At 39.9% G+C, this 285775-nt stretch overlaps 14 protein-coding genes across 24 annotated transcripts; 7 read left to right on the top strand and 7 right to left on the bottom strand.

Moving 5' to 3' along the window:
* Positions 1-19616: 19616 nt before the first annotated feature.
* Positions 19617-23301, bottom strand: LOC148103781 (uncharacterized). The gene is made up of 3 exons (XM_087833449.1): positions 20832-23301; positions 19945-20062; positions 19617-19863 (listed from the first exon to the last, which is right to left on the bottom strand). Exons 1-3 carry the CDS (start codon positions 23299-23301, stop codon positions 19617-19619), a joined length of 2835 nt encoding a protein of 944 aa, XP_087689575.1.
* A 6700-nt stretch (positions 23302-30001) lies between these two features.
* On the top strand, positions 30002-33834 carry LOC118455440 (uncharacterized). The gene is made up of 2 exons (XM_035914452.2): positions 30002-31859; positions 32532-33834. Exons 1-2 carry the CDS (start codon positions 30002-30004, stop codon positions 33818-33820), a joined length of 3147 nt encoding a protein of 1048 aa, XP_035770345.2. The 3' UTR covers positions 33821-33834.
* Positions 33835-48007: 14173 nt separating this feature from the next.
* On the top strand, positions 48008-55439 carry ppm1ka (protein phosphatase, Mg2+/Mn2+ dependent 1Ka). 2 transcript variants are annotated; one of them, XM_006806071.3, is made up of 9 exons: positions 48008-48098; positions 49534-49711; positions 50185-50361; positions 50866-51038; positions 51154-51254; positions 52547-52712; positions 53638-53782; positions 54572-54706; positions 54851-55439. In XM_006806071.3, exons 2-9 carry the CDS (start codon positions 49601-49603, stop codon positions 54980-54982), a joined length of 1140 nt encoding a protein of 379 aa, XP_006806134.2. In that variant the 5' UTR covers positions 48008-48098; positions 49534-49600; the 3' UTR covers positions 54983-55439. The 2 variants fall into 2 exon arrangements, with proteins under 2 accessions (XP_006806134.2, XP_006806133.2); XM_006806070.3 differs by having other exon boundaries at positions 48008-48139.
* Positions 55440-65292: 9853 nt separating this feature from the next.
* On the top strand, positions 65293-87088 carry LOC102775673 (broad substrate specificity ATP-binding cassette transporter ABCG2-like). 3 transcript variants are annotated; one of them, XM_087833431.1, is made up of 19 exons: positions 65300-65428; positions 66046-66095; positions 66643-66855; positions 74056-74115; positions 74584-74698; positions 74973-75125; positions 75363-75520; positions 75927-76029; positions 76154-76202; positions 76291-76389; positions 78598-78714; positions 79136-79281; positions 82225-82307; positions 82407-82496; positions 83141-83265; positions 83589-83743; positions 85150-85239; positions 86018-86088; positions 86668-87088. In XM_087833431.1, the coding sequence occupies exons 3-19, from the start codon at positions 66674-66676 to the stop codon at positions 86816-86818; spliced, it is 1947 nt and encodes a 648-aa protein (XP_087689557.1). In that variant the 5' UTR covers positions 65300-65428; positions 66046-66095; positions 66643-66673; the 3' UTR covers positions 86819-87088. The 3 variants fall into 3 exon arrangements, with proteins under 3 accessions (XP_087689550.1, XP_087689564.1, XP_087689557.1); XM_087833424.1 differs by lacking the exon at positions 66046-66095 and having other exon boundaries at positions 65293-65428; XM_087833438.1 differs by lacking the exons at positions 66046-66095; positions 82225-82307; positions 82407-82496 and having other exon boundaries at positions 65293-65428; positions 78572-78714.
* A 3838-nt stretch (positions 87089-90926) lies between these two features.
* Positions 90927-92758, top strand: LOC148103780 (uncharacterized). The gene is made up of 3 exons (XM_087838214.1): positions 90927-90996; positions 91697-91836; positions 91938-92758. Exons 1-3 carry the CDS (start codon positions 90927-90929, stop codon positions 92205-92207), a joined length of 480 nt encoding a protein of 159 aa, XP_087694340.1. The 3' UTR covers positions 92208-92758.
* Positions 92514-99240, bottom strand: LOC102799480 (uncharacterized). 2 transcript variants are annotated; one of them, XM_087833418.1, is made up of 11 exons: positions 99127-99240; positions 97741-97914; positions 96990-97184; positions 96613-96797; positions 96405-96517; positions 96188-96327; positions 95781-95869; positions 93900-95627; positions 93639-93732; positions 93462-93567; positions 92514-92885 (listed from the first exon to the last, which is right to left on the bottom strand). In XM_087833418.1, the coding sequence occupies exons 2-11, from the start codon at positions 97906-97908 to the stop codon at positions 92782-92784; spliced, it is 2922 nt and encodes a 973-aa protein (XP_087689544.1). In that variant the 5' UTR covers positions 97909-97914; positions 99127-99240; the 3' UTR covers positions 92514-92781. The 2 variants fall into 2 exon arrangements, with proteins under 2 accessions (XP_087689544.1, XP_087689545.1); XM_087833419.1 differs by having other exon boundaries at positions 95781-95866.
* Positions 99241-100153: 913 nt separating this feature from the next.
* txk (TXK tyrosine kinase) lies at positions 100154-115138 on the bottom strand. The gene is made up of 16 exons (XM_006806065.3): positions 114880-115138; positions 106334-106382; positions 105776-105857; positions 105560-105697; positions 105416-105480; positions 104986-105045; positions 104817-104871; positions 104012-104091; positions 103763-103890; positions 103599-103673; positions 102157-102328; positions 101851-102067; positions 101082-101146; positions 100837-100955; positions 100384-100541; positions 100154-100246 (listed from the first exon to the last, which is right to left on the bottom strand). Exons 1-16 carry the CDS (start codon positions 114890-114892, stop codon positions 100175-100177), a joined length of 1548 nt encoding a protein of 515 aa, XP_006806128.2. The 5' UTR covers positions 114893-115138; the 3' UTR covers positions 100154-100174.
* Positions 115139-123665: 8527 nt separating this feature from the next.
* Positions 123666-148140, top strand: tec (tec protein tyrosine kinase). Of its 2 annotated transcripts, none has more exons than XM_087833412.1 (18): positions 123666-123823; positions 126640-126843; positions 128434-128538; positions 129190-129271; positions 131920-132048; positions 135587-135639; positions 135820-136019; positions 136114-136179; positions 137880-137934; positions 140973-141052; positions 141142-141275; positions 144533-144607; positions 144763-144934; positions 145464-145680; positions 145806-145870; positions 145969-146087; positions 146179-146336; positions 147492-148140. In XM_087833412.1, exons 2-18 carry the CDS (start codon positions 126706-126708, stop codon positions 147573-147575), a joined length of 1932 nt encoding a protein of 643 aa, XP_087689538.1. In that variant the 5' UTR covers positions 123666-123823; positions 126640-126705; the 3' UTR covers positions 147576-148140. The 2 variants fall into 2 exon arrangements, with proteins under 2 accessions (XP_087689538.1, XP_087689533.1); XM_087833407.1 differs by having other exon boundaries at positions 136093-136179.
* A 3170-nt stretch (positions 148141-151310) lies between these two features.
* LOC148103779 (endonuclease domain-containing 1 protein-like) lies at positions 151311-153965 on the top strand. The gene is made up of 2 exons (XM_087839209.1): positions 151311-151643; positions 153241-153965. Exons 1-2 carry the CDS (start codon positions 151311-151313, stop codon positions 153955-153957), a joined length of 1050 nt encoding a protein of 349 aa, XP_087695335.1. The 3' UTR covers positions 153958-153965.
* A 19309-nt stretch (positions 153966-173274) lies between these two features.
* LOC148103778 (tripartite motif-containing protein 16-like) lies at positions 173275-174954 on the bottom strand. 6 transcript variants are annotated; one of them, XM_087833012.1, is made up of 3 exons: positions 174207-174948; positions 174014-174080; positions 173275-173896 (listed from the first exon to the last, which is right to left on the bottom strand). In XM_087833012.1, the coding sequence occupies exons 1-3, from the start codon at positions 174946-174948 to the stop codon at positions 173275-173277; spliced, it is 1431 nt and encodes a 476-aa protein (XP_087689138.1). The 6 variants fall into 6 exon arrangements, with proteins under 6 accessions (XP_087689138.1, XP_087689134.1, XP_087689116.1 ...); XM_087833008.1 differs by having other exon boundaries at positions 173275-174407; positions 174480-174778; positions 174914-174948; XM_087832990.1 differs by having other exon boundaries at positions 173275-174407; positions 174480-174948.
* A 4486-nt stretch (positions 174955-179440) lies between these two features.
* Positions 179441-189862, top strand: coro2ab (coronin 2Ab). Its single transcript, XM_006806063.3, has 14 exons — positions 179441-179530; positions 184161-184361; positions 184465-184581; positions 184708-184857; positions 185168-185368; positions 185438-185554; positions 185917-186021; positions 186125-186221; positions 187559-187674; positions 187752-187842; positions 187937-188091; positions 188704-188871; positions 188954-189022; positions 189099-189862. Exons 1-14 carry the CDS (start codon positions 179474-179476, stop codon positions 189162-189164), a joined length of 1710 nt encoding a protein of 569 aa, XP_006806126.2. The 5' UTR covers positions 179441-179473; the 3' UTR covers positions 189165-189862.
* A 1339-nt stretch (positions 189863-191201) lies between these two features.
* LOC102798302 (acidic leucine-rich nuclear phosphoprotein 32 family member D-like) lies at positions 191202-200424 on the bottom strand. Its single transcript, XM_006806062.3, has 7 exons — positions 200230-200424; positions 195429-195578; positions 194873-194995; positions 194263-194449; positions 194088-194185; positions 192837-192903; positions 191202-192678 (listed from the first exon to the last, which is right to left on the bottom strand). The coding sequence occupies exons 1-7, from the start codon at positions 200281-200283 to the stop codon at positions 192599-192601; spliced, it is 759 nt and encodes a 252-aa protein (XP_006806125.2). The 5' UTR covers positions 200284-200424; the 3' UTR covers positions 191202-192598.
* A 9296-nt stretch (positions 200425-209720) lies between these two features.
* sh3gl2b (SH3 domain containing GRB2 like 2b, endophilin A1) lies at positions 209721-257932 on the bottom strand. The gene is made up of 9 exons (XM_006806061.3): positions 257623-257932; positions 216122-216190; positions 214388-214460; positions 214135-214278; positions 213833-213966; positions 213531-213689; positions 212973-213076; positions 212750-212880; positions 209721-211263 (listed from the first exon to the last, which is right to left on the bottom strand). The coding sequence occupies exons 1-9, from the start codon at positions 257665-257667 to the stop codon at positions 211067-211069; spliced, it is 1056 nt and encodes a 351-aa protein (XP_006806124.2). The 5' UTR covers positions 257668-257932; the 3' UTR covers positions 209721-211066.
* A 13743-nt stretch (positions 257933-271675) lies between these two features.
* LOC148103777 (uncharacterized) lies at positions 271676-272536 on the bottom strand. The gene has a single exon (XM_087838213.1). The coding sequence runs from the start codon at positions 272534-272536 to the stop codon at positions 271676-271678; it is 861 nt and encodes a 286-aa protein (XP_087694339.1).
* Between the last annotated feature and the right edge of the window lie 13239 nt (positions 272537-285775).

Below are 285775 nucleotides of genomic sequence, written 5' to 3'. Positions count from 1 at the left end.
TACAAGAACCTTGCCTATCTACAAGCGGCTAAACGCCTCAATGCCAGACAAGTCAGGTGGGCCTTGTTTTTTACCTGTTTCAGCCTTGTGATTACTTACAGGCCAGGCTCACGCAACACTGAACCCGACGCCCTCTCACGTCAATTCTCACTGATGGAGGATGCAGAGGAAAAGGACAAACCCATTCTTCCTGCTTCCTGTATCATCGGGACAGTCACCTGGGAGATCGATAGGCTGGTCATAAATGCCCTGCAGCAGGATCCAGACCCTGGGTCAGGCCAGGCGGGCAGACAGTACGTCCCTGTGGTTGTTCGGGGGAAGGTGATCCACTGGGCACATACGGCAAAGTTCTCCTGCCATCCGGGTCGGAATCTCACACTTAGATTCCTCCACCGTCTATTTTGGTGGCCTTCCCTTGCCAAGGACGTCCAGGAATATGTGACGGCCTTGGCCAATTTGTGCTCAAAACAAGGTACCAAGCTCCCCACTGTTGGGCCACCAGCAACCACTCCCATGGCCCATGGTTGCACATTGCCGTGGATATTGTTACTGGACTGCCGCCGTCAGCAGGTAATACCACCATACTCACCATCATAGACCGGTTTTCATCCACAGTCTAACGGCCAACCTGAAAGGGCTAACCAGGAGCTGGAAGCCATGTTGCAGTGTGTTGCCTCTTCCAACCAGTCCTCCTAGAGCGAGCATTTGGCCTAGGTGGAGTATGCCCACAACGCTAGCACCTCGACGGCCACAGGGGAGTCTCCCTTCGAAGCATCGATGGGATAACAAGCCCCACTCCTTTCCATCACAGAGGGTGAGTTTGCAGTCCCATCAGTGCAACATCACATGCGTCATTGCCGGCAAGCATGGCGGGCTACTAGGGCAACATTGTTTAGGACAGCAGAGTAGAACAAGAGACTGCCGGGCCATCATCGTGTTCTGACTCCTGTTTACCAAGTTGGCCAACAGGTTGGCTCTCCTCTAAACACATACCACTGAGGACGGAGTCTAAGAAGCTGGCTCCTAGATTCATCGGTCCTTTTCCGGTGCAAGAGGTCCTCAATCTTGTGACTGTGCATTTGACCCTCCCTCAAAATATGCGTATTCATAATGTGTTTCATGTGTCTCAGGTGAAACCAGCCAGTACTGTTAGTACTGTTGAGATCATGTATTATTTCTGATGCCCTTTTGGATACCAATACCTAAAGATTAGGCACTGAACTGTTGTTTTTTTTTTTTTGCACTGTAAATAAATTCATCGCAAAGGAGATCTGCGTTCAAGTCTGCTCTCTGTACTGAGAGTCTGTACTGAAATCTGCACTCCTTGACACCTCTTCCATGTTTTTCCTTGTTTCATAAGCTTCACCAGACACAGTTTAGGCTCAGTCTGCTGGTAGTGTCTGACAAAAGTGAATATATTTTATATCATTTTGATTCATGATCAAACTGCCTTGTCAAGAAAAATACACACACTGGCCACTTCGTTGGGTACACTTTGCTAGTTCTGTCATAGTACGGCTGTGTGGTGAGCAGGTTTCAGACCCAAACGTATCACAAAGATGAGTTCTAAAACTTTATTGCTAAACTCCTCTCAAAATACAAAAAACATTGGTCAGTAGTAAGTAATGATGTTACGTCTGACACTGGAAGCTCCCAAGCCTGTGTCGAGCAATGCAGGCGTATCTGAATAAAGCCCCAGTGGATACCTGTATCGTTCTTCACAACCAAAGAGAAACGAGGCCTCATTTCTCTGAAACGACATCACTGTCTCATTTTGTGACTGGAGTTGCTGAAAAGATGCAGGAATTTGATTTATGCGTGAACTGTATCTTATGTGATTTTCCAGATCATCACAAGCTTGCAAGGAGAACATAATGGAGCTACCAAAAAGGTGAAATATATCAGCAGTTGGGCAGTATTTTGACATGATATCTCCCAATAATAATACATGTCTTCTCAAATCAATTAGAGAAGAGGGCCAGTTCGCCCCTCTACGAATCACTACCTTATCGTGGTGGAGGAGTTTGTGTGTCCCAGGGATCCCAGGTGCTATGTTGTCTGGGGGCTTTTGCCCCCTGGTAGGGTCTCCCATGGCAAATTGGTCCTGAGTGAGGGACCAGACAAAGAGCGATTCAGAAGACCCTTATGAGGAAAACATCAAGGGAACAGTTTACCCTGCCCGGGATAGGGTTACCAGGGCCTCGCCCTGGAGCCAAGCCTGGGGAGGGTGCCCAAGGGTGAGCGTCTGGTGGCCGAGCCTTAGTCCATGGGGCCTGGCCGGGCACAGTCCAAAAAGGGGACATGGGCCCATCCTCCCTCAGGCCCACCACCAGCAGGAGGTGCCGTAAGGGTCGGGTGCATTGTGTGCCGGGCGGCGGATCCCTGGCTACCAAGACTGGCAATTGGGACATAGAATGTCACCTTTCTGGTGGGGAAGGAGCCTGAGTTAGTGCGTGAGGTTGAGAGGTACCGGCTAGATATAGTCGGGCTCACCTCTACGCCTGGCTTGGGCTCTGGAATCAGTCTCCTGTCTCTGTCTGGAGTTGCCCCTGGTGAGAGGCGGGATTCTGGGGTGGGTATTCTAATATCCCCTCGGCTTACTGCCTGTACTTTGGGGTTCTTCCCGGTGGACGAGAGGGTTTGTTCCCTGTGCCTTAGGGTCGGGGAACAGGTCCTGACTGTCATCTGTGCTTATGCGTAGAGTGGCAGTTCAGAGTAACCAGCCTTCTTAGAGTCCCTGGGTGGGGTGCTGGAAGGTGCTCCACCTGGAGACTCTGTTGTCCTACTGGGAGACTTCAATGCTCACGTGGGTAACGACAGCGAGACCTGTAGGGGCGTGACTGGGAGGAACGGCCTCCCTGATTTGACCCAAGCGGTGTTTTGTTATTGGACTTCTGTGCAAATCACATTCTAGCCATAACAAACACCTTGTTCAAACATAAGAGTGTCCATAAGTGCACGTGGCACCAGGACGATCTAGGCCGCAGGTCGATTTGTAATCGTATCACCAGACCTGTGACCATATGTTCTGGACACTCAGGTAAAGAGAGGGGCTGAGCTGTCAACTGATCACCACCTGTTGGTGAGTTGGACCAAGTGGTGGGGGAAGACACTGGAAAGACCCGGTGCACTTAAACGTGTAGTGAGGGTGTGCTGGGAATGCCTAGCAGAGGCCCCAGTCTGTGAGATCTGCAACACACACCTCCGACAGAACTTCAACAGCATTGAACAGACATTGAGTCGAATGGACCATGTTCAGCATCTGAAATTGCCGAAGCTGCTGCAGTGAGCTGCTGCCGCAAGGTGGTTGGTGCCTGTCGTGGTGGTAACCCCCGAACCAAATGGTGGAAACCAGAGGTGAAGGGAATCCACCAAGCTGAAGAAGGAGTCCTATCGAGCTCTGTTAGCCTGTGGGACTTCGGAGACAGCTGACAGTTACCGACAGGCCAAGCGGAATGCAGCTCGGGCAGTGGCTGAAGCAATAACTCGCGTGTGGGAGGAGTTCGGAGAGGCGATGGAAAAAGACTTTCGGACTGCCTCAAAGAGATTCTGGCAAACCGTCAGGCATCTCAGGAGGGGAAAGCGGTGCTCTACCTCCACTGTGTATAGTGCTGGTGGAGCGCTGCTTACTTCGACTGAGAAAATTGTCGGGCGGTGGAAGGAATACTTTGAGGACCTCCTTAATCCCACTGACACATCTTAAGAGGAGGAAGCAGAGTCTGGGGATGAGGGGGATGACCCGCCAATTTTCGGGGGTGAGGTCACTGAGGCAGTTAAACAACTCCTTTGTGGCAAAGCCCCTGGTGTGGATGAGGTCCGCCCCAAGTTCCTGAAGGCTCTGGACGTTGTAGGGCTGTCCTGGCTGACATGCCTCTACAATGTTGCGTGGAGATCAGGGGTAGTACCCTTGGACTGGTAGACCGGGGTGGTTGTCCCCATTTTTAAGATAGGGGACCGGAGGGTGTGTTCCAACTACACGGGGGATCACACTCCTCAGCCTCCCTGGAAAAGTCTATGCCAGGTTGCTGGAAAGGAGAGTTCGTCTGTCGAACCTCAGATACAGGAGGAACAATGCGGTTTTCATTCTGGTCACTCAACACTGGACCAGCTCTTTATCCTCCGAAGGATACTTAAGGGCACATGGGAGTTTCGATCCCTATACAACTGTTGCAAGAGCTTGGTTTGCATTGCTGGAAATAAGTTGGACTCGTTCCTTGTGGGTGATGGGCTCCGCCAGGGCTGCCCTTAGTCACTGACTCTGTTCATAATTTTTATGGACAGGATTTCTAGGCGCAGCCAAGTGGCGGAGGGCTTTCACTTGGGCGGACTCAGAATCTCATCTCTGCTTTTCACGGATGATGTACTTCTGTTGGCTTCATCGGGTGATGGCCTCTGGCTTGCACCGGAATGGTTCGCAGCCAAGTGTGAAGCAACGGGATCAGCACCTCCATATCTGAGGCCATGGTTCTCAGGGTGGAGTGCCCACTCCGGGTCGGGGACAAGTTTCTGCCCCAAGTGGAGGAGTTCTAGTATCTCGGGGTCTTGTTCACGAATCATGAGAGAAGGGAGCCAGAGATTGACAGACGGATTTGTGCTGCGGCCGCAGTGATGCAGACTCTGCACCTGTCTGTCGTGGTGAAGAGAGAGCTGGGCATAAAAGTGAAGCACTCAGGGGCTTCGCTTTTACAGGATCTATGTAGGGATGTAGACCCCTACGTCCCTACCCTCACCTATGGCCACGAGCTGTGGGTAGTGACCGAAAGAACGAGATCACGGATACAAGCGGCGGAAATGAGTTTCCTCTGAAGGGTGGCTGGCTTCTCCCTTAGAGATAGGGTGAGAAGTTCAGCCATCCGGGAGAGGCTCGGAGGAGAGCCACTGCTCCTCCACATCAAAAGGAGTCAGGTGAACTGGTTTGGGCATCTGACAAGCATGCCTCCTGGGCGAAGTGTTCCGGACATGTCCCACCGGAAGGAGGCCCCGGGGCAGATCCAGGACACACTGGAGAGGTTATATCTCTCGGCTGGCCAGGGAACGCCTTGGTGTTCCCCCGGACAAGCTAGAGCCGGTGGCTTTGGAGAGGGTGGTCAGGGCTTCTCTGCTAAGGCTGCTGCCCCTGCGACCTGGCCCCGGATAAAGCGGAAGAAGATGGAAGGATGGGTCAGTTAGAGGTGTGTGTGCATGTATGTATTTAATAGAGGATCTCAAAACAGGGAGTATGAGAAACACAAACAGAGATCGAGGGCCCTGTCTCAATAAGCATAGTTGCGTTCTCGTATACTCGTGATACCTCATCAGTCGGAGACCAAGTACTGTTCCAATTCAAAGTAAGCATCAAGCCGAGAACGCGAAAAATTCACGGATGTGTTCGTGCGCCACCTGTTTTACTGAGCATGCATAGTTGGTGACTTGTGTGTATCCCAGTCGTCCCAGAATGCATCTTGTCCAAAACTCAAACGCGGCAATGCTGGTGGAAGGCAGCTAAAATCTTTTAAATATTACTCTTTCTGGTTCACAAATAAACCTTTAAGTTATTTTCAGGTGAGAATCTAGCTGTGTAAGCTTCAAATATCTGCTCGATTTATCAAGATATCACATGTCTCCAAACGTGCTCTGGTGTTTTCGGAGATGTCTGTTACCCACCAGCTCGATAGCAGACTGGGAGGTCAACGATTACTAGAGCCCAGCGAGAGCAGCGGACCCCCGGCACATCGTTTTTGATATAATATATACATATGATAACCGACACCTAGATAACAAGACTAAGGCCAGACAATACAAACACTGAGCATAGCAACATGATAACTATAAGAACCAAAGCCTGGAACCCAAACTTAACTTTGATATCAACAACAATACAAATACGACACTATAACATAAGGATAACAAGCAAGCAATTATTTCATACAGCACTTTCGAAACAACTCTCAGCTGAAAACAAAGTGCTGTACACATGACACAACAAATAACAATAGTGAAATAGTATATGTAAAAAAAAACCCCGAAAAAAATGAGTTTTAAGACGGGCTTTGAGATGGACAATGATGGAGCCTCTCTTATGTGCTGAGGCAAATTGTTCCAGAAGTTTGGAGAAACTATAGAGAAGGCCCTGTTCCCTCTGAGCTTCCTCTTAAACCTGGGTACCTCCAGGAGCAGCTTGTCAGCTGACCTGAGAGACCTAGGAGATGAATAAGCACGAAGAAGCTCAGAGAGATAAGGTGGAGCAAGACCATTTAAACATTTAAAAACAAACATTAAATTACTAAACAGGCAGCCAATGGAGTGAAGCCAAAATAGGAGTTATATGCTCTCTCTTACGGGTTCTGGTTAGAAGTCCTTCAGCAGCATTTTGGACCAGCTGCAGACGAGAGAGAAGACACTGACTAACTCCAAAATACAGTGCATTAAATTAATTAAATTAAAAGTTCTGTCAGTAAGATAGGACCTAAACCAATTCAAAGCCGTACCACAGATGCCTGCAAGATGGTGTAAGCGAGACAATAAGATGTTGTGGTCTACTGTATCAAAAGCAGCTGTAAGGTCAAGAAAGACAAGAACAACATAATTACCGCATAATTTTCACAGGTAAGAAGGATGTCATTAAAAACCTTTAAGAGAGCTGAGTCAGTGCTGTGAAGGTTTTTAAACCAGATTGGAGGGCCTATAGAATACCATTCTCATTTAAAAAGTGCATCAACTGGGAGTATCCTATTTTCGCTAATATTTTCAACATAAATGGCAGTTTAGAGATAGACCTATAGTTAGCCAATACAATATGGTCCAGAGGCTGTACTATTGCATGTTTAAAATTAGCACTGACTACACCAGATCTTAAACTGCTATTTATAACAGTAAGAACAGCCTGCCCTATGCAAGAAAACATCTCTTTAAAAAATTGTGGCGGTAGAGGATCGTTTGGAGAGCCAGAGGGCGTCAGGTGCCCAACCACATCCTTTAAATAAGAAAGAGTTATAGTCTCGAACTGGTCGAAAACAGCAGAGCAAGGGATTAAAACAGAGGGGTCAGACTCAGGGGCAGAAATGAGGTCCCGCGTGGTTGCAACCTTATCAATAAAAAACCAAATAAAGTCATTCGATAATTTGATAGAGGCGTCTAAGCAGCCACTTTGTGGAGCATTTAAAACTAAACCAATAGAGTTAAATAATACACGGGGATTATGACTAATGGAGGAAATGATCTTGGAAATGTTTATTCCCTCTTAGCCTCTTTAACCGTATCCTGATAGAGATGCCATGAGTTCTTTAGGAGTTGTAGAGACACCTGTAAATTGTCCCTCTTCCATCTGCATTCAGCTCTACGACATTCCCTCCTCACAGCCCAAGTGGTGTCGTTAAACGAAGGCTTGGTTTTAGCTTTGGGCTGCCTGGTTTTAAATGGAGCCACGAGTCCAAAATAGTTAGGCACGAGGATTCAAACCAAGAGCTAAGGACCTCTGTGTCCAGTTCGGAAGGGACAGACAGCAACCGGGCAGCAGCGGCAAGCAGGAGCACTGTTTTGAACTGTAGTGCACGAAAACACAGTATGAAATAACACAGCCTTCTGGTCAGAAAAGAGGGTGTCAAAGATTTCCACATTAGACACAGGTAAACAGTAAGGTAAGACCAGGTCTACTCTGTGACCGTGATCATGAGTAGGGCCAGATACGGATTGAACCAAGTTCAAAGAGTCAATAAGATTTAAAAACTCTTTTGCCAGGGGTTTGTCAGGACAGCAGACATGAATGTTAAAATCTCCCACAATGAGAACGTAATCATAGTTGGGCATAACCCCAGCTAGAAATTCTGAAAAGTCATTTATGAAGTCCTTATTATGTTAGGGGGGACGATAAATAACAGCAAAGAGCACTGAGTTAGAGCAAATAACTTCAAAACACACCAGCTCAAAGCCGGAAAATAAAGGCTGTAAAAAGCGTTGTTTACATTTAAAATCCTTTTTAAAAACAACCACCGTACCTCCTCCTCTTCCTGATGTCCTCGGTGTATTAAAATAAAAACAGTCTGATGGTAAAAGTTTGAAAAAGATACTAGACTCAGCAGTGTTCAGCCAAGTCTCAGTGACACACATGAAGTCCAGACTCCAGAAGGTGAATAACTCCTTCAGAACAAAAGATTTATTTACCAGCAATCTGGCATTTATCAATCCAACCCTGACAGAAGCTGGGGTGGAGGTATGAGCCTCAGCAGCATAGGGAACCCGGCACAATGGCTGCAGATTGCGGAGGTTCATTTGGCGCACCCTCAGCCGAGGAGGACATTGATTGCGAAAAAGTGGAGTATCATCCCAGTTCCTCACGGGGATGAGGCAGGCTTCCACAGGGTTCAAGAATCGTCGATGCACAAAAACACCAGGATATAATCAATGCACTCCTTGGGCAGTAGTGGGACGATGTGCCAAGGAGAGCTTGAGCTTAACCAGCCAACCGCCTTCGCTGGGCAGGTAGCATAACAGCATGGCATAAGCATGGTATTTGTGACAGCAGTGGTCAACGGGAATTTTGTTTTCCGTTAGCAAACGGAATGGTATTTTGACCAGAGCTTTGGAGGTTCAGAAGCGATTGGCGATCGTAGACCAGTAAAGACCCGACTTCCTGAGTGACACATAGCAGGAACAATATAAAAACAAACAAAACTGAAAGAAGAATCCATGATAGGAGAAAAGTGGGATAATTTTTTTTTTTTCTCAGCCCCCGCGTTCTCCTCTCTTCTTCCATACTCCCTCCTCTTTTAATTTATTTATCAGTGCCTCACCTGGTAGAGCATTAAAGAGAAAGAGGCAAGGGACCAGATGAAGACTTTTTCTCATCTTCGGCAGTCTGCAGTGATAGACTGTCCACTATTTACCATGCCTTTGTTAACTAATATTGGTGTATGTGGATCCTAAACAGGCATGAAGGAAATATATTACATTCCTGGAGTATTATTCCAGTGACAACTTTCTATAATACCCAGGAGCAACTTTAAAATGCTCAAATTATTGCTTGTTCTTTTAGTTATATATATTAATAATTAAAAGCAGGTGAAAAGCTGTAAAATGTCAACTTAAGTGTAGTTGTAATGTTATAAATATGTGACTCCTTTTAATTTTGCCTCGTTTAGTTTCACTATATGTACAGAACTTTTTTTGAAAAAGCAGATCACTTGTATTTCCTTTTTAAAATCTAGTCATGACTACGGATGCCTGTGTCAAGCACAGGAGGGAAATGTATATCTTACATGTTATATAATACAAGTTATTCTAATTTTACCTCCTTACTACATACGACTCTGGATACTGTAGCTCCTGTGAAAACAAAGTCCTCAAATCAGAAGTACGTGACTCCGTGGTATAATTCTCAAACATGTAGCCTAAAGCAGATTACTTTAAGCTGGAGAGGAAATGGAGTGTCACAAATTTAGAGGATCATCATTTAGCCTGGAAAAATAGTTTGTAGCTTTATAAGAAAGCCCTCCGCAAAGCCAGAACATCTTACTATTCGTCACTGATTGAAGAAAATAAGAACAACCCCAGGTTTCTCTTCAGCACTCTAGCCAGGCTGACAAAAAGTCAGAACTCTTTTGAGCCAACCATCCCTTTAACATTAACTAGTAATGACTTCTTCACACATAAAATTTTTATCATTAGAGAAAAAATTACCAATAATCATCCCACAGATGTAATATTATCTACAGCTACTCTTAGTACGATTGATGTTAAGTTATACTCTTTTTCTCCAATTGATCTTTGAGTTAACTTCAATAATTACTTCCTCCAAACCATCAATGTGTCTTTTAGACCCCATTCCTACAAAACTGCTCAAAGAAGTCCTGCCATTAATTAATGCTTCAATTTTAAATCTGAAAAATCAACCTATCTCTAATAATCGGCTATGTACCACAGGCCTTCAAGCTGGCTGTAGTTAAACCTTTACTTAAAAAGCATCTCTAGACCCAGCTGTCTTAGCTAATTATAGGCCAATCTCCAACCTTCCTTTCATATCAAAAATCCTTGAAAGAGTAGTTGTCAAACAGCTAACAGATCATCTGCAGAGGAATGGTTTATTTGAAGAGTTTCAGTCAGGTTTCAGAGCCCATCACAGCACAAAAACAGCTTTAGTGAAGGCTACAAATTGTCAGAAGAAAATTGTACATAGTGTGATCAGCTACATGAAATGTGTTCTTTTATGGATCACTAAGCAATCCACATGTCTACGTGACTTTTTACATGAACTCTTGTGTGATAAACTTATTTAGCATCTAACAGCTTCCTCTTTTCTAAGAACATACAGACTTAGAAAAGGGAAACCTCAGCTCTAAGTTCTTGGAATAACTTTGTTATCTTTGTACACACATGTGACAAGCTTGTATAAATAAAGAACGCAGACAGTGACAGAGCACGAGTCCGTGAGTACCTCCTGCGAGGACGAGCGCTGTGTGGCCGCCCTCGCGAGTAAAGACGACTGCAGTGTTTGTGTTTTCTAACTCAGGTGTCTCACCTGAAGAATTTTGGGGTGATTCTTAGAAATCCCCTGTTACAAATGATCTTCTCATGGCATCTGACAGTGGTCTCCTCTCTGTGCTTGTCCTGCTAGACCATGCAGCGTAGTTATTACAGGTACTGCACTGCAGTAGTTTGCATCATATCTATCTAATAGACTCCAATTTGTGCATGTAAATGGAGAGTCCTCTTCACACACTGAGGTTAATTATGGAGTTCCACAGGGTTCAGTGCTAGGACCAATTCTGTTTACATTATACATGCTTCCCTTAGGCAGCATCATTAGAAAACATGGTATACATTTTCACTGCTATGCAGATGACACCTAACTCTATATTTCCATGAAGCCAGATAACACACACCAATTAGTTAACCTCTTAAGCCCCAAGCCTACCTGATCTCCTGCTTTTTGCCCCCGTATCAGGGGGCGTTGGGGCTTAAGAGGTTAAACTGCAGGAATGTCTTAAAGACATAAAGACCTGGATGGCCGCTAACTTTCTGCTTCTTAAGGTTATTCTATTTGGTTATTCAACTCGGCCCTGAAAATCTTAGAAATATGGTATCTAACCAGATTCTTACTCTGGATGGCATCACCTTGGCCTCGAGTGACACTGTGAGGAACCTTGGAGTCATTTTTGACCAAGACATGTCCTACAACGCACATATTACACAAATATGTAAGACTGCTTTCTTCCATTGGCGCAACATCTCTAAAATTTGAAAAATCCTGTCCTGTGATGCTGAAAAACTAGTTCATGCATTCATTACTTCCAGGCTGGACTAGTGTAATTCATTATTATCAGGATGTCCTAAAAACCCTGAAAAGCCTTCAGCTAATCCAAAATGCTGCAGCAAGAGTACTGACAGGGACTAGAAAGAGAGAGCAGATTTCTCCCGTATTGGCTTCCCTTCATTGGCTTCCTGTTAAATCCAGAATTTAATTCAAAATCCTGCTCCTCACATACAAGGTCTTAATCAGACCCTCCTTATCTTAATGACCTTGTAGTACCATATCACCCTATTAGAGCACTTTGCTCTCGCACTGCAGGCCTACTTGTTGTTCCTAGAGTATTTAAAAGTAGAATGGGAGGCAGAGCCTTCAGTTTTCAGGCCCCTCTTCTGTGGAACCAGCTTCCAGTTTGGATTCGGGAGACAGACACTATCTCTACTTTTAAGATTAGGCTTAAAACTTTCCTTTTTGGTAAAGCATATAGTTAGGGCTGGACCAGGTGACCCTGAATCCTCCCTTAGTTATGCTGCAATAGACGTAGGCTGCCGGGGATTCCCCATGATGCATTGAGTTTTTCCTTTCCAGTCACCTTTCTCACTCACTATGTATTAACAGACCTCTCTGCATTGAATCATATCTGTTATTAATCTCTGTCTCTCTTCCACAGCATGTCTTTATCTTGTTTTCCTTCTCTCACCCTAACCGGTTGCAGCAGATGGCCGCTCCTCTCTGAACCTTGTTCTGCCGGAAGTTTCTTCCTGTTAAAAGGGAGTTTTTCCTTCCCACTGTCGCCAAGGTGTTTGCTCATAGGGGGTCATATGATTGTTGGGTTTTTCTCTGTATGTATTATTGCAGGGGTCGGCAACCCTAGGCATTTCTTATCAATTTCAAGATTTTTAAAAATATCTTAGAGCAGGAGTTGTTGTGCAAGCTGACTGATAGATCCGTCTCCCATTTGGCAATAGGAAGGGATATTGATTCATCTATTTTTGAGAGTGTTCTGTATATTTTAGAGAGTAATTTTAGGATTTTGAGACCAAGGAATTGTACCACACTTGTTGGTGTTTGTAATTTGACTTGATTAGGCTTAAATGTCTTTTTTACTATAGATTTAATTTGTTGATATTCTAAAAATCAATTCTTTTTAATTCCATGTTTTTTAGCTAATCTGTCAAATATTTTTGGGCAGCACGGTGGTTAGCACTGTTGCCGCACAGCAAGAAGGTCCTGAGTTCAATTCCAACATCAGGCCGGGGTCTTTCTGTGTGGAGTTTGCATGTTCTCCCCGTGTTTGCGTGGGTTCTCTCCGGGTACTCCGGCTTCCTCCCACCGTCCAAAGACATGCAGCTTGTGGGGATAGGTTAATTGGATAATCCAAATTGTCACTAGGTGTGAATGTGCGAATGAAAGTGAGTGTGAATGGTTGTCTGTCCCTATGTGTTGGCCCTGCGACAGACTGGCGACCTGTCCAGGGTGTACCCCGCCTCTCGACCTATGACAGCTGGGATAGGCTCCAGCGCCCCCCGCGACCCTGAAAAGGATAAGTGGAAGCGAATGGATGGATGGATGTCAAATAGAATAAAGTCTGTTCTTTTGAATAGATGTTCCAAGAATCGAATTCCTTTACAGCTCCAATCAAGGAAGTTAATCCTGTTGTTGTTCTGTATTATGTCAGGTTTATTCCAGATGGATGTACATTTGAATGGGATTAATGAAGACTACATCATTTTTTAGAAACTCCCACCATGCTGTGAGAGAGGAGCTGATATTGATGCTTTTAAAGCATACACATTGTTTGTTTTAGCTAATGAGTGGTAGGTTCGAAATCTCTATTGCAGGGGTCGGCAAACCTAAGCACGCGGTATTTGTAACGGTATAAACAATGAAAGGTGGTTGATTGGCCAGATGCTGGTCGGTGTGTAAAAATAACTCAGTTGTTTGGTTGTGGCTATGGGAGCTTCCTTAGATTCAGTAAAATTAGCAAGTGGTGGGGGCCAGCATGTGGATGAGAGAAAGGGGAGGCAGGAGAAGAGCCCCGAGGCAGCTGCCGGTCCGAGTGTCAGGTGAACTGAACTTCAGGTAAGAAGTTATGACCTGCAGTCTATCTTGGTCAACAAGTTTAGGTGTAGTTTATTTTCGCTGTGCTGACTTTTTACAGTCAGTTACAATAACTCGTACTGCGTACCTGCTAGCATGATGGAGTTTCTATACAGCTGTGTGGGTGCTTGTTACTGATGTTGAACTTTATTTAATTCATAAGTAGAGTTGCCAACAGAATCATCTCGCATTGAGAGAAAATATTACGCGTTTCGTGTTGAGGTGAAAAGGGACAGTTTGTCCTGTACTTCAGCTAGAATGGAAAAAGACACAAAGCTGGAGTTATTCTGTCGTTATGCTGCACAGCTGCCTCTTCATGAGAGGAAAACATGAAGATGAAACCAGGAGACGTCCTTACTGAATCATCAGAGCTGAACAGGTGATGGAGAAACAGGTTTACCTTTTAGGTGACATGAATGAGTTGAAGGGAAGTTATGAACTGTTTCTGAGAGACAGATAACCCCAGGATCCTTTTTTTAGGTAGCTGACAGCTGGTAACTGTGCAGGGGCGGATCTAGCAAAGTTTTGCCAGGGGGCCAGGTAGGGCATTAACAGGGAGAGGGGGGCACAAAGAAATACTTTCTTATTCTCATTTAAAATGTCTCGCTTTTATTAAATAATTATCTGAAGCTTAAAACCAAAGTTTTTATCTGACGTAAAATGTATAGAAATCATACATATAACAAAGAAGCAGCTGGAATCCACAGCTGTGTGTGTTCATGGAGCTTGCATTTTCACCTGCTGGACATCACTACCTGACAAGTTTAACTGTCTTCAGAACATTGCAGAGGCCTATTTGGCTCTACATATCTGTGTGAGCAGATTTTCTCTCACATGAGTGTCCTCAGGTAGCCGTCTGAATGCTGGACACTTGTGTCTATGAGTGGGAGACCAGAGATCAGAGTGTATTAACAAACATGCCATATTGGCCCAGTTTATTTTTCTTATCATTGTTGTGAGGAGACCATAAATAGCATTTGCATTTTCTGTTGTACAGTTCATTTGCTGTTATGGATAAAAAGTGTCTTTTTTTTGTTTCAAAATAGCTGATAACTATTCGCTGATAGCTACCAACATCTGCGAACAAATATAATTCTATAAAGTTGTTCTATATAGTGTGTAACCGTTAATATAGAGCGTTATTAAATTTATTGCTAATGCAATCATATGGCACACTGACTTCTGAGGAAATTTTAAATGGCACTCCTCATCAGAAAGGTTGCCTACCCCTGTATTATTGTATGATCTACTGTACAATATAAAGCACCTTGAGGCGACTGTTGTGATTTGGTGCTATATAAATAAAATTTAATTGAATTGAATTAATAAATACTACATTATAGTATATGTGCATGGCATGGCATAGGGTTAGATTTACATTTATGGATATCCATAGGTGATGGCATAGTCTTAAATAATGATGGACATACCCAAGTTAGTGTCACTTTAATATACAGAACCAAAATCATAAACCAAACAATTTTCATTAAAAGTCCCCATCACTAAACTCTCTTCTTCACATTAGTGAACTAGCAGAGCTAGGCAAGCAGATGGAGCCATTTTAAGTTCGTCACACCTTTAACTCCAGTATCTACATGCATGACTTATAACAGTAGTCATCCTACCTGCATCTGTTGTGTAAACCTTCTCTTCTTTGTATTACGGGTAAATAGATGAGGGAAGGGATACTTTAAGGATCTCGTCAACCACACTGACATGCTTCTAAAGAATAAGCAGAGTCCATGGATGAATTTAAGACTTGCCTATCACTGTGTCTGTGCTGCAGTGCTGGAAAGGAGAATCGGGTTAACGTGAGATTCAGGACCACTAATGTGGTTTTTGCCCTCATCGTTAAACACAACCAGGCACCGGTAGCCTAGAGCAGTTACTGATTAAGTTAAAAATAATATCTTGCTTGATTTAACACTGCTTAACATCTACTTTTGAGTCACTTCTCAGCCTAGAGTTATTTCATGCTATGGATTCTCAGAAAACGTGTCAGGTAGAGTACATGAAAGTAAATACCCAAACTCTGAAAAATACAAAAATGCACTACAATATCCACAAACTATAGATAACACAGTACAAACCTGCACACTGCTTAACCTGTCCTTTGTGTCATGTGACGTGTAAGTGAACCAACATAGCAGCTTATGCTTAAATTAACTCGACTTGAGGGTAATTTTCAATATTTCTTACAAATTATGATCAGAAATGCAGTAATTCAGTAATAAAATATAAGCATAACTATTTTAGACTTAAAGTAGATCTTACAAGGACATTCAGTATTTAAAATAGGTAATTGTTCAATTACTGTAGATTTTTATATGCCTTATAAAAATATAAAGTCTAGTTTAAATTGTTTTACAAAGTAAAGGTTATTTGCATAAAATCTGATCATCTATTTTTATATACAAATAATATATGCGGTCAATGGTTTTTCCATTAATCAAGATAAAAGAAACTTACCTATTCCAAAGATTGTTCTTTCTTTCACCAGCTTCACTACAGAAAGAAAAACCCCAGAGGCAAATCATTTGTACAAGAAAGAGGAAGTTGGATCGTTTCCTCCCACAGATGCCACTACTTCTGCAGTCTGTCTAAACAAGCCCAAGTGTGACTGGTCCATGAAGCAAAACAGCCTAATGAAAAAAACATTGCTTTCTGCAGCTTGAACTGATGTCTTCTTTGTTCCTTATATTTGAGATGAGCCACGAACAATGTCCAATTTCATTTATTGAAAAATATGTTTTTTAATACTTTTTATTTGATTTAAACAATTTAGGATTTGCCAAGTCCAAAAAACATTTTGGTCTGTAGTAAATAACAATAATTCACTTGCAAACAGTGACAGCATGCCTTCCTGCCCTCACATCTTACAGTGAATATCATTAGGCCTGCGTGCACAAATTGGTTGCTTGCTTCCTGTTTTTGTGGTCTTTAAGAACGGTCACTAATAATAGTTCATGTTTCTGTATATCCTGTGTGAAATGTCAAGTGCACCACTGGGAAAAAGTTCCCTCACCTAGGGGTATCTAAGACAATGAAATGTATAATCTAATGTATAATCTACTTAATATCTCTTCCACAGCATGTTTTCTGTCCTGTCGTTCTTCTCTCACCCCAACTGGTCGCAGTAGATGGCCGCCCCTCCCTGAGCCTGGTTCTGTCAAAAGTTTCTTCCTGTTAAAAAGGAGTTTTTCTTTCCAACTGTAGCCAAAGTGCTTGCTCATAGGGGGTCATAGGATTGTTGGGTTTTTCTCTGTATGCGTTATTGTAGGATCTACCCTACAAAATGAAGCACCTTGAGGCGACTGTTGTTGTCATTTGGTGCTGTATAAATAAAATAAAATTGAATTGAATCTATGACATCCCCATTTGAGGAGGAGGATGTCATCATTTAGCCCATTTACAGTTTGACATATTTTCTTTTTTTGGATTAAGCTGAACAAGCCATAGAAAGGGGCAAAAATATTTATGGTGAGTCAAAAAAAAACAAAACACCACTGCTCTTAGCCTCTGCAACTCATTTAACTTCTGTTTTTATTTCATTGTCAAGAAATAAGTGAAGGGTTACTTCACTTGCTTTTTCACTGAACAACTGCACAGTTCTTTATACTCAAAATTTAAATGACGTGCCAGTTGTATGTGCAGTGCCGGACCTGAGTGACATTCCCAAAACTAAACCTCACATCAAATTTTATTTCATATATTAGCAGGACGGATTTTGCTACCTGCCTCTCATGTTATCAGTCCATTGAACTGAGGTCTAAGATGAGACACTGTCTGGGAAAAGCAGACTTATTATAACCACTGCTCAAGTTTTAATATGTTTAAGTATGCTGCACTATAGTTGTTTTATGTCGGTGAAAGGCAGTTTACTGTATTTTGTATTATTTAGCTTCATTTTTTATTTTACTTTTACACTTTAATTCAAAACTGAAACTTCTGTAAAGAGAGAAACCATTGAATTGCCTTCATTTTAAATACACTTTCCACATACCAGTAAAATTATATAGTACAAAAACTCATTCCATTCCACATCATCCGAGCATAAATAAAAAAACAACAAAAAAAATATTAGTTACCCCAATGTCACTCCAGCCCTGAGGTACTGTGTCAGTCAGGTGAAGTATCAAGGAAACCAACAGTGCACTGCTAGAACTAACAAAAGATGAAATGATGCATGCTCAATCATCCAGGTAAGTGCTTACTCGTCAGGCCAGGACTGTACAGTCTATTCACACTTACAGGCCAGTGGACACTTTAATTGATGAGGATGTACACAAATATTTCTGGAACAACGTCACCTACTGAAAACCATACCCTGCTTTATTCTCTTGTGTGACTATAACTGAGAACCATTATTTCCAAATAAGAACCATGTTGTATTTAAGACTTATCAGGAACGCTTCACTGAGGTTACAGGGAAAGGAAGCTGAGGGCAGCTTTCCCAAAGACATCAAACAACTGGATATCTATTGGAGCCACAGGAGTTGCCTCTAGACAGATGCATATTTAAGGGAACTCCGCATTAGCTTGACTTTCTGATAACATCAACTTGAAAATCCTAGATGTTTTTCAGAAACGTTGACCTCTGACCTTGACCTTGGCATAGGTTAGTGGAATTTAGTTGATGCAGGGTTTTTTTAGGTATTGCAAAGGAAAAATCATTCATTGGTTTCAGGTTGGGTTTCATCAGTGTTATCAACCAACAGTGCTGTTTCTCACTCTTTGTCACAAACAGAGATGGGCAGTAACGCGTTACTTGTAACACATTACTGTAATCTCATTACTTTTTCCAAGTAACGAGTAAAGTAAGGGATTACTATTGCAAAAACGGTAATTAGATTACCATTACTTTCCTGTCAGCACGCTGCGTTACTAAAACCGTGATTTTTTTGCGAGAATGTCTCATGACAGTGACGTAAGCGAGTGCGACGTTCGTGGCAACAGCTGTGTGCAGATCAACAATGGATAATATATCGAGTGCGGGAGAGAGTATGAGCATGCAGCGTTTAAAGCGTGGAAGTACTGACCTTACTTTGAGTTTGATTCCATACAAAGTGACAAAAACATTAGCGTCCGCTGTTCACTGCGTGGGAAGAAAAATTCTTTTTACAGTGAAAAAAACCCTAAACTTCCAAGTAAGCACCGAGTGCGCTACCACGTAATGGGAAATTCACAGAGAAACCCGCGGATTCTTCAACTGGTCGCTGCGGCACACCTGCACCAGGGCAAACCTCCGCCTACCTCACTCCTGCTTTACAGGTGAAAATAGAGTAACAGGACCGATAGTCTTTTATTTATTTTCTGCTGTGTTTTACTTGCATCTATTTGAAAGACTGAGTGTAAACACAAAAAATATTTTATTTTATGTGCTGGAATGTGCAGAAAATAGGTTTAAATGTTAAACAAATTTCTTCCAGTCAGAGAATGGTGCATATAATTACATTTTTTTAAAAGATCAAAACTAATAAAACAAGGTTTAAAAAGAGACTTTTCCTTTTAATTACATTCTGTATGATGGATTATGCAGAAAAAGTAGAATTGGGCTGAAAGATCTATCGCTTTATCACCTATTCAGGTTGTAAATCGTGTTTTTAAAATTAACTAAGTGACTAAGTAATTAATTACTTTTGAAAATAAGTAATCAGTAAAGTAATGGGATTACTTTTGGGGGGAAGTAATCAGTAATTAGTTACTGATTACTTTTGGGGGGAAGTAATCAGTAATTAGTTACTGATTACTTTTTTCAAGTAACTTGACCAACACTGGTCACAAACACTAGCAAATGTTTGTGACCTGTACGTTCCTGTTCATACTGTAACAGGAACGTACAGTATTAAGGAAACCAGCAGTGTGGTCTTGTGACTACAACAAGACTAAATGTCATTCAGTATATTTACCCCTGACAGGGTGAGAACAACAAACATGCTAATGTGTCAGAATTTGGTACATGTGTTAATAAAAATACACATATAATTCTGGTAACACTGGGTTGTCCATTTATAAAACAACAACATGAAATAAGACTTGACACTTTTGACCGAGTCCATAAACTCCAGGAAAGTCCACCAGACAACAAAGTGTCCACTGAGGTCACAGGTCAAGGCACCATAGGGCTGTTTGCCACTAGACACCTACAAGCAACCTTATTGAAACCACAGGAGTTTCCCCTGCTGGGCATTAGAAGTACTGCAAGTTTATCCACTTCTGCAGAAGCTTCACATCTCTGAAACAAGAAGCTAGCTCGTTTATATACAATCTGTGATTTTTCCACCTAGATTAAATCTCACTGGATGACTCTCTGGTGTCCATTGAGGAGGCACGTGCGCTCAGCAGGGTTTTCTTCTCTCGAGAGAGCTTGTTGTATTTTCTGCCAGAAGACTCCAGTGTGTTGACCAGCCTGTGGCCAGCTCAAGTAAGAGCTCCTCTTCACCAGACTCCTAATTTGGAAGTATGGAGACAGCTGCTTGGCTGGTATGTCCTCCAGAAACACCATGATCAACACATCCTTGTGCTCATCAAACAGACGGAAGCTAAAGACACCACACGCAGATTAATCAGTGTAGAAGCTGGCGACGTCATTACATGTAAGGACAAAGAGTTGGTAACCACACCTGGCCATCTGGATTTCTTTGGAGCACCATTCACTCTGCAGGTAATGCTGGCTGATCACACAGATAGTCTTTCTGCTGCTATAGATGGCCTCTGTAATGTTTTCGACGATGGGCTTACCTGTAAAAACAAAAATCTGAGACGTTAAACAAAAATCTCACACATCAAACATGTCAGCATTTTTCAAGTTTTAACATTTTCTAGTTAAAACAGCTCTGGTGAATAACATAATGTGTAGCCTTTTCTATAAGTTAAAAAATTCTCACTTTTGAGAATAGAAGGATCTACAGTAGGGTTTCAGTCACAGCCTTTGAAGAACAAAGAACAATTCAATAAACTTCTGGAGTAATAACTGGTGCTGACCTTAACTTTAATTTTTATAGTTTCTGGAATCCAAGGCTTACACAAACATCTGTCTTTCTATTTTCTTTTATGCAAAACAAAACTTCATGATTTCCTTTTCCTACATGTAGGATGCTTTGACAGTTGAGCAGCACATCTAAAGTCTACTTTTAGAGGTTTAAAGGTCAGTTTGTAGCTTTTGTCCAGATAGTCAGTCTTAAAATATCTAGATCTAGCATTCAAACTTTGTTTTGTGGGTCATGTGTGATTGGTATTCTTGTTTGACATCATATCAACCATTTGTGTTTGTGTAAAGGTAGTGTGGTAAAATTTTGAACAAAACAAAACAAAAAACAGTGGTGTAAACCCTGATCTTTGTCAGTACAAGTTTACAGTGTGTTACGTCCCTCTGCAGCCTGTGGCTGTTTTCCTTTAAACAATAGTGTTTAAAGGAAAGATGAGACAGAGTTTGTGTGGTAGCTCCATTAAATATGGATCTAAAAATAGAAAAATAGAAAAAAAAGAGGCTAATGATAATCATCTATACCTGGTTCAAAGTCTCTGTGGTGCAGACAGAGTTTCCAGCCCTGTTGACCCTCCAGCTCTGGAAGCAACTCTCCGTAGACCCAAGCTTCATCATGAACATTGTAGGAGACAAAGGCATCGTAGCTGTGAGGAATACCTTTCTTCCTCCTCTTATTATCATAGAGAAAGGCCAGGAAGAGGTAGTAGGCATATGTGACGTGTGACCTCAGGAAGTGATAGATAAAGGATGCAAGGAGAGTAAGCATAACTAGATTAGAGCTAAAAAGGAAGCAGAGCAAGGCAGCATTTATCCGACAGGAGTCAAAACCAAAGTCCAGGAATTTGTTTCCCCTTTGGCTGACAGGAAACGCGCAAGTGTACTGATGTGCATTAACAACCTGTGTCTGTTTGCTGCCTTGAATCCACTGGATAAGACCATAATTAGAACATTCACATGTTAAAAGGTTAGCAGACAGATCCAGATATTTCATGGTTAAAAGGGATTGGATAACTGTTTCACTAATTACAAACAATTCATTGTTACTTACATCGAGCCATCTGAGTGCCGACAGTTTGGCCTCTGCTAGAAAATCCAAAGACCTGAGTTTATTGTTGGAGAGGTCAAGTATCATCAGGTTTGGAATTGGCAAGAACATGTCAGATGTTAAAACTGAAAGCTTGCTGTAAGTAATTGTGAGATGTTTCAGTTGCGGTGTGTGTTTAAATGTGTCTGGATGCAAAGATCCCATGAAGTATGCCTCTGTTATTAAGTACTCTAAAGAAGTCAGACCACTGAGAACATCTTTTGAAATATCGTAATATCCTCTATGAACCTTGATATGAAGCTTCTTCAGTTTGGGTAAATTTGAGAAAGGCCTATCCCTTTGTTCAGAGCTGTTGTGGGTTCGGCTTTCAACAACATTTAAGATCAGAGTGTTTAAGTTTGACAGCCCACTGAAATGGTCATAAAAGTAATTATCACCTAACAGATAAAGAATCTGGAGGTTATCAAGTCCTTCGAACCCTCCTTCATCAACACTGTCACACTCGTCTAAGTCTATATACAAGTATTGAAGGGAAGACAGACTATGAAAATCTCCTTGAATGAAATTCATGATATCAATATTTCTCAAATTCAAAAACTCCAATGTCTGTAATTTATCTTTGAAGGTATCTATAAATGACATAATCTTGTTGTTTTCAAGATTTAAGATTTTCAAATTGTTTACATTTTGAAAAACACACTCAGAGACATAGGATATTTGATTGTGGCTCAGATCGAGTATTGTTAGGCTTGTTAAATTCCAGAAGTAAGGACAGTAAAGTTCACTGATGTCATTGATGCTAAGGTCATAGACTTCCAATGTGGTAAGTCGTTGGACGGCCACTGGCAGTTCGGACAGTTCATTATTTTGTAATATCAGGCTTCTGAGCTGTGTCATTGACTGGAGTGCATTATCAGCCATGCTGTTTATATTGTTAAATGATAAGTTGAGCTCAGTAAGGTTAGAGCAAGACTGCAGCATGTGCTCTGTTATGTTGTGAATTTCACTATTTCTCACATCAACTGTTCTTAGAGAAGGAATTTGGCAGGCAACATCAATGAGACCATCATCTATCCACTTTTTCATGTTATCCATCTGAAACTCTTGAAGAGAGTAAGCAGTCTGCAGAATCGCTCTGTACACTTCAAAGCTAAGAGAAGTTTCACTCATGTGCAGTCTTGTTAGGCTCCTCAAAAAGGTCTTGTTTGACACTTCCCACTCAATATCCTTGGACCAGCCTCGCAAGTCCAGAGACTGCAGATGAGGAAAAATGTCTCTTGTAATTCTGAACTTCTTCACTGAATCCAAACTTAGAGTGAGTAGGTTTGAGGTATTTACATGGAGGTCATCTGACTGAAACGAAGTAAAGTTGTTGTGAGTAATAATCAAATGTTGTAAAGTTGGAAGTTTAACAATGTAATCAATATCTGAAATTTGATGCAGATAATTATTGCTCAAATCTACTAAACGTAAGCTGACCAGGGGCTGAAAGACCACAGGGGAAATAAATGAGATAACGTTGTTGTTCAGAGATAGGGTCTCTAATTTGGAAAGACCCTGAAACATGTTTTTTGTCAGTGCTGTGAGTAAATTTTCACCCAAGTCGAGAACTTTTAACTCTACCAAGTCTACAAAAGTTCCATCATCAATTTGTAAAATCCAATTATTTTTAACATATAGAGCTTCAAGCTTGAATAAACCTTCCAAATTCATCCTGGAAATATTTGAAATGTCATTTGAGCTGAGATTGAGCGATACTGCATTACCAGGAATGTCATCTGGAATAGCAGTGAGGTGATGCTCTGCACATGTAACTGACATGTTGTTTGAATTTTCAGAATAGAGAATTGTGCAGTTTTTTAGAGAAAAAGCAAGTGAATGTTCACAATGAAACAAAGAAGACAGAAGTGAGACAAGCAGCAGAAGGACTCTTTCTGTAGCTAGCATGTTGATCTCAGTAGTGGTTTTCACTTTCTTGAGGAAGATGGAGGTGGGAGCATACTGTTGATCAATACACCTGAAGCAGACCAGAGAAGAAAGAAAATTTAAGGTAGGTCTTATCACATCACACTTGTGGTAACAAGCTAGATAACACAGAATGAAATTTAAAGGAAAGTGTCATGGTCCGGGTGAGTGCTGGGTTTTCCTGCGTGTCAGTAAATCCATCACTGGGCAGAGTCACCACACCCCTCGATTGTGGCACCTGTGTGTAATTTGCTGGGAGGCTCTTAAGACCAGCGTTCTCAGACATTCCTAGCCGGAACGTCAGCTAACCCACGTTAGTGAGAGTCACCGCTCGGTAATCCCCCATTTGCTGTTTTTGTCATGCTAACCCTGTCTACTTGCCTCTGCAGCTTCACAGTGGATTGGATCTTGCTGTCAATAACCACTCTACTTCCTGTCAATGATGTGCCATTTTTGAGTGCTAAATAAACTGTTCGTTTGCACTACACCTGCGAGCCTTCATGTGGTGTCTGCATTTGAGTCCACTTGTGTCTGGCTGCCCAGTCGTGACAGAAAGGCAGGGAGCTGAACTACAGAAAGTCATCTGAGTTGTCTTGTCCCAGCAAATCACTGTTTTCTATGAAAAACCCATATAGGAACCCCAAAGGTCAAACCTGGTGTTGGGAACTTGTGGACACTCCCAAGTGGGATAAGTATGGGTTTGTCCTGCCCACAAAGCCCCAAAGTTCACCCACACCTAGCCACAATCGGTAGCCGCTTCCCTATTATTTATAATAAGGAACCACCATACAAGGAAATGTGAGTAATATGGAAACCACAAATTATTATTTTTTTGTCTATATCTGGAATGACTGATTCAAAACATCAGTAAATGGAAGTTAAAGTGCATCTTACTGCAAAAAAACTCAAGATTGGCTTTAAGATTGTTTTTTTTTATTCTGTTTTTTCTTATCGTGGGGAATATGTGAGCCACATAGTGTGAGACCTGGGTGGAGATTCCATTATGGTTCCCATTGCTAGCATGAAATATTTGGCACATGTGGACCACATGGTGCAGATTCGGGCACCAGTGCAGCAGCCTGCACCTACAAGGGTACATGACACTTGAACAACCATATTTCAGACTTACCAAAATATCCTAAAGGTTTAGCATTTGTAAGACTAGCAGATAAAACAGAGTGAGCACAGAGTCTCTAAAACAGATAAAGATCCTAAATACAAGGAGCTTCTAAAGCTTTTTCACACAAAAGGTTTTTCTTGGTCATCATCTCAATATTGTTGTCAAAAAAGGAAATGCAGCCAAATTATGTGTATATGAGAAATATTGCCATGTTCAACATAAATGCAGATGCCTGTAAATAGTTTTCACATTCTGTTATTTGAATTACTTCCCCTAAAGTGCATCTAACAATAATACATATCAACAGCTGTAAAGTTAAATTAATCATCTTCTATTGAAGCCTTGTTTTCTCAGTGGAGGAAGTCAATCCAGATGTCCTAATTATCTAACAAAGGAACAGATATTTTTGATTTAACGTGAACTCAGCTGACTCATATTTTTTTCCAGTAGACAACAAAAGTATTGTTACACAGCCTTACCTTTTGCATGTTTTTCCTTGTTTCATCAGCTTGACCAGACACAGTTTAAACTCAGTCTGCTGGCAGTGTCTGACAAAAGTGAATATTTTTTTGTATCATTTTGACTGATGGTCGAGTTAGACTGGAAGCGAAACTGAACTGCCTTGACAAGAAAAATACACACACTTCATTAGGAACACTTTGCAAGTTCTGTCATAGAACGACTGTATGGCGAGCAGGTTTAAGACCCAAGTGCAAGATGCCAATAGCCCAAAGATGACTCCATAAACAGCTTTATTGTTGAACTCTTTTCAAAACACACAAAAAATTGGTCAGTAGTAAGTAATGATGTTACGTCTGACACTGGAAGCCCCCAGGCCTGTGTCAAGAAATAGGGGCGTATCCAAATGAAGCCTGAGTGGATAAATGGTAAATGGCCTGTATTTGTATAGCGCTTTACTAGTCCCTAAGGATCCCAAAGCGCTTTACACAACCAGTCATCCACCCATTCACACACTGGTGATGGCAAGCTACATTGTAGCCACAGCCACCCTGGGGCGCACTGACAGTGGCGAGGCTGCCGGACACTGGCGCCACCGGGCCCTCTGACCACCACCAGTAGGCAACGGGTGAAGTGTCTTGCCCAAGGACACAACAACCGAGACTGTCCAAGCCGGGGCTCAATCCGGCAACCTTTCGATTACAAGGCGAACTCCCAACTCTTGAGCCACGATCGCCACATACATGTATTGTCCTTCACAACCAAAGATAAACAAGGCATAATTTCTCTGAAACGACATCACTGCCTTATTATGTGACTCTAGTTGCTGAAAAGATGCAGGGATTTGTATTTATGTGTGAACTTAATCTGATGTGATTTTCATGATCATCACAAGCTTGCAGGGAGAACATTATGGAACCACCAAAAAGGTGAACTATATCAGCAGTTGGGGAGCATTTTGACACGATATTTCCCAATAACAACTTTCGTCTTCTCAAATCAATTCAAGAGGTGTGTGTATATGTGTGTGCATTTAATACAGGACCTCAAAACAGGAAGTATGAGATGAATCTATTGTTTGCCAACACAAAGAAGGCTTACAGTGCATCACCCCTCCCCCGCTTGGCCACTCAGACCACAACCTGGTCCTTCTCCACCCCACCTACACTCCTATGGTGAAGAGGAACCCCCCCCACGAAGAAGGTGATAAGGGTGTGGTCTGAGGAATGCACTGAGGCCCTAAGAGACTGTTTTGAATGCACAGACTGGCAGGAACTCTGCAAGCCTCATGGTGAAGACATCGACGCCCTCACCCACTGCATCACGGACTACATTAATTTCAGTGATGAGAACACTGTGCCTACCAAGAAGATACAGTGTTTCTCAAACAATAAACCGTGGGTCACCCCAGAACTGAAGGCCCTGCTGAACAAGAAGAAGAGTGCTTTCTGGTCGGGAGACAAGGAGGAACTTAAGAAAGTCCAAAAGGATCTTAAATACAAGATCCGAGAAGGCAAGGAGTGCCAACCAACTCCAACAGAAAAACGTCAGAGAAGTCTGGAGGAACATGAAAAAAATCTCTGGACACTTCCAGGACAATTGAGGAGCCACAGTGTCTGCTGGCCGGGGGTGGGCTAACGACTTGAATCTGTTTTTTAACCGATTTGACAATGACCCACTTATCACCTCTCCCACCCCCCCAGGTTCCATTAACCCCCCTCCAGCCTCCCCCTCCAGGTGCAATGCCATTGTCACCTGAGCTCTCCTCTCACCACAACCCTGCTTCACCCCTATCCACACATCTACCCACAACAAATCCAGCCCCATCCCCATTCCAGCCCAGCCTCACATCTACTTCACAGCTGATCAGGTGAGAAATCAGCTCAAGAGGATGAAGGCAAGGAAGGCAGCAGGTCCGGATGGAATCTGCTCCAGACTGCTCAGGGACTGTGCAGACCAGCTCTGTCAGGTGGCCCTGTACATCTTCAACCTGAGCCTGAGCCTGGAGACGGTTCCTGAACTGTGGAAGACTTCCTGTGTGGTTCCGGTGCCAAAAATTGCACACCCAAGGGAGCCCAACCACTTCAGGCCTGTTGCCTTGACTTCTCATCTGATGAAGACCATGGAAAGGCTCATCCAGCACCACCTTTGGCCACTGGTGGACTCAGTGATGGACCCCCTGCAGTTCGCGTATCATTCTAAAATTGGGGTGGATGACGCTGTCATCTACCTGGTACACGGATCCCTCTCTCACCTAGAGCAGGCAGGGAGCACTGTGAGGATCATGTTTTTTGACTTCTCCAGTGCTTTCAACACCATCCAACCTGCACTACTGAGAGGGAAGCTGGAGGGAGTCGGAGTAGGCAAACAGCTGACTGCATGGACCATCGACTACTTTACCAACAGACCACAGTATGTGAGGCTCCATGACTGTGTGTCCGAGGTGGTAATCTGCAGCACGGGGGCACCACAGGGCACGGTTCTCTCACCTTTCCTGTTCAGCTTTTACACTTCAGACTTCTGTTATAATTCGGACGATTGCCATATACAGAAGTTCTCAGATGATACAGCCATCATTGGATGCGTATCAGATGGGAATGATCAGGAATACAGGGGGGTCATCAGTGACTTTGTTGGCTGGTGTGAGACCAACGTACTCCAAAGGCCGGCAAGACAAAGGAGATGATCATAGACTTCAGGAGGAAGTCACCCCCTACAACACCGGCGAACATCCAAGGGAAAGACATTGAGATAGTGGACTCTTATAAGTACCTGGGTGTTCACCTCAACAATAAACTGGACTGGACTACAAATACAGACGTTCTGTATAAGAAGGGCCAGAGTCGACTCCACCTGCTGAGGAGACTGAGGTCCTTCGGAGTCTGCAGGACTCTGTTAAGGACATTCTATGACTCTGTGGTAGCATCTGCCCTTTTCTATGCAGTGGCCTGCTGGGGGAGTGGATGCACGGACAGGGACAGGAGCAGGATTGACAAACTGGTGCGGAGGTCTAGCTCCATGCTGGGATGTCCCCTGGAGTCTGTGGAGGTGGTTGGCGAGAGGAGGATGTTAGTAAAGCTGACATCCATCATGAACAACCCACATCACCCACTGCATGAGTCTGTGAGTGGGCTGAGCAGCTCCTTTAGTCAGAGACTGAAACACCATCGCTGCAGGAAGGAGCGCTTTCGCAGATCATTCATCCCAACAACAGTTAGACTCTATAACTCCTCAATCACAATGTCATAAGTCACTGGACACTGTGACCATCCACGGTCACCACTTCATGCATAATGGACCTTCCATGTGTATGGACATGTGCAGGTATATATGTATGTATATGTATACATATGTATATTTAGTGTGTACATGTGTGTGTGTACATGTCTATAAATAGGAATAGTAGTGGTACAATAGCTATATCAAGCTATATAGTTTATGTCTTCCATATTTCCAACCATATCCATAATCACATACTGAGTATGCTACCATCGTGTATTATCTTACTTTTTTCATTGATTGTACTTATTTGTATTTTTGCATTTCCTTCTGATATCTGTACCTGAGCTGAGGTGACGCAAAAGATTTCCCCGTTGTGGGATCAATAAAGTCTTATCTTATCTTATCTTATCTTATCTTATCTTATCTTATCTTATCTTATCTTATCTTATCTTAAATACAGAAACAGAGATCCAGACACCTAAAGACTAGATAACAAGACTAAGAACAGAAAATACAAATACTGAGCATAGCAACATGACAACTATAAGAAACTATAAAAGCCTGAAACCCAAACCTGACCTTAATATAATCACAAAATCCTTAATGACAGTGATACAAAATACAAAACTATAACATAAGGGTAACAAACAAGAAAACTCGCAAACATTCCCAAAACTCAAAACCCTGGGTCACAGACCCAGGACCATGACAAGTACAGGCTTAGACTTCCTTTTTTTGCCTTCAACACTGCATTACGTTTTCATGGCATAGATTGCGCTCAAAATATTGGGTGGTTGACAGGAAAAACAGACAAGGAAAACCTAAAAAAAGAAGAGGGAATTACAAATTGAGGAGGAGGTCTTAAGCATAGAATCAAATGGTGGAGTACATCTGAAGACAAATCCATGACAGAAGAAAAATGGGATAAGGGGAGTGTGATAATGTTTTTCTTTTTTTTCTTAGCCCCTGCGTTCTCCTCTCTGCTTCCTTGCTCCCTCCTCTTGTAATTTATTCATTGGTGCCTCCTCTGGTAGAGCATTGAGGAGAAAGAAACGGGGAACCAGATGAAGACTTTTTCTCCACTTTGGGAGTCTGCAGCGGTGGACTGTCGAACATTTACCATGCCTTTGTCAACCAACAGTGATGTATGTGGATCCTAAACAGGTATGAAGGAAATATATTACAAGCCTGCAGTAATATTCCAGTGACAACTTTCTGTCATACCCATGAGTGACTTTAAAATGCTTAAATTATTGCTTGCTCTTTAATTATATTTTTATTTATATCAAGACTTGCCTGATATTTTTGTAATACATTAGTAGTTCTATTTAAAACCAGGAAAAAGCTGTAAAATGTCAACTTAAGTGTAATTGTAATGTTATAAATATGTGACTCCTTTCCGTTTTATCTCAGTTAGTTTCATTATATGTACAGAACTTTTTTTTGAAACAGCAGGTCACTTGTATTTCCTTTTTAAAATCTAGTCATGACTATGGATGCCTGTGTCAAGCACAGGAGGGAAAATGCAAACGTGAGTGAAACTGGGTCTCATGAGAATTCATGTGTTTGGCAGAAAATAGCTGCCAGACAGGGCTGAACTACTAATCTGAAGTCTTTACTCCTATGTGTGAGGGGACATTTTTTCTTGTTGTGTGTCACTTTTTCATAATATTATGTCAATAACTTTTGAATACTTTTGCCTAGTGAGACCGCTATCTTTCAATCAAACATGCATCATCTATAGCCTCTGCTTGGCTTATTGTTTTTAATCATCTCTTTATCCATCTGTCTCGTCAGGTTCTCAGTATCAACTGAAAAATATCACAGAAATTGCTCCTTATTTCTACTGGATACACAGTAACCATCATCATCATTATTATCATGGAAACCTCAAAAAATCTTTTAAAACGACAGAGAGATATCATCCAATCAGAAGGTCCAGTTACAAGGGAGGATGGGCTTGAAGACAATCTCTGCAACATAGATGCTAATACAAAACTTGAACTGGAACCTAACTTTAACCTTAACCTCAATCTTACCTCACCAAGCAATCCCCGCGCATTCATCGAGTCCTCAAAGCTGCATGGGGGACAGAAAAAGGATAATGTGACCAAAGGAGGTGAAAAACCTGGGGTGAAAGAAGCAGTAAGTATGTCAGCAAGCATCCTTACACCCACTGTGACATCACCAGAAGAGAGAGATGACCCATCACGGCAAAAAAGCAAAATCCCTGCTTTGTCTCGTTCACCAACAGCTAAACCAACGGTTAGATGCAAAGATGAGCAACTGCTGAAATCAGCAAATATCAAACATGCCCCAGGACTTAGCACCAAGATGAACACAAGTCTAAAACCACAGCAGATGGAGCAAACAACAATGGCTAGCATCCCCAAAAGTACTGAAAGAATAAAAATACAGAGCCTGAACACTACAAAATCTCTGACAGGTGGACTAACCACAAAGACTACAAATAAAATAACAGTCAGTCTAAGTATGCAGTCGAACCAAAAAGAGGATGGGGGGAAAGTGATCAGGACACCTTCGCCACAAACTTTACACCTACCTGCAAGCCCCCAAATTCCTAACCAGAAAGCAGAGGCAAAGGCTATCAGCTCAAAACTGGCAAATCAAATACCAATAGTGGAAGTCAACCAAAATCCAGCGAGCATAACCAGCAAGTCAAATCCAAAAACTGGGCATGACTCAAGAACTCATAGTTCTGAAACATCCTCTACAGCTACAAAATCACCAAGTCAGAGGGGAGAATCAGCACTTCTGAGTAACAAGAGCACCCTATTGACGTCTACAAGTCCCAAGCCATCCACACAGAGAACAGCCACTGGGACTATAAACAGTAATACAACGAAACCAAAGGAGAACCTTGAGAGTAAAGATTCGAGTGCTGGTTTTGGATGCAAAACCAGTTCTAAATTCATTTCAAACTCTAAGGGAACCATAGTGTCCAAGGACAGTCTGGTTTCTAAAACTGGCACCGATTCCAAAGCCAGTCACAATTCTAAAGCAGAGATTGGGTCAAGAAACAGTTTAGATCCCAAAAGTGGTTCGGCTTCCAAAACAAGTTCAGACTCTAGGGATAGTTTAGATCTTAAAAATGACTTCACTTCAAAAGCCACTCCCAACTTTAAGTCAGGGATGAGCTCCAGAGATAGCATTGACTCTAGAAATATGTCAGATATTAAACCAAACAAAACTACTCAAGAGTCTAAGACAGCTGGGGCCTCTAGAACCAGCATAAGGTCAAAGGATGACCAAAATCCCAAATCTCTGCCAGATTCAAAAATCAATCTTCAAACTAGCCCAACTGCTAAATGTGGGACTGCTTCTAGTTCTGATGCCTCTTCCAATTATAAAGCTGAGCCAACACGGTCAACTTCTATATCTACTTTAACAAACTCTAGCTCTAAAATAGACCTTGTCAGATCTGTTTCCCCATCATCCATTAGAACCAGTCTGTCTGGGTCCAAAGATGGCAACCTCAAGACTTCAGCATCCAGTACCAAACAAGGTACAGACCCTAAAGCTGGATCAAACATTTCCAAGTCTGGACCAGTTCACTCTACTTCAAAACTAGCTTTGAGGGATTTGCCCTCTTCCTTGACACTGTCTCCAAGACCAGGCTCAGCAAGTAGGAGTCCTGGATCTTGTGCTGGGAAAACTCTTGATTCAAATCCTGTTGGACCACACAGAGATGCCCAGATAAGCCCTGGCTCTGCTCCAGGTAACTACTGCCACAATTTAATTTTATTTAGACATTTTGCAAAACCGACATCTTATGATCATGAGTTTGTAATGTAATAATCAGTTTGACAAAATAAGCTTCGGTCAGGGTTCAATGTGGTACAACCTCCACCTTCAATACTCTAGTGTGGTATTCTATAAAAACCTTCAGGTCAGGTAGCTTTTAATACAGTAATTGAGATTTGGGTATTCATGATTGTAATAACAAAAATCCATTATTATTTTTATTAAAACAAGTGGTACTAAGGAAAAACCTGGCAAAAATCCAATACAATGGACAATTAACCAAGCATCAAGCATCTTTTTTCTGTTAAAAAAATACTATGTGTATGCATTGTAGAAAGTTTTTCATTGGGAAGTTTCTTTTGTTTTTAGTTATATTAGTTTATATTTGACAGTAATGTTTCATTTCAATGTAAGCAAAAGAAAAAGAGAAGAAACAATTAAGTCACAGCCCAAAACTAGAATTACAACAATAATGCTGAAAGGTCACAAAATCAGCACTGAGATGAATTTACTTTTAAATATCCAAGTGGTTATTGGAAAAAAATATAAGAAAAAAATTGGGCATAATAATAATAATAATAATAATAATTTATGCTTTTTATGCAATTCATATATATATGAGCTAATATTTATTTCTTACTTTCAGGTGTTCCTGCAATTTCAGGCCCACTGGCTACTTCCAGCCCCAAAACCAGAACCACCACTCCCTTAACTACAATGGGAGGATCCATAAATGAACTTGCAGCATGTGTAACTGTGGAAACAAATCCCAGCAGTGTATCTCATAATACCTCTCTAACTCGGGGTCTCACTTTTGACTCTATCACTAAGACACAAGCAAAAATGGGTGCTGACGTCAAAGAAAAGCATTTAAAAGTGCCTGAGAGAAAAGCAGCAGCTGTAGGAGGAACATCAGAATTCCAGGGGCCTGTGACTGACAATGCAGCACAGTCAACAGGAGGTGCTGCGAGAATACCAGAGGGTCTGCTGAGTAAAACTGGCCACCTGGGAGAGCCAAATGCCACAATTGCTGGTAGCAACACCTCTTCATCGAGGACAGAGAGTGTGGAGAGAAAAATAACAGAGAAAAAAAAACAAGAGAGGGGGAGACAGAGACTGGATCAGGGTAGTTCTCTTTATCCCGTTTCCACCATTACAGCAAACCACAAGAAGGTCAGAGATATGGCGACCATGACTGACCCAAGGGAGAGCCTTTATCCATTGGCAGGAGGGCAAAGAGAAGTTGCTGTCCAAGTGGAGGTGGAGGTTGTGGAACGGTCAGCATCCACCAGTCCCAGCTTCTACCAGGGAGGTATCACCTCCTCTCTCATTGGCTCACCTAGCTGTCAGTCAGGTAGTTTGATTTTGCCAACAGTTCCATCCCTTTGCTGTGTCCCAGCTACTCAGAAACCTGTCCAGCATATCTGCAAGATTGACATTGAGTTGCGTAGCCAGTCATTACTTCCGTCAGCTGTGACAAACAAGGCAAACTCCCTGCCTGCCTGTTTGCGTACATACAGCTTTCAGAAAAGCCCTTCTCTCATGTTGGGGCAACAACTAGGACAAAACCAAGACAGAGATGTTAGCACTGATAGCATGTGGAAATATGGGGAGCAGGAGGAGGCAAAGATGGTGCAGAAGGAGGTGGAAGAAAATGGGGATAAGGAGGAGACAGAAAAGCCACAGGACGTAGCATGGGATGAGCAAGGGATGACATGGGAGGTGTATGGCGCCTCTGTGGACTTGGAATCTCTGGGCACAGCAATCCAGTCCCACTTGGAGTCAAAGATTCAGGAGCAGGAAAAACACATCAGGAGTCTGAGGAAGTCCATCTGCTCTGACAGTAGCCTCAAAGGGTTAAAGATGAAGAAGCGGAAGAAGAGGACAGGAAGGATTCTGAGTTGCTGCAGGAAGGCATCCGCTGTGGCAGACTGAGAGCAGTCTAGAAACATCAAACCCCTCTGAGATATGACTCTAAAACAGAAAAAAACAGTGCAATGTATGCACAGCACATTTGTTTACTGCACTTTCCTATTCATATCACCCCATGTCATCTTACACCTTGTGCAACTATCACTCAGAATAACCCAATCAGATCTTGTGTTCTTCCCATCACAGTCATCTTCTTGTCCACCTCTGAATCACTTTGACAAAAGCTAATGTATTTAGATTGTTCTACAGAAGTCCTACTCTGACCACTCTCCAAGGACAAATGTTGAAACTTCATCAGAGCTAGAAGAGCTCCAGAGATACACAAGGAGCTAACCTTGAAGCACCCAATGATTAAATGTATATCAAGTAAGGGTCTTGCTTTTTGTGAGTGTTAGAAATAGGGATCTTGTACCTGGAGCGAGACCAAAATGGAGAGTAAATGCACAGTTTATGGATACCTCAACTAAACGTGGATCTGTCATTCGATCATCATTTACAGAGCTGAAAGCTGACCATCTTAGCATAATGATTAAAAACAGTAGGGAACTCCTGGAGGTGAAAGGTAACATTATATTAGCTACTAAAATCACTTGCATGTACACTAACATTGCTACATGTAATTCTTACTGCTGCTCACTCTCACATCGTACTTCTACCGTTTTGCTATGACTTTTACCACTCCCACTGCTAGTTTTCCAACAATATCAGTACAGGTTTAAAAATTTATTACAGTTTCATTAAACAGCAGTAAGAGCAGGAGTCAGTGGTGCTCCATTTTGTGTGCTTCTTCCAGTGTTTCATATTCAAGCAGCCAGTGGTTATTGATGTGGAGCAGAGAGGACAGCAGCTCTGCTGCTGCTGAATATTTCATCCACTTTCTTTTTGACAAAGCACTCAGGCAGTCGGGATCCCAGACTGCCTCGAGTGAGCCACTAAATTGTTTCCGGCAGATTGTTGTATCTTTTCCTTACTCCTTTCCGTTTTATATCATCTGGGCTTCCCCCTTTCCTTTCCTTTCCTTTCTGATTACATGCACTTTCTTTTCCCCTTGTTTCTCTTTTCTCATTTGCCTTCTATGGTTATAATTTTGGTTATGTCCTCTTTTTTTGCTTTCACGTCATCCTTTACCTTTCTTTTGTCGTTATTTTCTTTTTTCTTTTCTTTTCTGGATGTGCTTTCCTTTCCTCTCATTTTACCTTTTTATTTTATTTTATTTCTCTTTATTTGTGCCTTCTTGTTCTGTTTTTTATTTTCATTTTGCCTTCTGATCTTTTTCTACTTGTTTGTTGTTTTATTCATAATTTTACGTTCCTGCTTTCTTTTTCTTTTGTTACTTTAATTTAATTTAATTTAATTTCTTTTTACTTGTCTTTTTCTCTCTTTTCTTCTCTTCCTTGCCTTTCCTTCCTCTTTTTCCAGGTCGCTGCACTTTTGTCAGTCGTCCTTTTTTATTGCAGTAGCTGGTCTGTACTGATAGGGGGCGAAACAGCATGTGCTTGTTTAGTCTCCGTTATTAAAATAATATTTTTTTTGTATTTCATGTTAATTCTCTTTTCCTTTTCTTTTCTGGCATCTCAGTGATGTTGTCCTTTTGGGAGCCAAATCTTTCTCATCCCTTTTTTCTTCTGTTACATTTCCATCCGCCTCTTTCATAACTCCTCCTCCTGCAATGGAGTAATGTTGTTGACAGAGCACTGGATTGCTTCTTTGAATTATTCAGAAACATTAAAGTCACCCTCATCTTAACAAGAGTGTCTCCAGCATGATTTATTCAGCTGGTACGTAGGAAACACTGAGCAGACATGGTTTATTAAAGTATCCTCAGAAATCTACAAAAATTTCAGGAATACAGACATAATATCATAAACATTGTGCTATTATGCTATTTATGATTTATTTCTAAATATTATATCGAGCAGTTACTAATAATATTAAAAAAAAGGTTTTTGGTTCTGAAAGGTTAAAAAAATCCTATTAATTATAAATCACCACAGTTTCACAGGTTTCTTAAGACCTCGTTTATATTTTTTTAGTATTATTGAGAATAAAAATGATTATTCTAAATAATATGATTATCTCACTACATTAGTCAAACCATTTAAAAATGTGGTGTTCATTAATCTTCTGAGCATTAATAATTATAGAATAGAATAGGATAGAATAGAATAGAATAGAATTCAACTTTATTGTCATTGCACATGTCACAGGTACAGGGCAACGAAATGCAGTTTGCATCCATCCAGAAGTGCTTTAGCCATGATATAGATATATTACAATATATATTAGCAATAATATAGATATGTAAGTATATTACAGAAATGGGTCTATTATGGTATGTTATATGTACACGGTATGAAGTATGTTATGAATATTCTAAAACTATAAGTATGTACAGGCTATGAACAGGATATAAATATGAAAACAAAAAACTATACAGAAATCTGAGATATACAGTTATACAGAAATGTGAACTATGCAAGTTATAAACAGTTGTGGAATTAAAAATTATCGTATGTACAGAATGATTATTTACACAGAACTATACAGTAGTGCAGTTAAGAGGCTATATAAAGTGCTAGTGGTTGTGAGTGGTGGTTCAGTCCATGCTATTATTGTGTGTTTGAGGGTACAGTTGTCCATTGTGTGTGTGTGTGTATGTCCAGTCCATGTGTTAACGTGGGTCAGATGTCAGGAGGCAGAGTTCAGGAGTCTGACAGCTGTGGGGAAGAAGCTGTTGCGGTACCTGGTGGTCTTAGTCCGGAGGCTCCTGTAGCGCCTCCCAGAGGGCAGGAGGGTGAAGAGTCCATGTGATGGGTGACTGGGGTCTTTGATGATTTTCCCAGCCCTTTTCAGACACCGCTTCCTGTAGATGTCCTTTATGGCAGGAAGTGGTGCTCCGGCGATGCGCTGGGCAGTTTTTACGACCCTCTACAACGCCTTCCGGTCCGAGGCAGAGCAGTTCCCGTACCGGACTGTTATACAGTTGGACAGGATTTGAAGTGTGCTAGGACCAGCTCCTCTAAGCACTTAGTGATGATGGGGGTGAGTGCTACTGGGCGGTAGTCATTGAGGCTAGATAGGTTGGAGTTTTTGGGTATCGGGACGATGGAGATGGATTTGAAGCAGGCCGGTACCACAGCGTGGGCCAAGGACAGGTTGAATATGTCTGTGAGCACTCCTGCAAGCTCCCCAGAACATGCTCTGAGAACACGCCCGGGGATGCCATCAGGACCTGCAGCCTTGTGGACATTGATCCTGCTCAGCACCGCTCCTACATCGGTGGGGGAGAGAGTCAGAGGTTGGTGGTCTGGCGTCATGTCTGCTTTGGTTGTGATTGTGGGGTTCCCTCGCTCAAAACGAGCATAAAAGTTGTTGAGCTCATTGGAAGGAGACATCAGAGGATGCGGGGGAGGGTTTGGTGGTCCTGTAGTCTGTAATGGTCTGGAGTCCTTGCCACATGCGTCGGGGGTTGGAGTTGGAGAAGTGTTCTTCTACCTTCTTTTTGTAATGGTGTTTGGCTTTTTTGATAACCTTCTTTAGATTAGCCCTGGCTGTGCTGTAGGCGTGTGCATCTCCTGACCTAAAGGCGGTGTTGCGGGCCTTCAGGAGGAGACGAACATCCAGGTCTGGGTGGGTGAACATATTCCAGTCTGTGTTTTTAAATCTGTCCTGGAGAACTGCGTCTGTCCCCTCTGGCCACACTTTAATTGTCCTCACAGCAGGTTTCACACGTTGGATGAGTGGTGAATACCTAGGTGTGAGGAACAGGGAGAGATGGTCCGATTGTCCAATGTGGGAGAGGGGTGTTGCTTTGTAAGCTCCAGCCAAGTTGGAATAAACATGGTCTAAAGTCTTGTCTCCTCTGGTGTGGCAGGAGACATTATTGGAAAGTCAGTGAATATGAAGAGAAAATCAGAGGTTAGAAGCCAGCGACTGGACTGATTTATGATGCCATTATAGCACCATGGCTTTTTCCTTTCTTCTTGTTTTCAGATGGAGCTGTGAAGACATGAAGATTAATAAAACTCAACTGCTGTTTTACTTTTTTCTCTCCTATGTGTTTTCTAATACCTTTAACAATAATACAAATTGGTCACTGCTTTCAGAGTAACAGTGCTTTTGATGGCAGGTTTAGATACACGTAGGGTTTGTTTACTTTTTCAAATCTCAGAAAACTTCAGAACATAAAGCTAAACTTTTATAACCCTTGTAGACCCTGGTGTCAAAGTTGGAGCTGGTTTCTTTGGCAGGCTGGTTTTTGGATAAGCAGCGACAAAGGCCAAAATACTTTACAGTGATAAATACATAGTGCAGTCTGCAATTATAAAGTTTCAGATTTACCCTTGAAATACTAAAACCTTAACACAAAAAATACTAAAACCAATTATGCCTTTTTGAACATCATTACAAAGATGCAACAAACATGCAGACTTCTGATCGCATTTCTAGTAAATTACTTTCCATGTGTCCACATACATTTTAAACACTACTGCCCCGATCAGATCAGTGAGCTGGGATGCTTTATTCTAAACATGAACTACTGTTACAGCAACAGACATGGACTACATGCCCCACACAACAAACACATGCCTTCTCCTCTCTGTAACTGAGATAAACTGCTGGCATATTTGTTTTACATCTATACTGTCCAGTCTCTCCTGGTGGACATGGCATCACATTATTCATGGTTACATACAATTTTAGACTGATGTGGGCCAAGCCTAGCACCTACTTGCCAACCTTGAGACCTCAGAATTAGGGAGACATTCAAAGGGGCTGGGGGGGGGGTATACATGTACATATATACAAAAAACTTGATTTTACAGTGTTTATTTATCGGATAAAATAAGTTAAATGTCACCGTTATTATTGTCCGACCGGAAACAAGCCGGGGTGTCCAAATTCAGAGGCTGTGTCCACCTGAGGACCCGGCCTTTGTGGTCTAAGTGGGCCGGGTCCTCCGAAAGCCCGGTAGACCGGAAATGAGCGACTGTTAAATTGGACGGTCTAGCCTTCAGAATTACGTCACCTGCCGTCTGCTCCTGGCTGTCTAAAATGTAACCGGACGCTGGCGTAGATGGTCGAATAAACTGCTGTTTTTTACACAGCAGTTTATTCAGCTGTGTGAGAACCCCGGAGGAATCCTCCCGAGGGATTAATAAAGTTTTATTTAATCTAATTTAATCTAATAACTTTAATCTCAGCCAACACGATTTACTCACCAACAAATAAAACACAACTAAAGCACTGAAAAAGGCCAAACAATAACATGTTTAAGTTATTTGACGTTTACACAGCTACATTCTCGCCTGAAAATGTGTTAAAGGTTTATTTTGCGACCCAGAAAGAGAAATAAGAGTAATATTAAAACTAAGTAGCTGCAGTAATAGTACCCATTGTTGGAAACTGGAATTGGTTGGGCCAGTCTGGGATATGGTTTTCAGTTTTGTTGTCCGGGTGGAAAATCGGGAGAAATTGGGGAGAATGGTCGCCCCGGGAGATTTTCGGGAAGGGCACTGAAATTCGGGTAGCATAGCCTGTAACGTTATTGTGACGGACACATTATATGAGTGAACTTGACTTTAAGTGACTTACAGGTTTCTTTGAAAAATACTCTCTTATATCCAGGTTCTTCCTCTTTGCTGCCGTCCTCCTCTCCTCCTCACAGCGCAGGTTTGCCGCTGATAAAACTAAACAGAGCTCTCTGAAAGGCACAGCCAATCACATTGGCCATATTTGTCACATGACGTAGGACTCCAGTAGAGAACTAATTTAACTCTTTCTGCTCCGCTCGCTGAATGAGACGCTGACAGATCGTTTTTTTCTTACTATCTGGTTTGTTTTTCTTTACTCGAAGAGATCAAATTATTGGTGGGGACACGTCCCCTCCGTCCATGCCAAATCTACGCCCTTGCATTCAACTAAAGAGTTTACAAGCTAGCTAAGCAAGCCACAGTACCAATTGTTTCCTCTGTTGTCTTTTTATGTATTTATTCATGGCCTGCTGCAACATATCTACTTGATAGATTATGGTGACTTTAGCAGCCTCCTTATTTTCCACTGACTCTTGATTGCCAGACAGCCGGCAGCCAACAGTAACTATCTTTACATAGAACAAGCTGACCCTGAGCAAGTTTGTGGTCATTGTTAGAGACAGGTCTCTGTGACCATAATGTGATGAATAAACAATTAAAGTCTTTAGTGTTTAACTTCCAAAGAGTTGTGTCATGAAATTTCTAAAATGTTTGAATATTTCCAAGAGTTCAGGAACACCAGAATATATTTACAAAAGCTATTGTTATTTAAATGCAGCTCTTTATTTTACTGCTTTTATGTCTTCAGTGCCAATGAGCTTGCTCTTTATTGGAAAAATAAAAATACAGTTAATTTTACTAACAGACCAGTTTGGTCACTAAAACTGTGTTTTATGTGTTTCATACTTGACATTCATTATGTTAATGTACTTGGTTAATGTATTTGGTTACTTGTTTACCAAGCTGGCTAGTGTTAGCTCCAAAAACACTCAGAAAACATGCAAATTATGCACTGACAACCAAATTGTTGACATGGCGTTCAAGAAATAATCTTGGGTTGTTAATGTCTTATAAAATGAAGTCTTCCGTTATCATTGAGATGTGATTGTCTTTAGTTCGTTGTGTGCATGAAAAGAAAATGTTAGTTTTACCTGTGTATGATTAAACGGTCTCAACTCAAATTCCCTTATAGTTTAGAAGTATTGAAGAGCACTGTCGCTTCATTACCCCCTGCTGGTGAAATATATGTTTATCACTTGTGTAGTGGATTTTTTAGTGTGTGCTCCCCACCCCCACTTAAAATTCTGCATTATTGGGATTTTTAGTGTTGGTCCCTTTAAAAAAATGCTCAAACTGATCCCACTGGTGCATTTATGCAATGAGTACTACATCCTCTCAGTAAAGAGGACATCAGTGCTTCTGTAATGTTGACTTTGGAGCTACTTATTGATGGAGTACTCCTCATTATCTCATCTATTGACTTATTGTTCAAAGTGTTGTAGTTTTAGCCTTGAAAGCCACTTTAAAATGCTGACCTTGTCTTTTTCCAGTAAATGACGTCAAAAGAAATATTTAATATTTTGAAAAGTAAAATCCATCTAAAATGATTTTGCATTGTGCATTACATATGATACAGGGTACATTTACACTATATATGTAAAGTATGTAAGGAAAACCCCTCACAGTGAGACAACTGTCCATCAGTGATATTGGATTTCCAAAGAAAACCACTTTTGTGCTCCTGCATTTTTAGAATTTTTAGTTTGTAACCCTACAAAAGTTTAACTCAAAAACAACTGCATATTGTGTGATGCAGTAGGGGAGACCGGGGATAGTTGTAACGTGGGTCAGTTGTAACACTTCCAATTTCTCCAATCAGGGCTAAGTTTCAAATGATGTGACTCATCCTGTGCATGCCCAACTCAGTTCTGCTATCACATGTGAAAAATCAGCACATTTTGTCAAACACAGACAATTTAACACACAAAAAAGTAATTTGTATGCCAAAAAGTAAGTTTTTCTACTTTATTTCAATTTCTAATAGCATTATCTGCTTTGCAGTTAAACTCATCAAACTTAAATTATGTTATTTGTATGTCTATGGGGATATATTCTGTGTAGGTCTTTAGTGCTAATGTTTTAGCCGTTGGCTGTAATGTTAGCTAGTTCATGGCTATAGGAGTCTGGGTCAGTTGTAACAGCAACAGTCTGGGTTAGTTGTAACAATAATGCAGATGTTACAACTTACCACACTATTACTTTAACTTATATTAAACAAGTTGGGGCAACGACATCAGCAGAGAGAGGTTCACTGGTCACCTTTGTATATGCGGTTAATGCCATTGGCAACACAATTCCTCCACTGTTTGTGTTCCCACACATACATGATGCAGACCACTGTGTCAGAGATGGACCAGTAGGAAGTACTGGTAGTGGAAATAAATCAGGATGGGTGCAAGAAACAGATTTCCTCATCTTTCTGAAGCACTTTGCAAACCACACCAAGGAAAGCCATGATAAAAAGTAATTGCGATGCTGGTGAACAACTACATTTTTTCAGCTTCATTGTTATGTTCAAAATTGGTGCAAAAGTTGTAGGTTATAACGCCCACTGAGCCAATGAGGCCACTCTCAAGGAAGACCAACCAAAATTAATGAAATATACAGTTGCAGAAAATTCCATAATTTGTCTTTTTTGGGGGGTTGGCATATGTTCAAAAGCTAGATTTCTGCATTCTGTCACACACACACACACAGCTACATGAGTGGCTCTAAGTGCATTCATGTGTTGAATAAACAAAGATTACATGTTAATGTTTTGTTAGTACCCTTATTTCATTGTGTTACATTTCACCCCAGGATATGTTACAACTAACCCAGACTATGGGGTTAATTGTAACATTTCACTCTTTGTGTTTGAGACCATACCATGCAATGGCTAATTGTGCTGCAGAGACAATAGCTGCACTATTTAATAGCCGAGACATGTAAATACTTTGCATTACATTTTGAATCCACTACCTTAAAAGAGCTCCAATTTACAGACAGAAATGTCACAAATGTTACAACTATCCCCGGTCTCCCCTACTGCATGATCAGAGCGGAGGGCAGTAGGCCTTCTGTAATGTTTCCACTAGAATTACACTCCTGCAAAAGGGAGTATATAATTGGTTTAGTTTGTCTGTTAGCACATTAGTGTCCACAGGTTTCAAAATCGAAACCACAAATGTGAACATCAGTAAAAACCTTATTACCTACAATTCTTTATGGATCATCTTCAGACTTACAATATTATACTAGGCCGTGGGGATCATGAGCACCTGGGTTGTATTTGACTTTGACATTGCTCATTAGTGTTGAAGGTAAAAGTTGACAATGATGACAAAGTTTGTTACAATGATGTGATAAAAGGCAGAAATTAGCATGTTGCCACAAAAAAAGTTCAGATGTTGCCTTTCAGGGGGAGTTGCACTTGTTTATTAATGAGACACTTGATAGTTGACTGCCACACTATGCTGAAACTAAGATTTTAAACTTTGTTACCAATGAGGTTAAACTAACCAGTCTGACCCACTCTAGCCCTACAAGTAGTAGCAAGAGGAGTCATTTGAAGAAGAAAAACAAAGAGTCCTCTTCCACTGTCTGCAAATCTGACTGGTGACAAATCTTTGCTCCGAGCTAAACAGAGCATCCACCTACTGCAGGCTCCGATCAGAGTTCACCAAAGGGAGGTTGCTGACATCAGCTGCAATCTGGAGTGGAGATGGACTGGGTGTGACCTCAGGATTTGATTCTCTGGGGAGGCATCTGAATACTGAGAAGTGCCACAACAGCAACGTTACCATATCCACTATTACATGTTTAAACCAGGTTAAGTTGTCTGGGAAAGTAAATGTTTTCCTTTGTGGATTTGCTGTGAGGCAAATACCAGACATAAGAAAGTACAGTAAAAATTACTGTGCAGTTTGACTTTCCTGCAAGGCAGGCACATCAGCATAAGGGTAATGTTTCCATTAAAAAAATAAAATGAAATTAAACAAGCCAAAAAAAATTATTTGACTATAAATGAATTTAAATTACTGCACAATTTTAAATGTTGTGCAATTTAGGTGAAATATTTTCCAGCGTACAGGATTGTATTATGGAGGAATTTTTTTTTTAAATCCCTCCCCATGTGACTTTATACTGACGGACTCACAAATCACTGTTCAAACAATTTTCTAAAAGTGTTTGAAGGTTTCAATTTTCCTGTAAAACACCTGGAAATTAGGCGAGGTTAAGCCAGTCGATAATTAAAAATCTGAGAGGTTTTTAAAAAAAAAAAAAAAAAACCCCACACACACCACCTGAAGTTTTGGGAAATAAGCCTTGGTGACACGCCCTAATACTATAACTTCTACCCCACGTTTACAGCAGGCTGGCACAATTTCATGGATAAATATTACCATGTTAATTCATGTTCAGAAGATACATTTTAGGCAGACTAAGAAAAACACTCAAGTGTAATTTTAATATTTGTTGCACAGTCACTGAAGCCACTCAAAGAGCCACTGCCCATCGGCAAGCAGTTGACTTGATGGCATCATGCTTCCATCACTCCCTTTAAGACTCGTTTTCAGGTTGAGCTGTGAAGCCAAGAGTAAAATTCAAATTCTGCCATGTCTGTGGGATTGCACCAGTGTCCTTTTCAGTACTTTTAACAGTAATCCAGAGGTCATTAGTCCGTCCTGCTATTGGGTGGTGGCACATGTAGAATCCTTGATCAGCCTTGATCTCAGCTTTCAGTGTCATGCTGCCCTCTGATACACAAAAGGTGTTAATTTGCAGAAACCTCAGCACATTAAATGTGTTTACCTGATGGGACTAAAGCCCTTGTAGAAGCTGGCGTCAAAGTTGGAGGTGATCTCTTTTTGGTTTCTATTGGTGTTGCTTTAGAGAAAGACAACGCAGTCTGAAATCACATTTCACATTTAGCATCAACATTTGGTCATTTTATTTAATCAGGTCTCATTCAGCGATGAAATATTTTAAGACTGCATCTTGTTCAGGCCAAAGTTTAAAGTGAATCAGCTGGAATTTGAATGTTTCCAGAGGTTAGGGTTCACGAGTGGAGCACGAGTCCGATTACTGCAGCATCTCTAGTGACAAGTATGCTGTACTGGTCTGTCTGTGTGAAGAGAACAGAGTTAAAGTAAAGCTGACAGTTTTTCCACTGTGAACAACGTTCAAAAATGAAATGACACCATCCCCATTTCTTATATTGTAATTACACTGTAGAGGTGCACTTTACACTCGTAAAGCTGTGGATTGCAAATACATTGAGTATTATTATGAACTGCTGTTTTAAGTTATGAATTACTTTGTGAATGTTGGCAAATAAATCACAAGCTTTATTACGAAGGGCTACAATAGTAAATAAAATCATTGCTAACCAGTAACCCAGATTAAATGGTGCACAGCTGCGTCATCAGCATTAGGCACGCTGCCACCTTCCATACAGCTATAGACTGCCATGTGCTCATGAGTAATGGGACCCAGTGCATGTGAGATGCCAGGACCTCTAAGAGGAAAGGTGTGAGAACTGTGTGTCCTGAAGAAAATATGTCTAATTGATGAGATGGATTTTACTTGGATTAATGCCAACAAACTCTTGACACTAGCTTCTTTTCCCCACTAGATAGAGCCATTTAACCTTTAGTCATGTTGAAGCATACTTTAACTTTATTTTTGTCTCTTCCTTCCCTCACTGGCCCCAACATCTGCTTGAGTAAGAAACAAGTGTACCAAACAGTGGACATGCAAACAAAATAACTTAATATATTAGTTTTAGATAATAGATTTTAGTGTTGCAGTTTAAAAATGATTATAAGATTCCTTCTTTATAATTATTATTTATAATAAATTATGTATTAAAAGGGACAAACTGTGCCTGGAAGTGGCATCACCTAACCCAAGGGTCTCAAATTCCAGTCCTTGAGAGCTGCCACTTCAGTATACACTAAAGTTCCATAGAGAATCTTTGTTTCTGTAATGTTAAGAGCAAATGACATAAATTATGCAGACTTTTATATTCAAAATACATTCATGGCATAGAATTACAACTATTGTGTCATACTGAAATAGAAAAAGAGAGACTAAGATTTAACATTTCAGGTTTTTATAGTTGAAACTGCAAAACCAATTTGTTGGATCACTATGAGATTGTGATCCATCGATGCTTACTGGGTTTCCAGGGTAACAGTGGACAGACAGCACTATATAAAATAGAGTCTAAAAGAGTCATTTAAGTTTCCACAGTCATCCGAACTCTTTTGAAAGAAGCAGAAAAACGCAACTTACAGAGCAACACACAGATGACGTGCCTCATGTTGTCATCCTGAGGTGTAAATTTAAGCTCATCTCCACCAGCTTTATTGCCAAGGGACCCCCCCCCAAAAAAAAAAAAAAAACAAACAAAAAAAAAAAAAAAAAAAAAAAAAACAGTCAAGAGCTCAGTAGCACTGGAGACCCCCGACTGGCTGGCTAGTTGAAACTGGTTGAGTTCAAGCTTTAGGGTTAAAATTGCATACTAACAGTTAAACAAATGGACTCCAGAAACAACTGCTTTCTAGAGTCATAGCTTTTTTTTCTTAAAGTTCAAATGCCAGTAAAGATGAAAACAAATTTAAGAATGGAGCATGCCAAAAGGTTTACACCCCATTTAGGCAAAACATTATGTAATATTGTCAAATATTATGTTGATCCCCTTGCTGCCAGAACCGCCCTCACCTGTCAATTCACCTACTCCACTAGACCCCTGAAGGTGTGCTGTGGCATCTGGTATCAAGGTGGTAGCAACTGATCCTGCAAGTTGTGAATTGGAGCCTCCATGGCTCAGACTCACTTGTCTAGTACATCCTACAGATAGATTCAGATCTGGGGAATTTGGAAACCTAGTCAAAACCTCAAACTTCTTGTTGTGCTCTAACTTGAGCCATTTCCGTTATGTGGCAGGGTGCATTATCCTGCTGTATGAGAGCCATCAGGGAATACCATTTCCATTAAGGGATGTACACGGTCTGCAACAATGCTTATTTTGCAGGCATACATGGATGGTAGGCCTCAAGGATTCGCAGACCAAAGTGCATCCTGGTGCCAGGTGTTCCCAGATCAGTGTTATTCAGTTCACCTGCCATAGCGTTATGCCTGATCAATGTACATTACCATATCTAGTCAATTTCACCATACCCTCTTCAACTGTCTTTAAGATGTTGATTACCAAACAGCAGCTGTAGTTGTCTTTTTGCTCCCTGGGGCCCTGTATGGGCTTTTGTGGGAAACTTGCAGTGGTCTTTCCCACAAAAAGACCATATAGGGCCACGAAAGCCATCCCATGTGGGCACTTTAAAAACTGATAAAGCAAAAAGCATATAACAATAAATATATCATTGAAATGGCAAAGTTCAGCTTTTTGGTTTTTTCCTAATGCAGTTGGTGATATTAATTTTTCACTATTTCTTCTTTAAAGCCACAAAATGCTATCAAGAGTTCCTACTGTCACAAAGTGAAAAAGGTCAGAATGGTCCAAGACAAATGAGAGCATTAGTTTCAGGGCAACAAGAAAACCCTTCTTGACCCACACTCACAAGCCAGTCAAACCTATTACTCACCTGGCTTGCAACTGTGGAACAAAAAGAAGTCTTTGAAAGTTCTGTTGGTGAGCAGGTTTGCAGGAGGTAAGCATGAACCCAGGTAGAACAGCCACATCAGCGAAAACCCATTAACAGGCCTGACTGACACACCAAAAGGTAAGCTGAAGCAGGAGAAAAAAAAAGATATTAGGGTAAGTAGTAAGACAAAGTACTACAGTGCTAAAGTAGCACTTACATGCTTTATCACCAGGAAAATGAAATGTCAATTGGGTGAACACACAGTCTTCTTATCATAGATGAATGACAAGTGAATGAGAAACAGGTGTGTGAGTAAGGAGCCAGCAGGAGCTTGACCCCCTGGAGGACTTCCCACAGCTGGTGACAATCTGCCACATTCACACCAGAGTAGGATAAAAGGGAGAGCAAGAGAGGAAATAAAGGAGGAAAAGCTGACGTATGTGTGGCTCCAAGTGATTGTGTTTGTAGTTTTATTTTATTATTTCTTACATCCATCCAACAAATGTCTTTATTTAGCACCAAATTACAACAGCATATACTGTAAATGCAAAAAAAGTTACAAATGCACCATTTTAAGCTGCTAATTGATAGATGCTAGGCAACATGATGATGTCACAATATCTAATATAGATGAGAACCTTCATAGCAACCCATCATGTACACATCTGCAGAGTTTGGTTCTTCTTCTTCTTCTTGTTACTCTTATTGTTGTTGTTGTTGTTATTGGTATTATTAATTTTACACCTGGTTTATTTTTTGTGTTCTCTAAATCATTTTGAATTGCTCTAATTTTTAGGGCTGGAGCTGTAGCTGTTGTTGTTTTTTGGGGTTTTTTTAAACTATTTGTAAAAACAAGCATACAAAGACCTGCCTAACACACAGTGTTTCAACTGGCTTGGTGCCCAAAATAGTCACAACCTCCACATGTGATTCAACTGTGACGTCAGGACATCTCACGTTTTGATTGGATAGGTGCGGCTCAGTTTAAATACCCTCCAGCCGAGCCCCTGAGCTTTGACAGCAACACCGCAAGAGCGGCTGAAGGCTCCAGGCAGCTGCTGGGACTCTGGACACCTGTTGCTACAGAGGCGGCACAAGGTGGGAAGATCAATAACAGAAGTACAAGAAACAGGAAGAAGGTGATTTTGTGCAGCTGCAGTTCAGTTTTTGCTTTACTTTTAAAGTTGCTAGTCCTGCATAGTTATGTCATATTCATTTAAACATGCTATAATCTTTTAGGTTATGTCCTGTGATATGTCAAGACGTGTGATGTATTTACAAAAATATTTTTAGCATATAGAATAACTTAAAATTATATTTCTGTAATTTTTGTCTATTAAATTTTCCTCATTAAATTTTTTTAAATTTGCTATTTTTCATCTCATAAATAAAATGCTCGGTTTTGAATAAATTCAGGTCGAAATTCTAATAACTGACCTAAAACTGTTACTTTTATGTGTGTCAGTGCATGTGACCTCTGAATTTACTCATCTGTGAAGCAGGCATCGCCGTGTTTTGTCAACAATATGTGTTTATTTGCGTCCACACTGTTTTGAAGTGCAGAGTTAAGGCAGCTTTGCTTAAGCACGCCCCAGAGCTGCAGAGTGAAATTTAATCCAAAGATATTGACAGGTTCATAAATTATGTCAAAGGTATTTGGGGAAAGGTTGCAACTTCAGTAGTCTACCTGTTTCTCCGATTATTTAAATTATAGATAATATAAGCTACTTATCTTTAAAAAAAAAAGTGTCTCTTTGGAAGGAAACTCCTTTCCAAAGAAGTAATACTCTCTGTACTTTCAGAGCTCATGCCCATGCCATACTTGTAATAGATAGGGGATCAAGGGCTAAGAAAACACAGCAGGAGGCGTGAGGTTATTTGTGGACATACTCATATATAGAGAGATGATGAGGGATGGAAAAGTAGAGAGAGAGAATAAGAAACATAAGAAGAAACCTTGTTAATGTCATTTACGTACACTTGAAAGATTAAACTCCAACTGGAGCCAACATGTGACCACTTCTCAGTCTAATAGGGTCTCATCCTAGAAACTACCCCAACAAACTCAAAACTGATTCTCAGAAAGTATAATGTGCATTTATCTGATATGATTATACCTGATTTATGTTCTTCTTGTCACATTGTTGTGAATCACATCCTGCAAAGTTATAGGAATATAGGTTTTATTAACATCTGGACAACTGGATGGAAAAACCAGTAATATTACATATTAAAAAGTATGCTTTACTTTTTTCTGCACAACTTTTCTAATTACAAAAAGTTGTTACCATAAGAAAAATTAAGAAATCAAATCACAAAATTTTTTTACAAGAATCCAAATCGTAACTCAACAAAACCACAAGCATGATCGTAACACTGGGTTTGAAGGTTAACATTAACAATTCCACAAGTTTCTAAGAAAGAAAATTGTGCATATACAGTTCACTTAGAAACATGAGGATGGAAGAATGTGAATTTATTTACTGCACCAAGTCTCAGCCCTGTTAACATGATTTTTCTTCGTTCTTTTTAGAAGTCCAGCACCTGGCGAGGTCGTTCCTCCTTTGTAAAATCTCCACAGCTGTTAAAGGCAATCAGTCATGTCATCTGCAGTGCTGTTCAATATGCTGCGTTGTGGTCGCTCCACAATCGCCAGACAATCCTTCCTCTCCATACGATCCTCACCAGAAACCTCCACAGCCTCTGGGCAGGTGAATCTGAGACTTACATGTGATGTTCTGTTTCAAAATTATTTAAAAAAAAAAAAAAAATGTAATCCTACTTTCAGAAAATTGGAACAGAATTTAATTATTTGTTCAGATTGGGTTTGTTTGTTTTTTGCATGATTACAAATCCAGAGTTTTCTATTTACTATTAACATTTCAATCTCATTTGAAGCACCAGAAATGTGATTTATTTATTTTAGACATGTGTGAAAAGACAGATTTCTTAAATATTTTGTCAATAGTGTTAACAAAAAGATCATTTTTTGTCATTAGACATAAATATTATGACTATTTTGGAAAATGGATTAGTTGCTGGTGAGTAAAGTAACCATGTAATGTCTTCTTTGAAACAACACAATTCTCACGATCTTATAATAAGCAAAAAAAATCCCTGATCAGATTTTACACAAACAAGCTACAACAATAGTCTAACCTTGTCCTGGATGATCGTCCTGTAGGTGGGCGGGGCATTGTTCGGGATGGTGGGCGTGCGGCAGGGAAGTGGATCAGTCGGATTGGACGGTGGCATCAGCGTCCGTCCAGTGACCTGGGACTCATTTGGTATTTGGGACAACAGGATAGAAGAACCAATACTACTGCCCTCCAGTATCAGATATGGAAGACCCATCCCACAGGTAGGAAAGAGCAGTGGATGGATACAAGAATAAATAAATACACTCACCTGCCACTTTATCAGGTACAGCTGCAAATGCAAGTATCTATCAGTCAGTCACATGGCAGGCTAAAGGCTATAGGCTAAAGTTCAAACTGATGCTAACATGTCAGTATGAACCAAAATCTCTGAGAAATATTTCCAGCATCTTGTTTAATCTAAGCCACGAAGACCTGAAGTACTTCTGGAGACAAACTCGAGTTTAGCTGGGTACTGGCACCGTGTACCTATTAAAGTAAAGTAAAGGTCTGTAGAGCATAGGTTGAATAGATATATTCAGAAATGCACAAATATATTGAAGTATACAATGACTGTTTTCAGTGGCTATTTTAAGGGCATTGTCACAGGTTCAAAAAGATTTTAACCTAACATGTTACATATCCCCCCATGGTTGGGACACATGAATGAAATGGCTAATCAGTCAGTTCAGTTTATCAACCAAAGGTTGTCTTCCTCCACCTCTCAGGTCAGTCTGTCTCGGGTCGGCAGTACGTCTGTTCTCGGTCTTAGGAATCAGAACGAGGACCGTCTCCGCATCGGCCGTATTCATGACAACCTACTGTACTTGGCTGTGTTCGACGGCCATGGTGGCCCACATGCTGCCGACTACTGCTACACCTTCATGGAGAAATTTATCAGGTTGAGCATATGAGAACATAAACAACTGAATACTGGAAAAGCTGTGTAGTCATTAATGACTGAACTTCACAAAAACAGACAAACAAAAAACCTAAACTCAATTTTTTTGGTGCAGAGATGCTTTGGAACAGGATGATGATCTGGAGAAAGTTTTAAAGAAAGCCTTTTTAGATGCTGACAAGGCTCTACACACACATCTCAGCTACTTCAACAATGGTGAGACACAAGTCATTTCTCTAAAGCCGTAAAGATTAAAGCGCTGGAAGCCAAAAAGGTAAAAAGTGATTCACGTTTCGAGTTTGTCAGGTCTTATCAGCAGGCACAATGTGACTTGTAGTATTTGTGAAATCTTTAAGATACCTAAAGGAAGTTACACAATATGATAACACCAACTATGTCTTGTACTTTCTAAGACATAAAACAAAAAACGAAAGTATTGGACAACTGAATTTTAATTGTGATGCTCTGAAAGTAAATAGTAATAAAGAGTTCATTATGGTTATTCAGTGAGAGTAATGGACTTTTCAATGAAAAGTTGAAGTTAGCATAGTGGATAAATCTGGAGGTGACATGGTGCAACTGTAAAGTGACTTAGCCAACAAATGAACCTAAACCCATAACTGGTTTAAATTTGGATCCCAGCTTCAAGGTCGTCTTCTTCTCCGACCAGGAACATTTTTATATTTCCTGGCTTCTATACTGTGAACTTGTGCACCTCCAAGGGTGAAGCCCAAACCACATATAAACAGATTTAGTGACTGATGGTTGGTCCCTAGTGGACTTTCCAGGCTCCAGTTGCATAGGTAACCATATCTTTGCCATCTTCTCATATGTCATGTCTTTATCAGCAGCATCCATTACTCTCATTGGTAGCTGCTTTAATTGAATAACAATGTCTCAAGTTTTACACATAGTCACTACAAATCCCTGACATGCTAGTCATGCTAGTCTTTGCCTGTGTGGAAACACTTGAGGAATGATAGTCAGAATAAAACATATGAAAGCTAGAGTGTGCTGGACTGCGTTGACTCACAGTGTACTAAAAACACTTTTGAGCCCCACAAACACAATGTTCACTCACCACTTACCCTATTTGCCAGTTAGTTTAGTTGTAAGATGCTGTGACACAGTCCACCATTGCAAGTAATCAGAACTGATCTAAAAGTAGCTGAAAACAGTCCAGAGGTGGACAAGAAGATAATCTTGAAGTGTATTTTTAATTTTTAATGTTTTGATCACAACTTTTGTCTTAAGTTAATAGAAAAGGATTTTAATCTTTATAGTTTTGACACTTGTGTAGATAATAACGCAATGCGTTGGTTTAAAATCACATCAAACTAACAGTTTGGAGTTATTGAAGGGCTATTGTACTGTCTCTATCTATGTCTAAATAACCAATACAAAAAGTGCTTAAAGAAAAACTCAAGTTTAGAACTTTCTGTAAAGCATTTTGGACTTTATAATATTAAATTTTAAATATTAAAATTTGTGCATCTCTTCCTCTCCAGCCTCTTTCCTGACAGCTGGCACCACTGCAACGGTTGCTTTACTACGTGACGGCGTAGAGCTGGTGGTCGGTAGCGTTGGTGACAGTCGGGCAATGTTGTGCAGGAATGGAAAAGCCAACAAGCTCACCACAGACCACACACCTGACCGCGAGGACGAGAGACACCGGTACATGGTCCCCACTACCACAATAAATGTTAGCCCCTCTGGTTAATGAAACTTTTTTTACATCCACTAGTACAGTACTGCTATTACAATTACTATGGGCACTATTAGCGGCAATCAAATGACTGTGTTCTTGCTACCTTAAAATTATAGTATGAATCAACACAAAAAATAAATTAATAATTAAAGTAATATTGACCTGTTGAATATTATAATTAGATTTTAATAAGATGCAGGAATATTTGAGGGGGATTCAGTCAAAACCACTTACAGTCCAAAGAGATTTGTACAGATAAAAGAGTTCAGAAGGGTTCAGGTTTTCCAAAAGCAGCTGGTCAAATCGTTGTGTATAAATACACCCTGCAGCATGTTGGAGTGCCTACAGCTGGCACAGAGTTGGGGCTCCAGGACATCCTGCAGAAATTAGATCTGGTTCATCCAGTACTCGAAACAAGATGTGCAGGGACAGACGTTTGGATTTACCTTTAGCTATTAGCTGCTAGAATTATGTAACAGCAGACCAAGTCTTGTTTCACTTGAACTTAATCCAAAGCTAGTTAACGCTTTGGTGTCTGGTTTTTCATTCTGCAGAATGCAAAAACATAAACTTATTAAAGACCTTAATTGTTCCAACTGTTACTACTTTGGAGCCACTTGGGTCAGTTCTTCATGGTTCCCAATTGACATGTAACTTAAATAAAGCAGGCTGAACCACAAAAATGGCTATCACTGTAAATGTTTACTATACACCTTGTGGCTAGTAGATGTAAATAATATGTAAAAATGAAAATCTTGTGCAACTCAGTGTTTAACTAACTGTGAAACTAGTAATTACTAAAAACGTAGGAAAGAGCAACAACCTTACAAAGTTTCACACAGCTGATCCTGGTCTTTGAGACGGTAATCCTGGGTGTGCATTTTTGTTCAGGATCCAGAGGTTTGGAGGTTACGTGACATGGAACAGTGTGGGTCAGGCTAATGTTAACGGGAGGCTGGCCATGACACGAAGCATTGGAGACTTCCACCTGAAACCTAGCGGTGTCATCGCAGAGCCAGATACCCAACGACGCACCGTAAGTTTTCCTACTGTTTCCTCAGTCCTCTGACTTTCAAGTGAGTTTAATATTTATTTTAAATTATATACTTTTACTTGCACTGGAGGAGTTATACCACACAATTAAAAAAGAAAAACATGGATGTGGCTTCAAGGTCTAAAAAGTTAACACGGAAGTGTCTTTTTACCCAAATCCTTCCTAAAGACTGTGGCTGGGCCACATCGTACAGTTCACGGTAATATCAGTATAATGTTAGCCAATGATAAGAAAATAAAATATCGTGATAGAATATAGGTAAAATATGCATGCGCAGTGCCTTCATTTTCATATGCACATGACGGAAAAGCATGGCGGCAACGGAGAATGAGAAGGGCGAAAGCGGATCGTTGAATCGCAACTTCAGTGGTGTGGAACTGGTTTGGCTTTCGTCCATCAGATACACACCAAATATAACCTCCTTTTAAGTTTGTCTCGCGTCAACCATATCGTCAGTTATATCGCTATCCCAAATTTTCAAAAATATATATCGTGATAAATATTTTTGGCCATATTGCCCTGCCCTACCAATGGCTACAAAACTTCAGGTCATAAAGTTTGTGGGAAAACAGCCCTGAGTCTATGGTGACCTTGGCTTTAAAGTCACAGCCATGTCCATGTCAAGTTTTCAAAATACCAACTTTACACTTCATAACGGGACTGGTGATGTCACATCCATATTTTACACGGTATTTCACATGGTTTATACCCAAGTGTAACGGTACTTTCTACGGCTGAAATGACAGAAAACTCACCTGTCTTTTCCTGCAGGTCCAACATGCCAAGGACTCGTTCCTGGCTTTGACCACAGACGGTATCAACTTCCTGCTTAGTGATCAGGAGATCTGTGACATCATCAACCAATGCCAAGACCCCACTGAGGCTGCTGATGTCATCGCTCAGCAGGTTTTTCATTATTATTTCATCCACTTTATATAAATTAGACAAAGAAAATGAGTAAAAATGTGTTTCATTGAATTGATGTGGCTTTTCAGATTCAAATAGTCACCAAGGCTGCCGACATAAATAATGTGATTTATATTTTTCTAGGCGTTGCAGTACGGCTCAGAGGACAATGCTACAATCGTCATCATCCCATTCGGAGCCTGGGGGAGACATCAGAGCTCCACCACAGTGTACAGCATGAGCAGGAACTTCATTTCAAGTGGGAGATGGGCATAGACGGCACAAAGACACAATAACTTCACAAAGCTCTGGAATTAAGTTGAAGATGACTTTAAGGATACAAAAATCTTTTTTTATACTAAAAATGATCCATAACCCCTATCAAATTTATTTGAAAACATTATGTTAGCATCAACTTTCATTTGTTAGCTGGGCGCTAACAAAAGAAAGTCCGTATTTATACAGTGTATAATGATAGATAGATATATATCTTGTACATACAGAGATTTGTTGTAGTGTTTGTATGTACATCATGTTTGTAAAAAGTTTGATTTGTGTTTGGAAAAAACATTTTAAAATATAAGTGAGAAATTCAATACAAAATATCTCTAGCTGGGTCACATATCTCACTTCAGTGTTGATGAGACAAATCCTCACCCAGCTCCACATTCTCACCTCTGACCTTTGACCCATTGACACAGGGAAGAATAAAGTTTGGTATTTTAAACTGAAACATCATTTTGTTTCTGTTTTATTGTCAGTGTCACTTTCTTACACAGACTTGTGTCAGTTTTGTTGACAGGTTTAGTGCTCATAATTGAATTTTACTGTTCGCTAAATTGTTTATTTAGCGAAACAGTTAATCGTGGCTCAAGAGTTGGGTGTTCGTCTTGTAATCGGAAGGTTGCCGGTTCGAGCCCCGGCTCGACAGTCTCGGTCGTTGTGTCCTTGGGCAAGACACTTCACCTACTGCCTACTGGTGTTGGCCAGAGGGGCCGATGGCGCGATATGGCAGCCTCGCTTCTGTCAGTCTGCCCCAGGGCAGCTGTGGCTACAACTGTAGCTTGCCTTCACCAGTGTATGAATGTGAGAGTGAATGAATAGTGGAATTGTAAAGCGCTTTGAGGGGTCCCGAAAAGCGCTATATAAATGCAATCCATTATTATTATTATTATTATTATTATTATTATTATTATTTATTACAATGAATTGGAAAATAAAGATATTTGAAAAAAAACCTTCATGTTTTGTATTTATTTTACTTTGTTATTTTTATACCCCCCCCCCTCCACCCCCCCCCCCCCCCCCCCCCCAGCCGCTAAATTTATATTTGCATTTCTTTCCTTTTTAAATACATTTTTGTTTTATTATGAAAATGGGGGTTATTCAAAGTGTGTTATGAGGGCATCTATTAATGACTGAGGTCTGACTTTTCTTTGCTAGAGAATTGAGATAAGAGATGCATCAAAACAACATTTCTCAAGTTTGATTTGATAAAGTTATCAAATGACAAGCCTGCATCCTCAAAGTTGTTCAGTGTTTCATGTGAAATTAACAGTGTCATCATGCTGGGTCTGTGTGTTTATATAATTTGGTTTATTTTGTTTGTATTAGTGTGTGAATGTGTGTGTGAATGTGTGGATGACTGAATGTAGTGTAAAGCACTTTGGGGTCCATAGGGACTAGTACAAATACAAGCCATTTACCATTTATTTAGACTGTGTTCCAGGTTGATTTCATGCTTGTATTCTCAGTTCTTCTTAGTTTAGGTTTCTGTTATTTTTATGTTCCCTTTCTGTGTTCCTGGTTTGTCATGTTTTCATGTCTGTTTGTGGCCAGTCCTAGTGTCAAGTTCCTGTCTTAAGCTGTGTCTTGGCATTTGTTACTTCCGGTTGTATTTTGATAGTCTCTTGTTCTGTGTTGTTGTGTTTGTCTTCCTTTGGCTTTTTATTCAGTAATTAGTTTCAGGTGTGTTCCCACCTGTTGCCCAGCCTCTCGTTATCCTGTGTGTGTATGTAAGTCCTCTGTCTCCCTCATGCTGTGTATTCCACTGTTAACTGTGAATTCTGTGGCTATTCTTGTGGTTTCCAAGCTACTTGAGTTTGTTTTGTTTGTTTGGTTTTTTTTTTTTTTGGGGGGGGGGGGGGGGGGGGTGAGTTTACAAGCTAAAGCAGTAAATCTCATTGGTCTATGGGTCCTGCTTTGCCTTCCACACAGCTGGACTTCACAAGAACACTGTCAAATGTCATATTTCATGGTCGCCTGCTGTTGTATGTATCTTATTATAAAAAACAACAGAAGAAAAATTCCAAATTCAACTGAATGCATGCAAAAAACAGAAACCATAATATACAAAATTAACTGAAATGCTTTTTTTGTTGTTGTACATTTTGTTTTCAGTGTCATGTAAGTAAGTAAAGTTTATTTATTAAGCGCTTTACATACACAGGTAGTCACAAAGCGCTGCACACAGAGATTAAAATAAACAGTACGATAAATAGCAAAATGCACAATATACACAATATAGAGTTTAAATGTAAATTAAAAATATAAAAGCATTGGTCAACAGAAAACTTGTTTAAACAGTAAAGTTTTTAACTGTTTTTTAAAGGATTCCACAGAGTCAACCAAACGTAGTTGTAGAGGTAAACTGTTCCACAGCCTTGGTGCCACAGACTGAAAGGCTCTGTCCCCTTTCGTCTTCAGATGTGTTCTGGGAGCAACCAACAAACTCTGAGTCTGTGAGCGGAGACGGCGAGCAGCAGTGTATTTTGTGAGAAGCTTGGATAAATAATCTGGGGCCTGGCCATTTAGTGCTCTGTACGTTAAAACAAGAATTTTAAAGCGAATTCGAAACTCTATTGGGAGCCAATGTAAAGAACATAAAATAGGAGTGATGTGAGCATGCTTGCTAGAGCGAGTTAGTAGTCTGGCTGCTGCGTTTTTTATAGCTTGGAGGCGAGAAAGAGATGATTTATCCAAGCTGGTAAACAGGGAATTACAATAATGTAAACACAATGACACAAATGCATGTAGGATCAGTGCAGCTAATAACTGAAACTTGCTCTCTTCCCACAGTTTTTTAGGATAGTTTTTTTTTCCCAAAACATTTTTACAACTTTCCTGATTCTGCACATATTTTATCTTCTCAAGCAAACATAATCTATAACTACATATGTATAAGTAAACAATTCTGCGATTTTAAATTCTACTTTACAAGTACTTGAGATTTACTTTAAAAAATAAGGAAAATAGTAGCTAAAAATAATTAAATAATTAAGAGGGCAAAGGTTTAGTCTGTTAGTGACATATATGATCTGATGGCGTGCTGGTTAATCTTGTTTGCATTTGTTTCTGTTACCACAAGCCTGAATACACACAGCTGGCCTTTCTGACTATATTCATGTAGCATTGTGATTTCCCAACACACAATGCTGTCATGGAAAGTTTCTTTCCTCTCAGAATAGCAGCACAGGAATCTCCTGCCACCTTGTGGGTAATGAGGTGTTCCGGTGCCAGTGTGTAAATATAGAAACCATTGAGATTCCTTAAATTTCTTCACGTGGCCTCAACTTGACACTGACATAAAGAGAGTATCTTAATGTATATTGTGTGTCAGTGACACTAAATACCCACAAAAAAAGTGACACACACACACACACAAGAACTTGACCCGGAAAGCCTTGTGATGGACGGCATGTTTGCTGACCTTCAGAAAATGTTGTAATGTTAGTACCTCTGTGAGGGACTGCATGCGCGTGTTTATACACGTGAGAGGGCCAGTTAGAGATTTAGAAACCTGGCAGACCTTTAAAGTTTAAAGGTTGGTTTGAACTTTGATTTGACACCCGTGTTAGAATCGGAGACTTACAAATGTGGAGTTCAGAACCAACAGCTAACAAATTGTAATCCACAATTATGTATATTTATGGCAGGAAATATCTATATATTCGCAACAAGAGCCACCTGGCACTTTGCTGTCTTCTGTCATGTGATTGGAAAAGGACCACTGAAAAGGAAGTAGGTGCATGTTTCCTTTGTGGGAAATTCAGGAGACCATTAGTACACTCTGGTCTGAGTGGGTATGATTTGGGGTAAGACGTTTGTTTGGTTTTTAGCATTGTAGGTGGTCATTATTAGTGTGTGTTTTGGATTTTTTTTTTTGCTGTGGCCACAAGTTTTTATGGTCAAGTCCATCAAGACCTAGATGTACTCTGTAAACCAGTGTGACACAGCACTAAACAGAGCTGAGACCCGACTTGTTTGCAGCGCTTGGCTCACAGGTGAATTGATTGCAGTGTTTCTAAAATAGGCTGTGGCAATTTGCAATGCAGTAACATTTGTTTTCACCTTTTGGTTTGATAGGTTGCAAGTTAAAGCTTAGATATTTGTAGATTTTATGACTGAAGCTGTCTGGGAATTAATGGGAATTACATGATTTATGAAATAAATAAATATTCCTTATTGATTTATTTTGGGTATTTCATCTTGGTGGTCTCTACTACATATTATTTACATTTCATGGGACTCTCAATCCTAAAGCTCACTTAACCCTCCACCCTGTTACTTCCCCTACAATGTTAAAATTGAGGAGTGTAGTAACGTCTTACGTCCAGTAGGGGAAGCTGCTGTAGTGCAACGCAGAGGAGAACACACACAGAAGAACTAAGCAGCTTAGAAAGAAAAGTGTCTGTTTCACCTCTCATCTCATCTGAGCTTCTTCAGTTCTAAGACCAACTGGTCTTCAAGAAACTGAGAAGTCCACTCACTTTTCTTTCCAAGCTCCTTGGATTACCATGACCTGGGTGACTGAGAACCTACACAGACAGGCACACAAAAGTTCAAATTTCCTTTAAAAGTTAGACTTTTAAAGCTATTAGTGTCACAGGAAATCAGAATATGTGATCAGAAATAAGTCCAGTGTGGAAAACACTGGGTATCAGTATTAGGCTCACGTGCAGCCCTGCTCTCTTATACAGATGCTGTAATGATTGTTTAGGTAAAACAGGTAAAACAAGTCTCTGTACTTTTTAGACTATTTAGAGTCAAATTCTATCCATTATCATAATACACGTATTCATGTATACATTAATGTTGCAACTAGTTTGTTTAGTAATAGCCATAGTACCACTTAACAGTAAAATAAGTAAGAATTTAAAAGTTGCTGTCCCTCCTAATTGGCATCAGATATACCAGTCAGTTTACGAATGATTATTTTATCAATGTATGACTGCATTTAGTTATACATTGGCCCTATGACCTGCTAGACAGGGCATCAAACCTGGCAGTTGACAGAGTTGGAAAACTCTAAACAAGTGAGGTTAAAAGATAATGGATAACAAACCAACAAACCAGTGCTGTAAAACAGTGCTGTTTTGCAACACTCGGAAGCTTTTTTTTTTTTTTAAACATCAGAGTGTTTGCCTTTTCTCCCTCAATGTAATGTTGCTGTGTGGGCATATGTACACCTAGTGTCCAGAAAAAATGGTTCTCACCCACATCAATCACATGGTCCCGAACACCACAAACCCCCTCCAGTTTGCATACCGTCCCAATCGATCAGTGGATGATGCAACAGCAATAGCCCTGCACCACACTCTGCAACACCAGGAAAGCCAGGAAAGCAGGAAAGCAGGGGGCGACCGTGGCTCAGGGGGTTGGGAAGTGCATCCCCTGGGCTCTTTGTCCTGGTGGTTGTGTCCTTGGGCAAGACACTTTAGCCTACTGGTGATGGCCAGAGGGGCCGATGGCGCGATATGGCAGCCTCGCTTCTGTCAGTCTGCCCCAGGGCAGCTGTGGCTACAACTGTAGCTTGCCTCCACCAGTGTGTGAATGTGAGAGTGAATGAATAGTGGCATTATAAAGCGCTTTAGGTGCCTTGAAAAGCGCTATATAAATCCAATCCATTATTATTAAGCAGCAGAACATATGTCAGGATGCTTTTCCTGGACTACAGCTTTGCTTTCAACCGCCCGGGCAAGCTGATCAAGAAGCTGACAGACCATAGCATCCCGACTCCCACCTGAAACTGGATACTGGACTTTTTGACAGACAGACCACAGGTGGTGAGAATGGGAGGATGTGTGTCTGCTGAGCTCACCGTCAGCACTGGATCTCCACAGGGCTGCTGCCTCTCACAGGACTCTAGTAGACAATGTTCTTGTCTATAATGAGGAAATCCTCAACACAGACAAAAACAAGGAAGCCTCTCATCGTCAAAGTGACAGAGGTGGAGAGGGCCAACAGGCACACATTCCTGGGACTGCAGGTTAAATCACACCTGAGCTGGACTCTCAACACCACAGCAACAGTGAAAAAAGCCCAGCAAAGGCTTCATATCATTCGGCTGCCCAAGAAGGCGGCATGAACCACTGCCCTCTCACCCAGGCCTGATAGGATTGATAGAGAGTATCCTCACAGCAGGCATCACTATCTGATATGGGAACACCACACAGACAGAGAGGAAAACTCTGCAAAGAGTCATAAAGTCTGCAGAGAGGATCACAGGAACAAAACTTCCTTCCATGGACTTTTTGTACACACAACGCTGCCAAAAAAGAGCAGAGAGAATTATTAGGGACTCACATCCAGCTCACTCTCTGCTCAGACACAAAAACTGTACATACAATCTGAGACACAACAGAGCGGACAGCATCATCACGCACAGAACAAGGTTTTTCAACAGCTTCTTCCCTGCATCTGTCAGACTGATGGCAAGACAAAAAACACTGAACACTTTAAATAACAGCACTACCTCACCTTACTTTAATACTAGGAAGTTTATTACAACCCTCTCTGTACAGTGTTTTTGTATATAGTAAATACTATGATTGGGGCAGCACGGCGGTTAGCACTGTTGCTTCACAGCAAACACGTCCAGAGTTCAATTCCACTATCAGGTCGGGGTCTTTCTCTGTGGAGTTTGTATGTTCTCCCTGGGTACTCTGGCTTCCTCCCACAGTCCAATGACATGCAGTTGGTGGGGATAGGTGAATTTAGTGATGTTCGATTCGTGAACGAATCGTTCAATACTCGAGAATCACTTTACTGACTCGTGAATCATGATTCACAAGCCCAACTGACTCACTGACTCATCCCTGTTGCTGTTAGCAAACTAATTCCATTAGTAGAAATATATCTAGCTTATAATTAAAATTGGGGGGAGGGGAACAACAGCCAGTTTCTTAACAAAAGCATTTCTGCTCTGAACTGGAAGAAAAAACCCTGAGTAGAAGCTCACATCAAGAAAATAGCTCCTCGGTTCACAGTAGCATCGCTCTGCTAACATGCTAACAGCACATTTGAGCTACTCACCCCCTCCCTTCCTGTGCTGAATCGTAAGCCTAAGCGAATCACTCAGGACTCGCTCACCCCCCCTGTGCTGAATCATAGAGCGAACGAATCACTCACTCACCCCCTCCCTCCTGACTCACAGCTTCTTCTTCTTCTTGGATGGTAACCAGTGTTATGGTTGTCTGTCTCGGTGTGTTAGCCCTGCGACAGACTGGCAACCTGTCCAGGGTGTACACCACCTTTAGCCCTATCACAGCTGGGATAGGCTCCAGTGCCCCCTGCTGGATGGATAAATACTATAATTGCTCCATTCTTTACTTTATTTCCATTTTACTTTTTTATTTGCTTTGTCTTTATCTTGTAAAAAGTGTGACTTGACCTAGAGAGCTCTGCACAAGACTTCCAATGTGCATGGACTGTTGGTCCTGTGTGCAAATAGCAAATGAAAATCTTGAATCTTGAATGTCCGATTCACCTGATTACTTTCATGTAAATAGTGCTATTGTGTCCTGTCTTTCACTCAGTATCTGTGCTTTTGCTTTTCTGTAGTTTTCAAGTAACATCAGAGCTGGGACACACCGACCTGGAGGCCAAAACTATATGTTCTCCCTTGCCCTCTGCCCATCCTTTGAATATCTTGGATTGTAACGTCGCCAAAATGTCAGATGGCTACTGTGCTTTATCAGATACACCAATCCACAGGTGTCCAACTCCAGGCCTCGAGGGACGGTGGTCCTGCAGGTTTTACATGTGTCCTTGATCCAACACGGCTGATTTAAATGGCTAAATTACCTCCTTAACATGTCTTGAAGTTCTCTAGAGGAATGGTAATGAACCAATCATTTTATTCAGGTGTGTTGACCCAGGGTGAGATCTAAAACCTGCAGCACACCAGCCCTCGAGGCTTGGAGTTCGACACCCCTGCTTAATCAATGTTTGGTGTTACTGGGAGTGAACTTGAACTAAAAACGTGCCTTTTATTTATAGGCAGATCAAACATTAACAAAAGCGCAGGAAGACGGTGACTAAACTGACACAACCTAAACGCAGAGTGAAACCTGGTGAAAGAAGAAGAAGGGCTTAAAGCTGGCTCCCAGCTGTGATTACTCCCACATCTGGGAGTAATCACATCTGAGAGTAATCACACACAACGAGACCGGGAGACCAAGATGTAAAATACGGGGAGACATGGAAACAAAACCTAAATCCTAGAAACTACAGAAAATAACTAAGAAACAAGAAATACAAATGCTATAACATGAATAGCACTAAATAAAAGAATATAAATTAATTAACAAACACAAAACACTGGGTCCCACACCCACTACTGTGACATGTTCATTTCTGGCTGCCAGAAGGGCAGCGTATTTTAGCACACCTTTCTCAACCCTGCCTTACATGCCAACTCGACCAAATCCCTGCTTCTCTCAACCTGTTAGTGGTGGGTAATTTAAAATGTAGGAAAGATTTACCTGACATCAGAAAAATAGGCAATCAACTTCATCATACCACATAAATATGACTAATACTACTGGAACCTTTATGTTATGTTGTATAAGTCCGAGTCAGCAAACCTGTGTAGCATTTACCTTTGTTTAATGATAAACGATTTCTTGATCTTCACCTCTCACACAGTGGTTTTAATGGGCAGGATCAAATGGATCATAAATGCATAAAATTCATGGTTTCTGTTTATATCTTTGTTGGGAAAGTGTTTAGATATCAAGACATTGATGTTTTCCTGTGGACTTCTATACAGGTTTTGCGGACAAGTGATCACTAGCCACGTGCCAGACATTTCAGACATGTGACAATCATGGCACAAGTGCAGGATCAAGTGAATAAATCCTTAGTTGCACAGACCCAGAGACCGGTCCACGACAATCAGCCATTTGGTGAACATCAGTCATGAGGGAAAAATGTGTAATCCCCAACAGATTACAGATAGTAGACTTTGTCTACTATGTCAAGCAAAATATGGAAGCCTGTATAATTTAACTTTCATCTACTTGTATAGAGTCGGCATGATCCCTGACAGTTTTACCAGGTACTAAAAGAAAGTACCGAGTAGGTACTAATGGAAAGTGGCTTATGTTTGTGGTATTCTCCAACTGTCTTTTTTTTTTTTTTTAATTAACATTTCTGAAAAGGGTGAAACTTATCTTTCATAAATGGTGGGCCATTTATATGGATACACCGTAATAACATGGGAATGGTTGGTGATATTAACGTCCTGTTTGTGGCACATTAGTATATGTGAGGGGGCAAACTCCTCAAGATGGGTGGTGACCATGGTGACCATTTAGAAGTCGGCCATCTTGGATACAACTTTTGTTTTTCCAATAGGGAGAGGGCCATGTGACACATCAAACTTATTGGTAATGTCACAAGAAAAACAATGGTGTGCTTGGTTTCAACGTAACTTTATTCTTTGTTATGGTATTACGGTGTATCCATATAAATGGCCCACCCTGTACGTCTTATTCCCCCTGAGGTTTTGGTAGGTTTTCTCCCGTTTCCTGTTTTTTCTGTCACCCTAAAGTGCTTACAGCTGTGGTGACAAAACAGTGATTTCCAAATTCTAAACTCGTCGATGCTGAATCACTTTAAATGACATTAAAGTGACTCAGCAATAGACATTCAATGTAGGCATTTTATTTATTTCTATGTATATATATTTTTTTATTTTAATTTTTTTACATAGCATGGGATTTGGAATTTTGCTTGGTTAGCTGCTTTTTAAGGTGTATTTTTATTTCTTTACTTTATATAATTTTCACCCTATTGACCTACTTTGTTATGTCATTCTCTAGATCATTGAGAGAATATAGGCTATGATTTAATTTTTTTATAGCTTCTGTTTGATATTTTGGCTGCTGTAACACAAATGTATTACATTTGGGTTAAATAAAGTTATTTTATTTTATTTAAATTGTCTTTTTTTCAGAAAATCTCTTCAAGTCACAGGTTTTATAATGAAAGTGCAGGTAAATGACCTTTGAAACAAACACACACCCGCCCCTTAGGATCACCAATAAAGTTCAAAGCCCTGCCCTTGTCAAGTGAAAATGATATAAACAAAAATCTCATGTGCAAATTTTAACAGCAGTGCTGCTTATCCAGGAACTCATATGTCACAATAAAGCAATAACAGGACCTCACCATTGTAGGAGAGAGAGAGGGAGGGAGAGAGAGAGGGAGGGTGGTAGGGAGAGAGAGAAAGAGACAGCAGTGCCCTCCTCCCTACTTCTCTTATCACGCCTTTCAGACATAAAACTGGGCCGAGCACATGTACTAAACAAACCTCTCTAGCTCTGCTAAGCACGCATTTAGCTCTGCCGTCTGAGTCACTGCAGTTTCCTGGTAAGCCTGCTGCGGTTTGGATATCTGTCAGTAGCTGTTTTCATTGGTGCTTTCCGACTAAAGCAGGTGAGAGATAGTGTCTTTGTTTTCAGTTTTGGTTGCCACGTGTATCTTTTTTTCTATTTTTAAAATCTAAAATCAGCTCTCGTTGAGATGGAAGAGTCTAGAACATGTTTTTATTAACGTGGTATAAAGCAGACATTAAGATTAAACTGTGTTGCTGACTGTGTTGAGTATATCAGATTAGACTAGAGATGCCCGATCATCAGCACTGCAGGAAGCGTCTACTGTGGAGGCCGGATGCCACAAGCAATTTACATATGAACTTTTGACCTTTACGATATTTTCAACAAACCAAGCTTCAGTTTACACATCTTGTGAACTTGTACTGTTGGGTAATGAGTCTTAAAAAACCGAATCCAGTAACAATAATGTAAAAATGTAAATGGTTTTAGAAAAGTTGACATCAACCCTTTGGCCAAAAGGAGGTCAGATTCCAGAAATATTTGAAAGATTAATTGGGAAAATGACAGGAAACCACCCGCTTCATTCATTTACGGTTCTAGATAATTGTAGATTGTTCTTGGGACTTATTGATGTTTGCTTAAAAGTCAAACAGTGTTTAGGAAAGAGACTTGGGCAAACACAACAAAAAGCCGTATACAGTGTTTTTTCTTTTTCAGTGGGTCTGACTCACTTAAAGAAATATCCGAACTTGGTGCTGGGTTTAAGAGTAAGTGAACTGTGTTGCTGCATGTGTTTTAAATGTCTTCAGTTATCTAAACATCTGGTCTTTGTTTTAGCTCTAACATATAGTAATAGTTGAAATACATACCTGATTTTAACTACATAGACATTAGAGCATAGACATTGTTCATATGGCTTTGCTTTGTTGTAGATTCCCAACATTTAACAGAATACAGTCTGAGACAGCAGCACTGAGGAGACGAGAGTAAATGACCTGTCTGCAGCTTTCATTTCAAGTTAAACTTTAGCAGCAATGAACGTAATATCATAAAGTCACACAAAAATGCAGCAACAGGATTGTAATATGATTTTTTTTAAAATCTACTATTGTTAATGTTGATGTAGAATAGGCATTTTTATATGGAAATCCAAAAAATAAGGATTTGTAACAAACCAAATTGCTTCAAATTTGGTTTTAAAAAATGACAAGATATGGTGATATTTGTTATGTAAAAACAAAACCGTTGCCTCAAGAGATGTAAAAGATTAGATTTTTATTAAGAAATGGTATTTACAGCAAAAATGTTCTTCAGTGTTGGGCATACAGGTGTAGACAACTGAAGGATGTCAGACAACGAAGATACGATGGAAATGGGGATAAACGGAGCCTCTAAAGGGTCCCGTTCAAGACAACAGTTGCACGGCGCAACAGTCAGTTTCCACAATATTCACTACAAGGTGAAACAGGGAGGTGGATGTTTTTGCCGAAAGAAGGCCACGACCAAAGACATCCTCATCGACCTCAAGTGAGTAGACTGGTGCGTTTAAACTTCGAGGACAACAGACGGGTTTTTTTAAAGCTAACAAACAACAGGCTACTTGTCATTTTAAACACACTTCTAAAAAATAAGGGGCAAAGCTTAGCTGCAATATCTCATCTTCATGCAGCCTAAAAGTACAACATTAGATTAAGACATTTTAAGACTTGATCAAAGTGTTAGAAGCCAAATGTAACTAGGGATGGGTACTGGTATCCGGTGCCATTATGGCACCAGTTCTGACTAGATGGTAGTAACCAGATCGAAAAGCAGCGCACATTTCGTTGCTTTATTTCGTTGCTTTTTTTTCCTGAGATGTGATACACTTCAGATTCTGGCCAATCATTTTATGTTTCCAAGGATAGTAGGCGGGCCCAGGTACGTACGTTCTTTTAGAGCAGAGCTACAGATTAAAAATACCAAAGGCAAAGCGGTTTGGCTGTGCTTCACAGCAAAAGATGCAAACTCAGCAGCCTGCAACAAGTGCTTTAAGCTGATACTGTGATACTGTCAAAGAAGGTAACACCTCGAATCTGATGAAACACCCGGCGACGCATAGCAGGGTTTTTTAAAGCCGAGAAATGCACCGTACCTACTGTGGGTGTGGTGCCTGTTATTGGACCCGGAGTTAGCAACATCCCCCAAGAACCCGAAGAGTAGAGTCCTGGCCCCTAGCCCTGCCAGTGTAGCAGAAATGATGACGGATGATGTTAGCAGCAGCAGCCGTTCTTCTCTGCGTGAGTAGCAAACACCGTCGTGGATACATGCGGCTGTCTTCTTGTTTGATGGCAGATACTCCCTTCACCCTGGCCAAAAAGGCTAAAATGACCAAAGAAAAAGTGGAAAACAGTTAAACATGAGAGGTTTTTGGACAAAGTTTGTGTTTTTTCCATTGTTTAAGCACTGCTTCCAGCCAAGAGTGATACCATATATGCCCTATAGCTGCAGAAAAGGCTAACATTGTTATCTTTTTACAAAAAAACAGCTAAACATGAGAGGTTTTTAGACAGAGTTTGTGTTCTCCATTGTTTAAGCAGCGGTTTGAGCCCCGTTTAAGCACTGGCACCGTTTCAAAAGTACCGGTTTGGTACTGGTATCAGATAAAACCTAAACAATACCCATCCCTAAATGTAATAAAGGCAAATGAAGTCTGGGATTTTGATTTTTCCATGTATATCCCACAAATGGCTAATTATCTATTGGTTTTCAGAACTTTAAGCTTCATTTTTGGCTGAGGAATGTTTTGATAAAAGAGACGTTGTTCACACATTCATCTTAAAAAAATATTCATCTTTTTTACTGAGGACCTTTGAACACTCACAGGTGTGTTTTTCCCAAACTCTGGTTAATGGTATAACTTGGTTATGAATTGTCCCTGTGTGATGCTCAGTGCGCTATGATGTTACACCATCAGTGAAAGGCTATTGTTTCATCACGGTAAAGGCAAACAAACAAAAATTCCTAGAATACAAACTTCTTTTTTTAGAAAGGTTCAGAGGGACGTCCAGTGGATGTTCATGAAAGACACTGAGCAGATGAGGAGACATCATTAATGTTCGCAGAATTTTAGTTTCAGTGCCAGTAATGTTTTTTTTTAAAAAAAGCTGAACAAAGAAGCCCAAGTGAAAGATGCCACTTACCTTCCTTTTTTCAAAATTGTGAGACAACAAATTTCGTAACTTTCCAATCCTGTGTAGTTATTCAGCCATCATAAAAAAAAAAAAAATTAACAATGTATTTTAATTAATTTCTAAGTTCACTGCAGTTTTCACACTTTGCAAACCAATCCATTGGGTTCAGTTAGACGATTTTGCAGGCCCATGTTGGATCACTTCTCTACTGAAAAGAAACATGCAGTCAGGTATTTTAAAGATAAGATAAGATCAGCTTGTGTAACGCATTATTGTTAGAGCACATGTAACCTTGTCTTACATCACATGCTTTAACAATCAGCAGAGTAACATACAGCATGAATAAAAATTGGCAAAAAGAGCACGCTCTTTACCCAAGAATATACCACACAGTCACGTGGTATATATGTGTAGAGGGTGGAAATGCTCAGGTTTTGTCAGGACTTGTGATAATGAAACAACTTCAAGGAAAAACTGTGGATTTACAACTTGACTAACAGCCTTTTAAGTCATATCGTGTCACCTCACTGTTTCTGTAGTGATGCACTTTGCCTCTTAAAGTTTACCAACCAAACTGCAATAAGCTGGCTTGGATTTACTTTGTCTTACAAGACATTCCTGTGATGCTACAATGCAAGGCATGCTTTAGCCCTCAGGTGACTGTAAGCATGAGCCCATACTGTGGTAAACTGGTAATGCACAGTCTGCATGTGCAGCTACTGTGTGTTTATTTGTCTACGTGCTGCCAGGAGCCCACCTGGGATGCAAACGTGACACGATCAAGGTTTGCTTGGTTCAAACACTCCCACATGCTGGGAGGCAAAGGAAGGAAGTTTGCTTTGTCGGGAGACTCAGGTTCCCAAGTTTGCCTCTGTGAAACACATACACATACTGTACATACAAAAGCCTGTGAGAAGACAATGACTCTGGGCTTAAACCAACAAACAGGCACGGGTACAGGATGCTGTACTGCCTCGGTTTGTTTGAAACTTTACTTGGCAAGAACGTTGAGGGTGTAAAAGTTACTGAATCAAAGGTGCTAAGTGTTAACACTTTATAGCAGCCAGGATTAATAAATTTAAACTGACAGTTACTTTAACACTGAAGCAATGATTAGTAAAGTTCTCCAGGGTGTTGACAGTTAAGCTTCTTCGGGTCCTTAAAACAATGCCAGATGAGCCGTGCAGATGATGTTGGAGTTAAAGCTAATAAATGCGAAATAATGTAATAATAATAATAATAATAATAATAATAATAGTCAAATAATAGTTTCATTAATCTTCTGAGGTCTGAGTCTTTGAGTTTTTGAGAACAACTGAACTTCAGTGGTCTAAGGCCCTATTCACAAAACCTAGAGACCAGTTGCCAACCCCCTGCTAACCTTTGGTCACTAGAAAAAAATGTTTATTCCCTGACCAATTGGTGAGTGGTTCACTTGGTGAAATCTATCACAAATAGGAGCAGGGTGCTGACAGAAAAGCACATTATGATTTGTATTCTAACAAACATAAATGTAGAAGAACTCCAAAAATAAATGAAAGTTGAATCAACGTTGCTGATATTTTCTCAGTGTCTGTTCAACTTTCATTTTGAAACATTTTTTTAGTCATGACTTGACACTGTGAAAATCCTGGCCGCCGAAAGTTCTTCAACATTGAAATGTTTGTTAGCTTCGGTCGCTAACCATGACACGGTCTCATGTTGACGATCGACAAAGATGTCACCTTTTTTGCAAATTGCGATTTGCTTATAGTGAAACTGTGAAAAGTGCAACCTGGACATGGAGACCATTTACCTTCAAACATTTGTTAAAGACCATAATTGCTATTCACATTTTTTTTTTACAAATAGTTGGTTTTATCTTTGTAGGCTCAGGGTAAATGTAGGGTAATGGTAGAGTTAAATCTACTACATCAACACGTGTCTGCAGACAAAGCCATGGATTATACTCTGTTATAAAAAAAGATCAATGTGTTATTATATATGTAAGTTATGAAAGCTTTAATGGGTCAAAGTGTAGCAGGTGTGTTTGTGTGCGTGTGTGCAGATTTTAATGACTTGTACCTGTGGGATTTTATTGGACATGTGTAATCATTGACAAAGTTGAAGGTCTGTGCTTTAGTTTAACCTGCTTGCATGAGAATAAGGGCTGTATCCTGCTGTGACAGCTCATACTGGAGCGCATTAAAACTGACTTTACCATCATTTATGATTGTGCATTTATAATCAGGCCAGAAACTGACCTGTCTGGGTGTAATGGAAGCTAAATTATCAGCAACGCCATTGTCACGCGGTGAATACACGCAAGGGATTCTGAATTGTGATAAGATGTGGAAAGAAAAACCTAATAAAAAAAGGACGAGAGGAAGATGTAGAAAGAAGGTAAAGTTAACAAAACAGGATTTCATCCACTTTTTTAGTGGAGTCACTTGGATGAGCGATAATAATATTTATAACATTTATATAGCACTTTTCGAGACCTTCAAAGCGCTTTACAATTCCACTATTCATTCACTCTCACATTCACACACTGGTGGAGGCTACAGTTGTAGCCACAGCTGCCCTGGGGCAGACTGATAAAGAAGTGAGGCTGCCATATTGCACCATAGGCCCCTCTGGCCAACACCAGTAGGCAAAGTGTCATTGGATTGATTAGCTAACAAGGACGCAACGACCGAGAATGTCGGAGCCGGGGCTCGAACCAGCAACCTTCCGATTACAAGACGAACACCCAACTCTTGAGCCACAATCGCCCAGAGGTGAAGCATCCTCATAAACTTACAGAGGTCCAGTCGCTTTCTTCTTCAAGCGAATCCATCCATTCACTCTGTCCATTAGAGCAGCTCGGTAAAGCAGTGAACTTACCCTATCTGTGCATTTAATCTCAGAGATACGTCAGTATGTGATAAAGAAGTGGAGTTTCAACAGTACGCCCTCAGTTTTCTTTTCATTACTAGAATGTTTTATTTACCCTACATGTAGTGTGTTAAAAAATAAGTCATTTGCAAAGTAGATAGTGAAAGTATGTTTGCATGGGACAGGATACTAATGCTAAAAAGCAGTGAGATTTTTTGTAAGTTAAACAAATAGACACAGGAATGCAGATTACATGTGAAGGACAAATATACTGTATTTAACATTTTTTGTTTTTGTTTTAATGTTCTTATGTGTTTTGAGTTACTAATGCTACGTTCACACTGCAGGCGAAAGCGCATCAAATCTGATTTATTTTTTTGATCCTATGCGACCCATATCCGATCACGGTATGACAGTGTGAACAGCACAAATCCAATATTTTCAAATCCGAGCTGGGGCGCGGGCCGCTTTGAGGGCTCACACTAGAGCGTGTTTGCTGTCACATTTTATTTGTAGTGTGAACAAGCAGACAAAAAAATTGGAATTAAGACCTACAGTGTGAACGTAGCCGTAGAGACTGTCCACTTCCACATAAAGTGGGAAACTTGGCCGTCTGTCCATCCAGTCATTCGTCCATTTTAATTTTGCAGTGGTGGCAGGCTGTCCAGGGTAGTCACAGACTCTTTCCCAGCAATGTTGCTAGTCCAGGCAAATAATCTCTCAAGTGAGTTTTGGGTCTTCCCCAGGGGACTACAAATCTCCAAAGGGAGGCACCTCCTCTCACCACAAAGAAGTAGCAACTGTACTTCAAGATATCTTTGGCTGTCTGAACTCACCGTATCTCTAAAGAGGTGTTTAAACAGGAAGAGAAGAACTGCAATGAGGCAACCAGAGATTGTGGAATATCAGTGAAATTCAGCAACCACTTTTATCTGCGATATCATTCTTTTCTGGCAGTTGAGAGGTGCCTATAACCCTACGTGAGGTTTCGGAACATAGACTCAGTGGTCCATTGAGAGGTTCAACTTCCTGCTCACTTAACAGAGAAACAATAGCTTCCCAGGACTTGTTAATTTGTCTTAGTTATTAGGGATCATTTGGATCACATAATTATAAAAAAAAAAAACCCTAAACATCGCTTTTGAACAGAGTAATTTTTAAAAGTGTGTCATTGTATGGGGACAGTTCATTTTATTTTACAGAGTAACACAAAATGTAACAAAATATATGACCCTTTGTTGAGGGATAGGATGTAGGGGTGTGGGGGGCTCTAAATGTCAATGAAAAGAATGGCAAGTTTCTCATTTGCAGGAATCTAAACAACTCTGCAGAGTCATGTTTTCTGCTGAATGAATGACAGGACAGATTCTGAGCAGGAGGAAGTCACCTCCCTGTGTTTCTCAGACTCACTTAAATGACTGAATGACTAAAAATTAATTTTACTTTTCCAAAACAGTAAATTGCTGACTAATGCCCTGGCAGACACTGAACAGTGTGCCCATGTGGTTTTGGGTTTCAGATGCATGTGGTAAATTTCAATCCCCTTCACTATACTATAGCTATACCAGCAAGAGCAAAAAAAAATAAACCCGCATTAGCCTGAAAGGCATGAAGGAGAGAAAGGCGACTATAACACAGATACATATAAAACTGCTGTGTCATAGTTACAGCTTGAGATTTGCTTAGTGGCAGTTTAAAAAAAAAGAGGAAGTCTTCATCTCTGTACATGTCAGGGAAAATGCAGAATAAGAATCACAGTGTTACGAAACATCCTCAACCAAACGGCCACTAAACTTGTAACTTTGCTGGAAAAAGCCATTTCAGTTCCTCAGAAATACAGCAGCGTGACTTCTGTAGTATCACAAAAGTCACTCTAGAGAAAAGCAGAACTCAAACTGCTTCATCATTTCAGAAAACTTCCACGGAAAAGTAACCCTGGAAGTTACTTTTTAGAGCCTAACCTGTCACTGGGGTCAGACAGGGTTTGTTTCATTGGAGGAATTCCAGTGCTTTCCGTAAACAGCGACTCTGAGCCTTTCAGTGATGTTGGGGTCATTACTGTAATCCTAGGCTAAGCAGCACTGCGAAGATGATGGTTGGTAGAGAGAAGAGAGGGTGAGTGAGTGGGATGGAGGTCTACAGAAAGTAAATATTTTGTTTTGTTTTTGCTGTTTGCTGTGTTTTTTTCCTCTTATTTCCCTGAGATTTAGCTGTGGCATACTGCCTGGGATGACTATAATGACCCTGATATCACTGAAGAGCACAGAGGTTTTGCTTTCAGGATTTTTTGGTTGCCCCAGTTCAGAAGAAGATTTTATTATTCCTACACAGTAAAAAATAAGATCAACATTAAATCTTTATTATTGATCCATTAAACTTTAGGAACGTAAATTTTCAAGAGCTATATGCTTCATGCAAATGAAGCTTATTATTTTTATTGCTGATTAATTTCACAGTTACCACGGTGACTTCATTTAACCAAGAGTTCAAATTTAAAAAATAGCGAAACATAAACAGAATAAAGAAAAAAACTGCAAATTTTAAAATTTAAGAAGCTGAAACCCTTGAATGAATGTGTCCAAACGTTTCCCGGCTGCTGTTTATGAAATGAATTATTAAAACATTTTTCATGTGAAACCCCCTGACATCTGCACATCTACAGATTCACCACTGATAATATTTTTGTCGCTCTCTCCCTCAGTGGGATCATGAAGCCAGGTCTCAACGCCATTATGGGAGCGACGGGAAGCGGGAAGTCATCGTGAGTGCTGCAAATGTGTTTGTACAGGGAGAAAATGGGATTGAATGTTTTCCATTTATGTTTAGCAAAAATCTGAAGAAAACGTCTTTGTTTGTTAAGAGATGAACAACTGGTGGTCGATGTTGTACACATTAACTGCTGGAAAACAAAATGTTTGTGTCTTTGCCTGTACACAGAAAGATAAGGTCTTCTTCTATCCAGTACAGTTTGAATATATAAACAATTTTCCTGCCACATGGAAAAGACATTACAGGAAATAAAACAAGAACGTTTTCCTATTTTTCCGCTCAAACTTCCCGTCTATATTTGTGCCAGCTGATTAGCAAAGACTGCCTATTCTTGCCTTTGCTAATTCAGATGGTGTGTAACAGGAAAGCAATCATCCTTATAGATGGTGTGAGCTGATGTCTGCATAAAGCCTCCTGACTGGGACTCAATTTGTGATTGAATGTTGCCTTTTTGTTTTAGGTTTCTTGATGTTCTGGCAGCTAGAAAGGACCCTGTAGGTCTGTCAGGAGAGGTCCTGATTGACGGAGCCCCTCAGCCCCCTAACTTTAAGTGTCTGTCTGGCTACGTGGTTCAGGTGGGTGAAGCAGGCAGGAAGTTCGACAGGATTTAGCAGAGTTTCCTGGACAGGGCAGGAAGAGATTTCCAGCAACAATAAAACCGGCTTCTTAGGCCAAGTCTGATTGAGTTGCATAAAGTTAATTGTTTTAGAAATACTGAGGTCACATCTGTGGAAATTAAACTGAGTTAAAAAGATGTCCTTGAAACAAAAATGCATCTGACAGCAGTAAATGTTTGGTCACTTTTAATGTGTTAGATTTTTTTTCTAAACAGTAGCTTCCTGTCTGCAGGATGATGTGGTGATGGGGACTCTGACGGTCAGAGAAAACTTCACCTTCTCTGCAGCCCTGCGGCTCCCATCAAGCATCAGCCATAAGGAGAAGAAGCAGAAAGTTGACAGACTGATCCAGGAGCTTGGACTGGGCCGAGTGGCCAACTCCAAGGTGAGAAGAAAGAAACTTCAATAAAAATAAAAAAAAAACATTTAGTCAAGAAGTGGTACAAAAGAATAATAGAATGCATAAAAAATGACTCTAAAATATAGGAAGGATGAAAGTATCCAAAAGAAAGCTAAAAAGCGCAGAGAAACGAGAAAAAAACAAAACAAAGATGCATGAGAAGAACTGGAAGACAGATTGAAAGGAAAAAGACTGAAGTCTGATTGTAGTGTGTTTGTGCAGGTGGGCACTCAGCTGATTCGTGGGATTTCTGGTGGCGAGAGGAAGAGGACAAACATTGGGATGGAGCTGATTATTGACCCGCCTGTCCTCTTCCTGGATGAACCCACCACAGGCCTCGACGCCAGCACGGCCAACTCTGTGCTGCTGCTGCTCAAGAGGTGAAAACACACATATTTTTAGTGCTGATGCCATGAAGATGCCCATCTATATCATGCGGCCACACCTTAAATGTTAACACTGAGTCCATTGGTCTTCATTTTCTGGCCAAACAAATGCTGAAATTTGGCTGTATAAACATCTGCCATGAAGTGAAAGGTTAGGGTAACCCTAACCAAAAACATGAGTGAGAAGACCAAAGGCTGCCCTAACATGGAAAGAAAGGCAGGCCAAAGGTAACTTCAGTTAGCAAATTGTCAATGTAGGGTGAAAGCCACAAGCTGCAGCCCTCTACATCATATGGTAGTAGTAATAGTAGTATCACTAAATGAATAACTATAATAAATGAAAAAAAAAAATCCATTGAATAAGTTTAACCTAAATAACAGTTTTTTACTGTTATTCCAGGATGGCAAACAATGGTCGCACCATAATCCTCTCCATCCACCAGCCTCGATACACCATCTACCGCCTCTTCGACAGCCTCACCCTGCTAGTCAACGGTCATCAGGTCCCCTTTAAATACTGCTTATTGAAATACTTAAACATTTTCACTGAGCTAACTTCAAGCTACCTGTGGAGGAAACTGTGACTTACATGTTAATTCTTCTTCTCTCTGCTGTAAAACATGTCAGGTTTATCACGGCCCAGCACGGAGTGCACTGGAGTACTTCTCTGACATTGGTAAGCACGCCTGATTAACTTTAACCCAACAAGATGCAACACGACAGAAAGGCAATGTTTGTGACTATGTTTTAAAACTGTTTCCTAGGATACACCTGTGAGCCCCACAACAACCCTGCTGACTTCTTCCTGGATGTCATCAACGGAGACTCGACCGCCGTCGCCCTCAACAGTGGGAAAACAGAAGGTGTGTAAGTTTGTTCTGGACAAAAAGACAGCAGTGGGGAAAAAAGATCCTCTGAGGTGTAAGCCATCGTGATTATAACCTGACCTTGTTTGGAAAATCTCTTAATAATAATAATAATAATGATAATAATAATTATAACTAGTAACATTTGCATTTCCTGCAAAAATGCTGTGTGAATGCCTTGTAGTGGAATCGGAAAACAGCAGAAGAAGGAGAACAATCTGCTGAAAAGAGCTGAAGAAGCTAAAAATTGTGCTGAAAACAGCTAAAAAATCTGAAATTTGTACCGAAAAGATGTGAAAAAGTTAAACTATGAAAGGAAATGTTGTTACAAGCTGGGTTTGAACCCAGGCCGCCTTGTCTCAAGGCAGTTAATCAGCTCGCTGAGCCAAACCAGTTCTCAGTTTACTGAGACGATATGGAGAAACTGAATAATCTGCTTAAATGAGCAGAAGAGGCTGTAAGTTGTGATGAAAAGAGGTAAAAAAGCTTTTTCTGCTGAAAAGCTGTGAATCAGCAGAATTTCTGCTGAAAACAGCTGAAGAAACCGGAAACTTAGCTGAAAAGGGCTGAAACAACTCAAAATTCTGCTGAAAAGTGGTGAAGAAGTTGAAATTTGTGTTGAAAAAAATTTAAAATGTTTAACCGTTAATCGAAAAAAAATGTTACCATAAGCGGGATTTGAACCCGGGGCTCCTGCTCTGAGAACGGCTGCTCATCTCACTGAGCTAAAACACAGCTGCCCTGGCAAGCAAAATCAGTGACCAGACTGATAATGTGGTCCCATTCAGCAAAATGGGCCTAAAATGGCATAAAAACCTTAATATCTCAAAAAGTATAGACGTTATGAGCACCAAAGCCGGCATTAGCAGAAACAGCAGAATAGTTTAAAATTTGAACAATGAAAATTGCACAAAAACTGTGGAAGTAGTTTCACGGCGAAGAACCACGGAGCAACTAGAATAAAGTATAAAGAATAAAAAGAAACAGAAACACAATAATAATAACCATCACATGCAGTTTTTGCAGTTGACTGTGGACAAATTGGGGGAAAAAATTCAGATCAAGAAGCTTTTAGAAGTCAAGTCTTCCCTTTTCATCTCATCAAACACCATCCAGTATCAGTAAACAGTTGTTCTACTCTAACGCTGATACCCAGTTGCTGCACCAGGTTTAGCCAACATAACAATGAGACAACTCTGCCACTATCAGGTCACAGTGGGAGCTACAACTTTGCCCTCTATAATATTCGTAGGGCTTTCTGCTGTTACATAAAACGTTGCTGAGAAAACCACATTAGATAAATAGTTTTTTGAGAATTCATCCTGTGAAGCTTTAGTTGGTTCCAACATGAAATCATTAAAGTCTGAACAATAACTTTTGTTCAACAGACTGTGTTTAACTCACGATATCAGCTGCATCATAATCATGATGATTAGGTTACAGAAGAGAAACAACAACATCCAAACACATAGAAGACAAATATTCCTGAAACCTTTTGAGCACTGAGAAGTTTCTTTCATGTGGAAACCAAAACATTAGTAAGACAACTGGGATTTATCTTTTTAATGGTTTGTTTGACACTGTCATCAAACCCATCACACACACAACTGTCCAGCATACAGTGGTTAGGTGAAAGTGGTTGACTTTATTCCCTTTTTTGTTCTCCAAAAAGGTATACTAATGACTCAAAATACTTACAGAAATGTTTACTATAACTAAAAGTACATTGATTTTAAAATGTTATGAACTCAAATTATGGACAAGCTGCTAGCAGGATGAAGGCGCCCTCTTCTGTCCTACATACATTTTTAGATTCACTGGTCAACCAGGTGTGAAGGTGCTGCAGAAAGATGTGCAAAATCAAAATTCCCTCAAGTGAACCTGTAACACATGCTGCATTCAGGCACTGTAGGACACATGACATTATTTAGACTTGATTTGACATTGGTTTGAATTTGTTTGGGTTAAAATATTTGGCTTGTTTTGAACACTATGCAAGTGACAGCTTAAAAAAAAAGAAGAAAAAATGCTTTTTAATGTCACATATTTGCAGCTTGCATGTTAGTAATACATCCACACTACTGTAGTTGTAATTGTAAAGTGATTTATCCTGATTCTGTGACATATGCCAGTGATTATATGATTAGAAGTAATAATATAAAACCCAATTTTTTTGTAGACCTGACCAGACCTCTCTTTGTCCAGATCCAGATCAAGAGCTGGATTCAGAATCGATGTCGAAGTCCCAAAGAGGGATTGGGGAGAAACTGGTGGAGGAGTACAGAAACTGTCAATACTTCAAAGACACCAAAGCAGAGCTGGGTGGGTACCAAAAGAAGGCTTCAGTATTTATTGATTTTTATTGTTTGTATCTGAAACTGTTACAAAAATATGTTGGGTGACGATAAACAAAGCTAGATGGCTACAACAAAGAGGTATAGTGAGTACAAATTGGTCAGAAATTCTCCAAATAATTGCATCCCGATGTAAATGAACCACAAAGAGATAATGAATGACTACATTGTCTCAAATTGATGTTGTCTTTATTTTGGTTTTACTGTGAAACTTTGCTGTTATGTTTTAGTGTTTTAGCCACTCGGACCTTAAATTCTCCCAATTTTTTGGACTTCACAGGACATGTTAACGACTTTAAATGTGAACAAAACACATTAGTTCATACAGACATGAGCATTTGTTTAAATGTAAATTAATTCAAACCTTTGCCACCTTCTGTCTGTCTCAGAGAGGATCGTCCAGGGAAAGAAGGTGGTCACTACTACTCCCTTCAGAACCATCACCTACACCACCGGCTTCTTCACGCAGTTCAGATGGGTTCTCAAGAGGACATTTCGCAACCTCATACTCAACCCGCAGACCTCCATCGCTCAGGTAAGTCTGTGTAAAGTTCACTTTATTTATTCACTTATTTAAAAGAAGAACTGTCCAGTTTGGGGAATGTGTATCTTCACTGTCTAAGAGGGAAGTAATAAGATCAATATCAATACAGGATTAGTTCATTTATATTGATAAACATTTGTTACCATAGTGACATTGTGCTGACACAAAGCAGATCTTTGCAAGCTACAATAAACGCTCACTATGATTCAGAAGCCACCTTAAAGTAATCCTTTTCTCTGGGTCTTCATCAGTCTCTCACATTGTTGTGGGGGTACTTTGTAGTATGTTGTAGTACATTTATTTACTTACAAGGTAACACAAAGTAACACAAGGGAGGACAACCAGTACAACATGACAAAGAACAAATGCAAACATTAACTGAGGAAGGGAAAAATGCCAGGGAACACAACTGAAAATAATCAGGGAAAACAAGACAGAGGAAGAAAAACTGAGCACACGGCATGTGAGACGAAAGACAAAAAAATTAAGCAAAACCAAGAGACTGAAATATGACAAAACACGGGGAACACAGGGGAAGGCTGATAACTGAAACCTGAAATTAGATATAAAAAAACTCAAGAACAATCCCAGATAACCATGATATTAAGAACAAATGGTAAAATACAGATTATCACTACAAGAGAAAGTCTTTATACCTGAGTATAAAATAAACAATTCAAAAAGTCCAAACATAAGACGCTTTCAGGGCAAGGCAAGATTTAGCTATAGGATAGATGGCCACACATTTGACACTAGGGCTGCCACAAACGATTATTTTGATAGTCGACTAGTCACCGATTATTTTTGCGATTAGTCGACTAATCAGATCATGCATCCATTGAACGTAAAACGTACAGCTTATTGCACCAGCATGCATCTGCTCTTATATAACTATTATTAGCTTACAGCTTTAAGTTTTTAAGGTATGTGCTAACTAAAAATAAAGACAAGATGATAGTTTATTAAATTTTAATTAAGTTTGCAGATTGTTTCGGTGATGTTTAATAAACTCAGCAGTTTTCTCCTTGCTATCTAAAATATAACAGGACACCGGAGTATATTCTCGAGCATCTCACACTTCTGATAATCAGTTGTCTGCTTGACGTTTATTTAGCTGTGTAAAAACTATAACTTTGATCTCAGCCAAACCAATTTACTCAGGAACAAATAAAATACTAAAAAAGCCAAACAACAACATTTTTAAGTTATCTAAGTGACTTATATATGTTTAACCTGAGTAGCAAAAGACGGCGGTGGGGAGTCTGGTGTTCTCACGGGCTCTAGTGAGCCTTGCCCCCGGCTAGCTATCAAGCTAGTGGGTAACAGACGTCTCCGAAAACGTCGGAGCGCTTTTGAAAATATGTGGTGTCTTGGTAAACTGAGCAGATATTTGAGGTTTACACAGCTACATTCTCGTCTGAAAATATGTTAAACGTTTATTTTGTGACCCAGAAAGAATAATAAGAGTAACATTAAAACTAACTGGCTGCCGCCATTGTTGGAAACTGAGCAGGTCTGCGCTATGAATTCTGGGACAAAGCTTCTTCTTCTTTGGCGTTTAACGGCAGCTGGCATCCTTATACATGCAGTGCTGCCATCTTCTGTTTCAGTCTGTTATTACACTCTTAAATCCTACTACTTATTCCTGCGTCTTTTGGGATCTTACAAAGTTTCAAACGACACGTCGACTATTAAATTAGTCGTAGACGATTTTGATAGTCAACGTAATCGTGACTAGTCGACTAATCGTGGCAGCCCTATTTGACACCACAGTACTTTGGTATGGCTGTCGGTCCTGTGGCTGTGAAGAAAGCAGCCCTCAGTTGTCTTTTTCAATTTACTTTTACTTTTATAGTGTCAAATCACAACAACCGTCACTTTACATTGTACGGTAAAGACCCTAGAATAATGCAGAGACATCAATTCATCACCCCTCTACCACCGGTCGACAGTTGGCGTGAGGTGTTTTGCTGGTATGTCGAGTTTGGTTTTCATCGACTGTAGCACTGCACATTATGGCCAAACAGCTCTACTCTATCTAATCTGTCTCAGGACATTGTCCCAGGAGATTTGTGGTTTGTTCAGATAAACTATCTAAACTCTGTTGCTATGTTGTCTTTAGAGAGAAGAGGCTCTCTGCTGGTAACCTTTTCAAATCAAATCAAATCACTTTTATTGTCACATCACATGTGGAGGTACACTGGCACAGTACATGCGAGTGAAATTCTTGTGTGCGGGCTTCACAAGCAACAGAGGTGTGCAAAAATACAATAACATAAGAACAAGCAAAATATAAGGATGAAACCTTTTGAAGCAAACCGTACTTGCTCAGTGTTTTTCTAACTGTACCGGCTTGAACTTTAACATTTAACATGCTAACTGAAGATGGTAGTGTCTGTGATATAGATGTTTGGATGTTTTGCAGTTTCTCTGATCACTGCACAGTCTGGGACTGACACTGTTGTGAATACTGTGGCATTATGTTAATGCATATCTGACGTCTCCAGAACAGACAAAATAGATAACCAGACTTCTAATCAAGTGCCTTTGATTAGCAGCTTGTGGGTGATGTTTGTCCTCTTAGTCCTATGGAAGCAGTAAGGGGGCACTTAGTCTTTTACATGACTACATATTTATCTGAAAGTTTTCTTTTTTTCTCTTGACTGTTATTTTTGCCTGCTGTTGAATATACTCTGGGCTTTTCTGTGGTCACTGCATCACCGCTCATCTCTTCCTGTGTGCACATGTCACCAGTCAGTGGGAGTTTAGCAGGAGCAGCACCTGGTGTCAATAACTGAAACTGCATCATCAGATCATTTTATGGGGTTTGGGAAATACACTACCTCCCTGCCTCAAACTCAAGGAATAATGAACTTGCATTGATAACTGTGATAAGTGGTTATAAGTGTCTTTTTTTAAAAAAAATCTGTTTAGGTAGCAGTGACAATCTTCCTCGCTCTGGTTGTCGGAGCCCTTTTCTTCAATGTCCAGAATGATTCGAGTGGAATTCAGAACAGGTATTTGCTGTAGTACTTTTGTCTTTGTCACATTTGAAAGACAAATGATAAAGATGAATCTGGGATGTGAGATTATCGATGGTGTGGTTGTGTGTCCAGGACTGGTGCGCTGTTCTTCGTCGTCGTGAATCAGTGTTTCAGCTCCCTGTCGGCTGCTGAACTCTTCATCACAGAGAGGAAAATCTTCACGTGGGTCTCACACTCAAGGAACTTTTTTAATTCACTTTGGGGTGAAAGGTTTTCATTATATGAGGGTAAAATTCCCTCATTCATTCATGTTGAGAAGCTTGCATCTTTGCTTTCTTTAAAGATGTGTTCATGAAGTGAAATTGTTGGGACTTGCTTATCATCCAGGGACCCGAGTCGGTATTCTTTGCAGGAAATGCACATCTTTACTTTCTTTTTTAGTCAGATCAATATGTTCTCCTCTCATTGCCTTCTTCTTTCACAAAATGTTTTATTTTAGGTTTAGCCAAAAAAAGAGAAATCGTAATACACACATTCTTGAAGTGCCTTTTTATATCATAATGACAACTATCATCTACTTATTAAAAACACTTAATATTTAATTTTTTTTTCAATTAATAGGGATCAGTAGGATTATTAAGAAGCATTTTAAAAATGGAAAGTTTATGCATTTCCAATCATTTTATTTTTTTGGTATTTTACATTTTCATGCTGATTTTCTTTCTTGCTAATTCAAATTAAATGCTTCTGACAACTTTATTAGTTAAAGGTCTGCAGTAATGCCACTCACCTCTATTTATCATTATGTTTTCACAGATGCTGTTTTTAACACAACTTTTCCTGTATGTCTTCCTCTCTCTCTGCAGTCATGAGTATATCAGCGGTTATTACAGGGTATCGGTCTACTTCCTGTGTAAGATCCTGTCTGACATCGTCACGCTGAGGACCATCCCCGCTATCGCCTTCACCTGTGTGGCATACTTCATGGTTGGTAGGTGGAAGACAAGCTGTGCTATCCCGGTGTTTATTCTTTAATTGTATGCAGAGTAGAGGAGATGTGATTGGTAAACCGATGTGTCAGTGTTTCTAATGGTCTGTGTTATGAATGTTGATCTTGATCTGTTTATCCTTTGCATATGTGAAGGAAAAACTGTTAGACTCTCAGATTTTTATATCACAGAAATCAAGGCAAAAAACATATAAAGACAAGGTTGTTTTACACATCAGCGGTTTGTATCATGTGCCGTTTGTGCATTTTTGTTACTATTTATAACCCTGGCACTCTGATTTGTGATTTCGTCTGTGTATGTACAGGTCTGAAGCCGACAGCTGGGGCTTTCTTCGTCTTCATGCTCACCGTCGCTCTGTGTGCCTACACCGCCACCTCCATGGCTCTCGCTATCTCAGCTGACCAGACAGTGGTGGCCATCGCTAACATCTTTATGACAATCACCTGCGTCTTCATGATGGTGATGCACACACATCAGCATACACCTGTGCAAACATTAGTGCATACACACCCAGAGCCTGCATACATAAAGATGGCTGTAGCTTCTGGCTCTGTAAAGATAAGCCAATGTAAAGGTCTCCTAAACCTGCATTTTTTTCTAATGGACAGCAGGGGGCGACGACTCTAGTTTCAAAATGAAGTCTGATTGTACAGAAGGTTATGGAAAAGTGACCCTACTTTTGACTTGATTCATGACCCGATAGGTTTGTTTATTGTTTCATGTGAGTCACAAGTGTCCTTCGGCTTCACAGGCTGACTAGCCCCATACTTGTTTATCTTTTTATTTAAGTTTTATTTGACCCGAAAGTCCCTTTAAATAAAAAAACAAAACAAAAAACCCTAACTCTTTTTACAGCAGGCAAAGAAGAGCGGGCAAAGAAGGCACACTATTACAAAATTACAAATGTAACATAAAATCAAATACAAAATGAATACACACAACTCCATAAGACTCCAAAAGTAAAGAGGAGCTCAAGGCTTTACTAATCAGTTGAAGACACTTTTTTGGCTTTTTTGTATACAGTCTATAAGACATAATAAATGAATCACGTATTAAATAATAATGGCTTAGTCAATAAGTCCATCAAAAAGTGCAGAATGCAAACCGTGTTTATAACACAGGTAATGGTAATCTCCATCAAAATCCTGCAAACACTCACAAAACCATGATGGGACTGTGCTTGCAAGCAGGCACCGGGGTATATTTTCCCTTTTCTGGTTCCACCTTAACATCAGGCTGAGATTCTGACACACGTTTACAGCAAACTGAATCAAAGCAAATCTCATAATGTTCAGTCATTTGATTATAAAAATATGAATTTACATCAATTTATGAGGAACTCGCTTAGAAAAAACTGACAGTGAGAAGTTAAATATCAGCTTTAGAGAAGGTATAGTTAACACCTTTAATCTTCATGATGGTCAGACAGGTAATGCTAATGTTATTGAAGTTAGACAACAGCCTAAAGGAGAATTTCATTCGCTGGTTATTCTAATTAAATTAAATTAACATGCTGTTTAAAGGAATGTATCCCTGTGACATGTAAGACTGACTTAGTTTTATTTCTGGCAGAGGTAAAAGTCTGGGAGCAAGAAAAGAACAGCTATAAAAACACAAATCAATATTTCAACAAATTTTATAAAAGGTCAACAAGTTCAAGGCCTATGTGCTCTGTTTGATCTGTAAAAGGCTGACAGATCAATACCATGGTTTTGAAATTGGTACTCATCAGGGAAACAAAAAACCTCTGTAGATGTGGGATCTTCCATGCATACAGGCAGGAAGAAATGAAAACTCAAGGCTAAACCTGAAGTTACCACACAAAGCCTCGCCACTCGCCTCATCTGCTGTTTCCCTTTCTCCAGATCTTTGCAGGACTGCTAGTGAACATCCCCTCCATCGTCAGCTGGCTCGCGTGGTTAAAGTACTTAAGTATACCCAGATATGGCCTCAGTGTAAGTACAAACACTGGCAATTACATCTATTTTTAACAGTTTTATTATATCTGCAGCAATTTTATAATCACTTAAAAATCTTACCTTCCCTTAAGTTAGGCCTGTAACCGACTAAACTGTTAAACTTACTTTTGTTACTTACACCATATTTGATCTCAGTTGGGCTACACCATGATACACAACATTGCAACATTGATTTATTAACTAATCATACTTTTTATTCTATTTTATAATGTTTCTCTCTTTTTAGGATCTTTTATCTGGCCGTCTTTATTTACTTAAAGTTTTACTGCTTATTTAATTTTTTCCCTATCGGTTCTTCTCCTGTGGTGCTTACAAGCTATTTTTTTCTCTTTGACATTTTGTTATTACTTTTGTAATAATAGTTTGTATTGCATTTGGCTCTACCTTTCCTAAAACAACCCCAAAGAGGATTTGTGTCTCCAGCTGAAAGGGCGCTATACAGATAAAGTTTGATTGATTGATGTGCTGATTATCAGTTATAGATAAGGTAAGATCAGCTTTTAGAAATAAACCATGATAGTATATGAAGGCATTTGCAAAGATTTAGAAAACCTTTTAACTTGCTGTAGATTTTCACTCCTGTGCAATAATGCTAGCATCACCTTACCTGGAAGAACAGCAGTTCTTCAGTAGTTTTTACATTTTCCAAATGCACACTGTGAGCAGGGTTGGTACTCTGGGTTTAAAAAAACTTTTTCTTCAGATGAAACTCTTGTTGAGTGATGTTTGTTGATTTGTCTGTGAATCTCTCCAGGCTCTGCAGGCTAATGAGTTCACCGGGCTGACGTTCTGTGAGAAAATGAATACCACTCTCAACCAACAATAGTAAGCAGCACTGAGACACATGCAAGTTAACATGAAGTGATGAGGTTCACTGTGGGTTCCTAAATGAGATAGAAACATGGAAAACAGGCTCATCTGTGAGCACAAAGCCCATAACTACCAAAATAATGCAAGACGTTTAAAAAACAAATTTGTGCTGCAATCAAAATTCAAAATATAAATTTAGAGAATGGGAATCAAAAGGGATTAAAGTTATTAACACAACAGATACATCTAACATTAAGCCTTAATACAATTCAAGTCCCTTAGAGATGTTGTTTAAATGGATACTAGGCAAAAACAGCTTTTGTATCAGGCTGTAAACATGTTTATTTCTGCAATGAAGTTGGAGATTTTTACATCAGAGTCTGTGGGGACTGACTCGTTTATAAAGCCAGTCTCAAGTGGTCATTAGAGGAACTGCACTTCTGGTGTACCATGAGCAAATTTCTGCTGTAAAGTTGGGAGTCTCTTGGGGATTCTTGGGGAATGACTCACCTCTAGTGATATCAGATCAACTGCAGCTTTTGGTATCTCAGCATATCTCACATATCTCAGCATTTATTTTGTTTTTGTTTCCAGCTGTTACTCTGGGGAGAAGGTTCTGGAGGAGCAGGGCGTCGAATACTCCCTCTGGGGCATGTGGCAGAACCACTTGGCCTTGTTCATCATGACGATCTGCTTCCTCACCATAACTTACCTGAAACTGCGCTTCATCAAGAAGTTCACCTAAACACCGCTGACTCCTGACTGTTGGTCGTGGATGTTTTTGTGTTATTTGTTCTTCTCAAGTTCAGGTCTAGTTTTCACGTCATTTATTCAGGTTATTCAGTTTATAAATACAGATCTATAATATTGATTTTTTTTCCTTTCTTTTTTTCTTTTTGTAAATTTTTTATAAAGATTGTTATAAAAACTGATTGTTTGATCACCTCTTACTAACAATGTCATTGCCTCATCAGCTGTATCATAATTTTTGCACTTTAAAGTTCAGCATCACAAATACAAGAATTTCATATTTATAAACTTTGAATTTACATTACGTGTCTGTTTTGCTCATTTTTTACATTTTCATGATCGTTTTAGGACATACAGTGGCAGCAGAAACATTTAGCTGTAAATGTTTGCCTGTAAAAAAAAAAAATCATACATGAGCTTTGAACCAAATCCTCCTACTGTACCTTATAATTATTATAATTCATTCTGATGGACTCATGAAAGGCTGAAACAAGTGTTAAACCAGTCAGCTGTAGCAAAAACATTTCAGTCAAAACTCATAGATGGTGGTGCTGGGGGAACTAAGCAACAGGCAGGGACACAAGCCATTTTATTAGGTGCAGTCATACAGCTGCTCAGTTCAAGATTCTTCAAACTGAGCATCAGAATGGAAAGAAATCAGATTTAAGTGACATTGAAAGTGGTGTAGTTGTTTATGCCAGACGGACTGGTCTGATTACTTTAGGAACTGCTGATCTGGGATTTCCCCACGCAAGTATTTACAAGTCTTACTACGGAGCCCCGCAAGGGACATGGGAGAAAAACAATTACGATGAACTTTTGCGAGATCTCGCAAAAGTCCGTCTTAATTTTATTTTTCTCCCATGTCCCTTGCGGGGCTCCGTATCTTACAGAGAATTGTCTAAAAACAGAGAAAATATCCAGACATCTTCTGATGACTGCTTCCAGCAGCACAACACGCCATGTCACAAAGTTTAAATCATCTTAAATTGGTTTCTTGAACATGACAGTGAGTTCACTGTTCTCTACAGTCAGCAGATCTCAATTCAATAGAGCTCTGGTGGCATGTGGTGGAACGAGAGAGTCAAATCCTGGAGGTGCAGCCGACTAATCTGCGGCATCTGTGCAATGCTATCATTATAATGTGGACCAAACAGCCCCGAGGAATGTTTCCAACACTTTATTGGATCTCTGCCATGAAAAAAAGCGTGGCTCAAAAAACAATCTGCCTTTTGTTTGCACGTGATGAGATAATGGGAGAGGATCATGAGGGTAGAGCACGTGTACACAAACCTGGAAACATCAGAGGGCTACAGTAGGTGTGTGCCGGTAAACAGTCACTAGCTCCCATAGAAACCACTGCTATGTTTATGGTGTTGTGGGAAGTTGGGAAATCTCACTTAACATGAGTAACGGCAGTAATGACATATAGGTAGAGAACAGCTTTGTGTTGCTGTAGGAAAACCTCTGTGTGGTAAGTGGATGATTAACTGTTTCCATAAACCGTTTAATGAGCCCTTTAGCAAAACATTAAAGCAACAGCTGAGATTATAAAGAGAAGCAAATTAGAACAAATGATGGAGATTTTCTTCTCGAAGGAGTCTGATAGATTTGTGAATGTAAATAAGACAGGGGCATAGACAAACATTATCCTTCTTTATGGTGTGTGGAGATGTTTTGTACAGAGCCCCGCAAGGGACATGGGAGAAAAATAAAATTAAGACAGACTTTTGCGAGATCTCGCAAAAGTTTTGCGAAAAGTTCATCGTAATGTTTGTTTTCTCCCCTGTCCCTTGCGGGGCTCCGTAGTTTTGTTTGAAGTCCCAAGATGACAAAAAGTATTGTGAAGCTATCTGTGCTGCTGATGTACAAGTAAAAGTAACAAAGTGTTCCCTGCTAACAGAGTTTTTCTTTAAAACCAAATGTTTTTGTGGGTTTCTCGTGTTAGATCAGAAAAGTCCAGATTCATTTTTCTTTCTTACTCTATATCTCGCCCAAAGTATTTGCTCAACTGCCTTCACACATATGAACTCGAGTCACATCCCGTTCTCGATTCATAGGGTGTAATATGATGTCAGCCCACGCTTTACAGCTATAACAGCTTCAACTCTTTTATGAAGGCTTCCCACAAGGTTTAAAGGTGTTTATGGGAATTTTTGACCATTGTTCTAGAAGCACATTTGTGAGGTCAGACACTGATGTTGGATGAGAACGCCTGGCTCGCATCGCAGTCTCTACTCTAATTCTTCCCAACGATGTTCTGTGCAGGCCAGTCAGGTTCTTCCACATCAAATTTGTTCATTCATGTCTTCATGGAACTTGTTTTGTGCACTGGTTCTCAGCCATGTTGGAACAGGAAGGGGTCATCCCCAAACTGTTCCCACAAAGTTTGTAGCAGGAAGAATGTCCAGCATTTTTATTCTTTTGGATTAACTTTAATTTTTCTGATATTTTGCATTTGAATAACCAGATCTGGCCAATCAGACCACTGCATTTGGAAACAAGTGTGCTGTAGCTCAAAATGCACTCAGGCACTGAATATACAAATAGTAACATAATGCTATTTTACCTGAGACACACAGCTAGATGTTGCTCCGGTCATTTATCTCTCTGAAATTATTTCTCTGAGTCTGAAGATGTGGTCCCAACTCTGCCAAGAACAGTTCATTCTGAAATATACATGAAAGCGACCAAGCTTCAACTCCTGGATCAAACCGTGGAATTCTCCCTGCTGCTGACTATGGCCTTTACTTTTTAGTGTTTTTAGCTATTGTGATATGTTAGAATATTTGTCAATGGCATAACATCACATCACAGGCCATTTTCTTTTCTTTTTTTACAGTTGTAATTTGTGTGATACTTTTGTGGTGCAATTGTAAAAACTAAGCAAAGTTTTTAAGGAAAATGTATCTCTTTTTGTGTGGAAGCAAGTTTAAATAGGTAATGACATTTCTTAAGATGTACGAATTACCTTGTGAAATCATCACTGGGAACTTGTTCCTATTTTTGATGTGACTGTGTAATGAGGCATTGAGTTTCAGTCGGACTACTTGTATAAATAAAGGATAAATTGAAAAAAAAAACTTAAACCATCAGTATTTAAATAGCTCTTGACTGCCCCCTGGTGTGCCCACAACTGAACTACAGCAAACTTCTGCGCAGTAGGAATGAAAGGAAGTCATCTCTGGTTTGAGTGAAAGTACCAAGCTCCTTGCACTAGGAGCTTGGTAGTTTCCTAATTGTAGCTTAGGTCGCAGGTTTATTCTGTCTAAGAAACAAAACAAACAACAACAATAACAACAAAAAACCCCAAAATGTCCAAAATGTTTTAAAAATAAAGCACCTAAATAAATATTTTTCTTTGTAATTATCAGGGAAAATATGAAATTGGTTTTGAAATATACTAAAACCTTCTTGCAGAATTAGTTTTGAATATTAAATGCTTGTTTCTTATCATCTGATGTAGCTCTAAAATATAAGGTGTAACGCATTCAAACAAATGCAATACAGTAAATACTGGCCAGCAGGTATCATCATGCTAATTTTAGCACAATATATTTACAGTATTTCACTAAGCTTTGCCTTCTCTGAATGATGAAGGTAGTCTGGGTGAATGTGCAGGTTCTTCAATCCCCAAATAACAGTCAGGCTAAAGTTATTGCAACATTTAACTTAAAAATATTTTATATCCAAGCCTTACAGTTTGGATATAAAAGCGATTTGAGGAGGAGTTTTACTATATATAAATAATATGAAAACAGTTTTTATATGACCAGTTTAGAAAAGTCTAGAAAAGATGACAAAATCTGGGAAAAAAATTCCCAGTAATGGAGAACACATATTGACATTGCTCCATAAACCTTAAATGAATAAAGTTTAAAAAAGCAGCAAGGATTAGTGGATTTTACTCTGTTGCAAAACAGAACCACAAATCTGTCAGTCCTGCTCTGACTAATATTTACAGTCTAGACATTGTACACGTCTTCCCTTCCTTTCTCCTCCCTCCTTTCAGCCTCTTTTATTCAACACCTTGCTCTCCTAAGTCACTCTGCTCTCTGTCTTCTTTCTGTCTACCTTCTTTTCCCTTCCTTGCATCGGTGGTCATGTCTTGGAGTTCACCCTTCATTTTCCTGCTCTTCCTCCTCAAAGTTCAGAGTGTGGACTTAATTAATGGTGAGTACAAGTAAACTAATTTTAATTTAATTTTAGAACTTAAGCCATAGGATGCAAATGTTTATGATTAAACAACATATACAGTAAATACAAATTTGGTAAATGGATCTATTTTTAGTATGCTATCTTCATGGTGGCTTTGCAACAAACCAAAGACAAAAGAAAACACACCTCAGTCCTGTCATCATGAAATATGCAGCACACTGACAGATCAAATAGCAGCACACACACCTTGATACAAAACAGAGCTGTTGACCTTGGTGTAGATAAGATAGAGGTTCACCACTGAGTACTGAACCTGGCCTTAAATTGTAAATATGTCTGCATTTGCAGGCTGAATGAGTTTGTGGAGCTGTAATTTAAAACTTAACCCTCTGAATTTCAACTCATAGTAATTATGTTACTCAAATCCTGAACCCTATGTTTTGGATAAAAGCAGACAAAGAATTTTTTCACAAAAGAAAGTGTAAATAGTGCTTTCCCAGCAAGAAGAAAAATGTGTTTACCATGTATTCAGTATTTCTCCACCTGTGACGACTTAAGAGACTCTTGGAAACATGCAAAGTGCAATAAATGTACTTCCAGTTAAAATGCAATACTTTCAAAGTTGTGCTACATTATCATAGAAAAACAAAACAAAAACGATGTTTCTGTTAACGTCAAAGTTAAGAAATTGACAAATAAGCCTCCCCTCTGTTAGATCGGTCCATCTCCTATCTGACGGGTTTCGCGGTTCCAGAGATCGACGGTTCAGCTGTGGATGCAACCTGCAGGATTTTCTTTGATTATACACCTGACACTCCCACTGAGATAACCACAACCTCCCCCATCACCAGGAAGGTGATGTATTAGATATACTAAGAAGTAGCACCTTGACAGATTAGCTGTAGCCTAGTTTAACCATTTTTGTTACAGTTAAACTTAATCTCTTATCTTTACAGCAGCAGGTAGCCACTACAACTAAAAAGCCAGCTGTCAAGCCGCCACTAAAGAAACCACAGACCAAAGATGCTGGAGTACCAGTCAGGATACAGCCAGCTGCTGTAATACCAATCCCTAACAGCCAATCCAACGCTGCCCTCAGAATCCTTTACTACTTACTGGCCAATAGACAAATAGGACGTTTACAGATGGCATCACGCAGTGCCAAGTCATCAGCAACCTGGAAAGCAGGTTCATTCTCTTCTGAGGACTCAAGTGATGAATCTTAAAATCATACCATGACCATGTTTTGAACCTGATTTTCTGTTACAGATTTGTGAATGTTTTTCTTTTATTAGTGTATTTTAAAATCTACCACATCTAGCAGCTAGGACAGTAGCTGTTGTACCTGGCTGTTATAACAGGATTGTTTTGGGGATGTTTCAGTGACTGTATGATACTGTTCTTAGCTTAGGTTTAGTTACCAAATCACAACAGATCCCTTATTTTATCCTTAAAGGCTCTTTTACTTTGATTTCATAAAAAATAAAACAACAACACTAATGTAATGAATTCATTTAAGCGGTGATTGAAAATGTATTTACAAACTGTTTATTTGCCACTTTAAAAGGTTTATCGTAATTAAACAGAAAAACAAGTTACAATGATTTACATTGTCTATCTCTTTGAAAAAATGTTCAAAGTTCACTGTTTTGATGCTGTGTTTTTAACAGTATTTGGTTATTTGACAAATCACTCAATCTAAATCTGGTTACAGAAGCAAAATCCAGATAAACAAACCTTTATAATGGAGAAAAGGATAAACATTTGTGTCCATAAATAAAAGTAAATTTCATGTTTGTTTTAGTGTGTTTCAGTGCTGTTGTGTCCACGCTGCTGTGGTTCTGATGGTAGGTGGGACGGTTGTTTGACTTTCCGCTGGTTTGTGGCAGCTCCTTTTTGCTTTCCTGAGAACACAGGACATGACTCATTTGACTCTGACTCATTTGACAGTAATGGCCAGAATAACATACTAGAATAAAATATATACCAACAAAATGGATGATGTGCAGATGAGTGTGCAAGTGATTAGGTGAGAATGCTGGGCATCCCTACATAGAGATCCCCAAAGTTGTTAGCTAAGTATCCAGTTGAGGTCAATAATCTCTGGAACTGGTTGAAAAATAAGTGATTATTGAAAATCTTGCTCTTTTTACCCCTACACATATTGTTTGGTGTCCACTGAAACTTTACAAAGGAGAGTGCAAGTTAGCATGTCCCATAGATGTACCACAGACTTACAAAGTGGAAAGACATCAGGTTGAAACAAAGCAAACTACTCTCCTGCACACTGCCTTTATGTGTTTTTCTTGTCAAATCTCAAATGTAACTGGGCTTTTTAAACCCCAGTTAGTCCAAAAGGGGGCTATTGCTCACACTTAACATATAGCTTGGAAACTGGATTACTGGGTCAAATTGAGCTGCCATCATCACCATTAGCGCGCCAAAAACTGTTACCATGTGTGAATACCTTCTCTACGTACCTAAATCTGGGAAATGTATGTGTGAATTATTTTTGGAAACATCACTGCTATTCTGGAGGCGGTCAGATACAAAGGAGTGTTCACAGATTGGACTCCTCTCTGGCTCCTGAAAGGACAAAGAGGTTATTTTCAAATATTTTTTTAATCTTCTGATTATGCTGTAAAGAAAGCTGTTACCTGGAAGGTGAGTAATTCTTTAACATGACTTGATGGAAACTGTTGGGTTTTTTGGGTATAAATGCCACCGTGATGTCTTAACTTATCTAAAGTCCTGTAAAAACAAAGACAAAAACCTTGTACCAAACCAGTCAAGACAAGCAGGACTCAAAACACCCGACAGGCCTGACTAATTTAGGGGAAGGTCAGTGTAATAACGAAGACACTGACACATAACCATATCAGTATTTTACAAAACACAGTAGTATTTGGTTATGATACCTCAGGGTGGGGGTTCTTGGATGGGAACTTGCCCCTAGGATATAATGATCACTGATGGCTGGGCCATGGGTTTTGATGACTAAGGAGTTGACAAGAGTTGTGGAGGATGAAGGGATGAGGACAGGAGTGGAGGATGGTGGACGAGGGGGTGGAGAAGAACAAGAGACACTCAGATCAAGCTCAGTAACGTCTGCACTATCCTCGTTGTGAAGGACAGAGCTTCTGGTCAAAGCTTTGTGGTGTAGAGTTTCTGTAGATGTGACTGAAGTCACATCTGGGACACTGGATATACTGGCTTTGTCTTTTCTTTCTGGGTTGTCATTCATCTTTCTTGTGGATCTCATGTGGTCTCTGAAAGATCCAGACTTTGTTTTAGATTCTCCAACCAAATATTTGGAGTGAGGAACTTTCCAGCCTTTTATGTCAGATTCAAAGTCACTGCTGTTGTTCTGTTTGTCATTACCTGAAGACACATTTGAGGTTTGAGTTACTGAAGAGTTGGCTGTTGCACTAATGGGCACAGTGAGAGCTAAATCTTCTTGGTTCTCTTTATTCAAGACATCCAGTGTTGTCCTAAGACCAGCCCCTATTATTGTGTTTTCATTTGAAATTGTTGTGACTTCTGTGGAGGTCTTAGGTTTGGTGCTCTGCTGATGTAGGCAGCAAGGTTCAGAAGATTCAGGATGTACCTTGTAGTCTCCACCAGAAGAATGTGATACGTGCGTGTCCAGCTTGGTTTCTTTATCTTCTCTACAGTTAATGTGCTGTGGAAGCAGCTTTGAAGATGATGTGTGCAAAGATGAGTTGTTCATTTTTGAGGTAGACACAGATGGCTTGAGGTTTAATGATAGTACTTCAGTACTTCTGGATGTCTTTCTTTCTTCTGAATCAGCTGTTTGGTCAGTATGACTATTGGTCTCAAACTGTTTGGTGATAGACAGTGTGGTATGGACTTCAATGTGATGATTGATTCCCAATTTAGGGGATTTTATTGGCAAGTCTGTTTTGGACCAATGAGTGGCTGATTCCACAGAAGGTTTTGGAGACGAGCAGAAATTTAGATGGTCAGTAGTTGATTGTTTCAACAACTGGGAACCTTTTTTGATTGTTTTATGCATTTTTTGTTCAAAATCCTGGCTTGATTCAAACTGATACAGTCTTGAGCTCTCTGGGGTATTTTTTTCAGTCCTACCTGACACTGTATTGTCAGAGCTGTGCATGTCTTTTATAATTCTCATAGGGTCATCCCTTATATCTGAGGATAGCGCTCGCTCATGGTTTGGTTTTGCTACTGTGCTGTTTGCGACATCCAGGTTTGCTACAGTCTTGGTGGTCTCTGATGAGTCAAAAGTAAGGGTTCTGGTTATCTTTGGAATCTCTGATTCTTTCTTCAAATCTACACCAGCAGCTTTGCCTGCTTTACTTTTCAAAGCCATGGGAGATTGAGCTGCATTGTGGATAACCTTGCTTCCTCCTTTGGATTGTTTAGTGGAGATTAAAGGTTCTGACTGACGAGGGGTTTTAGACAACTTCAGAGGCTGTTTTCCCTTTACTTTCTCCATCTTTTCCTTGTTGACTTTGTCATCCATGTCTTCAGGTTGTTTCTTGTCCTTGCCATTACAGTTTTTCTCATCCCTTTCATCCTTTCTTGGGTTTTTGGTTATTTTGGGAAATGTAGAGTTTTCTCTGTGGTCTTTTTGGATCTTAGAATTTAGCTCGTCCAAAAATCTAAATGCACAGAGAAAGGCAGGTTAGTAATTCTAATTTAGTGGCTACTCACCAGCCCAAATGTTAATTTTCAAATCACGCTATCAGTGCTGTTCTTGCTCACACGTATTTCAAGGTGTACCAGCATCAAGAGTATCTAAAACAAAGTGGTACCTGATGTGGAAGGAGTCTTGTGTAAAGAGTGGATGCTCTAACAGCTCTGAACACTCAGCCCGTCTTTCTGGATCTACGTGTAGACACTTCTGAGAAGAAGAGAAAAAAAAGAAACCAAACATATTACTGATCTGTTCAACCCTGAAACTGACACAAAAAGACATAAATACTTTCAGAAGTCCAACAGTTATCAAGCAAGAAATAAAGATGCATGTGAAGGCCACAGATGCTGGCATTCACATGTCTCCAAGTTTTTCTAAATATTTTTCTTTTCCTGTAAACCCATACACAGCTTTTTAGTTGTCACATTCCATTAACACAATATGCTACAGCTACTGAAAAGACCACATGAACAAAATTTTAAAAAAGAAAGTATTTTTATATGCTGAGATTAAAATAAACTGTACCTGAGCCAGATCCAGGCTAATAGGTGTGATTGTAAGGAAACGCTGCTGGAGAGTGAGTCTGTCAGAACTTTGGGGCAGTGTAACTCCAGAAAATACAGGATTTCTGTAGAACAGCTCCTGGTGATGAGTTTTAAGATTACCTATAGCAGAAAAAAGAGAGTGCAGTTAGCATGGGGAAGAGGAAAGACAATGTGCTAACGCTGTGTGAAGAGCTTACCAAAGCACCGGATGATCTGATATATTTGATCAAGGTCCGAGTCTCCAGGAAACAGAGGCTGACCTGTTAACATCTCTAATAATACACACCCCAAAGCCCACACATCTACAGGTCTACACACACAAACACACAAATATGTTAAAATTTCTAATCAACAAACACCCTATAGCACAGGTAATTTGAGCAAGGTTAGTACACAGATACTTACTTGCCATACTTAATGTCTCCCACCAGCAGTTCGGGGGCTCTGTACCATCGAGTGGCCACATAGTCAGTGAGGACGCTGCCCTCACTGATCGATGCAACAGTGCGGGCAAAGCCAAAATCACACAGCTTAACCACACTGTCCTGAGAGATGAGGATGTTCTCTGGTTTGATGTCACGGTGGATGATCTGGAAATGAAAAGAACGAACCAGCATCATGTGGTATATTGCTCATTGAAAGCCTGCTAGGAGTAACCCTTCAAGCTTTTTTGTGATTGGTTTTTCTCATGTTTCAGGGCTGCTTATAGAACAATCAGAAGTTAGTGTGGGTGTTCTCTTGCTATACAGCTAACTTATGAATAATTAATCATATGTCCTCACATTTTGCTGATGGCAGAAGGCAGCAGCCCTTAGGATCTGGTACAGGTATTGTCGGCATGTGTTTATCTCCAGTCCGCTTGGGTTTTGCTCCAGATCGTCCAGAAGTGTCCGTTCCACAAACTCAAATACCAGATACCAGCGGCGGCGGCGCTTCCACACTTCTAGGAGGTTCACCAGGTTTTCGTGTCGCAGTTGCTTGAAGTTTATAAAGATAAGGGTGGTTACTCTGTGAATGCATACGGTACTGAGTCTATCATTGATGGTATCCGTGCTTTTGGGTCACCAAAGCTGCACAGGCCCAGCAAATCAAGGACCTTGACTTTTTCATGATATTCAAATGTTTTGAGATACACTTGTTGACAAAAAAAACTTTTAGAAATAAGGACTGATTCATTTCCTTTCACTGTGACTTGCTTAAAGTAGACAAACAACCCTCTTATCCACCATAGGTGTTGTATACTAATTTATATAACCTGTAAGTCCAATGTCAGATTACTGTAAAGTTATTAAACTATTCATGGTCAAGTCAACACTAATATTTAGTGGAAAGATTCAAATTTTCCCTTTAAATTACAATAATCTGTTGGATTCCTCTCACACATCATGTCATAGTGACTTTTAAACTTAAGGTAAGAAACTGACACAGTTATTTTAGGGTTGTTTGTCTCTTGGTTGTTATTGTAAATGTCTTCATTCAGGTTTCACTTAATGACTGAATGAGTGGTAGGCTGATGGATTAACTGACAGGTACCCTGAGTAGCTTGATCTCCCTGTGGGCGATCTTCTTCACAGTCTTGTCATCATCAGAGTCCATGAATTTCTTGATGGCGACAATGCGACCAGTATCACGATGACGGCACTTAAGCACGGTGCCGTAACTGCCCTCTCCGACTGGACCCAGAGATTCATAACGTTCCATCGAATTCTTATTCCAGAGGGAAAGAGGAATAAGTTGGATTTTAAAACCGATTCCTGTTTGGTGTTCATCAGTATAATTGAAAATGTATTTTAAAACACTATTAAATGGTAAATGGCCTGCATTCGTACAGCGCTTTACTTAGTCCCTAAGGACCCCAAAGCACTTTACACTACATTCAGTCATTCACACACTGGTGATGACATGCTACGTTGCAGCCACAGCCACCCTGGGGCGCACTGACAGAGGCGAGCCTGCCGGACACTGGCGCCACCGGGCCCTCTGACCACTACCATTAGGTAACGGGTGAAGTGTCTTGCTCAAGGACACAACGACCGAGACTGTCGGAGGCGAGGCTCGAACCGGCAACCTTCCGAGTACAATGCAAACTCCCAACTCTTGAGCCACGATCGCCCCCATTTGCTTAGAATTACTACCCAAACAAGCAATGCCTGTAGAAAACAAAGCCATATCAAATTACAGAAAGGCCATTAAAATATGAAAGAAACAAAAAAAGAAAAATATAAAATGTATCCTAAAATATTACTCAGAACAAAATAATTACATTACTTTAACATGAAAAAAAAAAACAGCTGCCGTTTTGTTATATAAAAAAGTACCTGTCAAATAATGACAGAGTAGCCTACAGACAGTAGTAAAATATTATCGCAGTCAGAGTCGTGAATGTCTTCATTAAACCTGCACACTTTTGAACTTAATGGACGACTTCATAATTTTTAAGTTCTTTCAATTAAGCAAATTATCTATATAACCTATCCAAGTGAGAGTAACTCACACCGGAAAAAGCCCACTCTTCATGCACAACTACATGATTTATTATTATCACTCATGTATTAACGTAATATATTTTCACTAGGGCTAAATGTCTCACCAGTTATTAACATGTTTTATTTGATGTTTTATTTGATGTATATATATATATATTATCATTTTGTTTATACAAGTTTAGATATGATATTAAACCTGTAAAATAATATAAGTTTAATGTAAAATATGGAATGGGTTTTGCTGACTTAATTGTGCCGTTAGATTATTAATATTCTGGATGCATAAAAATGCCTCATTATCACTGAACATCGTGAATAAATCGTGATTATATAGACACGTTTAAAAAAAATATGACAGAAGTACGACAAGCGCACGACACAGACAGCAAACAGCGGCAGTTATATTAGACACACACTCAAACCACAAGCTGACCTTATACGGATCTCCTTTGATCGCTTTAATATGCGCACTGAGCTCCTGCACTCACAGTAAACACCGTTTCTCTGATGTGCGTAACGTGTTGCGGTCACAAGAGAAGACAACTTGACTCCGTGTCCGTGTGTTTGTCACCATGGTAACGCCACCTGTCGCTTGTCAGTGCTGAAGTTTCCCCGCCACGATGTAAATTAGCTTAATGTCTCTTTAAGCATGTATTTATTTCACATTTTAGGGATTTAAATAAGCCGAATTCATCATTAAACTTTATTTGAGGTATGTATTGCTTCATGTTATGATAAGCGTCACTAAAGTCCTTGTAAACTGTAGAAACCTTAAAAACACATGAATTCTTGGGCAAGTTCTGTCCTTTTTTTTATGATTTCTAACCTGTAGTGTATTTAGAGATATTAGTTCTTGATACTTTTATGTAATGCTTATACAGAGTTTCAAGAAGATTAGTCCACTCATCTATGATGATGAATGAACTGTCAAATCTACAAATATAAACATGATTGTGGGATTTGTATAAAATATTTATAAAAGCCATAGGCCTGTAGAAGTTGACACAGTGTCCTCTGAAATAATTATGCCATGCTTTGTCAAGAGTAGTCCACTGGTCTAGGGAGATAGGAAACATGAAAACATGTGCTAACATTTGTATGATACCAATTTGTTGTTGTTGTTGTTGTTCCGTTTCAAATTTTCAATGAATGAAGCATTCTCTTATTCATTTGGTCACTCAATCCTAATATACACAACTGCATACTCATACTATTGATATATTTGTGCTACTATCACTTTCATGTGTGTTTCATGTGCACAGTAAGTTCCTTCAAATTCAAAGCAAACAAGGAACAGCATTGCTCACTTCATTGTTCGTATGTATCCACAGCTGATGTGCATTAAGTAAAATATATCACAGGAGCATTAAAGCAAGGCCTTATAAAAATATTTATTTACAAAGACAGAATAAAATATATTTACATTCATGACAACAATAAACAAACAGTTTGGAGTCCAGCGATATAGTAATATGTGTGTGCTAGTCTTGATTTTCTGCCAGTTTTCTGATTTCCTGCAGCAGTTCAGAGAAAGATGGCCGACCATCAGGCTTCTGCACCACCACCGAAGAAGAAAAGGAGACGTAATAGTAGATGAACAGAAGAAGAGGAGAAAGATGTCATGCATTTCTTTATAGAAGGTGTAGAAACATAGTACAGTCAAAATATTAAAATACAAAATGTTTAATACCTCGTGCCAGCAGCGGTACATGATGGCGTACAGTGGTTGTGAAGCACGTTGTGGTCGGTACAGCCGGATCCCCCTGGTGATGTCATCAACTACTTCCACATTTGATCGGTTTTCAAATGGAGTCCGACCCTCAGAGAATATTTCCCACATTACCACACCTGGAGAAAAATAGCCACATATATGTAATACTAGACACATATTACATACTTATATATATATATATATATATATATATATATATATATATATATATATATATATATATATATATATATATATATATATATATATATATACATATATAGATATCTATATATAGATATAGACACACACACACACACACACACATGTAGAGAGAGAGAGATTGGGAAGAAAAAGAGAAGCTGCAATCTATTTTAAGCTACAACTACTCAGGAGCTTTACACTTGGTGTATTTGGCCTGTGTTTCCTCACCATAGGACCAGATGTCAGACTTGCTGCTGTATTTACTGTAGTGGAGAACTTCAGGGGGAGACCACTTCACTGGGAACTTGGCACCAATTGAACTGGTGTACTGATTGTCTAGAACGTATCTGAAAAACATAGTTGAAGAATTTAAATATAACCAGAGAACAGATGGCAGGAGTAGTTATTCAACATGCTTTAGATTCTATAGGAAGTCTTCATAACAAATGTGGTTAAAATAAAAAAGAACATACCTGGTCATTCCAAAGTCGCTGACTTTCACCACATTGTACTCATTAATCAGACAATTCCTGGCTGCCTGGATATGGAAAAGAAACATTATAAACCAAATATTCAGCTGAAACAGCTTACCAACTACTACTACTGTGGCAAAGAGATTTATCTTTTACACACCCCACTTTTCAGTTATTTATTTGTAAAAAATGTTTGGAATCATGTATGATTTTCGTGCCACTTCTCACGTGTACACCACTTTGTGTCGGTCTTTCACGTGGAATTCCAATAAAATTGATTCATGTTTGTGGCTGTAATGTGACAAAATGTGGAAAAGTTCAAGGGGGGCGAATACTTTTGCAAGCCACTGTATGTTTGAGCATTTTAGTTATTTTATCTTTGGGTTGAGCAGCACAAGTTTTGAAATAGATTTTTTGAATATCGTCCTTCTTCTGTTTTACCAAATCACATATTTTAGTATTTTATATTTTATTTTACCTAAATTTAGCAAGTTATTATTTATTTATAATTTCTAGTTAATCTCTCTTGAAGATGTGTGTTTTTATATTCTTATAAATGCACCATGAGATCTTGGGGTATTTTGGTACACTGAATACTGTGTATATTGTTATATTGACAATGAAGACCTTAAATCTGAATCTGAAGATGTCAAAGATGCATTATACGGGAGTCTGTACAAACTCATTAACAGGTTAAAATCTTACAAAAAATATACCATGATTTCATAGACTGTTACTCATGTTATATAGAATTACTGTGTTGTCTCACCAGGTCTCTGTGGATGAAACTATGTGCCTCCAGGTAATCCATCCCTTCACACACATCCTGGCACATAGACAGAAGCCACGACTCCGGTAGAGTTCTGCTCCTTTGCCGCAGGAAGTTCAGCAGGCAGCCATTCTCCATGAACTCAGCTACGATCAGCAGGGGGCGCTGCTGCAAGCAAACGCCATACAGCTGTACAAGCCTCGGGTGGCACAACCTCCTAAAAGAGAGATCAGTCACAAAATGTTTTTAAGGAGCTCTTTAATTGCTCTTCCTTTTCCCACATCCGGATCATCCCGACATCCTTACATCATGACTTTGGCCTCCTCGATAAAGTCCTCTTCATACATGGCTCCCTCCCTGATGGCCTTGATAGCCACTCTTTGCTGTCCCCTCCACTTGCCAAACCTCACCACGCCAAACTGACCGCTACCCAGCTCCTTCATGAAGGTCAGCTCACTGGGATTGATCTCCCACTTTTCTAGAAGAAAAAACACAAGAACAAGATAAAGTGAGTAAAGAGAAGAGTGAGGTCATCTCAAAACCTCTTGCTCTATGAGACCTAAAAACCAACCAGTATATAAGAAACAGAATAAATACAAGTTGGGAATTTCATGTGCTTTTCATAAAAACTGCTAATTCTTAAAAAAAAAAAAAAAAAAAAAAAAACTTTAGTTATATTATTTAGTTAAATATTTAGATTGCTTTTTAATTTTTCTAACTTTGGATTCACTTTCCTATTGCCTATAATGATTACGTTTATTCAAAAATAATTCAAAAATAAAGAACACACCCACATTTAGTCTATGATAATAATATAATTGCAGTATGCCACAGGAAATGTTGAGATGAGATAACCTTTATTAGTCGCATGCATGGGAAATGAAAGAGGAACAAATTCTGATATAAAGTAACACATCATCTACAAACAGACATTATGTTCTAATCTGTATCTTTTTTCAAATCAGGCTACAAAAATGAAAGATACTTTCAGCTATTTTCAAAATGAAAGATATTTTCATTTTTGTGTTCACTCATTTACTTTGCTACATATTAGATGTAGCTCTGGTCATAACTGCTTGCTTCTCATTCCTGTCCTTGTTAAGGAGGCATTTGCATACATTTATACAACCAGTTTCTGAATGACCTAATTCTGTCCACATTTTAAAACTTGACTGCTAGCCAGTGAAGCAATTTGATAGAAAGAAGTTTGCGTTTAAGCTGCTAATTACAGCTGTTTATATATTTCCACTGTTGTGTGGAAATATATTACTTTACAGAGGTTGAAGATCCAGTTTCAGCAAGCTGTCAAAGTTCATCATATTCTTTTAGTAAGAAGAACAACTTTATTCATTGACTGATCATTCCACTTTAACCTTAGCTTTCATCAGGGTGATGAAGGCTACAGGCCAAGCACTAAAGGTTACAAGGGCAAAATGTGTTTAAGCCCCCAAAATTGTTGAAATTCTGTTGGCGCTTCAGTATCTTTAGACATTTGATCTTCTACATGACTAAAGAGCCAATATAGATAGAAACATGGATATAAATATGAGTATCTTAACTGCAAATCATGCAAAGCTACTCTAGCCCAGTCCCAGAATAAAAAATGTGTGAGTTAGGAAATGAGGATAATAGAAAACCGTTTCAATGGCTCAGTAAGAACTATAGCTGACGTGTTTCTCCATCTCTAAATTTAGCAGGTATTTTTGACTAGTACTAGAGAGGATCTGTAAGTGTTTATATACACATACCTGAGCTGAATCCTGCCGTGGCAGGGACACACCTTCCCATTGGTCCGACTGGATATCGCAACCTGGCCACTAGACCTGCACAAAAAAGCAAACAAACATATTAACTGCAGTATTGAATGGAAAACTGACAGTATTGTTTTTACAAATACCATGTGCTTAATTACCTGCTGCATTGTGTTCATGGTAGTGTATAACCTCAGGTATGGAGCTGAAAATATGTTTTTCAGCTAAGTAGTAGTATTGCTCATCGTCAGTTATTTTAATCTGGTAATGCCTGACATCTCCGCTGGAACTAAAGACAAAGAAACAGAAGTTTGTAGGTTAAGATGTGCTTTGTTTGTGATTTTAATTCAGTGTATTTTTTGTCTTTGTCAGACAGTCTAAGATTTAACCCTTCAGGTTACATGAATCACCTATTTGTTTTGGTGTAAACAGAGACGATGTAGACTCCCTTTCGACTAGACTCCCGGACCACAAATCCCCCCTCTTTGTCCTGGAAGAAAACAAGAAATAAACATTATTTATTTGAATAATCATTAATCATTTTTTTAAAATAACATAATGTGTCTCAATTTGGATTCTTCTTTTAGTTCACTTTTTGTGCTTTGAAAAAACAACATTTGTAATGTTAAACTATTTAACATTGAATGATCAAGTAATTATTGTGGTACAGACAGCCCAGGATATTTTTGCTACAGTTTTAAAGAGCAAAGTTTTAGTTTGTTCTATCAGGCTGGTACTTGTCTTGCACAGGTTATCACATGTACGTATCTTCGAAGACAGTTTACTAACCAAACTTGCCATCATTAGCTGATAATCTGATGCTCCGCCCTCTTGACCAAATATGGTCATGTTTATCTCCAACACTCTAAAGATTACATTTCAAAATTTCGCTAATATAATGCTGAGTGTGTGCTTAAAAGCATCCAGTTTGAGTCTGGTCTAAAATAATCAATCAGATACAGCTTTTCACATTTGATAAGCTAAAAACAAAACAAACAAACAAAAACATTTTTTTCCAGGAAACAACAATTATCTAAGTAGTAGTATTTTTAAACACTGCTCAAAAACACTGACTAGAGAGGGGTAAAAACTTCAGTGCATGGTTGATTTATCTCATATTCATTGATTCGGGCCATGTCAGCATACATGAACGCTTCACTGCTAAACCATTGTTTTTGCTCGGCTTAGAGCACATTTAAATAGGTGCATAAATACCTCTTGTCTTAGCAGCTGCTCTGCTTCTGTCCTAGTGATGTTCTTGCAATACCACCTACAGGATGGACAACGAGAATTTAAAGGATTGTTTTTGTGATTCTAAAATGACTAAAAACAAAAGCAAAAAGAAAAAAAGAAGGCAAAAGTCAAAAAATATGGTAAAACTTACGGGTTTGCCTCGATTTTGTTTTTCTCTGTCACATAGTTACTGGGGATGAAGCCTTTATTTCTGATAGAAACAGAGTAGGAAGAAAAAACACTGATAATCTAGAATCTTTAAGATGTTTAAGAAATAAATTAAAAAAAATAGTTCTAGATTGAAAAATTTATTTACATTTCAAAATGAAAACTTGTGGGGTGTATTTCATACACTATGAAATATTTTTATCTATACTATATGTTATTATCACAAAAATAAACAAACATATTTTTGTGTCCAGAAAACTTCACATTCCTATAACAAAGCAATATTTATTTGTTTTACTGATCAAGCACAATCCCACCAATAATTGCTCTATGATATCTTATATGAGCAGTAATATTGCTCAAAATACTCTTGCTGTAACCAACACAAACACCAAAATTTAAATTGAAAGTACCCATGCTTGTCCTGCGCCCGCCACCACAGCTGGTCTTGCTTGTGCAGTATGATGTACTCCTCCCCCTGTGGTCACAACACAAAAGATGAACAAATCTCTGCAGTTTATTTTTGTGTGTCTATTGGTTTGCATGTGTGTGTATACCTGTTTGAGTGTGAGGTCAGTGTTTTCCTTGGCGGTGAAGTCGTACATGGCCACGACACTCAAGAGACCCTCACCTTCACCGTCCTCACCCTCGGGAGGGGGGAGGGGGAGCTTTCTCCTTGACCTCTCGACCTGTAACTGAGACAAAAAGTAAAGATTAATTCATAGAAATGAACGAAACATTGAAACACACAGAAGCAAACCCAGTTGACCTACCCGGGTGGCTTGTCCTGAATACCGTCGGTTTGGGAAACAAAGGGAGGTTCTGCTCTCCAGCTCCACACGAGTGCTGAACTCCCTGGAATCAACCAATCAATCAGTGAGTCTATATGCCGCATATGTTTTTTTGTTTTTACCCAAACTGATTCAGTTCACTTCGGTTTCGTTTATATAGCACCAAATCAAAACAATAATTGCCATGTGGTGCATTATATTTTAAGGCAAGGACCCTGCATTAAAACCAGCAGAGTCGCCTCCTGGTGACCATTTTAAAAATGCAGGTTTGAGGCAGCCTTTATTTCACATGCCTTGGTCTGTGTGTCAGTCTGTGTTAGCACTGTTTTATTTTGAAAGTCTTGAGTCTCATGTGCTTGGGTTTAATTCTACTTCCCCTGCCTTGTTATTCTGTTTTTGGTGCCAGCTGTACTCCCACCTCCTGTTCTTCCCATCATTTTTAAAAAATCAGGTATAACTTAATGTTTTGATCAGTATCTATAAAATGAACGAGCTCCTTGTTTTTTTTTTATGTTTGTTTTGGACTCCTTAAATGCCCACCTGGTCTGAACAGCACAGCAGCAGCAGATGATCGACCGGATAGAGTGATCTGAAGAAAGGAACAAACAAGAAAAGAGTTGAATTAGTGAACAAATTGTAAACATTATGGAGCTTTCAATATGTTCATTTATTTTCATGGAGTGTCATATTTAAAGGAAAAAACTGAACCATGAAGCATAAGCAGATGCTTCCATACAGGCACTGTGGGGTAAAATGAGCTATTTATAAAAGTTTCCCAGGGCTCTATTCCTGGCACACTTTTATGTTCAAATATACCTCTTCCTCTTTTAATCTAGATTAATCAAAGACATAACATTTTTTCACCACTGCAGGTTAATATGGCCACCTGCTATCAAACAGTTACAGTAGCCTGGATCTGCCACGAAGCTTTCTAAACTAATGAATCTAATGGATTAGTTCATCTTCTTCTTTTGACTGCTCTCTTTAGGGAAATCCCTAGTATCGTCCAATGTCACACCAACCCTCTGCATGTCCTTCTTCATCACTGTATATCCTTGTAGCTCCTCTGTGGTCTTCCTCTTTTCCTCCTACCTACTAGCTCCATCTTCACCATCCTTTCTCTAATATATCCACTATGCCTCCAATCATCTCAACTCTATCTCTCCAACTTAACTTGACGTATTAGTTATTCCTCAAAATAAAAATCTATGGTCTTGGGCTACATTAAGCTAGGTTCACTGACTAGGCCAGGGGTGTCAAACTCCAGGCCTCGAGGGCCGGTGTCCTGCAGGTTTTAGATCTCACCCTGGGTCAACACACCTGAATCAAGTGATTAGTTCATTACCAGGCCTCTGGAGAACTTCAAGACATGTTGAGGAGGTAATTTAGCCATTTAAATCAGCTGTGTTGGATCAAGGACACATCTAAAACCTGCAGGACACCGGCCCTCGAGGCCCGGAGTCCGACACCTGTGGACTAGGCCATTGATTAGCCTCTTAAGATCTGAAGAATTTCCATAGTTATATCACTCTTATCTGCTACAACACATTTATTCTTCCCTGCTTTGACTACTAGAGTACTTTTACCTCTCACATCCAGAGTCAAGTTGGATTCACTTTTGGAAGCACAGCACAAGTAGAGGTCTCTTTTTTTCCTCTTGTACTTTCCCATTGTAGTGTACATTTCAGTGTTTTTCTGTAACACTACCGATCTCCGAGTTGTATCCCCATGTAATGTCTGTGTTGTGTGTGTAAGGTCGGGGGTGGGGGTCGGGGAGGTGGGGGCGGGTCCCATTTCACTGCAGGGCAACCCGTCTGTGATTGATTGATTGATTGATTGAAATTTTATGTATGACAATCTTATAATAAAAGACCCCAAATGTTTTAACATCCTCTACTTTCTGAGACCAGGCTTTTTATTATGAAGGAGTTAATATCCATTGGGTGTTCGGCTGTCCTTCCCAATTTACATTCAGATAACAAAATGCCTAAAGATTAGAAATATTTTTTTTGCTAAGTTTTCTGTTGGGTAGAGAAAACAACAGTTGACTTGATTTAGGAATCCTAAGTCAAAACAAAACCATATTCCTCTAAAAATAGTAGGGTGGAAAAAGAATGGGAAAAGCAGCCAATGTCCAAAGAAAATCTCTGAGAGACCTTCAGAAAGTCTAAGAGAGCTATTGCCTGAGTCCACTTAAAAATAAAATGACAACACAGGTTTACATTCACATTTGCTGATTGACTTCCAATGTAATTTTCCATTTCTGTTTACTCACGACTAAGACACGCACAACGAGATTTAGAGATATCTCATATTTCATGCGGTTTAAAGACTGAGCAGCCAACGCTGACAGGCTTTTAAGGGTGTTTGGATGACGTTTGAGGCCCAGTTACATAAAATACACTGATCTCTGTGTGGATGAGGAGAGGTCTATGACATGCTTAGCTGTCTAAAACAGCAAAGCATGTCATAGATATCTAGTGGAACTGCAAAGCCTAAACCACAATTAGTGATATTGGAGCACTTCAGACTGTCTATCACAGATATGGTGTAGACATGATAATTACGTCAACTTTATTTTCGTTGCTTAAACTTGAGAGTTGAATGACTTTGAAAAAGTTTTATTGCTAGCAGAGTCTTTAGTCAAAAACACTGCTCATCTTAGCGTGTCGTCTGCATGCAGACATCCGTAAAAGCAGCGACGGAAATTGTGGCCAATGGCTTTCATTTGATGGCCGTGTTGCTCTCAGTGCAATACGTTGCATGAAGGTGATTGTAAGAGTAAGTGCAGGATGTGATCACACTGTCAGTTCGCATGGTCAGACAATCAAAGAAGAGAGAGAGAGAGAGAGAAGATGTTATGGCAGGGCTGCGAAACTCTCTTTACAAAGAAGAGTGCATTAGTGAGAGCTCAGTGTTGCTAAAAACCACAGAGCCAGAGTTAGTGGAAAAAGAAGAGTGTGGTCAGATGAGTCATCTTTCACCAAAATTTGCAATAAGTGAACAAGCACACATGAGGGGAACACATTAAAGGGCTGGACCCCTGGATTTTGCAGCCCTATGTGTGGTGTCCACACATAGGGCTGCACTGCGGGAAGAGGTCAGATTATAACACGAGTTGATGCATGGTCTCAATGGTTTCTATTACTCATCACTCTCTGCAGTTTCAAAGAACCAGAAACATTGATTAATTTGGGGTCATATACTAAATATACTGTTACAAATATATACTGCTACTCAGTTTCTGGCGGTCCATTCTGCGCTCTGCATGATGTCACACAGAGTAAATATCCCTAATATGGCTGTGGTGGTTGCAAGAGGCAACCAATCAGAATAAAGCTTTATTGAAGGGGAAGGAGCTAAAAAGCTTGTTTCACACACAGGATGACCTGAGAGAAATCACAGAGGCCTAGTTTAAGATAAATAAGGATAATTTAGAATTTTTAATTCATTTAATTTCATTTTTAATGACGCAAAGTTACTGTAGTGCAGGGGTGTCAAACTCCATGCTTCAACGGCCGGTGTCCTGCAAGTTTTAGATGTGTGCTTGATCCAACACAGCTGATTTAAATGGTTAGATAACCTCTTCAACATGTCTTAAGGTTCTCCAGAGACCTAATCACTTGATTCAGGTGTGTTTACCCAGGATGATATCTAAAACCTGCAGGACACTGACACTTGATGCCTGGAGTTGGACACTCCTGCTCTAGTGGAATACAGTATTGCAAATCCAGAGTTCAAAGCAACCACAATGGTCAATTTTTATAAATATACTAATACAATAAGAAACTTCGATGGGGCTCCTTCAGGATCAGGACTTTCGGACCTTTGGTTTTCCATTCCAGGTGAGTGTTTCATCTCTCGACCGCTGGTTCATTCGTGCTGCCAGATGCTCCTGATGTGCAGTCAGTTTCTTCAGCCAGTGGGTCTGAATCATGTCAGGGCCTGGTGCTGTCCAACTCTTCACACAGGAAGAAGGGTGCCTGCCACGGTGATGGTTACTAGATCCTGTTCAGGAAGGTTGTGCTCATATTCTTCCCCTGCCACTGAGAGTACACCTCGGATGGTTCAGTGGAGAACTGCTGATTTATTGGCCTGCCTCTACCTTTACAATTAGGTGAATTCTTAGCTTGGAGGTTTCCAAAGCCTCAGGCACAGGCAGGTTGCTGTACTTCTTAGGCGCCCCTTTCGTCATCAGACTTCTGCAGGTACAAAAACTGGCTTGATATTTTTGCTTCTAGTGTCCTTTAAGCTGCTCCTTGTGGCTGTTTGTCGTATAGCCAAGCAGTGACGGTCACAGTAGAGAGTGTCCATAATGAGGCATTCACATCTTCTACTAGACGGGGGCGACCGTGGCGCTGGGGGTTGGGAAGCGCATCTGTACCTGGAAGGTCGCCGGTTCGATCCCTGGGTTCTCTGTCCTGGTCGTTGTGTCCGTGGGCAAGACACTTTACCCTACTGCCTACTGGTGAGTAGTAGGCGCGATATGGCAGCCTCGCTTCTGTCAGTCTGCCCCAGGGCAGCTGTGGCTACAACCGTAGCTTGCCTCCACCAGTGAGTGAATGAATAATGGAATTGTAAAGTGCTTTGGGTGCCTTGAAAAGTGCTATATAAATGCAATCCATTACTACTATTATTATTACTTTCATAGGGTATTTCACATAGTCTTAAGAGTTAACCACAGAGGGTCGACGTTCCCATCTCTCTCTCTCTCTCTCTCTCTATCTATCTGTACTAAAATCAAATAAAACTAAAGGTTAATTAAATAATTTGAATTTTTATTTCAAACGGAACAGACTAGACTTTTGCCTCCAGACGCAGCTTCCTCTGTAGCTTTGGTCATCTCTTGATATTAAGTTCAAATACATGTTAATTTTCTCTCTGTGGTTTTGTGTAGGAGGTCTTTGTCAGGAAGTGGAGTTTCCTGTGAGCCTGTGTGCGCATGCCTGCATGTGTGTGTGTGTGTTTATGTGGGCCAGCAGACAGGTGTGTCTGTGTGTGATGGCTGCATTCCTTCCTGTGCAACTTTATGTGTTTGAGAGAACAAAAAAACACTCAAAGGCTAAATGCGCAAAGTGTCACGTGATTTTAGCTGTAACTGCCAAATGCATCTATGGCATGTCCCATCATGCTTTGCATGTGCCCTCCCTGTTGTAGAAGTTAAGCCATGGGAATTATGAACTCTTCTGGTGGTTTTTGGTGAACCAACACCCTAATAACAACCAATCTCCGAGGTTTCTATCAGCTGGGGCCCTAAAAACTTCAACTTTTGGATAAATAAAAGTTACATTTTATTAACTGATTTGTGTTTATATGTATTTATTCTGAAACTTTTTTACTTTAAATTTTTCCTCCCACTGGTGCACAATGTCATAATTACAAAGTACAGTTTTAAATCCTAAATCCTGTTTACTTTTTTGTAGGTTGTTGTGTTTTAAAGGACGATCAGGCTACTGGGAGTGGATGAAGGATCTGCCCAGCCCAGCAGCCACCGCCAGTCTAAATCTCATTGGACTGGCAGTCAAATCTAATTTAGGATGTGGTCCGAGCTGGTGAATATTTATTTAAAAGTTTACCTGTAAAGAAAAAGTAGGATGTGGGACAGCTTTAGACGAGGGCTGCAGTCAAATAGGCCAAAAAAATGACCTCTTCTATATCTGATCACCCAATGGAAAATGTCACAAGGTCGAGGAAAGGTGTGAAGGAGAATCAGGAGTTAGGAAAAGAGAAGCTCGGTGATCAGAGAAACAGACAGCTTTTAAACGCAACTCCTCAACAGTGTGATCATTTATGTAGCTGACATATTTCTTCAGGATCATAAAATGCTCATCTCGGACTATTTATTGGTGAAATCATGTCACTTCCTTACCAACATTGTAAACATTGTATAAACATTGTATAAATAAACAGGAATAAATGGGCTGTAAGGTGAAAGGAAGTGTTTGCCATACTGTGTATAGTTGCCTATCCTGTCCGCTCATATTTTCACTTCCTACTGGAGAGGTGATCCAGTGTAACCTCTACCTATTCAGGTTTTCTGTGACTGAAGTGACTTGTGACTGCAATACAGCAGCTGTTAAACTGTGGACTCAGCTCAGAGGTCATCCAAATGACTGTGGCTGTGAATAATTAACGGATCCAAACCGTTCTCTGCTCCACTAACTGGACGTTCAGCTGAAAACTTTCTGTTTCAGGCATGGTTACAGAGAATCCACCTGCTGGTACCACAGGACCTGCATTCATTTTATATTTTCGCCCCTTACTGCATCATAGTAGATATTAACCGAATGTTTTCTATTTGTTTATCATTATGACTGATGGGATGAAATCATCTCTTTCTTTTCAGTGTTTCCTCTAAGCTATTAACCTTTCCTGAGTATTTAAAGAGATGAAACAGCTCTTAATATGGCCATCATGCAGATACTTCTGTTTCAAGTCACTTAGTTAGGAAGTTCCCTAAAGCAAACTGACTCTTTGACTATAGCCTCTGTGTCAACCTGGTTAGTAAGTCATCCATTGAGGTTATTGGCTTTCATTAGATGAAAGCAGTCATCAGATGCGTCCTTGTGTTTGCTTTGGCTGCTAGCAGATTGCTAAAGTCATCCATTAACTGCACAAAAAGGCAACTTGTCTGCAAACACCTGCCAACCTCTTGCCGATCAGTAAAAGCAAAACTCTAAAAGGTTTACAAAGTGTTACAATATGAAACTTTGTTATGAGTTATCGTCAATCAACACATTTCAAGTGTTTCTATGAAGGAAAACAATTTCCAGTTTGTCTCAGATTGTGTTGAGTTTCACTACTGCTTGGTAATTAGTTGGAGAGTGTTTGCAGACAAACTGGCATCTTACTTGCAAACTAAGGGTGACCACAGCAACCTGCTAGCAACCCCAATAAATGTATGGATGATCTTGGTGTAGTAAACCTCTTTGCAGCCAGTTTCACCTAGAGACTTGCAGCAACTTCCCGTAGCTGGTCAGGGAACACACAGTTTTATTGAGGTATCTGTTATTGCCAGGGGGTCTAAGAGGGGTGTAATTGGCAGAAAAAAACCACAGAAGCCATATCTGTGAATTCTCAGATTTCTAAGATTTGTATAACTGATACTAAGTGCATTGCCAGGATTATGTTTTTAAATGGGCTGGCATGGGCCATACATTCAGGTACTGCATTCTTTTTCTTTCTTTACTGCTTTACCAAGTGGTAAAATAAGCACTTAGATTCTAAATAAAAGTCATAATTGTCCTTTAAAAGTAACAGTTAAAGGTTTCAGAGTGTATATAGAGTACCTGAAGTGAAAGCTGTGGATTTTAGGTGACACTTTTTGGGCTTCTGATTCCTGTTTTCTGTGGTTAGCTTGAGGATATTAACTGTAATATTTCCTTTGGGGTGAAAAATGAAGCCAACACTGAAGATGGCGTCATAAGGCTGGTTGCAGACTTCTATTTTAGAATCCTGAAAAGAAACACGTTTATGGCCTGCTATGAAGTAAGTCAGCTTTTCATTTTTGTAACTCATCTTGGAGTTTTACTGGTAAGGCCTAAAATTATTCTTTAACACAGATGCTGTTGGTTGCTTAGCATGCGGACACAGGCAGGTGTAGCTGCTAGCTCTCCGCTAGGCCTCTCCTCTGCTAAACTGGAATTGCAAACTTGTTCTGAAGTGAAAGTCTAATCAGCCTCAGCTGCAAATCAGTGCATAAAGCAAATATTAGCAAATAAATATGCTAACACCATTTATTAAGATGGTGAACATGGTAAACGTTAATTGACAGCAAATTAGCATTACTTTTGTCAACATGAGACTAACATATAGGAGAAACTTGAACTAGCTCTACTTGGCTTCTGCTCAGATTTAAAGGCCAGTATGAGTGTACCTTCCTGTCTGGGTAATTGCACCTTTGTGCCATGTAAGAAACAGAACTGAAACTTTACATTAGCAAGCAAAACACTCCTTTCTGCTCAGCAAACCAGAGGTGTTAGTTTGCATACAGGTGTCTCTGCCTCTGCTTAGCTTTCGGTCGACATTTTCACATTGTCCTTAGCTCAAGGGTTTATGCATAATAGATGTGGAAAAAGTTTCAAGCCAAAACAAGGTTTAACGGTTTAACAGCAGATGCTTCAGGCTAAAAAATACACTTTTTTTGGATGTGCATACAGATTTTCTCTTCTTTCATTTTTAAACACGTAAACTAAGCCACACTGTTTTCGTGTTGTTGTGTTTGTTTGGTTTTTTGGGGGGTCAAATCAGTGGCTCTCGGGTAAAAGTGCAGGTAAAAGCTAAACTAAGTTAAATTAATTTAAATTATCGAGGGAAATTACTTCATCTGGTTAAAACTCAAGCTTTACTGTTAAGGACTGCAAAAAAACTGTCAGGTAGGCTGCAGAAGAGGGAATCCAGAAACAGTCAGCGAACTAAGACAACTAAGCAACAAATGAGAACAAGACCTGAAAATCATCCCAGTTCAGACTTTTTAAAGAAGGAACATTCAAGTGAGTCACTTCAGACGGTACGAACGTGAGCTACATAACTGTGGCGTTGAGCCATTAGCAAGAATTAAAGTAAAACTCATGTAAAGCTAGTCTAGTGCAGCCTAAGAAGAAAACGTTGGAGCGGACACCCCTGAACATGGCATTAAAAGATTATAAAGAGCCACAGTTGAGTCTTTGTTGTGTTTTGTCATGTGATGAAGTGACATTTCAAGCCAAACTGCCATTTTGGTGTCCCCTTTAACTGCCTGACTGCCACAGCTTCAGAGATCAAGAAACATCAAAAACTTTCAGAAGACGTTCATAACCTTGAAGTTACTTCAGGTAGAAAGTGAAGGGAACCTATGGTGGTATTAAGCCCGGCTGTTTGTTAGATGACATTTTAATGGTCTCGGGTTCATTTCACGCCGCATACTAACGCCGCATACTAACGCCGCATACTAACGCCGCACATTTTACTCACATTTTCTCCTTTAACGCTGAGTAACTCATTCTTATCAGTGCAAATGTTGGCTTTTTTGTTAGTTTGCTGCATCCTGCTCCAATATCAAAAGAAGAAATAAGCAAGGTTTGTACGTATGTTCGTAAATTACTTACTTGAGTGAATCATGACTGTCTGTTTCTTTTGTCTTCCACCTCTTCTTTGTTGTCTCCCTCCTTCTCCTGCTTTGACTCTTCTTCTATCTCCTCATCAGCGCCACTTATTCTTCTTCAGTTCTTTTTAGGTCAGCTCGGTTCAATTTCTTTCTGCAACCATCGGTGCGGAGCTGATAGGACGCCACAGGTGGGAAACCTTCGAATAATTGAGCGACAAGGGTGCAGAGACAGATTGAGGTAGAAAGAAAGACGGAGACACGGGCAGGCAGGTGGGTGGAGGAAGCAGAGTAGGTGAAGAAGAGAAGGCAAAAGAAAGAAGATATGGGCACAAAAAAGAAGAGGAGGATAGTTGCCTTGCTGCTGTTGACGATTTTTTGAGTCAGCTTTTGGACACATGAATCAAGATTTAAATGCCTGAACGCAGAGCATTTATATTTACAGTGTTTACAGAGAGAGAGCGAGCGAAAGAGAGTGGGAGAAAGATGAAGACAAAGATACAGAGAGGAAGTGAAAGAATGACGTGAATGAAACCACAAAGCATCCGTCTATGTGAATATCTCCAGGAAGAGTGCACGCACACACACACACACACACACACACACACACACACACACACACACACACACACACACTGAGGCTCATAATGCAAAAACAGGGCTCATATTTTATCCTCCGCTTAGCTGCTATGACCGTCAGAGCCAGTTCAAAATCTGGTCCTTTGACTCCAGCTGCTCTTTTTATTTTTATTTCTTTAGCAAAGATTTTTTTTAAAATGAGTGTTTTAACAGAAATGTTTGACCCTGTGTTACTCACACAGGTTTTCTATTTGCCCCTGATTGACCTCATTCACGCTTCAGCTCAGCCACAGCTCCACCCTTTTTTCATAATTGTTGGCCACATCTGGTCCACAGAAGATTCACCTGTCCTGTAAATAAACTGTATCAGAGGTAGCGTAATTGTGAGCTATCCAAAGGCTGTCCAGGGAGCTCAGAGTACAAAGTCACTGTATGTGATTAGAGGATCATAAAGTCATAAATTCTGTCTGTGACTTGAAAGTGTCCCATCCAGTCCTTTAGTGTAAAATAAAAGCATATAAAAATATTTCATGGGGTACAGGTTTATCCAGTGTAAAGTAGTTAACTGTAAGAGTTTTGTTTCAGACTGAATAGTTTTAGCACCGGGGTAATATCGTCCAAAACTGTAATTTCCTCCTAAGAAAGGTCAGGAAAATGTTATTTCAGATGCCTTGTTAGAGTACTTTCACCTTTTCTTTTACCTGGTCTATAAAGGTTAGGGCCACATCCCGTATCTTTTTCACATTTCCTGTTTCTAGCCTCCGTGTGATTGGCTGAGTGAGATAGATCAAAGATATAGCAGAGCTGCTAAAATTAGTTCAGCAAAGTCAAAACGATGAGGTACACACACAGCTGACCAACACCTAAATATTGTGGTCACTCCTTAATCTTATTCACAACTGAGGATAGCTGCAGCAGGACTGTATGGGTCATTGTGATAAAAGGAGTAGAGTGTCAAAGCAAAACTCTCAATTTACTGCTCGATCTACGTCTCTACTCTCACCTACAGTCACGAGCTCTGGTAATGACCAAAAGAATGAGGCTGTGAACATAAGTAGCAGAAATAATCTTCGTCCCAAGGGTGACTGAGCTGTCCTAGAACCAGGTGGTTTGCACGTGTGACTAGGAAGCCTCCTGGATTACGTTTTTTGGGCATGTCATACATGAAGAAGGCCCCGGGGCAGATGGGAGACAGTTTTTCTCAGTAATTCAGGACTTTAAGGTCTTGAGTGTGTTACGTCCCTCTGCAGCCCCTAATCTCCTCAATGTTTTCAGCCGGTGCTAATTGATAAAAGCATACCTGAGGCAAGCTTCCTGGAAGCTCACTAGTCTTTGCCTCAGTGGCACTAGCCATTTTAGCCAACCTGCTATGCCATTTTAAGATAAAACCTCTTCTCACTACCACTCTGGTATTCGTCTCCTTTTTTATGTTGCGTCTTTTGAGCCGGGCCGTAACGGGGTGTAGGAAAAAAATTGAGCTAGACTGGTCTAGATTCATGAAAATATTTCCCCCCTCATCCAAGAGAATTAGTCACTTCTAAAAGTCCAAGTATTTAAAGCGCTAGGTGGTGGTGCTGGTGATCACTGACCTTTTATTAATGATGTGTTTCATCACATCAGAATAAACAAAACAAAACCAAAAAAAAAGGTGTGATCATTGCCACTGTGCATAAAACCACTGTGAGAACCATCGTGTGACCAGGTTAGGTCGCCTGATGCTAAATGAAAGCAGAGGTTGAAACACCTGGTAAGACAACCCAAGACAGCTTTGTACTACAGATGGTTGATAGCTGGTGACATAATCCACCACCTCTGTTCAACGTTCATCTGAACGTAACATTTTCAGTGGGAGAAACATCTCGTCACTCATATAAGTGACTTCTTCAGTCTCAGCTGACTGTTTGTCTTCTTGGTCCAAAATGTGAAGACTGGCCTCGTCAAAGAGAGGAGAAAGGGCACTCTTGATTGCCACTCTCACCTTGCCTGGGGTGACCTCAAGAGTTTCACATGGGAACAGCCCTCCAATTACAACAAGACATTCACACTACTGCGGCTTTCCTGAGGGCCCACAATTCATTAACAACAGGGAGCACCCTCAACACAGCCTGTCCATACTTTGTACTCAGGTAGGCGCTACAGGAGTCTGAAAGTCTGACATTTTTAAATAAAAGCAAGCTTTCATCTGCAGAAAGCAAACATTAGGAAGTGGTTCATTGAGATTACCAGATGGTGGCTCTATTACTGAAGCATGACAGAAGAAGAAGAAGATGACACGATTTAAAGAGTTCCAGTCAAGGCTCAAGTGATGGGAAACCCCCAGTTTTTTTCCTCTTTCATGAAGGCTTGAGTCATGTTTAAGTGACACGTTTCACGCATATCATCATTTTTCCTGAAGTATGTTTGTTTATGTTCAACCCAGTCAAGTGTAAAACCTTATTTTTCATATTTCTGCTTTTATTCAACTGCAGTTTAAAAATATGTAATATAGTAGTTCACTGTTAGACTGATCGTTAAATGGTTAAACAGTCGTAACTTGCACACTGACACTTTCCCATTACTTTTTTTTCTTTTTGCCTGTCCTGTTCGGTACTTTAGCATCAGAATAGTTGTCTGAAGGCCAGGAAAGATGCACAATGGACTGATTTTTTCAAGTGGAGAAAATATGCCAATGCCAAATTGTTTCACTTGATTAATCTATATTATCATTGTTTATTTATTTTATTTTAAGTGATTGCAAATTGGACAGACAATTAGAAAGAAAGAAAGAAAGAAAGAAAGAAAGAAAGAAAGAAAGAAAGAAAGAAAGAAAACAGAGGGGAAGGGGGCAGTAAAAGAAGACACTGAGAAAAAAAAGGAGAAAACAAACGAGAGAACAACACAATATTGAGACAACAACCTAGATACGTGTAAGTAAAAGTAAATACTAAATGTTATTGAGCAGCACGCAGGTCCAACAGTGTACAATATGCTTTAATGTAGCAGCCAAGGAAGATATAGTTTATTTCTGTAAGCACTCATGTGTACACCTGTGTGCGTGAGCGCTTAAGTTCAAAAGGTTTCTTCATGCAACGATCTCCTTTGTTATTTTCTTTTTCAGCAAATCTGTGGTAGCGATCACTGTCCAGCTTTATCCAAGATTTAGCAACTGGACAAATGGCCTCATGTTCATCTTTGGAATATTTTGGGTATAAAGAGGAATTCATGGTCGACATCATGCCTGCAACCTGTCCATTCCTGTAAAACAAAGCCCAAATAGTCATTCTTCCACCATCATGCTGTGTTTGGGTTTTCTCCAACACACTGCTGTGCATTACAGCCAAACTTTTTAATAAGAAGCTTTCTCCTGGTAACCTTTCCTATCAATCCACACTTGTGTGTGTACTTGGACTGTAGAGTCTTCAGTATATATATCTTACAATCAGAGATGGGCTTACTGTAATCCGATTACTTTTTTCAAGTAACGAGTAAAGTAAGGGATTACTATTGCAAAAATGGTAATTAGATTACCGTTACTTTCCTTAAGCACGCTGCATTACTGCGTTACTAAAACCGTGAATTTTTTTGCGAGAATGTCTCATGACAGTGACGTAAGCGAGTGCGACGTTCGTGACAACAGCTGTGTGCAGATCAACAATGGATAATATATCGAGTGCGGGAGAGAGTATGAGCGTGCAGCGTTTAAAGCGTGGAAGTACTGACCTTACTTTGAGTTTGATTCCATAAAAAGTGACAAAACATTAGTGTCCGTTGTGCGTGGGAAGAAAACTTCTTTTTACAGTGAAAAATCCCCTAAACTTCCAAGCAAGCACCGAGTACGCTACCACGTAATGGGAAATTCACAGTAATTAGTTACTGATTACTTGACCAACACTGCTTACAATAACATCACCTTCAGTGCATCCTGTGTTGGACATGTGCCGTTTTAGCTCTTTATGAGACTCTTGTGGTCACAGCAAACGCTGGTTTCCTGAGATGACCATATTTGGGAAATCCCCTCCCTCTGATCTCAGACAGAGCAAAGAGCAGAAAAGAAACTATGTTTAAGGGCATTTTACAGCATTTGGCTATGTTTAATATGAGCATCCACAGTATGTGTAATAACAGAAAATGAGCAAAAGCGGAGAAAGTCAACTTGGCAATTTTCCAAAATATTTGCCCTTATAAATGCTTCCACCTTCAAAGGTGGTCAAACTTTTGAAAATGTCTTTTCAAAAGTGAGTTTTAGAAAATATATTCACAGAGAGCTGTCGTCACTCTTTACAGGATCCAAAGACTTTCCAAAACCAACCCTCCAACACAGCAGCTCAAGCAGCATTAAATATTTTCCACTCAGCTATCAGTCGTGTGGTGTGACACCCCTCCCACAGTTTGAAAGGAAGTCGCAGCCCACTCTAACTGATAACAGCAAAACATGTATGGGTTATCCTTTTAATCACCTGAGCCTACCAGGGTACATGGCACTGTGCAGATTTCTCTTTTCCTTTTAAACAAACAACCTTTATTTGTCACATACACAATCATACAGAGTACAACATGTAGTGAAATGCTTGGTGTCCGAGCTGCAGACAGGCTGCAGACGTAGCCGTGCCATGGAGACGTTTCCTCTCCACCACAAGACATTTGTCATGTGTGGTCTTTTCCTTGTCAAAAATGTTCAGTTTAAAGAAAGAACATATTTTAAAAAGAACAAAAAATTAAAAATACCCAAGAATATCTAGTAAAATAATCCAGATTTTGTTTATCCATCTGTCCATCCCAAACTCCTCCACGCTCTGCCTTTGAGACACTGTAGGTGACTTATATTCCTATTTTAAATTGACCTAGAGGACATTTCTGGGGCATTTGCTAAAACTGAAGGTCTTTTGGAAAACCTAACTTTGTTTTGCTGATTATGAGCAACACTTTTCGCTTTTAACAGTTTTCCCAAATATGACTCCGACCTCTGGTACAGTATGTTGATAGAAATTCAAATCTAAACAAGAAACAAAAAAGAACGTTATGCGTCTGATGTTTGATTATCAATCATCAGGTGTTGAGTGGCACAACAACACTGAAAAGACCTGTGATCCATAACAATCCTTTCTCTGTTCTCAGTCATTCGCTGCTGCTTCTACTTTTTTTTAGTAAAGATAACGATGGTTCAAAGTGCCTGCCATGAAGAGTATACCCACAGGAAGTGTTGTGCCTCCACAGTCTAATAAAAGAAATGAAACCAGCAGCATGAAAAAAGTATAACCATGAAATGTGTTAGAAAGTTTACGTCAACAATGAAATAAAGTAAGACAGGTCATTAGTCTGAAAAAAGCCTCAATCCTGCACTCCTGCCAGCTGTTCATGATCGAACTCGATTAAAGCTTAAAGTACTTATGAGAACCCGAGCCTTAAAAATGATGCATTAATCTTAAACACAGGCTTAAAAACTCTGCGATAGGCCCTGGGAAGATGATTTATGTGTGTGTGTCCTTATCACCGTGTTGGATGCAACACATAAGTATAAATCCCTTGTGAAGTTTGGCTAATTTACCTAGTGTATCCTGTAGGCCTGCTGTTCTTGTCAATCATTTTTTAAACACATAATAAAATTTAAAAAAAAAGTTTAAAAAGAGATAAAATATCAAGCCAAATGTTATAATTTTAATATAAAATATCTATCCGCTCAAGTCAGTTCATCATGGCAGGGTAAACCGTTCATATATGCGTATAAAAAAAGTTTAATTTGATTCAATTTCCTCTACACACACACACCTACGCATATCTATTTTTGTGTTTTTATTCTTGGACTCTACTGGGGTAGTTCAAAGTCATTGTTATTTATCGTATACTCGACCTTGGTGCAGCCTGTCAAATTCACCCTCATCTGCATCAAACATCTGTTTCAGTTCCTCTTTCCTTAAGATAATATCTTCATGATTGGCTGCCCCTCACAAACAGAAGGTTTGATAAGCAGGTGGGTGGAGCTTCTCTTACAGAGATTATCATGTTTCTCAAGAAGCACAAATCAATTAGCCAGGGAGCAGCCGTTGGCTTGCGATGTAAACTACATAAGAGGCTGACGCCATTGCTAGCATTCATGACTGAGCATGGGTTTAATTGCATTGTGGTTGTGTCCTAGAGTTTCATGTGGTGCCAGTGACAATAGAAACAAGTACAATTATGAGACTTTTTCTCTTTATTCACCGCTCTGCTTATCTGACAGCTGTGCGTCCTTATATTAAAGCTATGGCTGGCATTGTGTCACCATAGACGGTACTGATTGATGGTACTGAGCAGGCTAGTTGCCGAGTGCAGCGTGAAATTTCGAAGGAGATGCATCGCAGGTTAAGCTGCAGGTTTTGTCACAGCATTTCAAAAGGGGTGTGTGTTTAGGTATAGGGTTTGTGGAAGGTTTAACACAGAAGAATAAACCCCCTCTAAGTTTGTGCCCATCAAAGAGAAAGAGGTCCGCAATGTGTGAGAACATTTGACCGGTCAAATTAGTCTGACAGCACACTAGGAAATAATTAATAGTTGATGGCGCTCGTTAATCTGAAAACTCCTCTCTGCCCACTGCTTTTATGGAAAGTTGCACACAAATTTTAAAAAGTGTAATGTCTGACAGGACAGCCAAGCTAACACTAAATGACTTTGAAGGTAGGAAGGGTCCAGTGAAAATCATTTTTCAAGGTGCATTTTCTTTACATTTCACTTGAGTCTCAAAATTCTAGTTTTATAGTAACGTTACTATAACACTAGAATTTTGATTAAAACATGATTTAAATGATTGAATCATGATATGCCATATACATTTTCCTTATGAGATGAATTGTCAGTGCAAACTCTCCACTCACACTCCACTAAAACAGTCACTTTATCAGAAATGTTTTGGTAACAGAGGAGCATGCTGGGAAATGTATCACTTATACTTCCTGTCAGGGACCAAGCAGTAAAGCATAAAGGACACAGGTGTTTTAATTCAAAAAAGGGGTTTTATTGACCCAAAAATATATTTAACAAAGCCAAAACTTAAAAAGGCAGACCAATAAAAGGGGTCAACTCAAGATAATAATTAACGAAACCTCAAACAAACATATGATAAACTGACCTGCTGAAATGACACACGGGGGAACTTAAATACTGGTTTAGCTAAACCAAATGACACACACGGGGGAAAACAAGATGGCTGCCATATAACCAACTAATACAAAACAATTAAACAAACATGAAACACCCCCCAGGCAATGAAGCATGTGGTGCAATCCAATTAGGCTGTCAGTGGTACTTCAGGTCTCCCACACCTTTGCCAGACAGGAGGAGAAGCCAACCCGGAAGTAACTCAAACAAAGAAAGATGTATTAATATAATGCAGTGTTAATATGTGTGCACGCCATATAAACATTGGAAGGTGTGATGGAAAAATAAATAAAGTTAATAAAGAAACAATATTGAACAATAAGTAGAATATTTTAAAGTAGTGACTGTAAATTAAACTAAGGTGAATCAACTGGTGGTGAGGTGTGGAGCTTACCGTGTGTGGCATGCCATCACACTTCCGCACCTTGTTCCTTTTCAATTTGTGCAAAATGTCTGCAACCCCACACACCTCAGCTATGTTTCTCTTATGGAGAGGTTTGCCGGTAGTGCTGCATTTTAATTGTGTTTAGCAAGCAAAGCAAAAAATGCGCCTGTCAAAAGAGGAAGGAAAGAAGAGAACAGGGTGAGGACAGCACCGGGACGTGAGATCTGAGCAGTGCAAGGCCTGAACGATGAAGCTCAGACGGCTGCGTAGCAATGAACCATTGTTACCACTTACATGTTAAACACGTGCACTCAAACTGCAACATGAGTGTGTGCATGTAGCAGCTGCGCCAGTGGAAACGAGCACTGAGTGAGGAATTTTATAAATGAGAGTACTTGTTGTATGCTGACTCATCATGTCAGTTTGTGTTTTATTATGACTATATGCTGCTAGTTTTTGATTTATAGTGTGTGTGTGAAAGATACGTTGTTTGCTCAGGTGTAACAGGGCTCATCACAGATGGAAGTGAAAAAACAAACCCTGAGTAACACAGCAGAAATGGGACCCGTGATGGAAGAAAATCCCGGCATCTCATTTGCTTCTTCTGCATTAAACACGAGGTAACAGCACGTACATGCGTGAAAGCTGGAGACGGGGACGATCACCCACTGGTGACGCAGCCACCCCAGAGGTCTAAATCAGTCGTAGCTCACTCAGCGATCACCGTGCTGCAGCGCAATACGAGGAAGTGCGCGTGCCCGTGAGCCGGTGCGTTCCTCTTCATTTCCTGAATCCCGCTCCTGAGATTCGCAACGACATGGGAGGCCCACGGACTCCAACCAAGTGAGGAGAAACTGGGAAATGAGGCGCGGAGGTAAGGGATCCTTCTTTCCACAGACACCCAGCGAAGTTCCTGTAAACTTTCTGCCTTTTGTGTTCTGCTGTCCGCAAACGAAACCGCGGACCTGCGAGTTTAGAAGTGCCGCTTCTAAACTCTGTGAGTTTAAAACAGAGGATACGATGCAAAAACGCTCAATAACGTTGAAACTCTTTCGTTTTGTGGGGGTGATGTTGCAGCGTCACTATAAACAAACACCAGTGGACCTGCTTTCAGCTGCTGCTTTGTAAAATATCCATATTAGTATTTAATCGGACAGTATAGATTAAAAATATAGTATACATATAGTATGGTATATGTAGTAGGGCCGTGTAGTATCACCTGATAACAGGTGTACAACCCGTGCGCTAACTTCCCTCTGCTGCATTTAAGTGCGGTTGGAAAAACTTAAACTTAACGGGCACTACTGTGAAGAATCTCGGCCTTGTTTCAAATCCAAACTGTAGCAGTGAAGGGTTTATGCTTCATGGGCGAATGTACTGTGAGGATTATATGTGAATGTGTTCTGCGGGGACTATTCATAGTCAAAGGATGCTTTACCGCTTCCTGAAATGAAAATAAAGAAGGTAGCAGGTGAAGAGGGGGAACAACTTGACCTTTGACTAAGGAGCCACAGTGCACCAGTAACAAATGTGCTTCATTGTGCAATGCCAGTAAGACAGGTGTTGCCTTTGTCACCCTTCGGAATAGCTCGAGATATAGCATGAAAACTGTTAACATGTTTATCCCGTACATGCAGTTATATAAAGGAAACCGTTGACGTGTCTCTGCAGACACATGCATGAAGGCAACCTGCCAGGATTTTGTATGTTTTTAATTTGATACGTTGGCATGGAGATCCAGACGACACTACTGTAACACTGCTGTATTGATGGCGTTATATCAAGTTATCTTATCAGATGTTATTCTGCATGTGTTTAAGGTTTTAGATTAGCATTTTGCATTTTGATGCATTAAACAGTCACATGAGACCAAAATAAGATGCTTCTTCTGCTCTGCCTCGACCCAGCTTTGTTTTTTGACTCGTTTTTGGTTCGAGCAGCAGTAACACGTGTCTGACGCACATCGAATGCCACCAGGAAGTCACCTGCTGGTTTCTGGACTCTGGCAGTTTAAAGGGCTCGCTTGCTCAGATGCATCACACAGACACGTACCTGCTGGTTCATGCTAAGTGACAGACTCTGAAATACTGATGTCAATGTCGATAGCCAATGTTGTGAACGCACTCAATGGGACGCTTGGCTAATACAGCCTCACAAACAGACCCCAAAATTAAGCCTCAGAAAAATTCAAACGAATGGCTTGGGTGAATTTTTTATTTTTATTTTTTTAGCAAAAATGTGACTTCCACGGCTGAATTTGAGAATCGTAAAATTAGGAGTGGGTATTTATGCACTTTTGGTGACAGTTTAGGTGGCCCCTGTGGGAAATGTGTTAGCACTTGAGCATTGGCATGTATTTTTAACCTCAGATGTTGCTGCTTGGTCACGCCCGACCCCATCTGCCTCCTGATGTTGAACGCTCACATTACTTGTTTCACAAAGCAGAAACAAAAGGCTTCTGTGTAGTGCAGCTAACCATTTGCCTTGCCTCTGATAGATTTGCACGGAATTACTTATTACTTACCAACCAAATTTGTAAATCACCTGATAAGTTCAAACTGAGAGAAGAGCTTTGTATTGAGCGGACACAGATAAGAGCACATCCTGCATCAGCTCGAGACAAAACACCTCTTTTACTTTGACATTATCGATTGACTCAGTGTTTTACTGGATGATTAACCACCACAAGAGATGTACTGACTATCGGATGTGGTTTGTAAGCTTAATATGCTACTCACCTACCCATAAATGCTAGTGACTATGGTCATTTCTAGTCGATGAATTACATGCCCACATGTTTTTATTAATCACACTCAGTAGTTTGTGCTGATTGAACTCGGGCCATTGACTCAATCACAGCAAATGAGCTGATAATCAGCAAGAGAGCTATGTGATCACTGCATAATGAGCTGACAGTGAATGAATAGCGTGTGAAGCCACTGAGTGCAAAGGTCATTAGAGTTCATTACTTAGTTAAAGTGACATATGTGGTGTTTTTATGGTACACGGAGCAGCTTTAACTTAGAAAAAGAAGAAACCAAAGTGAAATCATGTTATTCACTCTTAAAAGTAAAAAGAGATCTGTGAGCCCTTCTTAAATCGTATCCTGGATGAATCGCATCTTTCTAGAAGAGAATAAACAACAAAGGCTGAGGTGTAATGAGTTGACACAAGTGAAACTAAACTGTGTTATTATAAAGATAACTGAGCGTTGCCAGTGAAATAAAGGAAATCAGTGTGTCGCATGTAAACAGAGACGCTGCTTATGAGCCTTGTGGCTCTAAAGAAAAAAAAGCAGAATCAGACAGACAGAAATAAGTCATAATGAAAGCTCGGTATAGATGGCTGCACTTCCTCAGAGTATGGGGGGATGTAGTGACCAAAAATAAATTCCTGCTAAATAAGGCTTCCACAGAAAGTGCAATAAAACCCCTCAGAGCTGCTCGCTGTGTCCAGCTTCCCAAAAAGCTCCGTACCACCAGAAATTTAGGAGATAGCATTTATTAAAGATAAAGTTTTACTGTGGTAGAAGAACAATGTGGTCACAGACAAAGGAGGACTTCCTGTTTGTGGCCATATTGATGATACAGACTCATCTCAGGAAATATATGAACTTTTTTGGAACAACAAAATCTAAAGGTGTGTTTATCTGGAAGGAGTTAAATCTGGGAATTTGGTCATCTCTCTTAGATCAGTTCCATACCTTTGCGGTCTGACGTCTTCCACCAATGGGCTGAGGCCGTCGGCGGGGCCAGGATGAGTGCGGACCTGCTGTTGGAGGAGCTGCTAATCAAGCGTTCGCAGCAGAAGAAGAGGACGTCGCCGCTGAACTACAAGGAGCGGCTGTTCGTCCTCACCAAGAGCCGGCTGACATATTACGATGGAAGAGCTGAGGTCGCGTTCAGTTTCTGTTCATTTGTTGTATTTTTATTTTTAGCTCCTTTAGTACTGATGAGATGATGTGATGGTGACGCCTTCATCCATTACTCCTACAGTACTGGTTAGACTTTAGTGGAACAACATTCATTTGTACAGGATGTGACTGTAAGTCTCCCTGACATCTCAGTGGATTTTAGGGATTTTAGTTCTCAGACATTATAACAACCTGTGAATTGTGATGGATCATGAGCAAGACGAGCACTGACAATCTGATCACTTTTGCTTTTTCTTAAAGCCGACTTATTCTGCTCATGTCCAGCTCTGTAACTTTATTCTTGAACTTTATTGGAGTAATTTTGCATGATTAAAATACCAAAACAACTCTTATTTTTTTACAGTCTCTCCTACAACCTGATTTAACCCCCTTCCATTAAGGCCACCCTTACTTTAACAGAGCTTCTTCTGACTGGCTGCCTCTCATAGAAATGAATGATTGTGTGTTTTGATGACCATATTAGGGATATCCCCTCTGTATGACATCATACAGATCAAAAACCAAAATTGGGGAAAAAAAGGACAGAAAAGGAGCGCTCGCAACAGTCAACAACGTGAGTTTTGGCTCACATAGATCACTTGTACATGTAGTAACTTGATTTTGAAACTTTGGCCATGTTTTATAGGAACAAGACACAAATAACAGACAATGAGGAGAAGCACTGGTTCAGAGTTCATGCTTACCTGGTTCTATACTATAATCCTATAGCATAGTCTGGGAATTAGATCTTTGAACTTGCCAGTGAAACATGTTCAGTATCCAGTCAGCTTACTTGAAGATGAAAACTGGACACAGCAAGCTGGGCTCCTGTTCAGCAGTTATTTTAGAGACATTATTAGAGAGAGACGCGGTTTTCAAAGAATGCTGAAGTGAAAGCTTTCGGAGAATTCAACAACAGCAGAGATGATGCAGAAATCTAACTTCCAGGGAAGAAAAGCATCTTTTTTATACCAATTTTTTTTGGCATTTGGTCATTTTATACCAGTTTTTCATGCATGATACTTTGGATCAAAATATTGTCTTTTAAAAAATGACTTTTCTTCTCTTTTTGGTCCATATTGTAATTTTGCTTTTGTGGTACCTTTTTTTTCTCCTGACTTTTAACCTTTGAAATGGTGATTTTTAACCTTTTGGTTAAATAAATAGCAGCTACATGTGGGTGTTTCATCAAAAAACATTGAAGTCATTTGAGTCAGCAGTAGCTCTTTAATGTTACACTGAGCCAGAATAGTCATTTATCTCTTTTTATATTAAGTTAAGCTAATGGTTCTGGTTCATTTGTACTGCACAGGTGTGAAAGTGTCATCAATCTACATTGTTTTAATATGATTTATGCCCTTCAACTGTGAAACTGAAAATGTCTGTTTAAACAGCTCTTATCCCAGTTTAAATCAAAAATTCTGCTGAAGGAAATGAGTTACATGTCAAATTAGTTCAACAATCATTTGAATACTGCTAATGTGCAAATATGCTGTGTCAGCACAAAATGTCAAAGTGTATAAGACTGCAAGTTGGATAATATTACAAAGACATGATGTTTGCATCAACAGAAGAAGTTCAAGAGGGGCTCCATCGAAGTGAGTCGCATCAGATGTGTGGAGATTGTCAAGAATGGAGGAGGGGTCATCCCCTGCCAGAACAAATACCCCTTTCAGGTACAAACACACTACCACACTCTCACCTGCAACCAGAGAGACCTTTTTCTTTATATGCACACTGTCGTAATGCAAATAGACACAAATGCAGTACCGTTCTTGAATTGACCAATAGTGGGTCAACGTCCCTCTTAGGGGACAACTCGGACTTTCCACCATTTGGTTTGAGAACTGAAGAAGCTTCTCAGATGAGAGGTGAAACGTCTTCAAGAAACTTAAAGAAGTCCAGTCACTTTCTTGCTAAGCCCCTTATACAAATTAAAATATTACATCGTTTTGGACCTCTGACCTTTTCTTGAAGGCAGAATAAGCTCAAACTTGCTTAAATGCTTAAATTTTACTCTGTTTGTATCAGGAACATTTAGGAAATGACACTGGTATATCTGGTATATGGGGATTTTAAATATCACATTATAGTTTACATACAATTATTATGCCAAATTTAACCTGTAACTACACTTTTACATTTCACATCTGCCTTTTTTTCAAGTTGAGTCTGAGGTGTGTTATTCTTGTTGCATTATGAACCTCCTAAGTATGTTTAAGCTTTCAGACTGCTTCTTGTTTTGTTGTAAGATTAAACCATGCCTATACAGCTTTGAAATCTACATAAAACTGTGTTAGCAGACAGATCTGTGTGTTTGTGTCCAGGTGGTGTACGATACCAACACCCTCTATGTATTTGCTCCAAGTCATGAAAGCAGAAGTCGATGGGTCCAGAGCCTGAAAGATGGTCAGTCCCTGTTTTGTTCTGTGAAAAACTAGCAAATGCACATATATACAGGGGGTGGGTGTGATAGCTCATACTGTGAGTTTAGACATCTGAAGTACTGCAGAGATGTTTTTTCACACTTTGAACCACAAAGCACAAACTGGTTTTCACACATGCAAAGACCTTCCAGCACCCCTGCACTGTTTCCATTGTTCTTGTTGTTCCTGTCATGAGAAATTTAGCATTTATTTTACTCAACAGAAGCTTGTGTACTGCTTAGTAATTTGACCTGATTTCTCAAACCTCAGAAGCACAATGGTTAGTTCACTTTTCTGTCTTATAGTTTGAACTGTGTATCATTACTGATGTTCTTCTTGAGGTGCACCGATCACAATGGTCTTTTTATTCTAAATAATTTAATTCTCTTTATTTAAACAATGCAAGTATCAGTCATTAGGACTATAAATGGGTGCATCTCAAAGTCTTTCATAGGAAATAGATATCAATGAGTAAAATGCAAACAGTATCATTATAGGTTAGGTGGCTGGTTGCAGTATAGATCAAAAACACCAAGTTAGGAAGGGATACTCTACATATTTCAGCTTCAGCTGTGAATGACAGCTCTAGTCCTCCTGTTGTGTTCACCCCCACCCCTTACTTTAGAGCTCCGGTCACAATTGTGACCGGACCTGTTTTAACAGCTCTTAAATTAACATAAGGAACATTTTTCACCACCAAATTCAGTTCAGTGGGTCAATGGGTCGTAAAGTGGGTTTTTAATTTTGCCATTCAGTGGATAGTTCAGGGGGTCAGAGGCCAAAGAGGGTCTCCATTCATTTTCTATGGTCTATGGTTCACATGTGACCGGTAACACAACAGATGTAACAACATTGATAAAAACACTCAAAATTCAACGAAAGAGGTGCTCATCACTTTCTATGTTCACGTGCACAGTGTGGAGGATGTCATAAGGCCTCGAGGCAATCGGATGTAAAACACAACATTTATGAGTTTTTTAATTTGTAAATCAGTCAGATTTGACCCGAACACAACAGAAAGGCTAGACTTGGGGACATCGTTCAGGAAATTGTTCCCTTGGACACTATTATTCAGTTTATTCAGTTTGAAATTGAAATCGCTCAAACTTTCTTTAATTTGAGCATCTTCATGAACAAGTTGGACGAAATCTTTAATAATTACACGTTTTTAAATGTAGCCTCACTTTCGCATGGACTGGAAGCAAGTGGACAGTCGATAAAAAAATTGTGTCATGGACTGGTGTTACTTTTCTTTCATTATTTATACTGAAATTATGGAAAAGGTAAAGGTCTGGAGTTGATTCAAAAAGATGTTTTTACATTTGAAAGCCACAGTGCAAATGGAACAGACAATCCTAAAGCTGCCAAAATAAATTAATCAGAGATCGGGAACCTTAGAAGTGACCAAATCAACATAAATCTGGTGCATATTGAGAATTTTTTTAAAAAAAAGATAACATAAAAACACCCAGACGGTCACACGAGACTACACTGGTAGAGGATCACAGGATCCTTGCCATGATAAAGACAAACTCTAAAGAACATTCAACCTAATAAAGAGCACCCTCCAAGTGGTAGACATTTTATTTTCCAGAGAAAACTTGGTAAGAGAAAATACTGAATGCAAGATTTATGAACCATGAATCATCCTTAAGAACGGAAATGCCAAATTAAAGTAGTAAAAAAATCTGGACCAGCCAAACCTGGACAGAATTGCTTTTTTTGAGCAGGTGACATTAATATTAATAATAATAATAATAATAATGTGTTAGTCCCCATAGGGAAATTGCTCCTCTGCATTTAACCCATTCACCCAGTGAAGCAGTGGGCAGCCACCAATGCAGTGCCCGGGGAGCAGTGTGTAGGGACGGTACCTTGCTCAGGGGTACCTCAGGGTAACTGTTCAGTGGAGTCGAACCCCCGACCTTCCGATCATGGGGCCACCACTCTACCTACTGAGCTATCCCTGCCCCCTCATTAAAATGAACCCGTACCAGAAATATGGGAAGAAAAAAGTAAGAACAGGGCTTGGAATGATTTATGATCTGGAGTATACAACAGCACCTGAAAACATGTGGCTTACAGTGGCAATAGGTCACTTGCATTTAGTAACGATGTGGGGAAGGAGCTAGATGAAGGGATTCAGTCAACTGCTGCAAAGTTGACTTCATGCCGCTTGGAAGCACAGATAGACAACAACCCAAAACCTCCAGTTAAAGAAAACCAAATGTTTTTAAGGTAAAGGAGTGGAATATTCTGCACTGACTGAGGCAGGAAGGCCCACAAACGAACAACTGAAAACAGCTGCATTAAACGTCTGGCAAGGGATGACAAAAGAGGAAACCCATCCTTTTGTGACAGTCATAAGTTCCTCACTTCAAGCTGTCACTACAACTGTGGCTGCAGTTTAAACATTTCACAAAGTACTTTTGTTCATCTCTAAATTAAAGCTAAAGTTCTGTACTTCAGCTGCAGCTTTAGTGATGGCGTATGCAGTTTATCAACCTAACTTTATATACAGCTTATCAAGGACAACCAGTCTCAGATAATCTAGACATAAAAATTCAAAGAGAAGCAGCAGGAAAGACCTGGTTTTGTTGAACTTTTGTGTGTTTGTGTGCGTGCATCCAGAGATCAAAGACAACGCAGAGGTCTTGGTGAAGTTTCACCCTCAGTTCTGGCAGGATGGGTTGTGGCTCTGCTGCCGCCAGGCAGAAAAACAAGCACCGGGGTGCGAGCAGTACAACCCGTTAGAAGACAGTAAGTGCCTGACGCTCATATGTTTGCTTTCTGTGCTCCATCTAAACTTCCTGTCTCTTGACTTTGTTATTAACTTTATGGTTAATAACAAAGTCATTAACTTTATGGTTAATAACAACCTGTGGAAAAATAATTATCCTTCAAATGGAGCTTGTAACGAAGGCGGGCTGTCCAGAATGTCTACAAAGAAGCTGCAAGGCACACACTGCTTCAACCAGCCCCCCTTCAATGAAAATGATGCCTTTATCCATGTTTAACAGTCAGGATTTTGTAAAGAACAAACCAGTCTCATAAACCTGTGGGGTGACACTTTGACCCAGATCTGAAGCAAGGTTTAGCTTACATTAGCCGCTCATCTTAGCTGTTTGCTAAGCTGATGTCCTCGCGCTGCACTCATTTTATGTCAGCTCAGTGTGAGCTAGCACCAACCACATCACATCAGTTGCATAATACTGGAAACTAACTCACTCCAAAATTATACCTCAGTGTGTTAACATTAAATGCTACAGACCTTTATAGTGTCTTTTTGGCTCACAGTTTTGGCCCCCGAGCTTCACATAGAATCCATAAAATGTGTGTAAATACCAGTTTTCATATTTGCTGAATAATTTGTGTATTAAAAATTCATTCTGTGCATGGTATGCTGGAATAGAATAAAACAGAAAGCCTTTTTTGACATTGTATTTATGATACAATGAGCTTTCATGTCTCAGAGTAACAGTTGCATGTTACATTTTTAGATCATGATATCAGTTACACCACAAAGCCACGTGCACATAAAAGAAAGAGGTAGCTGTGCTATAAAGTGTCCGAGTCCACATTGAATGCGCAAATCATTATTGTCATGTGACATAAAAATGAATAAATACACTATTGCCAAACGTAATTGCTCGTCTGCCTTGAGTAACATCCCATTATTGATCCAAAGGGTTCAATATGATGTCAGCCCACCCTTTGTAGCTATAAGAGCTTCCACATCATCCACACATAACTCATCCATGTCTTTATGGAGCTTGCTTTGTGCACTGGTGCACAGTCATATTTGAACAGGAGGGTGCCACAAACAAACTGTTCCCACACAGGTAGGAGCATGAAGTTGTCCAAAATGTCTTGGTGTGCTGAAGCGTTAGGAGTTAATGTCACTAGAACTAAGTGACCTAACCAAATTTCCACTCCACCAAACTTTAGACTTCACACAATGCAGTAGGACAAGGACAGTTCCCCTGGCAACCGCCAACCCCAGACCCATACGTTGGATTGTCAGACAGAGAAGTGTGATTCGCCACTCCAGAGAACACAAGTCTAATGGCAGTGTGGTTAACATGACTGCATCAAACGATTTGCATTGTGCTTGGTAATGTAAGGCTTTGATGCAGCTGTTTCCATGGAAACCTATCCAATGAAGCTCCCAATGTACTGTTCTTGAGCTAAGTTGAAGGCCACATATAGGGGGTGTCCAAATTCATGGGCTGCATCCTCCTGAGGACCCGGCCTTCGCGGTCTATGTAGGCCGGGTCCTCAGATAGTCGGGTAGGCCGGAAGTAAACGTCTGTGAAATCGGACGGTCTAGCCTTCAAATTTGCGTCACCGCTTTCTCGGTGGAGTTTAATAAACTCGGCCGTCTGCTTCTTGCTATCTAAAATATAACAGGACACTGGCGTAAATTCTCGACCGTCTCACACTTCTGTTTAATCAGTTTTCTGTTTCTGTTTTCACATTCAGCTATCTAATCTAATCTTATAACTTTTATCTCAGCCAAACCGATTTATTCCTGAACAAATAAAACACTGAAAAAAGCCAAACTAGGTTGTCTAAGTGACTTATATATTACGTTTAACCTGAGTAGCGAAAGACCGTGGTGATCTGAAAATGATGTGCCGGGAATTGTGCCGTTCTCTGCGGCTCTAGTGACCCTTGAGCTCCCGGCGAGCTATCGAGCTGGTGGATAACAGACGTCTCCGAAAACGTCGGAGGACTTTTGCAAATATGTGATATCTTAATTAACCAAGCAGATATTTGAAGTTTACACAGCTACATTCTCACTTGAAAATATGCCAAAAGTAATAAGAGTAGAAAGAGTAATAAGAGTAATATTAAAACTTAATAGTGGCACCATTGTTCAAAACTGGAATTGGCTGGGCCATGCTCTGAATTCTGGGGTATGGTAGGCCACAAAGGATACACCCGACCCATCCTTCAAATTTGGGGAAAAGGAGGACGCATTTGTTGGCTGCATTTGGAGGAGTCTGCAAATTTGGACAGCCTTCACCGCGTCGCTGTGACGTAATCAGTCTACAAATGCGGCCTCAGGAGGATGCAGCCCATGAATTTGGACACCCCCAAAGTTTGGAGGTCAGCAGTGACTGACTCTGCAGAAAGTTGGCGACCTCTGTGTGCTGTCGTCTCCGATCGCTTCCACTTTGTGATAATACCACTAAGAGCTGACTGTGGAATATTTAGTAGCGAGAAAATGTTATTACTGGACCCCTGAGAGCGACCCATTCTTTCACAAATGTTTGTAACAGCAGCCTGCATGCCTATGTGCCTAGGAGACTACAATAATTTTGGCAATATACAAAAAACATAAAAACATATAGTGAGAATGTGTGTTTGAATGCAGCACACCTGCCTTTTGTAAGAGAGTGGTAAGGGCCTTATAGAAGAAACTGTTCATGGTCTATTAGTCTGAGTTCTCAGTGCCTGAGCCAGTGACATGAGGACAGATGTTACAGGTCTCTGGTGGCCAGATTGGCCGCCGTCTCAGGCAATGTTTTGGCCTCTGGTGAGGCAACAATATCTAGGAGAGAGAAGGATGACAGCCAATAATTTTGTGGCCTGTGCTAATGACCATTTGTAGCCTCTTTACACTTTTTGTCAGCTGCTGGGCAACCAGCTTCCCACACTGTGAGTCAGTATGTTAAAATACTCCCTCGTGGAGCGGTAACAGGCCACCGGCAGCTGAGTTGTACTTGAATAGCATTTAAGTGTCCCAGATAAAGCCTAATAGTTTTGTATAGTCACACAGACAGTTGAAGCTACAGTGCTTCAATAAACCAACCATTTCTTTAAATGTGAACCTTTGAGTTTGCAAAGTGACTCCAGTCATCAGTGAAATGTAGCGATAACTACACTTTGGTAGAGTACCTCAAACTCGTTCGCACAGTAAGTAGAATACATTTGTAAAAGTCGGTGAACCTTTCACAGTAAAGGTTTTCAGATAAAACTGAGTTGCTCCGTTGTCATGGTTATTTTAGTACATTTTGAAACCCTTGATTCACCAAGTGAGAAGACAAAAACAGGAAATTACATTTATAGCTTAAAAGCTAAGGCGTTGACTAGTGCACTGCAACTAGTCACCAGTGATGTGGCTGATCAACAGCTGTTGATCAGCCACATCACTGGTGACCAGAAGCAGAAGGGTCAAGAGGTCAGTGTGAACTGAAAGCAGAGATGATGGTGAAGATGAAACTGAATGCGAAAATGTAAAAACTTCATGCTTGACTCGCTGTTTCTGTTCCTTTTTTTTTTTTTTTTTTAGTTTCCAGAAAACCTCTACCCCCGATTCCTGGAGAGAAGTGTAAAACAGAGAGGGTAACCACACACACACACACACACACACACACACGTACACACACACGTACACACACACACACGTACACACACACGTACACACACACACACGTACACACACACACACGTACACACACGACTACCAATATATCAGTATAAGCCAGGAGCTGCAAGCCTGTAGTCACTCCTACTCCTCCTCAGCGTCGGAATCCTCCTCCTGCCCCCCCGACCCCCGAAGATGATGAGGAAGACGATGAGGAGGCTGAGGAAGAGGAGGTGGTCGTGGCTATGTACGACTTCCCCGGCATGGAGCCTCATGATCTGAGTCTGGTGAAAGGGGAAGAGTATGTCATCGTGGATAAGTGTGATGTCAACTGGTACAGGGCACGCAACAAGTATAAGTGAGTTCAAGCTGTATTTCTGTGTTTCACCACCTAGTTTCTCGTGTCTTTGTGTGTTGTGGTGATGTGGTAGTTTGTTTGTGTTTTTTCACAGTGAGGAAGGATACATTCCAAGTAACTATGTAACTGAGAAAAAATCCGGAAACTTGGTCCAATATGTGTGAGTGTGTTAATCATTTCCCAGTTACAGTTTGAGTTTAATGGCTGGCTGAATCCTAATGTCTGGACCTTGTTAATACAGGGTTTTTGAAATCTGGCATTTACTGAGTCTACACAAGCACACTTTCTATGGACGGAAAGCATGGCCAACCACCAAGCAGTTAAACACATGTTGGGAAAAGTAGTCTTGGGCAACGCCACATTTGAATTGAGTTTGATATGTGGTTATTTGCTTAAGTTAACTGTGTTTACTTAATTACATCTTACAGGTTGTACAGGTTTCCAAAGTTAAAGTGTAGATTTCTGATCAAAGCTGTGATAGTTATATATTTAATAGTTAGACCTTTATGATAAAACCAGCATCTGTATGAGTAGAGCTCACACTTTGTGTTGTATTACTGTCCTATAGACAACTTCTTAAATCTTACAATTTGATCTACAAAATTAACCCTTTAAAGCCAGTTTTGCGTAACAATTTTTAAATCCCTGTAGAACTGCAACCACGTAAGCTAGCGCAATAATTTTTTGGAATATGAAACTGGAGGAGTTGTACTTACATCTTATGCCATCAGCTTGCCCTACGTCACAGTTTCCTTCCACATATAGCTTTGCAAAAATTGCATAAAAAGCACTTGCAGCAACAAAAACATAATATTCCAGAAACATGCTTTGCTGATCCGATCAGCTGTTCGTAAAACTTCCTACATTGGAATAGACGTAAGCGCCAATGTCCGCCATTACCTGCCCATTTTTGCGGAAAATGTATTTTTTTTTTTTTTACCTTCAGGGCCTTATGAGCCTACACTGGTGTTTTTCAAAGTCATGTTTGACTTTATGCTTTTCTGTGTCGTTTCTGGGATGCTTAGGACTCATATTGCACTGCTGGAAATAGTTTATTTTGATGCACATGCTGTTTTTTTGCAAATTTGCAGTATAATATTTATTTTCGTTTTTCCTGCAGTATAAAGAAATTGGTGTATCTCAAAAATAAAACTATGAAGACACTCAAAATAAAATTCCTGTTGTTTGAAACTATTTTGTGCCACCTTTTTGAATTTACAGTTTTGAGGGATAAACCTCTTAAATTTCTCTAACTAGAAATATGTGTAAAAAAAAAAAGTAGTTTATTGCAATTTTTTTGCAATTTATGTAATTACTATGCACTTAATGCATACACATTATTAAAATTTGGGCTACAATGTTTGTATTGATGTATAGCAACTTGAAATGCTCCCATAAATGGCACTACAGCATGTAAAAATATAATATAAGCTCTGGCGGACTTGGTTCTATGGTAGGTCTTAAAGGGTTAATTAAAATTAAACGAATCTTGAACATTTATTAACGAAAAATGCTTAAAAACACTATAAATGAAGTGAAACTAAACCAAAAACTCCCATGGTTGACTTTCAGCTTTCCTGAGACACCATCACAATGTCATTGGTGAAATAGCAAATCCAGGTTTTGCCACTGTAAGTTGATCAAAAAACTGTAGAAGAGAAATTTCGATCATTTGGAGGCTGACGTTGTACTCTTGAAGTAAATGTATTTACAGTTGAATCGTAAAGTTCACTGTGAGTCATGTTATCGTCCAGTAAACGCTTATTTCACTCTTGATGTTTGGATTCAGCCAGCTGATAGTGCTTCACAAAGCAGGCAGAGCACTAGAGTCTCATGTTGTGTTTTCTTTGTTTGTTCCAGCTGGTACAATAAAAATGTCAACAGGAATAAAGCTGAGGAGCTGCTGAGGAAGGAGGTTAGGCTCTCTTTCCTTTCTTTGGTTCTTTGTCTTTATTCCCTCCCTGTTTATACGTACTTCTGTGATTTAGAGACAGTGATATTAGTGATAGCATTTTGCTGAACAAAATCTGTTCTTAAGAAAACACAAATTTAGATATTATCAGCCCTTCCAGTTTTCTGGATTCTTTGACTAAGGTGACTGAGATAACATAAATTACTGTTGTGTGGATTAGAAAAGTCTTGAATTTTAAACTTGTGGAATCCGTCAACCTCTTAATAGCCACCAGGCAAACTGTTTAATGTTTAAATGGGTTTTACTTGGCTATATGGTGTCCACAAACTAGAAAATGTTCGATTTCAGTCTAGTCTCATGCATTTTGGCCTTTCAGTTTTTCTTTTCAAAGTATTTACATTTAAGAGTTCCACACAGGTTAGCAATCTATTGTAAAAGAGGTGGACGTTAATCAAATATAAGGCCTAATCACAGATGGTTTGTCAGTGACATGTTCTGGTAACTGTTTTACAGGTGAAACGACAATGTTTAGTCTGCAAAGTTTCAGGCATTTTTGCTCTTTGCTTTCTATGATGTCAGAAAGAAGGGATATCTCTAATATGGTAATTACAGGCACACGTTCACAGCTGAGCAGCTGGTGTGTTTAATGAACGGACCCAAAAACAGACACGGGAGAACTGAACTGAAGTTAAACAAAAAGCGAGCCTTTATTGGGGTTGATACACAATAAACAGAAAAACAAGCCGAGATTAAACTTGGGCGAAACTAAACTAAACCTAAACTGGAAAAACTGGGGTATGGGGTGATCGTGGCTCAAGAGTTGGAAGTTTGTCTTGTAATCGGAAGGTTGTCGGTTCGAGCCCCGGCTTGGACAGTCTTGGTCGTTGTGTCCTTGGGCAAGACACTTCACCCGTTGCCTACTGGTGGTGGTCAGAGGGCCCAGTGGCGCCAGTGTCCGGCAGCCTCGCCTCTGTCAGTGCGCCCCAGGGTGGCTGTGGCTACAACGTAGCTTGCCATCACCAGTGTGTGAATGTGTGTGTGAATGGGTGGATGACTGGTTGTGTAAAGCGCTTTGGGGTCCTTAGGGACTTGTAAAGCGCTATATAAATACAGGCCATTTACCAAAACTAAATAAGTCTGACAAACTGTGAAGAGGCTGAGGAACTATGAATCAACTATGACTAGAGGTATATGAACACACCATCAAACAGAGGCAACAATGTAACATAGCTAACATTAACAGTGCAGTGAATCCTGCTTGTGCCGTGATATTCAGGACTGCAAACCGAGCAGCATCACTGACTTTCAGCGTGTTGTGTTTGTGGATATATGACTGACTTTAATTATCCACAAAATCATCACATTCTCTGTAAGATTAAAGTCAGTTATTGAACGGCGAATATTTAAACGTAAAGGCTTTAAAACCAAGTTAACGCTGCAAGTACAAACATCACTACTGTCACATAACTTTGCCGACATGTGGCCAACAGTAATGTTTTAATGTTCTTCTTTATTAAACATTCACACATAAATAAGTGACATCATATTCAGTACTTACTATTAAAAGTTTACTCTTCGGCCGCCCCGTTTCAGCCATCCGCCGTTTTTTTTCCAAAGAAAATATCCACATCCACCGCCGCGCTATGACTTGTGGGATATATGGGACCACGAAGTCTACACCGGACTCACCCTTCAAATTGGAGTACACTTGAAATTGGGACAGCCGTCATCGTGTCGCTGTGGCGTAATCGGTCTCCGAATGCGCACTACGAAGCGTGCAGTCGCTGGATTGGGACACAGCCAGAGACACCACAGGGGAAGTAAAACAAAACGCACAGAACGTGGAGACACTTGACTCTTCAAAAGGGGAAATAGAGATGTAGACATGACAACACAGGCTTGACAACATGAAACATGCAGACAAGAAATACATAAAACTTACTGTGAACAGCTGAACAGAAACCCACCTGCTCAGCTCTTCTATATACAAATCAGTAGAAGGTTAGCTTACACGGGGCTGAGCTAAAATGAATTATATCAAGCTAAGGTTGAATGGAGTGTTTTCTTTAATCTTTTAACAAGCACTATGGCTGTATCCCAATTCAGGGTCTGCAGCCTTAAAGGCCGCATTTTAAGGCCGATTACGTCACCGCGACGTGACGAAGGCTGTCCCAATTCGAAGGCTGCTCGAAATGCGGCCTTCATTTCCCTGAATTTTAAGGATGTGGCGGTGTAGACTTCATGGCCCAACATATCCCAGAATGCATAGCGCGGCGGTGGGTGTGGATAATTTTGCCGAAAAAAACGGCGGATGAGGGTCGCCCGAAGAGTAAACTTTAAGTAAGTACTGAATATGATGTCACTTATTTATGTGCAAATATTTAATAACGAAGAACATTAAAACATTACTGTTGGCCACATGTCGGCAAAGTTATGTGACATTAGTGACGTTTGTACTAACTTGGTTTTAAAGCCTTTACTTTAAAATATACACCGTTCAATAGCTGACCTTAATCAGAGAATGATCAAAGCTCATGTAGAAACAAACAAACAAATGAACAAAAGATTTTCTCCTTCATTTCTGTCAAACAAAGCTTTATGAAACGTTTCCAGCTGTTAGTATCATGGTTGCTAGGCAACCTGGGCAGCGCAACGGAGGCTAGACCGTCCCATTTCACAAGCCTCGCACTTCCGGCCTTAGCGGTCTTTAAGTACGCGGCCCTTGAGGATTGTTGAGGCTGCGTACTTTAAGGTTGCAGACCCTGAATTGGGATACAGCCTATGTAGCCGAGCCATCTGGGGTTGGAGTTAGTTTTTGCCTGTTTGGAAGGCTCGAATGGAAAATCCTGAAAGAGGAAAAGTGCAAGGTCAAAACGTTATTTTGTGGCTGAAACAACCCTAGCCCAAAATCTAGTCTGTCGGTGGCCTGGTGTATGTTGAGAGGTTAAACAAAAATATTCTATGATTATTTTAATATCAATAACTAGCATAATCAAATCTTATTTAGTTTTTAGTCTTTGTCTCTGTGCCATGCCCTCCAGGATAAAGAAGGAGCCTTCATTATTAGAAACTCCAGCACCCCAGGAACCTACACTGTTTCGCTCTACACAAAGTCTTCAGGGTAATTCTGCACATGTGTGGTAGTTATAATTTTTATGTAATAAAAGCTGGTGTAACTTGATTTACACTGTGGTTATGTTGTATTTGTAGGGATGGAGGTGCAGCTATTAAACATTACCACATCAAGGAGACACAAACCCTACCAAAACACTTCTACCTGGCTGAGAAACACCTCTTCAGCTCCATCCCGGACCTGATCGAATACCACAAACATAATGCAGCAGGTAACCAACACACAATTTGTGTAGACTATTAAACAGTGACTTAAGCTAAATGCATTATGGTGCTTTTCTGACCTTCTGAGGCCTAAAACATCAATGGTGACAGTGACGTGCCCCAGACACACCCCCTAACACTAACCCTGTGTTACAAAGATGGGACGAAGTACTGTTCTGGTAAAAATATAAATGATATTTTATGCATATCAGCTGATTATTTATTTTGATCCCTGCTTTTCAAAACTCAGGAGACTTACTTTGGTCGCCCTGTCCGCATTGGGCGGCAAATCCCCGCCAGCGTACTCGATCAGCTGCGGCTGGCCTCATCCCATGCAATGTCTAAGGCACGTAAATCATCAATGAAAGTCCTCCGCCTTTTTGTATGGGCGTGGCCTGGTTTGCGTCTTCCATGGGGTGGCTTCCACGTGATGGCAGTCTGTGCGGGAATTGGCATAGAATGTGACCTCCAAAGTCACAATGCCATGGAGGGGATGTGTTGCAGTCCGATGGTTGCTATCCGACACACAACATCATTCATGGTCAGCATCTCTGTTGCTTGCAAAGATGTTGCCCAGGTAGGTGAATTGATTCACCTCCTCCAGCGGTTGCAGTGCTACCATAATGGGGTCCTGTGTTGTCTTGTAACCAATCCTCATGGCCTTGGTCTTGTTCCCACTGATCCGCAAGCCCACGTTGGCTCTTGCTCCAAGTTTGATGTCATGGTTTTCATGTTCTTCTGGACGTCAGCCAACACAGCGATGTCATCCATGAAGCTGAGGTCCTTCAGACGTGTTGGTGGATGCCAAGGTATCCCAAAGCCATCCATGGCCATGGCAGTCTGCAAAACAAAGTTGATGTTGAGAAGGAAGAGTAGGGGAGAGAGAAGGCACTGGTTCAGGGTCTTCTTCCTGTTTGGTCAGCAGCAGCTTGACATTTCTTTCTTTGACAGGTACTCGCTGCCCACTCTTTGCACCAGTAAGTTCACGGACAATGTGATGGAGGGTCTTCGTCTCAAACCCAGGAGAACAAAACCTCAGCAGGGAAAACATTGTTGGGGTTTTCTCTGTTGTAATCGCTGTAAATCAGCTGATTATACTTTGCACTTTTTCAGTGCAACATCTGCTGATGGCTTAGATGAGCCTTGTCCAAATGGCTATTTTCATATAGTCAATGCTTTTCAAGCTAATTTAGTGAACTTACAGTTGCTGCAAGACACTTTGCAATCAGTTATGGGAATAAGGGCGTTAAAAGTAATGGCGTTATGTGGTTAAAGTTGCCTTTAGTTTACCGGGAGCTGGGGGGGGAACAAACAAATGAGTGCTGCTGATTGGTTGAGAAAGAAAGGTAGTCATGTTAAACATGACCAATTTAAGATATCAAAGCAACAAGATGCTATGTCAGCCCAAGACAACCCTGAGTGTCCATTTTTGTGTTAAAAGTGGGGATTTCAAACTATATACCAGTTTTTAATTGTGTTGATAGGCCACGGAAAACCAGAGTCATGATAAAAAATTTATGCAATGCTTTTCCTGAATACTAACGTTATGTTTACTGCAGGAAGAAACTCTAAAACTGGAGTGACAGCAACGAGAGTGAGAGAAAGAGAGAGAGAGAGTTTTGAGACGTGAGAGATATGTGACGTTTAGCGTGTTTGGAGTCTAAAGTTAGTTTGTTGCATTGTGTTGTGTAGTGTAATCGATAGTTTTGTTTTGTGTGTCAGAACAATAGTGCGACTGCTGAATATCTCAGTTGCTGCCAAAAAGCCACCAAAGACAGATTGCAGTGTAAATGCTGTCTCCAGGTGGAAAACAGGAGGAGTGATACACCTCCTGCTGTCAGGCCTACAGGTATCAGGCTTGTGATGTTCTCCTTTATCTTACAGTGGACAGAAATGATGTTTTGGACTGGCACAAATAATTTGAGTGCCATCTTATTTGATGCAGAACACCTGATTGTTTTGTAAATACTTTGTTATTTTAATTTAAAAAAGCCTTGGTTGCATTTTTCGGTAAATAGCTGCATATAACCTTTGTTTTTAAAATCTACAATTTATATTTGCATTTCAAGTTATGAAAATCATTCGGCAAACATGTTTGTGTTTTTTACAGTGTAAAATATCAATTTTTTCTACTCAGATTTTAAGCTTTTAGTCTGATTTCAGATCAATTGTGTTAATACAGTATGTCAAAATGAAAAAACAACTATAAATTCAGACATGAGGTTGTGCTGAAAAGAATGATACTAAAGAAGGAAAGGTAAATATTTTTTAAAGGTAAAATGTAGAAGTAAAACGTAGTCAAAAACGGCCAATTGTACCCTGGACCTGGTTAAACTTTTTTTTTAAGTATCACAATAGTTACTTTTCCTAGTAATCAGTTACTTTTATAAAATTGTGACTCAGTTACATTTTGAAGAAGTAACTATTAACTATAACTAATTACTTTTTCAAAGTAATTTGCCCAACACTTTGCAAGAAATACTATAATATGATATGATATATAAAGGTATTAATGTAGAAAGAAATTGTTTTCTGACAACATTAGATTTGGCTGGAATTGAGAATTATTCTTCCAACTTATTGAAAGTTGTGTCCATTCATCATCTTCCACTTATCCAGTCAAGGGTACTGTATCCCAACTGCAAATCTGTAACAGGGGTTAAATTGTGTACAATTTAAAAACAAGTTCTTTAGGTTCTTTGTGCTAACCATGTTCAGTTTTAAAGAAAATTAATATTACACAGTACTTAGACTTAACCTTTAATTTGAGCAGTTTTACCTCACTACTGAAAGTAGTGTGTATAGTAGTAGGATATTGCAGGGTCTTCACCTTACAACATAAAGTTCCTTGAGGCAACTGCTGTTGTCGCCCCAAGGCAGGTCTGCCATCGCGCTTGCTTTTTCTAGTCACAGGTCAAAAGAAGTTCAGTTCATAGAGTGATGCAATCGTGCATCTGAAACGGTAGAAAGTTCAAGCTCGTTTGCACAGTTTTCTGAAAAGAACAATTTGTAAACTTATGAATTTGTGCTTATTTGTGTCGACTGCTGCCATCATGAGAACAGTTTAACTCTGACAGCTGAGAATAAAGGCAAAGCTTTGAAGTATCATTTAAGCCTCGCCTATACCGATCTAGATAATGACTCAAAAATGTTGAATGTGGATACATGTGACGGAAAGCTTCCTTTTCTGGGCTCCCCTCTTAGCCTATCATGAAGGGCTCTCTGGTAAAGTTTATATTTATATCTCTCTACATGTCTCTCTTAGGTCTTGTAGCCAGGTTGAGATATCCTGTTGGAAAACAAGACAAATCAGCTCCGTCCACTGCTGGCTTCAGCTATGGTGAGTCTTTACGATGAACTGTGTATCTTATAAACAAATAATGCTCTTTATTTTTTACCCTTTCCATGTATCAAATGCTCTTTATTGAACTAACATTAAAAATTAACCATTGCTTGATTGATGCTAGCTTAACTTTTGACATTTTTTCCTTTCAGAAAAGTGGGAGATTGACCCCAATGAACTAACCTTCATGAAGGAGCTGGGCTGCGGTCAGTTTGGAGTAGTGAGGCTCGGCAAGTGGAGAGCTCAACACAAAGTGGCCATCAAGGCGTTAAAGGAGGGAGCCATGTATGAGGAAGACTTCATTGAGGAGGCCAAGGTTATGATGTAAGTAAGGAAAAGGCCAAAGTCATACTGGATGAGGAAATGGTGTGAGAAAGAGGGATTTTTGCAGGTCTATTCAAAAACAGCACAGATGAAGTCGTCCTTCACCTGTTCTACCACCTGTTTAAAAAGCCCTACAGCAATATTTCACCTACACCTTATCTATGTGCCTCCATAGTTTATAGTGGTTTACAAATTCACCTCATAAGTGAAAGATTCCAGCTTTGTCCTGGGAGACGACACATCCTTTCACTGTGTGAAAATCTGCCACATCAAACATGTGGAGCTACCTAGTGTGGTGACCGCTTGCGAAAAAGGGAGCAGCCAAAAGGAGCTTTCCTTATCTTTTCTCTGTCAAGTAGAAGGTTGTCTCAGAACAAGTAGAGAAATGATGAAGCAATCAAATATGACAAAGGAGGAACTGAAATCTGTAACCGACTCTTCACATTTGAGCCTCTTTGACAAATAAATATTTGAAACTGCTGCTTGGAAAATGTCATTTCCATTTTACAAAACCAACTCCCCTCTCCAGGAAACTGTCCCACCCCAAACTGGTACAGTTGTATGGGGTGTGCAGCCAGCAGCGGCCAATCTACATTGTCACGGAGTTCATGGAGCAGGGCTGCCTGTTGAACTACCTCAGGCAGCGGCGGGGCAGCTTTAACCAGGGGTGCTTGCTGAGTATCTGTTTGGATGTCTGCGAGGGCATGGCACACCTGGAAGCCAACGGCTTCATCCACAGAGACTTGGTAACTTCAAGCTTGGCTTGTCGTTGGGAAACTGTTAAATCCATCACTAAGTAGATTGAGCTGCTAAGTACTTTTAGTCATATGTTTTGATTCCATCCTCTTCTGTTGTTCTTCGTTTTCTAAAGGCAGCCAGAAACTGTCTGGTAAACGACTCTCTAGTGGTGAAAGTGTCTGACTTTGGCATGACCAGGTATAAGTTTCCCTCCAGTTATAAATGACTCACATCAAGTCAGCAGATAAATTAAAAAAAATAAAAGCGTCTGATATCACTAAATGGTTTAAATGCAGATACGTGTTAGATGATCAGTACACCAGCTCATCGGGCGCCAAGTTTCCTGTGAAGTGGTCACCTCCTGAAGTCTTTAACTTTTGCAGATACAGCAGCAAGTCGGACGTCTGGTCATACGGTGAGCTGGAACTTTTTTCCACTTAGTTTAACAGACAGAAATTGTCTCAGCGCTCATAAAAAAAATCGCCTCTCTGTGTTTGGGTCTCCAGGTGTGTTGATGTGGGAGGTCTTCACAGAGGGTCGGATGCCATTTGAGCAAAGCCACAACCATGAGGTGGTGACATTAGTTACACAGGGTCATCGCCTGTACAGGCCCAAAATGGCCAAGCCTGCCATCTATGACACCATGCAGATGTGTTGGTATGAGGTGAGTAAAAAATGGGAAGTAAATTTTTCATATGAGGCTCTTTTTTTTTTTTTTTTTTTTAGTAAATATTTTAGGTTTCAGTTTGTTGTCTTTTATTTTTTATTATTTTTTTTATTTTTTTAAATTTATTTTTTAGCTTTTATTTTTACATTGATAGTATTTTATACTATTTTTATACTATTTTATTTTATTAGTATTCAAATTAATATGGTCTAGTACACCGTATGCCCCCCTTTAGACTCACCGCTGTTCACTTCCATGTAAAATAGGACGGTTGTCATCAGCCTTAAGCAAGCTGTATTATTTAAACATGATATCAGACCATGTTAAAAGTTCTTCTGCATATTTTTATACAACATCTGAAAGCTTACTGCAGATTTTTCTCTGCGTAAAACAAACGGCGGTGGATGGAGTAACGGCTCCGCCTTTTTGCACTTCCGGTGTGTAAGCGGACTCCGGCTCCACGTTAAACTGTGGCAGCGTCATCGTCGCTGCTGTTGTGTTATGAGTGTTAATGTTTAAAGCTGGAGGCTGTGTGGGCTTAATGTTGTCAAACTTTTTATTCACACGTTGCTTTGAAATACGTTTGTATTGCAGGTCTGTTTTTAGTCACGAATGTGGGTGAAACACTCACGTTTCCATGGTGACAATGGCATGCTACGAAGCATCAAAACCAAGATTTAGTGCTTAGAATTGTTTATATTCATCTTACTCTGTGAATAGTTGCAGCTCTAGATTATAATAACACTTTACCTCGGAACACATTGCATGAAACACAAAAATCATAATGCGATAATTTGTTTTGTTTTGCTTTTTGACCTCTACTGACCTCTTTAGCTCAGCTAATTCTAACAGTGGTTTACTAATGGAGAAGTGAGAGCGCCTTGTTGCCTTGGGATTATGTGTCAATCATTGTTATTAAAATATACAACAACGCAAACATGAATGACTAGAACAAGAAAAACTCCCAATTTTTTTTTTATTTATTTATTTTTTTGGTACATGCACAAAAGCTGAACATTGACTCATTTAAAAATGCTTTTTCATATGGATAATTGGAAATGTCTCGTGATACGAGAACCCATCATCTTACATGATATAAACATGTAAAAGTCCTGTATTCAAATATCTTTTGTCTTTTCTCTCTCTCTGCAGAGGCCAGAGGACCGTCCCTCATTCGCCAATCTTTGCGTAATGATCTCCGAAGCTCTGGAGGACGACGAGGCGACTCCAAACTGACCAATCAGCTGCTCACACCCTCCATGGCTGCCATTCAGGAGCCACATCTAAAATGGCATGCAATGGTGCTTTATTGTGATTGGAATGGACCGATGAACTAAATGAGGAGGAAGGACCAATCGCACCAGTTCTAAACTCATTCTCCGCTCACTAAATCACATCAGCTCACAGCCATGAACACCTGCACCAGCATTACTAAAGACAAAAGTTCACATCACATGTTGGCGGTATTTCAAGATGACTCACAGGGATGAACTGACAGCAACAATGAAGACACATAACGACAGGCTCTGCATGTACGATGCATTATTTGCTGACATGTTTCCTCCCACTCAGACACGAACAGGAAGCCGTTTGGTCAGAGACCCGTCAGCAAGAAAAAGCCACAAAGTTTTTTTTTTTGGCAAGCTCAAGTTTCCATTAACTTTATACTCATTTGTGTTGCTCTGACATCCATCAGGTCTACAGCAACCCATCTAGTGTCAATGTTGGGTTTGTTCTGACCCATGCTAAATAAACAAACTTTTCAAATAGTGAATCTCATTATATTTGTTCTGGTAAAAGCTTTTCCATTGTTTCCTAAATAAAATAGTGGATTCTAATGAAACTCTGACCCTAACAGTAGATGGGTCACCATTGAACGAACCTTTTAAAGTCAAAATATGGAACGTTTGCTTTATAAAAACTGCTCTCCCAAGTCTTTGAAATTCAAATCATAGGATTGTGTTTCGTGTTGGGGCTCAGGTTGGAGTCGTCACTGATGACCTAGACCTCAGAGTTAAGGGAGTTACCCGTGTGTGCTCTTTATGTTGTGTACTTCCCCATCACGTCCCACACATAATATGTATAATGCAATGCATAACATTAGAGTACTGTAGAAAATAAATAAATAATTGTATTAATTTTACAACTAAAAAATATAATAAAAGTTATACCATGTCAACATGCTGCAAGGCCAGTTTTCATTCTGTGATAACAAACATTGTATTTAGACATTTAGACTTCGACACAAGTTTGACATCAACAGCTTCAGAATAATATTGATGACAAATTGCTGACAGTGCATACTCGTCTCATAATAAAACTGCTGAACTACTCCATATTATTCATATTTAAGTAACCGAGGAAGCGTTTCCAGTTTCCACAGCCATTTTCACGTGACAGGAGTTTCAGTGATAATCTTGAGAGTGGTAAGTTAAGTCTTCTTGCTGATTATTCAGTGTATTTGTCCTTTTTTAATATTGGGTGTGCATTACATTTAAAATGTAATCTTTAATCCTCTTGAATTTTCACAGCTTTTTACATTTATGTGGACAAAAAATGAAATCATTCACTAATGCTAGAGAATTATATTTCAAAGCATTTATAAACTTTGTGACGGCATTTTAGCTCATTGTCATGGACGCCGAAGAATGAATGAGAAATGCAAAATCAGAACATTAAAGTATTTAATGGGTATAAATATTTAACTATTAAATATATAAAAAATTTAACTTAAGGTAAATCATATACATGTAATATTAAAATGCATATATACTTCAAATTATCATTCAAATGAAGATTATTAGTCATCTGAGTGTGTTGAAAACAACACATTCGGATGACAGATGAATATTTAATATTTATGAAGAAACATGAACTGACTTGAGGTGTTTGTAGGCTGTATGCTCGCTTTGTGACTTCCACCTAAATACTAAGAAAGTAACTGACCATTGAGCGTCTCCATTAGTTACAGTTGCTATGCTTGTCAACATTTGAATCATGGACTATTTATATATACTATTTATATGGTGCTTTTAAACGCAGACATTCGACTTTCATGAAAAAGAAACTAGCCCATTTTGAAAGTGATGGCAGAAACACTTTGTAAAAATGGCGGGACAGGAGCAAAAATAAATCCTGGAAAAGTAAGTGGAAAATGAAACAGTAGGAGAAGCTTTTTGCAAATAATAGATTAACTGGCAGCAAGTCAGTAACATGTTCGGGTATAAAAACATAAGCTTAGAGAGGCAGTGCTTCAGAGTAGTTCACCAATCTACAAAAGAGTAACTCTACAAAGTGCGGACAGTTTTCCTCATCTGAAAATTGTCAAGACTTTAAATACCTCATCATGTATAGTGCAAAATATAAATATCAAAAGATTCAGAGAATCTGGAGAATTCTCTCTGCAGAAGGGAGAAGGCTGAAAATCAATACTGGATGCCCTCAGGCGGCACCGCATTAAAGAACAGGCATGAATGTGGCATAGAAATAACTGCATGAGCTCAGGAACATTTTCACAAATCATTTTCTGGTAACACAGGTCAGTGTGCTATCCATAAATGCAAATCTCCTTCATTCAAATAGAAACCATATGTGATTAAAAAAAAGGGTCATCATCTAAAAGGGTCTGAAGCAAAGTGGAAAACTGTTCTGTGGACAATGAATTGAAACTCTATATATAATTTGAAAAACACTGACCCTGTAACCTCTAAAGAGCAGAGAGACCATTCGCCAAAGCCTACAGCTCTGATGGATACCAATTGGTATCCAGTGATGTATTAGTGCCTATGGAATTGGCAGCTTGCACATCTGGAAAGGCACCAACAATGGTGAAAGATATATACAGGTCAGATAAATATCCACTCCCATTCAGATGTCTTTTTTAGGGAAGGTCTTGCATATTTCAGCAAAAAGGCACAATACATCTATTACAACAGCATGGCTTCACAGTAGAAGAGTCTGGGTGCTAAATTGGCCTGCCTGCAGTCCAGACCTTCTGGGAACTGAAAAGATTTGGAGTATCATAAAATGAAAAATGCGGCAAAGAAGACCCTGGACTGCTGAGCAGCTAAAATCCAACATCGGACAAGACTGAGATAACATTACTCTCCCCAAATTCCAATAATTGTTGTCCTCAGTTCGCAGAATTGACAGGGAAGTAAATAAAAGTTTTTTGAAACATACTGCTGCCATCAAATTCAAAATGAGTTAATATTTTTTTAATTGTGATTTTTTTTCCCTCTTTAAACATTTGATATGTTTCTATGTTATATTTAGAATAAGTCACTTCGCCAGTTTAAGAATGAAATGACGTAGGACCTTCAAACTGATACCACAGGTGTATCTATTAAAAATCTCGGACGAGTTTGAATCTCACTGACCTTAATGTCACAGTATCAGAGGTGAGAGTAAGTTTTCTGAAACTCTCGTGAAAGCGATAAGGTGACAAAAGATGTTGAAATTGTTACCACAGGTGTGTCTACTGGTGCTCTAAGCCACCTGTAACCACATATTAAAACAGTACCTTATTCTATGCAAGTAAGCAGTATACTTTAGAATGTTTTCTGCCAGCAATGAATGACTTAATATCCGTCATCATAACTGTTTATTTCACTTGCTTACACCACCCTTCAACTTCTTTTTAAGCCAAAGCACACTCTCTGAGAAAGACCTACTGTGTACTTACAGGCCTTCCAAGAAAGGAAGGCCTGTAAGTACACAGTCTGCAAATGCAGAGAAGTAGAATCACAATGGCTCATTAAATGCAAGGTCACTGAGCCTTGATGTTATCGTTTCCACTTATGCAACCCTGGTACATATCTGTTGTAGAATCGAGACCTCCTGTTGTCATTATGTGTAGGCTAGCATTACTCCTCTACACAGGTTGTTCAGTCTTGTCCAAAAAATTTTAAGGTGTATTGCTGATGAGTTTTTTTGTTTTTTATCTGACCACAGGACACATCTCAGTTGAGGATGTCATCAATACAAACCAGTTTCCTGTCCATCCCTGCCCTCCTCGTCCTAGTCCTTCCAATAGATCCCACTTTAGCTGAAGTGGTGACATCAGTATCAATCTGTAAACAATTTCTTCTTGAGGAAACTCCCCCTCAGGTCCCTGGTGTCTTGGAAAGTGGAAAAATCCTGAACCAGAACCAGTACAAGCCTATTTGCCAGACTTATAAGAACAAGAGAAGGTTTTTAACTCTCTATGACATCAAGAACAAGATTCCAGTATTTTCTGCATACAAGTACATTGGAGACATGGAAATAAAGCGACCCCGCAGTCATTGGCAGATAGAGCCACAGGTAGGTCTCACAGACTGTAATAACATGGGAATAGTTGGTGATATTAAAGTCCTGTTTGTGGCACATTAGTATATGTGAGGGGGCAAACTCCTCAAGATGGGCGGTGACCATGGTGGCCATTTAGAAGTCGGCCATCCTGGATACAACTTTTGTTTTTTCAATAGGAAATGTCACAAGAAAAACAATGGTGTGCTTGGTTTCAACGTAACTTTATTCTTTCATGAGTTATTTACACGTTTCTGACCACTTATAAAATGTGTTCAGTGTGCTGCCCATTGTGTTGGATTGTCAATGCAACCCTCTTCTCCAACTCTTCACACACTGATAGCAACACCGCAGGAGAAATGCCAGCACAGGCATCCAGTATCTGTAGTTTCAGGTGCTGCACATCTCGTATCTTCACACCATAGACAATTACCTTCAGATGACCCCAAAGATAAAAGTCTAAGGGGGTCAGATCGGGAGACCTTGGGGGCCATTCAACTGGCCCACGACAACCAATCCATTTTCCAGGAAACTGTTCATCTAGGAATGCTCGGACCTGGCACCATAATGTGGTGGTGCACCATCTTGCTGGAAAAACTCAGGGAACGTGCCAGCTTCAGTGCATAAAGAGGGAAACACATCATCATGTAGCAATTTCAAATATCCAGTGGCCTTGAGGTTTCCATTGATGAAGAATGGACCCACTATCGTTGTACCCCATATATCACACCAAACCATCACTTTTGTTGTTCCAACAGTCTTGGAGGGATCCATCCAATGTGGGTTAGTGTCGGACCAATAGCGGTGGTTTTGTTTGTTAACTTCACCATTCACATAAAAGTTTGCCTCATCACTGAACAAAATCTTCTGCGTGAACCGAGGGTCCTGTTCCAATTTTTGTTTTGCCCATTCTGCAAATTCTGTGCGCCGATCTGGGTCGTCCTCGTTGAGATGCTGCAGTAGCTGGAGTTTGTAAGGATGCCATTTGTGAGTAGCTAATATCCGCCGAAGGGATGTTCGACTGTGCTACGCTGTGGGCTCTTGCTGAATGAAGCTAGTACAGCCACTGATGTTTCTTCATTAGTGACAGTTTTCTTGCGTCCACATTTTGGCAAATCCAACACTTAACCAGTTTCACGAAACTTAGCAAGCAGTTTGCTAACTGTAGCATGGGAGATGGGTGGTCTCGTAGGGTGTCTTGCCTTGAAATCTGCTGCAATGACCCAGTTGCTGCGTTCACCAGATATCAACACAATTTCGATCCGCTCCTCACGTGTTAACCTCTTCGACATGTCAATGGCTGTGAACAAAGAGAAACTTGAAAATAAAAGTTACGTTGAAACCAAGCACACCATTGTTTTTCTTGTGACATTACCAATAAGTTTGATGTGTCATATGGCCCTCTTCCTATTGAAAAAACAAAAGTTGTATCCAAGATGGCCGACTTCTAAATGGCCACCATGGTCACCACCCATCTTGAGGAGTTTGCCCACATATACTAATGTGCCACAAACAGGACTTTAATATCACCAACCATTCCCATTTTATTACGGTGTATCCATATAAATGGCCCACCCTGTATATTCATAACTAACTGTAAGCCTCTTTGCAGCTTGAGAATGAAAATGACAGCAATAACATAAGGAGAAAAGACAAAGAGAAGATCTACAATCACCAGGCTGTCGACAATGATTTCAAATCCAATGGAACATATGACAAAGGTCACATATTTCCAAGCTCTCATGCATTCACTAAAGATGACAAACTGGCTACTTTCACCCTGACCAACATTGTTCCACAAGCAAGAACTTTCAACCAGGGAAGCTGGAACAAAATGGAGAGGTGCATCAAATGTGTTATGGACAAATACTGCAAAAATAGCAGTGGTGTCACTGAAGTTTTTGTGGTAACTGGAGCACAACCCAGCTCTAACAACATCCTCAACAACAAGATTAACATTCCCTCCATGCTCTGGTCGGCATTCTGCTGCTACAGCTCCAACATGGACATGTGGATCGCTAGCGCACACTGGGGCGAAAATGTTCCAGATGAATCTAAACACAAATATCTACAAACCAAGACTCTGTCAGAACTGCACAACAAACTGAGGACAGCAGACTCTGAGTTTAACATGTTTCCTGGAACACAGTGTCCTCTACACAAGACTGTCTCACAGTTTTACCCAGATATCAAAAACTGCTTCTGCCCCTCATCCATATCAACCACTTCTGCCCCTAGCAATTTAACAACTCCCACTCCACCTTCTGGTTCAACCACATTACAACCACATCAAATTCTACTCCTAACACATCTGTTTCTCTACTTTTAACACCTTCTATTAGCTCTATGTCAGATTGGTGACCTGACCTGGGTGTGCCCCACCTCTCGCCCTATGGTAGCTGGGATAGGCTCCAGTGCAACCATTGACCCTATTTAACATAAGCAGAAGAGAATGGATGGATAGATGGATGAATTCTCATGATGCACTTTATCGTGTTTCTTCTTCAGTCACCATTTTCACTTGCTATGGGATTATTCACCTCTCTATACTTCACCCCCACTCGGACAGATTTATCAAGGTAACACAAGAACATTCACTGCCTGGACTAGCATATGGATGCTATGCACCACGTGGAATGCAAAGATACACTTAGAAACAACTCCCGTCGACAAAAATGCACAGGTCTTGCAATAAACTGATAGCAACAAAGGTTGTGACAGCTAATAAACGTATTAATACTCTCAGCTGCTTTATAAACGCACAGAAGGAAATGCCCACTGCATGGTAAGCCTCACAATGTCTAGTTAAATTGGCTGCTGTAGCGAGAAGGGTAACCAGTCATGAGATGGTGATTAAGTTTTTCGCCACAAGGTGTCATTGCTATTTAAAAATTATTCTGTGTGATCATTCTTTTTCCAGCTAACTTCATTATCGGCCCATTTATTCACCTGATTCTTCCTGCTCTTGTTCAAACTTGTACAATGTTTTAAATCTGCACCACTGATTCATCCTCTTTAAAGACAGCTTGCTGTCTTTAACAGTCTCATTATTTACTTGACTTGTTTATATGCAGATTTCTCCGAAACATGTGTTGATCACAGTTATTGACAGAATGGTATGATAAGTATTGTTTTGACTTGTGCAGGACTCGTCTGTGTCACTGTTTCACAGAACATCATCTTCAAGATCTGGCGATAAACCAAATTGGCCAGCAGGTGTCACTAGCAAAGCACCGCGTGGGTCTTTTCTTTGGCGTTAGATCAATAAGACCAACTGTCAAGAAAAATATAATTGCTTTTTCCTAATTATGATTACATTCACAGATTTTCGTTTTTATATGTATTTATATTCTCTGTGTTTTATACAGGTGGTTTTTGCCAGGCCTGCAGCGCCTGTTTTGATCTATTTGATCAAAACTATTTGATTATTGTGTGCATGCAGTTTGTTTCAGTTTCAGTTGCTTCTCTTTTTTTTTTCCTTATTTTAATCTTTTGTCTTTTACTTTTTTGTCTTTTACTTATTATTGTAGGTGGTTATTTGTTTTAGGTTTTTTTTTGATTTTTGAGTTTAACAAATTTATTTCATGAAATTCCATCAGTCATGTCAACGCAAATGCTTCACTGACTATTCACAGAACAACACATCAATTTACGGTATATGTCACATGTCATATGATTTTATGTAAAGGTAAAGGTAACAGTGGTCGCCATGGTAATCAGAGTAAGCTGGGCGAGTGGCTCCAGCAGATGCCAGGACCAAGATCCAAGATCTCTGTCCAGAGGAGCGCAGTCCTAGGAACAGCAAAGGTACTCCACTGTTAGAGGACCCGACCTTGAAGGATGAAGACCATATTTTAAGTATTTCATTAATTATTTTCCTTTTTGATTTATTTTCCCTTTAATTAGACTGGACATCACTTTAAATACTTCTAAATTTGAAACGTCCTATTAAAGAATCTCTGATAACAATGAATTAAAATTCCAGTTTTAGTGGCATTCGAAGGATGTCTCGCTTCACTGTACCCTCACCTGCTAAAACTTTATACAAGCTGCTAAATATGAAATTAAACAGCCTAGAAGATAACATAAAATAGCATGTGTTTTCTGACATAACTGAAATCTAATCTTTACGAAAAATCAGACAGTGTTACACACATAACTATGTGTTATCTGAAAATGCACAGGTGTGCACTTATGCAGAAACATTTCAGAGACACACCCAATGAGATAAAGAACAAAAAGGTTTGCAAAACAAAAAGTATCACCTGATGCAGAGTTAAGACGACCCAGCTCCAATAAAAGATCATATTTAAGCAAAGCAGCAGCTTGTTGTGCATTTAAATATTATCAGCTGTGTTATAACCATTGTGACAAAATGGTAAATTGAGAGCTAATTTACCTTTGCCACATCAATAGCAATCATGAAAGTGGGGTTTTGTTATGGGAATTTTGGCATTACAGTTTTTCTGGTTTAAGGTTTTTCATTGAGGTTATTTGTTGTTAACAATGAAAACTGTAATTAACAACTGCCAACTGTTAACACTAGATTGCCTTTAGAGTCAGCTGTGTATTGCTTGGTACAGAGACACCACATCTTTAAGAAGGGGGACCGGAGGGTGTGTTCCAACTACAGGGGGATCACACTCCTCAGCCTCCCCGGGAAAGTCTATGCCAGGGTGCTGGAAAGGAGAGTTCGTCCGCTAGTCGAACCTCGGATACAGGAGGAACAATGCGGTTTTCGTCCTGGTCGCGGAACACTGGACCAGCTCTTCATCCTCTCGAGGATACTTGAGGGTGCATGGGAGTTTGCCCAACCAGTCTACATGTGTTTTGTGGACTTGGAGAAGGCATTCGACCGTGTCCCTCGGGGTGTCCTGTGGGAGGTGTTGCGGGAGTATGGGGTGTCTGGCCCATTGCTACGGGCCATTCGATCCCTATACAACCGTTGCAAGAGCTCGGTTCGCATTGCCGGCAATAAGTCGGACTCGTTCCCGGTGGGTGATGGGCTCCGCCAGGGCTGCCCTTTGTCACCGGTTCTGTTCATAATTTTTATGGACAGGATTTCTAGGCGCAGCCAAGTGGCGGAGGGCTTTCGCTTTGGTGGCCTCAGGATCTCATCTCTGATTTTTGCGGATGATGTGGTTCTGTTGGCTTCATCGGGTGAGGGCCTCCAACTCGCACTGGAGCGGTTCGCAGCCGAGTGTGAAGCAGCAGGAATGAGGATCAGCACCTCCAAATCTGAGGCCATGGTTCTCAGCCGGAAAAGGGTGGAGTGCCCACTCCGGGTCGGGGATGAGGTCCTGCCCCAAGTGGAGGAGTTCAAGTATCTCGGGGTCTTGTTCGCGAGTGATGGGAGAAGGGAGCCGGAGATCGACAGACGGATTGGGGCTGCAGCTGCAGTAATGCAGACGCTGCACCGGTCCGTCGTGGTGAAGAGGGAGCTGAGTGTAAAAGCGAAGCTCTCAATTTACCGGTCGATCTACGTCCCTACCCTCACCTATGGCCACGAGCTGTGGGTAGTGACCGAAAGGACGAGATCGCGGATACAAGCGGCGGAAATGAGCTTCCTCCGAAGGGTGGCTGGCATCTCCCTTAGAGATAGGGTGAGAAGTTCGGCCATCCGGGAGGGGCTCAGAGTAGAGCCGCTGCTGCTCCACATCGAAAGGAGCCAGCTGAGGTGGTTTGGGCATCTGGTAAGGATGCCCCCTGGGCGCCTCCTGGGTGAGGTGTTCCAGGCATGTCCCACCGGGAGGAGGCCCCGGGGCAGACCCAGGACACGCTGGAGAGATTATATCTCTCGGCTGGCCTGGGAACGCCTTGGTGTTCCCCCGGATGAGCTGGAGGAGGTGGCTGGGGAGAGGGAGGTCTGGGCCTCTTTGCTTAGGCTGCTGCCCCCGCGACCCGGCCCCGGATAAAGCGGATGAAGATGGATGTATGGATGGATGGACAGAGACACCAGTTCCAATAGTCCAGGGGTCTGCAACCTTTAACACCCAAAGAGCCACTTGGACCCGGTTTCCACGCAAAAGAAAATACTGGGAGCCGCAAATACTTTTTGAAATCTAAAATGAAGATAACACTGTGTATATTGGTTTTTTTTTTTTACCTTTATGCTTTGTGTGAACAACTAAAGTAAGTAAGTAAAGTTTATTTATTAAGTGCTTTTCACAGACAGGGAGTCACAAAGCGCTGTACACAAATATTAAAATAAACAATACAATCAATAGACATTATACACAATGTAAAAGATCAAATGTAAATAATGTAAAGAATATAAAATACATAGATCAACAAAAGGCTTGTTTGAACAGAAAAGTTTTTAACTGCTTTTTAAAAGAATCCACAGAGCAAATAAGGTGTTGCTTATAAAATCCATGAAGTGCTACAGAGAAAATTACATTTTATTTATGTAATTAACACATTTTGCACTCTTTAAGAAATATAACAAAAGGAAAGACACCCAGATGAACTAAAATGATCCATGTAGTAAACAAAAACTGCTGTGAACCGCCACCCTTATATCGTCTTTGGGCTTTTGGAGCCTTGACCTGACTTTTAAAAAGTAATTGGAAAAAAAGCTCTATGGTGCTAAAAAAAAATAGATATTTGCAAAATTCTGCCTAAATATGTATTTTACCTGGTTAATGTGTGTGGCGGAGCGTGGTCTGGAGCGCCGCTGCAGGGGAGGCGGACGCACCTGAGCTGCACCCGCAATCATGCATTGCTGCCTTAAAGTCTGCGCTCTCTCTGAAGAGAGCTAAAAAGCTACAGCCGGCTGTATGCGTACAGCAACCGTGTGTGAAAAGCGATCAATAAAGAGATGCTGAAAAGCATGTTCATTCAAACATCGTCGGGTCTGCCGTGATATGTTTACAATGGGACTTATGGTCCCGAACCTCTGCGCACAGCGTCTGCAGATCGGGGCTTTCATCTTTACGCAGGACTGTAAGCTGTCATCTGTGAGGCGTGAGCGGTGTTTGTTTTTTAACATAGTTCACGGTCGAGAACAGCTGCTGACATAATGTGGATCCGAAGATCCATAATCGGCCTACCTGGGGTCGAAAGTCTCGATAAATGCACGGCGTTTCGGCGGGTATACCGGCTTCCGCGAGTGTGACGCTTATTCTGAGCTATGAAAAAATAATAAAATATAATTTTATTTTTATATTTCAAAATCACAATAATCTTCCAATTTAGAACTATAAGTTAAAAAAGAACTAAACACAAATAAAATACACTTCAGCTAAATACTTCTAATTTATTTTCCCAAACCACCCAGAGCCGCAAAATAAAGACTAAAGAGCCGCATGCGGCTCCGGAGCCGCGGGTTGCCGACCCCTGGTCTATTCTATTCTATTCTATTCTATTCTATTCTATTCTATTTTGGGGCCATGAAAGACTTTAAAAGTATAATCCTAAAATCAGTTCTTAAACAAATGGGCAGTTGGTGCAGAGTCATTAAAACCGGTGTAATATCCCCACATTTCTTGGGCAATTGCAGCGACTGAGAATAAAAGGATCATTAATCATATGAGTGTTAGCAAAACTCACAGTATTAGGCTAATAATAATAATAATAATAATAATAATAATAATAATAATAAGTTTTTGTAACACTTTAAAACACGTAAAACTCTTCTGAATCTGGATTTAAAAGACACAGAAAATAAATGTACTGTATGGATCCCAACAGGGGATCAAATAATTATTTAATAATAATAATTTTGGTTTGTAGTCTAAAGTGCTTTGGGTGATTGGTGATGCTAGAAAAGCTCAAGTTAAAAATTTGGTTGCTGTTTTTAACCCTGTTTGGTTTGGTGGCTTTGGTTTCCGGCAGATTGAAACGGTTGCCTGTATTTCATATGAAAAATGGCAGCTGAAGACTTGCTTGCAGCTTTCACAGTTTCATGGTGATTGGCGGTTACCAGAGACCGACTGGCTCATTTGCACAGTGAATGCTAGTTGTGCTTTTTACTCATCTATGAGTTTGATGGCATCTGCAGCAAAAAGAATTCATGTGATATAATCAGCTACATAATGCCAACTGTTGGAGACTAAAGCAGTCCCTTTCCCTTTTCTGAGCTGGTATCTAAAAATGTTATCTAATTCTAATCAGTCTCACTTGGTTGGCAATTTTTTGACAATATATATAAAGGACCTCATGAGAGCCGTACAACAGTGAGTCTCTACAGCCATCTGTAAAACATGGTGAACGCTCTGACCTGATTCAGGGCTGCACTTTAGATCTGATGTTGGAGATCTTGCTAAAATTGATGGAATTATGAGTTATGTTCAATCAGATTTTGATCCACCATGCAATATCTGTCTGTAAATTTCTGGAAAAGTTCCTTTTTCAGAATGACGATGATCCCTAACACACTACCAATGTAGTGTGTTGACAAGGAACAGAATAGAAGGCAGCCGACATTCAAAAAAGATGCTTGAATGACTGCATAACACTACAGAAGACTACTTGAAGAAATTAGAAGAGAGCAGGCTGTTGTGGTTGTAAAGTTGGTCACACCAGATTAGAGTTGTACAAACAAGGGCGTAGATTTGGTTTTGGCATTGGTGGGGACGGATGATTCAACCACCGAACCCTGCCCTGTTTCTTTTTTTTTAACTTTCGTCTTTGTTTCTTGATAAAAAAAAAAAGGAGAAATATACTTGCCTACATGCTTTTAAACCATTTAAAATTACAATTCATAGTTTTATATGTGAATTATATAATGTTAAGTTACTATTAAACACATGACTAAGTAAGTATTTTATACTTTAGTTTACTTCAACCATAATCCATATAAATCAGATATCATACAAAAATAAAAATAGCTTAAAATACAGTCATGACAATAAAAGAATATGACCTTAAGGACAACATTACTTCAGTTATACTACACCAACATCTCTGACACATTAGCACTAATGGAACACTGAATGACCTGCTGGTTTTTGTCCATAAAACTACTCATCTAAGATTACCACAAAGTAAAAGATCTCTCAGCAAAATTATGCAACATTTTAGGCACTATTGCCCTGATCAACTCAGTGAGCTGGGATGTTTTACTCTAAACATGAACTACTGTTACAGAAACAGACATGGACTACATGCCCCACACAACAACTCAATGTCCACTATGTGAAGGAGCCAAACACATGCCTGCTCCTCTCATTAACTGAGATAAACTGCTGGCATATTGGTTTTACATCTATACTGTCCAGTCTCTCCTGGTGGACATGGCACACAGCAGCATTGTTCTCATTCGCGTCATTGTTGACCTTACCCATCTTTTTAGTCTTCTGAGAGCACTGAAGTATCTTTCATCCTAAGTACATGCGTTTTATCCTCAGATTAAAATTATTATTCTGTGCTTGATGTGCCTCACCTTTGGCTCTTCCCCTCTGACTGCACTAGGACATATTGCTACCTGATAAAATAACACATTGATTCGTGCCATATAAAAAGTGAGACATGTCAATTCAGATTATTTGTCAAATATACACTAATGAATCAATTTACATCAGCAGCCTAACAATTGTTATGATGATAAATAATAGTTAATCTATAGCACCAAATCACCAGTCAGTCACCTGCGTCCTGTAGCGTAGCTTCTGATTGGGCAGACCACCGTTTTACCTCCCTCGTGGTTACTTCTTCCCTCCGTATGTTTTGTTTATACTGGGGAATGAGGAAGATGGCGTTGTGGTCAGACTTCCCAAAAACCGGGTGTGAGACAGCTTTGTAGCCCTGCTTGTATGGCGTGTAGCATAACTATGCATGTGACAAATAAAGAACCTTGAACCTTGAAAAGCTGCCTCTGTCACCTGACAAATAGGACATACATGACAATAAGAATATAATGTGTGGCTGCTTCAGTGTTTCTGTCAATTTGTGCAGATCTTGACTCATCAGTAATGTTTGTGGGGTGAGCACATTTTTAAAATAATTTGTGCAAACTGCACTACAAGGTGGAATATTTGCAAAATCATAACTACCTCATCATATTTTGTCTCACAAATTAACCCAATGAATATGTCAGTAACATTAGGATGAAATTATTGTGTCACCAACATTTAACGTTAGACATATAATTTTAACAGCCTCTGTAAACTAATATCCTGGCTTACTCGAGGCTGCCGTTTTCTCTGACAGTTTCAATCAAAATTAGAAATGCTGCTCTGAGACTGAGAGAACTAATAGTGCTGCCTGTTGTGCAGTTAGTTTCCAAAACACATTATTTGTGGTTATATACAATTTTCGACTGATGCGGGCCAAAGCCTAGCATAGCCTGTAACGTTATTATGACGGACACATTTTATGAGTGAACTTGACTTTAAGTGACTTACAGGTTTCTTTGAAAAATACTTTCTTATATCCAGGTTCTTCCGCCGTCCTCCTCTCCTCCTCGCAGCGCAGGCTTACCGCTGCTAAAACTAAACAGAGCTCCCTTAAAGGCACAGCCAATTACATTGTCCATATTTGTCACATGAGGTAGGACTCCGGTAGAGAACGTAATTTAACTCTTTCTGCACTGCTGGGTGAATGAGACGCTGACAGATCGTTTTTTTCTTTCTATCGGGTTTGTTTTTCTTTACTCAAAGAGATCAAATTATTGGCGGGGACAATTCAATAATCGCTGGATATTGGTGGGGACATGTCCCTTCCGTCCATGCCAAATCTACGCCCTTGCATTTATCCATGTTTTACCAGTTATCTGGGTCGAAGTCCCAGGGGCAGCAGTGTAAAGCACTCAGCAGGGGTTGTAAATGGGAAATGTGTGTTCGCACAAGCAAATTTTTTCTAAGTGCTTTCCTCACTATTATCATCCATCGGCATTCATACACCGATGGATGCATCGGAGAGCAATTTGGAGTTCCTCATGCCCATTTGGTATTCAGCCTAGGGGAAGCCAGGAATCGAACCACCATCCTTCCAATCAGTAGATGACCTGCTCTACCGCCTGAGCTACAGCCACAGAACAGAATGAAGGCTGAGATAACCTTTGGGGAAAACTAATTCCCCACTAACATCTAACCTTATTTAGTTATATTGTTAGACTACAAGTAGTTCAACAACAGATGAGAGTGAGAAAAGGATTTTAGTAGTTAAACATTTCTCACATTGTTTCAACAGCTCCAAGAAACATGTCAACAAGTCTAAATTTACTCTGATTGTGGTATTTTTATTTCTAAATATTAATAGAGCAGTTATGACAACAAATTCTTCTTTTTGTGAAAAAAATATTATTTTACTTTCAGTGTGATCCCAGCAGACATTAAACAGACGTAAGTGTTTCAGTTGGTGATCCAAAACCAACAGGAAGTTTAAGTAACTATGTTGGGAAACCACATTATTTATATATTGAGGCTAAATAAAAATAGTAATTGCAATATTTATTTATTCAAATAATTATTAAGGAAAATATACTTGGCATAAACTGAATGTATTCCAGTAAAGTAAATATTTAAACAGAAACCAGAATATTGGGTTTCATTTGATCCGATTCCATGAAGTATAATATTTGACATTGTACTTTTGCTACAAAATTACATAGAAAATTTATACGTAATCAGATTAATTGCATTTAAGTAAAAAGTTTATTTTCAAGCCACTTCTTACATATATTTTTCAGGTTCTCAAGCTAACACACGCCTTGCCATCATTGCTGGCACTGCCATTGCTGCCGTTGTGGCCGTGATAATCTTCTATGTAATTGCCCGGAAATGTGGTAAGTTTATTCTTGCATTAGGGAGATTTTTTGTTGTTGCCGTTGTTGTGTGCTAAATGTGTGCATGTTAACTACTTTGTTATAAGTAGAATTAAACAAGCTAAAAAGGAAAAAAAAAACGTGCAAAAGAATTACAGGATTATATTATACACAAAATAATACATATTCATATTTTACCAACATCACTAATATGACAAAAATACATCAAAACAAAATCACTAAGTTATTTTGTGATTATTATAAGGTAACTTCTAAAAAGTATCCAACTGTGCTAACCTGCAACACAGTGAATTTTACCTTTTTTAGAACCTGTACAAACTAAAATACATCGGCTTCTTTGTTGCAAAGTAATATTCACCTTTTGGCTGAATTTGACATTTTTAGCCTTTCAGATAAATCTCTCATTTTAATTGTGCTATGAATGATTATTTTTAAGCTTTCTGTTTATCCAAAATAACAAGCTACTATAAACTGTCCATGCATGACTTTTGACTGTCTGTCTGTGTGTGTCTGTCTCTGTGTGTGTGTGTGTGTGTGTGTGTGTGTGTGCATGTGTGTGTGTGTGTGTGTGTGTGTGTGTGTAGGTGCAACGAACGAGCAAATCTTAGAATCTTGTGGCAAACCCTTTTTTAAGCTCGCAATGGCCTGCAGTGATCTGCTTCAAAAAACTGAATAAAAGGGTTTGATCTTTTCTCTTTTGGATACTAAAGATTTTTCATTCATACTGTTGTTAATATCTTTTAGCACACTTGTTATATCTGTCTTTCTTATGTCTTTCTTATATCTCTTTTGACAAAAATCTGCTTGAATGTTGTAGTCAACCGATTTTCTGTTTATGCTTAAAAAAATGTTCTGTTTAAAGATATTCATGAAATTGGGTGGTATGTATAACCTGCTTTTCTATAACTAATGAGCACTGTGGTGAAAATGGTCACTTCTGCTTGCATGACATGTTTCATCAAATAGACCAAATCAGATGTTCCTCACATTACATATGATCAATAAGACTGAGATCCCTCGGCTCAGACAAAAGCTTGTATGTGTGTTAGGATTTAGCCTAAACAGCAGGCACAGATATCCAGAAATAGGAAGGTTTTTGATTTGATTATGTATAACAATGGGAAGAAGTAATTTGTGTTGTGATTGATAAACACTAAAGTTCAACTAAAGTTCAATAACGGGTGTTAAAAAGAGACAAAGATAAAATAAGTACTCAGAAATGAAAAAAAAAATGCATTGAATGACGGAAGGGGAATAATACATTTCTGTTTGAGATTATAAGAAATCATGAAATGCAGTTATGCATAAAATGGGGGGGGGGGGGGGGGGGGCGATGATTGTTGACATTTATTTTTTTAAGGTTCCTATGGGTTATTCTAGTGTTTTAAAACTAACTGTGGTCTATTTTAGACCGGGGGGGGGGGGGGGGGGGGGGGGGGATAATGAATGATGCTAATAGTGAGTAAAAAGTAAACAGTATGATACTGATAAATACAAAACACTCCCAGAGCAGAATAAATTATCACGAATAAATGATTACAAAATATTCATAAAAAACTATAAAAATGGAGGCAACTTTGCCTGTGGTAGAATGTATACAATGTATGAAAAAATCTTTGCTGCAGATACTAATTTTGTGTTGTAAGATTTATGAGTTTCATGCTTTCATAGTGGTACATGGGAGAACTGACATTTTCTCAGGTGGTGCACACTGTAAAAAGTTTGAGAAACACTGATAAGGTAAGTGTATGTGTGCTTTTGGAAAACATTTAAAGCTGCAGTACAGAATCTTTGAAATAAGCTTAAAACATTTTTAGAATATAAAAAGAGCATCGGCTTCTCTTTACAGCTCCTCACTCCACCAGGGCTCTGTTTGGCATTTTCTGTGCAAATGTGATGTACGTACTGCGGCAGTGATAAGTTTTAGTAGAGTTGTTGCTGAACCACATAAAAATATATCATTCATTTTAATCTCCCCGATCAATGATAATGTTATGTTGGAATGTTGTTAAAGAGGCTCAAAAATGTTTCAACCCAGTTTGTTTTGCAGATTCTGTATAACAGCTTTAATATACGAAGGACACAACTTCCTGATTGTTAGAGTAAAATAAGGTTTTTTCTCTTTGTCAGTTTAACAGTTTCTGTTGTGTCTGTCACTATTCCCTGTCTGTTTCCTTACCTGGTTCTTCCTGATCTTGTACTTTCTCCTCACGTTCCCCTCTTTCCTCTCTCCCTCTTTGGACTGACAATCATACACAAATAGACTGTATTCAAATTGATGAAAAATTACATTAATATGAAAAAAATTCTATTAAGATCACTAACAAAAAGTCCTCTCTCAGTGTACTTTCAACCAAAAGGCAAATAACCAAACCACATGTACATCTAATAAAACATATAAATATTGAAACACTGATTCAACATTATTCTTGAGAGACAGATCATTTGACTTCACACTTTTACCTGAATGTGGCTCCTTTTTTTGGAAAAAACTTCCTTATATCCATTATAAACCTGGCTGCCTCTCTCTACACACACACACACACACACACACACACACACAACAGGAGTTATAAGGTTAATGGGCATCCAGTCAGTTAGCTAGTTAGTATCCATTTCAAACAGGTGGTAACAACAGTAGGCTACGGACAATTTTAAGTTTTAGATTTTAAATAGGCTGTATACATTTCAATGGGAGCAATAAGATGGTCAAATGTCACTGATTTTACTACCGAGTAGGAAGGATTGTAGGGTAGCAAACATTGTCGTTACCTGGGTGTAATGTTTTTCAGCTAAAAAGAAACATGGTCTGACTCCTACCTAACTATATAAAGAGTAACTGAAGGTCAAATGCAGCTAATATGTCCTGTTTTAAGAAGGGCACTTACACCTCCGCTCCGCTGCGTCTCAGCGGACGACGCGAGCCGGCTCCTTATTGGGAGCCGTGGGTGTTTTTTTTTCTTTCTCTCACCCTCTCTCTCGCTTCCGCTTTCCTTCCGCATGCGAGCCTTGTGCTTTGCGCTGGGATGAGGGGGGAGGGGCGGTAGTTACACTCGCAGTAGCACGGGAACAGAGCAGGAGAGGGACAACAACGTCACATTAGAAAGGTATAGTTATCATCCACAACTATTTTCAGTTGCAGATTATAAAGGATTCAGAAAGTTTATTCATGCAGGTCCATATGACAGAGAATATGCATCAATATGCATCTTCTTTTTGTTTTCATATTTTAATTTATATTTAATTGTGTTGTGGTTTGCAGTGTTTTGTGTTGTTTCACTTTAAATTAGTTTAAAAGGAAAAAGCTGAAAATTTAAATAGTTAAAAGTTGAACTGTGAATAGATGGATTTTGTATTATATGATTTATTTGTTACATTTTATGTGGAGTGAATAAATAAAAGTATATTTACGGTGGCCCCTAGAGACAAAGCACGTACAAACTCCAAAACACGTACAAAACACAACAGAAGTGCTCCAGGATGCTCGGCGTAGTGTTGAGCTTTTGTTACCGAGTGGCTACACAAGCCAGCAAGTACCAACGACCGGATTTGGTGTGTGGTAGTAACAGGTAAATGAACATTTGTTTAAATTATTTGAATATATATGAGTGCTTGTGTACAAATACACAAACCATACACATATGCTTTCATGCTTTCAATTGTGTAATTTAAGTGATCTAGGTAGCTCTGTTTTGGAAGTTCAGTTAACGCTAGAAATGTGTTTTGGAGTTTGTACGTGCTTTTCAATTTCAATTCAATTCAATTTTATTTATATAGCGCCAAATCACAACAAAAGTCGCCTCAAGGCGCTTCATAGATACAGAGAAAAACCCAACAATCATATGACCCCCTATGAGCAAGCACTTTGGCGACAGTGGGAAGGAAAAACTCCCTTTTAACAGGAAGAAACCTCCGGCAGAACCAGGCTCAGGGAGGGGCGGCCATCTGCTGTGACCGGTTGGGGTGAGAGAGGGAAGACAGGATAAAAGACATGCTGTGGAAGAGAGACAGAGGTTAATAACAGATATGATTCAATACAGAGAGGTCTATTAACACATAGTGAGTGAGAAAGGTGACTGGAAAGGAAAAACTCAATGCATCATGGGAATCCCCCGGCAGCCTACATCTATTGCAGCATAACTAAGGGAGGATTCAGGGTCACCTGGTCCAGCCCTAACTATATGCCTTAGCAAAAAGGAAAGTTTTAAGCCTAATCTTAAAAGTAGAGATAGTGTCTGTCTCCCGAATCCAAACTGGAAGCTGGTTCCACAGAAGAGGGGCCTGAAAACTGAAGGCTCTCCCTCCCATTCTACTTTTAAATACTCTAGGAACAACAAGTAGGCCTGCAGAGTGGGAGCGAAGTGCTCTAATAGGGTAATATGGTACTACAAGGTCATTAAGATAAGATGGGGCCTGATTATTTAAGACCTTGTATGTGAGGAGCAGGATTTTGAATTCAATTCTGGATTTAACAGGAAGCCAATGAAGGGAAGCCAAAACAGGAGAAATATGCTCTCTCTTTCTAGTCCCTGTCAGTACTCTTGCTGCAGCATTTTGGATTAATTGAAGGTTTTTCAGTGAGTTTTTTGGACATCCTGATAATAATGAATTGCAGTAGTCCAGCCTGGAAGTAATAAATGCATGAACTAGTTTTTCAGCGTCACTCTGAGACAGGATATTTCTAATTTTAGAGATGTTGCGCAAATGGAAGAACGAGAGCTTTGTCTCTAGGGGCCACCGTAAATATTTATATATAAACATATATAAATAAAACCACTTGTTTTTACATTAGTAATTCCTTTTGTGCATAATTTTATATTATTGTTAATAATAAATTAATTAAAGCAACAAAACAACCTGAAGAGCCGGTTGGGAGCCGAAAGAGCCGGTTCTCTAAAAAGAGCCGGAAATCCCATCATTAATCGCTCTGGCAGCAACAGCACTAGAGCCAGAGCAGGGGGGAGCTGGAACAAACCATTTTGGGAGGGGGCGGGGGGGGGGGGGGGGGGGGGTTCTATACATTTGTTGTTAAAATGTTACGGCTCAACTAGGTACTGTATTCTTTTTATATTTTTAGTAGTGTGTCACACAAACAGCAAATATTGTCAAAAAAAGTAAGAAATCTTTGAGGCTGCTTAAAATGTGCTAAAATCGCCCCTGGTCAGAAGCGCTCAGTCTTCACTGGACTCAGTGCAAAAAGAGATACAGACTATTAAAATAATAGAGAACAAAGAAACATTTAACAAAGAGTGAAAATAATATCACAACCAAAACCTTCATGTTGTGAATGTTGCTACCTGTAAACTTCATGTATCCAGTGGTTTATACAGTATGAACATTGCATTTAATTTTACTTTGTGTATGCTCATTTTTTTTTATTGAAATTAACCTTATATATTTTTAGATGATTTGTTATGTCTCCTACAGAAGAAAAGTTTAAAAGATGGATTTAGTCATAATTTCAACACATGCAGTGATAAGTAGGATGTATTCTAGATGTTGTGGTAAAAACTACAATTACAGACAAACACTTCTACATGAATGGGCCACTTGATTAGGTACAACTGCACATTAAACTATACTGGTAGTCACTCTCAATTTGCCTATAAAAAATATAGTTGCACCTGTCAGGGAAAACACTTACTGTGCAAAAAAACAGACTGTTAAAACAAATAAATAAAATAATAATAATAAATACAAATAAATAAATAATAAAACTTTTCTTCATAGTCAGCAAAGAACAAAAATTATGGAAACATAGTCAAATTAATGAGCATGAGAGTACAGTATATTCAGCTTTGCAATATATATGAAATATATTCAGTTTTCGAATTTATATTCAGTGTTAAATTTAGCTAGGCTCAAAGTGTTAATGCTAGCTTATTTAAATAAACGACATACTCACATGCAAAAGTGGGGAGGCACCACGGGTGGAAAGAAGTTAATTTAGGGTGGCACATGCCACCTCTGTAGATCTGGCCCTGCTTAGTACATTACTCACTTGATCATGTTTTAGCTACAAATTTTTTCTCTTTGTAGAACGTTTGGTGTTCATGAAATGTAGTAAATGTGTCTGTTTGTTTACCAATTTATGAATTCATTCATCCTATCATTGAAATGACCACATGAGAGATGATATTGCAAGTTAACGGCACACAATGGCAGTAATTTTAGTCGTGCAATATCTCCAATCACTGCTTGCCTTTAGTTTCTCTAGTGTGTCTACAAATGTATTGTAGAATAATTTGGGGTTTAGATTGAATGAACAGAATCCCTGTGTTCATAGTTATTCTAGTGCCTTGTGTTTATTTTTAACAGTTCATGCTTTCAAGTAAATCACACATCTCTCACAGGTCCCGTCACACCATGGTTCACAGTTGACGGTCAAGCCATCGCTATTACACTCTGTTTGTAAATAAAGTCTTGTAAATCCCATTCAGCAGTGCCTCCGTGTGTGATCTGCATTTGAGTTCGTTTGTCTGGTTCGACTTTCAGACGTGACCAAAAGCCCCCCCTTCTCTAAGGATTTGGGGGAAGGGGGGGGTTTGTCTCTGCACTAGTTATGGTACGATAAGGTACAAAAACATATTTAAACACAAGAGTCACCATAAGTGCATATGGCACCAGGACACCCTAGGTCACATGTTGATCGATTTTGTAAACATATCATCAGATATCCGACCGTATGTTCTGGACACTCGAGTGATGAGAGGTGCTAAGCTGTCAAAAGATTCCCACCTGGGGTGAGATAAATCAGGCAGCGTGGGAGGACACTGGACAGACCTAAATGTATAATGATGGTGTGTTGGGAATACTTAGTAGAGGCATCTTCAACTCTCACCTACGGCAGAGCTTTGACAGGAGTCTGTACGAGACTGGGGACATTGAGACTGAATGGACCATGTTCAGCACCTTCATCACTGAAGCTGCATTGAGCTGTGGCTGTAAGATGGTTGGTGCCGTTTTGTGGTGGTAACTGCTGAACCATATGGACACCGGAGGTGAAGGGAGCCACCAGGCTGTAGAAGAATTCCTATTGGGTTGGGGCAGCCTGTGGGACCTCGGAGGCAGCCAGAGGGCACTGATAGGCCAAGTGGGATGTGTAGCACTCATTTTTAACATAAATGGTCATTCACATAATTTGTAATCTGTGCCATTTTTTTCATGTCACTGTTATAATGAAGTACTTTGTCATGTAGTTTTCATCTGTCATACATTTTTTTTTTTTGCTTTGTTGTGTAGTGTCATCATGTTTTTGTGAGAGTTTGCTCTTTTTGTAGGGTGGCTACAGTCTGCCTTTCCTCTACAACCGACTCAGATGAAATTCTCTTCATGTGCACCAGTGACTGTAAAAAAACGTAGATGACCTAATAGCTCCCAAAGAATGAAGCCAATCTATATCGCCACCCGGTGTCTCGCTGCAGCATAGGTTAAAAACCCGCCTTCTTCATGATAGCAGATGGGACTGGGGCCAGACTAAAGTAAAAAATTCTCCTCAGATAACTTTTCCTAAAGATTTTTTCATTCATTATCAGCAGTTCTCATGATGCATATTTGTCATCAAGGGCTCTCCTTTATCACATGTTTGATTCTAATTACTAGCATAATGCTGTTAAATTGGGCTGTGACGTCAGCTTTAACTGGCAGCTGCAGTCACGGAGAAACTTGAGTCTCTGTTTGGGAATAGCAGATAGAGCGGGAACGCTGAGAGGAGGTCCAGTGTTTATGTTACAAAACCACGACCAACTGTTTCAACCTGACAGCCTGAGGTGTTCTTCAGTAAACTGGACTGAATATGTGCAAACAGCAGCATGTTTTCTGTCTCTTGCCACATCTGTAAGGACAGTAACACCAATTTGTTTTATTTTTTTAAAAGCCTCCACTGCAGTAACCCCTCATTAACCATTAACTATGGATTCAAATAGCAAAGCCCAATATTTATGTGCTGAAACCAATTACAGCCATTTGGCAGCTTAAGTTAAAAGTTATGTTTCATTTTTCCACTGATTATTTTTTTTAGAACTGACTCTGTGTTTGTTTGTTTATTTATTTATTTTACTGAGTTTTTACTAAATACTCAGGTTAAAGCAGTCTATGAGGAATACCTCATCAAGAATCATTCAAAGCTACATGTGCAGTACTCCATACAGCTTACATCCTTAGAGAGTAATCACTTCAAGCATTAACCCTTTGAGGTTCACACCAAGAAAACTGCAATTTAAAAAATATTTCTTTGCATTGTTTATTCCTTTAGAACAACAGCAACAAAGTTGGGTTTTTTCCTTTAATAAGCATGGATGCAGGTAATTAGTCTATCTCTTGTGTGAACCTGGAGCTGTGCGAATGCCTCATATAAGCTGTGCTATTTGGCATCTTTTACTTTTCTATGACAGCTGTATGTGGGTCCCATAGCCTTCTATTGGAGCGGTAGGTCACAGAAAATGTTACGCTTGCGTTTTGGTAATTTGGTAGAGGTTTAAAGTTATTTGTACCCCTGTAGGAAGAAAATATTGTTTTATTCCTGCGGAGAAGCTTGTAGTGGACTCCGCCACCACTTGCCGTTACTTATTAGGGTGTGACCCTAACCCTAGATATGAAGCAAGGTGGGAGGATATTCCTGCTGAGGTCAGCTGTTCAGTGTAAGTGATGTCCTGCTTTAATTTAGAGATTGCCGAGCTGCTGCTTTGCCTGGGTGGATTTCTGGCTGCTGGGCCGAGGTCCTTATACACCGGTGGCTATTTTCATTTGTTTTAAAATCGGTTTAACTTGACAGGAGCTGAAGGCTAAGATGGAGTAGATGACCTGCTCCACCTCCTGAGCTATAGTCACCTCAGTAGTGTTGCTAGCAGAAGTTGAAGTAAATTATGTAGAAATATTCATATTCATTCATGTTCTTTTCTACTCACAAAAAGCATGAATTCAGTCTCCTTGAAATTAAGGGACAATTTATTGATATCAAACCACATCTTAAAAATGTCCAGTTCATTTTCAATTGCATACAAGAGATCCTTTACATTTTATGTCCAGAACACAATAAATTTGTATCATCTGTATAAACAACACAGTTGTCCATTTTCTAACCAGGAATAGGCTACACATCTTATTCCATATCTCTCTAGTTTCCTGAATAACTGATATGATCTACTGTATGAAAAGCTTTCTGTAGGTCAAGATAAAAACCATCAGAGAATTCATCATTTTATTGATTTTAAAAGACTATGAAACTTAGATTTACTCTCATCAACACAGCGTCAAAGCAGTTTGAGAATTATTCACAACGTTTAATCTCTCAGTTAATTTCTGCCACAAACTCCCCTCCATCGATCTTACTGAGTTCACGAGACATCACACACTGGACTGACTGAGAGACATGAACTACTTTTTGTGGAGGTTTTCTTGTATTAAAACAATATTTTCTTCTATGTAAAGGAAGTAAATAAACAACAGAAAGGAAGAGAAATCCTGCCAATTCAGAAAATATGACAAACTACATAATATGTAGTTTGTTCTATTTAAACTACATAAGACTGGCCACCTATAAAATCCAAATCTTTAAGAAATAACAATAAATAAAGTTCCAGTGTTATTGTCGTTTAAGCAATGAAAAAACTCGAAGCCCTAAAACTGTTGAATTATTGCTTGATTATGTTTATGATAATTACTTTGTTTACTTACTTTGGTGTCTAGTGGAAACTGTTTTGAAATAAATTCCTCACATGTCACTCTGATCTGTTCACAAAGATTCAACAGAGAAAAAGTGCTGCATTGATTTTTATACAATTTCAGGTAAATTTACGGGCAATCATAAGATGTCAAACTCGCAGCTATAAAGTGATCTCTGTGCAGAGAAGAAACAGCACAACAGTGAACTCTCAACAGTAAAGATAGACAAGAACCAAAAACTGGAAGCTCAAAGGTCTATTTGACTTTAATCAACTTTGCAGTGTCTCCATTTTGATAAAAACCAATTCCAGCATAGAGCGGCTGAGTGAATGTGGTCTGGACTCTGTGGAGGAGAGTCATGGTTTCAGAGACGCTGTAGAAAGACAGAATACCTGCTCTGTGATCCAGGTACACTCCTACTCTGGAGGACCGAGGACCTGAGAGGACAGTTTGGACATTGTTGTGCCAAAATTGAAAATTGTTTGTGTTACAGTTTAATGCCCAAGATTTGTCATTGAATCCAAAAACACATTCATTACCCATCCCTGCTCTGGAGATATTCTTGTATGCAACTGCGACATCAACTCCTCCCCCTCTCCACTCCACCTCCCAGTAACAACGTCCAGTCAGACTCTCTCTACTCAGGACCTGAAAATATACAGTGAATCTGTCTGGATGATCAGAATAAGACTGTTGTTGTTCCATAAATGTTGCTTTTCTGTTCCCCTCAGATAATAACAGATGTGTGTATGCTGTGTTTGGATCCAGTGTGATTTCACGTGAATATTTTAAGAATCCAGCTCTGGTCTTTGGCTCTGGTGGTGACAGTAAAACATCCACTTCAGTGACTGTCAGTGAGATGTTTGTCCATTCCTCTCTCAGAATGTCCTGTAGTTTATCTCTGGTCTCTGACACAGCTGCTGTCACATCCTCAAAGTACCTCAGAGGACGAATATTGATGCTGGATGAGTGTGTAGACTCACTGAGTGCTGACAGTGAGGGGTAGTTGTGTAGAAACTGGTTGTGATCCTCTGTGTGTGAGAGCTGCTCCAGCTCGCCGTCTTTCCTCTTCAGCTCAGCGATCTCCTGCTCCAGCTTCTCCTGAAGCTCTTTGACTCGACTCACTTCAGTTTCCTGCTGGGATCTGACCTGCTGCTTCACATCAGAGCTTCTTTTCTGGAGGAGACGGATCAGCTCAGTGAACATCTTCTCACTGTCCTCCACTGCTTTATCAGCAGAGCCATTGATGGCCTCCACCTCCTGTTGAAGCAGCTTCACATCTTTCTCTCGCTCCTGGATTCTCTGCTGGATGTTTAGTCGTCTCACCTCGAGCTCCTTCTGCTTCTCAGTCCTTTCTGCTGCAGCTGGGACTGTTTCATGGCCTTTATGTTCATCCATTGTGCAGAGATAACAGATACTCTGCTGATCAGTACGACAGAAAATCTTCATCACCTCATCATGACGAGAGCAGATGTTCTCCTGGAGCTTCTTGGAGGGGGCCACCAGCTTGTGTTTCTTAAATGAAGGTGAATCATAGTGAGGTTGGAGGTGTTTCTCACAGTAAGAGATCAGACACACCAGACAGGACTTGATGGCTTTCAGTTTCCTCCCAGTGCAGACATCACAGATCACATCTTCAGGTCCAGCATAGCAGTGATCAGCTGGAGCAGCTTGGAGTCCAGTCTTCTTCAGCTGCTCCACTAAAGCTGCTAACATGGTGTTTTTCTCCAGGACAGGCCTCGGTATGAAAGTCTTCCTGCACTGAGGGCAGCTGTGGATTCCCTTCCTGTCCTCTTCATCAAAGTGGGTTTTAATACAGTTCATGCAGTAGCTGTGTCCACAGGGAATAGTCACCGGATCCTTCAGTAGATCCAAACAGATGGAACAAGAGAAGGTTTCTTTGTCCAGCTGAACTCCTTTCTGTGCCATTTCTCCTCTCAGTTTCTCTCTGGCAGAAACGAAAGTATTCTGACCTCTGATCTCATAACATACTTTTCTGTAGTGAATGGAGCCTGTCGGCTCTGAAACGTTACAACATGTTTGTTACACCCATCTTCAAACTGCAGATCTAAAGGGGAGGGAACAAGGAAATACATTTACAGTGTTTCAGGAAGAAGAGGGAGGAGTTATCAGGCTTTGACACAGTGCAGGAAGTGGAGCAGTTTGACGTAGACACTGTTTGTTTAACCCTTTGAACATGAACAAAGGAGGCAGATCAGCTTTTACATTTATTATATACGAATGATAAGTGAATAAAAAAGCTGCCACATTGTAACACCATGGCACATATTATACCATGAATTGTTTTTCATTTCAAAAATGTTCACATTCAGACACAAAAATCATTAAATATCACACAGTTATTAATCCTTCAAATATGAGACATTTGGCTTTCAGACACAGAGCCAGTGACTTTATCTTTACTGCAAGTATTTCTGTGTTTCACACCGTTGAATATCAAGTTAAATATGCTGCAAAATGTGAACATTTACAGAATAAAAGTCAGAATGTGTAGAACAGGTTTTTCTTTTACTTATAAAATGTTTTCACATTCTTGTCTTTTAAACTTGCAGATACAGGAAAAATATTTGCAATCAACTGATATTTTCACAGATATATTGAGAGCTGCAGACTTGCAATTCAAATTTTACTCTTATTTATTATTTTCACTACTTGGAACCACAACTCTGATTCCAGCCTCTCAGATCAGTGAATACAAGTGCTGGTGTCATGATCCGGGGTGTCGGTGGTGTTTTGGGGAATGTTTTCTTACTCTGTTCAAAGCTCAGGTCCTTCCTCCAGGTGAAGTTCTGGGTCTACATCTGCCTCTCTCCACATGCGGCTCATTGTCTGCAATCAGCGATGAAGTTTTAAGGACCACCTCAGAGCTCCAGTATTTATCAGATTATCATCTAAACAGTAGTTTTGAAATCAGCCTCCATGTTCTGCTTGCTCCAAGTGTTCCTCTGTTTAATTTCGCCTTCTTTGTGTCTCCAGTTTCCTGCACCTACAGATCATTATCCACTCACCTCGACTCTTATCTGGATTTCTTCTGTCACTGGTCCTTCCCTCCAACCAGCTGCCTGCCTGAATCTTACCTGCCAGGAACCGTCGCTCAGTTTCACCCAACTTTCTGTGGAGAATCTGGAAACCCACCTGCTTTCCTGCTCACTTTAACCATCCATGACTTCAGAAAAGATCTCCCTCCCTCCAAAACCCAGATTCACAGCCTCACGTTATTCATGGTTACATACCATTTTAGACTGATGTGGGCCAAAGCCTAAAACAATGTGCCGGGAGTTTGCTGTTCTCGCCGGCTCAGATATTTGAAGTTTGCACATTCTCGCCTGAAAATTTTTAAAAGTTTATTTTGCAACCCAGAAAGAGTAATAAGAGGGGCATGTATTGCCTTGCATAGCCTGTAACGTTATTATGATGGACAGATTTTATGAGTGAACTTGACTTTAAGTGACTTACAGGTTTCTTTGAAAAATACTTTCTTATATCCAGGTTCTTTTTGCTGCCATCCTCCTCTCCTCCTCGCAGCGCAGGCTTGCCGCTGCTAAAACTAAACAGAGCTCCCTGAAAGGCACAGCCAGTCACATTGGCCATATTTGTCACATGATATAGGACTCCAGTAGAGAACATAATTTAACTCTTTCTGCACCGCTGGGTGAATGAGACGTTGACAAATCGTTTTTTTTTTTTTTTTAAATTTCTATCGGTATTGTTTTTCTTTACTCGAAGAGATCAAATTATTGGTGGGGACAATTCAATAATCGCTGGATATTGGTGGGGACACGTCCCTTCCGTCCATGCCAAATCTACGCCCTTGAGTACAAACTCTGTTTTTGCCTTATATCCTATATTTCCATGAATGCTTGTACACAATTTAATAAATTGCTACATTTATTTACCATTTTCCTAGTAAAATATTTAAAAAAAAAACAAGAGGTGGGTAGAGACTTTCACACTGTACTGTAATAATAGTCTAGCAACAGAAAATGAATCCATTGCTGATATGTTTATTAACACCTGTTTATCTTGAGGACATCAATGTGTGGTGTCGAGTAACTTTCCACTTTTCTCAGATATTTTTCAGTTCTACTTCATTACACTCAGTTTGATTTATATATTTTTATTTATTTGCACAGGGTAAAAATATTTCCACACAAATGCTTGTAAATAAGGCCCAATTATTCCAATTGCATTACAATTCAATGCACATATTTCCCTTTTTCCTAGCTAAACATAAAGAAACTACAGGTACCTCAATGCTTTCACACAGTACTACTGTATTATTAGTCCACCAAGAGAAAAAGATGCATTGATAAAAAAAAATTGATTGAAGCTTTTTGTGCTTGGCTTTCACCAGCAGGTGTTTATCTGGAGGGCATGAGGCTTAAAGCCATAGGCGTGGTGTCTGCTACATTTTCTCTTTTTCAGAGATTTTTCCTGACAGTTAAAGTATGCAGTCAGACAAGAATCCAGATGAGTTTGATATTCTGTGAATGAATACCAGACGACAAACAACCATATCACCAAACCAGCTCAGCTTTTAAACGGCATCAACACACTTTAAATACTTCCCTGTGTGAGGGCCAATAGTGTCCTTGAGAGTTAACTGTAGAGGCAGAGCCAGATGTATAAAGCATCTCTGCCCTCATCAATATCTTGTTTTGTAGCTAGCGTTCATTAACTTGAAACAATGTTTTTGTTTGTTTGTTTTTATTTTTATGCTAAAATAATCTTATGTTGTTGTTACAACTAGTTTTTGTCATAGTTAAAATGAAGTCACCTAATGTAAATAAGTAGTTCTATTAGATATAATTACTTATGTAGTTCTAAATTACATTTCAGAGATTTCACAGAGTTTTTATGAAGCTGAAAAACAGATGGAACTCTGTAGTCTATAACCTATTGCTGCCTCCCTGTGGAGACTCTTTAGGAGATTATTCTCTTTTTCAGAATTAATAAAATTGGTCTGTGGCTGCTGTACAAAAAAAAACTTTTATCAGTATAATAGTTCATATTAATATGATATGAACTATTGAAGTGATAGATGAAACCAGGTGTAGGAGAAGCAAATGTGGTAACTGAAGAGACAGATGTTGATTTGAGTCAGCCTGTTGCAGAAAGAGAACCTGATGTTAAACTGATGGATAAAGGTGTGGGAAAGCCAGATGGTTATTAAATTTTGGGAAATTCATGCTTTATATTAAGTTGCTATGTGTTTTTAGCACAATGAGTGACTGTTTGTTAATCCAGCATTAATAAAATAACTAAATACAATACCTTTTGAGCACCAAGCTAGAAAAATACACCATTGCTAAAATTAATGGCTGATTTCATCTGCTTTTTTAGCTGAAAGGATATTTGAAGTTATTGTTGCTGACCATGTCCATGTCTTTATGAAGTCTATCCATCTTCTGATGGTTGCTACCACACACATCACAAAGCTCAAATAATCTCAAACTGATTTCATGAACATGAAAATGAGTTCCCTGTACTCAAATTACCTCCATATTTAATGTCTTCTTCATCCAATAGAGCACCTATGGGATGTGGTGAAACAGGAGATGTTTACACTCAGCCTTGGAGACAGGAGAAGAAGGTCGCTGAGAAGGGGCTTGGAGTAGAGCCACTACTCCTCCACATCAAAATGACCATGATCCCTCCTGGATGCCTCCTAGAGGAGGTATTTGGGACATGTTCTACTGCAGAGGTTATATTTTTCAGCTGGCTTTGTAGTCCCTCCAGAAGAGTTAGAGGTCGTCACCAGGGACAGGGTCTTGATGTCTACTGAGACAGCTGTACCCAAGACCTGCACTTGGATAAGTGGAAGGAGACTATGGATGGATGGATGTTGGATGTAGGGGTGATCTACCCCAGCATTTAACATAATGCAAATGACTACAAAAATAGAACAGGAGTGTCTTAATCATAACTATAGTCATAAGAAATTCGATTGGTATTTGTTAGGCTCACCAAGTTCTAAGGTAAAATATATTTTTTACACTGTCCCAACTCTCCAGTAGATTTGAAATATGTTATTGTCTTAGCTCTTGGAGCTGATTACAATGTGAGTGCGTGCAACTGTGCTGGTCGTATCGGATTGTAGAGGTGTGTTTGTGTGTGTGCAGCCGTGCATAAACAGCTCGGCTAATACAGGAGCAGAGGCTAGACGTCATGGATCAGGAGTGAACCCACACACGGAAACACACAGAGAGGTGGATGCAGATCAGCTCAGCTGTAGACACGGAGGGAGCAGGTTTAAAAAGCCGTATTTGTATCACAGTTATAGTACCTCTAATAAAAGGTATTGCAGTAGAAGTGGAAGTCACAAAACTGGTAGCAGTGTTATTAATAATAACAGTATATGTTTTTAGCAGAAAGAGATCCCAGTGATTCCTAAGTAACTGAATTCAAGGTAAGACCATATTCATTCATTCAAATGATATTTTTCAGGGAGGATTTTATGCCTTTCTTAAAAGATCATTCGAAGGAGCAGGTGAGAGATTAAGTGTTATTTGTTTTACCTTAATCTTATTTTTAGTCTAACCTTAAATGAACATTTTCGAAAACCTTAACTGAACCTGAATCTAATCTTTCCTAACCTCAGGATGAACCTAAACTTTACCTAACCTTATCTGAACAATCCATACGCTTAATCAATCCTAAACATAATCTTTCCTAATATTAAGCTGAACCTAATTTTGACCTGTCTTCATTTTAGGATTAATTGAACCTCATCCCAGCCTTCATGGCCTTGATTAAACCCAAGCTCTCTCTCTCCTATGATAAGAATAAACCAATTTTAGATTTACCTTACTCTTACTAGATTTAATTTACTCTTAATTTAAATTAAGCCACATTTTTGCATACCATTTATGCAAACCTTTTATTGGAATTATTTAAAGACATAAAATCTTGACTTTCCTCCAGGATCCAGGGTCCCAGTCCCCTGTAGGACTGTTGCTTTGGGACTTTTGTTTTGCTTTGTTTTGGGCTTTTCATTTTCAGTAGCTGTTGTATTTAGCCTTGCTCCAACATGAGGTGCCAGTTGAGTGGTTTCCAGCCTGAGAGTTGGGCATACCAAAGAGTCATCATTCTTCTGAAGTGTTGGTTCGCTCAAACCAATAAAAACTACACAACCTCAGATTTTGTTTCTTTTTACAAAGAAAATAACTGGAAATTGTTATCTTGTATCTCTCATAATTTTACAATTTTATACAAGTTCTAACTAAGAAACCACTGTGATTTCATCATTGTTATATATTCTTTTGTAATATATGTATGAAAATCAATGATCGTATGACAATCAGATTCCTGTTTTTAGCTGACAGGAGTGACACCTGGTGTGGTCTTCTATCGCTTTAGCCCATCTGCCTCATGGTTCAAAGTGTTGTGCATTCAGAGATGCTCTTCTGCATACCTTGGTTGTAGCAAGAGGTTGTTTTAGTTACTGCTGCCTTCCTATCAGCTCAAAACAGTCTAACCTCAACTGACCTTTGACATCAACAAGGTATTTTCACTCAGCGAACAGCCATCCAGTGGATATTTTCTCTTTGCCAGACCATTCTCTGTAAACACTGAAGATGGTTGTGTGGTAAAATCCCAGATCAGCCTATCTGGCACCAACAAGTATGGCACGTAAAAAAAGTAGAGTTCAAATAAGTACAAATAGATTTAAAGTATTTAAATCGCATTCTGCCACTGATAATGTTCATATTACAGGTACACTTAGTCGAATTGAAATTAAAAAAAACAAACACTTAAACTGTGCTTTGATTTCACTTATTGTAAATTTTATTAAAAAAAATTCCCCTTTGATTATCTTCTCCTCTTTCCTTTACTATTTCTTTCCTTCTCCTCACTCGACAGTAAGGTGATCTGTCTCAGCCACAGTAAAGGTCAAAGGTCATGTTAGGGGAGTTTGTAACAACAGGAAGTGTGTGTGTAGCCAATAAATATTTAATAGAGACAAATAAGCTGTCTTGGAGGATGGATATATCACTCTGTGTGTGTGTGTGTGTGTCTGTGTGAGTAAATGATTAGGATCATTTATTGAAGAAACTGATTTATTATTGATAAGATTATGAAAGCCATTAATAACAGCAAATTGCATTATTGATTAGAGCCAATAATGCAGCTGCTGAGGTTCTGAAGCTCTTTCCAAAACAAACACATGCAGTCATTTCTCCGTTGCTTCAGAAGACATTACAACTGTCGGAAAATGAACAATAGGCTGCTAAATGTTTTTTACCTGAAAGGCTACATATTGTGAGGTTATTATCTTACACTCAATTAGCTTATCTTCTTATTTATTAGTCCTTTGTTTATCCAGGTAAAACATCTCATTGAGATTAAAAATCTCATTTCCAAGAGAGACCTGGCATCATGGCAACAAAAGTCAAAATACACATACCACATAAGTATATAACATTTAAAACAAATACAATATCCCATACCAACATGTGTAAAATACATAATAACAGATCAAATTAAGAGTGACATTAAAAACAATCACACTGAGTAAAAGAGTTATTCTCTCGTTTCTTTAAGACAGACTTAAACTCTTCCAAGGTAACTAATTCTGATCATTTCAGTTCCTTCTGCAGATTATTCCAGGAAGCAGGGGCAGCATATTTAAAAGCATTTTTCCCCAATTCTGTTCTGAGTTTTGGGACAATCAGTTGTATGATATTGTGCGAACAAAGGCTGTATTGGTTGTGGTTTTTACACATATAAACACATAAATAAGATGGAACCAGCCCAAGGAGAGATTTATAGATAAAATCAACCAATGGGAGAGTCAGCGAATATGGAATGATGGACATTTAGCAGCAGCATACAAAGAACAATGATGTACACGATTTCCATAGCCAGTAATAAAACGTAAAGCACAATGGTACACAATATCCAACCTCTTTAGGTAGTGGGCAGGTGCATTCATAAAAAGCAGGTCACCATAATCCAATAAAGGTAAAAAAGTTGCATGAATCAAGTGTTTTCTCACTTGGAGGGAGAAACAGGATTGATTTCTAAAAAAGTAACCTAGTTTTAGTTTAACTTCGACACAAGCCTTTGAATGTGAGTTTTAAATGAAAAATTCTGATCTATAATGATCCCTACTTGTAAGATGTGACCATTTCAATTTCAGTTTCTTGAATTGTTTTAACCTTACGAGACGTAGCTAACAACTCTTTGCCATTTGAGAATAACATGAACTTGGATTTCTCTGGATTTAACACCTTAAGTTGAGTTAAATGGGACTGAACATGATCAAAGGCAGACTGCAGAAATTGCAGGGTTTGTGCTACTGAAGGGGATGAACAATAAATAATTGTATCATCTGCATAAAGATGGAATGCTGCATTTGACAAATTATCACAAAGGTTGTTTATGTAAAGAGAAAATAGCAATGGCCCTAATATGGAGCCCTGTGGAACCCCTTTGGATACTTGGAGAAAAGAAGAAGAAGACCCAGCAGCATGGACACACTGTTTTCTTGCTGACAAGTAATTTGAAAACCAACTTAGAGCATTTACAGATAGACCAATATTGTTTAGTCTATTTAATAAAATAGCATGGTCATCTGTATCAAAAGCCTTTGACAAGTCAAGAAAAAGAGCAGCACAGTATTTTTTGCAGTCCATTGAATCAATGATGTCATTAACCACTTTAATAGCAGCAGTTATTGTGCTGTGTTGTTTTCTGAATCCTGACTGATGTTGGGAAAGAACTGAATTTCTGTCCAAAAAGTCTTTCAGTTGTTCACTAATGAACTTTTCTAGAACTTTTGCTAGAACACACAAATTAGATATGGGCCTGTAGTTATCAACATCTGAAGGATCACCTCCTTTCAGCAAAGGGAGGCAGATTTCCATATTACAGGGATCTCACTATTCGAGAGGCTAAGATTAAAAATGTAAGTTATCGGTTCTGCTATAAAATCTGCAGCCAACTTAAGAAAATAAGGATCAAGTTGATCTGGTCCTGCAAATTTATTTAGATCCAACAGATTTAAAGCCCTGCGGACCTCAAAAACATTTAGAGAAAAACTGAAGGGTTGGACCACATTGGTTGCAGAGAGAGCCTCCTGTTGATCTTCTATTAAACTCAGCCTTATTAAAACTAAACACAACTAATCTTTATCCTGGTCTTAAACTGACTTTATACCAATCTTCCCTAATCTCAATCAAACCTAGGTATAATCCTCCAAAATGATCAACTAAACCTATCATTAAACTATCCTCCTTAACCTGTCTCTGTTCTAACCTTGACCCCTGACCCTATCCCAAACTACCTATGATATCATTAATCTAACCTAAGCCCAGTCTTTCCTAAGGCATTCATTTTGGACTTTTAACTATATTTTCTGAAGTTTTATAGCTTTAGCTCATTCATACAACAAGTAATTAATGAATAAAAAGTACTACTAAATGACTGGAAAGCTCTTATAACTTGACAAAGAGCCATTCTGAAAGATTTATTTCAGTATTATAGCAGTATTACTTTAACATGCAGGAAAACTGGGAGCTACAGTTGAAAATATGCATCATCACCTCGATCTTGCCTTTCAAAAGTTTAATCCTACCTAAACCTGATCTTTCCTAGGTCTAGGATAAAGCTGACCTTAATGTAAATTGGTATTTTTTGCATTACTATAATCATAATTTACACTTACTCTGATCTTCACATGGCCTAAAACTAACCTCACTCTAAGTTTGTTGTATCTAAACAATTCCTTCCTTTCAATCTGATTTTAACCTTAATTTATTAGGATAAATCTTTATCCTAATCTTAAATCAAAGCTTTGGTTAAAGCCAAGATTAATACCAACATTAAATTAAACCTAACTTGAACCACAACTTAGCCTATATCTAAACCAACTAAGCCTTCGCTTACGTTCATCTTAAGTCTTCGCTTGACCCAAAATTAGCCTGTATTTATCCTAACCTTAAACATTATCCTAACTTCCCCTAACTTTAATCTAGTCAAGGACTAATCCTTCAATGATTAACATTAATCTAACATACCCCATTAGATTTCCCCCCCATTTTCGGATTTCTTGATATAAATCTGCACCAAAACTTAAACTCCTCTAAGCTTGATGCTACTGTACTCTTGTCCACCAGATGTCATGGCGATCATCCTTTCGCTGCTCAAAGTTTCGTCACATTTTTGGAAAGTCTGCCACCAAGGAGCACAGCTACGACGGGGTGCCAATCACGCGTAGTGTCCATGACAACCACTACTGCTCAGCCAATCCCTGCTTCATCGCTGTGGTGACTGAGTGCGCGGGAGGCGGGTCCTTTTTAGTCCTGCCCATCCATCATGTACATAGACCTTTTTAATTTAATTTCTTCTGAATTAAAATAGATAAAGGATAAAAATGGGGAAACCTAAAGTTTTAAAATAGTTTCATGTTCTCTCTCTCAGACAGGCAGAGTAGATCCTCAGCATCCAAGGGTTTGTGGCCACAGCGGCAGAGTCCTGGACGTCAAGTGGAATCCATTCGATGATTACTGCATCGCCTCATGCTCAGAGGACTGCACTGTTAGTTAACGACTAACTAGGATTAACTTTGGAATTAGGTTTAGGATAAGGATGGGGTTAAATTATTGGGAATTATATAACATTTAGTCTACAGCACATACACTTTGGTCCTGTGCATGTATTCAGGTGAAGATCTGGGATATCCCAATCTGTGGAGTCCAACAGAACCTCACCAAGGCCAGGAAAACCCTGATTGGTCACTCCAGAAGAGTGGGGCTAATTGAGTGGCATCCAACTGCTGAGAACCTTCTGCTAAGTGCTGCCTATGACTACAAGGTCAGTGCCAATCATATAACATTCTGACCTAAATGAGTACCGTATTTTTGTTAAAAGAAACAGTCTTTGCTTTTGTGTTGTATTCAACTTCCTTCAATATATCTTATGAACATAATGCACAGAAATCTTAGAGAAAAAGCCAATGGTTGGCATAAAACGTTTTCTATAATAGACACCTTACAGGATTGAACCAGTAAAGAAAGTATCAACACAAGAGAACCAAATGTTAAAGAGCTACACTCTACAATCAGTAATTCCAGTGCATTTAGGCTGCAAAACAGACATGAATTTGTCTCACTTACTGCTCCAGGTCCTTCTCTGGGATGTATCCCAGGCTGGTGCAGTTATCAGGTATCCAATTCGGGTGGTGCTGATGCCCATCCACCACCGCTACCCATCTGAGGCACTGCTGCTTTCAGTCAGCTTCAACAGTGATGGCAGCAGGCTGGCAGTCACATCCAAAGACAGGCACGTTCGAGTCCTGGACCCTCGGACAGGAAAGATTTTACAGGTATGATTATTGTATTTGAATGAGTGTCCTGACAGAAAATTGCCAGGAAGGTAACTGATACTTCTGCAGGTATCAAGCAGTAACTCACACAAGGCCAACAAGGTTTTATACATCGGGGGGTTGAAGTTGCTTCTGTCCACTGGCAGCTCGTCTTGGAACCACCGGCAGATCGTCCTGTGGGACCCTGTAAGATTTTTTTTCCCTTCAACTGTAATCTGAAACTTAATCTAAGCTGTGCTTGTTCTTAAACCTGAATCCAATTACCAGTATTTTCTAGGAGTAAGAATACTTGGGTCATAAGACATGATTAAAAAAGAGATTGCTGAAAATGAGGCACATAGACAAAAACAAATAAATATATAATAAATATATAAAATTAAACAGCTGATAATAAAAACTGCTTTCTTGTGAAATGATTTAAGAGAATTAAGAGAAAATTAATTATATAACTGTATATCTCAATTGAGCAACTTTTGCATATTTTAACTTGATTTTTTTTTCCCTTTACAATTTGCTCTACATTCATTCCCATATGTGTTTTCATGCAGGATGACTTATCTGAACCCTTATATGAAGAAGATCTGGATGGGTCTGCTGGAGTACTCTTCCCGTTTTATGACCCAGACACACACATGTTGTATCTGGCTGGAAAGGTCAAAAAACATAAACTGCTTATGGCAAAATGTGCCGTTAAATTTGAACAACCATCATCAAGGAGGTTTAGCACCACTGTATATGTTGTATTTATGCTTGTAGGGTGATGGAAACATCCGGTACTATGAGCTAAGTGCTGAAAAACCTTACATCAGCTACCTGACTGAGTACAGGTCCCTGCTCCCACAAAAAGGACTTGGTGAGACCAACACACACCGATAAGTGTGTTAGCTAGTAAATGACATCATTTATACAGCTGCCAGTCAAGCTTTGTTCCAGCTCTCACCTACAGTCATGAAATCTGGGTAATGACCAAAAGAGGAAAGTCATAAAATGTCATAAAATAAAAGAGTAGGTCGGCTCTCCCTAAGAGCTAAGGTGAGGAGCTCAAACATAAAGAGTAGAACAGCTGCTCCTCCATGTTGAACTCTGGGCATGCCCAACTGGGCGGAGACCCTGGAGTAAGACCTGCTCATCAGGTAGAACCAGAACAAGACGGGGCCAAAGACCCTTCTAAGTCTACTCCCATAGCGACCCAAACTCAGATAAGTGGAAGAAAATCAGCAAATCGATAGATATTCCTCCTTTTCCAACTTATCATGAAGTCACGCAAATTCTGGCTTCATACTATGACAATTGGGAATCAGGTGAGCCTGGTATCAAAATGTAGGTAAATAGGAGAGTTTTGAGTTTCCATGACTTCTTCTGACCAGACATCTAATCACATGGTGACATGACCCTTTGGATTTTTACCCAAAATGCTGTTTGAGTCAAACTTGGGTAAATCATCAAAGCAGATCAAACATGCTTGTCTCTTGTACTCTCTCACAAACATTAAATTGGTTCCATGTTGTTATTATAACTATCAGATATTCAAGGATATTGGTTCTTTGATTGGATATGAAAAAAATTATAGAGCACACAAATGTGATTTTGACTTTAGATTGTGATCCTCTTGAAGTGGATGTAACAGTGATTTGGTTGCAGTTTTTAACAAACCTAAAACTTTGTATCCAACTCATCATCTATACCTATACTCATTTCAAGGTACCGACACAATTTTAAGAAAGCTTGTCTAAGTTCATTCACAGGCACTTTGATGCTGATCTAACAAACTTGACTTAAATGTCGACTTTGATGGATAATTTCCTTCACTGTTTCAATGCTACATCCTGCGGTCATGTTAACAGGTGGAAGACACCAAGAACCAAGCTTCTGCCCCAACAACTCAACAAATGTTGGTCAAACGTCGTCTTTTCATGCCTGTTGGTCATCCTACAATTCTGAAACTGTCTTATGACTGGTTGCAAGACTGTTAAGGCATTCTATGCAGGACCAGTCTTCTGCCTTAAAAACCCATGCCTTGCTCCACCACCATCTCACCAACCTTTAAATATTGATGTTGTCGTTCTTTAAAGTCTAGACTTTCATGTTGTAATGATAGAAAAAGGCAAAGAGTTTAGTGCCACTTTTAGAATATCCACAATACTTTATGACACAGGACTAAAATGTGTTTTGACGTCTGGCTCACTCCAGGGGTGATGCCAAAGCGTGGCCTAAATGTGACTGCCTGTGAGATTTTCCGGTTTTATCGCCTGATTGCCATCAAAGACCTGGTCGAACCGCTGTCCATGATCGTACCACGCAAAGAGGTTGGGGTGATGTACTTATCTTGAGTATAATTAGAGTACAAGAAGTATTGGTCCAGTTTTTTTCTTGTTCCTTCCAGTCAGGAATTTTTCAAGAGGATCTGTACCCGATGACAGCTGGAAACCAGGCAGCCATGACCGCTCAGGAGTGGCTGTTGGGGGTCAACAGAGGTCTGTAACCTAGCTGGGCCATCAGGTACACTAAAGATAATTACTCTCTATAGATCATTCAGTTTATCACTGATCTCTTACATTTCCTCACCAGGCCCAGTGCTGATGTCCCTGAAGCCAGACACTCGAGTACCCAACCCTTACCCAGAAACCCAAGCTGAGAAGGGGCTGGTGAGGCAGCTTAGCTCCCTCAGGTTTCAGAGCAGCCCGGCTGCAGTGACAGAGATAGGCCAAGACTTTATAGAGGAGGTAAAGTGTGATCTGGTTATTTTACCTGACATTGCAGGGTAAAATATACCAATCTGGGGTGCCTTTTCTTGATTTTAAATTGGTATACAGTTGTGTGAAAAAGTGCTTGGTCCCTATCTTGTTTCCTGTTTTTTAGTATGTTTTTTCACACTTAAATGTGTAACAGTAAAAGGCTGTAAAAATATCTGTAAAGATCACCAGTTATTGTAAATACTTGATTGGTGTTGTTGCTGCTAAGTATGGCCCAACCAGTTATTAGGTTTAGGGGGCAATCACCTTTTCACACAGGGCCATGTAGGTTTGGATTTTTTCCCTTTAATAATAAACACCTTCATATAGAAACGGCATTTTGTGTTTACTTGTGTAATATTTAAATTTGTTTGATGATCTGAAACATTTAAATGTGACAAACCTACAAAAAACAGGAAACTGGGAAAGAGGGGAAACGCTTTTTCATGCCACCGTACTCTTTTTAGAAACTTCTGTTTCCTTTAGACAAACTAGGAAATATGTTTTGCCACAGTAACCGTCACATCCTTCGAAACTGACCTGAGACCTGAGCCTTTTTTGGAGAGTAGTTCTCTGATACTTTTGTTGCTGTTCTCTGTTGAGGTTTTTCTGGAGGAGCAGCTGTCCTATCAGGATGCCAAATATCCCAAAGATCTGAGCGATCTGTCGGGGTGGCAGCCAGACGAGACCCAGGTCCCACTGTGGACATACTGCTGCACCCCGCACTGCTGCGAGCCTGCCGAGAGACCGCCACCAATGACCGAGAGTGAGGTTGGATAAATGATAAAACACTTCAGAAGAGTGTCTCCTTCTCTTGCACACAAACTCAGTCCTACTTTTTTCTGTGTTTCAGCTACTCCAGGCATTTTACAAGCAGCAGGATGAGATCAAAGGCCTGAAGGACGAGCTCCATCAGAAAGACGTGAGTTCACAAACAGTACGTTATCAGAAGTTCTTGTCAGATACTTTTTTATATTTTGTGTTTTCACGTTCTGCAGATGAAAATTGCTCAGCTGGAGCAGGATATCAAAAACACCAGAAAGAACATGAGAGCGACCTTCTGATTCAGACCCTGCTGTGTAGGAGGGGCTTACAGAGACAGCGTGACCCACAGACAGCGGAGTTATCCTCCACAGACTGGACTTTGTAGTTGAAGCCACAACTCTTGTTTTCCTAAAATTCCTGAAAATGGTTTATTTGGGAGCAGAGACTATTTTCCTTCATACTTCACAAACTACCTGAAACACAATGGTCACCATCGAATATAAGAAACCCTGCGTCTGGGATGATGGCATGCAAAAATGCAAATTTCTTAAACCTCTTGAATTAAAGCTGTCCAAATACTTATGGAGCTAAGTGTAATTATGACCACATGCAAGGCGCAGTGATGTCAGGCAGCAGACACACACCACCTGCTCTAGTGACTTTTACTGGTGCAAACAGGTTGGAAACAATGGAAGGGCAGAAGGACACAGCAGATCTTCTTGTTAGCAGTTTGCAAACTAACTTCAAGGGTAAGATACATGACCTTGCTGTTTTGGTAGGCCAAAAGAGTTAAAATGCATAAATCGCAAAACTCATGAAAAACACAGCGTGGGTGTGCAAAAAATGTTGAATGAAGTTTGGAACTGGACTGCATGAAAATGTTTGATGTAGTCACCCAGGGTTTCTGGACTCTTTGAAGCCTGAGTCCTGGTGTTTCATTGAATACGCATTAAAATGAACGTAAGACCAATAAAATATGAGTGTTTCCCTCAACAAAACTGAAGCACTATCCGTTTTGGGTGGTCTGCAACACACATAGAGCCATATCATTAGTCAGGTAATTACATTATGTAATATTATGTTCCAGATCAGCACACACACAGCTCCCGTGTGCCGGAAATTTAGTTATGAAGACCAAAAATGTGTTTCGCACCAGGCTGTAAATGTGCTCGTTTCTGCTTTAAAGTTTGTGATGAGTGACTCACTCCAGTGGCCATTAGAGGAACTGCAGTTTTCTGACTTAATTGTGTTTCATATTTAAAGTTGATTGATCTGTGAGGTCACATCAGCTTGCGGAAATAAATATTTTAAAATCCAGCACAGACCTCACACAGAACCTCAAAGATGAGAAAAGGCTGAGGGACAAAAATCAGAACTGGACTGAAAAAATCAGTGAAAACAGATCTGATGGAGTCATGAATCTGATCTATAGTAGAACATGGGGCGGCTCTGTTATGGTTTTGCATTTCAGCCTGTGGGGTTCTTGTCACAGAACCATTTGGTCCACTGTGTAATACTATATGGCAGCACAACTGCAATTGTGCTAAACACCGGCCAAAAAATTCAGTAAGCTACATCAGTGTCCACTGTTTAATATCATAGCCAAGTGGCTAACAAACGTAAACAGAAGTTTTCACTATCCGTACTAATTAATGTTATCTTGTTGTATCCCTGTTGTGGTCAGTGCTATCCTCTATACTGTTGCATGCAGGGGCAGCAGGTTGAGGGTCACAGATGCCAACAAACTAAACTGATCCACAAGGCCAGTAATGTTGTGGGGATGGAGCTGGACTCCGTTAGGGTGGTGTCAGAGAGGCAGGTGTTGTCCAAGATAAGGACAATCATGGATAACACCTCCCACCCACTCCATGACGTGCTGGCTAGTCACAGGAGCATGTTTAGTGAGACTGAGATTCCCAAAAAGCACCTAGCCTCTGTTAATCCTTGATATGTATAATTGAGTGATCTGTATATATTAGTGCTGTTATATTAGCGCGGGTTGGTTATTAGATGCTGCTCCAACCAGCCAGTGAATAACCCGCTGCCCCGCCCTCTCCTCCCTGTGCCGCAAGCAGCAGGTGCACCTCGCATACGGAGGGCGCCCTTCCAGCAAGTGGGCGATAGAAAATCTAGCGGTGCCTGTACCATTCCCAATATGCGCTCTCATGATGTCGGGGCAGCATGAGTACGAGCAACTATTTTTGCCGATGCCCGTGATGCCGCCCTGGGCAACTGCCCATGTCACCCATGTCAAAAACCGCTACTGACTGTGAGCAGCGCTGGCTTTAAAAGACCAAACGAGACGAGGGGAGACGAGGACACAAGAGAGCCAGGAGCAAAATGTTAAGATTTTATTTACAAAGTCCTTTTTGTATGTATTTTTTGTTTGCTTTCATTTAACTTACAGAAAGTAAAACACAAAAAAACAAAAACAAAAAGAAAACAACCTCGACTAGTCAGTGTAAGCTTGAAGGAACATCTGGAGCTCTCTACTGAGGAGACAGAAACTAAAGGAGGCAGAAAGAGGGAGAGGGGGGAGGAAAGAGGCAGAGCGTTTCCCCAGACAACCATACAAAAATGAAACAAAAACAAATTCCTCTGAAAAAATATTTCTTTTAAAAAGCTCTGTTGGCAAAAAAAGACAACACGATTTGCCCTGAGCAGGTTTGGCCTTGGCAACAGGAAGAGGGAAGAGGAGGGGGGAGGGGGGGGGGGGGGTAGCTTTTTTTTTGTTTTTTTTTTAAGATTGGCTTTAACACAATGATGTCATCAGAGCGACGAGCTACATCACAGACCGATGACATCAGGGGAAAAATAAGGAAATGGGGTTGGGTTCAAATTTCATTAATTCATTTATTAACTCCTCATGTTTTTATTGTCTTGTAAAAAAATAAAATAAACCACGCCCACATGCAATGGAAAAAAAAGTTAACGAGAGACATTTATTCTCAGGAGGAAGAGGAAAACTGACGTAAAGTCTGCGACGTTTTGTTTTTTTGAGCTTTTCCAGACTGGTGATGCATTTACTGCCCACAAACAAGAGTTGGAATTTAGAGTTCAGATGGTTTCTTTCCTGTTAGCACAAGTTTAGGTTGTTTTTCCCCCCCATTTTAAATGTAAACTGTGAAAAAACAAACAAACAAATAAACAAAAAACTGTCGAGCTGTATATTCTGATGGAAGATTTGCAGGTTTGCAGAAGGCGGCAAAACATCCTCTGGTTCCAGCTTCTAAAAACGTGAGAATCTCTCTGCAGCTTCTTATTTTAATAGCTAAACAAACTCTTTTATACAGTTGATGGTGGGACGAGAAAACAGATACTTTTCTGTTAAAGTGTTTTCTTCTTTCCTGAGTTCACAAAAAATAAACGCGCTGCCATTAAACCAAAAGAATAACACTGCGGCAAAAACAGAGGACTAAATGGAGGCTGTAAGTTGTTGATGACAATGTGAAAAAAATTTGGCTCAACTTGTGGAAATGAAAGTATTTAAAAAAACAAAACAAAGCAAAACAAATAATTAATGAGGCGTTTTAGACAATAACGGATGTCAATTTGCTCTGCTAGAGGCAGGCGACAAGCGAGGAGACCAGTTTCAGAAATGGGACGTGGCCCAGAGTGAAAGTGGGAGGAGGCAGAGGGGGAAGAATTGGCAGCAGGGATGAGACATTTAGACTGAGGGTGGATAAGAGGTCAGCAGGGTTTGCGGGGGTCAGGGAGGGGTCTCTGCAGGCCCTCATTCATCATCGTCATCATCATCCTCGTCCTCGGGGTCCCTCTTCCTCTTTTCTCCTTTGGCTGGAGACAAGTCCTCATCTGCAGGAAGAACAATGGGAGTCTTTTAGTTGCCTGATTAATTACTACTTGGCTACACGTGACTGAACCAACTCAACGGACACCATCAGATATAAATGAGTGTTGAGTATTCCTCAAAACAAAGAAGTAATAGTGAGGAAAAATACAGGTTTACTCACCATCCTCCTCCTCATCTTCATCGTCGTCTTCTTCCTCGCTGTCCACATCTCCGTTCACCTCTCCATCCTGCAGGGACAAAGACTGCTGATGCAAACTCACAATGCCTCTTCTGAATCAGTCGGAAAGTCCGAGTTCCCAGTTGGAAATGTGTTGGGGAACGCTCCCTCAACTCGGATTACCCCGCTCGGAAAGTCAGAGCAGACTAATGTACCACAAGCTAACAATCAAAGTTTTACTGTTTACTGAACGTAAACTGTGAACATTTAAACTGTACTGCAAAAGCTGTGTATTTTTGACCGACTCAGCCATAACACTGAGCAGCCTCTACTCATGAACATGAGAAAAAGCATGATGATGTTTTACTAGTGACGCCTGAATGGTTTCACTTTGCTAAGAACCAAACAAATCCTGCCTTTCGTTGCTTTTACTGGAACCACCTATAGTGTGTGGGGTTGTTATAGCAAACTGTGCTTGGCGTACAGCTTTTCGTCAGACTTTGTGTACGTGTTTTCTCGCCGTATTGTTTAAGTGTAGCCAGTTTCCTTTCTTGTTATCAAACATGACGATTTTTAATTTTCGTGAACAAGAATTAAGGAGACCGTCTCCTGACTCATCAAGCGCAGCTTCCCTGTTCCTTTCTAAGCAATCTGTGTTTAACCTACAGACACCTGTCAGGTTTTGGAGGACTACATGAAAGCACATGTGTGTACCTATAAACAAACAGAGCAGTTGTATTATAAATTACCCATATGGTGTTTACACAACTGCACAGGTCTCCTGGTGGGAGCCAACCTGCCTCCAACCAATCCCAGTGTGCCTGCAGTCAGTCACTTTGTCGAGGAGTTTACAATTAATTATTTATATATGCAGACAGATTCCCAACATGCAGCAAACACTGAGCAACTCTTTAGTCCCTGAATGCAACACGTCTCTGTGCAGTATGGCACTTAACTGGTTGCATTCTGGTTACATTTCTGAGGTTCTGGTTGGACTTTTCAGAGATTCATTATGAACCTTAACATGTAAATGCCAACTTAACCTCATTAAATTGCAGACTGACTCCATCTTATTGTAGTCTTAATGCACCAAATTCACAGGACAGAGGGCATTTGACTGTGATGAAAGTGGTTTTAGACAGCATGTGGAGGACAGACGAGCAAACACGTCACAGATAAACAGAAGAGACGTCACATCTTTCATCGTTCTTCAGCATTTCTATGTAAATGTTACTGATTTAACTCCAAACTCACCTCATCATCACCGCTGTCGTCGTCTTCGTCGTCCTCCTCAGCCACTACGTCTTCTTCATCCTCCTCTTCCTCTTCCTCAAAGTCCTCTGACTCGCCCTCTGCAAAATAAAAAGAACTATCTTAATATTACTGTCGCTTTAATTTTCTCTCAGCTTTCTAGAAATCAAACCTTCACCTTCTTCGTCCTCATCGTCGACGCCGTCTCCCTCGCCCTCGGAGTCGGAGGCCTCGCAGTCGTCGATGTCGTAGCCGTCCAGGTAGGTGAGCTGGGGGAGCAGCTTGAAGATGGACTCCCTGTAGTCGGCCAGGTTTGTCACCTCGCAGTTAAACAGGTCGAGACTCTTCAGCTGGGGCAGCTTTTTCTGGAGGGACAAAGACGGACATCCGATCAGTTTTCTGAAAACATTTTCAAAGAACTAATGAAGAAGTACAAAGTGCTGCCCTCGTTTGGCTGCAGCACACTGTGTGCACGTTTGCTTTGGACATAATACTGACGACCCACAGCTCTTGTGCACTATTATGTCACTACAAGCTGAAACTGCATCATGGACACCTGAGACCAGCACATATATTGTATACCTACATGTCAGTATAAGGATAACAGAGCTGCTGATTGTCGTCCATGTTGGCTGTTACTATAGAAACTGTTTATATATACATATATAAATGTGTTTGTATTTCATGCTGTTATATGATTTACTGATGGTCACAATCTATTCACATACAAAGGCACACAGCAGTGATCTGTCACTTCTTTTTTAAATAACCATGTAGACTCCACCCACCAGCGGCTCCAGGGTGCTGATGTCTTTGAACTTGTTCCCGCTGAGGTTAAGGTGCGTTAGGTTCACCAGCCGCTCTGCGAGGACCTCCAGACCACCCGATATCCTGTTGTCACTGAGCTCCAACTGCAGAGACACAAAGAAAAGCTGTGAATCAAAAAAATCAAACAGAAATATATATATTTTTTAAAAACCTGGTGATATCGCAGCTTTATATTATTACATCATTAGTGTCTCTTACTTTTAGAGCGCTGACAGGACAAAAAGAAAGAGACGAAAAGCCAAACTGTGTGACAGTTGAAGCCAAACACAAAGCTTCTCAACCCTCTGCTGCACCAAAAAGCAAGCAAAGTAGACCAGAGGCAGCTGTCCACAGGCTACGTAACTGAGAAATTCACCAATAACAAACCAAACAATCAAATTTGAATCACCTTTCAGAAACTACAAAGAGAAAACGTGCTGGAAAAGGAACTGAAAGCTCAGCAAAGCTGAACATCTGCACCTTCTTCAAACATCTACATGAACATCTGGTTTCCTGACGCTCTGCAGGCCCTCTCACCTTTTTGAGTTTGGCCAGCTTTGGGATGTCTGCGACGCTGGTCAGGCCAACGTTGATGAGGCTGAGCAGTTCCAGATTCGAGAACTCTTCTGTGATTCCCTCGATCTTTCCTTCGCTCGAGCGACAGTTATCCAGGACCAGCTCCTGGACCTGAGGGGAGAGAAGGGAAGGCGTTAATCCAGCATGGCTCAAAGTTGCCAACCGGGTGAAAGAGTGGATAACTGTAAACAGTATTTCTATTTTAAGCAGCATGTGAGAAGAGTGACACATTAAACTGGTTACAGTTTGACTCTGTGACTCTTCGCCACGTTTAACCCTGAATGTTTCATGTTTAGCCTCCAGTTTTCAACATATCATTTTCAATTTTTGCGTGATGGTTGATACAATAACAGCATGTTGTAATAAAAAATAATAATAAAACATCAACTTTTTTTTTTTAAATACACTGTGTGCACTTGTATGTTTGATCTAGTAGAGCTTTTCCTCTCTGCTTACTTTGTTGTTTATGCAAAAATAAAAACTTCATTATAATAATCTGCAGTTGTGCTTCCACACATACGCAGGTATTCATAGGGTTTATGTTAGGGGTGGGCGGTAGAAACGGTATACGGTAGAAACGATATAAATTTGGCCAGCGTTAGAGATTTTGACTATTCTGCTCTACCGCCATGTTGATGGTGTCATCAAGCTGCGCCTGTTTTGGTCGAAAGCATGGCAGTGGCTGCAAACAACATCATCTGCAAATTATGGCGGGCGACAGTAAAAGCAAAGAGACGAAGGACTTTTGGAATATGGGCAAAAACTGTGCTTCCTCCACTTCCGTAACATTGATTCATTAATGCTGTATTCCATCACAGCTGCTCTATTCCCATGTTGTTGTTGCAGTATATGAATGACTAACCTCGTATTGTGGATGAATAATCTCAGTTGTTCTCCTGACTGAAGTTTGGTCTGTTTATAGCATTCTGCCATGCAATTGCATTTGTCCCTAACTACCAGAAACCCTCATGTTAACTTTTATCGAGTGGAAAAAAAAGTTAGCGTTCATCCTTCAGCTTCACTGTGCTAATGTTATACTAACGTGGCTGTTTTGCTAGTCATCACGTAGCACATCATTATATACCAGCTAGCCCAACTTCAGTAACCCTACAAATGTCACTACTGTTTAGTTTTCTGTCTTCATTTATGTTGGAAGTGATAACAGAGCTGTACTTTTTCATTTGTTTAGAAATCTCTCAGTCAGAACATGGTATGTCATGTTTAGGTGGAAACTAGCGAACTAACTTCCTGCTAACTTCTAACTCCGTTAAATTGAATAAATTCTGTTTTCATGGATGCCTGGATGTTAAACTTAATTGTTACACCCGATAAAGCAGCAATGCTGATGATTTGATTAAAGATGAAAGACTTTAGACAGTTTTTAACTCTCAGTGATGCTGCAGTGTTTGTTTGATTTTGGGACCTGAACCAGATGGAGTTTAGGACCCAGATTACTCCGCGAGGCTCCTGACTACAGCAGCCGTAATGCTCCAACAATCCATCACGCGGTGCTGCTTCGTAGCTTACCAAAGTGGTACTGAAACATTTTTGACAGATTTCTGAGTGCCATGTACCACATAAAATCGGTTCGAGGTCAGTGAGCACAACCAGAATTCATACACAATCAACACTGTTGATTTTTGAGAAAATTAAAGGATTTTAAGCGTGCCTTATAGTGTGTAAAATACATTATACAGAAGAAAAGAACGTATCACAATATATATTGTTACCGCACATGCTTTAAATCAGCGGTCCCCAACCTTTTTTGCGCCACGGACCGGTTTATGCCCGACAATATTTTCACAGACCGGCCTTTAAGGTGTCGCGGATAAATACAACAAAATAAAACTAGTACCGGTACCGAAAAAAAGAAGATTTATTCATAACACACGTGAAAAGACCCAGGAAAACAGAGTTAACGATAACAAAATAACGCTGAAAACCATACATTTCACACCGAGCCTCAACTCTTGCGGCCCGGTACCAAACGACTCACGGACCGGCACCGGTCCGAGGCCCGGGGGTTGGGGACCGCTGCTTTAAATTATATCTTGATATGGATTTTAGGCCATATTGCCCAGCCCTAGTTTATGTTTTGTTTCTTTCCCCTGTGTGTTTTGATCCTTCGTTCACATGTAAACAACTTTTTAGATCACCGAAACTCTTCCAAGTTGAAGTTCTTCAGAAACTCCACTTCTGCGTTTACATGTGGATGAAGAATCTGCAAAATCAGTCGAGCTGCCGCTGTAATCTCGTTGTCGGCTGGTGACATGAAACAAATCTGTAACCTCAAATGACTCACTTGATGGTTTGATTCAATAGCGAGGTCAATGTGACTAATTCATTTTCCTTGTACTGAGTACTGCCTAACGGGTGAGGTGACTTCAAATAGAAAGCGTGGTTACCCACAGAAGCAGCGCGAGAACACGGGAGTTTCCACGGCGTTTTCGTTGAAACATGTCGGTGTTTCATTGTATGATCACAGCACCTCTCTTGTAATAAAACCCAATCATCATAATCATATCATATCATCATAATCATCATATAAACAGGAGGACTTTTGCAGAATGTTAAGCTGACACAAGTTACCCATTTACTGGCTTGCAGTACTTGGGGGTCATGTGGAAAACAAGCAAAATAAATAAATAAAAAAAGACGCCCCTTCACCTCAAACTGATGATTCATTCAATCCGTTTTTCAGTCTATATGTGCCTAAAACAGAGTTCGAAAAACACTGCATACCCACAGACACCATAAAAGATGGATGAAGCTTCAGAGACTATAAGATGCAGTATTTTTAGTCACCACCAGGGGGCAATAACACACGGCAGCTTTTTACTATTAAATAGTGGTCTGTATTAAAAACATGCAATGGCTTAATTAGTTAATGTGCTAGTATTCCTGGCGTAGTAGTGACATTTACTTTCAGCCAGATTTAAAATGTACAAAAAGCATAATCAGTTAATAATTTTCACTCATTTGAATAATGTGGACAAAACTTCAACATTTTTTTTCCTTTCTCTGAGCGCTGCCTTTAGTGGGCACCACAGCAAAACCTTAAAGTGTCCACCTCATACCTGAATTTTGCTACAGCTGGAAATCTGGAACAACTTGATAACTGATTACCCTATACTTTGCATCCTCCTCTGTGGTCTTCCTCCTTTCCTCCTGCCTGCCAGCTCCATGTTTATCACCCTTTGTCCAGTATATCCACCATTGCTCCTCTGCACATGACCAAACCATCTCAGCCTCCAACTGGCTTTCCAACTTTGTCTCCCAAACCGCGCAAACCGAACTGTCCCTCTTGTGTTCTCATTTCTAATTTTCTCCTACCCTGCTCAATCAAAACAGAAACCTTAACATCTTCAGCTCTGCCTACTGTCTTTTTGACCGTGCCACCATCTTTAAACCATACATTGCAGCAGTTCTCACGACAATCTAGTAAACTTTCCCTTTCACTCTTGAACCTATCTATCACTCCAACCACATTAGCCCAATTAAACATTACACCAAATCCAAGAGTAGCTTTACATGATTTTTTTATTGGTTCAAAAACTTCTGAAATGGCCACAGTAGGGAGATTGGGGACAGCCAAAAGGAGAGAAAAAAAATAAGAAAGAGAGAGAGACACTGCCTAATACCTGAGCATTGAGCTCAGAGATTACCTGTACATACATTGCCCTCAGTATTTAAACCTTTTGAAATGTTTGAAATACAACAGCATTACATACAATATGGTATTTTCAAAAACCACCAAAACACTTTAGGTGTATATCAGTTTATTTGTTGTAAATCTTGTCATTTTCAGTTGTTTCCAAAAGAAAAACACACTAGGATCCTACAGAGTACGCCTGTGCGGTTTCATGTTGGAACGGGGCCCGACCGAGGCTCTGTTTGTAAACTCATAGCAACACGTGACGCTGCTAGTTAGCTCTGTTGCTAGCTGCGTGTTATTACCAGCCTCTCCGCTCCGCGGAGCCCTCACTTATCGCCCCAAAATGATAAGGTATTGCGGCGGAAAATGTCTCTCATTATGGTGGTTCTATGAGAAATGATATGAGTAAACGAGTGTCGTAAATTCGGGCCACAACGATTCAGCCACTTTATAAAAGTAGCGCTAGCACGCCAATGGCTACGCGCCCTTAGCGCGTTTACGCTCGCTGGATCCGACTAATCTCTGGAAACGCGCTCGCGTAAACAGTTATTTTTAAAAAGTGACTCGGTGAGTTGCAGAAAAATATTTTTAACAAAAAGTTAACAAGTAAATAAAATGTTAATACGCAATGGGGTTTATTAGAATTAAAATACCATCTATCGACTTCGAAATAAATGAAATTCTAGAATTAGCCAGGCCCGAAAGACGTCGATTATATTTTTATTTCCCGATAAGCAGGCGGTTTTAAGTTAATTTTCATGCGTGGGGATTTTCATTTAAATTTTAATAACTTTCAAGAGCATCAGTAACATGAATAAAACGAAAAATGCGTGGGCATAAAATGAAAACAACGTGGTAAACAACTGCGTGACTGCGCTGTTTGCGAGCGGCGATAACAGCTTCTTAGTTGAAGGGAAGCAGCTAATTCAAGAATTTCGCAGACTTTGTGTTAGCTTAGATCTAAACTTTAGCTTTTTTTAGATATGCTTTTTTATCACTTTTTCGCCCTCAAGCTGCAGACACGCTGCCATGTGCTCGCCACCCCTCCTCCTGCCGGTCTACAGCAGATCAATTCCAATAAAGAAGCACACAACCCGAGAGACTCACCTCCGATGGCGACCGGTGCCTCAGCTCTAAGGAGACCCTCTTCTTCATGTCCATTTTCCTCCGGTTTTGCCTGGCTTTGGTTCTTTACGTTATGGAAAGCTTGTTTTCTCTCTCGTCCTCTCTTCAGCATCAACACGCGGAACCGGAGTGAAGCTAGCCACAATAGATACTCGTCATTTCCGGGAACGGTTTTCAAAATAAAGTTGTGGTTATGTGGGTATAGCGGAAGTAGAAACAGTGCTTATTCCGCCCAGAGGTTCGCACACTTTACATTCAGGACATGCACTCTATAAGTCATCCACGTACATGCTCTGATTTCGTTTTATGAGATTATCCAGCGCGTGTGAGAGTTATACGTTTCATCTCATTTTAGCGGGAACACACGAAACCTCCTTTCGGTTCTAGTGTACTCGCTTTAGCTTGACGCATGCTCGGAACGCTCCAGTGGCGCGTGTGGAAAAGTGGGTCAAACCGTTTGGTGCATTAAATGCCTGAGTTATAAATCAGATATTTATCCTTCGCACAGAAAATGACTAAAATGAATGCAAATAGGCCAAAACATTTAATTGCGGACAGTATTTTTAAACAGTGATAATAAAACGGATTCAAGACTGCTGGATTCCTTAAACCTTACTAGGTGCTTTATAAATTCACCAATTTTCCTGTGATATAGATAGTTTGAGTTTTTTCAGCTTGAGCATGTAAATTTCGAGTTTCTGAGGTGGTCTTGAACATACCAGATATTGATTTGTAAATGGAGGGAAACGGCAGCACTAGGAAAACAATACTCTACAGCGCCACTATACTGTCATTTGGAATCATTACACAGATATAAAAAGTCGACCACGTGCAGTAACTTAACTCTAAAAGAAAAATCATATCTCATTTATTTCTACATTAATATAAACGATAATGAAGAATTGCTTATCACTAGCAAAAAATGTCTGGCATGTGAGATAATTCACTTTCACTATGACTTTATGACATTTTTCACTACACACTATAGCCTTTACTTATTTTTTTATTATTATTATGATTATTATTATTATTATTATCGTTGTTGTAGCTTAATGTATCATTCTGGTTATCATTTTTAACTTACAACATAATATATTAACAGTAATTTTGAAAAAATGTGATTAAAATGCAGATTAAAACTGTTGGCTCATGAATTCATTTTTTTCTTTGACCTGCAAATTATGTGCTATAGACTCAAACCGAAACATTTCCAATATGAAATTACAGGAAGGATTTCAAAACTAGCCATCATTGCTGGTTGTTGTTGCAGTTCCACTTTTGTGCAGTCAGTGGTGCTGTAGCTCTTTGTCTGATCCCTCCGTTTATCGACTCATTGTGAAGAACAGATTGGAGTCTTGTTTGCACCGTGTCATCATAGTGTTAATCTTTATTGTCATTACATTGTAGTTCATCTTCACGACAAGCAGTTATACATACAGTGGTCTTAGATTATATCATTGTCCAATACGAGGAGAGCAACAGTTAGAGTTAGTATCACAGCTAGATTTTTTCCATTGACCAACCCCACCCCCAACCCCCCCAAAATACCCCTTCATCCTCCCCCCAATCACCACCCCTCCCATACTCAACACCATACACCAATGTATTGACGACCGTCAAATATGTCACAGGTGCCTAACCATTAAATAGGACACAGGAATAAATAAATTAATAAATAACCAAATCAATACATATATAAATAAATAAATAAATACCAACAAGGTGTGTATATATTAACATACACACAAGTAGCTCACCAGAGGACAGCAGGTTCCAAAGTCATAGGGCCATTTCATACAGCCACAAGGCATAAAGTATTATTATGTAACACAGCCACAGTTCAGACCCCGGCCACATTATTACACCCCAAAAATCATGGTGCAGAGATTAGATTTAGTTTTGCAAATGTTTCTTTGAAGCAGGTCAGCTCTCAGAGGCAGACCCGGTCCCTTGGGATAAATCCTTCTGCTTGAGTTAAACCTCACAGGTGGAGCCTCAAAAAAGCAAAAAACAACTCGAGTTAAAAATAAAACACCAATTTTTATTTAAATATACTGTCATCCTTGGTGCACAAGGGAAAGTAGCTTACATTAATTGTTTTTCGCAAGTGGACACTCTACACCTCAAATCATGACCTGTTGATCAATCAAGTAGTTAGATCAATCAAGCCCAGTTTATTGGCGTATGCTGCCGTCTTTGAGCCAAGCAAGACAAGCAATTCTTTATTTCTCCGAGATAACTGGCTGTAGCTTCAGGGGTTTCACATCACTCCAACACTAATTCTGAAGCACAGAGAGTATATATGCTCACTGGTCACTTTATTAAGTACACTTTGCTACTACTGGGTTGGACCCACCTTTGCCTTGAGAGCTGCATTAATTCTTCATGGCATAGATTCAACGAGGTTCTGTGAACATTCCTCAGATATTTGGGTGCATATAAAAAGAAAGCATCGCACAGTTGCTGCAGATTTGTCAGCTACGCCCCCATGATGTGACTCTCGTCTTCCACCCAAGATGCTCTATTAAATTGAGATCTGGTGACTGTGGGGAACCATTTGAATACAATGAACTCTGATCACCCATCAGAAGACAGTCAGCATCAATACTCAGGTAAGCAGTCACATTAAATGATGCTCACTTAGTAGAAAGAGCTCAAACTTTGCCAAAAAAATATCCCACACAATATCACTCTATCACCAGCCTCAACTGTTAATACAAGGCAAGATGCTTTGTTTATGTCAAATTCTGATCCTATCGTCTGAATGTCACAGCGGATATTGAGACTGATCAGATCAGGAAATGTTTTTCCCTCTTCTATTGTCTAATTTTGGTGAGCTTATGTGAATTGCTATCTCGGTCTCCCGCTCTTAGCTGAAAGGAATGACACAGTGTTACTGTTACTGTTGCCTTCCTATCAGCTCCAACCTTTGACCTTAACAAGACATTTTCACTCAGGGAACTGCCACTGACTGGATATTTTCTCTTTTTTTGGACCATTTTTAAAAACCCTGGAGATCCCTGTGTGACAATGCCACATTCAAAGCCATGTAAATATTGTTTCTTCCCTCAGCATTATCTAAGTATTCATAGTCATAGTGCATAAAGGCACTGAGTTGCTGTCATGTGATTGGTTGATTTTATATATGGTTAAACAGATGTCCATAATGAAGTGGGAGGTGATATTAACTATTGTATCTTACTGTTAAATTATACACCATCTTTTTAGTTCATTGTTGCTGTACACTGGTGGAAACCATCAGCTATGAGAAGCCCCTAAATCTTCTAAAGCTAATGTTAGCAAGAAAATAATTAAGCCCGTAATTTCTCCAATCAGTTATCACAAGACACCAATAATACTTATACAATTTCGCAAATGCTTTTTTTTAGGTTATTAACCTGCTTATTAATACATAATTAATGTAAAATTATTATTTTTTTTTAGCAGAAGTCCAAATGTAAAGTATATTAGAATCTGCGAGCTGGTGCTTCTCAAGTTTAGCCCCAAACAATGACGGTGTTTCTCCTTTCAGAACAGCTGTACCTCTGAGGAAAGACTGGAGACCTGCAGCTTTTGTTTGGAGTGTCATGACTGATCTCTCAACTGGAGAGGTGAAACTGACTTTAGGTAGGTAATGTGGCCTAGGTCTGACTCTTACCAAGGTGAACAGTGGAAATGGAGGGTAACACTGTAAAAGTCCCTCATTGAGGTTAGAATACATGTCGCCATAGAGGGCAAATCGCAGTGGAAGTAAAACAAAAAAAGCAACAATAAAAACATCATTCAAAGAAATAAAAAAAAAAAGTCTTAAAGCACTTTGTAAGTTAAAGAAGAGTGCCATATGAATGTTCAACAGGTCAAAGAGTACAATAACTGAACAACAAAAAACAGAAGAGTAGCAGAGTTAACTTAGGTTCACTGCACTGCAAGACAAAAGCCAGCAGGACGAACATCTCCCCCTTCTCTTTCTCCCTTTTTGAATGTTTTGTCTTTTAAAAAATCCATCTCAAAAAGCAGACGTGAAGCGGTCCAGTTGCATGCAGCTCACACACATTTGACAGGCAGACTCAGAAAAATCAGGTTTTCAGACACAGAATTTACCGGCAGAATAAAGTAAAAAGAAAACACTGAACATATGTTTGCACCAACCAAACCTCCGTCTTTTACAAAAACCTGTAACATTTATGCAAAAGCAGGTATATGGCAGAAAAAAAATTGAAGACTGGAAAGAGATTATTATAAAGTTTTATTTGATGATTGTATTGTTGTTTTCACGAATGTGCTTTGGCAATGGAAGAGATGTCTTAGCTCTTTCACAGATAGATAGATAGATAGATGGGTAGATACCTCTTCCTTTGATGAAACCTTAAATTTTATTGTTCCATCAGAACTTATTGCCTTTATATTCAGTATTATTGACAGTTTATAGAAGATACTGTTTAGTCTGAACCAGTACTTTTCCTTTTTTACTATTATTATTACTATTCAAAAGGATTGTATAGTAGCTTTAGGTTTTCCCGTCCTTCAACCAAACTTCTATCAAATATTTTATCTTGACAAATATCTCAATTAACGCATTTTGTTTTTGTTGTTTTCTGTCTTGCCTCTGTCACACTTCTTAAGTATCTGTGCCATTTTAGGTGGCATACACTTTCTCTGGTATGTGTCATGCACTGATTAATCATTAGACTTTAGCAAGAGAAAGCAATAAGATTGTAAATATAATTATAATGGTCATGATTTTTTATATCTGCTTTTTAAGCCTAACCTCATCAGCCATCTCCAGGTCCAAATGTCCTTTCTGAACACTGTTTTTTTTTTTTTTTTTTAAGGTCCAGATTCCAATAAAATTATCAGTGTGGTGTTTTCCAGGTGTTATAATTTATTATACAGGCATCCATTAAAACAGTGATCTATGGGGTTTGGCAGAGTTAGCAGTAAGCTGACTTTAGTCACTGAGATAGTTGTCATTTAAAGACTGTATACCATGTTTTTACTGATGTCTTTCTGAAAAACTATAAACATAGAGCACTTCTGTAACTCTAGATGCAAATGAAGACTGCTATGTAAACTAGCAGTAACATATAGGGTCACTGAAGTTGGGTTAGTTGACATAATGATCTACTCCTTTGTAGCTAGCTACATAGCAATAGGTAGGCTAATATCAACACATCAGCACAGGGATGAGGATGTAGGATGCGGCTTAAATTGTTCTCAATAAAAATGTAAGAGGATGCGCTGCTGGCAGATATAAACTTCATATGGAAGACAGAAAACACTGGACACAGATAAAACATCAGCCTAGAAGTCAGAGATGACACCATCCACTACACATGAATAATAATCAGTGTGTTACTGCATGTTTTGGATTGCTTAGTATGAAAAACTGTGATCCTAAGTTCAATGTCTTGAGCTTTGATACCTGGAAACAGGGTTTAATACCTGATTACTTAACAAGCAGACAATCAAACCCGTCATTTTGCCTAAAGTTTGGTAGAAACCGTAAAGATTTTATATATTTTAATATGGTCCATGTTATACATGTAAACCATTAACCTGCTAATAGATCTTAGTATGTTGATTTCAATAGTATAAAATGATCATATATGTTAATGGTCTGTAAGTAATAGGAAAAAAAGATTGTAGTATAACCTGTTTAACATGAAAGCCGCTCTTCTGACGGAGTATTCTAGAAAAATTCGGAATATGTTATATTTCTCTGTTGTTTTCAATAGCCTATATGTTACATTTAAGATGAGGTATTCAGTAATCAGGCACTAAATACTCTAACGTATTCTGCTCAACACTGCGTCAACAAAGCACGAGTACAGGAATGTTAAGCTAAAGGCTAGCTGGTTAGCCACTTCTGGCACATTAGCATCAGCCGTGCTAGCACAGATTCCTGCTGGTTCATAAATAATGCTCAGATAGAAAACCCTAGAACCCTAAGATTTTTTTTTATTATTCTTAAACTCTGTACAATAAGTATCAAACAGTCCGTTTTAAAAAATGTGTGACTGGTAAATTACAACTAGAATTCAAAGCAGAGATGACCAAGGTGTTATTGTTTTCCTTTATCAGTTGATTTAACATAAACCCAGAACTATAGATAGTAAGATGCCTATTTCAACAAGTAACACATGTAATTATAGGTTTGTAGTCCTGTCCTCTATTTCGAAGAGAGCTCTTAATATTACTAGAATGTTTCAGTTATTTAAACTGAGTCATTTCTCTAATTGTGAGTCCAGATCTTTAAAAGTCATACATTTATATACAAAACAACTAAAGTGTTATCCTCAAACATGATGTTTTCCTGCTATCACCTGGTTCCACTAATGTTCTTATGTAAACGTATGGTTTCCATTTTCCTTCAAACGTAGTTTTGTCACTATCTCTATATAACCTAACCTAAAAGACATAAATCAGTTGCTTTATCAGAGAACCTTTAACAGTAAATAATATCAACCTTTTTCATATGGTCGTTGTCAAAGTAGACTCCTTTACACTGCTTTTAACAATACTGCAGATCTGTCCAGAAACTGAGAATAATGAGAAGCATTTTGGCATTGTAGCCATCCTGCTAGATGCTACACATCGCGTTTGCAGCAGGGAGCTACCACCAACACAGAGTTCTTACTAACATTTAACTATTCCAACAACTGTTTAAGAGAAAACTAGAATGAGATATCTGAAGCATTTGGCTAAAGAATGGTATAATTATGCCTGAGATTATGACAACAGGTTCAGAAGCAAAAAAGATGTCACGATCGTAGGGTTAAAATAAATAAATGAGTAAATCTTGGTTTTAGTGAGATGTTTAAGGGCGTTAACAACATTCTGATATGACAAAATGTATCATTCTATGAACAAGAAGGCAGACAAGATTCTAAAACTTGAGTGCAACCTAAAACAAAGTTTGGTCATCAAACAGCAATTTTGGTCATCACGCATTACTTTGAAGCTGACAGCTGGTTGCTGGTGAGTGTTCCGGCCACTGGTTGCCTAGGTTACCTTCTATTGTTATTCACTATCAGGTCATGTGACAATACAGATATTCTTCACTATTCATTGTCTGTTGGCTCTCAGTCATCCAGGTCACTGTAGTCTAAGGAGCTTGTAAAGAAAAGCGTCTGGACTTCTTTAAGTTTGTTGATGATGTTTCACCTCTCATCCAAGAAGCTCCTTCAGTTCTTAGAGTTGAAGAAGCTTCTTAGATGAAAGTCCAGAAGCTTTTCTTTCCAAACTCAATAGACTTCACTCTTCATTGTTATATATTTCAGTTGCTCACCTGGAAGATGAGAAAAGTTTATCTTGGATCCCATCCATTTCCCATTGCCAGTGGTTACTTTGGCCATAGTCGCTTGAAGTCACTGAATGTCACGGACTTCTTATGGCCTCTGGTTGCCACATTGCTATGAATCAATTCCATTGTGTGCAACTTTACATTATAGATATTATTCAATGCAGATGGTTTAGCGAATGACTTCCATTGTGAATATGGCGCATCTGAGCTGCACTGACCTTTGTATGCCCAGTTAGCTGCCATTAAACACAGCTATAACAGGCAACTGGTATCATGACCAGGCAAAAATATAGTATATTCTCCCTGGTAAGCAATTTGAGCTATCGGGATTTTGACATAAACAATGTGAATCTGGAATTTAGTATTAGTATCACAGCAGGTTTCATGACAGCAAAATGTTTTGATCTTGCTTTACTGTTTCAATATAAAGCTTAGCAACTAGTGTTAGAGAGTTTTAGTGTTTGAGACCAAAATACTGGAAATTTTTCATTGCCAAATACAATAAAGTTGGAAAGATTCTGAAATATTCACCAAGGAATTTCAGATACTTTGTTTAGTGGGAACTATGGTCATGTAAAATAGTCAGGCCCCTAACAGCACTCTAAAGATTAAAGCGTAGATGTGACATGCCCTGCGGTGCCGTGCACGGAAGGCGGATACACCCGCCGACTTAAGCATAGCGCCGGATCATGTGATGGTTGGTTGCTGTAAGTAATTTGAGCTGGCAGCGGGAGAGCTGCAGCTCTGTGTGTTTGTGTGTAAATAAAGGGTGCAAAGCACGTTCATGTCACCTGGTCTGCTGTGGTCATTCACAGTGGTGCTGAAAGCCAGGACGGGAGGCTCGGCAGACTCAGGACTGGGCCAGCAGAGAGAGGAGCTGGTGCAAATGGTGGCTGAGCTGGCAGCCATGCAGCGGGAGCAGGCGGCGGCGTGTCGCAAGAGCTGCAGGAACAGACAGAGCAGAACCTGCAGAGAATGAAGGATCTGGCGGTGGTAATCCGGTCCTGCCCGACACCGCCGCCACCCCCACAGGCGCTCCCCGACACCTCTGGGGTGGCCGGCACGCAGCCTGTCACCACACTCTTCCCCACTCCTCGGATGGGAGTAGCTTGTGCCCGGCAGGGGCCGGCTCCCATTTCTGCTCTCCGGAGGAGGAACAAGGAGCAACTGCTGGGCCCACCACTAGCTCACCCACCTGCCCAGCTCGAGCTGGAGGTCAGCGTGGGAGGAACTTGCTACACCATCGCTGGAGGTGGAGGCGGCGTGTGAGGGTCCCTGTCAGCCGGAAGTGGGGGTGGTGACGGAGGAGCCGCGCGAGGGGCTGTTCGTGCCAGGAGCAGCGGCGGTGGTGGTGACAGTGACAACAGAGGAGGAGCCGCGCGAGGGGCTGCTTCAGCCAGGAGTGGCGGTGGTGATGGAGGGGCCGCGCGAGGAGACGGAGGTCCCTGTGCCAGGGGAGCCTGCTCAATTGGACGTGCACGCCAGACCGGCCTCACCCCAACCAGTGGCCGGTGTACACCGAACATCTGCCCAGCCGCCTGTGAGCTGGGGCTCACGACCGTGCCAGCCGCGCCGCGTCCACCTGCCACGCGGCTGACCTCCGGACCAGCTTCGCCGGCACCGCTGGGTTCGCGGGCGGCCACCTGAACTGACACCCCTTGGCCAGGGGCCAGGGGCACCGACGATCCGGGCTGATCCCCTCTCCCGCTCGTGGTGGTGGAGTAGGTTCGGCTGGATGTCTGCCCGGCCTCAGTCGGGCGATGGGGGTATGTGGCGGGGTGGGGCCTGCGGTGCCATGCAAGGAAGGCAGATGCACCTGCACAGCATCTGCAATCATGCCCCGCTGACGGGTCCTGTAATGGTTAGTTGTTGTGGTATTGTTGAGCTGGCAGCAGGAGAGCTGAATCTCTGTGTGTTTGTGTGTAAATAAAGGATACAAAGCACGTTCATGTCATCGGGTCTGCCATGGTCATTCACAGCAGACTTTACTGATACTTCTCAGATTGTTGGGTAGATATTAATTGTTGTAACTAGTGCTCCCAGCGTTAATCTCGTTAAAATGGCATTAATGTCATTTTAATGAGATTAAGGCTGGGAGCACTAACTGTAACTGTTCATCAGCTACTACATGTCCTACTGATGTGCCTTTTGGCAAGGGAGTATCTTATGTTTCTGAGCATCAGTTATTGAAAATCTGAAGAAATCTAAAATTGCTATTTTTTAAGCCATCTAGCCACACACAGTCATGCATGCAAAAGCCACATATTTAGACAAATCAGCGAGCTCCTACTCCACAGAGTACAAGGAAACCACAGTATATAGAAAGGAAACAAACAAACTTCTTTCTCACTATGCATACTGGAATGTTCAAATGTGTATCAAATAAAAAACAAAAACAAACAAGGCTCTGTTCAATAACATTCATCTGTGGCTGTGATGGCAAATCAGTGCTGCTTGGTAAAAAGAGTAACCCAAACTTCTCCTTTTCATCACTTGAACTCCTGCTTAGTGATGTGTTGAATGAGTTTCTTGATCCTCAAGCCTCAAAACCCTCCTAAAAGTTCCATTTTACAAGATAAATGGGTTTAAAAACAAGTGGATAAATGTTCTCTTTACCATTCTAGCAAGACCAAGCTTACTTCAACATAGTCAATCTTTTTTTTGGCTGGATCATGCATTGAGCCACTGAATTGAAATGCTATGCAGTGTCAGCAAAGGCAGAGGGTGTTACAAAAAGAGCTAGAAAGAGGTTGAAATATACCTAAATCGTAAACTCTATGGATCTGTGGCTCTGGGTTGTTATTTTGATGGTCTACAATCTGGACTATGGAGCCTTTCTAAAAGGTAGTGCTACCCAATGAAAGAAAATAACAAGACAAGAGAAAGTAACAAAGATAGACAGCTGGTAAAACTGTGACAGTTTCTGAAAAATCTAGGTATGAAAAAGAGCACAAGAAGGCAAGTTAAGGTAGAAAGAACAGTTACTTTTAGAGAAATACAGCAAGAAAAGAAGAAAGAAGACAGTCTCACAAAAAAGCTGTCAGGCAGCTAAACCGACAAGCAGGAATTTGTGCTGGCTTGATCATAAATACAGTAAGAACAGGTCAAAACGCACATACAGACACATACATGCACGTACATATACACCGTGCCTTATTCGCAAGTCTCCATAACCTCACAGTATTCTGTGCTGCCCGGCCAAGCACTGCACTATAAAAGAACAAATCATTTCTTTGTCTTTTCATCTCTTTCAGTCCCTTGCTTATGCAGCTCTCACGCTATAATCCTCCTCTCCCTTTCTTCTTCTACTCTAATCGCTGTTCTACTGCCGCATCTTATGCATCCCATCTCGGGCTTCTCTCTCGTTTCAGTCCATTTTGTGAAAGCAGAATCGCACAGAAGCACAGAAGAAGAAGAAGAAGTAGAAGGAGGGCGTGGTTTGTTGTTTATGCAAATACAGGCTGTTTTCTGGGTGTCTGGATTGGTCGAGGGGAAGGGGAAGGTTGGTAACAGGACCTAATGAGGGAGCGGCACCAGGATATCCACATAATTGATGGGGAAGAAGCCCGACTGGCCGTTGATCATACCCTCGTACCAGTTGTCATCGATCTGATTGGTCAGGGTGATGACATCCCCCTCTTTGAAGCCCAGCTCACCTTCATTCTCTGGTTCAAAGTCGTAGAGCGCTCGACAACATGGCTGGTCCATAGGGGCTGAGAATGGACAGAAGCAAAACATAGCGAGTCAGTTTCATTCTCTATGAGGCATTTTTGGTTATCTGGTTTGTTTTGGTTTAGCTTAATGACACTGTTACATACGGGGTCTAGTTGATCAAGAATTGGCACAATTTTGTTTTACTTAAGAATTTCTTGCTGTGCATTGAACGGGGCTAATTTGCTGGATATCAACATAATCGTTTGACAAGGCTCACCTGTTAACTGAAAACTATTCTAACTAACTTTGAAATCCTGCACAACTAAAATGCAGAGAAAGTCAGGAATCTTTTAAATAACTTTGTATATTTCATAATTAAACTTAAAATAAAATCATGCAAGTCCATACAAGTAAATTGTCTCGAATATGAAACAAGTTTAACAGACTCTAATATGACTCTGGAAGGTAGAAAGAAACTTTCAGCTGCTAAATAATTTCCCAAGGGGATGCCACAGTGGATGGATGCGCATGCTAATTTGGAACTCAGTTTACACCAGATGCCGAGCACTGGGAGTACACTAGCTTGCAACCCCTGAGGCTTGGTTTGTGTCTCCTTTCTGACATGCTTTAATTAATTTTTTTTTTTTTTTTTGGGGGGGGGCTGGCAGATAGAGCAATGAGCCACTGTGATGGCCTTTTTTTGATGGTGAAGACTCATTGTGAAACCTTGAGATAAGCATTGCTGAAGTCTTTCCTGTGTTTTTCCAATTGAGGTGTTGAACATGGAGTCTGACTGAAAATTAGACATTAGACAGATAGATGACGACTTATCAATCACAAGTTTGCGATGCCAATCAGTCAGATTTGCCTCACAATTATGAATTTACAAGGCTTCACAACAGGACTTCACAAACCAGTTGGTATGTGGCCAATAAGTCTGTTTATAGTCCTTTCAGAAATCATTTTTGACAATTTTGATCCAGATCAGGAATATATATTAAAAAATGAACACTAAACTCTCATAAAGATGACTTTGAAATAGCGACTAAGATTAAAAACATCAAGCAATTGAGAACTGGGGCAATTTTCCTATACGCTTAAATACAATCAGACTTATTTTAACCTGTGGAGTTATTCCCTGCCGATTGCTTAAAATATGGTTAATGCACTGCTGCACTGGTTTCACTCCTCAAGGCTTTTATGTAGAGTCTGTAGTATCTACTGCTTTTACAGGATGCATCGTATGTTAAGGTTCAGTGCCTTGCACTTTGCAACATGGACAGGAAGGGCTAGGAATTGAACTGCCAACCCTGCAGATAGTAGGCCAACCCATTCTTCTAAATCTCATCTGAACTCCCACGGCTTCTTCTATCTGGTAGACGTGCTCGTCTTTTTGCTCAGACTACATGAGGCATCCCAGATCCTGACTTGCCAAGACACTACTGCAGATACCTCATCTCTACTGGACATTATTTTACAGATACCATTGAGCTGGATACTGGCAGTCATCTAACTGCACATCGAAGATTGACATCCTCTCTCTACCTGGTGATCTTCCTGGGGATTTGGCAGAGTGTATCCCTCCATTGTGGCTTTCGCTGGGTGGCAGCAGCTCCAGTGTCATTCTGGGTTTTGGAGTGTACTCCTTCCTCGGTTTACTGGACACTTCTTTTATCCTGGAAGGAAGCCACACAGTTAAGTTCTATCTAACCACACAGCCTATTTTTATAGCTTTATTTCTATCCTGAGTAGGAGGCTGGATCGATACCTGTCCTCCATCTTCCTGGAGAGCTGTTGGAGGATTTCAGAGGCACGACTGTGGTATTCAAACTGAGCTTGGACCAATGCTGAGAGCTGGCTCACCTGCTCTATCTGCAACACACACATAAACGTGTTTTTTGTTGTTTTTATTCTTCCAAACCCATCCTCCATACCCACGCTGGGCTGGCACTGGCTTAACACAGGAAGGCACAAGATTGCTTGTCTTTTCCATGTTTGTATATAGCATCAAATTTTTTACTTGGAACATGTCAGTAACAAGAATAGACCTTAATATTTGATTTCATATGTTTCCCCCTTTTTGTTTTTTTGTAATAACATTCAACTTGTTTTTGTGGCTGTGATTTAAAATCTTTCTTTTAATTTGCTGAGGGCACAATATGATTCATTTTTCTTCTTCTGATTGGTCTTCAAAACTCTGTTTTGGTATTAATGATCCGAGATTATTTAAGGCTTTTCTCTGTAGAGCTAAGGAACATATTTACCTTCAACTCTGATAATAATAAGTTATGGTGGAATTGGAATACGTATATTACATTATCCTTACGTCGCTCTCCAGTAGGTTAAACATGCTCTGCTCTGCGATCTCTTTGCTCTCATCAAACTTCTCCAGTGCCTGTTTGATTTCGTCATCCTGGACTTTCCCCTGACGCTTCTTCTTGTAGTCGAAGTCCAGACGTCGGCCTTCCATCTTCTTCAAATGATGCTGGAATAGATGAGAAAGGAATATGTGATATAAACCACTGTGAAAACAATTTAAGATTCATGTTGAAGAAGAATTCAACAGCATGTCACCATTATAAATTCAATTTCCCACATATGTAATGTTATGGATTTGTGTTTACTGACCTGTATCTCTTTGAGGTCTTTATCATGAAGATTCTGCAGTGGATCAATGAAGTTCTGTTTGACCTCCATGTCCAGAGCATCTTTCACCTCCCCGAGTTCCTTCATCGCCTCACCAGCATCCATGAGGGCCAAGCCTGGAAGTAAAGTGAGAAATTAGCAAAAAGCCAATTTTTCTGAGCCGCCAAGGTCGCTACCTGCTTATGACCTATTTTCCTCTATTATCTAATCTTGAATTGGAAAAAATAATTAAAAATGGTTAAATTTCTGATACTATCTTAAGTTTTTTACAGGTATAAGTTTACCAAAGCTGGACTCCTCTCCTAACTCCCGTCCAAACTTCAACATGGCGTCTCCTAGGACGGTCTCAGCCTGTGGATAACCAGGTCCTTTTTCCTGCCCACGGATCTTTGACATGGTGTTGATCATACTCAGCTTGGCTCTTGATGCTTTAAAAGGCAGAAATAACATCAGTAACATCAGGAGTCACAATTTGAATTACAATATATTAGTTTTGCAATTTTTTTTAGTATGCTGCAACCTTTGTATATTTAATACCTGGGTTAGGCTGAAGGTACTCTGTAGTTTTGGTCATGATGTCCAACACTGCTCTGCTGGTGACGTCCACCTTCTGCAGGGGAAACACCAGATTATCAGCATGTCAACTGATACTCACTCGTATAAACAGAGTAGAAAGTCCAGGAACAACTTCAACTACTTCCAAAGTGCATAGAGCAGCTCCAGCAACGTTTTCAGTACGCAGTATAACTCTATTTTTCTTCCTGTGTATTTAGGCTTGTGGCCTTCATTAAGGTAATTATGAAACATATTGTTAACAACATGTTTGGTAGGATAGTTCATAAAGCAGATAAATAAATCAAAACAACAACATGTGACCAACACTCATACAGAGTCAGTGATTATCTCTGGCAATAGAAAACTTGGGTGGTACCTTATATAGCCATAACCTGGAAAGGTGCAACTTCACCCTCAGTGACATGGGCCTAGAGATAGGTCTGCCATCCCCTCTACCAAATATTACTAGGGGAAAAATGTGTATTCCCCAACCCTACAAACAACCCTACAAACAACCCTACAAACTAGAAACTTAGAATGTTCACCTTCAAATTAGAAGCTGTACCTTAATGTCGAAACCAATGCATTTTAAAAAGTGCACTTTTACTTTTTCAGTCCAGCTCTGAGGTCTTTACACTGGCTGCCTGTCCGTCAGAGGAGACTTTAAAGTTCTGATGCTGATCTATAAAGCTCTGAATGGTTTAGGACCAAAATACCTCAGTGACCTCCTGACCCAGTATGAACCTTCCAGATCCCTCAGGTCATCTGGATCCGGTCTTTTATCAGTTCCCAGAGTCAGAACCAGACACGGAGAAGCTGCATTCAGCTTTTATGCTCCTTATATCTGGAACAAACTCCCAGAAAGCCTCCGATCAGCTGAAACACTCAGTTTATTTAAATCCAGGTTGAAGACTCACCTGTTCTCAGCTGCATTTGAATAAAGCACCAAATCCGCACTTTTAAGCTTAAATTTCAAAACTTACATTTTAACTACTGATTTTATCTGTTTTGATTTTTGATTTTATATACTGTTTTGTTTGTTTGTTAGTTTGCTTGCTTGTTTTAATCAATTTTAAATCATTGTTTTTGTTTCTAATGTCTCTGTAAAGCACTTTGAATCACCTTGTTGTGCTATACAAATAAACTTGCCTTGCCTTTGAAGGTGAACGCTCTGTTTCTGTTAATGACCACGATGAAGGCCAACAGCTCATCAGTTATTAATCAAGTAATAAAGTTGCTCTATATACTACAATGAATACAGCTTTGCAATATTTTCTAGATATATTTAGATGTACATTAAAAAAATCTGCTGGTGTAATGCAGGTTTACAAGTTAGTAAGACTCATATGTGGTCAAAGTGAAGCAACACATAGCAGCCAGTTAGGCTGTAGTTAGAGCACCAAACTTTACCTTTACTTATGTCTTGTTTAATTAAAAAAAGCAAAACATAAACATAATTTAAAGTATGCTAGTCTATCTCTGCTGTGCCCACTTACTTCGTGGATTAGATCCAAGAAGTATTCTGGCACCAAACCTTCTCTCAGAAAATTGTCATTGAAGCTTCCAGGTTATTTTAGTGATTATAACAAGTATAACTTTTAAATTAGCTAACCTCTACCAGCAGAGGTAAGAGAGATCCAGTTTCTCTCTGCTTCTACGCTTAACACTAAGCTAAGATTAAATTTGGTATCAGATCACAGACAAATAGATAATTACCTTCTCCATTTCTTTAAAGTCATCATCTAGCTTGGTTCCTTCCGCACCTCCAACCTTCTCGCTGACTTTCTGTAATAAGAAATCAGAGGAAAGAGACAGAAAGGGGAAGAAAGATGGTTAATGCTTTCATATTTGAGTAGCTTTGATTACTCAAAGCCACCCTCAGAGGAAGAAACACCAAATTGCGTTTAAAGTGGTAATGAAGAGAAAGTCTGGCTGTGTGATTAGAACAAAGGCAGAAAAAAAGGACGTGTTGTACAAAATAATTTATGCAGGAAAAAAGAGACGAGAAGGAAAGTCGGTGTGGAGTGACAACAGCTTTCACTCAACCTTTTTTGTCTTCTATTTTAATACCATTAGAATACAGTGTTTCAGAGTCAATAACAGTTTATTTTGTCCTTGGCCTGTGCAGGCTGAAATTGAGCAGTTTAAATTCTCAGACAGTCTCTTCATCCTAAATAAAACCTCTTTCAGATGGCCAAGCATCTCTCGACTGATGAGCCGGCTTTCTACTTTCACTGCAATGCTTCCAATATTTTTCTCAGAGATGCGTTCAAGCCAGCGGCACCACTGAGTTCATAGACAGCAGGCAATCTGAATCTGCGTTCACCTGGTATTATGTTCACCCTCATTAGACGTCTCAATGAACCGTAACACTGAACCTCCAGCGCTATAATTTATTTTATTAAGGCTTATTAACTGATGAATGTCTCAAGAAAACATAATAATGTGATTTTTCTTTCCCGCGGTCTTCTTTTTAGACAGACACGGATATTTCCTGTAAGTCAGCTGCAGCGCACAACAAGAAAGCAATTCAGATGTTTTTACAATTGTTTTGAAACCTGCAGCTTTCTCTCTATTATTGCTTTATTGCAGCTGAATTCATTTCTTTGTAAGAGCCTTGTCAGAAACCAAAGGAACTCCAGCTGGGAATATTCAGCTGATTATATTACATTATTCAATAAAATAATAAAAGGTTAAAACTTGTAATCACTTGTTCTGAGAATAAATCACATTTTTTGCTTGAATTTTTCTTTTGTTACTGCAGTCTTGGTGTGGATATTATCAAAATGTGGACATTTAAAGTGTTAAAATATGGGTTTGGACAACAGAAGATTGCTCAGTTATGAGTGGTACTCTGCACGAATGTGATGGATGATAATGGATTCATTTACAATCCCACCATCACAGTTCTGGGAGTCTGAACACCAAAAAGCCTCCTGGCTTCTCTATAAAGTCACTTCAGTATGGTTCTCATTTTGAAGATCACAGAGCTCAGTTAAACAGTGTAAAATACTAACAAAGAGAACCCAAATCACCACAAACTCAACAAAGAGACCCCAAATTACCAAATAGCTCCAATCTAACATAACAATAAACACCCACAGAATGACCTTAAAGCTACACAAAAGACCCACAAAGACCCAAAATTAACTACAAAGAGACTAAAAAAATGAGCGAGAAAAACACCCTTAGTGATCTAAATGACACCAAAATAATGAGGAAACAATCATAAGGAGACAAAAAAGAACAACAGGGCCACAAAAAGACAAAAGCTCACAGAGACCCAAAGCAGCCACAAAGTGACCACAAAGACACAAAATTACAGAAATAAACCAAACGAGAAGGAAAACAGCCACAAAGAGACACAAACTTAAAAAAAATAGGGATTGGGGGGACAAAAACAGCCTCATAGAAACACAAAGTTACCAGAACGGCCCTAAAGACAAGCAAAATAATCAGAGACAAGAGATACAAACAACCAGAAACAAACCATTCAAAGACAACGCAAACCACTCAAAACAATTAAAAGGGATCAAAAGCCACCAGTAAATGGCCACAAAGACGACTGAAATTACCAAAATAATCCCCAACACAAGCAGAACAACCCTGAAGAGACACAGAAGAAAAAAGAAATGAGTAACAAGGAAAGGGGAATATCCATATATCAGACACCCCTGTGAAGTAAGGAAATTAAACACTTAGGAGACAAAACAAACACAAAGACACACTTAATTACTGCAATGATCCTAAAGACAAGCATAATTAACCACAAAGAGTCCAGAGACGACCAACAAACGATACAAAGTAACCTCAAGTAATTCATCTCTTTCAAAACAAGCAGTACTAGTTTTTCTTCACTTAACGAAAATGTGATTATTTCCTCTAAAAATCTCCTCTTTTAGTGTTCAGACTGAACAAAAAAAGCAGGACTTAACGTTACACAACTACAGCCCTGTCTGTAATAACAAAGACATAGTGGAGCGAATGAAGTCTGCACAGCAAAGACAGCAGACTCATCACAAAAGCTATGACCTCCATCTGACTGCAATCACACTGACGCTCAGTGAGTTATAGATATTGCCTTGCTTATATATAGATCTTTGTTCTGCTCTGCTTGTCACTGTAGGACAGGGACTTGCTGCAGAGTGACACTGCTTGCTTGCTAATCGCCTCAGGTTGCAGGGAAGGAGGAGAGAGGGATTTTCCACAATCGTGACTCATATCAGACACCCACAGCTTAGTGAACCCATATGCACCTTTCCACTTATCTATGCAGTAGATAACAGTAAACAAATGCATAAAAACAACATACGGCAACAACAGCAGACAGCTGCACTTATGTATACTCATGCGTGACGGGTGAAAATGAATATTTGAACTGCTGTTGCCACTATTGCAGTACTATAAGAAACTGTGAAATGCTCATCGGAAACAGTTGCCAAACATTTCTCTTAAGTTTCATACATGATTCAACCAAAATGTGCTGCATGATTAAAGTATGATGTTAGAATGACAAAAAATAAAGTTCCATCAAATAAAGTAAAAACTCATTAAATATACATATTGTAAACATTAACAGTCTGCAATTTGGATTTTAGATTTTTTTTTAGAAAACAGAATAATGTAATTTCATTGTTTATGTAATACAAATAAGACTAATTAAGAAAACTAAGCAACATACCCCATTGTTCTAGCTACCAAATTCAGCTAACATGAATCCTGTGTGAATGTTGTTTAGCATTATGGCACGAGCAACCCCGACTACCATCTCTTCTACCTAAAAAGGCAAAAGACATCCAATAACAAAACACTCGAGTAAGGCCAGAGAGAAAACAAAAACCCAACAACAAATACAAACAGGCAGTATAGTGGTTCACTCAGTGAGGAAACTCCTACACCCATCAACCACCCAAATTAGAGCCTAAACACCAACACATAGATGTGACAGTACCCAGATATCCCTACCCACTGCAACCCACAGTGAAGATCGGGAGGTAAGAATGAATAAACATTTGGTTCTTCTGACTCTTTTTCCAACAGGAAATCATCAACATTTGTTTTTTTGTTCGTGTAAATATGCTTTCAGTGATTTCTGTTTATTTATTTTTTGTTTTTGGTTTGGTTTTATGGTTACTAAGACCTGTTGCTCATATGTTCGAAATAAACATTTGATTGATTGAATGATTGACTGATTGAATTTCATAACCTCTAAAAATAATCACTTGGGTAGGAGCCAATGAACTGGATATGCAGTAGTCAAAAGTAACTCCACTTTAGCAGCAACAGTAACATATGTAGTCATGCCAAAGGTAAAAATTAAAGTGGACTTTTCTGGTAAGACTTGTTTCTCCATTTCTGCACACATGGAGGCAAATTATGAAAACATGCAATTCGTGGAATGAGCAGCTAAATATGTGTCTGGTACAGCCTATGTCACACATCTTCATCAAAGCAACAAGCCATGCAAGCATAAAGATAAATATGTGCGTGTTTATGTAACGGCTTGTGCACCTGAGCACCTGTGTGTGCTTGTTATGACACAAGGCTGAGTGGGTCTCTCAGACAGGCAGAGAGAGCGAGGCGACATAATAATGAAAAAATAGAAATGATGAAAATGTAAAAATAATGAAAAACAATAGCAGGGAAAGAAAGTGAGCAGTACAGACAGATGAGGAGGAAGATGCAGTTACCATGGAGACAGGGAGCTGACTGCATCCTTTCATATTTCTGAGAACCAAACACGCACATTGGCAGCCCTCCTGTCGTCTGCGAGGCGGCTGCAGAGCGGCGCGCTGACACGCTGTTACGTAACTGCTTCTCTCTCAGCAGTGTTGCTTTCTTCTAATATTTCCCTCTTACTGTCCCTCCATGCTGTATGTGACGACCCACGTTTACAACTCGCTGATGTTTATTTTTCCATCTTTTAGAGTGGAAACACTGCAAGCTGTACATCATCTAGAAAGGTGCAAAGTCAGGTTTCACACCATGTTAGCAAAAGATTTAAGTTTGTTTTGAGGGAAAATTCACATTTCTGGAGCTCTCGAGGTTTCACTGTACCTCCATAATGTTTTTAACCCTTTTCCTATTTCAATACAGGGCTTTAGGCATCTGCTGATACTGGTTACTGATCTGACACCAGTGTTAATTTAATAAGCTGTATCCCTCACCCTGAAGAAGAGGCTAGTAAGGTAACATGAGGCTAAACTTCAGCGCTTTAAACCTACAGCTCGATGACTGGCTGTCCCATTGGTTGGCTTTGCAAAATGTGAAAACTCAAAGTCTTCAACACTCTGAGAAACTTCCATCAATTCAACACAGCTTATCCACTCCAGGGTCGTAGGAGCTCTAGGTCAATCTCAGCTGCTACTAGGTGGACAGGTCACCATTCTACCTAACCTTTAGCCAATAAAGAATCACTAGATAACCCAACATGCAGGTGTATGGACTGTGCGAGGAAACTGAAGGAGGGAACCCACACAGGCACAGGGTAAACATGCAAACACCCCAGCTAGCTTACAGCCTCGAACCATCTTGCTGTGAGGCAACAGTGTTGTCAGCTCAGGGCCTAACTTCAGTGAACATCCTTCAAAAGATCACATGATTCTAGGGATTAGGGTACTTAGATCTCCAACCTGTTGACACTGTTAGCTTTCGCCATCCATGCACGCAATGCTAGCTTTCCTGTTACCCAGCAGTCCCCAACCTTTTTTTGTGCCACGGACTGGTTTATGTCAGACAATATTTTCAGGGACCGGCCTTTAAGGTGTCGTGGATAAATACAACAAAATAAAACCAGTACCTGTACCAAAAAAAAAGAAGATTTATTCATAACACACAGGAAAAGACCCAGGGAAACCAAGTTAACGATAAAAACAATTAAAACAATAACGCAAAAATTGATAAAAACCCTGAAAACCAAAAAATTTCACACCCAAGCCTCAACACGGACTCCGGTCCATGGCACAGGGGTTGGGGACCGCTGCTGTTACCGACCCCTTTGGGATACTGAACACAGATCTGACCGACCCTTTGTCAGACTTGTATGAAGCGAAAACCAAATCACTACATTTTCGTTTAACCCAGAAAGGCCAAGAATATAAAAGGAAAAAACATAGACAAATATGGCTTTTGTCACAATCTATTATAAAAGAGTTATACCTTTGTGTGTGGGTGCCTCTGCAATTCACAAGGCATCTCACTATAATTTCCACAGCAGTAAACACACCAATTAAACTTCATCACCAGACAATTAGGCTGTTTTTAAACACAGAAAACAACCTACACCTACAACTTCTACTGGCACTAGAAAAATAATTTTTTGTGGGGGGTGGTTCTTTGATCTGACAGCACACATTTAAAGCACCTTCCTACACTCCTTCATTACAGCATGGTAATAACAGTGTGCAGGTGCAGTTGTTGAGGAGCGGCGACTTTCACAAACACACAGTGTTTTACTGTAAAATACCTCAACCAACTGTGGAAAACAGCGCAGTGTACGTCTCGATAACAGCATGATTTAGTTTAGATACAGTTTATTTTTGTACTTGATAATGCAAAGAGTGAATCACAGCACAGATAGAAGAGAGATTTGCTTAACACCACAATTACATATAACTGATGAGCTGATTTCCTCTACCGGGAACACCGGAGCAACAGGCGCTAATCAAATTATCACTCCTTCACTTATTCCAGGCTGTCACATCTAATTTTACAAACATGACATTAGTCTATTTTTGAGTCAAAGCTGCCTTCACGGAGATACCAGATACTAAACAAAACCCTGATAAAGTGATGACAACACATTTACCCTCGAGCACAGTGTAAACATGACAGATTACAGCAGAAATACAATCTGATTAACACGAACAACATTTCTGTGCCATTCAGTCTTTGTCAGGTTACAAAAAGCATCCGCACTACCGACGATCATGAACACATGAGCAGCTTCATGCCTCCTAGACGTCAGATTTTGAAATACAAAAACGCACGCCTTCAAGAGGACCGATACTGCTTTTGCTTATTTCCTGTTGCATAAACATGAGTGTTTATGGTAAACTGACTGCACTGTTACTCATGTATTGCTTTCTGAGCACTTATAATGCTTTTAATTACAGGCTACACCCTCTTTATTCTAACATTTACGCACTTTCTGTATATCACACATACAGACTTGCACTCTGATGAAAGCATACAGGGGAATTCTGGGGGCTTTACCTAAAGAGACTTGGGATTGAAGCACTGATCGTCTAATTGGTAGACAAGTCTACTGAGCTAAGTTTCGTATAATGAGGTTTAATAATGCTGCTCCCTTATTTACAAGGGGTCACCACTAGGGTAGCTTGCTTCCTCCAATGAACTTTACAAGGAGCAGCCATCATAGGAAAGTCGTCTTAAAGAAGCAGGAGCTAAACTGCTGAACTGAAACGCTGTGCCAAGGCCCAATGATCCATTGCTATGATACATAAGAATTATTTTTAAACTATGAATGATGAAAAGCTGCTCTGCTAGTGTCCAAGAAAACTATGGAGCTAGAGATGGGCAGATTTAATGCTTCTCAGTTTTCAGCCCAGGAGGTTACTGCTTAAATGCAAGAGTAGCCTCCAAGGCTTCAGAGCTGAAAAATGAAGCCATTGCGGAAAGTGTCATAAACTGCAGTTCCCATAATGGCCACTTGAAGGTTGCTCCAAAAGTAAGTTGATTACCATAGATCAGGGGTGTCCAACTCCAGGCTACAAGGGCGGTGTCCTGCAATCCTCCTCAACACTGTCATGAAGTTTTCCAGAGGCCTGGTAATGAACTAATCCTTTGATTAAGGTGTGCTGACCCAGGGTAATATCTAAAATCTGCAGGACACTGACACTTGAGGCCTGGAGTTGGACACCGCTGCCATAGAGGTTCAAGGCCAACTTCAAATAAAAAATAAACATGTTAATGGTGCAAACACTGGCTGTGGAGGTTTTCAGTCATCCAGGTCTTGGTAATCTAAGGAGCTTGGAAAGAAAAGCAACGGGACTGAACCTCTCATCCGAGAATCTTCTTCAGTTCTAAGAACAATGGCGGAGAGTCCTTTTCCTTCCAAGCTCCTTCCAAGTAAATAATGGTTTAGTCCTTATGGATACACTTTCCCCACTAGGTGATTTTTCTTTTTTAAAGGACCTCTTGTTTATGTTGTTGGTGCCTTTATGACTATTTTTCATGATATTATTTGTACTTGTACTAAAATACCATCCAACAAATCCTCCAGCTGTAGTTTTGGTGAGTGATATTCTAATTACTGTACGGATACAGCTTGCTAACCATGTTTGCTAGCAGTAGCTGACAACTTAGGACTCTACCTTCTCATGTAAATATGTTCACTTTTGACTTCAAAAAAGTCAAAATGGCAGCAACCATTTGCTAATGTTAAAGCTTCAAAATTCAGACTCCAAAAAAGTTAGAAAAGGTGCCATCCTGGTAGTTGTGTCTATCCCTTATTTACCCTTGGAGGATTAGTGGATTTGGATTTTTTTTTCCTCGTCAAATCACAGAAAAAGTTACTTTTTTGGCTTTAAACACATAAAAACTCAAAAATGGACCCAGTGGGTGCTTCTAGAGAAAGTCATTTCACACCCACAACCCTCCCACACACAAACAGAAACACAGACAGTAGAAGCTAACCACCTTTTAGACCACTGAGGCATTAACAAACCCCATCTGTTCTTCATCTCTCCACCTCCACAGTTGCTCGTTATCATTTTCTCTACTTTCCATCCTCTCTTTGTCCTTGATTTCCCCCTCACCCCTCTCTTTTTTTTGCTGACTCACTCCAACTGATGCCACAAAAAAATAAACCTAATTACAAGACTGCCATAACAGGAATGACAGCGAAGAGGTCAAAGGTCAAAGGTTGTGGCACCTTGCCAGCAGAGAGAGAAGATAGCCTTTCCTCCAGCTGACATAAATCTTGTTTGGAAGGGAATTGGGCAATCAGGGAGAGTAAAGGTTGGCAGCCGGAGTCAGCTCATCTATCAGTCTGAACGGCTGCCAAAACACTCAAACGCCATCTTGAACTGTAGATGGATAAAAGGCTGGATTGATGGCAGGCTGTTATGCCAAAATGTAATAAGGTTGGTTTATAGAAAAACAAAAATTTATATCTCCATCAATATTTTGAAATTTCTGGTGATTCTGGCCTTTGAAAATTTTCATTTGGTAATAAAAGATAATTAAGCATTTTTAATGACCCTCAACCCAGCACTCTGTATCACTAGTTTTCATTTTGCTGCATTTAGGAAAGAACAGCTGAACTTGTAGTTAGGGGTGGGTGATATAAATGATATACGATAGAAACGATATAAATTTTGTCAACGATAGAGATTTGGACTATATCGCTCTATCGCGATAGCGCATGTTGATGATGTCATCAAGCTGCGCCTGTTTTGGTCGAAAGCACCATAGCGGCTAAAACCATTATCATCTGCAAATTATGGCGGGCGACAGTCATAGCAAAGAGATGAAGCACTTTTGAAATATGGGGAAAGCCAAAAACTGCGCTTCCTCCACTTACGTAACATTGATTCATTAATGTTGAATTCTCTCGCAGCTGTTCTATTCCCATGTTGTTGCAGTATATTAATAACTAACCTCATATTGTGGATGAATAATCTCAGTTGTTCTCCTGACTGAAGTTTGTCCCGTGTACAGCATCCTGCTATGCGATTGCATTTGTCCCCAACCACCAGAATCTCTCACGTTACTTTTATCGAGTGGAAAAAAAGTTGGCATTCATCCTCCAGCTTCACTGTGCTAATGTTATGCTAACATAGCTGTGTCGCTAGCAATCACGTAGCACATCATTATATTCCAGGTAGTCCAACTTCAGTAATCCTACAAACGCCACTGCTGTTTAGTTTTCTGTCTTCATTTATGTTGGAAATGGTAGCAGAGCTGTACGTTTGAATTAGTTTCAAAAATCTCTCAGTCAGAACATGGTATGTCATGTTTAGGTGGAAACTAGCGAGCTAACTTCCTGTTAACTTCTAACTCCGTTAAATTTAATAACATCTGTTTTCATGGATGTAAAACTTAATTGTTACACCTGGTAAAGCAGCAACGCTGATGATTTTATTAAAGATGAAAGAATTTAGACCATTTTTTAACAGATTTCTGCACGCCAAAATCAGTTCGAGGTCAGTAAGCGCAACCAGAATTCATACATAAGGCACACTCTCGATTTTTGAGAAAATTAAAGGATTTTAAGTGTGCCTTATAGTGTGGAAAATACATTATACAGAATAAAAGAATATATTGTGATATATATCGTTACCGCACATGCTTCAAATTGTATCGCAATATGAATTTTAGGCCATATCACCCTACCTACTTGTAGTCCATAATTATTAGTGTGATACATTCAAGTACACAAGGACAAAGCACCACTTTAAACCATTAAAACTGCTTCATTTACTGCCACTGTGAAGGAGCTCTGCACTCACAAGTTAATGTTTTTTTCATCAGGGGGGTCAGGAGTTTTTCACTGTAGGGCGTTTCATTTAAATGAAGTAATAATGCTTCAGAGTAAGCATGCCATCCTCAGCCATCTGCATACGAGGTTCATCTTTGTTTGATTCATCAGCTGCAAGTTGGCCCTTTCATTCAGTACGTTTACAATTTAAGTGTGACGCTGGCAGGAAGCTGATGCTGCGACACAAATGTACAGATTCAAATGAGTGTGGAGCCACTGCAGTTTCAGGAGGTTTATGAAAGGATCTGATGAGAAAGAACCCTTCAGCGCACAGAAATATCAATTCAAACCTGTCCAGTTTCAGATGAAACATTGGTTTCTAGGACAGACAGGAATCTGAAATAAAGCCAAAAATAGCTGATAAATCACTTAAACTCCTTTAATTTTCTCAAAAATCGACAGTGTGCCTTATAATCCGGTGTACCTTATGTATGAATTCTGGTTGTGCTAACTGACCTCGAACCGATTTTATGTGGTACATGGGGCTCATGCCGCACCACTTGATGGATTGTCGGAGCATTACGGCTACTGTAGTCAGGAGCCTCGCGGAGTAATCTGGGTCCAAACTCCGCTTCAGGTCCCAAAGTCAAATGAACACTGCGGAAGTTCAGGAAGCAAGAAGAAAATTCTTTTGATTATATTCCTCTGTTCAGCACTTTGACACTTGATGTCTTTTAAATGTGCTATATAAATAAAGATGACTTGACTTGAATAAGTTGAGTAAAGTTTGGCTTATCTGACTGTTTTGTTCCGCTTAATGCGCGTTATGGTCCAAAAAATACAGTACTCAGTCACTGGTTATTAAAATGCTTTCTTGTTTTATATGTTCAGTTACAAACCATGCCAAAAATCAAGAAACTAAACTATGAAGTAGTCTGTTTACATCTCAAGAGATTTTAGTCTTGTGAGATGCAAACAGTTTAATCTCAATGTTAAGATTTACCCTTTTAATTGATTATAACAAATACTGATATAGTATTAAAATAAAACAGTACAGACATTTGACTTGTTTTGTAACTGTAAATAGCAGGATTAGGGTTAGGACTCAAGGACAGCTTTTGCAACACTAACCAATGCTAACAGCTGACCTGAATAATTACCCCCTTGGACTTTGGGGAGGGGGGGCAATAATGCGCACTGAATATTGATTCTTTAATTTATTATTCATACCTTTATTGAACCGCTTTTTATCCACGTTAAAGTTTATTGTGTTGCGTTTAGTGTCAACGTAGGACAGTTTTCTAATTTGGTTGTTTGTAGAATAAAGTTATGTTGAAACCAAGCACACCATTGTTTTTCTTGTGACATTACCAACCTCCTGGTGTCATGTTGAAACCAGTTTGGACAAACATGTTCATTAGTCAGCTACAGTTTCATTTAAAACAATGTCCAGTGCTGCTTTTATATGATTCATTAGGTGTTACGGTATAATCTCCTGTTCTGTGCACTGCTGCCAGGCAGAAGTGATTTTATTACACAAAGTGCCGAGAGCCTTTTGTCTCGGTGCCAGGTTCCTACACACGGTCCATTTATTTTACTAGCAGAAGCCATGGTTATATCATCTGATGTAGAAAGCTGGTGAATGTTCAGGAAAATTACGCAAGCTTTCGCCATCAGCTTCACAATGAGAAACCTAAACAGCAACCGCTCCTTGCAGCTTTATTTAGCTGAGGAATTATGAGTCGTCTACTCACAATTTACTCCTCAGAGAGAAAATGTGAGGCGCAGCAGGCTTTCAATTACCACACTGAGGGAGAGGGAGGTGTAGTTACTAGACCTGCAGTAAATCAGGATGAAAGACTGAGAGAGGGGAGTGATAGCTTTTTGATATTTTATGACACGCAGGGCTGAAAATCAGTGTGAGGGGATAAAAGTACATCTACAGAGACAGAGGGGCAATGAGTGAGCAGGGAAGAGGTCAGAGAACTAAGAAGGATAGACAAATAAAGAGAAATAACACAATCTCAGAAAACAAACCAAGAAAAGATGTGATTTACCCTTCTGTGTAAGAAGGGTAAATCACCAGCATCAGCATGGGATTTCTCAGTTATCCAATGAAAAATACTAATTCTAGAACAGTAAAAGCCATTGTCAGTTATGGGTTATGTGTTGTATTTAATTGTTTTTTTAATTCCAAAAAACAAGGTCCAGTCTGTAAGTTTCTGCTGAGCAGGTGGAAATCGCAGGCAGTTCCTTTTGTACAGTTTGGAGAGCTGCAGATGCAATGTAAACATTATGTTTATTTATTTCTTTAGCTCAATTACATATATTGCCAGCCTAAACTAAAACTTTGATGCTAAAGTAAACCCACCAGAGCCAGTTGCCTCTTTAAACCAAACTTTAAGCCTTTGAAAATTTAAATTTTTGGCTTCTTGGGAGCAGAACAACGCTGTCCTTCTTGATGAATATGTTACATTTGGGACAAACCAAGAAGAAATAGTCCAGCAAACCACCAATCACTGCAGACAAATTTAAGACGTCCCTGAGCATCAGGAATACAATAAAAAGACATCCACTGCCAGCCATTCATTAATAAACGGAGTATTTTGGCTTTCTGCTTTGAACGAGGATTTGAAAACTGACAGGTGAGTCTGAGTGGAAGTAAATGGCTGTAACTTATCATCTTAATCAATAAATAATAACGTGCTTTACAGTAAATTTCAACAAATATTTTGGCTGTAAAACTAAAACAAAGTGCTGAAAAAAGCTAAAACACAATGTCATAATTATCTATGGGTTTGCTCTTCAAAAACTTTTATTTTTGTCCTTTGATCTCCTGTTCATTAAAAATATTAGCTTTAGCACTTTTTTTGGGATCAATTTAGCTTCTTACACATGTCCAGGAGGAGACAAAGATCCCACTACAGTTGTGTCAGGGAAAAGCAACCCCTGGTGGCAACCCCTAGTGAATAAGCCAAAAGTAGCTTTATGTGTGAAAAACAGTATTCATGGGGTGAAGTTAATATTTATATTTTGCAGGAAAGATCATATTTTTCATCCAGATGTTTTAAACTGAGTTCTTTAACCTGATAATATTAACTAAGACACTGCAGTTCTCAAGATATGAAGTTTATTCATTTATTTGGTACAAATGCATAATTTCCTCTCAGAGGAATAACACTTTTTAAGAATCATATTTCCTTTATAGATGTATTTTATCTCTTCTGGCCTTCGACTTCAAGAAAATGAGCATTATGGCTGATTTTTATTTTTTTTTATTATTCTGTACTGACCCCACCCTCTCTACAGACCCCAAACAGGAAGGCAGAATGAGACACACATAGAATGCATGAAAAGAATGTCGGAAAAAACACCAGAAGCATGAATCACTCCGCTTTGAAAACCACAAAGCTTTGAAGAAGTGTGTGTTTTGGATGAATACCCCCAAAAAAAATTCAACCCAAGGGCAGGAAAACCCTCGGAAAGACGGAGATCACACACCCTGCAAGGTCTTTGGAGGACTGTTTATTCCAGTTATCTGAATCTAAACTCTTCCTCAGAACCTCTCTAAGTGATTCTAAAGAGATTGTAATCTAGACAGGACAGGAAAAGATCGGATCAGGGGCCTCATGGTGAATTAGAAGAGATAGAAAGGATAGGGAGATGAAAAAGTTGAAGACTGGAGGACATGAAGGGGCGAAGAAAAACAAAGCAGGAGCAGAGGATCACTGCAAAGCTTCTGCCTCACGTGTTGCATTATAATTCTTGCAGGTTGCACTGCTCTGCAGACACATATTTAATTCTCAAGAGGCGACATTCAGATTCCAGCAGAAAGCCCTTGACCAGCTGCACTGCAGCAGCTCACAGACAACACAAGCACCTCACCAACCAACACTCATGCATTATTAACAGCAGCTGTAGAGGGAAAAGGAGAAGAGCAAGGAAATGCAGCAGAGCCACAAATCAACTCATAAACTCAATCCTTTCATTAAGAAAGATTTGATGATGTCAAACACAACCTAATTTATTGACACAGAAGAAGACATGCTGTTTGCCCTGTTAAGTTACTGCAAGCTCTTCATATAAATGCAACACTTCATTTAAGAGTTTGGAAGCCCTCTTTTTTTATCAGTAGGGCCTCTATTGAGCAGCAGCAGTCAGGGCTGAAAGGTAAAGCCAACGCTCAAGTACTAAAAGCTGCAATTCCACTAGTGGCCACTTGAGGCTCGCTCTAAGAAGTGAGTCACTCCCCATAGAGTCTCATGTTAAAATGTCCAACTCTACAGCAGAAACAAACATGATTACAGCCTGCTACAAACACCAGCTTGGTCTATATAGATAATTTGACCCTTCATTAGAACTGCACAGGGTATTATTGTTTTTATAACTCATCCATTTGGATTTACTTTAAAGCTTAAAGTTGGAGTTTAAATAGATAGCTGCTAGAGTTGGGACATATCCACCAGATGAGACCACAGAAAAAAAACAAAAAAAACAAAAACATTTCACAACATTTTCAGGCTTGGATGTGCCCCATCTCAGCTTGTCCACCTGACAGTAGAGCTCATTAACCCTTTAAAGCCGGTCTGAGCAGGCAACTATTTTAAAAATTCCTGTAGAACTGCAACCATGTAAGCTAGCGCAATAATTTTTTTGCATATGAAACCGGACGAGTTGTACTTACATCTTATGCCATCAGCTTGTCCTAGGTCCCGGTTTCCTTCAACATATAGCTTTGCAAAAATTGCATAAAAAGCGCTTGCAGAAACAAAAACATAATATTCCAGAAACATGCTTTGCCAATCCAATCAGCTGTTCGTAACACTTCCTACATTGACATAGACGTCAGTGCGAACTATTGCATGTCCGCCATTACTTCCCCGAAACCGGAAGTGACATCATTTTCGCGGAAAATGTAGTTTTTTACTTGTAGTCCTTATAAGCCTTTACTGGTGTTTTTATAAGTCAGTGTTTGACTTTATGCTTTTCTGAATAGTTTCTGGGATGCTTATAACTCAAATTGCACTGCTTTAAATAGTTTATTTTTGATGCACATGCTGTTTTCCCTGCAGATTTGTATCCTAGGATTGTTTTTTGTTTTTTCTGCAGTATATAAAAATTGGGGTATCTCAAAAATAAAACTATGAAGACACTCAAACTAAATTTCCTGTTGTAGTAAACTATTTTTTGGAACTTTTTTGTATTTAAAGTTTTGAGGGATAAACCTCTTAAATTTCTCCAAGTAGAAATATATGTAAAAAACAAAACAAAAATGATTTTCTGATTTTTTGTAGTTTATTGCACTTTTTTGCAATTTATGTAGTTACTATGGACTTAATGCATACGTATTATTAAAATTTGGGCTATAACAGTTGTATTGATGTATAGCAACTTGAAATGCTCCCAAAAATGGCTCCACAGCATGTAAAAAAAGTTCTGGCGTTCTTGGTTCTATGGTAGGTCTTAAAGGGTTAAGCAGGAGCTCACATCACTATCAGCTATATTTGCTTTTAAAAACTCGAAACCTAAAAGCAAAACACAATCCTCCTGCTACTTAACAACCACTTGCTCACACATAAAACACTCTGCTCTGAGCAGCAAGCCTGCAGAGGGCGATTTCAAGGGCATTCTTGTATTTTAACTTCTTTAACTTCTCTGCCTTCTTTACCTCATGCATGGTGTCTTTTGGTGAAGTTATTAAATCTGTCTCCCTCCAACTCAACAGACTAAGGTTCAGTTATTCACTGTTGACTACTGGATGATCTGATATCCTCGTGTTGGTGTTGTTCCCAGATCATCATGAAAATGTTGTTCCAGGTTCAACATTGCAAGTGACCAATCACATTATTGTGATGTTATTCTTTTGCGCACCAACCCATTCGTGCATTTATGAAATTCCAATGTTGCAAGGACAATATCAATTCTGCTTAGCGTTTATTAAAGGGTTAGGGTTAGGGTCAGGGTTAGGGTCCGTTGATCGGCGGACAAAGGCGGTTTCTCGCAGCTTAAGTACAGTTTTTTGTTTTACGCCGGTTTTTCCCGAAGTCGCAAAAGTATGACATCACAACATTCTGATTGGTCACTTGCAATGTTGATCCTGGAACAACCTTTAGTATGATGATCTGGGAACAACACCAACACGAGGATATCAGATCGTGCGTTGACTACTACAGTAACTTAAAACCCTAAAATAATGGTACTTAAGCCAGCTTCAGTATTCTCTCCATACATGAATATCCAATATTATCATCATCTAATGAGTTCTACGTGTTAATGCAGAACAAGTGGCAGATTGCAAGTGCTTATAACAATGGGTAAAACAAGCATAGCTGGGATTAAAGACAGCATTTGCGTGATTGTGTTGTTTCAGAGAGAAGAAGCTGGTTTAAACAGACTTCAGTAAGATCGAAATAAAAAGAACATAAATGGCCACAAACAAGTGAGCATGAAACTCAAGGGGCTTTTTAATGTTTTTTTTTAGCCCTTAAGGCATTCCTATGGAAGTCATGTTAGTTTACAGTCAATGCTCGATCAATAGCTGGTCTATAAGCAAAGGGATCCATAACCACTCTTGCTTGTGTCCTTGGGGCGCGAGCACTCAGGATCAATACGTAGAAAACAGAAAAAAGGTGAAATAGAGAAAACACACTGCAGCTAACAAAGCTTTAAAATTCACGTTTCTGCTTTTCATCTTCATCCCGCTCTGTCTGCAAGGTTAATGATGCTGCACAGAGATTTTTGTTGACATTTCTCTTTTAGACAGGATAACACCTCTGTATAATTAGAGCGGACTAATAAAACATTATGCAGGATTCGTTATCTCAGGTAGCACATTTCCGATGAACCCACCTATAGAGAAAATCCACTGACTTTATCACTCATATTAGTTGCTCCCTACAGGCTTAAATCTGAAATGCTGGCTCTGGAGTAGAATTGAAACCATGGTTTAGAATTGAAACCATGGTTTCAATTCTATGGTTTTCACGAGTTCAACCGCACTTTGAAAGGCCATGCTATATCCATTATTTAAAAAAAGAACAAAAACACATCTACCGTTTAAAGCGAGTGTTTCAAGTCCATGATTTAGCATTAAAAACATATGCAGCTGGGTTTGTACCCCACATGTTAAAACCTTGACATTCACGTTAAGCATATTTGGATGAAATGGTGGAGTGCTGAGTTTTGCAGGGCTAAAAAATTAAGCCAACACAAGCTACAGTTGGTCCAGTGGTCACATGAGGATGGCTCCAAAAGTGACTCAGTCCCCCTGACTCCAATGGTAAAACGTCCAAATTTATAGCCTGCTACAAAAACAGTCTTGGCCTCTATGGACAGTTTCCACCCTTCATTACAACTATGTAACTTAGCCATTTGAATTGTGCTAAAATTAACATTAGGGACTCTGCTGCTCTAGTTGACAGGTGTCCAAGTGCTCTTGGGTGGCTTCACTTACTCTAATGTACGTGGACCTCCGTGTTTGTGCTGTTGGTGCTTTGTGAACCATTTTGAATGGCGTTATCAGAGTAATAATATGCCTTGGTTTGAGTTACAGCCTGTTTTATGTTTTATTAATCTGCTGCAGAGCACCAAGTAAGATAAGATAAGATAACCAATATTAGTCTCACACATGAGAAATTTGTTTCGTCACAGCAGAAAGCGGACAGTGCAAAGTTACACAGCAAAAATGAGAAAAAACACTGGAACAGGATAAGATACTGTACAAAATTGTACAAAATAGAATAGAATAAAATAAAATACAAATGCTATATACAACTGAGTATAATACAACGATGTCAGAAAAGAGTATTGCGCTTAGTGTTATTGCTTAGTGTTATTGCTGCTACACATGTGTGGGTTTGTGTGTGTTTGGTCAGTTGAAGTCTTTGTTGTAGAGTCTGACAGCAGTGGGGAGGAAAGACCTGCAAAATCTCTCCATCCCACATCGTGGGTGCTGCAGCCTGCCACTGAAGGAGCTGCTCAGTGCTGTCAGAGTCTCCTGCATGGGGTGGGAGATATTGTCCAACAGGGATGACAGCTTAGCCACCATTCTCCTCTCACTCACCACCTCCACTGGGTCCAGATGGCAGCCTAGAACAATCCTGGCCATACGGATCAGCCTGTTAAGTTTCTTCCTGTCCCCAGCAGAGATGCTGCCACCCCAGTAGACCACACTGTAAACGATGGCTGAGGCCACCACAGAGTCATAGAAGGTCTTCAGGAGTGGGCCTTTCACTCCAAAAGACCCGAGTCTCCGCAGCAGGTACAGCCTGCTCTGCACTTTTCTGTAGAGGGCGTCTGAATTATGAGCCCAGGTAGCAGGTGTAGCGTCGGCATTATGGATGAGCTCCAGGGGTCGGTGCCCCCTAAGCTGAGTTCTACTTACATATCACTATAAGCCAAACTTCAGTCATATGATTTATACATTTGTTTGTAATTTTTTAGCTAATAGTAGCAGTGTTACAAATAAGGACACTGATTTTGGAGACTATGGGTCTGTGCTCTTGGGTCATCAGCTACTCCTTATAGGCTACAATATGTCTCTTTGGGACTACAAAAAGGTCATCATCAGCTCATGAGGCGTTTTTTTAAAAGCATGATCTCACCTTTAATTTCCAAAATAAATTATTCTGAGTGTACCGAGTGTTTATGGTTATTATGCATACTGTGGTTCCAGATAGGTTGTTTATGTTTGAATTTGTTGAGTAGGCTATAAAAGTGGCACCATTAATCTGTCCTCGTTTTGTTTATTTGCTTTTTTCCTCTGTGTGTTGCTCGTGTGCACTTTACAAATGCAGCTCATAAAGCAGCACTGCATACTTGTATGGTCACTACTGGCTCCAAAAACAAACACAATCCACCAGCCAAAATACAAATGCCAAAGCTCTGACATGTGTTAGGCAATGGTTGATGTGATGGTGGCTGTATTAATTTTTTATATAAAGCCTGCAGTCTGGGCTTGATTATATTTACAGTAGAAGCAACATTTTATTAACTGTTAAATAATGAAATGCAGTTATCAACTTCTAGGAGGAGGTTGGGGTGGATGGTGGGTATATAAAGCACAAAAAATGGATTCCAGAAAACTGTTTCATAAAGTGCATAAAATAAAATGTTTGGATAAAGTCCACACCATGGAGATGAAGATGCTGAGGTGGTGCCTGGGTGTCGGGGCCGCCTCAGCTCGACATCTTCTATCATCACTCGGTTACCTCTCGACCGATTTCTCAGGAAATGATGAAGAGTGGCGCCGATCACTGACAAGATGCGAGAGTCGAGTGTCTGATGGTACAGCCATGTTGGCCGTTGTGATGAGAACTCTGTCTCGGAAACAGCCCGACGATTAGACCCAGGTGGCAAAAGGCCACGAGGAAGACCACAAAAAGTGCTGGATGGACTAAATCAAAGATGATATGACTGTGACACTGTAAGTGGAGTGGAGAAGTGGAGGAAGGCGTGAAAAACAGTGGGCCCTCTATTAAGCGGACATGAACCACTAGGAAAGAAGAATTGTTCTGCAATCTCAGATAATCTGGTTGTAAACATATAAAACAACTGCAAATAAGCATTTTATTCAGTGTTATTATTTTAGACTTTTCCAGTGATTACAAAGGCTGCTTGACAGCTGAAGAGCACATAAAATGAATGCGGTTAAAAAATATATTTCCCCTACATTCACTCTAACGTTATGACTTTAGTCATATAGAAATATTAAAACAAGGGATCATTCATAGCTACTACAGAGCTCATAAAAATGATGTCACATTACACCCACAGCCTCAGTCGTGGTGGAAAGTGTGAAAGAAAAAAGGTGAGAAACAAGATGAAACAGCGAGAACTGAGACATTCAGGCGGACAAAGAGACATCAAAGATCCGCCGGACTTATTAAAAGAAATCGAATTTGAAAGAACAACCAGAGATAAACTTCAAGGAAAGACGAGTATCTTAGACCTACTGGACCCAATACCACATTCATTTATACTAACACCAGACAGCGGCTTCTTCATCCTGTCAGCATGCACAAGTCACGATTCACAGGCTGTACAATGAATACTAATATACTCCTTTCACACCAATCACACTAACAGATGTCTTCCAATAAGCAACACAGCCCTGGGCTAAATAAATACAGCAGGTTTTGGTCGTCTGTGGTGTTTCAGAGCAAAGTATTTTATGATCCTAAAGTCCTTCTTTTACACAATTTTATATTTTCTTCCATACCTACAGCTACTTTAATGCCACTGTTGTACAAATATTTAGGTCAGACAGGTAGACGCACACAGTAAAACCTTCCATGAAACTTTCAATAAGCCACCAACCAAATTCTGTGCAAATTTCTGGGGACCTCCGAATGAGAAAGCCTTCATCATTGGCAACAGATCAGTCGGGAGTAAGGGAAAGGGATGGCTTACAAAGCAGCTTGCACCACACAGCAAATCCTAAACCTTATGTAATTGTTCAAAAACTGTCATATTTTCCAAAATAATTACTCCTAAATTATGAGGACAGAGCGGAAATGGAGATTGACAGATGGATTGATGTAACAGTGGCAGTGCTGCGGATTCTGCATTGATCCTGTGCCGAAGAGATGGTTGAGTGTGAAAGGGAAGCTGTCCATTTACAGGTCGATCGACTTTCTGACCCTCACCTGTGTCAACAAACTGTGGGCAGTGACAGAAAGAATGAGAGCGTGGAAACCAGCAGCAGAATCGAGCTTCTTCTAAGGCGTGCCTGGACTCAGCCTTACAGATATGGCGAGGAGCTTGGCAGTAGTTCCAAGCCCCATCTCTTTCAAATAAAAGGATGACTAAGACACAGTGCCCTCCATAATGTTGGAACAGATAAAACCATGGAAACAATTTCGTCATCATGCACTTGAGTTGTTTTTTGTTGAACTTAAGAAGATGTTTTTTCTGCTTCTCTTCCACTGACGTCTCTTTGGGCCTCACATTTAACAATGACATTAAAATTACAGTGAAAAGCTGTTAAACACAAAAATTCAACACTGAACCAACTTTGGATGTTATGTCTGCTTCATTTGTCATTAAACAACAAAGGAGCGAGCCTCACCTGACCGTTAAACTGCTTTCAGTTAATCGTCTGATTAAGAAAATGAAACGTGTATAAAATGGCTGGTTTATTCTAAATTTTAAATCCTTGGAATTAAAGAAATTATTTGACTTTAGGAAATACACTGAAGTCAGGAACGCTATAGTGAAAAGAAGGCTGTTATTTCTATATGCACTAATTTATATTTAAGTTGAAAACAGCATGAAAGGAGACGCTGGAGTGGAGTGGTGATATACACATACATATACATATATTTTAGGGGTGCAACGATACACAAAATTCACGGTTCGATATTTTTTTGATACAAAAATGTTCATGCCTTTTTAATTTGTCATTTATTAAAATTATAAATATATATTTTAACTCAAAAGTACAGTTTTTAAATTTAATGTTGCTGAAACAACAAAGTAATAAAAAAAATCTGATTGAGAAATTGCTCATCTTTGGAAAAGAGAGTTTATTACAGAGAAATGGCTCTTTCCAAAATAAAAGCTATACTATACGCTTCTTCTGGGCTATATTCTCAGCAGCATATTAAACATATCAGGTCCCCATAAGGAGAATCATGTGCTAACGGCTGTCTAAATGACTCGGGTAAAGTTTGTAGCGTGCGTGCTTGTTGTTTTTGTCTGCTTCCACTTGTCTTTGCACTAGGATGATGTCGGCGTAAATGTGCAGTCATATTTGTTGTGTTCCCACTAGTGCTGTCAGCGTTAATCTCGTTGAAATGACGTTAACACTACAACACGGCAAATCTCCGTTAACGAGCTACCGCGGATCGCCCCGTGCGTGGGGCTGGACGGCGTCAACACGCTGTGCTAACGCAGTAGTTCCCACCAATGTAATTGAGCATTGCGTGGCACATCCGACATACTGTTTACTTTTACCATGACGCACTTACCTTCAGGGTCATACTTCACATGAAAACCAAAATAGTTCTAAACGCCAGATCTGAATGAGGGTGGGGGTTCAATTTGCCATGTTGCAAAGAGCTTAACTTCTGTCTCGCTAGCTTGCCCTGTGCTCAGTGAATCTGCGCTCGACAGTGCAGCCTAGGCGGATAAGTCGAACGCAGATCCACTGAGTTCTCAACACAGACAGCATCGTCAGAAGAAAAGTTGATAAAATAAATTAAAAATTTTGTATTGTTCGATACATATGCGTACCGAACCGAAAGCACTGTATCGAACGGTTCAATATCGAACGGAGTATTGTTGCACCCCTAATATATTTATATGTATGTATATATCACTGTTGTTGATTCTCTGCCATTCTATCCATTTCCGTGTATTTCCCCTCTGACCTTTTGTGTTTACCAGAAATATATTTCAGGAATTATCTGCACGGCTCAGCCTGCATTTGACTAGCTAGCCGTCCAGCACACGGCTCTGACTCGACGTTATTCAGAATATGAGAGGGCTTTTTGTGCTCGAGCCCTGCAGGGCTGCCCTGTTGTTGCTTTTCAGAGAGCTGCTCAGGATTGATGGGGCAATAACAAAGCCAAGCAGAAGGACCCGTACTGCAACAGAAGGTGGCCTTAATACAGAGCGTTACTCTGAATTGGGTTTTTGGGAGTTGGAAATATGAGAGAGAAAGCTTTCAAAAGAAAGAGAGGGAAGTAAAGCAGAGATTGATGGTGACACATTAGTATGCATGAGCGCTCAGGAGGATGTGGAGTATGACTTTGTAATGTGACAGCAAACAAACACAGAGGGATGAACAAGAAGCATCCAAAGGAAAGAGAATGAGCTATCGGATATAATCGGTTCATCCACTGCACTTAACTGCAAAACGGTGTCTTCAAACTTTTGAAGTATATAAAATGGTCTTTGTCCAATTTTGAGTTTGACCAATCAAACTTTTTATAAGATGATGGATGATAATGACAGTTGGCAGTAACTTTAACCTTTTTCTGATGATGGCAGTGTTATCTATGTTACAGTGCTAAAACTCAGACACAGTGATAAAGAAATGTGTCGAACTGTCACAGCAATATGGCGGCGCAGCACCTGGGCAAAAGGTTTAGTGAAGTGCAGCATTTTCTTTGATAAGTGGACCTGTCCCCCTCAGCAAACCAGCTTTATACAGCAGGAGAGAGACGGGTGGGGTACGCTACAAAAATGAGCATTTGTTGGCCAAAAGCAAAAACCACAGAAGTAAAACACACAAGCCGGCAAAGACAAGAATGAAGACAGAGAGCTAACTTCACCTGTACATCTGTACCTCTTCAAAGCCAACTAACCTGTCAGCTGGACACAGCTAGAAGCAACTGCAAGACCCACAGAGATCAAGTGCACTCAGTTCAAAATGATTAATCTACAGAAAGACATAAGAAGTTTTACCTTATTTTAGGTGTCAAACATGTGGCCTGAAGGGTTAGGCCCAGCAGAGGGTTTGCAATGCCTGAAAAACCGCAGTGAAGTCAGTGAATTATTCCAGTTTTATATAAATTATAATGATTCCAGGAATGATGTCGTGCCTGTAAAACAGGGGGGTGCAAATGGTTTGTTACAAGGACTCTGAAGGCTTCCCTTCCCATCTCTGCCCAGCTTCCAAAAGGACAACTGGCCTCATGTATTTATTATTTATCACACTGGACTGTAACAAGCAGAGCAGTGGAGTATTGTGCAATAACCACAATCACAGGACTGTGGTTATTGATTACCGGGGACTGAATTTTTTAGCAGCAGTTTCCTGAAATGTGTCACTCAGGAAAAATTCCAACCTCTGCACTCTGAAGAGGTTAAAAGCTGAAGCAGCCTTATATAAGTGGGAAAAAAAATAAACTGGCAAGGTTGTAACTCTTCTGCTGAGCATTGATTTTCCTGCTTGAGAGGATGAATAGTCTGCAATCACTGCGACCAGTTGTTTTTGCAGCTGCACACAAACACACACACAGAAGCACAGATGCACGCTTCGATCACTCTGATATATTTAGAGCCGAGCGTGCCGTCCCTGTCAGAATTGCTAGTGTGTCATCATGTCAGCGGGGCTGGTAAGCAGGGCGTTTATTTTGAAAGAGGGAACCTTGGGTCGGAGCACCGGGAGAAAAATAAAAAGAAAAAAATCAGCATGCACACCTAGCCTTCTTGTTTAAAAAAACAAACAAAAAAACCAAAAAAACAAGTTTGGTGGCAGAAGGCTGACCTTGAACAAAAGTTGGTAAACAATTCAAAAGGCAGCACAAAAAATAAATATCTATGACATGAATTTAAAGGCTTTTAATGTGAGTAAACATGGCAGCTTGAACAAAATCCACCCATCCACTTAGTCAGTCATGTAACTGATGCTACTCAGTGGAAATTTAACACTGGATTATGGGACTGAACCATCTTCAGTCATGCTTGGTGAGACTGGTAGTGTTTGCACATTAGATTAAACAGACAGTTTAAGGCTATAATTTATAACAAATCAATGATGTTTACATTATATTTTACATTAAATGACAGTTTTTAAGAAAATACATTCACACTCCATTTGTATTATGATTAAATGAGCAATTGAGCAGGCTCTAATGGTCCTCCTACTCTCAGTTATTATGCTAATCCTGGCCCTAATTACCAGACTTCACCTCAGTGCTTAAAATAGAAACACAAGTTTTTTGCTTCATCATAGCTAAGTAATTGCTAATTGTACAATGTGGTGGCCATACCATAATGCCAGTATTCCCCTGTAACCCACTGGGCACAAACAAAGACTGTATAAAAAAGGTGGACACGGCTTTAGCATCAAACCTGCATTCTTCCTAACAGTCAGCAGGAAGCGACTTCTCTGGTTGCAAAGGGACGTTTGATTTTATAAAAACACAATATTGGTGGCCATTACTTTAAAAAGTTAATTCACAAATTCACCCCTTTTCATGGTCATGATAAAGAGGGGTCTGCATATCATACAGCACATAGCTAACCTCCAAAAAACCTCCAACAATGATGAGGGGATTAGGGCACGTGAGGAGGTGATGCTAGCAGCTGATAATGTGTCACCCAAACAAAAACAAATGGCTCAAATGAGCATCGCTGGAGCACAAAGGGTGGATGGAAACTATGATCTGCCGCCCATCCCTGAGTCTGGTTCTGTTGAAGGTTTCTTCCTGTTAAAAGGGAGTTTTTCCTTCCCACTGTCGCCAAAGTGCTTGCTTGGGTTTTTCTCTGTGTGTTGTACAGTCTACATTACAATATAAAGTGCCTTGAGATGACCGTTGTTGTGATTTGGCGCGTATAAATAAAATTGAATTGAATTGATACATAATGGAACTATAAGCAGCTGGAAATACATAAAACAACACCCCACGTGGCACTGTAACACTTGTGTGCAGCATCTCATCAGTTCAAAGGTTAAGTTACTTCAGCTATTGTTAAAATATTACTCAGTAATTTTATACTTTAACATTTCCAGAGAAAAGCACCAGTGAGGTGACTTTTATGCTTAGGTTAGACTTATGCTGTGTCACTACTATTGCACTGTAATGGCGCTGCAGCCGGCGCGTTGTTTCAATCGATTCACAATTTTAAATTAGACAGTATGTCATTAATAGGGATGGGTATCGTTTAGGTTTTATCCGATACCAGTACCAAACCGGTACTTTTGAAACGGTGCTGGTGCTTAAACGGTGCTCGAACCGGTGCTTAAAGAATGAAGAACACAAACTTTGTCCAAAAACTTCTCATGTTTAACTGTTTCCCACTTTTTCTTTGGTCATTTTAGCTTTTTTGGCCAGGGTGAAGGGAGTATCTGCCATCAAACAAGAAGACAGCCGCATGTAGCTATGATAATGTTTGCTAGTTCACCTTACATGCATTAATGTAATAACGTGGTTAGCCTACTCAACGTAAATTACACACGAACAACATTAAGCTACTCACGCAGAGAAGAACGGCTGCTGCTGCCATCATCATCCGTCATCATTTCTGCTACACTGGCAGGGCTAGGGGCCAGGACTCTACTCTTCGGGTTTTTGGGGGATTTTGCTAACTCCGGGACCGATAACAGACACCACACCTGCAGTAGATGTGCTCGGTGTGAGGTCTCGCAGCAAGCTATGAAATACGGTGAATTTCTTGGCTTTTAAAAAAACACTATGCATCGCCAGGTGTTTCATCAGATTCGAGGTGTTACCTCCTTTGCACAGTATCAGCTTAAAGCACTTGTTGCAGGCTGCTGAGTTTGCATCTTCTGCTGTGAAGTACAGCCAGACTTTTGACCGCTTCGCCTTGGGCATTTTTAATCTGTAGCTCTGCTCTAAAAGAACGTACGTACCTGGACCCGCCTACTATCCTCGGAAAGGTAAAATGATTGGCTAGAATCCAAAGTGTATGACATCTCAGGAAAAAAAAAGCACCGAAATAAAGCACCGAAATGTGCGCTGCTTTTCGGTCTGGTTACTACCGTTTATGTCAGAACCGGTGCCATCATGGCACCGGATACCGGTACCCATCCCTAGACGTTAATAGCAGTGGCTCACTGAAAGAGGAGAATGGAAACTTTCCTTCATTTTATTTGCACTAATAAATTCAGCTCCGTCGCAGCTGCGAGCATTGTTCATTGTTTTCTTCCACATCATTAATATCAGTGTTTCCTAGAAATATTGTGATATAATTTCAAGGCCAGATTGCCCACTCCTATTGTAGATGATGGACTTTATAGTGATACTTTTTTCAAAATAAATCCCTCCAGTTCCTCTTTGGATGTTTTAAGATTCTTTAAAGTGATGAGATTTTCAAAATAAGAGGCCCCAAACCAAGTTGGTCCATTTTAGTTACACAGTAACTATTATCGGCTATCTACCTTAGCCACATATGTTTAAATTAATAAATATACTACATATACAGCATTTATATTGATACATATATAGCAGGCCAGCAATGATCTCACCAGTTTCTAAAGAAAGAGTTAAAAGTGCGTTCCTTAAGCTGTTGTAGATAACTGAGCTGCATATTTAAAATGTGGACGGTGACCTGTTCAGCCTGCTCTTTTATTTTCTTATTTTAGTGTAGCTAAAGCAACATGTTACTTCTACTTCTAGTAATTAGATTATTCAGATGTGATAGTTTTTGTCCTATTTGTGCTTTTTAAAAATATGTCTTACTTTCCCAATCTGTAATTAAATGGTCAATGCTATTCTGAAAATGTATGCTAGGTGGGGAAAAAAAGCTATCAAATACATAAATCAGAGTGATGGTATTCAAATGAACTGTTATTTTTAATTCATTTAACCTATACTTGACCTGATGGTTAAATTGCAGGCATCAAATAAAGTAAATGTATTGGTGAGAAAAAGTGGTGTGATTGCTGTCAGCTGGTAATAATAAAAATAATAAACAAAGAAAAACTCACGATTAGATACAAAAACGGAAACAAAAACAAGGACGTGCTGATTTTTTGTGGATTCTGGAAGATTTTCACATTTCAGTTTAGAAGTTTTCAAAGTTTTTGTCATCATCTGTTAAACAGATGTTTAATCTGGAAGACTCTTAATCTGGATCTTAAATTACTCAAGTCTGATGAGTAATTTTAAAAAATTTAATACAAATGAGCAATTTAAAATCATGGAGGTCAAAATGACAGCACTCGTCTGTTTTCCACACTGTAATATACAGCATATTGATTACACCCACACAGCCTGAGGTTCATCTCAGCCAATGGGATTCATTCTGCCCCCAGCTGGAGCTTTGCCTCAGGCAGCAGAGCTTCTGTCTTCTTCCAGCTTTCATTGATTTTAGAATGAATTCCCTTACAGTGGCCGATGGCTGCACCCACATCATCAGCACGCAGTGAGGAGGTCAAAGGTCAAATTGATGAAGTGACTTGAAAACAAAAGGAAAGGACACGGAGACACGCGGGTCCTCTGCTCACGTGTGAAGCCCTCAGGGACAATCAATTATTGAGCGAGCCAACCAGAGCTCAGCCTGGCCTGTGTGTGTGTGTTTGCATCAAGCCTGCCTTCACTTCACACGTGTGTGGTTGCCAGGACAACACGTCCCTCGAAGAGAGAGAGAAGCATGTTTGATCAGGAAGCAACAGAGAAGCAGAGACAGACTGATTAACATCCTTTTTATCCTCAATCTTTGTTCAAATTCACATCTTTATGTCTTTTTAAATCTGATTATTGACACATTATTTTCTATTTCCTCATTTTTTTGAGTGTCCTGTCACCATAATTTGAATTTAAGAGAGACAAACTGTGCTCCCATCTGCTCCCACTTAATAGCAGCTTCTTCAATCTGCTCCATCAATCCTCTTCAACTCTTTCTCTCTAATTATCTTCAGTGTGCTTCCTGTGTCTTTCTCTTCTTCTATCATTCATCATCAAATACAAGTCTAGGGTCAACACAAACAGAGGCTGCAAGCTGAAAGAAAAATGTGGAAAGAGAACAACCACGCAGTGAAATACAAGATGAATTCACTATGTTTCCACAGCAAATAAATACCTCATTGTGAACTTTTATCAACATAACCGGGATGATCAGAGATCATTCTGAACCTCAGCCTTTAAGGAAACAGAACATCCTCAAAGAAACTTGAAGCACCCATTCATTTCCTTTACTCTTGATGCAGAGCAGGGCTGTGGGTTCAGAATATAGTGAATACAAGTGTAACAGCCTGCAAACCTAATCTCAGGACCATTATTTCTAAATTAACTCATCGAGTGTTTCATAACAATCTCACAAAAGACTTACTTTGCCACATTAACAGTTCAAATCTCTCAAATATTGCATTTAGATTTATCGCAGATTTACGCAGAACTTACTCAATCTTAAGTATTACTACTACTAACAATAATAATATAGTAACATAACTGCAAGGTACACGCAGGCACACACACAAGAAATATTTCAATACTTCCTTAGGTAGAGCAAACTATGAAAGATGACTATTTTTAGGCTCTTTGAGGAAATGCTTTGCTTCTGGTGCTAATCAAATACGGTTGCTAAGCAAGGCACCCACTGTTTCCAACTGCTGAGATACTTTCTCTGGTACAACCAGACAGACAAACTTGACACATAGGCACATGTAACTGTGTTATCCTGTTCATTTAACACTGTCTATTACTGTTACAGATGGGCAGGACTGATAACATTTACTGCACCTGATATCTTTTGATATGAAAATTTGGAAAACAACACTGAGGGCAGCATATAGACATAATGACTCTAAACCAGCGGTCCCCAACCTTTTTTGCGCCACGGAGCGGTTTATGCCCGACAATATTTTCATGGACCGGCCTTTAAGGTGTCACGGATAAATACAACAAAATAAAACTAGTACCGGTACTGAAAAAAAGAAGATTTATTCATAACACACGTGAAAAGACCCAGGAAAACTGAGTAAACGATAAAAACGATAACAAAATAACGCTGAATCTGTGATAAAAACCCTGAAAACCATACATTTCACACCTGAGCCTCAACTCTCGCAGCCTGGCACCAAACGACTCACGGACCGGTACCGGTCCGAGGCCCGGGGGTTGGGGACCGCTGGTCTAAACAATAACACTTAGTTAGATACTCAGCAGTATTGATACTAGTAGTGCCATATTCACCTCATTCAGCTGATGCACAACTGGCAGGTGCACAGCCCCTCCCCTCACTACATTCAACACATTTAACATTTTCATTTTACACAGCTATCATCAACATTAACCTGACCCATGATCACATGTTAATGTTAGCCACTTAAAATGATCAGAAAACAGAATTTTATTTATATAGCACATTTAATTTCATGTAAACTCAGTGTGCTAAACATAAAAGATAAAAACAACTGATGTGGGTAAATTGACTGATTCTTATATAGCGCTTTTCTACTCTCTTGGAGTACTCAAAGTGGTCTATACAACATGCCACATTCACCTTATCACACAAGCACTTTCTTTCTATGCTTAGTGCTTCCTAACTACATACACACATTCATACTCGGAGAGCAACTTGGCGTTAGTATTTCCAAGGATACTTGACATGCAGACTGGAGGAGCCAGGAATAGAACCACTAACCTTCTGATAAGTAGGGGACCTGCTCTACCCCCGCATAGCTTATAACACTAAAAAAAAATAAATCCACAAATCAATGAAATGCACATGTGCACACACACTCTGTTATTAAGTGTGCAACTGTGAGAATAAAAAGGTTCTGAGTCTGTCAGTGGGCAGCTTGTTCCCAAGAACAGGACCACAGTAATTGAAAGCACTTTGAACACACTTAGATCCAACTCTATTAAAACAGTTCACAGACCTGCACCTGATGACCTGCAAAATCTAATCAGGTTATAGAAACTGAAGAAGTCAGAAATGTACTGAGGGACCAAACCACTGAGAGCTTTAGAATACAATAGCATATAAAAGAATAGCTTCATATAAATAGTTAGACAACAGGAATGAATAACAAAAAAGAGGAAGACACACATTAAAAGGACAAGTTACAAAGTGCCTAAATGTAGTGCAAAGGACCTGGGCCAAGTATAGAGTCTGTGTGGTAGTGGTCTGAGTGACTGTGGGTGGGCAGGAGTGGGGTGTGGGGGGATAGTGTTTGTTTACAGTCCGAATGGCCCAGAGGAAGAAGCTGTTTGTGAGTCTGGAGGTGTGGGACCTGACTGACCTGAGGCACTGTCCGGAGGGCAGCGTGTCAAATATGCAGTGGGCAGAGGGCAGGGGTCACCTGTGATGGTGCTGGTTTTCCTGAGACAGGAGGATCTGTGATGGCCTCCAGGGTTGGCATAGGGCAGCCAGTGATTCTTTGGACAGTGTTAATTACCCTCTGCACAGCCTTCCTGTTCTCAGCTGTGGCCCCTGCGTACCAAACACAAGGCAGTAGGAGAGCATGCTCTCCACTGTGGAGCGGTAGAAGGCCAGCAGCAGCTTCCAGTTCAGGTTATTCTTCCTCAGGACACGAAGGAAGCGCTGCTGCTGGGCCTTCTTTACCAGGACATTGGTGCTGTGGGTCCAGGTGAGATCAGTGAAGATGAGGCAGAGAATCTATTATGAAATACTAAATTGATTTAAAGGTAGTACTGAACTGAAGGTCAAACTGAAAGTCAAATTTCCATGTATGGGTAAGGACGACTGTATTCCGAATTACCTGTATGTATCAATACTGCTGCTAATAAGGATGTAATATGATAGTAGTTTATTATCAAGCCTATGCGGAACATGTTTCAACTGAAGAGCTCAAGGAAAGAAACAGTGGCTAAACCAAAGAAACATGGCAGAAAACAAAAAGGGGAGATGAAAAGATTACCTTTGAAGAAGCAGGTGGATTCACTGCCACAAAGGAGTGAGGGAGCCTTTCATTACCTTTCATTACCTTCGTATTTTCATTTATATAAATTCCTGTCAAATTAAAGTCAACAAAGCCTATAACATTCTGTGGTCATGTTTCATATCGAAGGTTTACCTGTTGTAATTTTCATTCCTTAATCATCAACTATCAATCCCCGTGTCCCTTCACATTAAAAGTCTTCCAGAAATGACATCTCGGCAAAATTAAAGGGAAATAAAGCTGTCGATTCACAGGTTGATCTACGTTCCTACCATCACTTATGGTCACGAGCTCTGGCTAATCACTGAAAGAGTGAGAGTGCAGATGCAAGAGGCAGAAATGAGTTTCCTCTGAAGAGTGGCTGGGCACTCCCTTTGATAAGATTGTAGTTTGGCTATCAGGAGGCCACTTGTTTTGCGAATTATTGTAAATAGCAAAAATAAACAAATGAAGATAAGTGCACAATTGGAGCTAATGCAATGAAATCTCTATCTTATGTGTACTGTAATGGGTAAATTTGAATAACAATTAAGTATGCTTGTATCTAAAACATGCAAAATTACAACTAAAATGGGAATTTGTGCATCATTGAGTGGCTTATAATGGCTATAACCATTAAAATCTGTAAAGTAGAAATAACGGGAGACACCTGTTAAATAAAACAACAAAATATTACTTTAAAATGCCACATTTCAAACAATTGGGAATACTAAATGAATAAAGGCAAATTCAGTGAAGGATAAGTTACAAATCAGGGATGAAGATTTAAAACGTATGAAATTATTAAATGAAAGGCCTGTTTATGATCTACTTCCTCTTTGATCTTTTGTTTATTGTTCTTCCTCTTTTGTAGGTCTTTCTTTGACGTTTGTACAGCTGGATATCGATCTCTGTCCTCTCTCTCCCTCTCATGTTTTATTCACCCGTTTAGACCGAGGTGTCCCATTTCCTGCTTGGAGGCCATCTTGGTTGGTGGCACTGCGACTTGGCAGTTGGCTTCACACTGCCATTGCTTGCTTAGCTCAGCTCTGATTTTTCTTTTCCCATCTGTTAAAGCACACACACACGCTGGGATGTGTCCCAGATTCACGTCTCAGCAGGCAAAAAGTTCAAATCAAGTTTTAATGTTCCCAATTCCTGCATGTGATTGGCTCACACAACCCATGAGGAAGGAGTGGAAAACACAAAGCTTTTTTTTTTATGCTCTCCATTTGAAAAACGTTCTGCTTGCAAGGTTTCTGCCACAGATAAGACGAGCCGGTCAAATGAGGTGAGCAGATTGTTGTTAAAGCTGTCGCAACACATGACTCATCTGTTGAGCTCTGCCTAATTCACTTTGCTCTACAATCTCACCTCAATTATAGCTAAAAATTTATATGTTAACCTTTTAATCTAATTTTTGCCTGGAGCCTATCCCATCCGTTGTAATCTGTTATATACAGATTTAGAATCACAAGCTAGCCTCACGTGCATGGACTGTGGTTGGAAGCTGGAGTATCAGACAAGAATCCATGCAGGCACAGGGAGAACCTAAAACCTCCATCCTGGATTTGAACCCTTGACCTACTTGTTGTGAGGCAACAAGATCCACAACACCAACGCTGGATTACCAAAACCTGCAGTTTCTTCTAACAGCTACTTGACAATGGCTCCAAAAGTGAGTCAATACCAGTTGACTCCTGTTAGAGCAGAAATAAATGTGTTTACAACCTCATACAGTTTTACTCTCTTAAGCTAGTTTTGCTCTCTGTCTGACATAAACCATGGCTGTGAACTAGATCATGTTTAATAACAAATGAATGGAGGATGTTTATAATGCACACATGGTTTTTTTTATATATCAACCCCTGCAGTTAATTATGCTAATCAGTTTCAGTGAGTTAAATTCTGGCATTTTATTAGTATTTTTTTTTTTTTTTTAGATATCTGTGTCTATGGTGAATAACTAATATTTCTGGGTGTGCCTCTAGTGGCCAGTGGATGAATTACATATTTTGTCCTTTATTTTTCTTACACAACATTAACTTGACATTCCTGAAATGAGACAGACGCTGAAAATAAACAAACACATAAGTCCTAATTTCATAATAATGTGCTACGTCTTTTAATTTTCTGAGTTCAGACTTTCCTCAGTGTGTTATTTCTCCTATTGAATTCGATTTTTCCAACCTGCTATTACTTAGTAAAGCAGCACATGGTATTGCCGCGCTGCTGCATGTAATCACGGGTTATTATCTCTCACCTCTGCAGCTCAGCATCTACCCTGTTGTTCAGACTCGGCTCTCTCTGCTTTGTGCTTGTGTGTTTGCACTCTGCCTGGTACAGCCATGAATAAACCATGGCCGTGAACAACATCACAGCAGTCAGAGTGTCGATGGTTAATCAGCACCAGAGAGATGACAAATCGGGTTTATAATTCAGTTTGCACACAGAGAGAAACTCATAGATACAGGCAGACAGACAGTCCCTCTTTTCTGGTTTCCAGAGTTACGGGTGTCTGACGTCTCGTGCTGCCTGCTGCCCCCTCACTTTCCAATAACGCCTACTGGTGATTCACAGATCTATTTCAGGCCTCGCTACCTGGCTGCTAGCCGTCGACATCTCACCTCAAAGATCCGTCGCCACCTCAAATCAAACGGGAAATTCATATGTGACAAGTCAAAGGTGTTTTTAAAGAAACACCTGTAGAATCTGGATTTATAACTGAGACAATACCTCACTCATACACTTAGCTTGTGATCCACCATACACAGCAACACAACATGACAAGTTCATTCATGATTTTAGTTTATTTTGACTCAGCCTGCTTCTGAAAATAGTCACCAAATGTCAATAAATCTGCCACCGAAATAGTCCCGAACAAGGATAATACTCAGCTTTATTCCAGAAATAAAACCGTATATTTACAAGTCATTATAAAAGATTTCCATGTTGTATAGAACAGAGAGTCCAATCTGAAATTACTGGCAGCTAAACTGATGCTTCTGCTCCTTTTCTATGTAGCAACACCAGATTTATCTTTTAAGTTTCCCTTTAATCCTCTGCTTCCATTTTTAATTGTTTGCCTCCTTTAAAATGTTTTAGGTTCATAGAATTGTTCTCCATCCAGAGTTTCATCAGCATTGTTCTTATTTAGCAGTTACTATCTCTGAGTTGTAACATCTGTGCACTACACTCATATTAAAGTACTAGCTTACACAGTCTCTTAATCTTGAATTTAGGTATTTTCCAGTCCCACTGCCACAGATGCCAGATGCCTTTCAACATTTATGAAAGAACAGGTTGTTCTTAAGCGCTCACCGAATTCAACTCTGGTACTGTAACAGGATGCCACAGTTGCAACCAGTCAGTCTGTGAAATTTCTTCCCTTAGATATACCACGCTCAACTCTAAATGGTGTTACAGTGGTCCTTCGCTATAATACAGTTCACCTTTCGTGGCCTTGCTGTTTCGCATTTTTGAAAGGTTTTTTGTGTGTGTGTGTGTGTGTGTGTGTGTTTATAGCCCATTGTGTTCTGCATCCTAATTGGTTGTAGACCACTGTCAATCAATCTCGTGCCGTGAATCCTGTACAGGACAGAATGCAAAATTTACAAATTTGACAAGCTGAATTACAAAATCTTTGATCTCTATCAGTGTGACTTGGAAGTGCTGTACTGTATGTTTGTAAGTTTTCACAAAAAGACACAACAATGTCGATGAAACATTTTGCATCATCAAAGCTAACCGCCGGTGCCTTTGGCTTCATTCTATCTCTGGACTTATTTTTCTACGAAGGTTTGAACTTTGAGAGTGTTTAAACAAGAGTGAAAAGTGTGAAAATGTTCGTGCCTGTCGGAGAAAAGTGTATAAAGTGTGTAGTGAGGGGTTTTACAGCCTTGAAACATCTATAATAATTGTAAAAAATAAAGTTGGCTACTTCGCGGATTTTACCTATCGCGGGTTATAGAACGTAACTCCAGTGATAAACGAGGGACAACTGAACTGCAAAACAGAAGTGTTTAGGAGCCACAGCAGCTCATTCACAAAGTGGCAGGTCATGTAAAGTTACAGAGCACAGTTGCTGAGTGCTGAGGAGCGTTATGTATAAAAGTCAACAACACTCTGCTGAGTCAGTGACTCTGGACTTCCAAACTTCCTTTGGCATTAAAATCAGCACAGAAGCTGTGCTCTGGGAGCTTCACTGTGCTGGTTTCTATGGCTGGAAGCCTGACATCGCCACACACAATGCCAAGCCCTGGATGGAGTTGTGGAAGGCATGCCACCGCTGTTCTCTGCAGCAGTGGAAATGAGGAGTCATGTTTCTTTATCCAGCAATCATCTGATGAGTCTGATGAATGTGTTTGGCCTTAAGGTTTAGTTCCAGTCAAAGGAAATCTTAATTCTTTAGCGTACCAAGACAAGATGGCCAATTCTAAGCTTCCGACTTTGTGGGAACAGTTTGGGGAAAAACCCTTTTCTGTTTCAGAGTGACTGTGACCAAGTGACACAGCAAGGTCCATAAAAGCATGGTTGGATGAGTTTGACGTGGAAGAACTTAAATGGTCCTCACAGAGTCCTGACCTTAACCCCATTGAACACCTCGGGGGGGCTGTGGCTCAGGAGGTAGAGCAGCTCATTTACTAATTGGAAGGTTGATGGTTTGCTGGCTGCACCATTCTGCTGGCCAGAGCATCCTTGGGCAAGATACTGAACCCAGACTGACTTCTGCTGTGTTCATTGGACTGTGAATGTTAGATAGCAAGCACTTTGATGTAGAAAAAAGTGCTTGTATGAATGTGTATGTGAATAGGAGAATAAAGTATGCTGAATGCTCAGGTAGAGTAGAAAACTATACAAGAACCAGCCCTTTCAGTTTTGGATGAACTAGAACGAACAATGAATGCTTTGGGAGATTGAGATCCAGGCGCTCGTATCCAACATCAGTGTCTGACCTTACAAATGCTCTTCTGGATAAGTGGGCACACTCCCAAATATTGTGGAAAGCTTGATGGGATGCCATAAGAGCTACTGTAAGTGTAATGTGTAGAATAGTTTTGTCCATACAGTGTATTTATACCCTCACAGAGAACCATGTATAAGAAGATCACTTTTTACTTTGCACACATCTTTACAGCCTGCTTAGACATCTGAAAGGTGAAAAACAGCCTTCGATGAGTATGACACGAGTACCAATCCAGAACCAGCCGAGCCAGCCGTTCGTCTCTTTTGGATAGACTGTGCCACATAAAAACAGAGCCCGACTGCCTTTGGTGCACCAGTTTCAGACTTAACGCTGTCCTCTGGAGCTGTCTGAACCTGCAGGACGCCCTCCGTCTCTGTTGCTGTACTTTTTATTTTTGCTTTTTGCTCTGCTGCAGTGACCCAGTTTCTCCCTGAGGGATCAATAAACATTATCTTCTCTCTTTATCAGCACCCGCAAACACGACGAATGTGTAGGAATTTGTCCCGATGACAGACGAGACGGAAAGCAAACATGGACAACATCGATCGGCTGTTTTTGTTCCTTGTTCTCTCTTCCTCCTATTTTATTTTTTACACTTTTTAAGGACATCAGTGAAGCCCTCGGGGTCAGATTACTGCATGAAAATGTCATATTAATAACATTTTCATTGATTTCGACTCTCTTTAAGAACAGTGGGTGGCCCAGACAAGCACAGACACACATTAATTTACCAAAGAAGAGCAAAGATAAGAGTAATTTGTGTGTCACGACTTTATTTCCTCTTCTTTCCTCTCTGGTAATCGTCTGTGATGTCTCCAATTTATGAACCTTAACAGCGCGTGACTATCCAAGTGTTTATAGCACCACTACCAGCTACAGCAGTAAAAGTGTCTTACAGTGACTCTCCGCAGACACTTAGCTGTTAATATTTCTTGCAAAATAATCAGAATAAGAGCTGTTTTAATAAGTATAGGAGCAGCAGGGGCATCAGCTGCATTAGTAAGAGCGGTAAAAGCAGCAGTAAGAGAGGAAGTCATTTTAATTTATAGACAAGTGAGAAGTTGTTTGACCACTTTGAGTAAGACTAGAAATGCACTGTGCAACTGTGGTCTTTCCCCAAGCACATATAAAAAAAATACTAATTGGTACTATGCATAGAAATTCTGCAACATTTTTCACAAAGTCCATTTTTGTAGTGTGCAACACTGTCAGTGGAGGTTAAAGACTGGCCTCTGAAAGGTACAAACCACAAGCATTCAATGAAAAGGGGAAGCGCTCCAGTGACAAGCACACGCTAAGCAATTTGTTGTTTCCCGAGGACACTTTGACTAGAGGAGCTGGGTTATTAAAACTCCGACCTTCCAGCTTCACCTCCTGAGCCTCAATCGACCCGTAAAACTGAAGGTACAACTGGATACTCGGGTTTGTTGATCTGCTCCTGCCGTCATCCTGCTGCGAGATCGCCAATAATCAATAACCAACCACTGTCCCTGAGGAGGGCTGTGGAGGAGGGTTAAGTGTACTTGTTAATTAAACTGTATTTTAAAGTCAAACCAGATTAAAAAACAAACCACACTTCCTTCGGTTTTCTCTATCTCTGGATCAATGAAGACACTCTACACACATTCATTCATTTCAAAGAGGAACCAGTACGAGCCGAGGTCTGCAGGGATTGTTTAAATGGACAGGTGTTGACATGGATGGTATCAAGGCACATTGAATCTGGAATCTTGAACTAAAATAATTAATCTAACAATTCTGAGAACAGGAAATGAACAGTTACTTGAGAGCTAATGGCCAATCAATCTGACCATCTTTGCTCCCCAAGATCTTTATCCCGCAACACAACTTTATAATTTGCTTTACTTTCACAGGGTCAAACGCTTTATTGCAAGGATTCTACAATAATACCGAGAAAACAGAGAAAAACCCAAACAATCACATCGGCCCCTTTGACCAAATGCTGTGGTGACAGTAGGAAAGAAAAACTCCCTTTTAACAGGAAGAACCCTCCAGCTGAACCAGGTGCAGGGTATAACAGCCGTGACTAGTTGGAGGTGAAGGGAAGAAGATTGGGCCCCAACCTTAAGCGTGGTGTAGTTATCAGCAAGCTTGGCAAGCTTATGAGGAAGCCCCACCAATAAATGAACACTAATAATAACTACAGATTAATAAAATACTAGAACTGATGGTGTGAACCACACAGTGGAGGAGATTTGTTATGTAATTCCATTAAAATGGCACCAACAGCACAGATATAGTGGAGAAGTCCACTTCTGCGATTTAATTAGTTCAGGTGAGCTAGCTGTCAATTAAGAGCCCCGCCCTGTTCTTCAGTTTCCAAATGTAGGAGCTGTGGAAGCACAGTTGTTATGAAAGTGAAACCATCCACAGGGGCTAACACGGTTTTTGTAACCAGGCTCTAGACATAGACACAGCCTCAAGTAGAGGCTTGTTGCTTGGGCTCTAGGGCTGCAGCTATCGTTTATTTTAGCAATCGAGTAATCTATTGATTATTCCATCAATTAATCAAGCAATCAGATGAAAAATATTTTGTCTTATTAATGAGCAATAGTAAATATTCAAGAGAGAAAAAAAACTGGTCTTTCAAAATGAACTGCTTATTGGTTTCCATTTTAGAAATTGCAATTTTTAAACGTTTAACTGCAACCAACATCTCAAATAACAAAATAACTAAACCCTTTGACTGTATTTACGCGCCATATTAAATTTTAATTTTTTTAAAGAAAACATTTTCTTAAATGGAAAAATATATAAAAAAAATCTCAAGTACAGTCAAAGGTCAAATCAAATATAATAAGATAAATAAACAATCTGAACTAAGGCATAAAAATGTACCTTTACTCTGTCTTTTTTTAAGGTTTTCTGACATTAATTGAATTTTATTTCAGTTTTATTTAGCGGCAAATCACAACAACAGTCACCTTGAGGCGACTTATATTGTAAAGTAGACCCTACAATAATACATACAGAAAAAAACCCAACAATCATATGAGCCCCTATTAGCAAGCACTTTGGCGAAAGTGGGAAGGTAAAACTCCCTTTTATTTGGAGGCAACTTTTTTGTGCTGCTGAAAAATGGTGTAGATGTTAATAATTAATAATAATTCAGTGTCCAACAGACAGTGTCCAATTTGATATTGTTTCACTTTCAATCTGAAAAATGTTACGAAAGCCTTGCAATTAATACACCCTATGCCCTTCTTAGACTCAACCCTGTTCGCTTCCATGTAAAACAGGACAGCTGCTGTCAGCCTTCAGCAAGCTGTCTAATTAAACCAGTGTGACTAAGTTAACAGTTTTGCATATTTTAATACAACTTCTGGAGGCTTACTGCTGATTTTTCTCAGCATAAAACAAACGGTGGTGGATGGAGGAGTAAAAAGTTTGTTGATCAGGTGATTTAATGAAGGACTGAAAATGTAAAAGGTGAGTGCCTGAACAGCGCTGATGTTTTGGATGTTTTCTTTCACTCGGCCTGAAATTTGGGGCACTGTGGCCTTGATGTAGTTTAACTTTTTAATCACACGCTACTCCTAAATACATATCTATTGCAGGTCTGTTTTTAAGTCTCAAATGTAGGTGAAACACTCTAGTTTACATAGTTTATTACATCAGGGTGCAACAGAGCCATCCGTTAAACTGAAGCAAAGAATTTGGATCAATAATTTATTTAATCAAATTACTTGATGAATAATTGCAGCCCTAACAAACTTCAATATAAGGAACCCGAGTCCCCCCCTCCTCCTGTCCCTTATTATTTTTCACACACATGACCATTCAGCTCAAAGTCCTGCCACTTTTCCATCTGCAGCCTCACAGAGCTGCCAGCATGACCGACATCACTCCACAGCCGACATGATGAGCGAGGAACCCTGTGGGGAGGAGGCCGGACAGACAGACGCTGGGTCATACAGATTCTTTCTGTCTGTCTGTTTGTGCTTCACTCTTTGTATTCATCTCACATTCAGATTCAACCACCAGAAAACAGGCTGAAAGGTTAAAGCGGTTCCCCCAAAACCTCCAAACAAAAACATGTCAGCAAGTGTTAAAAATAAATCCTAATCATTAATGAGACTGAAATCTGAGCCTGAGTTATGATTACGCTGTAATGATGGACAGATGATGGAGGGCGGTACGAGGTGGATGTGAAGGAAAGTGGAAAATGAAAAATGGAGGCATGATGATCGGAAAAAAAGAAAAAAAGATTAAACAGAGGGATCGATGGTGAAGAAATCTGGGAGCAGAGGATGAGTGTAGGAGGAAGAAAGAATAAAGGAAACATGGATTAAAATGATGATCAGAGGGTGGATGAGGGGATGTTAAAAGACAGAAAAATAGCACAAGGAGGGGGAGAAGTGAGAAGAGATGGATGGACGTCTCAAAGAACAGGAGGGTGAGGAAGAGTGGAGGAAAAGATGAAGGGAGATAGAGAGAAAATGATGAAGGGGGGACTGAAAAACAGATTTAAAAGTAAAAAGAGAAAGAAGAAAAAGAAGCAGAGGGGATGTTCAGGTGTCTAAAGCTAAAAGATGTTGGGTTGGTAATGGATGGATGAAAAGAAAAAGAAGCGTGTGGAGAAGGAGACAGGATGGGAAGATGGGAAAGATGGAGTGATAGAGGGATTGGAGCACGAAGAAAAAGATGGAGGTATAGGAAGGAAAACAGAGGGTGGATGGAGGGATGGATAAGAAAGAAGCAGAGGATGGAAGGCAACAGAGGAGAGATCAGGAGAAGGAGGTGATGCAAGAGGCACAGAGAGAAAAGGAGGGATGGGTGGAGATATGATGGTGTGAAAGATGGAAAAGATGATGGAAGGAGGACAAGAAGGAGAAAGATGAAGCAGCGTTATAGAGGAGGGATGATAACAATAACACGAAGAGGCGAAGAAAGTGTGGAGGAAGAAGGGAAGGATGAAGGAGAAGGAAGAGGATGATGAAGATGAAGGAAGGTTGTATTTTAGAGGTATATCGATTGTTTAAAAGGATGAAGGAAGACGATGGAGAGATGGCGGAAGAAGAAGAAGATGGAGGGATGTGAAGGAGGAAGGAGGGAATTCCCTGTTGCGTGGATCAACAGCCAATCAGCTGCACACACACACTTTCAGCTCACACAGTGTTACATAACATTACATGCAAACCTCTCAGTGTGTGTGTGTGTTTGAGGGGGGCATACCCCGCTTTTAATTCACACAAAACATCGCGAGAAATCTGAATATTTTACACACAAATCTCGTTTTTATCTGAGGAAAATAATCAGACACAAAAACAAATTTAAAAACATCTGAATGAGGTAAAATGTAGATTTTTAATACTAACTCGCAGCTTTTAACGGAATAAACGTGATTTCATTAAAGACTAAACGTGTTTTTGTTGATATGAGTGGATTTATGTGCAACCACAGGTCCACAGGTTTGTTTGTTTTTTTCCGCAGAGAAATGTACAGACACATGAAGGGAAACAGGAAGCGGGTCTCTCGCTTCTTCTTACCTGGGTGGCTTTATGGAACTGCTTCTTCAACCCCGCGACAGACATCACTTCAGCGGCGGAGGCAGCAACCACAGAGAGACGGTGTGTGAAATATTTATGTGAAAGCTGCACGCACAGCACGGAGCCTGGGACGGGAGCGAGGTGGAGCCCGAAGAGACGGCGGTAAATCCTCCGGTTCGCTTTAAAGTCGGTACTGTCCGCTTATTGTGGAGGAAAAGGTGGTGGAAACGCGAGCCGCTGATCGCCAAACCAAACCCAGCTGGATCTATTTTCAGTCAGAGAGAGAGAGAGGAGGAGAGGAGGAAGAGGAAGGGCAAAGATCCTCTAATGAGAAAATGGATCACACCAGCCTCTTCATGCTGGCACTAAAAACTCATTTCATATTTATGATCTTATTCTTTTGCCCTTTTGTCCACCAGTGATGTGATGTGTGATTGCTTATAAACCAGGATGTCCAGCTCTCAGTTTATGGCTCATGGGAAACTTTTTCCATTCAATCACATGCTTGATGAGACCAAAACTAAAAGCTGGACTTCAATGGGAAAACAAGCTTGTTTAGTTGGTGTTTAGTCAGAGCCCAGCATACAGCTCATGTGTTTGATTTGGCAGATGTGCACAGATGTGTCAGTGTGACATCATGAAGAGGTTTAGCAGTGAAGCAGACGAACGGAAGCTGGAGTTTTACGTTCATTAAATCCCCGCAGCTTCACAGGACCCAGAGGTGCCTCTCCAAAGTGAGACATTTACATAAGTTCACACTGTGGCGCAGCAGCTACAGCTACAGTTACTGCTGCATTATTCAGAGAGGATCACTGTAAGTCAGGATATCTGTTTCTCTACACCTAAGATAGGTGAGCTGTCACTCACAGTCACAGTTTGAATAAGAAATAATTTCTTACACATCGGCTGACTTGATGTGTTTTTATTTTAACAGTTTTTTCTTTTCTTTTCTTTTGTTTTTTGTTTGTTTTGTTTTTTTCTATCTATCTATCTATTTATCTATCTATCTTATTCAGCAACTATAAACATTTTTTCTGAGCCCCACAGGCAGCAGATTTTAAGATGATCTGAGGTGTTTTACTCTGTTTTGTTTTGTTTTGTTTTTTCTCCTCTCCTCTGGATTATTTAAAGGGCCAGTTCACCCAAATGTTTACACTGTCTGACAGCCCAATCAATTTCTTATAAATGAACCTGACTTGGCTGTGGGCATGGTGGGTAATTAATGCAGCCTCTCTACTTTATTTGAGCATTAGCACTGACGATTTAAGGTCCAGTGTGTCCTCTGCCAAAGGAGGTAATAAAGGGAGTTTGTTTCCTGAGTATTTAGAGAATATACTGCCACAGAGGTGCTTTGGGGACAGTTTAATGGGTTAGGAACCTTTCTAAGAAGAAATGAGTGTTTGACTGCAGCCAGAAACAAAGAAACACAGAACACATGGGGAAGACATAAAGACCTAGCAATACAAGAAAGAAGACATACCATCAAACAGTGACCAAAAGTCAAATATCAGACAGGAAACAAAACCACAGAAGTAATATTTGCTCTGAAGTTTTAATTATCTCTCCTGACAAACAACACTAATATCTGAGCAACAAAACAAAACAAAACAAAACACCATGGAGACTTACTGAACTCAGGGGAAAACAAAAAAGAAGCAGTTGTAAGAACTCAGAAAATGTTGCTGTGATCAAAAAGAGCTTTTGCAGATGTTTGATTAAGTTTCTGGAATCCCTGCACAAGTTAATCTCGCGTTCATGGTTTTGATTTCTGTCCTCGGAGCCTCCATCTTTCTTACGAAAACGATCTTCGGCGGGGAGGGGAGCCTCACGTTATTTGAGTGACGTCAGCACGTCGGCCTTCGCCACCTACGAGCGATCCCCGCGACGCCACCCTGAGCACGAGACACCCGCGCGGGCTCGTGCTGCTTGTTGGAGACGAATAATAATGATGTCACGATGCTCGCGCGACCTCAGTGCGCTGGCAGGATACGAAACTACATCTGGATGAGAATAGAGAAGAGGAGGAGGAGAGTTTGGGGTGTTTGCGTTTCAGCACCAAGGACAGCGCTTTAGGGGGTCCACTGGTGCGTTCAAACACTACTGGGAAATATCACATTTCATCAAAACAGGAGGGAAAATGATTTGAAAGCTGAAAGCTTGTGTTAAATGAGCTGTTAGCAGATAAACGCAGATTAAGGACAGCAATATGAAAACTTTTCGTGTGAAAAAAATGGTGATGTCTCACACATCTTTTCTTTTTAATTTCAGTAGCGACAGTGCACATTAGAATAGAAGGCATTTATTGTCACTATGCAGATGTACGATGAGATAGAGAGCATAAAGAGCATGTCTTACTCAGTGCAAACATGTTGGAGAAGAAGGGGCGTGCACCTCTATCTGTGTGTGTGTTTGTGTACAGATATACAAATCTAGAAAAAAAAGAGGAAATAAATATGTGATGGATAAATAATGTTGTGTATTTACAGTTTGGGTTATTGCAGTGGTAGTGGTATATAGAGGGAAGTCTTTGGAATGGGGGTGGAACTGTGTTATTGGTGCTTGTGTGAGTTCAGGGTGGTTATGGCTTTTGGGAAGAAACTGTTCTTGAGTTTGTCGGTCTTTGTGCTGATGCACCTGTAGCACTTCCCTGAGGGAAGCAGGTTGAACAACGCAGCATTAACACATCCATGTAAACATGTAAGATGTAACTATTCCAAAATTTAGCACACATACAGCTAATATAAAGCCACAGTCCGTCAGAGAGTTACATTAAACCATAAAATATATAAAATACTTTTAGATATAAAAGAGAAAAATAAAAAAATATAATACATCAGACTAAAATGATCACAGTGTTGGTTTGTTTGAGGTGTGCTTTCAAAATTCCTGTATGTACCTGCCTGTGGTGACAGCAGTTTGTCTAAATGAGACACTCATGGTGCCCTCTAGTGGTCGCCGTGGCATATACATCACAGCCACCAGCAATGGTAAATACAAAACAATCCCAAAGCAAAACAAAACAACAGGTTCACTTAAAATTATACAAAACAAATGTTACATTAATGGATACTATTTTAACACCTTTTAATGTGCAGTGTGAAACTAACAGAACAGGATCACATTAAAGTGAATCCCCTCGACTGACCATTCTTTAATTATCTCAAATTTAGTCCCCAGTTTTTAATAAAAACAGCAGCGAGAGAATCTGAGCATTTGTTTATATGTAAGAATAAAATGTGTGTAATTAAAATGTTCTATACTAAATATATGTCTACATACACTCACCAGACACTTTATTCCTTAAAGATTTTGGTCCGCATGGCACCAACAACCCTGACATGTTCAAAGTCACTTACATCACCTTTTGTCTCCATTCTGATACTCAGTTTGAACTTCAGCAGGTCATCTTGATCAATCTTTACATCCCCAAATGCACCGAGTTGCTGTCATGTGATTATCTGAATAGATATTTGCTCTATTGCGGGTTTAACACATGTACCTAATGAAGTGGCTACTTCCTGCATATGTGTTTTCCTGTAATCATAGTTTTTTCCCTCTGCTTTTCCCTGTGCACACTGAATTTACAGCTATAAAACAATTTCATCTTCAAATCTTCACTTCTGTGGGACATAAGATGCATAAAACAAATACGGTTCTAAAAACAGCGCTTTGCTGCTTTAAACCCCCTCCTTTATTTGTTCTGACAGCGAGCGCTCTGAATCCACACATAATTTCAGTTCTTCTTCTGCTGTAAATGAAGGAAAAATGAGAAAAATGAGCTGATGAAACAAGCGCCGTCATTATAAACTTCCTGCTGACGTTTCCATGTGAAGCCGTCTTAGACGTTCCTCCGATTTGAAACAAAATAAAGCTCAGATATTTTTCTCTACATGCCTCTACACTAGTTTATCTCATAACTTTGAATCCCCCCGAAGATACTGACAATGAAGCACATACATAATAATTCAACCTTTCAACTCTGATCTTATTTAGTTTTATTAATGTACTGAAATCTAATTTCTGTCATGAAGAAAGTCTTTAATCAAATATCAGAAACATTTCATATATGGAGTTAAACATGAATCACTGCTTCAGCTTCACAGCTTCAATTCACTGACAGGAAACAACATTAGAAATATAATCATCCTCAACTCATCTGCTCCACTGACACTGAACCTTCAACGACAGCACATTGGCTTTATTGTTAAGTGTTAATATATGGAAATATATTGTGAGTGAAAGTGTGTGTGAAGGTGTGTATGTGTGTGTTAGTATCAGGATCAGAGAACGACAGCTGTCCTCTGTTCCAGTCCAGATTCACTCTGATCCTCTGGAGCAGTGAGAGGAGCTGATGGTGAGCGTGCTGAGTATTTACTTTCATAGAACCTTATTCTCCATAATCCAGACAGTATGATTCCCTTCCTCTGCACAGACTCTGCAAACACACCCAGTCCCCACCGTATACTGTCTCCAACCTCGAAATCCCAGCTGTGATTCCCTGAGTTAAAGCCCTCAGAGCCCAGGACAGAGCAGGAATCATCAAACCTCTCTGGATTATCAGGAAGCTGTTGTCTTTCTCCTCCAATCACACTGGTCAGATTTTCAGACAGGATGAGGTTTGGATGAGCAGTGTTTGGGATCCAGAATGAGAAGAGTGTAGGAGACCATGTCCTTCATATTGTTCCAGATGTTGAAGGTCAGATTGCCTAGGTGTTTGGCCTGGTCTATCAGAGCTCCTGAGGGCAGCTGTGGATCATCCAGCAGGGGGCAGTGTTGTACTCTTTCCAATGCATTCTTGTAGTTGTGCAGAAATGAGACGTCTTCAGCTCTCAGCTCCTCCTCTGTGGCTCTGACTGTGTCTGAAAGAGTTGCTATCTCTCTGCTCAGAGCCTCCATCTTCTCCATCATCATCCCACTCTTCTGCTCCTCTTCCTCCCTCAGTTCAGCCAGCCTGGGCTCCTCTTCCTCTGCTAGAAACTGGTGAAGCACCGTAAACTGCTCCTTAATCTGCCTCTCTGTGTGTCGGGCCTGGACCTTAATGTGTTCTGCTGTTTGATCAAACTTCACTTGAACTTCTTCACAAACCTTCAACTTCTTCATAATTTCTGCAGAATTTCCTGAAGTTCCTTCTTGTGTTGTTGTGCAGCTTCATCAATGGGTCTGAATCTGTGGTTGGTGTGTTTTTCTGAGTCTCTGCAAATGACACACACTGGCTGCTGATGATCCAGACAGAATAGTTTGAGTTTCTCCGAGTGCAGACTGCAGAGAGCCTCTGAAGCTCTCTGATCTCTCTCCTGTAAGAATGACTCACACAGGTTCTTTAAAGCCAGGTTTAAAGGTGGCTGATACTTCCTTTGAGGCGTGTTTTTGCTCAAACTCACATTCAGTGTGTGGAGCGTCAGCAGCTTGAAGCAGCAGTGTTGGGGTTTTTCACTTTTCTCTCCTGTAGCTTGACTCACTCAGGCCATCTTGCATTCCAATACTCAGACGTCAAACTATCATTGTGATGGATTGATTAGTAGTCAAAATGTAGGACGAAGTGGTCACAAGTGAATCTATTCATTTGAAAAATGGGATTAGATAAAGGTTAAACATTGAAACGGTGGAGGAGTACAAATAACTGGGTGTTCACCAGACACTCCTAAGGACGTTTTACGACACTGTGGTGGCATCTTCTATTTATTATGCTGTGGTCTGCTGGAGTGGTGGAATGGCAGAGAGGGACTCTTGAGAAACTCAACAAACTGGTCAGGAGGGCCAGCTCTTTCCTGGACTGTCCGCTGAAGTCCATCAGGCAAGTTGGGGAGGAGAGGATGCTGTCTAAGCTAACATCCATCATGAACAACACCTCCCACCCTCTGCATGAGACTGTACGAGCCCTGAGCAGCTCATTCAGCAGTAGACTTTTACACCCGCATTTTAGGAAGGAGCGCTACAGCAAGTCATTCCTACCAGCAGCTGTCTGACTCTATAACACAGTTTAACATCCTTTTGGTTATCTTACTCATCAGCTTGTTTGTTCACTGTACATTTTGTACATAGCCTTGCAAATTTTATACATAGCTCTGTACATTTTATACATATCCCTGTGCATTTGTCAGGGGTTGAAGTGTGGGTGAGGGAAGGAGGACCTAAACGCTGGACTCACAGATCGGTGAAGGTTGGTGTTTATTGCAGAACGAAATGAGCGAACAGAACTGAAGCAGGAAATGGCTGACTGGCTGACTGGCTGACTGACGGAACTGAACATACGATGACCTAACAGCGACAATGACACGACAGTGAACTGGTAAAACTGAGGAACTTAAATACACAGACTGAATTATGACGAAATTGGAAACAGGTGAGTACGCGGCTGAAGATAATGAAACCGGAAAGGAAACATGTAGGAAATAAACAGGGAAGAACAGAAAACATGGTCATGTAATTGTTGTTCAGTGCTTTGTGATTGTTATGTCTGTGAAAGGCTCAATATAAATAAACTTTACTTACTTTACTATATACAGCCTGTTTTGATCGTAACCCCCTTTTTTCAATGGTATAATTGGCAGTTTTTGACTACTTTTGATTTTAACTCTGTATTTCTTAATTCTAATTCATTTTATATTAATTCTTTTCAGCACAACCTCATATGTTGTAGTTTTCTTTTTCATTTTGACATTTTTCATTAATAGATTTGTTCTAAAATCAAACATAAGACATAAAATCAGAGTAAAAAAAAGTAACCACCCAATCAAATGCCAAGTGTTGCCAAATATTTTTTTTTCAAATAATGTTTTGAATATGTCATAAATATCTAATCTTGAAACGATGCAGCATTACAAAACACTGTACAAACTGCAACAATGACTCATTAAGATATATAACAAAGCAACCAATATCTCAAAATATTTCAAAACTAAATAGTCTATAACTTGCATGACCACAGTCACACACTGCTCTTCACTGGTATCCAGCCAGCAGTGTATAAGTCTATTTGCAAGTGTATTACTGTGGTTAAATGATGGGAATCAGTCAAACTAATGATGGACTTTGCATGATCTCACGAGCTAAAATGTGATTACTTCTTTTGGCAGCTGTCCTGGCAGGCTGCTTTTGATTGTGTGTTTTGTGTTTCAGGTGCCCAGCAGGTCTGGTCACTGACTGTAAAAACCTCAAAGTACCTGGACCCAGTCTTCCCAGCAAAGGGAACACTAATTATAAACTCTGGTCATGATTTTTTCTGTGAAGTCCTTGCATAGTTGCATAGAAAAACACACAAAAAATCAGCCCGGGCATTTTGACTAGAGACTGGCCCACCAGGTATTATAGGAAAAACCATAAATCCTTTGAATGAAAACAAACGCTGTTGTCACAGTGATGTACACTGTCTTGTTAATATATATGTATCAGTCTAATAAACTTAAACCTACACCATCCTCCCTATTCTGGTATTCTAAACAGTACCCGAAAGTAGACTGCTTGGTCGAGTTAACCTCCTGAACTATCTACAACACATGGTGAAAACCTGAAATTAAGAACGAGAAGACTAGAGGTGAGACATGATCATTACTGATTACTGATGACAGATTTAGATATATTTTTATAAATCATTCATTTGCCACATCAATAAACAGCATAGCAGGGCAAAATATTTTTTCTAACATGGCAACCTTTAATAAGTGAAAGGAGACAGAAAGACAGGTGAGAAAGAATAAAACTTAATTGACTTTTTGATGGCATTTTACACACAGTACTGGTACAGTATCTAGAAAATTTGGGAAAATACTGGCATCATGTACAGTACTTACTTCTGAAGAAATTATGATGGGACCCTAAAAAAATTACTATGTACAATAATGGATTTCTATACATTTTACATCAGATGAAAACGTTTGTTGTAAGATTCAGATAATTATTTGTTAAAAGCGAGACATTTTAAATGAGAATAAGAAAGTATTTTTTTGTGCCCCCCTTTCCCTGTTAATGCCCTGCCTGCCCCCCTGGCAAAACTTTGCTAGATCTGCCCCTGCACAGTTACCAGCTGTCAGCTACCTAAAAAAGGATCCTGGGGTTATCTGTCTCTCAGAAACAGTTCATAACTTCCCTTCAACTCATTCATGTCACCTAAAAGGTAAACCTGTTTCTCCATCACCTGTTCAGCTCTGATGATTCAGTAAGGACGTCTCCTGGTTTCATCTTCATGTTTCCCTCTCAACCAAACCGACATCATGACCAGCAGCTTTACAGCTGTGGCTCCAGCAAACATCAGCTGATACTAGAAATTAATATTAAATAAATTCTAACAACAGCTGATCAAGCTTAAATGTGCTGCTGTTGCTTAGCAAAGTGGGCGATAAACAAACAAGAGAGAAAAGCCGATCAGCTGATCATTGATCAGTTTCATGATTGAAGTAGAAACAGAAGAGCCGGGGGGGGGGGGGGGGGGGGGGCAAAGACACAGAATAACTCCAGCTTTGTGTCTTTTTCATTGTAGCTCAAGTCCGGGACAAACTGTGTTCCTTTTCACCTCAATACCAAACGCGCAATATTTTCTTTTCGATTCCGCTTTTTGCGGGACGGTTGGAAACTCTAATAACTAACCTTATAAATAAAATAAGATAGAACAAGTTCAACATCAATAATATCATAACACCCGCCCAGCTGTATAGAAACTCCATCATGCTAGCTAGTACGCAGTACGAGTTATTGTAACTGATTATAAAAAGTCAGCATAACGAAAATAAACTCCACCTAAAATTGGTTTATATCTGACCCAGACTGCAGGTCATAACTTCTTACCTGAAGTTCAGTTCACCGCCTCAGGTCTCTGCTCCTCCTGCCTTTCCGTCATCCACCTGCCAGCGTGTTGCATCTGCTGGCCTCCACTTGCTAATGTTACTGAATCTGTGGAAGCTCCACAATAGCCACCACCAAACAATTGAGTTATTTTTACACATCTCCCAGCATCTGGCCAATCCACCACCTTTCAGTGTTTATACCGTTACGGGAAAAAAACGAAAAAACAAACAAACAAAACCCATCGGCCCATAAAAATGAAAAATCACTATCGGCCCACCGGGCAAATGCCCGGTATGCCCGATGGCCAGTCCAGCTATGAGGCCAGCTCTGTTCTGGGATGCACCCTGGACCCAGTGCAGGTGGTGGGAGACAGAAGGACTCTGGCCAAAATAACATCTCTGATGGACAGAGTCTCCCACCCCATGCATGTAAATGTTGCTGAACTGCAGAGCTCCTTCAGTGAGAGACTGCTGCATCCTAGATGCATGAAGGAGCGTTTCCGCAGGTCCTTCCTCCCTGCAGCTGTCAGACTGTACAATCAGAACTGCTCCCAACAATCATAGATGTTTATATCAGCGCTGTATCTTGTACTATTTTATCAACCGATTCCCACTATAACCAGGGTTTGCCTCTTATCTGTATTTAATTTTATTTAATTTAAAAACAGTTGAGAAAAGTTTGACTTTTCTGACTGTTTTGCTTTGCTTAATGCGCCTTATAATCCAGTGTGTTTTATGTATGAAAACAGACCTGTTCATCAACAGTGTGCATTATAATCTGGTGCGCCTTATGGTCAGAATATGGTCAATAAACCCAACAGAAGTTGGGGTAGTGTCTTAACCCTTTAAAGCCGGTCGGAGCGGCTATTTTTAAATCCCAGTAGGACTGCAACCACATAAGCTAGCGCAATAATTTATTTTGCATATGAAACCGGAGGAGTTGTACTTACATCTTATGCCATCAGCTTTTCCTAAGTCACAGTTTCCTTCCACATATAGCTTTGCAAAAACTGCATAAAAAGCACTTGCAGCAACAAAAACATAATATTCCAGAAACACGCTTTGCCGATCCGATCAGCTGTTCATAACACTTCCTACGTCCATCAGCGTGAACTATCGCATGTCCGCCATGACCTGCCCGAAACCGGAAGTGGCGTCATTTTTGCGGAAATGTAGTTTTTGTTTTTTTTTTTACCATCAAGGCCTCATGAGCTTATACTGGTGTTTTTAAAAATTATGTTTGACTTTATGACTTTCTGTGTCGTTTCTGGGATGCTTAGGACTCATATTGCACTGCTGGAAATAGTTTATTTTGATGCATATGCTGTTTTTTTGCAAATTTGCATTATAATATTTATTTTTGTTTTTCCTGCAGTATATAAAAATTGGTGTATTTCAAAAATAAAACTATGAAGACACTTGTTACGACCCGTCTAGGGCCAGGCAATAACATGAGTGAGGCACTCGCATCCCCCCCAAGACCCAAGCAGCCACAAGAGACAAATCCTTTAGTTTCACTGTGATTTATTTACAATGTGGAAAAAAAAGGAACCAAAACGGGAGTGTCAACACTTCAGGGTGAGCCAAGGCCAAAATAATAAACAAAACAAATCTAAACAAATCCCGCACCCCTGACCTCACCAAAACAAAGTCAAAAATAAAAACAGAGTCTAACCTCCTTAACTAACTCAAAACAGGAGAAAAACGGGTGATCAAAAGAAAACGGCAGCTCACCCCTACCCACTCCACTTTCACAACTCTCAAAAGCACTGCAGCCAGCGGCTGCCACGGGAAGACTGCTGCCCCCTTCCAAAATAAATTTCCTGTTGTGGGAAACTATTTTGTGCAACTTTTTTGTATTTGCAGTTTTGAGGGATAAGCCTCTTAAATTTCTCTAACTAGAAATATGTTAAAAAAACAAAAACGATTTTAAATTTTTTTGTAGTTTATTGCACTTTTTTTGCAATTTATGTAATTACTATGCACTTAATGCAGACATATTATTAAAATTTGGGCTATAATGGTTGTATTGATGTATATCAACTTGAAATGCTCCCAAAAATGGCACTACAGCATGTAAAAATATAATATAAGCTCTGGCGGACTTGGTTCTATGGTAGGTCTTAAAGGGTTAAAGAAAGGGATTGTACACTATTTTAAATTATTGTCTATTAATTGTATTTATGATGTAATTTGGTTTTATGAAAATGTATGTTTTATTGTAAAATGTACCTATTTAGCTTGTAAGCCCAACAAGGGACAATTGTTGAAAATTAGCAGTTGCTATAAACTTATGTGCGTTGTATCAGTTTCATGTCTTGCACTGTTAAACTGCACTGTCCCTTTTAAATAAATAAATTCAACTTTTAAATAAGTAAATTCAAGAACTTTTTCTTTTTTTTTTTTTCGTACAGTGAATGGAGCAAACTTTTTGAGACATCCCAGATCATCAGTGACTTTTTATTATTTTTACCTAAAAGCCTAATGTATCAAATCAGACACATGCTGATACATCCCCCCAAAAAAGCAAAAATGATACAATTTAAAACTCATACAGCCCAATCCGGTGGGGAGGCGTGTGAAGCCAGATTGGGCACCCCCCTTCCAGCTCTCCTCTCTGCTCTCTCCTATCTTGTCCCTTTTGTCTTACTCTCCATCACCTTTTCTATGCCTTTGAAGAAGTGAGGCTCCATAAATGTTAACAAGGTACGTATTATTTCTCAGTTGCAGTGAATAGATAGAAAAATAAACTGTAGAAAACTAAACAGCAGAAAGAAGAGGAGAAATAACAAATAAACATAAACCAGTGACACACTTTGGGGCCTGATCAACCCTGGCAGGGCCTCCTTGGAAGAGGGTGTCTAGCGATAAATGGCTGAAACAACCAATGAATCCAAGATCCACTACTGATGACGCTTTCCAAATTTTAATATGATAAACTAGATCAGATCTCTAATCCCTAAACATAAACAAAGAAGAAAAAATGGCAGATTAGCATGCGTAAAAGACCGAAACTTGAGGCACATAACGATGTGTGCTGCTGGTAAAGTTTCTGGGCTGCCTTTCCTCATAACAGCCATCCCCCAAGATTTTCTCCAAAGCAATGCATTATCAGGGATTGTAACATCTAGTCATTTTACTGAAAATGCAAACTGAAAGTTAATTTGTTGCTTTTTAATTTTCAGTAGGTTTAAAGAACACTTTATTGCAATTAAGTGTTCACAGAGCATCACACAGCATCACAGAGTTAAAGTGCTGACTCATTCAATCTTGCAAGGTCAAATGTTACAGAGACAAACCGACATGTTTATGTTGAAAAAATGTTTACTACAATATTTATGCAATGTAAAAAGATCAGTAGTTTAAAAAACATATTTATGATCTCCTGTGTGGACATATGATGGCATACTTTAAATGAAAGTAAATCAACAGAGCTGAGTTGCACCAGATTTGTCACTAGTACTTTTTCGTGTATCTTTTCCACCGACTTCAGTACCTGCTGTTTCCTAATCATTTTGTCTGTACCTGCTTTTACTTAATTTGATTTTCCATACTTTTGTCCCTACGGAAATATTTTGGAATACAGACTTGTTGCACAATATAACACACGTACAGTGGGGCAAAAAAGTATTTAGTCAGCCACCGATTGTGCAAGTTCCCCCACTTAAAATGATGACAGAGGTCAGTAATTTGCACCAGAGGTACACTTCAACTGTGAGAGACAGAATGTGAAAAAAAAATCCATGAATTCACATGGTAGGATTTGTAAAGAATTTATTCGTAAATCAGGGTGGAAAATAAGTATTTGGTCAATAACAAAAATACAACTCAATACTTTGTAACATAACCTTTGTTGGCAATAACAGAGGTCAAACGTTTACTATAGGTCTTTACCAGGTTTGCACACACAGTAGCTGGTATTTTGGCCCATTCCTCCATGCAGATCTTCTCAAGAGCAGTGATGTTTTGGGGCTGTCGCCGAGCAACACGGACTCTCAACTCCCGCCACAGATTTTCTATGGGGTTGAGGTCTGGAGACTGGCTAGGCCACTCCAGGACTTTCAAATGCTTCTTACGGAGCCACTCCTTTGTTGCCCGGGCGGTGTGTTTTGGATCATTGTCATGTTGGAAGACCCAGCCTCGTTTCATCTTCAAAGTTCTCACTGATGGAAGGAGGTTTTGGCTCAAAATCTCACGATACTTGGCCCCATTCATTCTGTCCTTAACACGGATCAGTCGTCCTGTCCCCTTGGCAGAAAAACAGCCCCATAGCATGATGTTTCCACCCCCATGCTTCACAGTAGGTATGGTGTTCTTGGGATGCAACTCAGTATTCTTCTTCCTCCAAACACGACGAGTTGAGTTTATAGCAAAAAGTTCTACTTTGGTTTCATCTGACCACATGACATTCTCCCAATCCTCTGCTGTATCATCCATGTGCTCTCTGGCAAACTTCAGACGGGCCTGGACATGCACTGGCTTCAGCAGCGGAACACGTCTGGCACTGCGGGATTTGATTCCCTGCCGTTGTAGTGTGTTACTGATGGTGACCTTTGTTACTTTGGTCCCAGCTCTCTGCAGGTCATTCACCAGGTCCCCCCGTGTGGTTCTGGGATCTTTGCTCACCGTTCTCATGATCATTTTGACCCCACGGGATGAGATCTTGCGTGGAGCCCCAGATCGAGGGAGATTATCAGTGGTCTTGTATGTCTTCCATTTTCTGATGATTGCTCCCACAGTTGATTTTTTCACACCAAGCTGCTTGCCTATTGTAGATTCACTCTTCCCAGTCTGGTGCAGGTCTACAATTCTTTTCCTGGTGTCCTTCGAAAGCTCTTTGGTCTTGGCCATGGCGGAGTTTGGAGTCTGACTGGTTGAGGCTGTGGACAGGTGTCTTTTATACAGATGATGAGGTCAAACAGGTGCCATTCATACAGGTAACGAGTGGGGGACAGAAAAGCTTCTTACAGAAGACGTTACAGGTCTGTGAGAGCCAGGGATTTTCCTTGTTTGAGGTGACCAAATACTTATTTTCCACCCTGATTTACGAATAAATTCTTTACAAATCCTACCATGTGAATTCATGGATTTTTTTTTCACATTCTGTCTCTCACAGTTGAAGTGTACCTCTGGTGCAAATTACTGACCTCTGTCATCATTTTAAGTGGGGGAACTTGCACAATCGGTGGCTGACTAAATACTTTTTTGCCCCACTGTACATACATTATTAATCTTTTTATTATTATTTTCTTTTTTGTTTAATTGCTTTATTTTTACTTTTTGGTAAAACTGCTGCAGGACACTTTTGCTGCTCTGTGGAGAAACAATACAGGTAAGATCAGACTGATGGGCAGAGTAAACCAGGTTCCAGATAAGAAAAGGACACATCTGTCTGTGTTACGTAACAGATTTGAGTTATTCTGACCAATTGTAACAAGCATTCCTAGAGAAGACACCAACAGCACTATCATTATTGCTGTGATGGTGTAGAAAGCTTTCTGTTTTGAATGATCAATCTTCTCCCTGTTTGCTCCCATTTCCCCTGGACCTGGACGAATCAGAACACAGAGAACAGAGAGGCTACAAAAAGAGATGATAATTAATGAGGCCACAATCATACAGAAATATGGAACATAAGGAACATTAGGGTAATATAGAGCTGTTACTCCAAGCCAACCAAAGCACATCAACCACACACACCCAATGCAGATGTTTCTGATCCTGACCCCACCCGACTGTCTCAGCCCCATATAGGTGATGGGATGAACAACAGCCAGGTAGCGCTCCACACATGTCACAGTGTTAAAGAATATCTCTGCAGGGTAGACAAAAGAAGCTGAATATATCCCCATTAGAAGCAACACTGAGTTATTAATGTATCTCCCAAATAAGTAAGTACTGATCGCCAATACATATATCAGTTCAAAGACAGTCACATGATAGGTGAAAATGTCAGAGTGACTTGTTGCTGCCAAGAAGGACTGTCGCTGCCATCGTTGGTAAGCCACGTAGAGGATGAAGGTGGAGAGACAAAGAACAACAAATATCTTGGTGATGACGAAAGAAATGATCATCGAAATCCCAATGCTTGAGGTCAAGCAGTCAAAAGCAGAGGAAGACGAGTTATCTGACATGCTTCTTAATGTGGCGTTTGGGGCTTGTGTGGAGAAATAAGATGGGAAAAAAGCTAGTTAGTTAACATTTAATTAAAATCCACCCCCATGTTTACATTTGCAGCACCAATTTCTATGAAATTTGATATATGAATAGCAAATAGATACGATGCATGAAGAATAGTCATTTTACAATTTGATTGCTGTTATCAGATAACAACTAATTTAATGTGTTAATTGATTATGTTTTGACATGTCAAGTCTTAAAATAAATACAACAATAAATAAGTAAAATTATTTCATTATATTTACTAAAGTTTTCTTTTTCTTTGGTGGGCTAAAGTGTTGTAGTGAAATTACTGAAAAAATAACTACTAAATGAACTAGCAAATACATTTTAAATATATTTAAAATATCATTACATCTTAACAATTCAACAATGCCAAAAATGTTATAAACTAGTTATAAACTGCAAAGATGACTCATTAAGCTATTTACCAGCGTAAGCAATATCTCAGATAAATACATAAAAAATACTGTCTGTACTTTGTATGGTGACACCTCTACATGAAATGTAGAGGTGTGACCAACCTTTGTTAGTGACCAGTGAAAATTAACATACCAACACTAATAACAATAATAATGATAATAATAATAGTCTCCACTGTACCATTTATGTCTCTCGTTTTAATTTGCTTTTCCTTTTGATCCAAATTCACACGCTGCTCTTCACTGGTCTTCAGCCTGCAGTGTGTAAGTCTATATTTAAGTGTACTACTGAATGTGGTGATATGATGGGAAGTCAATCAAACAAATGATGGACTTTGCATGATCCCACACTGAACAATGTGATGAACTCTACTTGCTGCCAGACTGGCAGGTTATTTATGACTGTTTATTTTGTGTTCCTAGTACCCAGCAGGTGTGCTAGGATTATTAGTGACTGGAAACACCTGGGCCCAATTTTTCCATCATAGGGACAATTAATCATAAACTCAGCAGGAGCTATTCAGTGATTCAACATCTTCACTTATTCACACCAGACTCTGGATAGCCTAGAGATGTTACTGTAGGAAAATCCCATCAAATCAGCAGTTTCTGAGAAAATCATGGCCATGTCTACATGCATAAATGCACAATCACAATATTGGCTGATTAGCAGCCGGCAACAAATATACATTTAAAATGTTTGCAGAACAGGAACCTGGACCTGATTGAGATCGTACCATCCCTTGTAAATCTAAATCTAATGGAGTTACTATATAAATGTTTTCTGTAGTTGAGGTTTACAGTTTACTGATGATGACATTTGATATATGAATATCAAATACATGTATACATGAAGACAAGTAATTTTACAATTTGATTGCTGTTATCAGATATCAAATAAACTGGTGGGTAAAAGAACCCATCAACCACTTTAATTACACTCAAGAACTTGATCTGATTGATGGCAAACAAATGAAACATTTAACAGTATTTCATGAAAACCTTCCTTTGTGAGATCAGTGTTAAATAGATCTCATCACAGTAGATGTCTTTCTGAAAGTTAAGTTAAGAAAGTTAAGGATATATTACATCCACTCTTATCTTTCTTATTGCCTCGTGCCAACACATTGCAGCGCAACTACCTGAACCCAACTCACACAAAGGTTGATCATCTTGTTAATATTTTTACTTCTTCACTGTGTACAACTTTTGATAATGTAGAAAGCCTCAAATCAGAAGAACTTGACTCCCTGGCATAACTTTCTTGATATAGTATGATGCAATCCCATATTAGAATCTTGGTAAATGTGTTGTTGTTATTCAGCCTGGTTCAATGTGCCCCTTTTTAACTTTGAGCACCCGCCCCTTTAAACGTCTCTGCACGGCCCTGTGCAGGTGAGACGGATATATTTAAACTCAACAGACCCGACAGCTTGCTGAAGTTTTGCCTGGTCAAGTATCTGCTGCTGCTCTCATATTTGAACATGTGACATGATCGTGGTTCATGGAGATTTTCACGGAAAATGTCATGAAAATTCAAGGAAAATCTCTTCAAGAGTGATTGTTTGAAAGTGCTGTATGCATGTGTGGATCTGTGTGAATGTTGCTTGTAGTAACCACACAGCAGTGTCCACTAATTGTAGAAAACCACAACATAAATGCCACTCAGTTTCATTAACTTCTTAAACATCTGTAGGTGAAACATACGAAGAAATGGCAGTTCTTCAACTTTTAAGGTCTTTTCTTTTACAAAAATAGAAATTTTGTTGAACACAGGCATTTTATCTTCTAAACGGGATTCAGTTTATTTTAATCAGTTAAGCTTAAACATGAACACAATGATTTATGTGTAAGTTTTACCATAGCTAAGTTATCAAGCACACAAAAAGTCATACACTGATCATGGAATCCCTTCTTTCAAATTAAACCTAAAATTCCCAAAGGCTTCACCACGTCCAGGAAATTAAAAGAAAAAGGTTAGTCATATTATTCCTCAGAAAACCTCAGCGATTCTCCTCTCGAGTATATTTGCTCCAGGCCTGCAAACCTGTGTTAAGAAATGAAATCAGTTTAATTATCATGTTAAATCTGTTGAACTCCTCGAGCTTTCTTCCACATCACCCATGCCTGAAAACAAAACCTGTTAATTAATATGACCTTCACATTTGAAACCAATTTTTTTTCTTTTTCTTTTTCTTTTGTTTGAGTTTTTTCCACTTTAACATTTAGCATTTCCCAACAACGACCCAATTTTATTATTCCAGAGATCAGTAACCCAAAATTAGCAGCCAAAAGGTTCAGTCTACAGCTCCACACTCATGTGAAACTACAATCTCCCCCTCTCTTGACCTGCTACTCCTGCAAAAAACAAAACTAAATAAAACCTCCGCCCTTTCTTACCGGCGTGGTGAATTGTTTGTCAACAGTTACTAATCCTAAACTTGGTCCAGTCTTTGTCTCAGTGTCAAGTCAGTCAAAACTTTAATCCACCTCGTCAGTCCATCACAGTCCAGTCATACATTCATTCACACACATTCGCACTAGATCTTGCGGATAATTGAGTGTCACGCACAAATTTTCAGATTCTCCACTCTCAGCAATATGAGCTCATTCATTTGCTGTTTTCTTTTTTTTAAAAAAACAAAAAAAAGTTCTTTATGGACTGGATTGACTCGGTGCAATCCTTTTAGACAGGGACCCACACTCTGATTGGGTCCCCACAGGTGGCCTTCTTCTCAGCCCATTATAATCTGGAAAAGCTCACTTTATATTTGCTCTCAAGGAAGTATTTTACAGCGCTGTTAATTCAGTCTTGCAGGCCTGCTTAGAACAGAAATGAGAGAGCGAGAGCTGATTATTAAATCATCAAAACACGACACCTGACAGGTTTTCTCTAAGTGCACTGTTACAAAAATATTGGGTTCAGTTCTGGACATGTCCATGTATAGAAAAACTCTCTCTGCTGAAAAGAGGAAAACAACCCAAACCTAACTGGCTGAATCAACTTCTCACTAAAATAAAACCCCACAAAATCTGCCAGATTAATCACAGGAAGGTTTTTGCTTACTAGTATCACAATATGTTATGGGAATTAGAACTTCTTCTTTTTTTTCTTTTTTTTTTTTGTCTCCACTCATTCAACTAATTTGCATATTGAGTCATATCTCAAAAAGTTACCATGACAACAGAAATGCATATTCAAAACATTACCACAAAATTAAATTATTATTATTTTTTCTTCCTACAGTAATCACTTCTTTTGCTCAATCAGCACAGGATCACTTCCAATTTACTATTTTAAAATCAAATTTATTATCTGATCACCGGTTGGTAATACCCCATATTTTCCTTTTCACAAAAGCCCCCTGTTGTCCTGGACTTCTAGAGCTATTCCTCAGCAATGGATAACCGCAGCATTTAATAGCAAGTATCTGTTAAATCTACACTATTTAGCATTTATCTAATGTATGAACATTCGTGAGTGTAAGCTGGTCTTCATTGCATGTATGGGTTTGTATTCAGATTAATGCATGCATATTGGCGTGAAGCTGTGAATGGAAACTGTCTCCCCCAGCTCCTGATTCTCTCCAAAAACAATTTCACATGTTTCTATTTGTGTATGTATGTTTTCTATTCATTTATATAATTATTAGTTTATTTATTTCTTCATTTCTTTATTTATTTTATTTACCTTTCTGTTGCAGTGCCCTGGACATTTTCTAAACCTCCACAAGTCCGCCAGCCTCAATTTTCAACCCAATTTTCGTATGCTCTCACTTTAACTCGTCCAGCCTTTAACAAGACCAGGCTTCACCTCTCACCCGTCCTCGTCCCCTCTTCTCACAGCTGCTTCCTGCTGCCTGACCTCTGCAGCCATGAGAGGTCCCATCAGCTGTTTCTTCTTTTCTGTTCATTCTCTCTTCCTCTTCTCAGTCTCTTATTTTGCTGATTAACTCTGTCATGTAATTAATATATTCTTAGTGCTTACTTTCTAATTATATTGTTTTATGTACTTTAATAATGAAGGTTTGTAAAGCAAGGCCACTTTTGACTCACAAATTAAGTGCTCAGCCAGACTGAAAAACAGGAAGTTAGTGTAGAGCTATACAAGCATATTAATAAATACAGGAAGCCAGACAGAAAAGAGGAACTTGTACCATATAAGGAGTTGTTGAAACTGTTGAAACACGTATATGAGACACATTTTTAGATTCTAATGTTAGAGATTCGGCAACTGGCTTTGGGCTGTGCAGGGCTCTCTCTTCCGGAAGATGATTGAATAAAGAATTATAAATGTTTTGACCACTCTGAGTCGGGTTTTCTCTGTTCTATCATGGGGATCAAAGTATCGGGTTTTAATATTTGGTGTTTCCGCCCGGTTCCCTTTGCAACAGAGAGAACAAATTTGGTTTAAGGTGGAATCTGACATGAGGCGAACAGAAGACCGGTCTAAAAAGATTTAAAGATAGGCACAAACCTGTTCAAAGAAAAAGCTAATTTGTGCAGATTGGATCAATTCTAAAGTGGACCTTGGGACTAAAGGTTTGACTGACTGGACACTGAGACAAAGACTGGACCAAGGTTAGGATGAATAAATGTTGACAAACAATTTACCATGCCGGCAAGAGAAAGGGGATGCTTTGCTTTGCTTTGCTTTTGGCAGGAGCAGGAGGAGAAGAGAGAACGGAGGGGAGACTGAAGGTTCACATAAGAGTGTGGAGCTGGAGACTTAATCTTTCGGCTGCTAATTTTGGGTTGCTGATGTTTGCTTTAAGGAAATTCTGTTTTATTGACTGGGTTTAGATTATGGTAGTACATCATACACTTGGGAAAATGCCAAATGCTAAAGGGGAGAAAATGTTGGACGTTACTCATGTTACTGTTAACAAAAGCAGGCCACTGTAGAAGTCAATTAAAGTTTATAGCAGGAAAATAGTTAGAACGAAAGCAAAATTTAGGAATTATATAGGGGATTGGTAGAGTTCTTACATTGAAAGTACAGTTATGGAATAACAAAAACTGGTCCAAGTGACTGAGGTTTTTTTCCCCTTTAAAACAGTAAATTATTAAAAAGAGCACGATCGGTAAGTGTAGGTGATACTAGCTGGTACTGGAGGAAAACAGGAGCAAAGTAAAGAGAGAAAACACATTTTGGTTAGCTCTGATGAAGTCAAAATTAAAAGAAGTACCATTACATTCAGAGGAGCAACATGAAATTAAAAATATGAAATTTTTTATGAAGAACATGACTGATAACTGTTCTGTCTTATGTTTTGTTTCTTATAGCACAGATTGGAACACAGTGAAAGAAGGACAGTGGGCAAAACTGAGTATGAAATGTGAAGTTCAGGTTAACACGCAGGTTTTGTTTCTAGGAAGTTCCGAGGATGCAGGCTCTGGATGGAGCCAGGAGTTCAGAAGATTTAACATGATAATTAAACAGATTTTATTACTTAACACAGGTTTGCAGGCCCGGAGCAAATATACCCGAGAGCACAAGCCCTGAGGTGTTTTGAGAAATAATTTGACTAACCTTTTTCTTTTAATTTCCTAAGATGTGGTGAAGCATTTTCAGTTTCAGTAGCTGGTCTTTAGCTTATTTGACACATTTTATGTGTCAACAAAAGGGGGATTTTGGGGTTTAATTTGAAATAAGGGGCTTTATGATCATTTTATGACTTTTTGGGTGTTTGATCATTTAGCTACGGTAAAACTCATGCATAAGTAATTGCTTATATTCTTAAGCTTAACTGATTGAAAATATTTGTTTTCTCTTTGATCCCTTTTTATTAGTGTGCTCATAAAGAGTTGTTAAGCACTTAGCCCTAAGAAGGTCAAAAGCTTCATTCAGTGTGACTGTCTGAACTGATATATTGCAGGGATGGCGTGGAGTGTAGTGAATGAATGCATAACATGCTTACATACACAAACATCACATAGATTTATTTTCTAGGGTAAAGGTGGAACGCATTTTGCTTTGTCTTTGCTTAGCAACTAGTGATGCAGAAGGTGTTAAAGATAAGCATGCCATGAATAAGTCAACAGGAAACGTGTGGGGGTGAGACGGTTGAAACAAAAATGTTGCAGATAATGGAAACTTGTCTAACTGTCATTAACTATAACTTTTGCATGTTATGTATCTGCTTGAAGCAAAAAGGGGCGTAAACCCTGATAGACAAAATTTTGGAGTGTGCTTTCTTACCCTGGGTGTGTTTAATAAAATTAAAAGTGTTGCTCACACACATAAAGAACATTGAGATGAAGTAAATTAAGATTAAGTAAAGATTAAGTAAAGTTAATATAAAGGATAGAGCCCAGAACATGATATTTTGAACCAACTTTGAATAATTAAGGGAACAATAGATGAACACAGTAGATTATTGAGGTGTAGCAGAGAGAAGCGTTTTGTTTTCTATCCTTTACAGGAGAAGATTCCAGAACCAGAGCAAAACCACGGAGGGGTTGGCGAGAATCCAGAAGCCAACCATCAGAAAGGGGGACTCAAAACAAGCACAGAGCACAGAGAATCGCCCAGTTTCAGAAAATTTGTTGTTTAGATTGAATAGTTTGTAGGATTTCTATGTTATGTAAATTGTCCAAACACAGTGTTCAGGCCGGATATGCGCTACCCGTTAAAGGGGGCGAAGAAACCAGGGCTAAGTTTTAAAGATGAAACGGTTTAACTCTATAGAGGATGTTTCCAAAGACTGACAAAATAATCTAGGACCTTTTCCCAGAAAAAGCTAATTTTATCTGTTTGGAGTTTACAGTGAGCACTGAGGGAAGTCAGAAGTGGGTTTAAATTGGGATTCTGGGTAAAAAAGGGGGTGTAGGAAGTAGATTTAGGACATTTCACATTTCACAGGTGCTGTCTTAGAGTTTGATTTATTTGTGGTGGATAGAAGTAATTATGACAAAATAATAAGGAAACGTTGAAAACATACAACCCTTTGAGGGGAGAGATAGGGTTGGGCAATTGAAAGGTTTCATTTTGTTTAGTATAATCTCGTTTGTTATATTTTAGCCTTTTAACATGCAATAAACTTAATGGGATAAATTAGGAAGACCAGGCTTAACCTCTCACCCGTCCTCGTCCCCTCTTCTCACAGCTGCTTCCTGCTGCCTGACCTCTGCAGCCATGAGAGGTCCCATCAGCTGTTTTTTTCTTTTCTGTTCATTCTCTCTTCCTCTTCTCAGTCTCTTATTTTGCCGGGTAACTCTGTCATGTAATTAATATATTCTTAGTGCTTATTTTCTAATTATATTGTTTTATGTACTTTAATAATGAAGGTTTGTAAAGCAAGGCCACTTTTGACTCACAAACTAAGTGCTCAGCCAGACTTAAAAACAGGAAGTTAGTGGACAGAGATCTCCGATGCTGTTCGCGGGATCAGCTGGAGCCACTCGCCTAGCTTTGGAGTCACTGCACCTAGTGCTCCGATTACCACGGGGACCACCGTCACCTTCACCCTCCACATCTTCTCGAGCTCTTCTCTGAGCCCTTGGTATTTCTCCAGCTTCTCGTGTTCCTTCTTCCTGATATTGCTGTCATTCGGAACTGCTACATCGATCACTACGGCCGTCTTCTTCTGTTTGTCTACCACCACTATCTCCGGTTGGTTAGCCACCACCATTTTGTCTGTCTGTATCTGGAAGTCCCACAGGATCTTAGCTCGGTTAGCTCGGATACCTTTGGGGGCATCTCCCATTTTGACCTTGGGACTTCCAGGTTATACTCGGCACAGATGTTCCTGTACACTATGCCGGCCACTAGGTTATGGCTTTCCATGTATGCCTTGCCTGCTAGCATCTTGCACCCTGCTGTTATGCCTGTTGTGTCAGGCAGCACCTGGGAGCAGACAGATTTGAGACCATAGTTCTTTCTTATTGAACTTACGCATAAACTTCATTACGCAAGTATGAGGCAGCTGATCAGCTGAGACTGATGAAGTCAATTGGATGAGTGGCAAAATGTTTCAACCACTGAAAACGCTACATTCAGATGAACAGTGGGCCTTATGTATGAATATGTACTTCAGTACGACGTTGGTAAGCTAGTACAGTAACTTTGGAAGCCGCTTGATGGATTGTCAGAGCATTACGGCTACTGTAGTTAGGTACCTTGCGGAGTAATCTGGATCCAAAATACCGTCCATTTCAGGTCCCAAAGTCAAATGAACACTGCAGCATCACTGAGAGGTGAAAACTGTCTAAATTATTTAATCTTTAATAAAATGATTGGTGTTACCGCTTTACCAGGTGTAACAATTAAGTTTAACATCCAGGCATCCATGAAAACAGGATTTATGAAACTTAACAGAGTTAGAAGTTAGCAGGAAGTTAGCTTGCTAGTTTCCACCTAAACATGATATAGCATGTTCTGACTGAGAGATTTCAGAAAAAATTAAAATGTACAGCTCTGCTATCATTTCTAACATAAATGAAGAGGGTTCCCAATGGTTAGGGACAAATGCATTCACATGGCAGGATGCTGTAAATGGACCATACTTCAGTCAGGAGACCAACTGGGACAATCCATCCACAATATGAGGTTAGTCATTAATATACTGCAACGACATGTGAATTCCCATTTTGAATGTTGAATTCTCTTGCAGCTCAGAATTCAACATTAATGAATCAATGGTAGGGAAGTGGAGGAAGCACGAAGAATGAGTTGAGTAAAGTTTGACTTATCTGACTTTTTTGTTGTTTCGCTTAATGCGCCTTATAGTCCGGTGCGCCTTATGTATGAAAACAGACCCGTTCATCGACAGTGTGCATTATAATCTGGTGCGCCTTATGGTCAGAATATGGTAAATAAAGCCAAACAGAGAAGTTGGGATAGTGACTTAAAGGAAGGGATCGAACACTTTTTACAAGAACTGTTTCTTTGTTCCATCCAGTGAATGGAATAAACGTTTTTGGGCATCCCAGGTCATCAGTGTGACTTATTTTTACCTAAAAACCAGTATGTCAAATCAGACACATGTAGTGGTACTGTGAGCAATAAATGTAACAAAAATGATATAATTTAATACAAATGCAAACTGAAAGTCTATTTAATTTATTATGTTTTAATTTTCAGAAGGTTTAAAGAACACGTTATTGCAATTATTTCACTGTCGAGGCATCACAGAGATAAAGTGCTGACTCATTCAATCTTGCAAGGTCAAATGTTACTGAGACAAAATGACATTTTTATGTTGAAAAAGGTTTTACTACAATATTTATGCAATGTAAAAAGATCAATAGTGTAAAAAATATATTTCTGATCTAATGTGTAGACAAATGATGGGATACTTTAAATGAAAAGAAATCCACAGAGATAAGTAGCACCAGATTTGTTATTAGTGCTTTTTTATGTTTCTTTTCTACCGACTTCAGTACCTGCTGTTTCCAAATGTTTTTGACTATCTGCTTTTATTTCATTTCGTTTTCTATAGTGTCCCTACTTTAACTGAAATAGTTTGGTACAAATACTTGTGAACAATGTAACACATGTACAAACATTATTAATCTTCTTATCATTAATCTTTTTATTATTATTATTATTGTTTATTTGCTTTATTTTTACTTTTTGGTAAAACAGCTGCAGGACAGTTTTCCTGCTCTGTGTAGAAATAATAGAGGTAAAATCAGACTGATGGGCAAAGTGAACCAACTTCCAGCCAAGAACAGCACACACCTGTCTGTGTTACGTAACAGATTTGAATTATTCTGACCAAATGCAACAAGCATTCCTAGAGAAGACACCAACAGCACTATCATTATTGCTGTGATGGTGTAGAAAGCTTTCTGTTTTGAATGATCAATCTTCTCCCTGTTTGCTCCCATTTCCCCTGGACCTGGACGAATCAGAACACAGAGAACAGAGAGGCTACAAAAAGAGATGATAATTAATGAGGCCACAATAATACATAAATATGGAACATAAGGAAGATCAGGGTAATATAGAGCTGTTACTCCAAGCCAACCAAAGCACAGCAGCCACACACACCCAATGCAGATGTTTCTGATCCTGACCCCACCCGACTGTCTCAGCCCCATATAGGTGATGGGATGAACAACAGCCAGGTAGCGCTCCACACATGTCACAGTGTTAAAGAATATCTCTGCAGGGTAGGCAAAAGAAAGTGAATACATCCCCATTAGAAGCAACACTGAGTTATTAGTGTCTTTCCCAAGTAAGTAAGTACTGACCACCAATACATATATCAGTTCAAAGACAGTCACATGATAGGTGAAAATGTCAGAGTGACTTGTTGCTGCCAAGAAGGACTGCCGCTGCCATCGTTGGTAAGCCACGTAGAGGATGAAGGTGGAGAGAAAAAGGATGACCAACATCTTGGTGATGTAAAAAGAAATGGTGATTGAAATTCCAATGCTTGAGGTAAAGCAGTCAATGGCAGAGGAAGAAGAGTTATTTGACATGCTTCTTAATGTGGTACTTGGGTCTTGTGTGGAAAAATAAGATGGGGGAAAAAGTTAGTTATTTAACAACATTTAATTAAAATCCACCTTCATGTTTACTTTTGCAGCACCAATTAGAGTTTACAGTATACTGATGGTGCTATGAAATTTGATATATAAATAGATATGATGCATGAAGAATAGTAATTTTACAATTTGATTGCTGTTATCAGATAATGACTAATTTAATGTCTTACTTGATTATGTTTTGACAAGTCTTAAAATAAATAAAATAATAAACAAATAAAATTCTTTCATGCGGGTATTAGACTAAAATGATCTTTTTCTTTGGTGGGCTAAAGTGTTGTAATTAAATTACTGAAAAATAATACTAAATGAACTAGCAAATACATTTTTAAATAGATTAAAAATATCATTAAATTTAAAACAATTCAATAATACCAAACGTTTTGTGAACTGCAGATATTTATAAGATGTTTACCAGAGCAAGCAATATCTCAGATAAATACATCATACAATGAAAAATAATAATAGTAATAATAATGACAATAATAAAAATTATAATGATAGTCTCCACTGTACCATTTATGGCTCTCGTTTTAATTCACTTTTTCTTTTGATCCAAATTCACATGCTGCTCTTCACTGGTGTTCAGCCCACAGTGTGTAAGTCTATGTGTAAGTGTACTACTGAATGTGGTGACATGATGGGCGTCAATCAAACAAATGGTGGACTTTGCATGATCCCACACTGAACAATGTGATTAACTCTACTTGCTGCTAGCCTGGCAGGTTATTCATGACTGTTTATTTTGTGTTCCTAGTACCCAGCAGGTGTGCTAGGATTATTAGTGACTGGAAACACCTGGGCCCAGCTTTTCCACCATAGGGGCAATTGATCATAAACTCAGCTCCAACTATTTAATGACTCAATATTGTCTCTTTTTCACACCAGACTCAGGAAAACCTAGAGATGTTTGTGTGGGAAAATCCCAGCAAATCAGCAGTTTCTGAGAAAACTCAGACCTCCCTGTTTGGCACCAACAACCAGGGCATTTTCAAAGTCCCTTAAAATCAGTGTTCATCTCCATCCTGCTCAGGAGTTTCAACAGGTTATCTTGGCCATGTCTACATGCATAAATGCACAACCACATTATTGGCTGATTAGCGGCCGGCAACAAATATACATTTAAAATGTTTGCAGAACAGGAACCTGGACCTGATTGAGATCACACCATCCCCCGTAAAGCTAAATCTAATGGAGTTACCATATAAATGTTTCCTTTAGTTGAGGTTTACAGTTTACTGATGATGACGTTTGATATAGGAAACGGCTTACAAATGAAACATTTAACAGTATTTCCTGAAAACCTTCCTTTGTGAGATCAGTGTTAAATAGATCTCATCACAGTAGATGTCTTTCTGAAAGTTAAGTTAAGAAAGTTAAGGATATATTTCATCCACTCTTATCTTCCTTAATGCCTCGTGCCAACACATTGCAGCGTAACTACCTGAACCCAACTCATACAAAGGTTAATTATCTTGTTATTAACTTTACTTCTTCACTGTGTACAACTTTTGATACTGTTGAAAGCCTCAAATCAGAAGAACTTGACTCCCTGGCATAACTCTCAAATGTGAACCTTAAGGCATATAATTAAAATGGACAATTATACCCTGGACCCCAGTGGGTTAAAGAAAAAAAAAATCTAAACAGAACCAATTCTCTTCATCACCAGTAATAATAATTTTTAATAATAATAATTTAATATTTTTTTATTTCCATTGTTGGTAACCAATCAAGAGGATGTGGATAGAAAGAAAAAGGAAAAAGGATTGCAAATAATATTTTTAATTGATTTGAAATATTAAATTAAATTAATTAAAAAAATCAGCATTACCAAGTACTTTACAATCTGCAGTGACTTATTTAAATATACAATAAAGCAACCAATGTCTCTTAAACATGTCAATACTTAAGAGAGTCTATACATCACATGACCTGCACAAGACAAAAATTGTGTTAATTGAAGGAAAAGGGGTCAGTAATACCTGAGACATTTATTGCCACCAAACTTGGTTAATGAGAAGTGAAAAATTAACAATCAAAAAAATGTTAAGTGATACATACCTAAATAATGTTCACTTTACCATTCATGTCTCTTGTTTACTTTACTTTTTCATTAGATCTACATTCACACACTGGTCTTCGCCGGTATCCAGCCAGCAGTGTGTAAGATTAAATGATGGGCATCAATCAAACAAATAATGGACTTTGCATGATCCCACACACTAAAATGTGATGACCTCTTTTGGCAGCTGGACTGGCAGGTTGTTTTTG

This window comes from Neolamprologus brichardi, chromosome 3 (genome assembly GCF_056152115.1).
Source record: "Neolamprologus brichardi isolate AB-2024 chromosome 3, ASM5615211v1, whole genome shotgun sequence".
Taxonomy (NCBI): domain Eukaryota; kingdom Metazoa; phylum Chordata; class Actinopteri; order Cichliformes; family Cichlidae; genus Neolamprologus; species Neolamprologus brichardi.
Note: the sequence above shows the minus strand (reverse complement) of the source record. Positions and strands in the feature narration are given on the sequence as shown.

Coding starts and splice junctions, on each gene's coding strand:
- LOC148103781 (XM_087833449.1), bottom strand. CDS start 23,301: ATGCTAGCTACAGAAAGAGTCCTTCTGCTGCTTGTCTCACTTCTGTCT. Junction 20,063..20,831: donor CCACAGAGACTTTGAACCAG/GTATAGATGATT, acceptor TTGTTTTTACAG/GTAAGCCCATCGTCGAAAAC. Junction 19,864..19,944: donor AAAGAAATCCAGATGGCCAG/GTGTGGTTACCA, acceptor TGGTGTCTTTAG/CTTCCGTCTGTTTGATGAGC.
- LOC118455440 (XM_035914452.2), top strand. CDS start 30,002: ATGGAAACCTCAAAAAATCTTTTAAAACGACAGAGAGATATCATCCAA. Junction 31,860..32,531: donor AAGCCCTGGCTCTGCTCCAG/GTAACTACTGCC, acceptor TCTTACTTTCAG/GTGTTCCTGCAATTTCAGGC.
- ppm1ka (XM_006806071.3), top strand. CDS start 49,601: ATGTCATCTGCAGTGCTGTTCAATATGCTGCGTTGTGGTCGCTCCACA. Junction 50,362..50,865: donor ATGGAAGACCCATCCCACAG/GTAGGAAAGAGC, acceptor TCCACCTCTCAG/GTCAGTCTGTCTCGGGTCGG. Junction 52,713..53,637: donor CGCGAGGACGAGAGACACCG/GTACATGGTCCC, acceptor ATTTTTGTTCAG/GATCCAGAGGTTTGGAGGTT.
- LOC102775673 (XM_087833424.1), top strand. CDS start 66,674: ATGTCAGACAACGAAGATACGATGGAAATGGGGATAAACGGAGCCTCT. Junction 78,715..79,135: donor AGACACCAAAGCAGAGCTGG/GTGGGTACCAAA, acceptor TGTCTGTCTCAG/AGAGGATCGTCCAGGGAAAG. Junction 86,089..86,667: donor ACCACTCTCAACCAACAATA/GTAAGCAGCACT, acceptor TTTTGTTTCCAG/CTGTTACTCTGGGGAGAAGG.
- LOC148103780 (XM_087838214.1), top strand. CDS start 90,927: ATGTCTTGGAGTTCACCCTTCATTTTCCTGCTCTTCCTCCTCAAAGTT. Junction 90,997..91,696: donor GAGTGTGGACTTAATTAATG/GTGAGTACAAGT, acceptor CCCCTCTGTTAG/ATCGGTCCATCTCCTATCTG. Junction 91,837..91,937: donor CCTCCCCCATCACCAGGAAG/GTGATGTATTAG, acceptor TTATCTTTACAG/CAGCAGGTAGCCACTACAAC.
- LOC102799480 (XM_087833418.1), bottom strand. CDS start 97,908: ATGGAACGTTATGAATCTCTGGGTCCAGTCGGAGAGGGCAGTTACGGC. Junction 97,185..97,740: donor GGGAGATCAAGCTACTCAGG/GTACCTGTCAGT, acceptor ATAAACTTCAAG/CAACTGCGACACGAAAACCT. Junction 95,870..96,187: donor TTAGCCTGGATCTGGCTCAG/GTACAGTTTATT, acceptor TCTTCTTCTCAG/AAGTGTCTACACGTAGATCC.
- txk (XM_006806065.3), bottom strand. Junction 103,674..103,762: donor CCATGAACACAATGCAGCAG/GTAATTAAGCAC, acceptor TTTTTTGTGCAG/GTCTAGTGGCCAGGTTGCGA. Junction 101,147..101,850: donor GTTTCATCCACAGAGACCTG/GTGAGACAACAC, acceptor TTCCATATCCAG/GCAGCCAGGAATTGTCTGAT.
- tec (XM_087833407.1), top strand. CDS start 126,706: ATGAGTGCGGACCTGCTGTTGGAGGAGCTGCTAATCAAGCGTTCGCAG. Junction 132,049..135,586: donor GTACAACCCGTTAGAAGACA/GTAAGTGCCTGA, acceptor TTTTTTTTTTAG/TTTCCAGAAAACCTCTACCC. Junction 145,681..145,805: donor GCTTCATCCACAGAGACTTG/GTAACTTCAAGC, acceptor CGTTTTCTAAAG/GCAGCCAGAAACTGTCTGGT.
- LOC148103779 (XM_087839209.1), top strand. CDS start 151,311: ATGTCATCAATACAAACCAGTTTCCTGTCCATCCCTGCCCTCCTCGTC. Junction 151,644..153,240: donor ATTGGCAGATAGAGCCACAG/GTAGGTCTCACA, acceptor GCCTCTTTGCAG/CTTGAGAATGAAAATGACAG.
- LOC148103778 (XM_087833017.1), bottom strand. CDS start 174,948: ATGGCACAGAAAGGAGTTCAGCTGGACAAAGAAACCTTCTCTTGTTCC.
- coro2ab (XM_006806063.3), top strand. CDS start 179,474: ATGATATTTTTCAGGGAGGATTTTATGCCTTTCTTAAAAGATCATTCG. Junction 184,858..185,167: donor GTGCTGCCTATGACTACAAG/GTCAGTGCCAAT, acceptor TTACTGCTCCAG/GTCCTTCTCTGGGATGTATC. Junction 188,872..188,953: donor CACCAATGACCGAGAGTGAG/GTTGGATAAATG, acceptor TCTGTGTTTCAG/CTACTCCAGGCATTTTACAA.
- LOC102798302 (XM_006806062.3), bottom strand. CDS start 200,283: ATGGACATGAAGAAGAGGGTCTCCTTAGAGCTGAGGCACCGGTCGCCA. Junction 194,996..195,428: donor AGCTGGCCAAACTCAAAAAG/GTGAGAGGGCCT, acceptor GTGTCTCTGCAG/TTGGAGCTCAGTGACAACAG. Junction 192,904..194,087: donor ACGACAGCGGTGATGATGAG/GTGAGTTTGGAG, acceptor TTGTCCCTGCAG/GATGGAGAGGTGAACGGAGA.
- sh3gl2b (XM_006806061.3), bottom strand. CDS start 257,667: ATGTCTGTCGCGGGGTTGAAGAAGCAGTTCCATAAAGCCACCCAG. Junction 214,461..216,121: donor ACTTTAAAGAAATGGAGAAG/GTAATTATCTAT, acceptor TTTCCCCTGCAG/AAGGTGGACGTCACCAGCAG. Junction 214,279..214,387: donor GTACCTTCAGCCTAACCCAG/GTATTAAATATA, acceptor TGCCTTTTAAAG/CATCAAGAGCCAAGCTGAGT.
- LOC148103777 (XM_087838213.1), bottom strand. CDS start 272,536: ATGTCAGATAACTCGTCTTCCTCTGCTTTTGACTGCTTGACCTCAAGC.